Here is a 288,358-nt window from a genome sequence, read left to right on the forward strand (position 1 = left end):
CATATATCCACTAACGACTACAAAACACCTCCACCAATTAGGTGGTTTTGGACTTTTAGTTTATTTTGGATGAGATTCACTTTACAAATTAAAATTAATTTTATATGATTTTGTTATTTTGACTTATTATTTAAAGTGTCACGGAATCACGTGTATGTCACTTATCTCAATATTTATCCCCGCATTTGCGGTCACGTTAACCAATTCAATAACGGGCAATTTTACACCTTCCTGCCCAGGCCAGTTTTCAGGTTTCAGAGCTCTCACACTTTGAATGACAATTTCGCGGTCATACAACATTGTACCCAAACTAAAATTTTTATCATTTTCTTAACACAACTAGAGCTTTCTTTTGGTGGTATTTAATAACCGCTGGGGGTTTTATTTTTTGCTAAATTAACAAAAAAAGACCAAAAATTTTGAAAAAAACACACGTTTTTCTTTGTTTCTGTTATAAAAGTTTGCAAATAAATATTTGTTCTTCATAAATTTAGGCCAAGATGTATTCTGCTACATGTCTTTGGTGAAAATAACCCAAATTAGGATGTATTTTTTAGTTTGCAGGAAAGTTATAGAGTTCACAAACTATGGTATAGATCTGAATATTGATCAATCCTGAAGTACTGACAGCCAATCTAATTTCTTGAGGTCCAAGAATGTCAGAACAGTACAGATATCCCCCAAATGACCCCTTTTTGCAAAGTAGACAGTCTGACGTACTTCATAATATGCATGGCGAGTTTTTGAAGTTGTATTTTTTTTGTCATAATTTTTCGGAAAATAAAAAATTTAAAAAATATATTTTTTTTACATATTGTCACCAGTGCAGTACAGCGTCATCATATAACTGCCATGGCGGTGATCAGGGACACTGACTGGTGACAGTATGAAAAAAATATATATATACTTTTTTTTATTATTTTTTATTACATTTTTTTCTTTTTTTAAGATTTTTTTTTCATATTTCACTATGACCAAAGTAGTACAATGTTACCATAGTAACATTGTACTATGGGGAAGTGATCAGTATTTTTTTTTTTTTACACAATTTACTTTGCTATAAGCAAGCATTTACCTGAATGACATCGATTCATCCAGGGTTTTTTTTTTTTTTTTGTGCTTAGCTTTGATTTGGCCACAGCTAATCACATGACATGTGCATGTGATTAGCTGTGACCATTCACAGCTAGACACTAGTATACAATGGATGGCATGAATGAAGCCATCCATTGTATACAACTGTCATGTAACCTGCTGTGATTGGTCACAGCAGGTCACATGGTACCGGCAACGGGGGCCGATACTCAGATCTGTCATCGGCCGTGTCCGAGGTACACGGCCGGTGACAGATCGCGCCGCTGCGCGGCTCTGCAGGAGCGCAATCTGCGCATGTGCGGGAGGACGCCATATGGCGTCCACCCGGAACGCTGATGACATTTGCCGGCCGCCGTTCGACCATAGGGCAGGCGGCAAATGGTTAAGCAATCTATTCTTATTCTTTGTTCTTTATGTTTATGGCCTGTGTGGCTTATAAACACTTCACCATATACAAGATTCTATTAGTGTCACTCAGCCACTCATTTTTCACTTTATCCCCAATTAGGGGTCACTGCTATATGGTCCACTTTCTTCTTTTTATTAGTCATTTATCTGTTGAATTTAGATGTTGTCTTTACAATTACGTTGGGATAAACTAGCTTTGTGGTTTTTCACGAATAATGTTTTCAAATTATTTTCCTTTTTTTCACTTATGAGCACTATAAGTGTTTTTTTCTGGTAGATTTTCTTTGCAATTACCAGTTTGGCATGTAATATACCTGTAGGTATACTTTTCACATCACTAGTCATTTTGTGCAATTTAGCACAGTAGTGGTGGGATTCTTTTATCACTTATTTGGCACTATTTAAGGATTGTCATTTATAAATCACCGATTTAGAGTGTACTTAGGTTACACCTTAGATATATTTTGGGGGTTTCACCGTCATATATAATTTTGTATTTTCATGTGTATTCTATTCTATATATCTTGATATTCATTAGTCACCTATTTAAGGTTCGTTTAGGTTACACCCTAGATTTAGTACTTTGGGGGTTCCACGGTTATATATGATTTTCATGTGTATTCTATTCTATATTTATTTTGAGATTTGTATGCTCTTTCTGTGAAATTTTCTGTTTATTTTTATTTCAAAGGAGTAATTATTAGCGCAGCACCAAATTACTATATTTCATGTGTAAAGTTTTCACCCTTTTATATCACTTGGAATCATTCTCCTGCTTTCTGAGGTGATCAACTACACTGCAGGAGGACGTTGAGGGCCCACCTGCATTCTAGAGCATTGGAAAGGGAAGGAGAGTGCTGAATAAGTGAGGATTATTATAACTTTATTTATTATCCCCTAGGCCAGGGGTCTCCAAACTATGGCCCTCCAGGTGTTGAGGAACCTGGAGGTGTTGAGGAACTGCAAGTCCCATGAGGCCTTGCAAGACTCTGACAGCCACAGGCAAGACTCTCAGAGGCATGATGGGACTTATAGTACTTCAACAGCTGGAGGGCCATAGTTTGGAGACCCCTGCCCTAGGCAAAAAGAGCAGTTAACCCTTGTATTGGGGAGAGGGGTCCACTGCAAGGGTACATTTTTTTCTGAAGTTCAGCTTTAAAATGTGTTGCATCAGTTAAATCTATTTTCTAGAAAGGTGAGCACTTTGAAAATTGAACATAAATAATTACAATGAAACAACAAAAAACTTCAGCTGTTTATGATTGTGATTAATGAATATAACTTCCCATACTATACGGAAACACCCTTGTTTTTTAATGCAAAACAATGGCAATTAGTATACATTCAACCTTTATGCTTTCACTTCAGTTCCTCTAAGACATCACGTCAGTGTCTTTGACTAATCATACCAGTGTTTACAAGTATAGAAGCTCTTCCTGTGGGCGTTCCCAATAAAGTTTCTGACTTCTAATACTTATAAATCAACCTTTGTGAACTTGTTCAGCAAGTCTATTTAATTTACAAGCAATGTTAGTCAGCCTCTGAATCATCTCTAGTCTAAGCATGTATTGAAAGCCTATATCATTTATCTCCAAACTCAGAATGGCTTTATTCAGGACTGGTACTGTTCCTGTGCTGAAACTAGAGACTATTGCTTGTATTTTTTCAGTTTTTTTTTAACTAAACATTTAAAGCTGGACTGTAGCTATGCCATGTAATACTGATAAACTAACATTTTTATAAAAATGTCTTGAGTTCAATTCTTTACAGTAGAGACCTTTTTGCTTCCCACTGATGGGAAGCCTTTATTTGAAGAGAATGTGAAACAAGCTGGACATATAAAAACTGAAGACCTCTTGAATATATTTCTGAAAACATGCTATTAAAACTCAATTCCAGTTAGCTTTGAATAGCACCAAGACCGAAAATTCATGCCAGGTTTTCATTCTCTTGTGAAAACAATCAATGCAGTCAAAAAGTTATTAATAAGATCAAAAACTATATGTGTATCCCCAACTGTGATTGCAGGTAAAACATCCCCAAGTATTTTCCACTGCACTTCCAAATACATATACTAAATACCTTGATGTAGCGCCATCTCAAACACAATATATAATCTAAGAAATGAAATAAACCATCTCACAGTAACACTAATCTTAAATCTGCACAAAAAAGTGTCCATATGATGCAAACAAATAGGAATTCTCCACCACTGTGCAGTGAGATTAATGTTCTCTTTCACCTCTTATAAATCCAATCCGTGTCGTGCATGCATCCACCCATTGCTCTTAAAGGATACGGTCACATTTTGTAACATGCTACATGCTATACCCATATTCAGAGTGTAATATGTAACATTTGGACCTGCACCTGCACCCATCCCCCTGTAGCAATCCTGCACACAGAGATGGATGGGAACCTCCATTTTGGAAAAGGACCGTCCATCTTGTGTAATTATCTTTCTCTCCCTCTTTCCTCATCTCCCTCCCTCTCTGTTGAGTGACATGCGGTCGGTGTGTTATTAGAGATCACAGGCAGCAAAGCTCAGTGGGAGGGCATCAGGACTATAAAAAACCCCAGCCGAGCTTGTGCCTAGGTACCTATTACCTCGCAATCTGGGATATCGTAAAACTGTAAACCAAGTCCCTCACTGAACTTCAAAAGACTTTCCAAGGGGGTCGTAAAAACAGACTTACTTTTAAAAACTCACTTTTTCAGATAAGTTGATATCTTGACGTAGGACATAATTACCTAAACATGGAGCCCATATTCGGACGGCTCAATTTGAGACCATTCTCCTGGTATTTTGCACCCCTTATCTGACACTTATAAGAGAGCAGAAAATTATATCTCCTGAACCATTCAAGTAAATATATCATATTTCATATGTAGACATTCAGCAGATGATTCTGCGTATTAATCTACCCGTGGGTGGAATGTTACATGTACCTAGGAAAAGTTATGGGCCATAATATAAGCTACGACGGATTTTTGTTCTAGCCTGGGCCTCCGCCCCAACACCCCTCCCCAAATGAGGTGATTGGTTCTCTGCTGTAAAGAGACACCCTGCTGAGATCCTAGAAAAAGGCTGTTTTGCTTGGAGTTGTGTGTGTGTGAGAGTTGAAGAGTCTCCCTTTAACATCGAAACTGACAGTGGGAGATCAAAGCATCCTTTTGGCTCTGAAACTTGGAAGCTGCTTAACCCAGGACATGTGGCAAGTACTTTAACCCCCTAACTTCTCTCTGTTATCTCTTTGCTGTGCTATTGTTCCCTGTATTTATATATATATATATATATATATTGGCTACATCTTCTTCTGTAAATATTTTTATTGCACCCTTTTGACCTTTTAATAATAAATCTTACTTTCTGAAAGTGTTGAACTGTTTCTAACACTATTTAATACAAACTACGAATTCCTGCCACTGAAGAGCGCTACTGTGTGGTTTTAACCCTCTGTATAACCTGTCTGTGGTGACAGTGGTATACAGATGATTATCCAATCATCATAGTGTATTGCTGATATTGCCGAGTTTCCTCTTTCTCTGTACAAAAAGGAGGTGGTGGCAGTGTGAAGGGTTAATTGCATAGTTAACCTGACCCAGTAACAATCTCGCTCAGGCTGCCGGTACACCGATGGTCCATTAGCTGGAAAATCTGTGTGCAGGGTTCAGCTGGGTGTGGCATTGTTACGCACGTGACATCGTGGTTTTAACTCGGGTAGCCCTTCGGTCACGAGTTTGGTGAGGAGGGCTGGGGTCTGATGCCGCGATCGTCACACTCCCCTCCTCCTCTCCGATCTCCATTGTGACAGCTAGCAGGGGATCTTCTCTTCCCCATTAGCTTTCACAATTTTTTTAAAAAAGTGGCCTGCCCGCCCAGCCGCATCACTCCTTCACAGTATTCTGTGAATGAGAAAAATGTAAGTTCCGACAGCCTCTGCAGCTGTCAGCTTGTAGTTTTCAATGAATTACCACGGCATTCCACAGCACCATAGTAGTTCATTGAGCCTTCTGGTCAGTAAGTATCTGCTTGTCTGTACGAGCAAGCAGGTATACTGTCAGGTCATGAGGAGGCCTGCATGGCACCAACAAACTGCTAACCACTAGTGCAATGCTTTAGAAGCTCTAAAACAGAAAATAATAAATACGCATTATTTTACCTTCAAAAAAATGTGCATGCATTATATTTTGTTAGAAGGTGAACTTATGAGGGGTGTGGCTTGGAGATGGCGGTGTGAGCATTTTTTCCTGAGAACTCTGCGGGGACCGCCGCTCAGACACTCTGTCAGCCTGCTCTGTCACTCGCGACATATGCCTGGGGAGAGGAGACCTCAGTCGGCACACAGGGAACCCTACAATAAGGAGAGTACCCATTATTTCCTACGACAGCACTCGGTGGGATCTCCGGCCTCACCCGCCGTCTCCTCACCTAAGATGGAGCTGACGAAGTCCTGCCAGGCCACAGCCTCAACCATTAGGAAACCCGCGGCTCTGCACCCTCCCCCCTCTCTGGGGGTGACCCTGTCAGCCACTGGTCTTAGTTCTCTTTCTCACCATCCTAACCCCCCTGACCCAGATCCGTCGGGAGACCCCAGACCCGACTCTCTGGTTTCCAGTGACCTCCGAGGCCTGTTGGCCGACCTGCCGTCCAAACAGGACATGCAAGCTCTGGCATACTATATTGTCACTACCCTCTCTAGAGAGATCCACGACCTTCGCCAGCAGATTGACACAGTGGAGGAGAGGGTTTAGGCCTTGGAAACCACTTCCACAGATACAGAATCCCGCCTCACTACCCTAGAGAGGGCACACTCTGATTACCGTCATGAGCTCACATGACGATGGTGAGAACCGGAGCAGGAGGAAAAACTTATGGCTGAGGGGCATCCCGGAGGCCACAGCGCACACGGATCTTCATTTGACAGTGGCCGCTATATTAAACCAGCTGCTTGGTAGACCCCCTACCGAGGACTTGGAGCTTGACCGGGTCCATCGGCTGGGTGGTCTGCGGCCACCCGGGTCTAACACCTCACCCACTCTACCCCGGGATCTGCTGTGCCAGGTGCACTTCTTTGCCCTCAAGGAGGAGATACTCAGGCAGGCCTGGGCTAAAGGCTCGATAAACTTTGATGGTGCAGTCATACGGATCTACCCAGATGTTTCCTGGCTTACACGTCACTTACGCAACGCAATGCGCCCGTTCTTTGAGAGTCCGGAACCACTTACTGATGGGGACACACTTTCCACCTAATTGTTGTAAAGCAAGGAGTATCCTTCCCGCTACACTCTCTTGACCAGCTACCAGAACTTTTCACCTTCTTGGAACAACCTGCAGTTGAAATTCCGATCTGGACAGACCTTCTCTTCCAGGCCTCAGTGTATGTACCACTGCCTCCATGACCTCAGAGGAACCGTTGTAGCCGCTCTCGAGCCTTGAGACATAGGCCACCCAGACAATTTTCATCTACCACTGACCCCACCTCTGAGGACTGACCCCACCTCTGTTGGCTATTGATAATTCAGAACTACTGGTTGGGCTGCGCACTACTGCACTGGTTTTGTGAGTCAAGAACTCGTACGGTCATTATATATTTTTTCTTTTTTTGTCTCCAAACAAAATCTGCCACTTAACCAGCAGGCAAGGTACTCTCTCTTTCGGTGTGTACCTTCCGCCCCGCGGACCTCTAATCGTGATGGCAGGGCCAGAAGAGACACCATTGTTTCACAGTCCCTAGTTCCATTTATACACTGTAGTATGTTGTTCCCATATGTTTGATGTTTGTATTGCCATATACCATGATTATACCTTTTTTTGTGGAGACCGCTATCTGTCCCGTAGGCGTTATTGCCTCGGGCACGGTCCCTTTCTTTTGGGACCTGCCTGTTCCATCCCCCTCCCCTGCCCTATACGCCGGGGTGTGGGGATGGTACATAGCCGGCCAATGTCGGTCTCATACAGACATTTTGCTGTCTCCCTATTGGGGTGATGACGACCGTCAGTCCCATATCTCTACCATGCTCCTAGATGCATTTATGCTGCTTCTCTCATACAATGTCTCTAGTATCACTTGTGTCGGACTTCAGTATTGCTTGAACCTTTATTGTGTCTGGTTGGCCAGTCCCCTGTACCTCTCTACTCCCTGGTTTCCTAGTCCTACTACTACACCCCTGTAGGGCCTGCCTTGGCAGTTGTGCTATTGTACACTCTGTTAGGGGCTTGTGTGATACTCACTGTTAGTTTACACCCCTTCCCATCCTTCTTGGCCTCCTCCTTTTCCTAGTCCCCCCATCTCCTTCTTGTTCTCTCCCCACTTTCTTTCTTTTTTTCTTCTTTTTCCCCCTTTTGTCTTTCTTACCGTGCCCCGTCTCCCCCCCCCCCTTTCTTTCTGTTTCCTTCCTTCCTCTCTCCCTTTCTCTCTCGTTTTCCATACTTGACCACCTTCTTACTGTTTTTCCCCTTTTCCCTTTCTCTACCCCCTCTTTTTCTCCTCCTCCCTCCCCCAATACTCTTTTTCTTTTTTGCCCCCTGTCCCTCCCTGGAGTTTTGTTCCTTGGCTCCACTGTGGTCTACTCAGAATTTCTCATGACAACCATGGATACGATACGGATAGCGTCCCTGAATGTGCGGGGCCTACGTGTTCCTGAAAATCGCTCGAGACTCCTTTTGGATTTGAAGAGAGATAGTTCACAGGTGGCATTTATACAAGAGACCCACTTTCAGGTAGCCCACATTCATCGGCTTTACAATCATGATTTTCCCACTGTATACCACAGCCCTTCACCCATTTCCAAATCGAAGGGGGTGAGCCTTTTAATAGCTAAATCTGTACCTGGTCCCTCTCCGCAGTGCGTTAGGACCCTGTGGGTCGCTATCTGTTGGTCAAGGGTAAGATTGGTCAATATGTAGTGACCTTTGCCAATGTCTACTTCCCTAATGCTAATCATCTGCCGTTTCTGAGAGGGCTGCTTCCGGTTCTGTTTGACTTCATGGAGGGCTCCCTAGTCTTCAGCGGAGATATCAACTTCGCACTGGAACCACACTTAGACATTTCTAAGGGATCCTCCCATCTCTCGTTCTCCTGTCTTAAGCACCTGAAAGCTGAACTTCATCTACTACATTTGGTTGACCCGTGGCACATATTACATCCTAGCACAAGAGACTACTCCTATTGCTCTTCAGTTCATCAGACGTACTCGCGTCTAGATTACCTTTTTATTCAACAGAAAGACCTCCACAGAGTTCGAACATCGCTAATTGGTAACATCACTTTCTCTGACCACGCTCCAGTTTTCCTCACATTGACTTTGGAACCGTGCATTAGCAGCTTCCCATCTTGGCGCTTAAATGAAGCCATCCTTCAATCCCCTGGGGTTAAGGAGGCTATCGAACATTCAATCAAGGAATACTTTGCTTTGAATGCTGCCTCAGTTACCAACCCCTGCATGTTGTAGGAGGCTCATAAGCCCGTCCTTTGAGGTTTGTTGATCTGTATATCTGCCAAACTCAAGAGGGAGCACTCCTCCCAAGTGGATGCTCTCATGGACCATCTTTGTGTGTTGGAGGGCGCTCATAAGGCCAGTATTGCTAAAACTCATTACAAGGAATTCCTGAAAATCAAGGAGGAACTGAATGGTCTTCTCTTTCACAAAGTTAAACAGAAACTGGCATGGTCCCACCGCATCATGTACGAGTACTCCAACAAACCTGGTACCCTTCTGGCTTGTGCTCTTCGTGGAGCCCATACTTGATCCCACATAACGCAGCTTAAGTCATCCATGGGTCAGTTTCTATCTACCTCCAATGGGATGGCTAGGGAATTTTCTAAGTTCTTCCAGATTTTATACAACATCTCTGCGACGACTCCCCTGGGTCCCTCTCACGGTCTACCTCAGCTGATACAGTCATACCTGACTGCATCTGGCATGCCCTCTCTTCCCTTTTCCACTGGAAGTTGAGGCTCCAATCTCAGTGGAGGAATTGGCACTAGTTCTATCTCATTCTAAACCTAAAAAGGCCCCTGGCCCAGACGGCTACACAGCTATGTACTACAAGACATTTAACTCTCTGGCACAGGGCTCTCCAATATCGCTGGATGCACTGCGTGCGTACGTCTCTTTGATCCCAAAGGAGGGCAAAGACCCTACACAGTGCTGAAGTTACCACCCGATTTTGCTCCTTAATACAGACTTGAAATTGTTTACAAAAATCCTTGTTGAACGACTTCTACCCTACATTCCTAGCCTGATACACAGAGATCAAGAGGGGCTTTGTTCCTCTTTGAGAACCCAGGGACAACACAATCCGGGTCTTGAACTTGATACATACTGCACGGACAGCCAAGTCTCCTCTTCTGTTACTATCCACAGATGCTGAAAAGGCTTTTGACCTGGTTAACTGGCAGTTGTTGCAAGCAACATTGGCCCATATTGGGCTTCAAACTTCTATGCTTCGCTGGATCGCTTCTCTATATTCATGTCCTTCAGCTTTGATCATAGTCAACGAAACTCGCTCCCTCTTCTTCCCCATTACAAACAGAAGTCGTCAGGGATGCCCCTTTCCCCCCTGATTTTCATTTTTACGTTGGAGCCCTGCTTATGCACAATCCGTACAGACAGCTCAATCTCTGGATTTCACAAACCTTCTAGGGAGCACAAAGTTGCTTCTTTTGCTGACGACTTAATTTTCTTCCTGACTAACCCTCCTATTTCACTCCCTAATCTCATTAGGGCACTCAAGGACTATGGCAACCTATCCTTATTTAAAATCAATTATTCAAAATCTTCAGCTCTGACTATCTCCACAGCATCTTTGGTCTTAGACCGCTTGCGCCCTTCTTTTTCCTTCTGCTGGTCCACAGCTTTAATCAGATATCTTGGGATTAATGTTACACTGGACCCTTCAAACCACTTCAAAGCATATTTTGCCCCACTGCTCATTGGCATCAAAGAATACCTTCTTCATTGGCAATACCTTACTCTTATCTGGTTTGGCCAGTGTAGCGCGCTTAAAATGATGGTTTTGCCATTCTTTTTTTAATACAAGCTTTGCCCATCAAAATCCAGGTCTCCTTTTTCCACAAGGTTGACCTCTCGTTCCGTTCTTTCATCTGGGGGGGCCCACGCTTAGCTTTTCATATCCTGTCCCTCCCCAAGTCTGCTGGGGGGGGTTGGTCTACTAGATATTCTCTCCTGATACAAGACCGTTTACCTCACACACCTGGTGGACTGGCATTGTCACGGGGAAGCTAAACACTGGGTGTCGATGGAGCTGGAGGACTCTGGTGGCACAGCCCTGAGCCTTCCGTGGCTGCATGGCCCCCTACTTCCTGAGATAAATACCCATCCGACATTGAGCTTCGGAAAGTATTTCATTCTACCCACATCTCCCCGTTGCCTTCCCCCCTTATCTGTTGGATACAGACTTGACTTGTCTGATGGACCCTCCACTGAACTTCTGGAGGGGTCGACAACTCCGCTCTTACCTTCGCTTGCTCCTATGCAAACCGGGTATCTCCCATAAGTTGACCCCTTTCAAAACAATTTGTCATAAAGGTGAACCGATTCGACCAAGCCTCTCTACCATCTATTCCTTCCTGATCCAGCCTGATCAGGACACTGTACCTTCCTTTCTTTCTAAATGGGAGCTGGATTTGGAAAGGACCTTTACCCCGGCTCAAAAGGGGAAAATTTTATTTGTCTCTCACAAGTCTTCTTTGGCCACTAACATTCAGGAGACCGACTACAAACTTTTGACACGCTGGTGCCAGGTTTCATCCACTCTTCACAGCATCTCTCAGCATCTCTCAGCAGCTCCCTTTTGTATGCTGGCACTGTGGATGCTGGAAAAGTGACCACCCTCCTCCTCTTTCCTTATGGTTCTCTAAGGTAAATGAAGTTAGGGTCATGGAGAATCTCACCGCCACCTGTACGACAGAGAGGAGGTTTTTCGGGACACCTGGCGCCCCTGGCAATACTTTGTGCTCATGGACGCATACCTGAATGCTTTTTCCCGAGCTTCCCTATCACTGACCCGATTTAATCACTCCAGGAGGGACAGGGCCTCTCTGCCCTTTCTTCTGTACTCCTTATATCTTTTACCACTTTTTCTACTGGTCTTATCCTGGTTCTCTTTCCGCTGTCTTCTACCCCTTTTTGATTACCTCTGCTCCTATTTCTTATTTTCTCCTTAGATAGTAGGTAGACCCCCTTTCGCTCACTCAGTTTTTTACACCTACCTGTCATGGACTGCGGGTCTTGCCGCGGCGCACAGGTCTGCGCATGCGCAGGTTGCCTAGGCACACTAATGTGCAGGCACTAGGACCTGGGCGGCGGCGGCGGAAATGGCACCAATAACGGTGCAGGGCGCACTATTTAAACTGGCCAGGTGGTGACCAGGTTGCCACAAGGTCTAGTTCCTGTACCCATGTTCTGAAGTGTGTTCCTGTTGCCGATCCTGCTTGTCCTGACTTGTGTTGACCAGGGGCGGACTGACAACTCATGGGGCCCCCGGGAAATAGGGGATCATGGGGCCCCTGTGTCCTTACCCAAGCTCAAAAAAGCTTATGAAAAAGGTACCAGGGGCATCTCATGGGGCCCCCTACTGACCTCGGACCCTCAGGCAGTGCCCGAGTTTCCAAATGGTCAGTCCGCCCCTGGTGTTGACCTTCTCCTGCTCTGACCCCCGGCTCGTCCCTGACTACTCTCCTGCCTGTTGCTATATTACTATGCTGAACCTTGACTCGTGACCCGGCTGCTCTCTGTCTACTGCTTGGTACCTACCTGCCTCCACCGTTACCGACCCGGCTAGTCTGACTACGTTCACTCCTGACTGTCATCCATCCATCCCGCTCGGGACCTGGACTTGTCAGCCTCTTCACATCAGGCTCACCCCCGGCACGTACCCTTGGCGGAACCCCTCTACCACAGTTGGGCGCACTCAGGGGTCGCAACCTGGTTTCAGTTTTGCACCAAGTCCATCCCCACCATCAGGGGCTCTGGTGAAAAGGCAGACTGGGACATAGACTCTGCATCCTGGGGAATCCCATTCTGTGGATCACTAGAGATTCCGCCGGGCGGTGCCTGACAGTGCCTTGCGGCCATGACTGAGCCTGGAAGGGGAACTTCCCCTCTGGATGACATATGTCGACATTTGGCGACCCTCACAGAGGGGGTTAGGGCCCTACAGGAGGGTTATACATAATTGGGTGACCGGATACAGACTTTAGCCACACCTACCAGGCAGTCTGGGGAACCCTCTGGGGGGTACATGCACCAGAACCCCGTGTCCCCACACTGGAACATTTTAACGGGGATCGAAGTAGATTCAGGAGTTTCCATAATTCCTGTCAGCTATACTTCGATCTCCAGCCTCGAACGTTTTCGTCAGAAACCGTGAGGGTCAGGTTTATTATTTCCTTACTACAGGATGAACCCCAAAACTGGGCCCACGACTACTAGAAACCCGAGACCCACAGTTAGAAACGGTAACGTCATTTTTTAAAGCGATGGCGCTTTTTACAATGACCCACAGCAGGCCGAGACGGCCGAGATGACCCTACATATACTAAGGCAAGGTCACAGAGCAGTGGAGGACTACGCAGCCGAATTCAGGCGTTGGGGTAGTGACACCCAATGGAAGGAGGTGGCCCTGCATTATCAGTTCTGAATGGGTTTAGCTGAAACATTGAAGGATGAGCTGGCCCGAGTAGACATACCTGATACTCTTGAGGGCCTGATAACCTTATCCATTCAGATTGACCGCCGGTTGCGGGAGCGCAGGCGGGAACGGTCCAACCAAGATCAGAGACCAATCTGGATGTCACCTCATGCTGCAGCTCAGCCTAAGTCCCTATGGGTCAACCGCAATCAGGAGGTTGTGGATACATCGGGACTCGGATTATCTGGAAGGATTCGGCCTCCACTTATGCTTGAGGAACGTCAGAGGCGCCAGGTAAACCGTCTTTGCCTCTATTGTGGGGAAGCAGGCCATGTAGTGCATACCTGTCCAGCCAAGATGGGTAAGTGTTCTGCTGTGTTTTCTACGGTTACTTCTAAAAATGGAAGCAATATCAGTTATTTAGCAGTACCTATTTCACTTCAGCTGCCGGGGAAAACTGTGGTAACCACAGCAATTGTGGACTCTGGAGCATGTAGCTGCTTTACAGATATGGACTTTGCAGCCCAGCAGCAGATCCCCTTACAGACAAAAGAGGTGGGTTTAAATATATTTTTAGCTGACAGGTCCCGTATCAGGTCAGGGGTGGTGGACCGTGAAACCCCACCTATTTTCACTACAGTGGCAAACCATTACCAGGAATTCCTCTGCCTGGATGCCATTGCATTCCCTCTGTTTCTGGTTATCCTGGGACTCCCTTGGTTACAAGCCCACGATCCGCAGATTGATTGGAGGGTGGGATCAATTCACTTCCAGTCACCCTATTGCCAGCAGCATTACCTCCCTAGGACGCCCCCAGCGCTGCAGGCCTTGCTATGTCTGGATGCGGATGCGGGAGTGGCCCAAATCATTCCTTCGGCCTACCATAGCTACTTGGACGTGTTTAGCAAGCGGGGGGCAAGTGTCCTGCCCCCGCACCGAACATATGAACGCCCGATTGATCTTCTCCCAGGTTCGGAAATATCATTTGGGAAAACAGTATTCCGTACCAGGTTTGGACATTTTGAATATTTGGTCATGCCCTTCGGCCTTTGTAATGTGCCCGCCACCTTCCAGCCCTTCATAAACGACGTGTTCAGGGACTATCTGGACATCTTCCTTGTCGTCTATTTGGACAATATCCTGATCTTTTCCCCGTCATTGGAGGTCCATAGAGGTCACGTGAAGTGTGTGTTGGAACGGCTCCGCCAACACGGCCTATATGCCAAGGCAGACAAGTGCTGTTTTGAACAGCATAGTATCTCTTTTTTGGGTCTGACCATCTCCACCATGGGAATAGACATGGATCCTCAAAAAGTCTCGGCTATTTTGGATTGGCCAGTACCTACTGACAAAAAGGCGGTCCAACGCTTCATTGGCTTCACAAACTTCTATAGGAAGTTTATCAAAAACTTTTCAGGCCTGGTTTCCCCGATTACCCAGTTGACCAGACAGGGGGTCCATTTTCAGTGGACACCAGAGGCGCAGGAAGCATTCACAGCTTTAAAAAAGTTGTTCACTGAAGCCCCTATTCTGAGCCATCCTGACCCATCATTACACTATATCCTGGAGGTAGATGCATCTGAGAATGCAGTTGGGGCAATTCTGTCGCAAAGGAAGGGCATTAAGGATGTCATGCACCCGGTGGCCTTTTTCTCTAGAAAAATGACTTCTGCAGAACGGAATTATGATATCGGGGACACGGAGCTTCTGGCGATCAAGGTAGCACTAGAGGAGTGGAGGTATTTACTAGAGGGGGCTGTACACCCAATATTAATATTTACTGATCACAAAAATCTAGAGTATTTGAGGACAGCAAAGCGCCTAAGACCACATCAGGCCAGGTGGGCACTCTTCTTTTCGCGATTTGTCTTCCACATCACCTATAGGCCAGGGTCAAAAAATACTAAGCCCAATGCGCTCTCCCGCATGTTCGGAGACCCTGAAGAGACTCCTAAACCTGACAGACCATGGAGTATGATCTCCATCGATTTTTTTGTGGAACTTCCACCCTCTCAGGACCACACAGCGATCTTTGTGATCGTAGACTGTTTGTCCAAAATGGCCCATTTTGTACCTTTAAAAGACACACCTACGACCCCTGAAACAGCACAGGTTTTTATCAGGGAGGTGGTGAGACTCCATGGGTTTCCTAAGGATATCGTGTCAGACAGAGGGGTTCAGTTCACATCTAGATTTTGGAAGGCTCTATGTGAAACGCTCGGGATTAAGCTGTCGTTCTCCTCGGCATATCACCCACAAACCAATGGCCAGATGGAGCGAACAAATCAGACCCTGGAGCAGTACCTCAGGTGCTATACCACCTTCCTCCAAGACGACTGGTTGACCCTCCTGCCACTAGCAGAATTTGCGTATAACAACGTGAGTCATTCCGCTACAAAGCAGGCTCCCTTTTTTGCAAATTATGGATTCCACCCCGTATTCTTACCAGATCTGATTACAGAAGTCACGGTCCCGGCCACGCAGGACATGTTAAGTTTTTTATCCTCTAATAGCAAGGTGCTGCAAGAGGCGATGGCCAAAGCTCAGGCGGACAATAAGAGGGCCTTTGATAGGAGGAGAAGGGGAGAATTAAGCTTGCACCCGGGGGACCAGGTCTGGTTAGCCACAACAAATCTTAAAATGTCCTGTCCATGAAAGAAACTGGCGCCTAAGTTCCTGGGTCCGTTTCGGGTAAACCGTAAAGTCAATGAGGTGGCGTACAAACTCATGCTCCCCAAATCCTTTAGAATTCATCCGGTCTTTCATGTGTTACTATTGAAGCCGGCGACACCAGACCCCTTTCCAGATCGGAGGTCTAAACCACCAGAGGCGATAAACATCGACGGAGAAGAGGAGTTTGAGGTAGAGGCAATCCTAGATTGTAGGAAGAGGAGAGGCCAAACTCAGTTCTTGGTCAAATGGAAGGGGTACGGGGCTGAGGAGAATTCGTGGGAGCTGGCCCAAAATGTTCACGCCCCAAGACTCGTTCGGGAATTCTTTCAGAACCAGCCACCTAGAGGGGTCGGTTGGGCATCCGGAGGCTGCCCATGGGGGGGGGCAATGTCAGGGACTGCGGGTCTCGCTGCGGCGCACAGGTCTGCGCATGCGCAGATTGCCTAGGCGCACTAATGTGCAGGCACCAGGACCTGGGCTTTGGCGGCAGCAATTGCGGCCGCGCATGTACACTCGCGCGCGCGGGCGCGCGCCTGGCACCAGTGATGGAGCAGGGCGCACTATTTAAACTGGCCAGGCGGTGACCAGGTTGCCGCAAGGTCTAGTTCCTGTACCCGTGTTCTGAAGTGTGTTCCTGTTGCCGATCCTGCTTGTCCTGACTTGTGTTGACCTTCTCCTGCTCTGACCCCCGGCTCGTCCCTGACTACTCTCTTGCCTGTTGCTATATTACTACTTGATCTCCCGTTGCTGAACCTTGGCTCGTGACCCGGCTGCTCTCTGTCTACTGCTTGGTACCTACCTGCCTCCACTGTTACCGACCCGGCTAGTCTGACTACGCTCACTCCTGACTGTCATCCATCCATCCTGCTCGGGACCTGGACTTGTCAGCCTCTTCACATCAGGCTCACCTCCGGCACGTACCCATCATCAGGGGCTCTGGTGAAAAGGCAGACTGGAACTTCGCGTCCTGGGGAATCCCGTTCTGTGGATCACTGGAGATTCCGCCGGGCGGTGCCTGACACTACCCCCTACCCCTCGGTCCCCGACCCTTCTCCCATATCCGGCTGAGCCTACTCATTTTGTTGTTTATTTTATATCTCATTGCCTCAATGCCCTTGTGGTTACGGTCAGTGACTATGTACTGTGTAACTGTAGTTGTATTGCCATGGTCATGGACCAGACCCTCTCCTTCCTGCAACCTGATTGTTTGCTCTCAATTTCTAATATCCTTGCACCATGCCTTGACTGATTTCTGTGCTAAGACATTCGTATATTGCATCCTTTTGTTTGTTTTCATTACGGTGAACCTTCTGTTTGGTTCGCTTTGTTTAAAACTTACATAAATAAAGAATTACAAAAAAGGTGAACTTATCCTTTAATGACAAATTGGAAAGTGCATATATGCACTTTTTGCCCCACAATGGGCTATCAGACATTCATTCTTTCACTGGCCTGTGTTATCCTCTGGCAGCGCCACATTCTCCTGTGCATTACATGTAAAAATAAAATGGGACCAAAATAGTGCTCTCTGCATAATGCTTTCTGTTTAAAACATCCCATATAAATCCACTTTCATTAAAAAGCACCTAAAATGCATCAAAATTTCAGCATTATAAGACATGGGTTAAACCAATAACTTCTTTATACCACCAACACCACTCAGCTCACCAGCATGGCTACTGTTGTCTTATAATGCTGATATATACATGGTAATCATATCCCCCCTTAATTACCTCTCTCAAGATAATAAATTCAGTTTAGATAATCTTTCCTCTTAGCCAAGGTTTTCCCTGCCTAAAAAAATCAATCAGTGTAGCCTAGGGTGTGGTTGCCATCATCCCTATTACCATACAGGGAGAATTATTGCCTTACGTTTTGTGGGATTTTTAAGTGCGGACTGCACCTAGGTGCATGAGAACAAGGGGGGAAGGGAAAACTTGCCTCACTGCTCTCTACAGTCACAAATACTGGTCCCCCAGCATAATAGGGGACCCTTTCCATGAACACATCAAAATAAGTCAAACTTGAGGTTGCAAGATGGCAATCAGCTTTTGAGGGATACCACAGGATACATGTTGTAAAAACCACAAATTTGTGTAGTGAATGTTATGTCAAAAATTGTTGCTTCTTTTATTGGTCAGTATGTACTGCCTACCTGATATATATTAACGTGTTCTTTGCAATTTCTCCCCAATATTTTTTTTGTGAACTGGTATCCAAAACAGAATAGCATATTCCAGATGAGGTCTTACTAATGAGTTGTACAGGGTCAAAAGTATGTGTCTCTCTGGAATCTATACCCCTTTTAATACAAGAAAGTATTTTGCTCTTTTTGAAGTGACAGCTTAGCATCCCATGCTATTTTTAATCACTTCACACCGGCCGCTCGCAAATGTGCGGCCTCCCGGCGTCTGGGCCTAGACGCCGAGTGGCCGCACATTTACATTGATGTAACAAAAAACATATGTGCTGAGAGCGTGCGCGCTACCAGCACACATGTGAGGTAGTCACGGAAAGGTCCCGGTCCGCTCTTTCGATCGGGACCTTTCCCAATCATGTGACCGGCCGTGACGTGACGTCACGGCGGCCACATTACACTAAGCCCCGTCCTGCCCACCTCCCAGCGCAGGAACTCCTCTTCACGCTGGGATGATCCGGCGTGAAGGGGTTAAGTCTATGATCTTCCAGAACACACAGATAGTTCTCGACCCTTGAATTCCCCAGGTGTTCTCCTAGTATGTATGATGCATGCATATTTGTATGCTCCCAAGTGCATAACTTTATATTTATTTATTTATTATTAACACAGATCAACTAATCTTCATAACAAATTTTATTAACTTTCCCTCCCCTTTACCCCTACCCCCACCACCCTTATTCTCCCGTCCCACTCTCTTCTTATTTCACAGATACTCTTAATTATAATAACTTCTCTTCACCTTATACCTCCCTTTCCTTATCCTCTTAACCCTCTTATTCCATCAGTTCAGCAAATCTCCGTGTACTCCTAAATTCATACCACCTTTTCCATGTTTCCATGAACTTCTCCATTTTATCTTCTCCACTATGGTATAGCTCCTCCCTCTTATAAGTATATTCTACTCTCTTCATCCAGTCTTTGACTTCTTGAGATGTCCAAAATTTAGGGATTAGGCCTTTTGCCGCATGAAGTGAATAAAACACCATCCTATTTTTGCATTGTTTCACTGTGAGATCGGTATTATGAAACAAACACACCCACGGGTCCATTATCACCTTTTCTCTCGCTATCTCTCCCACATTCTCTCCAACATAGTGAGGAGTTCTCTGGGTGGTATTTATGAGCATTACTAGGCGTAACATACCATCTTGTCAGAAGTTTATAGTTCATCTCAACTGTATATATATTCGTTTTTCCCTGTGTAATCCTAAATATTTGCTTTTGCTGTTGCTCATTCAATTGTGATCCCAACTCCCTTTCCCATTACTCCATATATCCTAATGATGTCAGTTCAAAAATTAAAGTAAGTGTCTTATACATATGTGAAGTGCAATGTTTTTGTATCCCCTCTAAACTCATTATGTGCTCTAAAGGGTGCAGGATTTCCACCCCTTTTATGGGTTATGGAAGTGTTATAAGAAAATGTTTTAATTGAAAATACCGCCATTCATTCATCAAAACAAACATATCCTATTTCTATTTCAACTCTTGTAAAGTGCATATTTCTTCCGATCTCATAATATATTTTACACATATATTCTTATCTTTTATCTACTTCCCTGAGATATTACTCCTGCTCGGTGTAAAGTACCGTATTTTTTGCTCCATTTGATGCACCTGACCATAAGACGCACCTAGGTTTTTGAGTAGGAAAACAAAAGAAAATATATTCTGAACCAATTGACTGCAGACATAGTACAGGAAATGACCAGAGACTGCAGACATATTACAGGAGATGACCAGAGACTGCGAACATACTGCAGGAGATGACCAGAGACTGTGGACATAGTACAGGAGATGACCAGAGACTGCAGACATACTACAGGAGATGACCAGAGACTGCAGACATACTACAGGAGATGACCAGAGACTGCGGACACATGACAGGAGATGAGCAGAGACTGCGGACACAGCACAGGAGATGGCCAGAGACTACGAACATAGTACAGGAGATGACCAGAGACTGCAGACATGCTACAGGAGATGACCAGAGACTGCGGACACATTACAGGAGATGTCCAGAGACTGCGGACACAGCACAGGAGATGGCCAGAGACTACGAACATAGTACAGGAGATAACCAGAGACTGCGGACATAGTACAGGAGATGACCAGAGACTGCGGACATAGTACAGGAGATGACCAGAGACTGCGGACAGAGTACAGGAGATGACCAGAGACTGCGGACAGAGTACAGGAGATGACCAGAGACTGCGGACACAGTACAGGGGATGACCAAAGACTGCGGACACAGTACAGGGGATGACCAGAGACTGCGGACACATTACAGGAGATGACCAGAGACTTCAGACACATTACAGGAGATGACCAGAGACTGCGGACATAGTACAGGAGATGACCAGAGACTGTGGACAGAGTACAGGAGATGACCAGAGACTGCGGACACAGTACAGGGGATGAGCAAACACTGCGGACACAGTACAGGGGATGACCAGAGACTGCGGACACATTACAGGAGATGACCAGAGACTTCAGACACATTACAGGAGATGACCAGAGACTGCGGACATAGTACAGGAGATGACCAGAGACTGCAGAACTTTGGGGAGCGGAAGGGGAGGCGGGTACCCGAATTTGACAGGTACCCGCTCCCACTTCCGCAGAGTTGTCCTCCCTCCCTGTCTTATGACAGGTCCCAGGTCGTGACAGGTCCCAGAATGCTACAAATTTGGCCATATGCAATATATTTCAAAACATATTTCAATAAATATATATATATATATATATATATACAGTGCATGTTGAAATGTGTTTTTTATATATTACAAAATATCTGAAAAATATTTTTAAAAAAATATATTTTTTAAATATATTCTTCAGATTTTTTTTAACATATAAAAAAGTAATTTTAACATATATTTTTATATATATTTGTAAATGCATTCCAAAAATGTAGCTTTGTATTTTTAAAGACATACAGTACATTTGAAATGTATTTTTTAAAATATATTTCAAATATATTTTTCTTCCGTGTGGGCCCCTCCCCCACCTCTAACAACAGGAAAGGAGGATTTTTCTCTACAGTTCTTCCTCCAAAATTATACTTCTATCTTCTTTCTTTCTTATTTGATTCATTCTGCTGTATTCCTTTTTTTCTTTGGGATTGTATGCCCACCTGGGGGGCATATATTTTTTTATTGTACTGTTACTTGTCTTAGGAGTTTTTGCCCCTCCACCTTTTGCTGATTTACTCTTCATATTAGTTTTCTTATTGGGGGCTTACACTATATTTTCTCCTCTCTCTATTTGCACGCTCAAGCAGTATAGGGTATGAATCACTGTAATAAATAATATCCTTCCTCTTGCAAACGGCGATTTCTGTAGTATCGCCACCTTTCTCTTTCATTTTCAGTGCTCCCCCAAACTTCCAACCTATTCTTTTTAATTGGCACTTTATTTTGCACTAGGTGACCCCCTGTTTTCTCTTCCCCCCACATCCTTAGGCTCTTTTATTCCTCAGTCATCTGCATATTATAACAGCATCCTTATGTTAACATGGTAATAGTGTCTTTGAGCACTCACCGTTCCACGTGTTCCACCGCCCAGATGCTCTCCCGACCTGTTTGCTTGCTGCAGTGACTGTCTGCAGAAATGTCTGCAGCTGCTCCTCCGTTGTCCTCTCTGTGGGGGCTACAGGGGGTCCATCCGGCACTTTTGCTTTCCTCTTGTTCTCATGCTCCCCTTCCTGGCTGTACCTTTCCCAGGGTTCCACATGGCTGCCTCGCAGCCGCCTCCTAGCACCACCGTCACTCCCGGCTCTACCACATGGCCGGCACCAGCACTGCTCCACTGCTCCAGACAACCCCGGTATCAGGCCTCCAGGACCAAGGGGAGAACACAGGACAAGACCCAGGTACTCTCTTCTCACATTAAACTTGGCGGAAGCATCAGAGCTCACATCACACGCTCCCTGTCGGTGCCATGTTTTTTGAACTTTACATTTATCAACATTAAACCTCATTTTCCACATACGTAGTTGCCTAATAAAACCGTGCATTAAGGTCTACTTGTAAGGTGGAGACATTTATTATTATTATTATTATTATAATAATACATAATGTATATAGCACCAACAGTTTGCACAGCGCTTTACAAAATGAAGGTAGACATTACAGTTACAATACAATTTGGTACAAGAGGAAACAGAGGGCTCTTGTAACGGACCACCTGACAGCACCTCTATCAGTCCCCTGATAGAGCCTCCCCAGAGTGCGGAGTCTAAGTCTCGGAACACTTGTTCACCAGGGCCCCTGATGGTGGGGATGGACTTGGAGCACTCCGGGACCAGGTCGGAGCTACTGGGTATCTCTACCAGGGGTAGAGGAGTCTGCCAGAGGCTCCTGTGGGTTAAGAGTCTGATGTGAGGGAGCCCGGGGATCCCTGAGGGATGGATAGATGAGCAAGATCAGAGTCAAACAGGCCGTTCCGGTAACTAGCGGGTCGGTGCGGTACAAGAGGCAAGGGATAGTCGGGTCACACGCAGGGTCAGTACCAGAAGATCAGATCTATAAGGGAGCATCCAGGAGCAGAGTCAGGCAAGCCAAGAGGTCAGGACAGGAGAAGGCAACAAGGTCAGATAATCCAGATCAGAGTACTCACAACACAGGCAACAGGATACGCAAAGACCATTCGGCAACAAGTGTCTGTGCAGGGCTGGTTTAAGTAGCCCGCCCTGCACCTGACAGGCACAGCCTAGGTCCCAGTGCCTGCCCCGTACTGTCATAGATGACGGGTGCACCTGGGTCCTAGTGCCCTGCTGCCTGCATGTCTTGACAGACACCTACGCATGTGTAGACCCATGCGTCATGATGGTCCCTGACAGCCCTGCTCATTAGAGCTTACAATATAAGAGGAAGGGTTGAATGATACAAATGGTAATAGCTGTTGAGGATGAGCTGATGGAGGAAATATAAAGCAGTTTACCATTTAGAAGCAGGATAGGCTTCTTTAAAGAGAAGGGTTTTTTAGGGATCATCTAAAGGCAGATAGATTAGGACAGGGTTTCTCAGCCAGGGTTTTGTGGAATGCTAGGGTTCCTACAGAGGTTGCCAGGGGATTCTTGGGCAATTTTTGCCTCTCAGGTAAGTTCCCACATTGAGCTTTTTAGCAATCTGTAAGGGTGTAATTCTTCCCAATGACCACAACTGTAAGGAGCATTTTTGCCTCTGACTATTACACTAATGTATTATAAATTGTAGATAAAGTCATTTTAGTAGGGGTTCCATGAGACCGGAAAGTTATATCAAGGGTCCTCTGTATGTTGAAAAGGTTGAGAAAGGCCGGATTAGGAGATAGTCAGACAGATTGGGGTAGGGAGTTCCAGAGGATGGGAGAAGCTCAAGAGAAGTCCTGGAGCATGGGAAAAGGTGACACGGGAACTAGACAGCAGAATGTCTTGGGAGGATCAAATAGAGCGATTTGATTGAAATTTTGAGACCAGGTTGGTGATGTAGCTGGAGGCAGATTTGTGGATGGCTTTTTAAATTGTTGTTAGTATTTTGAATTTTATTCGTTGGGTGAGTGGAAGCCAGTAGAGGGATTGGCAGAGAGGGGTAGCAGACACTAAACAGTTGGTAAGGTGGATGAGCCTGGCTGCAACATTCATGATGGGCTGAAGGGGGGATAGTCTATGAAAAGGTAAGCCAATGAGGAGGGAGTTGCAGTAGTCGAGGCGAGAGATAAACAGGGAGTGAATTAGAAGCTTTGTGATATCATTGGTTAGAAAGGATGTTATTTCACGACACAGCTTGGTGTCATCTGAAAACACCGAAACAGTACTTTTAATCACAGACCCTACAGTTTTAAAATATGTTTAAAAGTAAGGTTCCGGACATCGAACCTTGGGGTACATCCCTAATAACCTTAGACCATCCAGAATCATTAATCACTACTCTCTGAATACAGCTTTTTAGCCAGTTTTCTATCCATTTACAAACTGAATTCTCTATGCCTGTAGACTTTGACTTACACATTAGTGTATTTGTGTAATAGTGTAGGGAACAGGGTAAAATGCTTCTTCAAAGTCCAAATATATTATATCCACAGTCACTTGTTTGTCTAGGTTGTCGCTTATGTCCTCAGAAGAAAGCAGATTTGATAGTCTTTCAGGTATCTTTGCTGTCTATTTCTTAAAACATTGTGTTTTAGCAACAATCTTCTATATGACCCTTTACCAAACTTTTGAATATTTTTCGAATTATAGAAGTTAAACTAACTGGTCTGTAGTTACTTGGCAAAGACTTTGTTACTTTTTTCAATATAGACACCACATTGGTCTTACATCAGTCCAGTGGTACTACACCAGTCATTAAAGAGTCTCTAAAAACTGGGAACAATGGCTTTGAAATAACAGAACTTGTATCCTTGAAGGACTCGTGGATGCAAGCCACCTGGTCCAGGTGCTTTATTCATCTTTATTTTGTCTAAATGTTTCTAGACTATCCGTTTTAAGCCACTGGTGTTCTTCTGGGGCTTTGTCAATACTATCCACATTATGGACTTAAGCCTCCCATTTTTTGTACACACAGAACTGGAGAAGGCATTTAATACATTAGCCTTCTCTTTATTCCCATTCACCAACTCTAAATTATTCTCTAATGGGTTTACATGTGCAGATCTGACCCTTTTACTATTAATATATTTGGAGAATTGTTGGTGTTTGTCCCATTCTCTTTAGCAAACTGTTGTTCCTTTTGAAATTTTGCAGGCCTTGATTTTCTTTTTTAGATATTTTGTAATGTAATTTGTAACTTTTAAAAGATGATCAAGTTCCTTTCTTTTCCAATTTTTATACTTTATAGCTATATTCTTTTTAACTTTGGATGTGAGCCATCAGGATTTATTTTTAGCCTTTTAAACTTATTACCCATGGGAATATACCTTTTAGTATGTTTGTATAGGTAGTTTGAAACACTCTAATTTCTGTTCTCTGTCCCTTAACGATAACTTTTCCTCCCAGTCTAAGTCTTGGACAGCAGCCCTCAGCCATGTAAAATTTGCCCTCTTAACAATTTCAATACCAGACACTTTTACCCTCTTCCTGCCCAGGAAAACTTTCAACTTTCAGTGCTTCCACACTTTGAATGAAAATAAATCATGCAACACTGTACCCACATTTTATCATTTTATTCACACAAATAGAGCTTTCTTTTGGTGGTATATGATCACCAATGGGATTTTTATTCCTTGCTAAATAAACAAAAAATGACCACATTTTTTGAAAAAAAGAATCTGTTTTTCTTTGTTTCTGTTTTGTTTTTTAAATGTTGCAAATAAATTATATTTCTTTATAAATTTAGGCAAAAATGTACTCTGCTATACCGTATATACTCGAGTATAAGCCGAGTTTTTCAGCACATTTTTTGTGCTGAAAAACGGCCCCCTCGGCTTATACTCGAGTCAACGTCTGCAGATGTCTAGCAGGGTAGACAGTGCTTCTCAAATAGGGGGGCGCGAGGCTCCGTCAAGGGGGGCGCGTACAGGGGTGGGCAGAGGGCTGCTGTCTCTTACCTGGCTCCCACGATGATCCATCCAGGAAGCGCTGCTCCTTCCGTCACTCCTGCCACTCCCTCACTCCTGCCGCTCGGCTCCGCCTCCTCACCGGTGATTGGCCGCCAGAACTGTAGCTCAGGAAAGGTACACAGGCGGCCAATCACGGGAGAGGAGGTGGAGCCGAGCGGACCCGTGAAAATCGAGTGAGGGAAAAGCCGGTAAGTGTGCAGTGCAGAGGTGCTGCTGCAACCACATATGCTGGCTGCAGCAGCACCATACTGCAACAGGGGTCAGCAAGTGTCATTGGTGTCAGTGGGAGGAATAGTGCCGCATCATTGGTGTCACTGATACTAATGATGGGGCATTATTCCTCCCACTGACACCAACGATAGGACACTATTCCTCCCACTGACACCAATGATGGGGCACTATTCCTCCCAGTGATACTAATGATGGGGCATTATTCCTCCCACTGACACCAACGATGGGGCACTATTCCTCCCAGTGATACCAATGATGGGGCACTATTCCTCCCACTGACACCAATGATGGGGCACTATTCCTCCCACTGACACCAATGATGGGGCACTATTCCTCCCACTGACACCAATGATGGGGCACTATTCCTCCCACTGACACCAATGATGGGGCACTATTCCTCCCACTGACACCAATGATGGGGCACTATTCCTCCCACTGATACCCTCGGCTTATACTCGAGTCAATAGTTTTTCCCAGTTTTTTGTGGTAAAATTAGGTACCTCGGCTTATATTCGGGTCGGCTTATACTCGAGTATATACGGTATTTCTTTGGTAAAAAATGACCCAAATCATTGTATATTGTTTAGCCTGTAGGAAAGCTACAGAGTCTACAAACTATGGTATGTACAGTACATTTGAAAATTGATGTACTAAAAAATTATTATTTTGGTTACACCTTCCCTGAAAAAACACGTGTAATTGCTCCCCGAAGGGAGTCACATGACCATGACGACACATGTTGGGCAGAGCCAGGTGCCGAGTCCCGAGACTGGAAGTGACGCGGGAGCCACGGCCCAGCTGTCTGTCAGTTTATTCCTGTTGTTTCTTTTTAATTGTAAGTACAATACTTTTAATAAATAAGTACTGGTTTTACTTACTACTCTATGAGGACATCCTCTGTTGCAATGAGCTTGGTTGCAGAGCAGTGATCGGAGTTTTAAAGGGCAACATACCCATTAAATTGGAAGCAACCATAAGAAGTCTGGAGGATAGCTAAGCATATCTGACAAATTTGGAGAGCTACCCCAGGCTGGGGAAGGCATATTTGACTTGATTTTTTGCAGGTCACATCTGATGGTGACACATTTATGAATGGTGGTGGTAGTCACTGTGTATAAAGGTATAAACACTGATGGTGGAACGAGTCAGAAGAAACTGATTGTTTTAGGAAAATCATGATTTATGAACTGGGACTATGCACTTATTAATTTATAATATTTTAAGTTGATTTGAATATATATTTATCTGCGATTTTATTGTTTTATAGTATGCCTAATTTTATTGGTCTGTGAATATATTAAAGCCCATTTGAGCAGTTACACATTGTTTTTCCAGGAAGGCGAAAACAAAAAAATTATTATTTGGTACACTTAGTGATTGTAGGAACACTGTCAATTGGTTGCTGCCACCCGTTTTTTGTTTTGTAGAATCTATATGCACTAAGGGAGTTTTTTTTATGTTTAGTGGGTAGCACAGGGTATCACACTAGGATTATTTGAATCCTGATGTACTGACAGCCTATCTCATATTTTCAGATTAGTTTGCCAGTTTGAGACCTGTGAGTTAGAGGCATGGCAAGTTTTTTGAAGTGATAATTTTTTGTCATAATTTTTTAGAAAATGAAGAAATTAAAAAAATATTTTTTGTAAGGTCCTGATAACCGTTACACTGTTATTTTTTTGATTCTGCTGGTCCTGATTCTATGCAGTTTTGCTATCGATGTACTTCTCTGTTATGCTTATTCTCTTTTCTTATCCTTTTTTGTATTTACATGAAAACCAATAAAAATTGTTAATATTAAAAAAAATATATATATTTTTTCCCACAATTTTTCTTTTTACATACTGTCACCAGTGCAGTACAGCGTCTTCATATAACAGGAGTGGCAGTGATTAGAGACATTGACTGGTGATGTATGTAAAAAAATAATAATATTAATTCTTTAATTATTTTTTTTTCTTTTTTATCAGAATATGCAATGTTGCAGTTAGAGCATGTAGGCAGGAAGTGGCTGAAAAAGGGTATAGGAAATCAAGAATACTAAGATGTCTATGTCCAGTGTTGTATTGTTTTTGTTTGTTGTTTTTATTGTGCAATTTGGGGTGGGATGATAGTGGGCATGTACAATCCTAGGAACATAAGGTAAAAACAAACACGTCAACTGTTTATGATACACAGGAATTCTTTGACTACAGCATACGCGTTCGTTTTATAACATCAGGATTGTAATATCAATAAAGTACAAACAATAACAATCCAATATAAGCTTACTTGAAAATTCCCCTTTCTTGTTGTGAGTGCTTCCTGTCTGCTGGCCAACTTTTTCAACAACTTCCTGAGTCACCTTCATGCTTTTCCTTCATCGTTTTGCTGTTTACTTTTGATTTCTAAGGACTACATATCCCATGGTACCTTGCTGCCTGCATGCAATGATTCCTGTACTGACTTCGCCTCCTGAAACTCCTCCTTTCAGTATCTCTGTAGTTCAGAAGGCAGGCTCTGTGAAATGCGTGACACAACAGTACCTACCCACTGGGCATAGAGAATACATGTCACAGAATTCAAGTAAATGTGTAAGGATCTTTACATAGTAAATTTGTAACTGCTTGCCTGTTGCCCTATAGTATAACTACTGCTACAGGGCAGCAGGGCTGCGTAAAATCACGCATATATACATGATTTCCATTTCCGGGTAGGGGACGCTCGCCATTGGCGGTTACGGATGTCAATCACCGGGTCCCAGCCAGAAATTCCCTGCCGGTACCTGGCGATCGCCGAGAAACACTGACATGGAAGAGACTTTTGTGTAAACAACACAGGTCTCTCTTCTGATAGAAAGAACATGCTGATGTGTATTTCTCTGCACAGCAGAGAAATATACACTGGCACGTTTCCCTATTAAACCACATACAGTACATAATGTAAAACAGCACATAGCACACAGTTAACCCTTTGATTGCCCCAGATGTTAACCCCTTCCTGCCCAGTGTCACTAGTATAGTGTCAGTGCTTTTTATTAGCAAGAACTAAGTAAGTATGAAAATCTAAAAATCTCTATAATGAAACCCCAATAAAACAAAACAATGGGAACACAACACCCATACATTAGAATTTGGAGTCACTGGGTACCCAAAAAGTTATATACCATAAAAATCCAGTATTAAAGATGTGCATGATGGAAACATTTATTTAGTTTCAGATTTGTTTGTTAACCAGTTGCGGACCGCCTTCTGCAGTTAACCCTTTGATTGCCCCTAGGCGTTAACCCCCTTCCAGCCAGTATCATTAGTACAATGACAGTATATAGTATTATCACTGATCACTGTATTAGTGTTACTGGAGATATCAGTGTCAGTTATTCAGTTTCCACATAGTGTCAGATTGCCTGCCGCATGTTCCCACTATAAGCCCCCGAGTCACACCAAAACCAATTTTGAAATAGTGCGACTTACACTGAAGTCCCATGATTTCAGTGAAATCAGGTGACCTGATGATTTCAGTTGCGATTTTCAAGACATCTGACACAGATGTCTATGCAAATCGCAACAAAAGTACTGCACTACTTTAGAAATAGGTGTGACTCCGACCAAGTCTGAACCGCACTGATATGACCGCTCTAATAGCGAACAATAGGGTGCGACTTGGCATACGATTTGCAAGTTGTAGGGCATGCAAATTGCATGCCAAGTCGCACCCGATGTGACCGGGATGTAAGTCGCTGATCACCGCCATTACTATTATAAAAATAAATAAAAATTCCAGTATATACATCAATGTTTGTAGACGCTATAACTCTGTACCAAAGACATGTAGCAGAATATACTTATTTTTACAGGGGATCAAGTGTAATTGGACAAATGAATATAATCATAAATAAAATGTTAATTTTTAATATTTTGTTGAGTATCTTTTACTGGCAATGACTGCCTGAAGTCTGGAACCCATGAACATTACCAAATACTGGGTTTCCTCCCTTCTGATGCTTTGCCAGGCTCTAACTGCAGCTGTCTTCAGTTGTTCTTTGTTTGTGGGTCTTTCTGCCTTTAGTTTTGCCTTCAGCAAGTGAAATGCATTATCAATTGGGTTGAGATCAGGTGACTGACTCGGCCATTGCAGAAAATTCCACTTCTTTTCCTTCAAAAGCTCCTGGGTTGCTTTTGCAGTGTGTTTTGGATCATTGTGTACATGTGTCCATGTGTACTGTGAAGCTCCATCCAATCAACTTTGCTCTATTTGGATGTTTCTGGGCTGACAGTATATCTCTAATCACTGCAGAAGTCATCCGGCTGCCTCTGTCTTGTTACATCATCAATAAACACAAATGACTCAGTGTCACTGGAAGCCATGCATACCCATGTAATCACACTGCCTCCACCATGTTTTACAGACGACGTTGTGTGATTTGGATTATGAGCTGTTCCAAGCCTTCTCCACATGTTTTTCTTCCCATTATTCTGGTACAGTTTAATCTTAGTTTCTCCTGTCCAAAGAATGCTTTTCCAGAACTGGTCTGGCTTTTTTAGATTTTTTTTTTGGCAAAGTCTAATTTGGCTTTTCTATTCTTCAGGCTTATGAATGGTTTGCACCTTGTGGTGAACCCTCTGTGTTTGCTCTTGTGATGTCCTCTCTTGATTGTAGACTTTGACAATGATATGCCCACCTCCTGGAGAGTGTCCTTCACTTGTCTGGATGTTGTGAATGGGTTTTTCTTTACCATAGAGAGCATCCACCACTGTTGTCCGCCATGGACGTCCATGCCTTTTTATGTTGCTGAGCTCACCAGTGTGTTCTTCTTTCCTCAGAATGTACCAAACTGTTGATTTTGGCAACTCATAATGTTGTTGCTATCTCTCTGATGGATTTGTTTTGTTTTTAAAGCCTTACAATGGTCTGTTTCACTTGCTTGGACAACTCCTTTGAACGCATGATGTAGGTTTACAGCAATAGATTCAAAATGCAAATACCACACCTAGTATCAACTCCAGACCTTTTGACTGCTTAATTGATGAAGAAATAATAAAGGAGTAGTCCACACCTGGCCATGAAGCAGCTTTTGATTCAATTGTCCAGTTACTTTTGGTCCCTTGAAAAAGGTGGGATGGCTACTCTTAAGAGCTGTAATTCTAAAAACTCTTCCTCCAATTTAGATGTACATACCCTCAAATTAAACCTGAGAGTGTGCACTTTCAGCTCATATCCAATATATAACTATAGCTTGAATATGTTTTGGTAAATACCTTAAAAAAATTAAATTGTTCCTGTGTCCAAATATATATGGACCTAACTGTATTCTCTGAAAGGATAAATCCTGGAGAATAAAATGGTGGCAACTCCAATTTTTTATGTCACATGATATAAGAGCAATAGTTTATTAAGCAGAAACTATTATTAATTAGAAAATCAGTGAAAATTACACTAACATTAATTATAGTGCACAAAAATGCAAAATAATAAAAATAGATGAGGTTATGCTGAGTAAATAGATACCAAACATGCCAAGACTTTGTGTGGGTTATTTACTAAAACTGGATAGTGCAAAATCTGGTGCAACTCTTCATAGAAACAAATTAGCTTCCAGGTTTTATTGCCAAAGCTTAATTGAACAAGCTGAAGTTAGTGGCTGATTGATTACAGCTGCACCAGATGCTGCATGAACCAGTTTTAGTAAATCTACCCCTGTGTGTGCCCATGAAATGCCCCCCAAAAATTTGAATAATGATCCTAGAATTATTGCTCTCACTCTGCTTTGACAACAATATATAACGTGTAGCACAATCAGAGATTTATACATAGGCACCTCTGAGCTCTGAGTTTAAATATGAACATACATATATGTTGAGGCAAGGTGGGCTCAAAATTTGTTTGGGGGGTTGCGTTTTAAGGTGTCCCTTAATTTCTCCCTTTTTTCACTTAACTTTATTGCTATCACATAGGGAACCAACAGTACCCTATATGATAGCATTTTTACTGTGAAAGGATATTTTGAATGAAACATCAGGGGTCTATTAGATCCTTGATGTCACCTTTGCATATCACTTAAGCTACTGGTGTGCAAATCAGAATTATAGCAGAAAATGGATGTGACTAAATGCTTATTGCTTCTGGACTCCTATTAGCTAGGTGAGATCAGTGAACGGATATTCCCTGATCTACCTTGTGCATTTCATTTCATTTCAATTAATTTTTTGTTAAAAAAATTCATTTTCTGAGATTTAGATATGGACATAGAAAGGAATGGCAACAAATCCGAAAAAAGTTATAATGAAAATGAATGCATTTGTTTCATTGTGAATAGCTGGTTGTTAAGGAGTGAGCAGCCACCAAGTCCTTAACAACCATGACCCACTGACAGCAGAATGTAAACAAAATAGGTGCTTTTTTAAAAAATAAAATATGGCATAGGGGCCCCCCGAATCCATACTAGGCCCTTTGGCCTTTTGACACTTGCCAAATGACAAGTAAACATGGGGGCAGGGTCACCCGGTGTCATCACAGGCCACCCCACCCCAATGTTTACCTGTCATTTGGTGAGTGATGTGTCCCCTGGACATCAAAGCAAGCCCCATGTTGAGGGCATGTGGCCTGGTGTGATTCATCATAGTTGTAAGGTGCTTTGGGGGGAGGGGGGCCCCTCCTCCAATTCACCTCCCTATGTTGAGGGCATGTGGCCTGGAATGGCTCAGGAGGGGATGAGCTCTCTTGTCTCCCCATTTTCTTGGCCTACCAGGCTGCATACTTGGGTAAGGGTCTGGTATGCATTTTGGGAGGAGGGCCCCACGCCATTTTTTTTTAAAGTTTTGGCATGGGGTTCCTCTTTAAATCCAAGGGTCTGGGCGGCATGCAGTTTTTTTATTTTTTTTTTAACAGACACTTGTTTTTTGCAGGTGAGTCATGGTTGTTAAAGATGTGGTGGCTGCCAGCTACTTAACAACCAACTATTCACAATGAATTTGGATCCGATTTAGGATAGATTAGAGAATTTGGAAAATGTTTTTAATCCACACGATATAACAAATACACAAAATCAATACAAAGAAATGCATTTGAAACATAACGAAAATTAGATTTTCTGGCGTTCACATGGCTGCCTCCCCTCTACACAGCAACACCCATCACGTCAGTCCCGGGCCCTTAGGTGGAAAAACAGAGTTACAGAAACATAGCAGGGGGCTGCATGGGGGAGAAATGAATGTACTGGATCAGTTCCACCTAATAGCCGACAGTTAACTTATCAGGGGAGGACAGTCAAGGTAAGCCGACAGTCAAGGGGTGTGTAAAACCCCTGATGCCACCAATACATGACATAGGTCAGTAGTAGTAAAAGGGTTAAAGAGGGGTACCCTTCCCTCAATGGAATATATTTGAACAATTAAATTAGTACTGCAGAATCTTTAGGCAACTTAAGTGCAATGTATTCATCTATGACCCACAAATTTGTAATTCATTGATTGCTGTTAGTTACCTCACAGCATCTAAATGAATTCTATGTATTTATTCACTCTTGCAACATAGCCTTCCCTAGATGGTAATCTGACAATAATATAGTTTAGGTAAAAATCTAAGGTTTGCCTGTGAATGTCAGATAAAGTCCTGTTTGGCAGCCACACCCCCTTTGCTTAGAAGGCTACAATCCCCACAAGTGTAGCACTATATATTGAATTATACACTAATAGTTTCTTAATTATCAAAAAAATTTGCATGCTCACTCCCTAAGAATAAATTTTCTCTACAAGGCAAAGTTTTCCCCAAACAAAAATGCAAACAAATCCCTCTCCTTCCATTACAAATTCCCCCTTCTAGCACAAATCTTTGCTCCCCCAATCCCCCCTCCTAGCACAATTCCCCCTCTCCCACTCCGTCCTTCTAGCATGAATCCTCTCCCCCCAATCCCCCCTCCTAGTACAAATATCCCCCCAAAATCCTTCCCATCCCTCCAACCAGCACAAATACTCCCCCCACCCCAAATCCCCCCCCTAGCACAAATCATAATCCCCGATCTCCTCTCCTAGCATAAATCCTCTCATCCCCACCACAAATGTTTGGTACATCCCCTTTTGTGTCCCCGGTACAATTCTCCCCTCCCTCAAACTTACAAAGTTCAGGTGCTACAGCAAAGGGAACTCGCTACAGGAGTAGTGACAACACCATAAAGGAGAGAGCAGGGAGGAGGTGTATGCTGTGCTCTCCCCCTCCTGTCCGTATATAGGAGTTGATCTCTGTATGCTGAGATCTCTCCATCTGGGTGTGTGAGCACTGGTGTCAATCACTTGGAGATCACTTCTTATTCAGATTGAGTCACAGTTTGATATTGTCAACTCTGGAACTTTTGACACTCTATTTCACATATATGAACTTTTTATTGATCTTTGATTGTTTTCACTCTTAATTATCTTACTTTTTCAATAATTTTATTAGTAAAACTTTGTTGTGTCTACATTTGTATGAATAGAACCTTAAAGTGACATCACACTGATTTAGTGAGACATACAGTATATTTTGATATCTGGTATTCAGATATTTCAGTGTTGCTGTTGTCACAAATCTTTAATTTATACACCAAACGCAGGCAATCTCTTTTTTTATTTTGCATAACGATTCTATATTATGTGTGGTGGGAGCCAGAGCTTGGCACCTGTTAGCACTTAATATTCAGAGGTGAGCACTTTATATCGTATCTTTGATATGTCAATCTGTTCATAACTCAATTTATGTATAAACCCTAAGAGAGGTTTATTTAGCACAGCTTTGTCTGAGAGAGCTAGCATTGGAGTTATTTTATTATTGTTACTGATTTAAAAAAAGAATGTGAAATGTTGTATTTATGTTTTTAAAACAGGTTGGAAAGGACTTTATACTATACAATTTGTAGGGAGGTGCAGCATGGTGCGGCAGCAGTAAAGACACAGTTGAAATAAACTTGTATTGAAGAGAATGCCAAACTACAAACAGCCCAGTGGGAGAGCTCCGCTTAGGGAAAACATAGTTCAGTTCAAGTGCAGAGATGCAGCGGGAAGGGATGCATCGACAGAATCTGTTTCAGAGGGTGAAGTGCGGCTTGGCCGGCTGGTCCCAAAGGGGAGGCTTCTTGGAGGATAGCGAATCCCTAGCCTGTCCCTACTCATCAGGGACAGGCTAGGGACATTTTCCTGCCCCTAGTCACTGAGTATCTCTCCCTATCCAGCATGAAACTTTCTTTGCGCAGGAGATTCCTGTAATAAAGACTGGTTACTGCTGCTGTCTCTCCTTGTGTACTGGTCTTGTATCCACCTCCTCCTGTAGTCTTCTGCAGAAAGCCTGTACTGGGTGGGCCTGCTGAGTCCCTTCCAAAGTTCTGCTCTCAGCATAGGCTATTTGCATCACAGACACTATGTCATTGGAATGTTAGCAAGGTATTAACTGGGTTTGCAAAAGCATTTGGTGCATGCAAAGTGTATTTATATACGTTTTAGCTACTGAGCAATATATTTAGGTAAAAGTTTTTGCTCCTGATGTTACCTTTAACAAAGTGATTAATCCCCATATTGAATTGGCTTTGAATTGAGAGTAGATGTTTTTCTGTTATCCTGTAAAGACTCCAGACTTTTTAGCTTTTTTGTTTAGTGAGTTTTGCCATACATTGATTTGTTTCCCAAGCCACCTGATCCTCGTAGGTCATTAGGACTCAGCCCTCTGCTTAAAGTGGTTCTAAAAGTAGAATTTTTTTTTTTACCTTAATGCATTCTATGCCTTAAAGGATACGTTAATTTGATAAAAAAATAATAAATGCACAATGCAGAAGCCTATAAAGCATTGCAGCAGTGATAAGCAGACTAGTGGTGCCATCCAGGTCTTCTGTAGATCTGTCAGTATATCTGCTTGCCCGTACGTGATGTATGGGTACTACAAGCCGACAGCCGCTAAGCTATCAGGACTTTTAGTTTCTCATTCACAGAGGAGTGAAGCGGCCAGATGGGTGGAGCCCCATACGACAACATTTTTTTTAAAATTTGACAGCTAGCAGGGGAGGGGGAAGAACCCCCCTGTAGCTGTCAAAGCGAGGGATTGGCGGGAAGCAGGGGTCGGTGCTTTAATAACATGTTACACCCTGAATATGGGTGTAACATGTAACATGTTATGAAAGGTAAACTTATCCTTTAAGATTAAAAAGTTTTCTGTGTGCAGCTCCCCTCAGCCCCACTGCCCTTATAGTTGCCTGAGCCTGATCTCGTTTCAGCACTGTCCCTGAGAGCCATAGCTCTCTCCACTCTCTTCCTCCTCATAGACTCAGAGACAGCAGGCTCCTGCTGCTGTCAATCACAGCCAGTGAGGGAGTGGGAGGCAGGGCCAAGACACTCTTTGTGTCTCAATGGACACACAGAGCATTGCTCGGGAGCAAGCCAACACAAGTGCCCCCATAGCAAATGGCTTGCTGTGGGGGCACTCAGTAGGGGGGAGGAGCCAGAAGCACCAACAGGGGACAGGAGAAGAAGAGGATCAGGGCTTTGCACAAAGCAGATAAGTATAATTGTTTATTAATTAAATAATATGGGTTTACAGCTTATACTGTATATATGGGACTTATGGGAATAAAAAAAATTACATTGATATGATGGTGCTGCATTTACTTTTATACCATTGCTCTTTCACCCCCTATTTCTACTGGGCCTAGAAAATTCTACAATGTTCTAGTGGTGATCAAAACACAACTACCTGAAAACATAGCAATTGACAGTTTTTGGTAAGATCCAATCCTGAAATCCTGTTTTCTGGAAATAAATATCAGTTGATTAAACACTGACATTTCTTATCCCAACAAGTTTTTAACATACATGCTTACCTACTGGACCAAAGCTATTGTACATACAGTGTGCTGGAAAAGAGATCACAATAAGAACTGCATAGAATGGCACAAGAATGGACAGGGATTTGGAAGAATATTAATATTTATTAAATGTGGGAAATACCAAAGTTTTAGGGAACGTTGGGCTAAATTTTGTAATTTGCAAAAAAAAAAAAAAATTATAGAAATTCAAAAAATTCTATGGATAGCCTTGCTGTATAATCAAGTTGTGCAATTGAACAGCAACAAAAACAGATACATCTTATACTAATTGCCAGATTAATAATAGTAAGACCCTATAGATGACAAAAAATACCATCTGCACAAATTAAAAACATGTTTAGGAATATTAAGGTAATGCTAAATATGAGAGGCAAGAAGAGGTATACCTACAGTGTGTGTACTGTAGCCTCAACTGAAACTCACAAGAGACACAGAGATTCTACCCCTGACCATCTTATTAATGCGCCACCACCCCTCCTCCTTTTTTATTCCAACCTTCCTTTTTCCCCATCTATAATTTCAGGCCATTTCACCTTCATTTAAATCAGCTAAATATATTCCAGGTGTAGGAAAACAAATGGTGTTCAGTGTCTTATCGTTCTTTTTATTTCTAATGCAGCCACGGTTTGAGTAGAAAGTCTGTCCTCTACCAGCAGCTGCAGAGTCAGACCCTTGCTCTCAGTACAAAAGCAGTGGTCTAATTGCAGAGGTTCAACATGCCTGCTACTGAACATTGTAGAAAACTCCTCCAACAAAAATTGAAAAAATGGCCCTTCTGCAGCGTTATGCCATGCTGGTCTCCATTCACAGAAGTAGAACGTATGCAGTATTTAGGTGTCCGTACACATTTTGCCAAAATATTGCATGTGTATTAAATAGTGGTCCGGGCATGCAGCAATTAAGAAATGTAAAAATATAATAGGCAATTTTATGTAGTGTCTGCCTTTTTGGATCTGTTTTCTCAACAGTAATGCATAAATATAGAAATCATTGGGGTTGATTTACTTAAAGAATAACTAAAGGATTTTTTTAAACTTTTGGATAGATTGGAGGTGGATTACAACACTGGTGCGGCTTTTTATAGCTGTCTGTGTCCCTGTTAGGGAGATTCACCTTCTCCATTTGTCCCCTTTACAAGTATCATTGAAACTGAAATGAAAAGAAAATCCAAAATGTAGGGTTGTCCCCAGAAAAGTAAAAGAGGGGACATCTTTCAATGGGGACAAGTAAAAAAAAAACCTGACATGCAATAAAGTATCGTTATAAATGTAAAATATTGAATGAAAATAGTATTAAAAATCACACACATATATAAATACCCTTCTTCCACCAATAAAAAGACCATAGAAAAAGGGTATTTATATATACAGTATGTGTGACTTTTTTTTATATCATTTTCATTCAATATTTGACAATTATAAAGTTATTTTGTATTTACTTATTTTACTTTACTTCTTTTTGCTACACCACGTGTATCCTGTGAAAACAGCTTCCCTTTGACTAGTATTTTAGTCCCCTTTTTTCCTTTGTATTAATACATATCCTTCAGGGACCACACTAACTTAGTGAGTTGGCATATTTTATGGTTTAAACCATTTTACCTCTTTTTTAGCAACAAAAACTGTCAGGGGTTCTAATTCTTCTACATTGTATCCATCCCACTGGATATCGCATGAGATAAAATACCAAATGGTTTCAGGAGATAAATAATGCATATTTCGGAAAATACCACATGCAGTATTCTAGAAGCGTCTTTTAAGTGAATGCCAAAACAAATTTTTGAAAAACCAATTGGTATTTTAACGCATTTCTTAAAGTGGTAGATTTACCACTTTGTGAATGCAGTGTGCTGTTCTAGTATGCACTGCATATGAACACATTATTACAGGCTTACCTGTCAAATGCAGCCCTCCAGCACAGTGCTGTTATCACTCCCTCTGGTTCCCAACACTTCCATCTTTGGCTGCCTGTCTTCCAGGTTCTGTCTCTTGAACTGCTTGCATGGCCGGGCTGTGGTGACATCACTCCCACACATGTGCACAGAAGTCACACCGCATGGCACAGTGAGGGTGCCGTAAATGTGAGCTCAGCTGCGCATGTGCAGCTCAGATCACATTACTGCTAACAGGCAGGGGGAGGAATTTATGACAGAAGAGGCCACTAGGCTCTTACTTAGAAGGTGGTATGCCAAACATCTGCAAAGAGATCACTGCTTTCCAACAGAAAGCAAGGGTACCCTATGCAGTATGTTGGCAGAAAAAATACTGAATTTTGCAAACATTTTGTTTTGGTGTACCCAAATTTTAATTATCTAATTTAAACTGAAAGTTCAATTGGGCTTAAAACACCAGTCTATTGAAAAATGATCACTTACGACTGTGGCTTTTTGCAATTACCTGTGAGAGACTCAGAAGAGTGCTCTATGATTAGTTGCAAGCGGGAAGCCCCATTGAAAGCAAAGGAAGCCTGACAGCACTTGAGCAAATAAGCAATTGTATGCAAATAGCTGCAGGTGCTGTCAAGCTCCCATTGCTTTTAACAGGGCTTGCTGTCCACAAGTGACAGTGAACCCCACTTAGTCTTCTGCAGGTAAACATAAATGGCCTCATTTTAAAGTGTGAATGGAGCCTTACACCTGACACAGATATCAACAATGCTACAGTTATTTCAGTGCTTACAGGTAAATGAGTATCAGGGAAAAAAAAAAAAAAAACATATATATATATATATACATATATAATATATATATTATAGTCCCCCTGCAGGGTTTAACCACTTGAAGACCAGCATGATAAATTTCCTTCCTGTCCAGACCAGTTTTCAGCACTGTCATACTTTGAATCTTAAATAATTCAGTCAAGCAACACTGTACCTAAATAAATTATATTTACATTTTTTAGACTGATGGAACTTTCTGTTGGTTGCATTTTTTTATTATTATATGAAGGAAAAAAACATTTTGAAAGTAAAACAAGTTTGTAAATAATTAAATAATCAAATAATTAAAATGTATCCTGCTACATTTCTTTGGTAAAAAAAAAAAAATCAACAAGTGTGTGTGTGTGTGTAATTTATCAACCCTGAGGTACTGACTGTCTTTCTCATTTCTTGAGATCCTAAAATGCCAGGACAGTACAAACAACCCCAAAATTACCCATTTTTGGAAAGTAAACTGTACAAGGTATTTAGTAAGAGGTATGGTCAGTTTTTTTAAAGTTGTCGTGTTTTGTCACAGTTTTTTGGAAAATAAAGAAAGTAAACAAAATGTGATTTTACATTATAACAAGGTATTTCTCACACACAGCATGAACATATTTACAATTACACCCCCCAAAACACATTTCTCAACTCCTTACAAGTATGTAGATACTACATATGTGATACTTTTTCGCTGTCTAAATGTATAGAAGGGCTCAATTTCCAAGAAGCACCTTTCAGGCTTTTAAGGTCCATAGATAATGTATGTGATTTCCTGACTACTTATCAAATTTCCTGAGGCTATGAAGTGCCATAACTGGAGAATTACCCACAATATAACAGTGTATTTAATTAAAGGCATGTCAAGTCTTTTAAAGATTACATTTTTTGCCACACATTTTAGGAAAAATTAGTAAAAAATTAAATTGTATTTTTTTACACAAACCATCAATTAACATTATGTTTCTCACATACAGCATGGGCATACTTAGAATTACATTTAAAAACACACTTGCCCTTCCTCCTAAGCATGGGAATACAACATACTGAGAATTACACCCCACAACACATTCTACTACTCATCCAGAGTATGGGGATACACATGTATAAGACTTTTAGGAGCCTAGCTGCATACAGGTGCCCAAAATCCAAACAGCACCTTCAAGTTTGCAAGGCGCTTAAATTACACCTCTACACATCTACTTTCCTAACTACCTATCACATTTTGGAGGCCCTGGAGCACCAGGACCATGGAAACACCCACAAAATTACCATATTTTGTAAAGCAAACACCAAAAAGTATTTTAAGAGGCATTAAAGTCTTTTGAAGATTTAATTTATTGAGATACGTTTTTGGAAGATGAAGAACGAATGTTATTTTTTCTTATACAAGTGGTCAATTAGTAAGATATTGCTAATGTATTCCTAATGTGCATGCTTAGAATTAAGCCCAAAACGGGGGAGTGTCCAAGATGGCGACCGGAGCGGCTGCTTGATTACGAGCTCTGGCACCCCACGATATAATCCGCTGCCATCCGGGCGGTGGAGGGCTCAAAGCAGCCACCGGAGGTCCTGCGGCCCCTGCCTGACACCCGAGGAGGGGCGCTGGGAGCTTCTGTCCTTTCCGCGGAGCTCCGGGTGTTTGCGGCCTACAGCAGCTGGAGAAGCCACGGTCTTTCCTATTGCCGCGGCTGGGACGTGATGCCACAGCTCCACCCCCTGGCCCCCTGCTGTCGGGACTGCTCCTGGGGCGGTCTGTGAGTGGCCCCCTGGCCTCCCCATTGGCCCCGGAGATCACACCTGGCCTGTACACTCTGCAGGGCCTGGAGGCCCCTGTTGGGCCTGGAGATCCATCCCACTTGCCCTCTTTCCTTAGGGGGTGCACTGGAGGCTCCTGTCCCTCCTCTGGTGGGCTTTCATTGTTGCCATCTGTGTGGCCCGGCTGCCGCAGACCCACACACCCCTCCTGAGGCTGAGATTCTGGGGCCTGTGCTCGCTCTGCCTGGGACATCATCACCATAAGGAAGGTTTCGTTACAGTTACAATTCCAGCCTATATCTACCCCTCCCCCTCCATTGTGATAATTGTTTTCTACAATTTAATGGCTATGGCGGGGCGCATGAGGTGTTCCGCAGCAATAGTGTAATCTTTATGTAAACGCAACCCCGCTGGGGGACACGCACATGTAGCCAGGGAAGATGGCCATTTGATTTCCCTGCGCCGCGCCACTGGAACATCTACCTCGACAATAGGGCTTCTATACCCCTGCATATAATCCCAACTGGTTGGGGGTGCTTGTGAAACACCTGGGTTTCACCTAAAAATGCATCGTACCCCAAACCCAAACACCGGGCCCAGCAGAAATCTCCTCTGCACAGCCATACTGCCAAGATAACGCCCAGCCACCCAGAGCCTGATGACATCACGCAGCTTCCAGGGGATCCACAGTCGGATGGCGATAGTCAGCAGCAATTCCCCTCGGGACTGACCAGCCCTTTTGAACAAAATCCTGAAGCCTTACTACACAAATTCCGCGCCATAGTGCGAGAGGAGATCACAGTTACCTCTCGTAAATTATCTTCTAATCTGGTAAGAGGTTTAAAAGAATTGGGCCATCGTGCCCATCAATTAGAACAACGTATGGATCTGGCGACGACAGTCTTGGAGGGCCATGAACAGGAGGTGGATGATCTGCAAGCTGAGCTGAACATTTTAAAAGATAAATTGGAAGATGCTGAGAATAGGGCCTGCAGAGACAACCTCCGCATTCGCGGGGGTTCCTGAGGTAATCACTGATCTACAGGGTACTGCTACCACTCTATTCCAGGAACTGGTGCCTGGGATCCCCTTGGAGCGACTGGAATTCGACCGCATCCATAGAGCTTTAGCTCCTAAACTCACGGAAGACCCTCCCAGGGGCATTATCATTAAATTCCACTTTTACCGCACCAAAGAGCATCTACTACAGGCGGCTTGGAATCGTCCGGCTCTGGATTTTCAGGGTAACTCCATTCAGCTGTTTGCAGATTTGTCTCCAGTCATGATTGCCAAACGTCATTCCCTGAGACGCTACCTTCAGATTCTACAATCAGCTGATATCAAATACAGATGGGGGTTCCCTTTTAAGCTCTTGTTCTCCTTTCAAGGTCGTCAGTTCCAAGCTTCTTCACCTGCGGATCTTCGCCGCCAGGAACTGAAACTGGAATTGCCACGTTCCCCGATGGAGGAGGCTACAGTTTCCATGGGCCCGCGGGGCTCCCAGTCTTCACGTAAATCATCTCCTCCAAGCCAGAGTAGCTCTCAGGCTCTTCGATCTTTACAGGCCCAGTGTGTCCAGGAAGTTTCTGCGAGTTGACATTCTGTGTCCGATTGGGTACTCACACTTGTTTTTTCCTTCACTTTTTGAGATGCGGGCGACACTGCCCTCAGGTGTTTCTATGCAGCTACGCCGGAGGGCACTTTTTTTGCTGCAGTTAACACCTAATCAACCATGTTAGTTCTGTATAAATGCTTCTATTTACGTTATTGTTGATAGGCAGGACTGGCGGTGGATCTCAGGCCGCGGGTGTGATTCTGTTCACGGGGCGGTCCCGTGAGCGGCCTCACTCCTCTGGTAATTTTGTAGTTTCCTCTTTTTTGAGGCGCTGGCTGACTGAGATTCTTATTGCCTTACAAGTCTCGTAGACCACTTATTTGTGGGTGTATTAGCCTAAGCTGTTTGCTTAGTATTTCCTTGTTTTTACTAATGTCGAGTTGTTCCGGTGGACTATTGTGTCCCCCTCCGAGCTGGCTAGTGGTCTGGACTGGTGTCCTGCCCGCTACCCAGCCTCTTTGTGGGTATTTCACCCACAGTTGATTATTATGATGTTTGTACTAATCTTACTGTTTCACATGTATATTCACGTGTATTGCTTGTATACCAGATGGTTTCTTGTCTTCTTCCTTGTTTTCCACCTTCTTTGTCCCTTGTCATGTGTTTGGGTTTTTTTTCAGGGCTCTCGGAGATCGTGGCAGATCTGATCTTTTTTCCTTCCGATCACTATGTCGTTGAACTGGTTATCTCTGAATGTTCAGGGAATGAACTCTCCGCAAAAACGGGTAAAGATATTTAAGTTTCTCCGGGCTCACCATGCCGACATTGCTTGTCTGCAGGAAACTCATTTCTCAACTACCTCCGCCCCCAAATATTTTGATGCACGCTACCCTCAGGTATTTCAGGCTACTGGCCCTACTAAACAAAGGGGAGTTCTAGTTGCTTTTCACAGCAAAACTCAGTTTGTCTGTGTGAAGCGTATTGCTGATCTCAGTGGCAGATATCTTTTATTACAGGGCACGATTCAGGGTATAGATGTCACATTAATGTCCTACTATGCTCCCAATGTCAACCCTGGACCCTTTCTATCACATATCTGCTCCCTCCTGGCTATCCACCAACGGGGTACCCTTTTGATGGCAGGAGATTCCAACTTAGTATTAAATCCCTCACTAGATAAATACCCGGCAGAGAATTCTAATTCTTCAGTGTCAGCTAAATCCTTTACACGTACGTTAAGTACCCACAACCTGGTAGATCTATGGCGTGAACTCCATCCCCGGGGGAAAGACTATACTTACTACTCTCACCCTCACCATTCTCATTCCAGAATTGACCATGCTTTTGTACTACGCAAATATCTCCCTTTGGTTCGCTCCGTCTCTATCCACACGGTCCCATGGTCTGATCATGACCCCATTTTGGTGGTTTGTCGATCTCTCCTCTGTAAGCCAGCCTGCTCCTCTTGTATTATGAATGACTCCCTACTTTTGCTAAAGGAGATTCAGGTGAAAATACAGCGCAAATTCCAAGAATATTTCCAGCTAAACTCGGGTTCTGTCTCTTCTTCGGTAACGTTATGGGAAGCTTACAAAGCTGTTCTTAGGGGCCATATTATTCAGATAGCCTCGAGGCAGAAGAGGGATAGACAACATAAACAGCGCCAGCTGGAATCAAAGCTAGCTTCCGCGTCAGCTCAATTTAAGCAGGTACCTACCCCATGGAACCGTAGATTGCTAGATCAGGCCCGCCTGGAACTGGAACTTTGTTTGACGGAGGAGGCTCAGCGTTCTTTGCGTTGGACGCGCCAGAAGTGGTATAGTAAAGCAAATAAACCAGATTCCATGTTGGCACGTAGATTATGCTCTTTTGCACATCACCCCAAACCGATTTCCCTACGCACTCGTCAGAATGCTCTCACAAGTAATCCTGTAGCGGTATTGGAGGAATTCCGGCATCGACTTGCCAGACTTTATACGGATCCTACACGGGCTGACCCTCAGTCTATTTCTGACTTTTTATTCCATTTGTCCTTGCCTACTTTGACTCAGGCTCATTAAGACCTGATGGAACTTGATATCCAATTATCAGAAGTTCTGCAATGCATCACAGATGTGAAGACAGGCTAACGCCCAGGTCCAGATGGATACACGGCTTTATACTACAAGAAATTGGCTGATGTGCTTGCCCCTCACTTTGTCGCTATGTTCAATGCGGTGAAGGGAGGTTCAAACTTTTCCCCTGACTCTTTGACTGCTAATATGGTTATGATCCCCAAACCGGATCGAGATCATTCCTCTTGGGCAAATTATATTATTTCACTTATTAAGATTGATATGAAAATCCTCACTAAGATCTGAGCCACTCATTTGAATTCTTTCCTTTCTTGTCTGATAAAAAAAGACCAGGTGGGTTTTGTCCCCCACAGACAAGCCGGAGATACCATCAGACGCATCTTACAGTTACAACATTTGGCTCATACTCGCAAAATTGATATGATGCTCCTATCTCTAGATATCAGCAAGGGCTTTGACACTTTGTCCTGGCCTTATCTTATGTCGGTCCTTAACCATTTTGGCTTTGGCCCTCGTTCTTACATTGGATCTCTTCGCTATATACAGTACATCCCCTCAAGCAAAACTCAAATATTATGGTTTTGAGTCCTCAACGTTCCCGATTGGCAGGGGAACTAGACAAGGGTGCCCACTTTCTCCCATACTATTTATCTTAGCCTTGGAACCTTTGGCAGAAGCCATTCGTATGCATCCTGATATTAAGGGAATAGATGTAGCTGGCTCCCAGCACAAGTTATCTTTGTTCGCTGATGATATATTGTTGTCAGTCACAAACCCGGGGGTTACTATGCCAAATTTACTTGCAGTTTTGGATTCCTTTGCAGTTCTCTCAGGTCTCCATGTCAACCCTGCCAAATCTAAGGCTATGTCAATTACTCTCTCGCCATCACTTTTGGCTACTTTGAAACATTCATTCCCTTTTCAATGGCTCTTGGCTCTGCCGTATTTAGGAATTAAGCTCACCCCGACTTACGAAGGACTTTATTGGGCCAATTTCCCCACCGTCTTTAATGAACTGACCGAGCTGCTGTCCTCCTGGTCTCACTACCCGCTGTCGTGGTTTGGTAGAATCAATGCGATTCGTATGACCTATCTTCCCAAATTATTGTATGTGTTTCGAGTTTTACCTGTCTCTGTTCCTACGCATATATTGCGTATTCATCAGCGAAAACTTCTGTCTTTCATTTGGAGTTCTTCTCGACCCAGAATTAGTAAACATATTTTATTTGCTCGTAAGACCAAGGGTGGGTTATCTGTCCCAAATCTTCGGTCTTACTATCTGGTGGCCAATATTGCCCCCTTAGCCCATCTCCATGCATCTCACCATTTCCCCTTGTGGGCTACTGTAGACTTGATGGACTCCCACCCGATACCACTCATCGATCGTGGCTTCCTATTACTCATCGACCTTCATCCCTTAGTCCAACGCTGACGCTAATGCTTCGTCTTTGGGATTCTATTAAATATTCCACTGGCCTTATCTCTGCCCACCTACCGTTACTACGTTTGCTACATAACCCATTATTCCCCCCAGGTCGTGATAATCCTGGACAGTTTGCCTGGTGGCAAGCAAATGGCTTCCATGATGTACATTCGATGCTATCTCCCACTAGAATACTCACCTTTGAAACTCTGCGCTCCTCTCATGATATCCCATTGCGGGAACATTTTGGCTATCTTCAACTCCGCCACTTTATTAATACACTAATACGGACGCACTCGGGACCCTACAGGTTGTCCCCCTTTGAATGTCAATGTAGACACAGACCCCATGCTCCAGGCCTAATCTCTCTGGTCTACTCTTCCATTATTTCTTATAGAACTCCTCCGGTTCGTTCCTATCATCAGCATTGGCAGTCAGAACTCGGGGGCACTTTGGATCAACAGGATTGGCGAACCATGACCCAAGCGTTATCTAAATGTACTAGGAATGTTATCATTTTAGAAAATGGCTATAAGGTTCTTTATCGATGGTATTACACGCCTGCTCGTCTGGCTCGTTTTATCCCTACATATTCTCCGACTTGTTTTTGGGGCTGTCAACAGGTAGGTACTTTGGTTCACATCTGGTGGACTTGCCCTAAGGTTTGTAGATTGTGGATCAGAGTTTATGCCCTCCTCCGCACTATGTTTCACACAGACATTAAGCGCAACCCATATGAAGCGCTTTTATTTAAACCATTAGTAGGCCTACTCCGTCCCGAACGGCAGCTGGCATCACACCTATTTATGGCCACCAAGCTGACAATCGCGAGGGCCTGGAAGACTCCCCTCCTCAGCTTCGATGCTGTCAAAACCGGATGAACTTCATAATGGTTAACGAAAAACTGACGGCTATACTGTTGGATACCCACTCAAAATTCCTGCAGACATGGCGTCCCTGGCTTGATATAGCCCAACCATCGAGATTCGACCAGTTCCTTCTGTCAATATAAAATTTACGTTTAGTTTCTTTTTCTTTTTTTTTCTGTTGCGATCGCCCTGGAGCCCTTTTTGTTTTTGTTTTTGTCCTGGTCTCCTTACTCTTTGTCCCTCTATTTTCTTTTGTCTAATCTGTTTTATACTATTTTACTATCACTGATTGTGATTAGTGCTTTGAGTGCCGCATCTGCAATACTAAATCCTCATGCTGGACTCCTTCGAGAGCCCTACATGTGGAATACTTATCTACATTTGGAGAGGCTCCATTTTATATCTTCTCTGCTTTTTGTATGCTGATATAGTGACAATTTTTCCTTAGAGTTTATATTGTCATTGGTCTTTAATTGTTTACTCCTTGTTTTCTCTTTTTTTTTTAATACATGGCACTTAAGTATACAGTTTAATTCTATGTCTCTCCACCAGTACATATTCTGGAATATTCATTGAATCCCTTGTATGTCTTATTCCTGTTGGTCAATGCAATTGTTTTTGACTGATTCTTTGCTCCTATCTATTCTATAATAAAATTCTTTGTAAAAGAATTAATCCCAAAACAAATTTTGCTACCCTCCTGAGTATGGGGATTCCATATTTATACTACTATTTCGCAGTCTAGCCATAAAGAGGGGCCCAAAATTCAAGAAACACCTTCAGTACAGCAACTTTCTGCATCCATATCACATTTTTGGAGACCCTGGAGCACCGGGACAGTAGATACACCCACAAAATTACTACATTTTGAAGAGTGAACACCTCAAGGTATTTTTAAGAAGGTGAGTCTTTCGAGGACTTCATCTTTTGCCACTTTTTTGGAAAGTGTTTAAATATTTTTTTTTACACAAGGTTGTCAATTTATTAAGATATTTTTCACACACAGCATGAGCAAACACCCCACATTTCACCCCAAGACACATTCTGCTACTCCTCCTGAGTACAAAGATAAAACATGTATGAGAGTTTTCAGTGTCTAGACTGATTATATACCGAACATTGTGTTTTATGTATCACAAAAATCAACCAATTGTATAAAAATCAGCAGTGGCATCCCTAGGCAGGTGCAGGGTGACACCTACCGCACAGGATGACACCGGACCCGCTCCACGAAAAGGTCAGTTGGAAAGCAAGCTGACGATCCCCGCAGGAAAAATCGGATCTGCGGATTGAGCATAATGGTTTGGACTTCGATCTATTATGCTCAATCCGCAGATCCGATCTATCCTGCGGGGATCATCAGCATGCAACCTATACAGGGTGACACCAGACCCGCTCCACAAAGAGGTAAGTTGTAAAGCAAGCCGACGATCCCCGCACGAGTCCGATCCATTATGCTCAATCTGCAGATCCGATCCATTCTGCGAAGATCGTCGGAGGGGGTGTCACCAAGTGTTATCACACCGGGTGACACCAACTCTAGGGACACCCCTGAAAATCAGGGTACTGTAATGGTTACCTTTGAACGAGTGAGTCAGAGAATGTAGCTGAATGTAGCATCACCTATTCCAGTCCCCATTTCTGTAAGCCAAGCAAGCCTAGTCTTTGGCCAGGAAGTACAGGAGGCTGAAGAAAGGAAGAACACAAGTGTTCCTGTTCCAGGCGTGCAGTTGTCTACAGTGGATGGCTGGGACTGGTATCTCACAGTTACATAGTCAGTGGGACTTGCAGAGGGGTCAGTTCAGGTGGCAGGCAGAGACATGGTCAGCAACAGGGATCAGTCCAGGCAGCGGCAGAAATGTGGTCAATAAATAGTTCACAGTCAGTTCAGATGGCAGGCACAGGTAACACTGCACTGGTGTGACAGTGATCAAGGATACTGGTTTGGTGACACTGTACTAATGTTACTAGTGATCAGGCACATTGTTAATTGCTACACTGGCCTGGTGACATTTTCACTGGTGTGGCAGAATCAGAAACACTGTTGCTGGCGTACACTGTTCTGGTGAAACTGTGACTGTTGTGATGGTGATCAGGAACACTGTTGGTGGAGTTACACTAATTTGGTGGTATAGGGGCTGGTGTAGTGGTGATCGGGAACACTGCTGCTTGCTTACAGTGGTCTGGCAACACTAGGAACGGGACTAGAAGCAATCAGGAATACTGTTGCTGGCTTACTGTGGTCTGGTGAAGTTGGGACTGGTGTGGTGGTACTCAGGAACACTGTTGATGGTGTACAATAGTCTGGTGACACTGGGACTGGTGTGGCAGTGATTAGGAACACTGCTGCTGGCATACACTGGTCTGGGTACAATAGAATTGGTGTAGCGGCAATCAGGAACACTGTTGCTATCTTTCACTGGTTTGGCGACACTGGGTACTTGTGTGGTAGCAATCAGGAACATTGTTGGTAGCTTACACTAGTCTGGGGAAACTGGGACTGGTTTGGAGGTGATCAAGAACATTGTTGATGGTGTACGCTGGTCTGGTGACACTGAGATTGGTGTATTGGCGATCAGAAACACTGTTGCTAAAATACACTGTTCTGGTGACACTGGGACTTGTGTGGCAGCAATCAAAAACACTGTCGCTGATTTACACTGCTCTGGTAAAACTGGGACTATTGTGGAGGTGATCAGGAACATTGTTGCTAGCGCACAATGGTCTGATGACACTGAGACTGGTGTGTCAGTGATCAGGAACACTGTTTCTGCCTACACTGGTCTAGCAACACTGTGACTGGTGTGGTGGCAATTGGGAACATTGTGACTGACTGTGGTGCAGGGCCACATGGTGCAGGGCCACTTTTGTGGCCCTGCACCCTGATCATCGATATGTCCTTTGGACACAGCGATCAGAGCATGTGCAGCTAGAATGTGTGCACAAGCACTGGATGTATATGTTTGTCCACCTGCATCTAGGAAGCACCAGTCCAGCTATTTATGAGCATTGGCTGGACAGAAAGTGATAAACAAAAAAAGCAGCTATGGCTCTCTGGTTCTGTCCTCTGCAGTAATTTCTTTCTGCCATTAGTTGTCCTCAGTCCTCAAGATTGCAAACACTACAGCAGCATGAACTTGTATTGTAATGATCCAGAAAGCAGCGCTGATGCCATGATGTCATTACCACTCCCTACATCATCGAACACTGACCACCCTCATAAAAAGATTCAAAGAGCAGGACACAGGGAGAGCATGGGGGGAGGGGGTTGTATTGGTTTTAGGTTTCAGGCAATGAGTGTGATTTGAACTTACCTTATACAATGAAATTGTCATAAATACCTATTCATTCTTGTATACTATATACGTGTATTCCTCCTGCTTGTTTAAATAAAACATTGAAACAGAAAAGGGCCCTTTCCTTATAATGCCAGCACGGTGACAATTTGAAACACCCCTTTATCATATTAATCATTTTTTGAAGTGTTCTTTGCAAACGCCTTCATCATCCTATAGAACAGCGGTCATTAAATGGTGGACCGCGGTCCGAACACGGACCAAGCAGCGCTCCTGTCCGGACCGTCAGCCTGTCAGTCTTAAATGTCAGATTCCCGCTGCTCAGCAGTCATTGGTTGTTGGGACTGCTGGCGTCCCAGCAACTAATGACGTTGTGTCCCCCACCCCCTGCTGCTCACTATCGCTTCCAGGTCCTGATGCCTTGTCCCTGCCTGCCCGCAAGCTATAATCACATGTGCGTCGCACCCCATCCCCTTCAATAAGGCTCTCAGCGCAGCTCCCGCCCCCTGAAGCTTGCTAACATCTCCAGCTCCCTGCCTGCCTTCAAAGTATGTGTGTACTTCAGAGAATTATAGGGGCACGCTGATGGACACTTTAAGGGGCACACTGATGGGCACATTTTAATGCCCACACATTTTACAGAATGTGTCCATCAGTGTGCCCCTTAACATAAAATATGTCCATCAGCGTTCTCCGTAACATAAAATATGTCCATCAGCGTGCTCCTTAACATAACATGTGCCCATCAGCGTTCTCCTTAACATAAAATATGTCCATCGGCGTTCTCCTTAACAAAAAATATGTCCATCGGCGTGCTCCTTAACATAAAATATGTCCATCGGCGTGCTCCTTAACATAAAATATGTCCATCGGCGTGCTCCTTAACATAAAATATGTCCATCAGCCTGCTCCTTAACATAAAATATGTCCATCAGCGTGCTCCTTAACATAAAATGTGCCCATCAGCGTGCTCCTTAACATAAAATGTGCCCATCAGCGTTCTCCTTAACATAAAATGTGCCCATCAGCGTTCTCCTTAACATAAAATATGTCCATCGGCGTGCTCCTTAACATAAAATGTGCCCATCGGCGTTCTCCTTAACATAAAATATGTCCATCGGCGTGCTCCTTAACATAAAATATGTCCATCGGCGTGCTCCTTAACATAAAATATGTCCATCGGCGTGCTCCTTAACATAAAATATGTCCATCGGCGTTCTCCTTAACATAAAATATGTCCATCGGCGTGCTCCTTAACATAAAATATGTCCATCGGCGTGCTCCTTAACATAAAATATGTCCATCGGCGTGCTCCTTAACATAAAATATGTCCATCGGCGTGCTCCTTAACATAAAATATGTCCATCGGCGTGCTCCTTAACATAAAATATGTCCATCGGCGTGCTCCTTAACATAACATGTGCCCATCAGCGTGCTCTTTAACATAAAATGTGCCCATCAGCCTTAACATAAAATATGCCCATCAGCGTGCTCCTTAACATAAAATATGTCCATCAGCCTTAACATAAAATGTGCCCATCAGCGTGCCCCCTAACATAAAATATGTCCATCAGCGTGCCCCCTAACATAAAGTGTCCATCAGCATTTCCTTTAACATAAAATATGTCCATGAGCATGCTCCTTAACATAAAATATGTCCATCAGTGTGCTCCTTAACATAAAATCAGTGTGCTCCTTAACATAAAATATGTCCATCAACCTTAACATAAAATGTGCCCATCAGCCTGCCCCCTAACATAAAGTGTCCATCAGCATGCCCCTTAACATAAAATATGTCCGTCAGCGTGCTCCTTAACATAAAATGTGCCCATCAGCGTGCCCCCTAACATAAAGTGTTCATCAGCGTGCTCCTTAACATAAAATGTTCCCATCAACGTGTCCCCTAACATAGAGTGTCCATCAGCATGCCCCTTAGCATAAAATAGAGGGCAAGCTGATGGGCATTTTATGTGAAGGGGGCACGCTGATGGGCACGTATTGTGGATAGATGCACTCTGATGGGCACACACGATGTGAAGGGGCACACTGATGGGGAAATATGATGGAAAAGGCACTTTGATGGGCACAACTGATGTAAATGGGGCACTCTGATGAGGAAAATTAATGTGATGGGGACACCTGATGTGGGTACTATGATGGGAATATCTGATGTAAGGGGCCACTGTGATTGGGAAACCTTATATAATGGGGCACTCTGATGGGGACACCTAATGTAAGGGGGCATACTGGTGGGTGACACCAGAGATTAGGGGGCGCTCTGACAAGAATACCTGATGTAAGGTGGCACTCTGATAGGAACACATTATCTAATGGGGCACTCTGATGGGGACACCTGATATAAGTTGTTACAAATAGTAAATTTCTCATTTTTTGATAGGCATACAATCACTAAAATCTTTTCATAGCACACACTTGAGATGCAGACCTCAGCCGGAAAAAAATTTAGTTACCGGACTTCCTTGAATTTTAATTCAATACCCCTACTATAGAAAACTCTCTGAGTGTGAACAGTCTGTATATAATGTGTTAATTTTATGATTGTTCTTTACAACTTTTATCTTGATGCAGCAGAATCATACCAGGCATGTAGGGCGTGGTTAATAGCTCATAGAGTAGTGAGGAGTCATGGATGATCACATTACAAGAAGAATGCATAGCATTAAAATCTACATACATTAACATAATTTTATGCTAGCTACAACATAGTGTGTAAACAGAAACACAGCAAACCAGATACGTCAGGGATGGATTAAAGAGACACTAAACTCTGATTGATTTAAAAAAAATGATATTCTATTCCTTTATGTATTCTTAACTCAAAACATACCTTTATTGCTTTCAGCCTTTTCCAAATCTCCACATTCATTTGCTGTGATCTGACTTCCGATTAGAGGGTGGCTACATTCATTCGTCATGGTCCCATTGTATGTAGGAATGTGGCCACCCTGCTTCTCACACCTGAAATGAACTATGGACTATGGCAGTGGTGGGCAACCTTTTTTTTCAACTGAGCCAAATCTCGCCAAAACCACGATTGAAATTTATTTTGAGAGCCACATTTTTAAAACTGAAAATACATAGGATGGTACACTGTTTTTAGTTTCAATAAGTTTTTATAGTAATTCATCCCCCATATAGTAATTCATCCCCCATAGTAATTCATCCCCCATATAGTAATTCATCCCCCCTATAGTAATTCATCCCCCATATTAATTCATCCCCCATAGTAATTCATCCCCCATAGTAATTCATCCCCCATATAGTAATTCATCCCCCATAGTAATTCATCCCCCATATAGTAATTCATCCCCCATATAGTAATTCATCCCCCATATAGTAATTCATCCCCCATAGTAATTCCTCCCCCATATAGTAATTCATCCCCCATAGTAATTCATCCCCCATAGTAATTCATCCCCCATAGTAATTCCTCCCCCATATAGTAATTCATCCCCCATAGTAATACATCCCCCATATAGTAATTCATCCCCCATATAGTAATGCATCCCCCATAGTAATTCATCCCCCATATAGTAATTCATCCCCCATAGTAATTCATCCCCCATATTAATTCATCCCTCATATAGTAGTAGTAAGTAAGTAGCAAGTAGTAAGTCAAGTCCCTCCTGTGTCAATTCACTTACCTTTGCTCCGCGCGTTCCTCTCGCCGTGCTCCCCGCGCCGTTCCGGTCTTCAGGGCGGACTGTGAGAGGAGCCTAGCTCCCCTCACGTTCATCACGCTGCCCCGCCTACACACATCCTGACAGCCAATCACTAGCTATCAGGATGTGAGTGGCAGCGAGACTGGCCAATCATTGCTGGGCTAGCTGCAGAGTCCTCGGCCACCCGAGAGGAGGGAGGGGAGGGGAGCGGCCGAGGGGAGAGGAGGGAGGGGAGGGGAGGGGAGCGAGCGCCCGGCACACAGAAGAGCCGCATTAAAATGTGTAAAGAGCCGCATGTGGCTCGCGAGCCGCGGCTTGCCGACCACTGGACTATGGGATCTGAGTGTAGAGCAGTGCATATAACTGCAACTAATGTGCACTACTCATTTCAAACAAGGAACGAGGAGGGAAAAGACTAGGTTCAGGAACTCACATAGGACATTACAAGGTGGCATAAAAACACAGTTCAAATCGCTTTAATGAGAAAAAGACTACAGGGCTGTTAATTAGTGGGTGTGTATAGATTATTTTTGGAGAATAAAGATATTTTTAGTGTCTTTTTAACCACTCTCCATCCAGAGAATTTACTCCCCTTCCTGAGCAGGCCATTTTTTGCGATACAGTGTTGTATTACTTTAACTGACAATTGCGCGGTCATGCAACGCTGCACCCAAATTAACTTCTTTTTTCCCACAAGTAGAGCTTTCTTTTGGTGGTATTTGATCACCTGTACATTTTTTATTTTTTGCGCTTTAAACAAAAAAGACTGACAATTTTAAAAAATTCTACATTTTTTACTTTTAGCTATTAAACATGTCCAGTAAAAAAATAAATTTAAAAATCAAATTGCGTTATAAATTTAGGCCAAAATGTATTCTGCTACATGTCTTTGCTAACAAAAATCCCAATACATGTAAATTAATTGGTTTACGTAAAAGTTATAGCATTTACAAATGGCAGTATATATACTGGAATTTTATTTATTTTTTTTTTACTAGTAATGGCGGCGATCAGCAACTTATAGCGGGACTGCGGTGGGCAATCTGACACTGGGGGGAACTGACTTGATGTCACTGACATCCCCAGTGACACCAATACAGTGTTAAGTGCTAATAAAAAGCACTGACAATGTACTAAGGCACTGGGTAGGAAGGGGTTAACATGTGGGGCTATCAAAGGGTTTACTGTGTGGTGTTTTACTATGTGGGCTGTGTGTGTTTCACTGTAAGCACACTGCTTTGTATGGCTCTGCATAGCAGTGTGCAGGAGCTGACAGGGGAGAGATCTGTATTGTTTACATACAGGTCTCTCCCCCGTCCAGTGCTGGCTGGAAATCACTGGCTGGGGCCCGGTGATTGACAGCCGAGACTGCGAATGACGGTACGGGTAGGTGCGAATGGCACCGTGTGCGCCCCCTACCCGTAACTGCAAAATCACTTATATATACGTGATTTTGCCCACCATGCCGCCCTGTAGCAGTATTTCTGTTATAGAGCAGTTAAAGGATAAGTACATAATCGTATTCAAGGTGTAACATGTAACATGCTACTAAATCAGTAGCCCTGGACACCTCCGGTCCCTCATTGTGACAGCAGGCAGGGGATCCTCCCCCCACACCAGCTGCCACAATTCAAATACAGTGCAGTTGTGCAGGGCTCTGGCCACCCAGCTGTGTCATTCATTAATAGAGTTCTGTGAATGAATGAACTACAACTACCATTAACCATTGCGCCTGATAGCTTGTAGTTCTCAATGACCTACGAGAGTGCTGGTGAGTGCTCTTGTAGTTCATTGATCTTCCTGGACTTCAGTAATTGCCTGTCCATATGGGAGGTACGGGCAGACAGCTACACTGACAGTCTGAGGGAATCTGACACTTCACCCACAATCTGTGCAATGTGTTTCAGGCTCGTAATAAATAATGCATTTATTGTTTGTATTAAAAAGGGGAACTTAGTCTTTAACCACTTGGTAACCGCGCTATGGCCGAATGACAGCTACAGCACGGTTACCCAGTTCTGGGAGGGTGTCATGTGACGTCCTCCCAGAACGCGCCCTCTCGCATGCCCCCGGGAGGGTGCGCACCCGGCGTTCTCTGTGATCGCTGTGTCCTGTGGACACAGCTGATCATGTGATGTGGTAAAAGGCCAATCACAGCGGCCTTTTACCACATGATCAACTTTGTCCAGTGACATAGCAGATCACCGGGTAAATACAGTTGCCTAGAACCAGCAATTGTCAGAGAATGGATTGGCACTGATCATCAGGGCACTGATGATCAGTGTCCATCAGTGTTGCCCAGCAGTGCCACCCACCTGTGCCCATCAGTACCACCCACCTGTGCCCTTCAGTGCCCTGCAGTGCCACCCACCTATGCCACCCACCTGTGCCCAGCAGTGCCACCCACCTGTGCCCCACAGTGCCCCCCCCATCAGTGCCACCCATTAGTGCTGCCCAGCCATGCCACCAGTCAGTGCCCAGCAGTGCCATCAATCAGTGCCACCCATCAGTGCTGCCCATCAGTGCCAACTATCAGTGCCGCCTATCAGTGCAGCATCATCAGTGCCACCTCATCAGTGCCAGCTCATCAGTGCCCATCAGTGCTGCCTATCCATGCCACCTCATCAGTGCCCATCAGTGCTGCCTATCAGTGCAGCCACAACACACATCAGGGAAGGAGAAAATTTACCTGTTTGCAAAAAGAAACAAAGAAACATTTTTTTTTCTAATTTTTTGCTTTTTTTTGTTTATAGCGCAAAAAAAAAACACCCAGCGGCGATTAAATACCACCCACAGAAAGTTCTATTTGTGTGAAAAAAATATCATATGGGTACAGTGTTGTATGACTGCGCAATTGTCATTCAAAGAGCAACAGCGCTGAAAGCTGAAAATTGGCCTGGGCACGAAGGGGGTATAAGTGCCTGGTAGGCAAGTGACCAGGCCTCTTTTTGCTATTCGGCGCTGCACTATTTCAACTGATAATTGCGCAGTAATGCAATGCTGTACCCAAACAAATTGTATGTCCTTTTTTACGCACAAATAAAGCTTTCTTTTGGTGGTATTTGATCACCTGTGTTCTTTTTATTTTTCATGCTATAAAGCAAGAAAAGACCAACATTTTTGAAGAAAAACAAAATTTTTTACTTTCGGCAATAAAAAATATATAGTAAACTCAAAGTTAGTCATAAATTTAGGCCAAAATGTATTCTGCTACATGTTTTTGGTAAAAAAAAATCCCAATAAGTGTATATTGATTGCTTTGTGTGAAAGTTATAGCGTCCACAAACTATGGTATAGATACTGCAATTTACACCATTTTTTGCTATACAGCAATGCACTAGTTTAACTGACAATTGCGTGGTCATGCAATATGGTACATAAATGAAATTTATGTCCTTTTTTCACACAGGTAGAGCTTTCTTTCGGTGGTATTTGATCACCTGTGCATTTTTTTTTATCTTAGGCGCTATAAACAAAAAAGTTTTTGAAAAAAAACAATCTTTTCTCATTTCTGTTATAAAAAATATGCAAAAATCTCAAATTTCATCATAAATTTAGAAATGTATTTTGCTACATGTTTTTGATTAAAAAAAATTCCAATAAGTGTATATTGATTGCTTTGTGTGAAAGTTATAGCGTCTACAAACTATGGTATAGATAATGGAATTTACACAGCTTTTACTTACTGACTGCCTATCACATTTCTTGAGGTGCTAAAATACTAGGACAGTACAAACACCCCAAAATTACCAATTTGTGGAAAGTAGACACCCTAAGCTAGCTGCTGAGAGGCATATTGAGTCCATGGAAGATTATTTTTTTTTCCACAAGTTTTTGGACAATGACAAAAACATTTTTTTTTCCTTTACACAAAGTTGTCATTTAAATGATATATTGCTCACACAAGCCATGTGTATATGTGGAATTACACCCCAAAATACACTCTGCTACTTTTACTGAGTATGGGGATACCACGTGTGAGACTTTTTAGGAGACTAGCCACATACAGGAGCCTGAAATCCAATGACCACTTTGAAAGCCTGAAGGTGTGTAACTTCCTCATTTCACTTTCGTACTACCTATCACAGTTTCGGAGGCCCTGAAATGCCAGGATAGCACCAAACCCCCCCCCCCCCCAAATGACCCCTTTTTGTAAAGTAGACACTCCAAGGAATTTAAAAAGAGGCATGGTGAGTATTTTGCAGATCTAATTTTTTCTCACAAGGCTTTGAAATATAAAAAAAGAAAATATAAATATGTTTTTGTTTTCTTCATTTTCCAAAAACTTCTGGCAACAAACAAGATCTGCAAAATACTCACCATGCTTCTTATCAAATTCCTTGGGGTGTCTACTTTCCAAAAAGGGGGGGGGGGTGTTGGTGCTATCCTGGCATTTCAGGGTCTCCATAACTGTGATAGGTAGTCAGGAAGTGTAATGAGGAAATAAAGCCCTTTAAAAGCCTGAAGGTGCTTATTGGATTTTGGGGTCCTGTACTTGGCTAGACTACCAAAAAGTCTCTCACATGTGGTACCCCCATACTTGGGAGAAGTAACAGAATGTATTTTGGGGAGTAATTCCACATATACACATGGCATGTGTGAGCAATAAGTCATTTAAGTGACAATTTTGTGTAAAAAAAAAAATTTCCAAATATTTCTGGTAAAAAAATGAATTCTTCTATTGACTGAACATGCCTCTCAGCAAGTAGTTTGCGGTGTCTACTTTCCAAAAAGGGGTAGTTTTGGGGGGTAGGGGCATGTTATACCAAGCATTAGAAATTTATGCCACACATCATTCACTCTTCTAACCACCTGAAGACCAAGCCTTTTCTGACACTTTTTGTTCACATGAAAAAAAATCTTTATTTTTTGCTAGGAAATTACTTTGAATCCCCAAACGTTATATATATTTTAAAGTAGGCACCCTACTGAATAAAATGGTTGCTGCAATTTTTTATGTCACATAGTACTCGCACAGCGAATTTTCAAACGCAAATTATATGAAAAAAATACACCTTTTTTTACTTCTAATGCACAAAAACACAATATATCGGCCAATTATGTAATATATAAAAGATAATGGTATGCCAAGTAAACAGATACCAAACATGACATGCTTTAAAACTACGCATGCCCTGTGCAATGGTGATAAACTGCATACATTTTTAATACCCATAGGCAACGCTTTAAAAGCCTTTACAAGCTACCATTTTAGATTTACAGAGGAGGTCTAGTGTTAGTATTACTGACCTTGATCTGAGGTGATTGTAGCCGTACTAGTGCATTTGAGACAGAAACAATTGAGTACTGTCTGGTCCGTGATACTTTTTTTATTTGCACTAACATACAATTTTGAGGACAAGCTTTCGGGGAGTGTCTCCTTCTTCAAGGTCCAAGCAGTACTATTACAAATCACAAAGTTTTGGCAGAATGTTAGAAGAGATGAAAAAAAAAGAGGCTAGAGATAAGATACAGCAAAAGCAAAGGAGGGGGGGGGCATAAAACTGTTGGATAATGATTGAGGAATCCCATGTCCAAATTCAGGCCGTTATCTCTTGTCTCAAATAGATTTATCATTTTTAGTTCAAAAGTTTTTCTTTACTGAATGGATTTGAAATTTCCTTTAAGAACTAAAATATTGAGGTCTCCCATTGTGTGGTCTGGTTGTGCGAAATGGTGTCCCACAGGTGTGCAGAAGTCATCTTCTTTATGTTCCTTGATGTTATGTCTGTGCAGATTCATCCTTGTTTGCAACTTCTGTCCTGTTTTGCCAACATAAGATCCTTTGCTGCATTTTCTGCACTGGATAAGGTACACAACATTCATACTTACACACAACTACTTTGCCTTCAATAAAGACATCTATCTTCAATGTATGGGTACTGCGATGGGAAGTAAAATGGCACCCCAATATGCCAATTTATTTATGGCTGACCTGTAGGAAAAATTCCTGAACAGCATGGAACAAAAACCATACAGATACTATCGCTATATTGATATTATATATATTGATATACTCAATTGTTTCTGACCTTGATCTGATGTTCGCGGCGATACCTCACATGCATGATGCAACTGCTGTTTACACATCGGCACAGGGTTAATGCACGTGGGGGGAGGTAAGGGTATTTTTTTTTAAAGTTATTTTGATATTTTTAATTATTTTTACACTGTCCCTTTAATTTTTTTTATCACTTTTAATGCTATCACAGGGAATGCAAATATCCCCTATAACTTCAATGGGCATTGTCATATACTGTATTCTTTTTTGAGAAATCTGGGGTTTATCAGACTCTAGATATCTCCTTTGCCCTTTATCTAATCTCACCAAGATCGGTGTGAACAGATGCTTTCCCAATTTACAAATGGCGCTTTTTATATCCTGCGAAACTGAAGTGATGAAATGCTCGTAGCTTCCGATTTCTTGGAATATAGAGATGATTGGCACCATTCCAGTCTCCAATCAGCTCTATGGTCAGCTGGCAGAAACACCAGCTGCATTTTCAGGCTCCCCTGATGGCACGAGACTGCCCAAGAAGGCTGTGGAAGGCAGCAGGGGAGGGGGGGCATCATCCCTCGCTGCTTGTAAAAGCAATCCTGCAGCTAATTAGCCACTAAGATTGCTTTTACATGAAAGCCAATCGCTGGCTGAAAAAAAACGATACCAGGATGATGCCTGCAGCTGTAGGCATCATCCTGGTATAACCATTCACAATCCAGTCATGTACTGGTCCTTGTTGGGTATATATGCTATGCTCTTTATTTTTTGTATGCAGCCTGTGGGCTGAAGGAAACAAAGAGAAGAACTCTCTGCCAGAAAAAGTGTGTGGTATGCCCATCATTAGAATATACCACACTGCATCCACCCACTTCTAATGGTGGGCAAACATTGGGTTGCACGGTGCCACATGCGCCAATTCCAAGATTGTACAAATGTCTAAATAGTGGCATGCTTGAATAAAAATTGTCTATGTATAAGTGGTACCCCATATGGAAAAAGGATGACACCAAGTCCCAAACTATCTTGCCACTGCTCCCCATGTAGTCTGGGCATCCGGGGGGCTCCATGTGACTATATTTGCAGGGTGCTGCAGAATTTGTGTGCTGCCAATCAGGATTTGCAAGCACATTTGGAAGGATACTAAGGGCTCTATGGTCCTGTGTGGACACTACTTGTGCTCGCCACCGCACCAGCTTGTACTGTACTTATGGGTCTCGCCACATCACCAAGTGATTCTGCAGTGCTGGTATGTGAAAGACCAGGATGTACTAGGCCGCTGGTGCTCGCCAGTTCACCAAAAGGTAGAGTGGCACTAGTACTGACACTCTGCTGAATATGAGAGTCATCAAAATTTACCGGCAAGTGCTAACAGAGATCAAGCCTGATTCTGCGAACACTGCGGTTTTGTGTGCAATGTATCAAGTGACAGTTACCTACTGACACTGCACTTGCTGGGGGAGAAGGGGGGGTGAGCGTAGGAGCTAAACACAGGTGCTGGCAGGTGCCGGGCTGATCCAGCTAACGCCGTGTTTTTGGGGACACTATACTAATGTGAACGCTGGTATAGTGCTGATCTGATGAAAGATATTGATCCGTTCAGACACTATACTAGCAATGTAGGTTTATTATGTATGAGCGTGTTCCTGGCAATCAAGGGGTTAAATGTGATTACTGGTGTACTGATGGGCAATCTCAAGCTATCTGGGAGGGGCATGAAAATCACGGGAGCGCGAATCCCATTTATATACGTGATTTGCACACCTGTGCTGCCCTGTAGCAGTATTTCTGCTATAGGGCAGTCAGGAAGCGGTTAAAGAAGCTGTTTGCATTACACCGCTGCATTACTTTAACTGACAATTGCACGGTCATGCAACGCTGCACCCAAATTAAATTTACATTCTTTTTTTCCCACGAATTGAGCTTTCTTTTGGTGGTATTTGATTGCCTTTGTGTTTTTTATTTTTTGCGCTATAAAAAATAAGAATGACAATTTTGAGAAAAAAATTATATTTTTCCCACACGTAGAGCTTTCTTTTGGTGGTATTTGATCACCTGTACGGTTTTTATTTTTTGCGCTATAAGCAAAAAAAGACAGACAATTTGAAAAAAATTTAAAAAATTTTAAACTTTTTGCTATTAAACATGTCCAGTAAAAAAATTTTAAAAATCAAATTTCGTCATAAATGTTGGCTAAAATGTATTCTGCGACACGTTTTTGCTAGAAAAAAATTACAATACGTGTAAATTAATTGGTTTACATGAAAGCTATAGCGTTTACAAATGGCTGTATAGATACTGAAATTTTTTTTTATACTAATAATGGCACCGATCAGCGACTTATGGCGGCGATCAGCAACTTATGGCGGCGATCAGCGGCTTATAGCGGGACTGCGGTGGGCATTCTGACACTGGGGGGAACTGACTTGGTGTCACTGACATCCGCAGTGACACCAATACAGTGATCAGTGCTAAAAAAAGCACTGACACTGTACTAATGACACTGGGCAGGAATGGGTTAACATCAGGGGCAATCAAAGGGTTTACTGTGTGATGGGAGTGTTTTACTAGGGAGCGAGGGGTTTGTTTTTCACTGTAAGCGCACTGCTCTGGATGGCTGTGTTCAGCCATCCAGAGCAGTGTGCCCAAACTGACAGGGAGGAGTGCTGTTGGTAAACAATGCAGCCCTCCTCCCTGTCGGTGATTGCCGGTAATCACTGGGCGCCATCAGGTAATCACCGGCCAGGACCCGGTGATTGACATCTGGGGCAGCGATCAGTGGCGCAGGTAGGGTGTGCGCCCGCCCCCTACCCAGAAATGCAGAATGATGTATATATACATGATCCTGCACACAGGGGCCGCCCTGTAGCAGTATATCTACTATAGGGCGGTCCTTAAGCAGTTAAACTCTTTAGTTTGCTGCAGGGCACTATAATAATTGGTACTATTTTTCACATGCTACAAACATTACATACAGTATCTCGCTGAAGTGAGTTCACCCCTCACATGATTGATACTTTGGGCCCAATTTGGACATTTTCACTTAGGGGTGTACTCACTTTTGTTCCCAGCGGTTTAGACATTAATGGCTGTGTGTTGAGTTATTTTGAGGGGACAGCAAAGTTACACTGTTATACAAGCTATACACTCACTACGTCACATTGTAGCAAAGTGTAATTTCTTCAGTGTTGTCACATGAAAAGATAGAATAAAATATTTACAAAAATGTGAGGGATGTACTCAATTCTGTGAGATACTATACATTTTGCTCCATATGTCGTTATTAGCCCCTCCCCTCCACTTGGTGGGGGGCGCAGTTTGCCATCTTCACCCTGGGCGCTGGATGACCTTGTCTCGGCACTGTCTAAGCGCTACACAGAAAACGTTTTTTACTTCGTGTTTAATGTGCAAAGCAAACTCACCCATCCATCTATGTCTCCATGCTTTATTTTCTTGAGAAATCACTTTGAAAGCCACCCCCCTAGCATTTCTAGCAGCGGCCATATTGAGCAAAGTCATACGATTCATATAGCATTTACTTCCTGGAATCCATCTGCCCTTAGTTTAGGCATGCAGACAGGAGGGTGTGCTTTGATGAGAAAGCCCCTCCTTCCTTTCTCCAGAAGAAAGAAAAAAACGCCCAAGAAGATCCCTGGGATGTATGACATCAATTTGGTCTAAGCCAGAAACCAGGAAGTGAATGAAGAAATGCAAAAAAAAGGTTAAAACAAGAAAATATAATATACTTTTCCATTTGCTAATTTCGCCAGCATAAGGATTGAAATAGTTCATTGTGACTGAGAGAGTTTAGTTTCACTTTAGGCGACACTAAACGCTCCACCGTAAAATAACACCTTGATCCAGCATACCATCCCGGACAGCAATAAGGGTCGGTTCACGCTATAGAAACGCAGTCCAGATGTGTTCCGGATGCGTTTTTGATGCATTCCAGTGAGTTTTTTATGCATTCCAGTTAATTTTTTCCCCCTCTCTTTTTCTTTAATTTAAATTGGGACATGTGTGTTCCAGTGTGTTTTTGGTGCATTTTGGTGCTTTTTTTATGCATTTTACCACGTTCCAGTACAATTCTGTGCACAAAAAATGCAGCCTGTTCTACTTTTTTCTGCAACCGGAATGCTCTGGAACTGCAAGAACTGATGTGAACTATGACATTGACAGTCATATAAAATACTCTCTGTGTGTTTTGGATGCAAAAAAGCAACTGAACTACATGCAGTGTGAACTGGCCCTAAAAGCAGAGCAGGTATATTGCAATCACGGATACCACCCTCCTTCAAAAACGGGCTCTCCATACTCTTGGTAGAATGTTAGCAGCCACTCAAATAAACCAGAGATTAAGCCATTCTAAGCGTAGCATTTTAGCATTTATTAATATTAATATTGTTTGAATTAAAAACATACAAGGTGTGCACTCACATTTAAAGGTGCTATGTTAGCCAGATCCAGCATATACAGCTCTAAGATCTGAAAAGATGGCCGACTTGTGTTCCAAGCCTCGCTCTCACTCAGCCAGACGTGACGTCTCCGAAACCTGGCTTGGAACGCACGTCAGCCGTCTTTTCAGATCTTACAGCTGTACATGCTGGATCTGGTTAACATAGAACCTTTAAATGTGAGAGCTCACCTTGTATGTTTTTATTCAAACAATATTAATAAATGCTACGCTTACAATGGTTTAATCTCTGGTTTATTTGAGTGGCTGCTAACATTCTACCAAGAGTATGGAGAGCCAGTTTTGAAGAGTTTGCACACTGTTTGGCTTGCTGAAACAACTACCATTACCATCCTCCCTGATGTCATAACTTGCTGTCTGTTGATGAGTAGGGGAAATATCATAGGACAACCAGAGGCAGAGTCTCCATTATATCTTTCCAAAAAAGCGCTTTTGACCACTGTAATTTAGGTCAAATAGGTCTGGTGAGTGAGCAATCCACTTATATCCTATGAGCACGTGATGAAGATATAAGGATACATGTTCTTTGGCACCATATGGAAATTAGACTGTCCCCTGTGTTGGTCACTAGAGATGAGCGAATTATTCAAAAATTCGATTCGACTGATTTCGTGAAAAAATTTCGATTCGAGTTGAATATATTCGCTGCGAATTTAACTTATAAAAGGGTGTTTCTAGGCTTCAGAGAGCCTTTATATTAGTGCAGAACACTGTACCTTTAATTTAAATGCCCTTGGAGTCTGCTGGGGAAGAGAAATAATACTGACAGTCAGTATGACATGCAGATGAGTGCCGTCGATCTTAGAATCACCGCACACTTCACTCATTTGGGCAGTCACGGGGCCAAAACCAGAGTGTGGAGCCACAGTGTGGCGGTGGAGGCAGCAGCAATGGGAGGCCATACAGCACCCTATGACAAAAATGGTAACCACCAGCAGTGTGAGGAGACCTGAAAGTGGCACATGGCAGAGTGTGGCGATGGAAACAGCAGCAATGGGAGGCCGTACAGGGACCCATGACACACTCTGGACCTGGCAGCAGCATGAGGAGGCGGTACAGGGGCCCATGACAGATTACGGGCCTGGCAGCAGCATGAGGAGTTGGTATGGGGGCCCATGGCAGATTACGGGCCTGGCAGCAGCAATGGGAGGCCGTACAGGGACCCATGACACACTCTGGACCTGGCAGCAGCATGAGGAGGCGGTACAGGGGCCCATGACAGATTACGGGCCTGGCAGCAGCATGAGGAGTCGGTACGGGGGCCCATGACACACTCTGGACCTGGCAGCAGCATGAGAAGGCGGTACAGGGGCGCATGACAGATTACGAGCCAGGCAGCAGCAACTTGGACAGGAGGACGTTCAGCTTCTGCACCGTCGGGTGCGTGCTCGCAAACTGTTGTCTCTTGGAAACGGATTCCAAGAAAGACTGCTGACGGAATCCGTGAAGAGGAGTAGCAGGAGAAGGAGCATCTGAACGAGCGGAATATGCCAACAAGCGACAACAGGGGCCCATGACAGATTACGGGCCTGGCGGCAGCATGAGGAGTCGGTACGGGGGCCCATGGCAGATTAGGGGCCTGGCAGCAGCTATGGGAGGCCCGTAATCTGCCAGCACCCTATGACAAAAAATGGAACACACCAGCAGTGTGAGGAGACCTGAAAGTGGCACATGGCAGAGTGTGGCGATGGAGACAGCAGCAATGGGAGGCCGTACAGGGACCCATGAGAGACTGTGGACCTGGCAGCAGCATGAGGAGGCGGTATAGGGGCCCATGGCAGATTAGGGGCCTGGCAGCAGCAATGGGAGGCCCGTAATCTGCCAGCACCCTATGACAAAAAATGGAACACACCAGCAGTGTGTGAGGAGACCTGAAAGTGGCACATGGCAGAGTGTGGCGATGGAGACAGCAGCAATGGGAGGCCGTACAGGGACCCATGAGAGACTCTGGACCTGGCAGCAGCATGAGGAGGCGGTACAGGGGCCCATGGCAGATTAGGGGCCTGGCAGCAGCTATAGGAGGCCCGTAATCTGCCAGCACCCTATGACAAAAAATGGAACACACCAGCAGTGTGAGGAGACCTGAAAGTGGCACATGGCAGAGTGTGGCGATGGAGACAGCAGCAATGGGAGGCCGTACAGGGACCCATGAGAGACTCTGGACCTGGCAGTAGCATGAGGGGGCGGTATAGGGGCCCATGGGAGATTAGGGGCCTGGCAGCAGCTATGGGAGGCCCGTAATCTGCCAGCACCCTATGACAAAAAATGGAACACACCAGCAGTGTGAGGAGACCTGAAAGTGGCACATGGCAGAGTGTGGCGATGGAGACAGCAGCAATGGGAGGCCGTACAGGGACCCATGAGAGACTCTGGACCTGGCAGCAGCATGAGGAGGCGGTATAGGGGCCCATGGCAGATTAGGGGCCTGGCAGAAGCTATGGGAGGCCCGTAATCTGCCAGCACCCTATGACAAAAAATGGAACACACCAGCAGTGTGAGGAGACCTGAAAGTGGCACATGGCAGAGTGTGGCGATGGAGACAGCAGCAATGGGAGGCCGTACAGGGACCCATGAGAGACTCTGGACCTGGCAGCAGCATGAGGAGGCGGTATAGGGGCCCATGGCAGATTAGGGGCCTGGCAGCAGCTATAGGAGGCCCGTAATCTGCCAGCACCCTATGACAAAAAATGGAACACACCAGCAGTGTGAGGAGACCTGAAAGTGGCACATGGCATGAGACACTGTGGACCTGGCAGCAGCATGAGGAGGCGGTATAGGGGCCCATGGCAGATTAGGGGCCTGGCAGCAGCTATAGGAGGCCCGTAATCTGCCAGCACCCTATGACGAAAAATGGAACACACCAGCAGTGTGAGGAGACCTGAAAGTGGCACATGGCAGAGTGTGGCGATGGAGACAGCAGCAATGGGAGGCCGTACAGGGACCCATGAGAGACTCTGGACTTAGCAGCAGCATGAGGAGGCGGTATAGGGGCCCATGGCAGATTAGGGGCCTGGCAGCAGCTATAGGAGGCCCGTAATCTGCCAGCACCCTATGACAAAAAATGGAACACACCAGCAGTGTGAGGAGACCTGAAAGTGGCACATGGCATGAGACACTGTGGACCTGGCAGCAGCATGAGGAGGCGGTACAGGGGCCCATGGCAGATTAGGGGCCTGGCAGCAGCTATGGGAGGCCCGTAATCTGCCAGCACCCTATGACAAAAAATGGAACACACCAGCAGTGTGAGGAGACCTGAAAGTGGCACATGGCATGAGACACTGTGGACCTGGCAGCAGCATGAGGAGGCGGTATAGGGGCCCATGGCAGATTAGGGGCCTGGCAGCAGCTATAGGAGGCCCGTAATCTGCCAGCACCCTATGACAAAAAATGGAACACACCAGCAGTGTGAGGAGACCTGAAAGTGGCACATGGCATGAGACACTGTGGACCTGGCAGCAGCATGAGGAGGCGGTACAGGGGCCCATGGCAGATTAGGGGCCTGGCAGCAGCTATAGGAGGCCCGTAATCTGCCAGCACCCTATGACAAAAAATGGAACACACCAGCAGTGTGAGGAGACCTGAAAGTGGCACATGGCATGAGACACTGTGGACCTGGCAGCAGCATGAGGAGGCGGTACAGGGGCCAATGGCAGATTAGGGGCCTGGCAGCAGCTATAGGAGGCCCGTAATCTGCCAGCACCCTATGACAAAAAATGGAACACACCAGCAGTGTGAGGAGACCTGAAAGAGGCACATGGCAGAGTGTGGCGATGGAGACAGCAGCAATGGGAGGCCGTACAGGGACCCATGAGAGACTCTGGACTTGGCAGCAGCATGAGGAGGCGGTATAGGGGCCCATGGCAGATTAGGGGCCTGGCAGCAGCTATAGGAGGCCTGTAATCTGCCAGCACCCTATGACAAAAAATGGAACACACCAGCAGTGTGAGGAGACCTGAAAGTGGCACATGGCATGAGACACTGTGGACCTGGCAGCAGCATGAGGAGGCAGTACAGGGGCCCATGGCAGATTAGGGGCCTGGCAGCAGCTATAGGAGGCCCGTAATCTGCCAGCACCCTATGACAAAAAATGGAACACACCAGCAGTGTGAGGAGACCTGAAAGTGGCACATGGCAGAGTGTGGCGATGGAGACAGCAGCAATGGGAGGCCGTACAGGGACCCATGAGAGACTCTGGACCTGGCAGCAGCATGAGGAGGCGGTATAGGGGCCCATGGCAGATTAGGGGCCTGGCAGCAGCTATAGGAGGCCCGTAATCTGCCAGCACCCTATGACAAAAAATGGAACACACCAGCAGTGTGAGGAGACCTGAAAGTGGCACATGGCAGAGTGTGGCGATGGAGACAGCAGCAATGGGAGGCCGTACAGGGACCCATGAGAGACTCTGGACTTGGCAGCAGCATGAGGAGGCGGTATAGGGGCCCATGGCAGATTAGGGGCCTGGCAGCAGCTATAGGAGGCCCGTAATCTGCCAGCACCCTATGACAAAAAATGGAACACACCAGCAGTGTGAGGAGACCTGAAAGTGGCACATGGCATGAGACACTGTGGACCTGGCAGCAGCATGAGGAGGCGGTATAGGGGCCCATGGCAGATTAGGGGCCTGGCAGCAGCTATGGAAGGCCCGTAATCTGCCAGCACCCTATGACAAAAAATGGAACACACCAGCAGTGTGAGGAGACCTGAAAGTGGCACATGGCAGAGTGTGGCGATGGAGACAGCAGCAATGGGAGGCCGTACAGGGACCCATGAGAGACTCTGGACCTGGCAGCAGCATGAGGAGGCGGTACAGGGGCCCATGGCAGATTAGGGGCCTGGCAGCAGCTATAGGAGGCCCGTAATCTGCCAGCACCCTATGACAAAAAATGGACCACACCAGCAGTGTGAGGAGACCTGAAAGTGGCACATGGCATGAGACACTGTGGACCTGGCAGCAGCATGAGGAGGCGGTACAGGGGCCCATGGCAGATTAGGGGCCTGGCAGCAGCTATGGGAGGCCCGTAATCTGCCAGCACCCTATGACAAAAAATGGAACACACCAGCAGTGTGAGGAGACCTGAAAGTGGCACATGGCAGAGTGTGGCGATGGAGACAGCAGCAATGGGAGGCCGTACAGGGACCCATGAGAGACTCTGGACCTGGCAGCAGCATGAGGAGGCGGTATAGGGGCCCATGGCAGATTAGGGGCCTGGCAGCAGCTATAGGAGGCCCGTAATCTGCCAGCACCCTATAACAAAAAATGGAACACACCAGCAGTGTGAGGAGACCTGAAAGTGGCACATGGCAGAAGGTGGCGATGGAGACAGCAGCAATGGGAGGCCGTACAGGGACCCATGAGAGACTCTGGACTTGGCAGCAGCATGAGGAGGCGGTATAGGGGCCCATGGCAGATTAGGGACCTGGCAGCAGCTATAGGAGGCCCGTAATCTGCCAGCACCCTATGACAAAAAATGGAACACACCAGCAGTGTGAGGAGACCTGAAAGTGGCACATGGCATGAGACACTGTGGACCTGGCAGCAGCATGAGGAGGCGGTACAGGGGCCCATGGCAGATTAGGGGCCTGGCAGCAGCTATAGGAGGCCCGTAATCTGCCAGCACCCTATGACAAAAAATGGAACACACCAGCAGTGTGAGGAGACCTGAAAGTGGCACATGGCAGAGTGTGGCGATGGAGACAGCAGCAATGGGAGGCCGTACAGGGACCCATGAGAGACTCTGGACTTGGCAGCAGCATGAGGAGGCGGTATAAGGGCCCATGGCAGATTAGGGGCCTGGCAGCAGCTATAGGAGGCCCGTAATCTGCCAGCACCCTATGACAAAAAATGGAACACACCAGCAGTGTGAGGAGACCTGAAAGTGGCACATGGCATGAGACACTGTGGACCTGGCAGCAGCATGAGGAGGCGGTACAGGGGCCCATGGCAGATTAGGGGCCTGGCAGCAGCTATGGGAGGCCCGTAATCTGCCAGCACCCTATGACAAAAAATGGAACACACCAGCAGTGTGAGGAGACCTGAAAGTGGCACATGGCAGAGTGTGGCGATGGAGACAGCAGCAATGGGAGGCCGTACAGGGACCCATGAGAGACTCTGGACCTGGCAGCAGCATAAGGAGGATGCGGTATAGGGGCCCATAGCAGATTAGGGGCCTGGCAGCAGCTATGGGAGGCCCGTAATCTGCCAGCACCCTATAACAAAAAATGGAACACACCAGCAGTGTGAGGAGACCTGAAAGTGGCACATGGCAGAGTGTGGCGATGGAGACAGCAGCAATGGGAGGCCGTACAGGGACCCATGAGAGACTCTGGACCTGGCAGCAGCATGAGGAGGCGGTATAGGGGCCCATGGCAGATTAGGGGCCTGGCAGCAGCTATGGGAGGCCCGTAATCTGCCAGCACCCTATGACAAAAAATGGAACACACCAGCAGTGTGAGGAGACCTGAAAGTGGCACATGGCAGAGTGTGGCGATGGAGACAGCAGCAATGGGAGGCCGTACAGGGACCCATGAGAGACTCTGGACCTGGCAGCAGCATAAGGAGGATGCGGTATAGGGGCCCATAGCAGATTAGGGGCCTGGCAGCAGCTATGGGAGGCCCGTAATCTGCCAGCACCCTATAACAAAAAATGGAACACACCAGCAGTGTGAGGAGACCTGAAAGTGGCACATGGCAGAGTGTGGCGATGGAGACAGCAGCAATGGGAGGCCGTACAGGGACCCATGAGAGACTCTGGACCTGGCAGCAGCATGAGGAGGCGGTATAGGGGCCCATGGCAGATTAGGGGCCTGGCAGCAGCTATGGGAGGCCCGTAATCTGCCAGCACCCTATGACAAAAAATGGAACACACCAGCAGTGTGAGGAGACCTGAAAGTGGCACATGGCAGAGTGTGGCGATGGAGACAGCAGCAATGGGAGGCCGTACAGGGACCCATGAGAGACTCTGGACTTGGCAGCAGCATGAGGAGGCGGTATAGGGGCCCATGGCAGATTAGGGGCCTGGCAGCAGCTATGAGAGGCCCGTAATCTGCCAGCACCCTATGACAAAAAATGGAACACACCAGCAGTGTGAGGAGACCTGAAAGTGGCACATGGCAGAGTGTGGCGATGGAGACAGCAGCAATGGGAGGCCGTACAGGGACCCATGAGAGACTCTGGACCTGGCAGCAGCATGAGGAGGCGGTATAGGGGCCCATGGCAGATTAGGGGCCTGGCAGCAGCTATGGGAGGCCCGTAATCTGCCAGCACCCTATGACAAAAAATGGAACACACCAGCAGTGTGAGGAGACCTGAAAGTGGCACATGTTTGGGGCATGATTCATGGCGGATTTAGTCAGTTGTGTCAGGAACTGGTGGTTTGAAATCCAGACTAATCCACGCCTGATTCATTTTCACAAACGTGAGTTTCTCCACACTTTGGGTGGACAGTCGTGTCCTCCGCGGAGTTACAATACCTCCTGCCGCACTAAACACGCGCTCCGATGCCACGCTACTGGCCGGGCATGACAGCCTTTCAAGGGCAAATTCAGCTAGTTGGGGCCAAAGGTCAAGTTTCGTTGCCCAGTAGTCAAGGGGATTGTCTACCTCGGTTGGCAGGGTGCTGTCCAAGTAGGCCCAAGCCTGTTGTTTGAGGTCCTGCTCCAGGTCCACCTGATGCTGCTGCTGCTGCGGCTGGTTAGTAGTTTCCTCACTGCGCTGGTGAAGAAAGCTACTCATCATCGACTGCAGACTGAGGCAGCCGCTGCTGGTGGAGCTGCCACTGCTCCTACCACCCCACCCCTCCCCTGCTGCCATGGCAGCGGAACGCGAGCGCACAGGGCCCACAGTGTCTGAAGATGGACGTTGGCGCAGAAAGGCAGAGACCAACTGACTACATAGGTGGTTTTTATAGTACGTTATTTTGGCCTCCCTCTCAGCAGGTGTGAAAAAGGCCACCATTTTTGAACGGTAGCGAGGGTCCAACAAGGTGGACAGCCAAAAGTCATCCCTCTGTCTGATGGTTATTATTCGGCTGTCGCTACGCAAGCAACCGAGCATGCTATGGGCCATTTGTGCCAAGGAATGCGAGGGACTCCCTGCCTCCATCTCCACAGCATACTGCCACGGTGCATCTGGGTCCTCTGTCTCCTCCTCCTCCTCCTCTACCAGATGCTCCTGCTCCTCCACTCCTGTCCGCTGAGTGGAAAAACCACCCATTTCACTCAATAATTCCTGAGCACAAATGTCCTCCTCTACCTCCTCCTCTTCTTCCTGTCCTGCCCCCACAGGGGTCATGTGGCGTTGAGATCTGTGCGCCACGTCTACCGCACCCTTACCAGCCATTGTTAACAGCATTTGTTCCAGGACGTGCAACAGAGGAATGACGTCGTTCATCCCATAGTCCTGCCGACTCACGAATAGCGTGGCCTCCTCAAAGGGCCTGAGCAAGCGGCAGGTGTCACGCATGAGCTGCCAATGGCTGACATCGAAGTTACACAGGGGAGTACCTTTATCCGCTTGTAACATCAGGAAATCGGTGATGGCCTTTCGCTGTTCGTAAAGGCGGTCTAACATGTGTAGGGTTGAATTCCACCTTGTTGCAATGTCGCAGATCAGGCGATGCTGTGGAATTCCGTTCTGCCGCTGCAGCTCAAGGAGGGTGTGCTTTGCGGTGTAGGAATGGCTGAAATGCATGCAAAGTTTTCTTGACATTTTAAGGATGTCTTGCAGTGGGATGGTGGATTTTAGGAACCGCTTGACAACCAGATTGAACACGTGAGCCATGCATGGCGCATGGCACAACCTTCCTTGACGCAGAGCAGACACCATGTTCTTTCCGTTGTCGGTCAACATGGTTCCGATTTTAAGTTTGCGCGGAGACAGCCATCTGTCGATTTCTCTGTTCATTACACTGAGAAGTTCCTCCCCTGTGTGACTACGTTCGCCAAGGCATACCAGGTGCAGCACAGCGTGACACCATTGCGCCCTGCACATGTGATATGCCGGTCGGGTAATGGGACTTGGCACGGGGGTGGCGGCTGAGGACACGGCGGAAGAAGAGGTGGTAGAGGCGGACATCTTTGCTGGACCAAGGACTTGCAAACGTGGAGGCAAAAGCGGCGTGACCTGTCCAAGTTGCTGGTGCGGCTGTGACGGCACCACGTTCACCCAGTGGGCCATAAATGACATGTACTGTCCCTGACCGTAGTTACAGCTCCATACGTCGGCGCTGCCGTGCACTTTGGCAGAGACCGACATGCTCAAAGACTGGCCCACCATCTCTTCTACATGTGAATGCAGGGCTGGCACTGCCTTTTTGGCGAAGAAATGACGGCTTGGCACTCTCCACCGCGGCGCGGCACAAGCCATCATTTCTCGGAAAGGTGCTGAGTCCACCACTTGGAAAGGGAGGGACTGCAGCACCAGCAACTTGGACAGGAGGACGTTCAGCTTTTGCACCGTCGGGTGCGTGCTCGCAAACTGTTGTCTCTTGGAAACGGATTCCAAGAAAGACTGCTGATGGAATCCGTGAAGAGGAGTAGCAGGAGAAGGAGCATCAGAACGAGCGGAAGATGCCAACGAGCGACAACTCCCCTCAGCAGAGGTGTTGGAGCCTTGACTGGCTGATAGAGGGCGATTGACGTCGGGTGACGGAGCAAGTAACGGAGCGGGTGATGGAGCGGGGGCTGGGGCGGGCAGAACCGCCGTATCTTTATCACGGTTTTCCCAGGCCACCAAATGGCGACGCTTCATATGCTGCCGCAACGCTGTAGTCCCAACATGGGCCCCCTGGCCACGCTTGACTTTCTGGCCACATAGTCGACATACGGCTACGTTTACTTCCTTGGGCGGCTTGACAAAAAATTGCCACACCGCCGAGTAGGAAACTTTGCCCCCGATACTCCTCACTGGCTGACTGCTGCTTCCTCCGTGCACACCGGCACCACTACTGGCCGTGGTGGTAGGCTGCAGTGGAGCTGGTGCTGTACTCCGTGGCCGTTTGCCACCACTGACACTGCTGCGACCCTGCTGCCTCCTGGGCAACCCACCGACTGTTTTGCTCGCTGCCAAGCTGCCACCCTCTTCTCCTGATGATGCGGAAGCAATAGCCTGATGACGACGAGGCTGCCAAGTGCGATCAGCCTCATCATCATCAATTAGGGTCTCCGCCTCACTACTAGCCCCCTCGGCTGCGTGTGGGTCAGGAGACAGACCTGTCTCTAGACCGGCTACCGAGCCACTCTCCTCGCCACTACTTCTTTGCCTGGCTGCTGAAGAGGCGGATGTCTCCCCCCGTTCCTAACCGCCCTCTGTTAGCTCTTCCTCACTGTACAGTGGGGCTGAGCCCACAGCATACGATACTTCGCTTGGTGAGGGAACACCAAAGGACAGGGGCAGGTCGAGGACACGTGATTTCAGTGGGCTTGCTCCCGGGCCATGCCAACTAACGGTTGTGTCTGACGTACCCACCGACCGTTGGCTGTAGGTGTCAGAGGTGACCTGGGAAGAGGAAGACGACCGAGCCAACCAATCGATGACGGCAGGGTTGTCGGTGGAGACACGACCACTGGATGACACCGGGAGCACTGGCCTCTGGCTGCGACTAGTGCTGCCTCGACCCCTTCCTCTGCTGCCACGTCTGCTCGCTCCTAAAACATTGCCTCCTCTGCCACTCCTATGCATGTTGTCTGACATACTCTTTAATTAAACGATTCTGTGTCCCTGAGTAACAATTCTGTGTCTGTCCCTGAGTAACAATTCTGTGTCTGTCCCTGAGTAACAATTCTGTGTCCCTCAGTAACAATTCTGTGTCCCTCAGTAACAATTCTGTGTCCCTCAGTAAAAATTCTGTGTCCCTCAGTAACAATTCTGTGTCCCTCAGTAACAATTCTGTGTCTGTCCCTGAGTAACAATTCTGTGTCTGTCGCTGAGTAACAATTCTGTGTCCCTCAGTAACAATTCTGTGTCCCTCAGTAACAATTCTGTGTTTGTCCCTGAGTAACAATTCTGTGTCTGTCCCTGAGTAACAATTCTGTGTCCCTCAGTAACAATTCTGTGTCCCTGAGTAACAATTATGTGTCCCTGAGTAACAATTCTGTGTCCCTCAGTAACAATTCTGTGTCCCTCAGTAACAATTCTGTGTCTGTCCCTGAGTAACAATTCTGTGTCTGTCGCTGAGTAACAATTCTGTGTCCCTCAGTAACAATTCTATGTCCCTCAGTAACAATTCTGTGTCTGTCCCTGAGTAACAATTCTGTGTCTGTCCCTGAGTAACAATTCTGTGTCCCTCAGTAACAATTCTGTGTCCCTCAGTAACAATTCTGTGTCCCTGAGTAACAATTCTGTGTCCCTCAGTAACAATTCTGTGTCCCTCAGTAACAATTCTGTGTCCCTCAGTAACAATTCTGTGTCTGTCCCTGAGTAACAATTCTGTGTCCCTGAGTAACAATTCTGTGTCCCTCAGTAACAATTCTGTGTCCCTCAGTAAAAATTCTGTGTCCCTCAGTAACAATTCTGTGTCCCTGAGTAACAATTCTGTGTCCCTGAGTAACAATTCTGTGTCCCTCAGTAACAATTCTGTGTCCCTCAGTAACAATTCTGTGTCTGTCCCTGAGTAACAATTCTGTGTCTGTCGCTGAGTAACAATTCTGTGTCCCTCAGTAACAATTCTGTGTCCCTCAATAACAATTCTGTGTCCCTGAGTAACAATTCTGTGTCCCTCAGTAACAATTCTGTGTCCCTCAGTAACAATTCTGTGTCCCTCAGTAACAATTCTGTGTCTGTCCCTGAGTAACAATTCTGTGTCCCTAAGTAATGTTTCTGTGGCCCTAAGTAACGGTTCTGTGGCCCTCAGTAACAAATCTGTGTCCCTCAGTAACAATTCTGTGTCTGTCCCTAAGTAACAATTCTGTGGCACTAAGTAACGTTTCTGTGGCCCTAAGTAAAGTTTCTGTGGCCCTAAGTAACGATTCTGTGGCCCTAAGTAACGTTTCTGTAGCCCTAAGTAACGTTTCTGTGGCTCTAAGTAACGTTTCTGTGTCCCTCAGTAACAATTCTGTATCCCTCAGTAACAATTCTGTGTCTGTCCCTGAGTAACAATTCTGTGTCCCTAAGTAACAATTCTGTGTCTGTCCCTGAGTAACAATTCTGTGTCCCTAAGTAACGTTTCTGTGGCCCTAAGTAACGGTTCTGTGGCCCTCAGTAACAAATCTGTGTCCCTCAGTAACAATTCTGTGTCTGTCCCTAAGTAACAATTCTGTGGCACTAAGTAACGTTTCTGTGGCCCTAAGTAAAGTTTCTGTGGCCCTAAGTAACGATTCTGTGGCCCTAAGTAACGTTTCTGTAGCCCTAAGTAACGTTTCTGTGGCCCTAAGTAACGTTTCTGTGGCCCTAAGTAACAGTTCTGTGGCCCTCAGTAACAATTCTGTGTCCCTCAGTAACAATTCTGTGTCTGTCCCTGAGTAACAATTCTGTGTCCCTAAGTAACGTTTCTGTGGCCCTAAGTAACGGTTCTGTGGCCCTCAGTAACAAATCTGTGTCCCTCAGTAACAATTCTGTGTCTGTCCCTAAGTAACGTTTCTGTGGCCCTAAGTAACGTTTCTGTGGCCCTAAGTAACGATTCTGTGTCCCTCAGTAACAATTCTGTGTCTGTCCCTAAGTAACAATTCTGTGTCTGTCCCTGAGTAACAATTCTGTGTCCCTAAGTAACGTTTCTGTGGCCCTAAGTAACAGTTCTGTGGCCCTCAGTAACAATTCTGTGTCCCTCAGTAACAATTCTGTGTCTGTCCCTAAGTAACAATTCTGTGGCCCTAAGTAACGTTTCTGTGGCCCTAAGTAACAGTTCTGTGGCCCTCAGTAACAATTCTGTGTCCCTCAGTAACAATTCTGTGTCTGTCCCTAAGTAACAATTCTGTGTCTGTCCCTGAGTAACAATTCTGTGGCCCTAAGTAACGTTTCTGTGGCCCTAAGTAACAGTTCTGTGGCCCTCAGTAACAATTCTGTGTCCCTCAGTAACAATTCTGTGTCTGTCCCTAAGTAACAATTCTGTGGCCCTAAGTAACAATTCTGTGGCCCTAAGTAACAGTTCTGTGGCCCTCAGTAACAATTCTGTGTCCCTCAGTAACAATTCTGTGTCTGTCCCTAAGTAACAATTCTGTGTCTGTCCCTGAGTAACAATTCTGTGTCCCTAAGTAACGTTTCTGTGGCCCTAAGTAACAGTTCTGTGGCCCTCAGTAACAATTCTGTGTCCCTCAGTAACAATTCTGTGTCTGTCCCTAAGTAACAATTCTGTGGCCCTAAGTAACGTTTCTGTGGCCCTAAGTAACAGTTCTGTGGCCCTCAGTAACAATTCTGTGTCCCTCAGTAACAATTCTGTGTCTGTCCCTAAGTAACAATTCTGTGGCCCTAAGTAACCTTTCTGTGGCCCTAAGTAACAGTTCTGTGGCCCTCAGTAACAATTCTGTGTCCCTCAGTAACAATTCTGTGTCTGTCCCTAAGTAACAATTCTGTGGCCCTAAGTAACATTTCTGTGGCCCTAAGTAACAGTTCTGTGGCCCTCAGTAACAATTCTGTGTCCCTCAGTAACAATTCTGTGTCTGTCCCTAAGTAACGTTTCTGTGGCCCTAAGTAACGTTTCTGTGGCCCTAAGTAACGATTCTGTGGCCCTAAGTAACGTTTCTGTGGCCCTAAGTAATGTTTCTGTGGCCCTAAGTAACGATTCTGTGTCTCTAAGTAACGTTTCTGTGTCCCTAAGTAAAGTTTCTGTGTCCCTAAGTAACGTTTCTGTGGCCCTAAGTAACGTTTCTGTGTCCCTAACTAATGTTTCTATGTCCCTAAGTAACGTTTCTGTGTCCCTCAGTAACAATTCTGTGTCCCTCAGTAACAATTCTGTGTCCCTCAGTAACAATTCTGTGTCTGTCCCTGAGTAACAATTCTGTGTCCCTAAGTAATGTTTCTGTGGCCCTAAGTAACGGTTCTGTGGCCCTCAGTAACAAATCTGTGTCCCTCAGTAACAATTCTGTGTCTGTCCCTAAGTAACAATTCTGTGGCACTAAGTAACGTTTCTGTGGCCCTAAGTAAAGTTTCTGTGGCCCTAAGTAACGATTCTGTGGCCCTAAGTAACGTTTCTGTAGCCCTAAGTAACGTTTCTGTGGCTCTAAGTAACGTTTCTGTGTCCCTCAGTAACAATTTTGTATCCCTCAGTAACAATTCTGTGTCTGTCCCTGAGTAACAATTCTGTGTCCCTAAGTAACAATTCTGTGTCTGTCCCTGAGTAACAATTCTGTGTCCCTAAGTAACGTTTCTGTGGCCCTAAGTAACGGTTCTGTGGCCCTCAGTAACAAATCTGTGTCCCTCAGTAACAATTCTGTGTCTGTCCCTAAGTAACAATTCTGTGGCACTAAGTAACGTTTCTGTGGCCCTAAGTAAAGTTTCTGTGGCCCTAAGTAACGATTCTGTGGCCCTAAGTAACGTTTCTGTAGCCCTAAGTAACGTTTCTGTGGCCCTAAGTAACGTTTCTGTGGCCCTAAGTAACAGTTCTGTGGCCCTCAGTAACAATTCTGTGTCCCTCAGTAACAATTCTGTGTCTGTCCCTGAGTAACAATTCTGTGTCCCTAAGTAACGTTTCTGTGGCCCTAAGTAACGGTTCTGTGGCCCTCAGTAACAAATCTGTGTCCCTCAGTAACAATTCTGTGTCTGTCCCTAAGTAACGTTTCTGTGGCCCTAAGTAACGTTTCTGTGGCCCTAAGTAACGATTCTGTGTCCCTCAGTAACAATTCTGTGTCTGTCCCTAAGTAACAATTCTGTGTCTGTCCCTGAGTAACAATTCTGTGTCCCTAAGTAACGTTTCTGTGGCCCTAAGTAACAGTTCTGTGGCCCTCAGTAACAATTCTGTGTCCCTCAGTAACAATTCTGTGTCTGTCCCTAAGTAACAATTCTGTGGCCCTAAGTAACGTTTCTGTGGCCCTAAGTAACAGTTCTGTGGCCCTCAGTAACAATTCTGTGTCCCTCAGTAACAATTCTGTGTCTGTCCCTAAGTAACAATTCTGTGTCTGTCCCTGAGTAACAATTCTGTGTCCCTAAGTAACGTTTCTGTGGCCCTAAGTAACAGTTCTGTGGCCCTCAGTAACAATTCTGTGTCCCTCAGTAACAATTCTGTGTCTGTCCCTAAGTAACAATTCTGTGGCCCTAAGTAACGTTTCTGTGGCCCTAAGTAACAGTTCTGTGGCCCTCAGTAACAATTCTGTGTCCCTCAGTAACAATTCTGTGTCTGTCCCTAAGTAACGTTTCTGTGGCCCTAAGTAACCTTTCTGTGGCCCTAAGTAACAGTTCTGTGGCCCTCAGTAACAATTCTGTGTCCCTCAGTAACAATTCTGTGTCTGTCCCTAAGTAACAATTCTGTGGCCCTAAGTAACATTTCTGTGGCCCTAAGTAACAGTTCTGTGGCCCTCAGTAACAATTCTGTGTCCCTCAGTAACAATTCTGTGTCTGTCCCTAAGTAACGTTTCTGTGGCCCTAAGTAACGTTTCTGTGGCCCTAAGTAACGATTCTGTGGCCCTAAGTAACGTTTCTGTGGCCCTAAGTAATGTTTCTGTGGCCCTAAGTAACGATTCTGTGTCCCTAAGTAACGTTTCTGTGTCCCTAAGTAAAGTTTCTGTGTCCCTAAGTAACGTTTCTGTGGCCCTAAGTAACGTTTCTGTGTCCCTAACTAATGTTTCTATGTCCCTAAGTAACGTTTCTGTGTCCCTAACTCTCTCCCTGAATACAGCCAGGTCTGCCTCTGTTGAATGACTGGAGGCAAATGGAGAATTCTAAAATGGCCACCATTTATAGCTCGACCATTACACAGTGCTGGCTGGCTGGCTGCTGATTGGCTAATGCGATCACATGTCATGAATGAATGCATTATTGGTCAGCGCGCCTTGTCTGCGCCTTGTCTGCGCGCCTTCCCAGACATCCCCGCTCCGTCGCCGCACATGTCGCCGCCATTTTAGGAAAAATTTCGATTCGCGCATCCGAAGTCTGCTTATTTTCGGATTCGGCGCAATCAAAATTTTTCTAATATTCGAAGCGAATTCCACTTCGCCTACTTCGATTCGCTCATCTCTATTGGTCACTATGTGTATCACATGTTCATGTTGTTAGAGACTTTATTTTGAAAAAATTAAATATGTGCTCATTGTCTCCGTTTTTGTTGGTCGATGCACAAAATATGTATTTTTGTATGTTTTTTTTATTTTTGTTTTGGTTTAGTATTGTCACTTTCACTAAATGTTTGATCACAGCACCTATCTATTCACCCATTCTGCAAGCATATAAGTGTTGGTTCACTTTATAGGGGCAGCTGTATTAATAATATTGGTGTCTGGATTTCTTCTAATACCAATATTACTAATTTATTTACAAAATTGGCGCCATAATAATTCCATATATTTAACTAAGTTATGGTGACTGCACTACCTATATAAGTGTTTTAATGCTGAGAATTCTCTCCCAGTAGGATGAACTAATAAGCCCCTTGATTTGGTGTTGAAACACACATCAGAAACAAACAGCAAGTCTGGTTATTCATGATTTACCAACAGTAGATGCTGTTGCCATCACTATCTATAAAGCATTTGTGAACTGAGTGAAGATCAACTTTTCGTGCCTTTCCAATTTACAGAAAGAATTGACTGACCATGCTCCTTAAAAGCTGAAGTGGTCTTTGGCCACTGAAAATTAAACTGATTATTTGCAAAAATTATTGAATAAAATCAAAACAGAACAACGTAAACCCACAGCCCCCATAACTACAGAATGGAGCCAGGAGAGATTTGAATTTTAAGTGAATATATACAGGGGTTGGACAAAAAATATGGAAATGCTACATGATTTGCAGGTGTGAAAGTGACCACATGTTTTCCATTGAAAGCAGAAGTGACCTGACATTCTTTTGGTTCCCCTGTGTGATGAGACACCTAGATAACAGGTGGGAAGCCTCACTATCATAATTTGGATAATACGGAGTCATGTCAGAGCTTGCTAAGATTCAGAGAGGGCAGATTGTTGGTGACTGCTTAGCTGGTGCTGATGTGACCAATTTATTTGCCGTGTTGCGAGGTACAGTATCAAAGGTTATGAAAGCAGATACAGTTTCCTGAAAAACACCATATGATAAGCATAAGCACAGCCAACATGATCAACTGACAGAAAGAGACTAAAGGACATTGCGCAGGATTGTGACCTGGAATGAGGAAACAAATACTGCAAAAGTGATTGCAGAGCTCAATCTTTGTCTTCCAAAACCCATGTCCACAAAAACTGTGTAGAGGGAACTCCATAAGCAAATCATTAATGGGTGGGCTGCAGTTGCCAAACCACTAAGGACTGCTATTATTACTCATTACTTATTACTAGAAGAGGATAGAGTGGTGCAACACCCATAAATGGAAAAGAGAAAGGTCCTGAAAGTTGCACATCTCTGCAAAACCCCGCAAGGTGTTCCCCATAACTAAGTTCCTTGGGCAGGGTGAAACGCGCTGGGGGTGTGGTCTGGTTTGAGCCTGAGGCTGTCATACCTCTTCTTACAGGGTTTTGCAGAGATGTGCGACCTCCAGGACTTTTCCTTTTTCTGTTACATGTCTAGAGCTGGGACAAGCTTTGTCCTTGTCTGTCCAAGCGGTTGCTACATAGGGGGACCCGATAGAGTGGCAATTTAGTTTGGGTCACCCATAAATGGAAGAAATATGGTCAGATGAATCAAGCTTCACACTGTACCAACTACCAGAAGTGTTTATATGTGGCAAACACTGTCCCAAGCGTATGACCAGGACTGTCTTGTGCCAATGTTAAAGCATGGTGGTGGCGCAATCACGGTTTGGGCAGCCATATCTTAGTATTCTGTAGGCCCCATCATCAGCTTGAAAGGTAGAGTTACTGCCAGCAACTATTTATAATAGTTGGCTGACCATATGCACTTCAAGGTGCAGGCATTGTTTCCTGAAGACAGCGCTATTTACTAAGATAATGCTCCGGTTCACACAGATGGTGCTGTCAAATTGTGGTTTGATGAGCATGCAGACGAAGTCTCGCACCTTCCCTGGGCTCAATGTCATAGAGCCACTGCAGTCAATTTTGGAGAACAGGGTTCGGACTAATTTTCCATCTCTGGTATCTCTGCAAGAACTGGAATAATGTTTGCATTAAGAGTGGAATCAGAATTCATTATCCACCATCCAAGACTTATATTTGTCAGTTTCCAGGAGAATTCAGCCTGTTTTGGATGCCAAAGCAGTCCACAGGGTTGCCATCAGGTGGGGACAGCTCATACAGATGTAGAGCTGCCCGGGTGTCCCCAGGGGCCCAGCTGCCCGGGCCCCAATCATGGTCAGAGCCCCCCCAGGCTGCCTTGGCTGCTGTGCTGGGGAAAGTGTTCCTGTACAAGCAGGGAAGAGGGCGGAGGCAGAGAGGAGACCACGATCTGTAGCAATTTAAAAAAAAAAAACATATTTTCCCAGCCAAGCGAACTATTTCTTCACTTTCGGGTGCAGGTGTAGTAATTTCCTGTGCCAGACAAGTACATTAAAGTCCTGTCCTGCCCAGCAGATTGATATAGAAGAGGCCAGGACTGTAATGTACTTGTCTGACACAGGAGATTATTGCACCTGCACCCAAAAGTGAACATATAGTCCGCTTTTTTTTCTTTTAAATTGCTACAGACCGTGTTCTCTTCTCTGCATCTCTGCAACCTGGGACAACCATGTTCATACTGTCCCAGTTTCAAGTCCAGGCTCCTTCTGGGGGATTCCTCTGACTGGGATGGCTGTGTGTGCAGGGAGGGGGTCTTCCATCTGAAAGATGTAGAGGTGCCCACTAGAAGGACCTGTCTGTGTGTATTAAATGTGCTACATTTTATTAACAATTGCTATATGGGGGTGTCTCTTTGCTGGATTGGGCTGTCTCTTTGCTATATGAGGAGGTCTCTTTCCTGGATTAGGCTGTCTCTTTGCTATATGGGGATGTTTCTTAACTGTATATATAGGGAAGTCTCTTTGCTGGATTGGGATGTTTCTTTACTGAAAATATGGATCTGTCTCTTTTCTGGATTGGGGTGTCTCTGCTGGATTGGGCAATCTCTTTGCTGAATATATGGGTATGTCTCTTTGCTGAATATATGGGGCTGTCTCTTTGCTGGATTGGGATGTCTCTTTGCCGGATTGGTATATCTCTTTGCTGAATATATGAGGATGTCTCTTTGTTGGATTGGGATGTCTCTTTGCTGAATCTATGGGGATGTCCCTTTGCTGAATTGGGCCATCTCTTTGCTGAATATATGAGGCAGTCTCTTTGCTGAATATATAGGGATGTCTCGTTGAATATATGGGGATGTCTCTTTGTTGAATATATGAGTATGTCTCTTTGTTGGATTGGGCTGTCTCTTTGCTGAATATATGGGGATGTCTCCTTGCTGGGTTGGGTTGTCTCTTTGCTGAATATATGAGGGTATGTCAATACTGGATTAGGCTGTCTCTTTGCTGAATATATGGGTATGTCTCTTTGCTGAATATATGGGGATATCTGTTTTCTGGATTCGACCATCTCTTTGTATCCCCTTTCCTTTTTAATATATTATTAGTTGTAAAAGTGTTAAAATATAAGTGGGTGCACTGAAGGACTCTGTGGAATGGCCGGTGGTTGAATACAGTGGGACAGCCAGTGGGCAGGCCCTGGGGAATGTTGGTGGTTAGGCTGGGGGGGGGAGGAAGCAGGCCTAAAGCTGTGTAGGGGACCCCACAATTGCTGATGGCTGCCCTGGCAGTCCAACACCATATTAGGTAACAAATTTGTTCTTTTACCTGGAGTTTCCATAATTTTGTCCAACCCCTGATTGCCACAGGTATAGTGCCATACAAATCCTGTAAAAGATCTTCACAATTTATGTAGCTAATTTCAATGGAATACAAGAAATTGATGGAACTTAAAATGTTGTAATACTGAATAAAAACTACAAACTTGGCCTTATAGCAAGCTTTTATGTGTAGGTGGGAAAAACAGAAAAGTAGCCATTCTGGCCATTTATATTAGGCTATGTTGGGTACATAGGTACACAAAAGCAAAAAAAAAAAACCCTATGCTATACCAAAAACAAGTAAACGTGTAAGAAGATTCATATTTATATTTTTGAGTATTGGGATTTAATAATAAGTTTCACAGGTTTCACTGAATCCCTCCTAGATTGTAAGCTCCAAGGAGCAGGGTCCTCCTATCCCTCTTGTATTGAACTGTATTGTTGCTGTATTGTCTCCCGTTATATTGTAAAGCGCTGAGCAAACTGTTGGCGCTATATAAATCCTATATAATAATAATAATCATCTATTTTTTGCAGGCATACATGCTTAGTGCTAACTGATAGATGGGTGGTAAATTGATAACACTTTTACACAGATAAACCTACTAGATGCAAAAGCACAAATGGCAGAGCAGCACATCACACCAGGATGCAGGCATTTAATTTTCAGTGTTAGAGGTCTAGTATATTCAGTTTTCATCTTTGCATATTTCTGGACTTCCAGCCCAGGCCAATTCAGGCATTCATCTCCTACATGCAAAAAACATAATTTTTTGCTAGAAAACAACTTATAACACCCAAACATCATATATTTTTTTTAGCAGAGGCCTTAGAAAATAAAAAGGTAGGCAGTACATATTTTTTTCTCACATGATATCTGCACAGCAGTTTTTTACATGCAAATTTTTGGGAAAAAATACACTTTAATCGATATTAATGCACAAAAACACAGTATAATACCCAATTGTTTGGTAGAATATAAAATATGATGTTACGCCTAGTAAATAGATACCAAACATGTCATGCTTTAAAATTGTGTCAGCCTGTGGAATGGCGCCAAACTACAGTACCTAAAAATCTCCATAGGCAACGTTTTAAAAGCCTTTACAAGTTACCTGTTTAGAGTTACAGAGGTGGTCTGGCGCTAAAATGATTGCTCTTGCTCTGACATTTGCGGTTATACCTAACATGTGTGGTGCAATCACCGTTTACATATGTGTGCGGGTCCTACGTATGCATTTGCGCGGGAAACGGGGGCACTTTAAAAAAAATTTTTAAAACTTTTTTTTTTTAATTTAAACATTTTTTTTGCACTATAACTACAACTTTTTTTTGATCAACTTTATTGCTATTACAAGGGTTGAATAATATCATATGTAATCACATGTAATAGGACGGGCCATGACAGGTCCTCTTCATAGAAAGATCAACGGTCTATCAGACCCGCTATCTCTCATTTGGCCTCCAATGCAGCCGATTAGACACAGATCGGTCTGATCAGCTGCTTCCCTGGCTGGTGACGGCCAGGTAAAAAAGGACTGAAACAAAAAGTGACAAAATGTTCATCACTTCCTGTTACTGACGTCACACAGTAGGAGGAATGACATCTGTTCCTCTCACTGTGTGCCTAGAGCTGGATGCCACCGGATGTGTCCTTTGCTGGGCTCTTCGATCGCACAGGAGAGCCCGGTAAAGGGGGCTGAGGGAGAGGGGTTGGACCCCCTGCCACCACCTGTAAAGCCACTCAGATTACTTTTATTTTATAGGAAATTACCAGGGCTACAAGAGGATACCTCAATCATTTCTGCAAATGCAGCTGCAACTGCAGTGATGACCAGGATATTAACCTTCTCGTCCAAGGACGTTTATACACATACCTTGGGCAAAAAGTGGTTAAGAAAAAAATTATAGTTACCAAGTCTCTAGCAGTTAGATAAATCTAGAAGTGTTTAAATATTAGCTGACGTACTGTATGTATTCGCTCTCTTACTCACTGCACAATGATCTGGCACGTGTGTGTATGTATGTATGTATGTGTGTGTGGCCACCTATTCTGTCACAGTTTCTGGTACACCTCCAGTTTCCCCATATCCCAGTATATAGCATGTTCTTGGCACTCAGGCCTCATGAATCTTTGAGGAATCATCCATGATTATGCAAGGGATGGGAAAAGATTCATTCAAGCCATGTGTGGGCAAAGTCATAATGTAAGCTAGAGTGTAAGAATAGCCTCTAATCTGCATACTGACTTATCAATCAGCTACAGCAATCAGGAAAAACGAATTAATTATAGGTCATGTTTAAAGTTCCCAGCAGCTCTGTCACTAAGGTAATTTTTCTTTAGATCAGAGAAGTTTAAACCAGTATACCTTCACATAAGATTTTCATAAAAACTATATATTTGCTACTCTGTAATATAGTAACACCCTGAGGTTCTCTGTTTCCAAACTCTCGAATTTTGTTGGGACCAAGAAATGTATATCCAGATTTTAGTAAAATTTTTAGACTCTACAATCTATAGTTTTGTGGACTCCTATTATTTCACAGTATTATATTAGCATGGACATAAACTGATATAGTACTGGGTACCACAGCCTAAATGATGTAATAACAAGTTGTTGGGTACCTTAAAAGTCTGCCTTTTTTGTGCTTTTCTCTTTTTACTAATATTTCACAGTCAGGAGTCTCATCATATGGTAAATTTACATTGTTTTGCTATCCTATTTAAAAAGGACCTGAACTGTGGAAGGTTTGCCAGAATAAGCAATGGACTAATCACCTGTACTGCCTGTAGACTGCTTTGAGCTACATAGTTACATAGTTAGTCTGGCTGAAAAAAGACAAAAGTCCATCCAGTACAACCGTAAAAAAAAGAAAAGTTATAATCCTATACCCACAGTTGATCCAGAGGAAGGCAGAGAAAACTCAGCAAACATGATCCAATTTGCTCCTGCTGGGAAAAAAATTCCTTCCTGATCCCCCGAGAGGCAATCGCATATTCCCTGGATATACTTTACCTATAAATGTTAGTACCAGTTATATTCTGTGTATCTAAGAAAGAATCCAGGCCTTTTTTGCTGATAATTTCCTTATTACTAATCAAACACTGTTCTACCCTGTTTTTGTGTAGAGTCATCTTGGTTTTGGCTTCTTATATCAGTGCTGCAGCCTTGATGACTGGTGGTCTGATAATGTATGGAGGAATAATCAACCAGTAGAAGTAGAGGTCCAGAAAGCATAGATCAACAGAATTAATTAAGAAAAACCGTAAGATACTGGCACTGCAGGTACAGCTTTTTTTTCAATTAGGAGAACAGTGAGCAGCACAGTAATGACATCACCAAATCTCACTCCAAATTTTATGAGAACAGCAAGGCAAAGTGCCTTGGGTCTTACAGCAGAAAGACAGCTAGTAGGCTCAAGGAACAGGGGTGCCTAGGAACGGGAAGTGTACTGCTATTTTTAGTGAGGATTTTGAATAAAAAAGATAATTTTTCAGAGTTCAGTGTGGGCACAATAACATTTCCAGATGTTCCCTATAGCATAGCAACTACTCACTTTTTGAGTTTATATGCACTATAAATAAAAGTTCTGTCAAACATATGTTCAAACTACACTATATTGCCAAAAGTATTGGGACGCCTGCCTTTACACGCACATGCACTTTAATGGCATCCCAGTCTTAGTCCGTAGGGTTCAATATTGAGTTGGCCCACCCTTTGCAGCTATAACAGCTTCAGCTCTTCTGGGAAGGCTGCCCACAATCTTTAGGAGTGTGTCTATGGGAATGTTTGACCATTCTTCCAGAAGTGCATTTGTGAGATCAGGCACTGATGTCACAATAGAAGGCCTGGCTCACAGTCTCCGCTCTAATTCATCTCAAAGGTGTTCTATCGGGTTGAGGTCAGGACTGTGTGCAGGCCATTCAAGTGTCTCCACCACAAACTGCTCATCCATGTCTTTATGGACCTTGCTTTGTGCACTGGTGTGCAGTCATGTTGGAACTGGAAGGGGCCATCCCCAAACTGTTTCCACAAAGTTGGGAGCATGAAATTGTCCAAAATGTATTTTTCACAGCCCAACACCTGAAAAACAACCACACACCATAGTCCCCCCTCCACCAAACTTTACACTTGGCACAATGCAATCAGACAAGTACCGTTCTTCTGGCAACCGCCAAACCCAGACATGTCTATCAGATTGCCATACAGAGAAACATGATTCCTCACTCCAGAGAACATGTCTCCACTGTTCTAGAGTCCAGTGGCGGCATGCTTTACACCACTGCATCCGACACTTTGCATTGCACTGTCGGCTGCCCTCGACTCCCTGGCACCCCTAACCACGCGTAACACCAGACCCCGACCATTTCAACCCTGGCAAAACGTCCGTATGAAAACTCTCAAACGACGCAGTCGCGCGCTGGAGCGCTTTTGGTGCAAAACCAGATCCCCTCGCGCGTTCTTCCTCTACAAAGCCACCTTCCTCACCTACACCACCTCCCTCCAAGCTGCCAAGCAAGCCTATTTTGGAACCCTTATCAACACCCTCTCCACCTGTCCTCGCCGGCTCTTCTCCACTTTCAAATCCCTGCTCCCTCCTCCCCCACCTCCACTCAGCACCTCACTCACCGCCCATGAGATTGCCAATCATTTCCAAAACAAGATTGCCGCAACCCGTAAAGACATTGTCAACTCACAATCTACCTCTCCACCCTGCACCCCGCCCTCCCTCACCCCTCCCTCAACCCCTCAACCCTCCCCTCCTCCAACCTCATAGCCGCACTACCCCCCACTATGACTATCACCCCACCCAACGCTCCGCTCCCTCTGCCCAGCTACCCCTGAGGAGGTCTCTAAGGTCTTCACTGAAGCCCGCCTCACCACCTGCCCCCTGGACCCTATCCCCTCACAGCTCCTCCAGTCGCACCCCCCCCTCCATCATTCGCTCCCTCACCCACATCTTCAATCTCTCCCTCTCCACTGGCACCTTCCCCTCCCCTCTAACGCACATCACCCCCATACTCAAAAAACCCTCCCTTGACCCCACTGACCTGAACAATCTCAGACCCATCTCCCTGCTACCATTCACTTCCAAGCTCCTTGAGCGCCTGGCCTACAATCGCCTAAGCGCCCACCTCACTGACAACATCTCCTTGATCCTCTACAGTCTGGCTTCTGACCCCTACACTCCACCGAAACCGCCCTACTTAAAATCACCAACGACCTGCTAACCGAAAAAGCTAATGGCCACTACTCTGTCCTCCTGCTCCTTGACCTCTCCGCGGCCTTCGACACTGTCGACCACCCTCTCCTCCTTACTAAACTACACTCCCTCGGCATCAGGGATGCTGCTCTCTCCTGGTTCTCCTCCTACCTATACCAACACTCCTTCAGCGTCACCTATAACACTGCCACCTCCCCCTCTCTCCCCCTCTCTGTCGGAGTACCCCAAGGCTCTGTCCTCGGACCCCTCCTCTTCTCCATATACACCTCCTCCCTTGGCAAACTAATACACTCCCACGGCTTCAATTACCACTTCTATGCCGACGACACACAAATTTACCTCTCCATCCCCCACCTCACCCCCTCACTCTCCACCCGTATCGCCCACCTCCTGAACGACATATCTGACTGGATGTCGCTCCATTTCCTCAAACTGAATCTGTCAAAAACCAAGCTCCTGGTCTTCCCCCCACCCTCTCCATCACTACTAACAACACCATCACTCCCACCCCACAGGGTGTCACCCTGGACTCCAACCTTTCCTTCCTATCTCACGTCCAATTACTATCAAGATCATGCAGGCTCCACCTCCGCAACATCTCGAAAGATACGTACATTCCTCACCTCAGGCGCTACTAAACAACTCGTACACTCCCTCATCATCTCACGCCTGGACTACTGCAACTCTCTCCTCACTGGCCTACCCAAACGCACGCTATCCCCACTCCAGTCTATCCTGAACTCAGCGGCGAGACTCATCCACCTCACCAACCACTCCACATCTACCATCCCCTTCTGCCAATCCCTTCACTTGCTCCCGATTGCCCAGCGCATCAAATTCAAACTGCTAACTCTGACCTACAAAGCCATTCACAACGCCGCCCCAAACTACCTAACCGACCTGATACCCAAATACTACCCTGCCCGTGCCCTTCGCTCCTCACAGAACCTCCTACTCTCTTGCTCCCTGGTCTCCTCCTCCCACGCCCGACTGCAGGATTTCTGCAGAACCTCCCCCATCCTCTGGAACTCCCTACCCCAATCCATCAGACTGTCACCTTCCCTCCTCACCTTCAGGCACACCCTAAAAACCCACCTCTTCAGGGAAGCCTACCCTACCCTCGCCTAACAGCCGACCTCCTCCACTCCTCCCACCACTCCATCCCCCACAGCCATTTCCTCCTGTACCACCTTCCCCTCCCTCCTAGATTGTAAGCTCGCAAGAGCAGGGCCCTCGACCCCTCGTGTACTGTATTGTTTCTGTCTTGTCTCATGATCTGTCCCCCTTGCTATTGTACAGCGCTGAGCAAACCCTTTGGCGCTATATAAATACTGTATAATAATAATAATAACAATAATAATTGCACTTGGTGGTGTAAGGCTTGGATGCAGCTGCTTGGTCATGGGAACCCATTCCATGAAGCTCTCTATGCACTGTTGTGGTGCTAATCTGAAGGCCAAATGAAGTTTGGAGGCCTTTAACTATTGACTCTTCAGACAGTTGGCGACTTCTGCCCACAGTGCGCTTCAGCATGCGCTGACCCCACTCTGTCAGTTTACGTGACCTACCACTTTGTGGCTCAGTTGCTGTTGTTCCCAGTTGATTCCACTTTGTTATAATACCACTAACAGTTGACCATGGAAAATTCACGAATGGACATATTGCAAGGGTGGCAACCTATCACGGTACCACACTTGAATTCACTGAGCTCCTGAGAGTGATCCATTCTTTCAAAAATATTTGTAGAAGCAGTCTGCATACCTAGGTGTTTTATTTTATACACCTTTGGCCATGGAGATGATTGCAACACCTAATCCATTGATGTACAGGGGTGTCCCAATACTTTTGTCAATATAGTGTATTTTACAGATAATAGTTGTATTGTCCAGCAGGAGATTGCTAGTCCGGGATTGGAAACCACAGGTGCAAGATAGGTTACTGGCAAGGTTGGTTTTCCATCTCTAAGGTCTGCAGACGTGTCTTTTTGCACGCTAAACAATTTCCCTACAGGCACAGATCTTTGTGCCTAAAGGATAACTGAACTCTGATTGCTATTTATCATGTGAGAATACAAAGCCAACGGTCAAGGATTAAGAAAAAGAAGTGGCCAGGGAAAGGTCAAACCTAGAATCGTAACAAGGGCAAAAAATGTTAACAGTGCAAATAAACAGGTCAGGCATCTAGTGTAAACCCAAAGCAAGCTTTACAGTCTTGGCAAACTCTTCTATTTAGGACAAGAATAGACAAACTGATTCATTATTATGGCTATTTAACCACTATTTCCAGTTAAAACAGCTTGTACAAAGTTGGTAGTTTCAACAAACATTAATACTACCTATGCTATTGGAGCAGCTATTCTGACTGCTTTATATAAGCAAATATTGTTTAACTGTCCAAGCCAATATCCAGGATAAAGAAGAAGTGGTTTCATATGTTTGTGAACTACTGTATAGTGAGACTTCAGAAGTCAACATTACCAGCTTACACTTAATATATTTAAATAGTTTAATTTAGCTACAAATTTCCAAAAGATGTCAGAAGAGGAAAGCAAAATAGGAATAAACATTGTCATAATTGTCATAATTGTACATTTTGAGGCTAATGCTGCCAACGAAGCAGTGGACAATAAGAAATGGCAGTACTGCCTTGCCTAGGACTAAAGAAGTACACTCGGGGATCAATATCAGAAGGCTTACACCCAAACTAAGAATCATCTCACAGATCACTGGAATAAAGGTAACCAATACAGATATCTTTACAATGAACCAGAAAAACCTAAAGGGAGGAGGCTTTCTAAAATACTCATAGGCATTGATCATAGGTGATCAAAGAGACAGGTGAGAAAAGGGCAGAGTTGAAATTCAATGACTGATAAAACAACAGGTCATTGTGAAGAGTCATCAGCAGGTATTGACAAGGTAAATAGTATAGCAGTTTAAGCAAACCAGGCATACAAAATATCTGAGCCACCATTACTGACCTTCTTCTGACTGTTGTTTTGACCCTCTAGAATACATACATTTTTCAATGCTAATAATGTAGAACAAGTATTCGGATCATAAAAAGTCCGAATAAAGTCACAAGTCTTTTTTTGCATACTTGTTCCAGGTTGTTGATTCCAAGTATTGAAAAGGAGGCTCAGCATGACAAACAGGCAACTAGCATTTTTTAAAAGAGTTGTCATTAATTTTTGGGGGGCATTTTGTCCCCCTTAAAACAGTTAATTTTTTGGGAGGCATTTATGTATCCCTTAAACTGGTTCATTTTTTTTCAAGGCATTTTTGCATCAGAGCTTTAATGCTACTGGAAAAATGCTATTGATTTTAACATTTACACTAGAGAAGTGAGCCCTCAGAAACATTCATATTGAGTATGGACCCCTAATCCAGTTTATTTCAATTTTTCACTTCCTTTTGCATCCTTTTGTCATATGCAAGTAACAAAACAGGATAACAGCCAGAAGGAGGTCAGTGATGGTGGCTCATTTTTTCAGTAATGGTTTGCTTAAACTGCTATACCATTTACCTTGTTCTGTTGTCACATGTAATTAACAACAAAGGATTTTTAACTCTTGAAACAATTTCTTCAGCATTTCAACTATGTAGCCCCCTAGGCCTTTTATAACCTTGTAGCGCAGTGCTTGCATGATTATAGAGAATAGGCTAAAATTGTGAACAAAAGGGCAACCTACCAGCAAAAATCTATTTTACGCACAGGCTGTTTTGACTTTCAATAAAATGGATCACTAGTCTGGTATAAGTCCATCAATATGAAATTCTTAGTGGTTCTTCTGAATTTATCAACTTATGTCAACTTGTTCTCACAAATCTATCTTCCATTTTCTTCTAATATTATACATTCTTTCCATACATAGCCTGTGACGGTGAATAATTCCTGGCACACATAGTCACGTTTGATGTAGCAAAGGAAACTGCATAACTTATTTGTACGGTACCTATAGCATAGTGTATCATTAATTTATACATTTATCATCTTTGTTTTAAATGGGTCATGTGCAAATGTGATTGAACACGTTAAGCTGATGTTTATCTAAAGCATTTTAGAAATACCGCATTATAACAATAAACATGAATGATAATCCGCCCAGCCAGGTTGCTGAGTTGCTCTTTCGCTGTTATTTAGCATCCTAATTGCTGGACTTTCTGTACAGTTTTTGAATAATTTTTACAGAGCCTAACCAAAGAAAACATGTGCTACATATGGTTGATACCAACTTAGTACCTAAACCACTCCCTGCTTTTAGATACATCATATATGATTGATAATACCCGTAATTCCCTTCAGTTTATATGCATTAATGTGTTGACAATAAAAGCGCTGCTGTTTTGATCTACCTCCTCTGAAAGATCCTTTAGTGCCTCTATATTAGTTTTGGATTTATTTGGATTTCTTAGTGGGTGAGCACCTGGGCATTTACCTCAAAAATAAAGTGCCATGGCTACCCTTGGGACTATACAGTATATACTGCATATATAGATAAATAGATATAGACAGAAAAGTGCACAGACATACACACATACCGTAGTGATATTAAAAACCATCCCCATGCCAACGACAATACTAGAGATCACCTTGACCAGGCAGGTCTGATAGGGTAATTTGTTTAATGTATATTTAGAACTTAAGCAGATAACCCTCCATGTTTTAAATATGAAAAGTACAGTATGTACTTATTCATCTAAAGGTGTGGTTCTTCCAACTGTATGCAAATCTTTTTTTCCAAATGAAAATATTACAAAGCACATTACACAGTACTTTTAGCCAATAATAACAATCTCTAATCCAGCTGAGTCAGTAGTCACAAAATACAGACTCTATGGCAAAATTTGTATCTGTATACTTAATTTTATAGTACAAAGATGTTTGGGTTCCCTCGAGGTACAGCAAGCACAGGACCCAGTTGGTCCTGAATCAGCATCACAAGTTACTGGCATTGATGATACTAGGGCAGGATGCACAGAGTCATTGGTTGCTATGATGTTAGCAGCTGGCCTGCCCAAACCATGGCAATGTTTGACACTGATCCAGGGAAGATAGTATGCAGGGCCACCCCAGCATTCAGGGGCAGATGGAAGTCCACCTCCTCCAGACCTGCTCTACCTTCCACACTTTGCCTCACTGCTTGAGCCAAAAGGTAGGGCTCTGATATGAAGAGGGGACTGTGTGATTGGGAGGGCCTGTGATGGAAGGACTGTGAGACTGAGGAGACTTCATGATTGGAGGGCTGTGTGATGAGGGACCCTGAGATGGGGGGAATCTGTGATTGGGGAATTCTGATGTAATTAGAGGGTTCCATGATGGGGGGCTTTTTGATGATGGGTAGATTTTGATGTGATGGAGGATTGAGAGGACACTGTTCATAAGAGCTTACAATCTGTGGCAAGTGGTACAGAAGGTAATAACTGTGAGGAATGAGCTGATGGAAGAATTTCAGTTCTTAGGTGGAGACGAGATAGATTTCCCTGAAGAAATTAGTTTTTTTAGGGATCTCCTAAAAGTGGCCAGAGTAGGAGACCGCCAGAGAGATTGAATTAGAGAGTTCCAGAGGATGGGAGAGGCTCAGTAGAAGTCCTGTAGATGAACATGGGAGCAGGAGACAAGATAGCTAAAGAGCAGGCGGCCTTGGGAGGAGCAAAAAGGATGGTTTGGGTGATATTTTGAGACAAGATTGGTGATGTAGCTTGGGGCAAAGTTGTGTATGGCTTTGTATGTTGTTAGTATTTTGAATTTAATTTTCTGGGCAATCAGAACCCAGTAGAGGGATTGGCAAAGAGGGTGACAGACACTGAGAGATTGGTAGCAGCATTCATGATAGACTGTGGTAGCCTGCATAGAGGCAGGTCTAATAGAAGGGAGTTGAAATAGTCAAGGAAAGAGATAACAAAGGAATGAATGAGTAGCTTGGTGGTTACATTAAGGGGTACATACTTAATATGAATGTTTCTGAGGGCTAAATGTTCTTCAGAAAAGCTGTCCAAACCTGCCCGGCCCTATGTGAAAAAGTAATTTCCCCCCACCTGTCTTGCTAAATTATGAATGAACTATGATTAACCACATTTTTTGGAAAGCTGAGTTAAATTTCACTTGCCACATCCAGGCTGGATTACCGCCAGAGTGGGAGACAGCCAGAGAGATTGAATTAGAGAGTTCCAGAGGATGGGAGAGGCTCTGTAGAAGTCCTGTAGATGAACATGGGAGCAGGAGACAAGATAGCTAAAGAGCAGGCGGTCTTGGGAGGAGCAAAAAGGATGGTTTGGGTGATATTTTGAGACAAGATTGGTGATGTAGCTTGGGGCAAAGTTGTGTATGGCTTTGTATGTTGTTAGTATTTTGAATTTAATTTGCTGGGCAATCAGAAGCCAGTAGAGGGATTGGCAAAGAGGGTGACAGACACTGAGAGGTTGGTAGCAGCATTCATGATAGACTGTGGTAGCCTGCATAGAGGCAGGTCTAACAGAAGGGAGTTGAAATAGTCAAGGAAAGATATAACAAAGGAATGAATGAGTAGCTTGGTGGTTAAATTAAGGGGTACATACTTAATATGAATGTTTCTGAGGGCTAAATGTTCTTCAGAAAAGCTGTCCAAACCTGCCCGGCCCTATGTGAAAAAGTAATTTCCCCCCACCTGTCTTGCTAAATTATGAATGAACTATGATTAACCACATTTTTTGGAAAGCTAAGGTAAATTTCACTTGCCACATCCAGGCTGGATTACCGCCAGTGTGGGAGACAGTCAGAGAGATTGAATTAGAGAGTTCCAGAGGATGGGAGAGGCTCTGTAGAAGTCCTGTAGATGAGCATGGGAGCAGGAGACAAGATAGCTAAAGAGCAGGCGGCCTTGGGAGGAGCAAAAAGGATGGTTTGGGTGATATTTTGAGACAAGATTGGTGATGTAGCTTGGGGCAAAGTTGTTTATGGCTTTGTATGTTGTTAGTATTTTGAATTTAATTTTCTGGGCAATCAGAACCCAGTAGAGGGATTGGCAAAGAGGGTGACAGACACTGAGAGGTTGGTAGCAGCATTCATGATAGACTGTGGTAGCCTGCATAGAGGCAGGTCTAATAGAAGGGAGTTGAAATAGTCAAGGAAAGAGATAACAAAGGAATGAATGAGTAGCTTGGTGGTTACATTAAGGGGTACATACTTAATATGAATGTTTATGAGGGCTAAATTTTCTTCAGAAAAGCTGTCCAAACCTGCCCGGCCCTATGTGAAAAAGTAATTTCCCCCCACCTGTCTTGCTAAATTATGAATGAACTATGATTAACCACATTTTTTGGAAAGCTGAGTTAAATTTCACTTGCCACATCCAGGCTGGATTACTGCCACACTTGTTGAATCAAGAAATCACTTCACTAGAAGCTGTCTGACAAAGTGAAGCACTCTGAAAGAACTCAAAGAGCAACACACAATCTAAAGAAATTCAAGAACAGAAGAGAAACAAAGTCATTGACATGTATCACTCTGGAAAGAGTTACAAAGCCATTTCTAAGGCTCTGGTACTCCAGTGAACCACAGAGCCATTATCCACAAATGGAGAAAACTTGGAACAGTGGTGAACCTTCCCAGGAGTGGCTGGCCTACCAAAATTACTCCAATAGCACAACAACTCATCCAGTAGGTCATAAAAGAACCCAATACAACATCTAAAGAACTGTAGGCCTCACTTGCTGCAGTTAAGGTCAGTGTTCATGATTCAACAATAAGAAAGAGACTGTGCAAAAATGGCATCCATGGGAGAATCACTGCTGACTAAAAAGAACACAAAGACTTGTCTCACATTTGCCAAAAAAAATCTTGATTATCCCCAAGACTTTTGGGCAAATACTCTGTGGACTGATGAGACAAAACTTTTACTTTTTGGAAGGTGTGCTTCCCATTACATCGGGTGTAAAACTAACACAGCATTTCATAAAAAGAACATCATACCAACAGTTAAACATAGCGGTGGTAGTGTGATGGTCTGGGGCTGCTTTGCAGCTTTAGGACCTGGACGACTTGCCACAATTGATGGAACCATAAAGAAGAATGTCCGCCCATCAGTTCGTGACCTCAAATGCACTTGGGTTATGTAGCAGGACAATGAACCGAAACACACCAGCAAGTCCACCTCTGAATGTTTCAAAAAAACAAAATTGATTTTGGAGTGGCCTAGTCAAAGTCTAGACTTAAATCTGATTGAGATGCTGTGGCATGACCTTAAACAGGCTATCCATGCTCGAAAACCCTCTAATGTGGCTGAATTAAAATATTTCTGCAAAGAAGAGTGGGCCAAAATTCCTCCACAGCAATGTGAAAAAACGAATTGCCAATTATCGCAAATGCTTGATTGCAGTTGTTTCCGCCAAGGGTGGCACAACCAGTGATTAGGTTTAGAGGGCAATTACTTTTTCACATACGGCCAGGGAGGTTTGGACAGCTTTTTTCCTTTGTCAACATTTAAAAACTGTATTTTGTATTTTTTTGGGTTATCTTTGTGTAATACTAATATTTGTATGATGATATGAATCATTTAAGTGTGACAAATATGGAAAAGGATTAAAAAAAATCAGAAAGGGATCAAATACTTGTTTCACAGTACTGTACCTGTATGTCAAAGATGCCTACAGGAACTGTAAAAAAACTGTTTACTCCAAGGTCCCTGAAGAGGACATGCAGCCAAAATTTGAAGTTAAAAGAAAGGAGATTGCAGAAAGGGCTCTTTAACCCCTTTGCGCCAGTGCCTCCTGGCCCTTTAAGGGGTTTCTGATGCCGGGAGGCGGGGCGGGGTTTAGGGTCATGCAACTGCCATGATTGGCTGTCACGGCGGTCACATGATCGGAAAAGGTCTCGATCGCAAGAAGAGATCGGGACCTTTCCATGGGACACCGACACATGTAATGGGAGCGCGCAGGGCGTGCACTCTCAGCACATGTTTGTTTGCAAACGTATGCAAATATGCAGCCACTCGGCATCAAGGCCCAGCCGCCGAGAGGCCGCATATTTGCATACACTCAGCGTGAAGGGGTTAATGTTGGAGCAGTGTGTTAGAGCAGTAAAATGTGTATGAGAATACACAAGGTTATGGAAATTGTTAGAGAATAAAAATCACACACATACACACTTAGGTTGAACTGGATAGACCTGTGTCAATTTTTAACCTTATAAGCTATGTAATTATGTAACTAATCATATGGTTAACATGTGACTCCAAACTTAGGAAAATACATACACTGCAATACATTAGATATTTTGGGGGAAATATACATTACTTTGAATGTATTGTATTTGATCCTAATCATGATGCAAGAAAATACATCACTAGAAAGCAAAAGAAAATTAATAAATTACTTCCCAGGACAGCATAGCACATAAGTATATAGAAAATTAAAAATAACCCTGTACTCTAATCATGTCAGACATGTATGCTTATAAACACAAGGAATGTCACAAAACCTGCAAAAGATGACACACTCATTACCAAACAAAACATGTGAGTGCGATAAAGACATGAGATTTTTTTTTTTTTATAAAGTTGCTGTTCGCTGATTTGTTTCCATAGATAATGAATTTGATCAGCATCTAAATATATTTTTCTCTCTCTTTGTCTGTAAGCACGACTGCGATACACGACTTATCATTCATATTTCACCCATTTGTTAGCACATAAACTGGCATTTGAACATTATCTAACATAGCAGTGCTAAGCTGGTGACCGGGAACTGCCGATAGCCTTTTACAACATGTAGTTCTAACTACATGTGTCAGCTGACCACATCCTGTGCAGTTTTAGTAAATCCTCAAAAATGTAAATCACACATCAGTATATAGTGACTTTTTTCCTTTTATGTCCATGCTACCTATTCACTCCAGTGCTCACGACATTCACTCCTACCTGGTGAATAGAGAACTCACTAGACTACACTGTGTGCACAATTATTAAGCAAGTGAGTATTTTGACCAAAGCATAATGTTTATGCAGATTGTCCAACTCCAAACTGCATAAACTTGAATGCTTATTGGATTTAAGCATATCAGGTGATGTGTATTTGTGTAATGAGGGAGGGTGTGGAGATCAAGACCCTATATCAAGGTGTTCATGATTATTAGACAGCTTCTTTTTCTCAGGCAAAATGGACCAGAAAACAGATTTAACTGACTCTGATAAATCAAAAATTGTAAAAATATCTTTCAGAGGGATGCAGCACTTTTGAAATTGCTAAGATATTGAAGCATTATCACAGAACCATGAAACATTTTGTTGAAAGTAGTCAACAGGGTCACAAAAAACATGTTGAGGAAACAAAACGCAAATTAACTGCCAAAGATTTGAGAAAAATCAAACATTAAGCTACCAGAAACCCATTATCCTCCAGTGTTGTCATATTCCAGAACCAGGGGAAGACTGACCATTTGGAAACTGGGGGTCAGTAAGGGGCCCCATGAGATGCCCCTGGTACCTTTATCATAGGCTTTTTTGAGTTTGGGCAAGGACACAGGGTCCCCATGATCCCCTATTGCTCGGGGGCCCCATGAATTGTCAGTCTGCCCTTGTCCAGAACCGCAACCTACCTGATGTGCCCAGAAGTACAAGGTATTCAGTGCTCAGAGACATGGCCAAGGTCAAGAACTCTGAAACCCAACCACCACTGAACAAAAAATTGAAATGTCGAGACTGGGCCAAGAAATTTCTGAAGACAGGTTTTTCAAAGGTTTTATGGGCTGATGAGATGAGAGTGAGATGAGAGTGACTCTTGATGGACCAGATGGATGGGCTCTTGGCTGGATCAGTAATGGGTACAGAGCTCCACTTCAACTCAGACGCCAGGAAGAAAGAGGTGGGGTATTGGTATGGGCTGGCATTATTAAAGTTGAGCTAGTTGGACCTTTTTGGGTTGAAGATGGATTCAAAATCAACTCCCAAAGCTACTGCCAGTTTTTAGAAGACACTTTCTTCAAGCAGTGGCACAGGAAAAAGTCTGCATCTTTCAAGAATGCCATGCTATTATGCAGGACAATGCTCCATCGCATGCATTGAAGTACTCCACTGTGTGGCTAGACACTAAGGGCCTTAAAGAAATAATGACATGGCCCCCTTCCTCACTTGACCTAAACCCTAATGAGAACTTATGCGGCCTTTCTTACATGGGAGATTTATGACGAAGGAAAACAGTACACCTCTCTGAGCACTGTCTGGGAGGCTGTGGTTGCTTCTATACAAAAAGTTGATCCACAATAGATTGAGAAACTGACAGACTCCATGACTGGAAGGCTTATGACTGTTGTTGCAAAGAAGCGTGGCTATATTGGTTACTGATTTTTTTTTTTGGAAATGTCAGATATGTTTATTTGTAAATTTTGAGTTGTTTGTTTATTATTCTCACTTTAACATGAAAATAAACAAGTGAGATGGGAAAGTTTTCACTTTTGATTTAGTTGCATAATAATTCTGCACACTAATAGTTGCCCAATAATTTTGCACACAGATATTCTCCTAAGAAAGCCAAAACCTCACTGTTACTTTCTTAAATATTCAGGTTTGAAGTTTATTAACAGTTTGGATTGACTGAGAGCACTGTAGTTGTTATAATGAAATTAATCTTCAAAAATACAACTTGCCTAATAATTGTGCACACAGTGTATAAGACCTCTATATTTAGAAGATCTTTTCACGGTTGTTTTATAAATCAACAAACTGATCATAAATCAATGTAATAGATCTTTCTGCTCCTATTATTTTCATACATACAGGATTAATCTCAATGGCATTTATGTCTTACATTTGCTACATATGCTATTGGACGTTATGCACTATATGACTTTGGTTCACAGAAATCATTTTTTACTTGGAATGTTATTTTTTTTAAGTGACATGTAACATTTGCATCTGTTTTTTGAACTGAGTTGTATGAGTTTACTAAGTATACCTTTGTGCACTTGTAAGCCATGTACCGGGGTGGGCTCCCCAGGATACAGTGAAGTCACGAACGAGGAAAGCAACCCCAACACCAGCTTTTGTCACAACAGAATTTTACTTAGATGTGGCAAATAAACAAAACCACAAATGCTGGAATATTCAATAAATTTACATACACTCAGCCCAAAGGCTGTGACCCTTGTGCTACACAGCACGGCGCCTTCTGATGGATGACGGTAGAAAGTGTAGTAATTTACCTACTGGCGGGCACAACTAAGCTGCCACACCTTACCTGTTATTACCCTAAAAGAACAAGAATCAGTGTATGGGTGTATGGTATGGGCTAGCCTGCGGTGCAGAACACAAGCTTACAATCTTACACAAATCTACAGTATTCCCCCTCCCATAACTGATGCTGTGGCTTGTGCCTGAGTATTCCTTCTGAGCAAAACGCCAGTCTGGCTTGAGTTTGTAGGATTTTATCAGCTCTCCAATGTGAAATGTCACTTTAAGCTGTGGAGTCCTTACAATGATCAGTAACAACACCTGTGACCTGACACAAACAGAGACCCTAACTAACTATAGGCCTGTCTCAGTCCTATAGGCGCCAACACTGAAATGAGGTGCGTGCACGATCTTACCAACCCGGGTCTGCTTTGCATCCACCGGTAACTCTGAACAGAACAGATGTCTCTCCGCTAAGCATGCGATGTCATCAGAGGTATATGTTGCTTTGCTCCTCTGTCCTCATCAGCTTCCTGGCAGCAAATCTTCCCTTCTTTGAACAGGGTTAGCGTCTTCAACACCATCAGCTTCACTCAAGTGAATTTCTGACTACAGAGGGCCGTCCTCACAGCTGGATGGCGACGGATTCTCAGATCACTCAGCCATCTTCTCTCTCAAGCATGGCTACCCTCCTTTTTCCTGTTCACTCTCCAAGTGTCAAACCCCATCCCTTCATGAATATAGAAATCTCTATGCAGTCTGAGGCTGTGTTAGAAAAAACTGTGACATCTTGTGGCTAAACTGCAGAATGTCAGTCAGAACGTTTTTAATTTACTTCAATCAGTGTCCAAACAATGAAAGCTGTTTCCCCATCTCACACATTTTGCAACACTACATTTATTTATGGTAGAACAGATTTAGAGAAGATCATCTTGTTAGGCCTAATCATAGGTGGGCACATGTGCCTACCATGGTATACACTAGTAACATACAGTGAACCATTTACATAGCTCTTGGCCCCAAAGGAACATACCGTCCCTACTATAGTTATCCACAGCAGTGACAATTGGCGACAAATCAATTAATCTACTAGTTATGTAGAGATAAGCACAATTCAGAGTTAACTAAGAGTTTTAATTTTTTTGACAAAATTTCCCATTTTTGGTGAAATGCATTGGAATTACCAGGAAGAGTGAATGAAGTTTGAGGTTTTTAACCTCCCTGGCGGTATTCCCGAGTGTAGCTCGGGGTAACATTTCAGTACCAAAAGCGGTAACCCCGAGCTACACTCGGGAATACCATGCGGCGCTGCTCCGGCATGTGTTCTTCACTTACCTTACCCTGCGCTCCCACGATGTGTCCCCTGCAGCGTCCCCGGCCATCTCCTCCGGCCGATGCCGGCATCCGGCTTCTGTGTCCTGTCCCTGTGACGTCGGGACGTACGGGCGCCGCCGCCGCCGGCGGCGGGAAATTTAAAAATTTTAAAAAATGTCATTTTTTTTTTTTTTCATTTTACACAGTAAAACATTGCTGTTTCAACCTATTTCACATACATATTGTCCCGAGTGCTTTGTCCTGCGCCCTGCCTGCATTTTGTCTGTTCTTTCTGCCTGGAAACTGAGAAATGTCCATGGCGTCCAAAAAGTGTCCCTTTAGGTCAAAAGCGGTTTAGATCAGCTAGAGAACAGCGATAGTAAATCAGAACCACTTGCAGAATTGAGTGATAATGATTCGTGGGGGAAATTCGTCATCAGAAACTGAAAACGATTTTGCGACTGAGCTCAGTGATGTGCGAACTTGGCGCTCTATTTCACATTTCAGTGTTTTTGGTTTGATTATATTATTGAATTAAATTTTTTATTATTTTTATATTATTTTTATGATTATTTATTAAATTATAATTTATGATTTTGTGTTTCAAATTTTATCATACCCGGGATGTTTACTAGACTCTTGTTCGGACAGATTTCAGTGAGTTTTTCCTAAAAATTACAGCCTACAATAAAAAAAATACATATTTCCATGCAAAAAAATGGTACCGCTTTCAGCACCAAAAATCTGAAATAATCATACCGCCAGGGAGGTAAAGGGCACAGTGTAAATGGCTTCTGAGGGTAAATGAAGCTCCTTTACTTATTTCTAAGCCAATATTCCCATAAAGTCCTTGATAAGTATGTCCAATCATTTTCTTGTATGTGAAGACTTTCAGATAAGGAAGGATTGTTTCCTCTGGTTACATATTTACATTTATTTGTGCCTTGTATGGTAATAGCAACAGCCATCTTAACTCACCTTTCCCATGCAACTTTTTCCCTTTCCTACTCTTTCTCTGAAGCCGGGGTCCACCTTGGGACATACAGAGACAGGACAGGAGACAAAAGGGAGATGCATTATTGCTTTCAGTAATTGATATATGAGCATTAACTTGTTTTGATTTACAATAATGCATTTATGTACCATTTATTCATGTATATAATTGTTTTTCAACAATATTTTAACAATATTCATATATATTTTCTTTTTGTGTATAGTTTAAGAAGACTTTCTGGTCACTGTGTCTGAAGAAGCAGATCTTAATCTGTGAAACATGTAACATAATTATTTACCAGCAGAAAAATCCCTCCTTATTATAATGTTATATACAAGAAAATGACCAGTAATACTTATCAAGGACTGTAGAATAACATTAAATTAAAATATGGAAATAAATATGGAAGGGAGTTTTACTATGTGTGACCTGTATTTATACATATATACAATATTTGATGAACAGTATGTGAACTCCTTGATGCTACCAAATGCATATACATTTTATGATGAGATTTTAATTTCATGATAATGGAGACAATTCACAAAGTGGTATCGTACCGCATCCAAGTATGCAGTAAGATACCGCACAGCGTTTTTTAAAAAATTCACTAAAAACGCTACTAAAGTTCCGCATGAGTTATTCATGCATTATTTTAGTTATAAAATATCTGTAAAGTTTTATAGTATATGTACACAAGTTAATTATTTAAATAATTTAAATAAGATGTGCCTATATATATATATATATATATATATATATATAAAATTTATTTAAATTTTTTTTAAAGCAACAGTACACAAATAATGATCAAATACACAAAAAAGAATGTGGTCTAAATACATCCCCAAAAATATACCTTCTACATAAAGAGAACAAAATGGATTTTTTTCATCAAGCATATTGGCTTTAAAGTAGAACTAAAGACAAACGTTTTTTACATATTGGATCGTTTAAGGGAAGATTATAAGCCCAGTTTTTTCTTTTTTGCAATCTGTGTCCCATTGGGGAGATTTACCTTAACTTCCTGCTCATAGCGAAAACAGGAAGTAAGCAGAAATCCCTGCAAATTAAGGGAATCCCTTGGGGCCCCCCCAGATCACCAAAACTAATGTACCTTTTTGAAGATTTCTTTTACTTTTCTGTGAATGGCCCAGATTGTGGGATTTTCTTTTACTTTCACTTTTGATGATAACGGTAAACAGGACAAATAATAAGGGTGAATCTCTCTAATGGCGACACAGACAGCAATAAAAACCTAATAGGTGTTCTTATCCCTCTTCACTCTATCCAAAATTAAAGAAAAAAAAAAAAGCTTTCCTTTAGTTATAATTTAAGTGTATCTATACCTAAAACCTGTTTTTTTTAGGTTTGGATAAATGGGGAAAAGCAGAGCCCCTGTCCAGTTATGCTGCTATCTGGGGTTTCCAGTAAAGTAATCACCCCTCACTTTGAGTTGTGTGGGTAACCTTTTACCACACAGAAAGTGAGGAAAATTCTATAACAGGGAAATAGACAACAATAAAAAAGCTATAACCTCCAAAAATCCAGTGCAGTGGAAATTTCCCTGTTTTGGTTCCATATACACAGCTTCATTTGTTAGATTATACATTTAATTTTTGCATACAAGGTAGCATACACATACATAAATGAATCAAGTATTTGAAAACATTTAAAAGTCTGACCTGCTGGGCATGCAAATACTGTATATGTACCATTAAACTGTGATCAGTACCTGCCCGTTCCCCAATTTACTAAATCATGCATGATGAATACGTGTAATATTTTAAAAGAGATACATAGTAACATTCATACTAACAATGGACAATGTAAACAACCGAATGCTCTATTGTTTGCTAATACAATACAAGATACTCTTGTCCAGCTCCAGGTTAAGCTGGCCATACTGTATACTATACAATTTTGTTATTCAAATTCCTTTAGATTTACCTTCAACAATTTAGTGCAAGGGCCTGTCTGATTGCATACAAATTGAAAGTATTTGGATTGACTTCATATTATATGGTTTTGGTAAATCTAAAAAATAATTGTACAAGAAAATTTAATAATGCATGGCCAGCTTTAAGGTAGAAAGATAAACCTCCGTAAAAAAAGACCAGGAATCCAGTCCTTAATAATGGAGCATCCATGACTACAGCTTCGTAGGGTTGTGTTAAGACTGTGGGCAGTTGACTCACTCAGCTATATCACAGGAGCTGTTTCTAGTCATGGTTATGGAGTACAGAATAAAAGGATTCAATTTCTGTTTATTTATGTCTCAAAATTCATCACTAGGACAAATAGAGTGGTAAATCTCCCCAGTAGGGACACAGACAGCGATAAAACCTTGACAGAGGTCTATTCTTTCCCTAGTCTGTCCAAAATCAATAAAAACATTATGGCTTACATACACTTTAAAGGAAATTTTAAACTGTGCTAACACTAATGACCTGACACTGTGTGAGGTATTTATTGAAGGGCAAAATTATGAAGGAGGAAGGGCAGCTGATGTGGAATTGTATGTGGGATTACATTTATGTAATCTTGTAATGATGTTGTAATAATTATTTTGCTGGTGGAAATAACTAATAATAGGTGAAGAGAATAATGATTCATTGGGGGTATGTTAAATATGGCTCTTTCCATGAGTTGTATAGGCAAGATATATAAAAAAAAAACTCTCATTAGATTTAGAATATATATACACTCAGACTAAAAATATTTACTCTGGGTTTTTAAATCAAGGGAATGTTACAGAATATATTTTCATCTAAATTTAAAAAGAAAGACCTTTGTAATCATTATATTATCTCATAACTTGCCTTCTCAGGACTGCCTGTATTTGACATGCACAGTTTTGAATAGCAAGCCAAGGCAAAAATGGCAGTTCTGAAAACATGTGGGCAATTGTAAACAATATGCAGGCAACAACACAGACAGCATCAAAATGTTGACAGGTGTCAGGTCCATTAGATTCAATTTCTCAGAAGTTGTGGGCACATAGACATTCAAAATTCTGATTTTAACAGTAACAGTAACTAATCTAATACAAATAGTCACCTAGAGATACTCACAAACAGACATTCTCTTTACCTACTCCTATGAAACTCTTTATGAATTAAATATAAAAAGTGGTTTCTGAATATATATCTATTATGCATGTATATGTAGCACCTGCCTTGTCAGCTAGGGAAGCCAAACTCTAATTGTTAGCTAGGAGGGCTGAGTAGCAACCTTGGTGTGATAACTAGCTAACAGGGTCAAATTTAGGACAGAGCTGAGAGACTCTGCAGACCAGCTCTCTGGAATTTCCCCCTGCTCTAGGACTTTGGATAAAGACCTAGAAGCAGTGGGTGGAGGCGAGGAGTGGCTGGTCTGTGTTCTTAGATTATCCTGTCCAATCCCCAACAGGAGGCTTGGCAAGGAGTCAGGATAGCCTTTAAGAGTAACTGAACCTGCTCAGCTGCAGTAGAGTTTGGGTGGAAGATGGAGAGGAAGTGAGGCTGGAGAGAAGGAGCTTGGGAGGGGGCCCAGATGAGAAGGGGCTCACCTGCAGGCAGGAACCTTGGAAGGAGGAAAGCCTGGAACTTCACCAGCCCCCTGAAAGTGGACCACCTGTGTGGCAGGGAAGGAGAAGCCCAGCTAGAAGGCCTGGTAGCAGTCGCTGACCCACCAGCAACACAGGAGAACTAAGTGAGTAGACCTGCACCCCCTGGGCCAGATAGGGGAAGGAGCACTCTGGTGGGAAACCAGATTACCATCAACTACCGGGGACTGTTTTACTAATGTGGCAGGCACTGGATCCCCTGATCAGGGATTTCCCTGGATTAGGGATGGATTAATCTGGGGTCTGGGGTGGTACAACTGGAGATGCTGGCTAGGAGTTTGGTGTAAAAACTTGTATATAGTTCTAGGAAATTGTCTTCCATTTTACAGTTCCATTGGGCATCCCGTACACCCCTAAACCTATCCAAGCTCTAAATCCTCCCAAGAAACGTAAAAACAAGCTCAAGGACTGGTTACTGACTCCCGGATGCAAATCTGTGAAAATGCGTGTTGCCTGGCTGTGCAGGACTATAGTGGGACCCAAACTTCAGCGACTCCTAGGGGGGTAGTGCTACATATATATACAAATATAATACTGTAATAATTGGTATGTATGAGTAAGAATATACAATATTTTTTGAGTATATAATTAAAGTATATTTTAAGATTTCTCTGCAGACCCTGGTAGACCTGATCTTACTCTAAAGTAGTTGTTCCCAACCCAAGCATGTAAGCAACTCATTACCCTTAGCAAACTCCTAACTATATTTCCTCCCATAGGACTATCTTAGATTGTAAACAAGAATTCAGGGTCCCACAAGCCCAGGCCATTTACTGAAGCTGAGTGCCTAAACACTTGCATGCATCTTACATACTATTACAATTGGGGGAGTCAATGGTGGAGAAGGATCTGGGTGTTCTGGTAGATCATAAGTTCAAGCTGTGGTTTCCAAAGCAAGCAAAATCATCTTTTGTATTAAAAGAGGTATGGACTGCAGAGAGAGAGATATCATTTTACCCCTGTACAAATCATTAGTAATACCTCATCTGGAATATGAAGTTCAATTTTCAATTCACAAAAAGAACATTGGGAAACTGGAGAAAGTACAGAGAAGGGCGACCAAACTGATAAAAGGCATGGAGGAGCTCAGTTATGAGGAAATATTAGAGGAACTAAATTTATTCTCTCTTGAGAAGAGGAGATTAAGGGGGGATATGATCAACATTTATAAATAGATCAGTGGTTCATATAGTGAATTCGGTGTAGAATTATTCACCTTGAGGTCATCACAGAGGACAAGGGGGCACTCTTTACGTCTGGAGGAAAAGAAATGTATTCTTTAAACACGGAAAGAGCTGTGAAAATGTGGAATAGACTCCCTCAAGAGTTGGTTCTGGCCAGCTCAGTGGATTGCTTTAAAAAAGGCCTGGATTCTTTCTTGGATACACAGAATATAACTAGTTACTGGATACTAATATTTATAGGTTAAGTTGATTCAGGGAATTTCTGTTTGCCTCTCTGGGGATCAGGAAGTAATTTTTCCCCCACTGGAGCAAATTGGATCATGCTTTATTGGGACACCCCTCCAAATCATTGGATTCAGGTGTTCCAATCACCTCCATGAAGTCAGGAAGTCAGGAAGGGGAAAACCTTGATATGCATACTTCTTACTGGGCAATAAAGCAATTGGATCAGCCAGAAAACTAGTATTTTCAAAAACAAGTTAGCAGTGCTACACTGTCACTTTCACAACACAGATTTCCTTGTCTTAATATATCATGTTCATGTTTCAAATGGTTAAAAACACAAACGGAGAAAGTTTAATGTTTTACAAAATGTTTTTTTAATCTTTTAAGAACAAGTATACAATATCATTAAATTTATTGTAAATAAAGTACATTTAATTTTGCGGGCTGAAAATATTTTAAAATGTAATCTTTTTATTCTAATGCTTCAGATTGCATTCTTTTTAATATGGACTGCAATAGGAGTGGCATTCATTGTAGTAGGTAAGAGCAAAAACACAGTTTAATTGTCTTTTTTTAATCTGTTGTCTGATATGTACATACACTATATTGCCAAAAGTATTGGGACACCCCTTCAAATTATTGAATTCAGGTTTTCCAAACATCTCCATGGCCACAGGTGTACAAAATCAAGCACATAGGCATGAAGACTGCTTCTACAAACATTTATGAAAGAATAGGTCACTCTCAGGAGCTCAGTGAATTCAAACAAGGTACCATGATAGGTTGCCACCTGTGCAATAAGTCCATCCGTGAAATTTCCTTGCTTCTAAATATTCCATGGTAAACTGTTAGTGATATTATAACTAAGTGGAAACAACTGGGATCAACAGCAGCTCAGCCGAAAAGTGGTAAGCCATGTAAAATGATAGAGCAGGGTCAGCACATGCTGAAGCGCGCAGTGGGCAGAAGTCGCCAACTGTTTGAAAAGTCCATAGCTAAAGACTAGAGATGAGCGAAGTATTCAAAAATTCGATTCAGCTGATTCGGCGAATTCGAGGAATAAATTTGATTCGATGCGAATATATTCGCTGCGAATTTAACTTATAAAAGGGTGTTTCTAGGCTTCAGAGAGCCTTCATATTAGTGCAGAACACTGTACCTTTAATTTAAATGCCCTTGGAGTCTGCTGGGGAAGAGAAATAATACTGTCAGTCAGTATGACATGCAGATGAGTGCCGTCGATCTTAGAATCACCGCACACTTCACTCATTTGGGCAGTCACGGGGCCAAAACCAGAGTGTGGAGCCACAGTGTGGCGGTGGAGGCAGCAGCAATGGGAGGCCATACAGCACCCTATGACAAAAATGGAACCCACCAGCAGTGTGAGGAGACCTGAAAGTGGCACATGGCAGAGTGTGGCGATAGAGACAGCAGCAATGGGAGGCCGTACAGGCACCCATGAGAGACTCTGGACCTGGCAGCAGCATGAGGAGGCGGTACGGGGGCCCATGGCAGATTACGGGCCTGGCAGCAGCAATGGGAGGCCCGTAATCTGCCAGCACCCTATGACAAAAAATGGAACACACCAGCAGTGTGAGGAGACCTGAAAGTGGCACATGTTTGGGGCATGATTCATGGCGGATTTAGTCAGTTGTGTCAGGAACTGGTGGTTTGAAATCCAGACTAATCCACGCCTGATTCATTTTCACAAACGTGAGTCTCTCCACACTTTGGGTGGACAGTCGTGTCCTCCGCGGAGTTACAATACCTCCTGCCGCACTAAACACGCGCTCCGATGCCACGCTACTGGCTGGGCATGACAGCCTTTCAAGGGCAAATTCAGCTACTTGGGGCCAAAGCTCAAGTTTCGTTGCCCAGTAGTCAAGGGGATTGTCTACCTCGGTTGGCAGGGTGCTGTCCAAGTAGGCCCAAGCCTGTTGTTTGAGGTCCTGCTCCAGGTCCACCTGATGCTGCTGCTGCTGCTGCGGCTGGTTAGTAGTTTCCTCACTGTGCTGGTGAAGAAAGCTACTCATCATCGACTGCAGACTGAGGCAGCCGCTGCTGGTGTAGCTGCCACTGCTCCTACCACCCCACCCCTCCCCTGCTGCCATGGCAGCGGAACGCGAGCGCACAGGGCCCACAGTGTCTGAGGATGGACGTTGGCGCAGACAGGCAGAGACCAGCTGACTACATAGGTGGTTTTTATAGTACGTTATTTTGGCCTCCCTCTCAGCAGGTGTGAAAAAGGCCACCAGCAATGGGAGGCCCGTAATCTGCCAGCACCCTATGACAAAAAATGGAACACACCAGCAGTGTGAGGAGACCTGAAAGTGGCACATGGCAGAGTGTGGCGATGGAGACAGCAGCAATGGGAGGCCGAACAGGGACCCATGAGACACTGTGGACCTGGCAGCAGCATGAGGAGGCGGTACAGGGGCCCATGGCAGATTGCGGGCCTGGCAGCAGCAATGGGAGGCCCGTAATCTGCCAGCACCCTATGACAAAAAATGGAACACACCAGCAGTGTGAGGAGACCTGAAAGTGGCACATGGCAGAGTGTGGCGATGGAGACAGCAGCAATGGGAGGCCGTACAGGGACCCATGAGAGACTCTGGACATGGCAGCAGCATGAAGAGGCGGTACAGGGGCCCATGGCAGATTACGGGCCTGGCAGCAGCAATGGGAGGCCCGTAATCTGCCAGCACCTTATGACAAAAAATGGAACACACCAGCAGTGTGAGGAGACCTGAAAGTGGCACATGGCAGAGTGTGGCGATGGAGACAGCAGCAATGGGAGGCCGTACAGGGACCCATGAGAGACTCTGGACCTGGCAGCAGCATGAGGAGGCGGTACGGGGGCCCATGGCAGATTACGGGCCTGGCAGCAGCAATGGGAGGCCCGTAATCTGCCAGCACCCTATGACAAAAAATGGAACACACCAGCAGTGTGAGGAGACCTGAAAGTGGCACATGGCAGGGTGTGGCGATGGAGACAGCAGCAATGGGAGGCCGTACAGGGACCCATGAGAGACTCTGGACCTGGCAGCAGCATGAAGAGGCGGTACAGGGGCCCATGGCAGATTACGGGCCTGGCAGCAGCAATGGGAGGCCCGTAATCTGCCAGCACCCTATGACAAAAAATGGAACACACCAGCAGTGTGAGGAGACCTGAAAGTGGCACATGGCAGAGTGTGGCGATGGAGACAGCAGCAATGGGAGGCCGTACAGGGACCCATGAGACACTGTGGACCTGGCAGCAGCATGAGGAGGCGGTACAGGGGCCCATGGCAGATTACGGGCCTGGCAGCAGCAATGGGAGGCCCGTAATCTGCCAGCACCCTATGACAAAAAATGGAACACACCAGCAGTGTGAGGAGACCTGAAAGTGGCACATGGCAGAGTGTGGCGATGGAGACAGCAGCAATGGGAGGCCGTACAGGGACCCATGAGAGACTCTGGACCTGGCAGCAGCATGAAGAGGCGGTACAGGAGCCCATGGCAGATTACGGGCCTGGCAGCAGCAATGGGAGGCCCGTAATCTGCCAGCACCCTATGACAAAAAATGGAACACACCAGCAGTGTGAGGAGACCTGAAAGTGGCACATGGCAGAGTGTGGCGATGGAGACAGCAGCAATGGGAGGCCGTACAGGGACCAATGAGAGACTCTGGACCTGGCAGCAGCATGAGGAGGCGGTACGGGGGCCCATGGCAGATTACGGGCCTGGCAGCAGCAATGGGAGGCCCGTAATCTGCCAGCACCTTATGACAAAAAATGGAACACACCAGCAATGTGAGGAGACCTGAAAGTGGCACATGGCAGAGTGTGGCGATGGAGACAGCAGCAATGGGAGGCCGTACAGGGACCCATGAGAGACTCTGGACCTGGCAGCAGCATGAGGAGGCGGTACAGGGGCCCATGGCAGATTACGGGCCTGGCAGCAGCAATGGGAGGCCCGTAATCTGCCAGCACCCTATGACAAAATGGAACACACCAGCAGTGTGAGGAGACCTGAAAGTGGCACATGGCAGAGTGTGGCGATGGAGACAGCAGCAATGGGAGGCCGTACAGGGACCCATGAGACACTCTGGACCTGGCAGCAGCATGAAGAGGCGGTACAGGGGCCCATGGCAGATTACGGGCCTGGCAGCAGCAATGGGAGGTCCGTAATCTGCCAGCACCTTATGACAAAAAATGGAACACACCAGCAGTGTGAGGAGACCTGAAAGTGGCACATGGCAGAGTGTGGCGATGGAGACAGCAGCAATGGGAGGCCGTACAGGGACCCATGAGAGACTCTGGATCTGGCAGCAGCATGAAGAGGCGGTACAGGGGCCCATGGCAGATTACGGGCCTGGCAGCAGCAATGGGAGGCCCGTAATCTGCCAGCACCCTATGACAAAAAATGGAACACACCAGCAGTGTGAGGAGACCTGAAAGTGGCACATGGCAGAGTGTGGCGATGGAGACAGCAGCAATGGGAGGCCGTACAGGGACCCATGAGAGACTCTGGACCTGGCAGCAGCATGAGGAGGCGGTACGGGGGCCCATGGCAGATTACGGGCCTGGCAGCAGCAATGGGAGGCCCGTAATCTGCCAGCACCCTATGACAAAATGGAACACACCAGCAGTGTGAGGAGACCTGAAAGTGGCACATGGCAGAGTGTGGCGATGGAGACAGCAGCAATGGGAGGCCGTACAGGGACCCATGAGAGACTCTGGACCTGGCAGCAGCATGAAGAGGCGGTACAGGGGCCCATGGCAGATTACGGGCCTGGCAGCAGCAATGGGAGGCCCGTAATCTGCCAGCACCCTATGACAAAAAATGGAACACACCAGCAGTGTGAGGAGACCTGAAAGTGGCACATGGCAGAGTGTGGCGATGGAGACAGCAGCAATGGGAGGCCGTACAGGGACCCATGAGAGACTCTGGACCTGGCAGCAGCATGAAGAGGCGGTACAGGGGCCCATGGCAGATTACGGGCCTGGCAGCAGCAATGGGAGGCCCGTAATCTGCCAGCACCTTATGACAAAAAATGGAACACACCAGCAGTGTGAGGAGACCTGAAAGTGGCACATGGCAGAGTGTGGCGATGGAGACAGCAGCAATGGGAGGCCGTACAGGGACCCATGAGAGACTCTGGACCTGGCAGCAGCATGAGGAGGCGGTACGGGGGCCCATGGCAGATTACGGGCCTGGCAGCAGCAATGGGAGGCCCGTAATCTGCCAGCACCCTATGACAAAAAATGGAACACACCAGCAGTGTGAGGAGACCTGAAAGTGGCACATGGCAGAGTGTGGCGATGGAGACAGCAGCAATGGGAGGCCGTACAGGGACCCATGAGAGACTCTGGACCTGGCAGCAGCATGAAGAGGCGGTACAGGGACCCATGGCAGATTACGGGCCTGGCAGCAGCAATGGGAGGCCCGTAATCTGCCAGCACCCTATGACAAAAAATGGAACACACCAGCAGTGTGAGGAGACCTAAAAGTGGCACATGGCAGAGTGTGGCGATGGAGACAGCAGCAATGGGAGGCCGTACAGGGACCCATGAGAGACTCTGGACCTGGCAGCAGCATGAGGAGGCGGTACAAGGGCCCATGGCAGATTACGGGCCTGGCAGCAGCAATGGGAGGCCCGTAATCTGCCAGCACCCTATGACAAAATGGAACACACCAGCAGTGTGAGGAGACCTGAAAGTGGCACATGGCAGAGTGTGGCGATTGAGACAGCAGCAATGGGAGGCCGTACAGGGACCCATGAGAGACTCTGGACCTGGCAGCAGCATGAAGAGGCGGTACAGGGGCCCATGGCAGATTACGGGCCTGGCAGCAGCAATGGGAGGCCCGTAATCTGCCAGCACCCTATGACAAAAAATGGAACACACCAGCAGTGTGAGGAGACCTGAAAGTGGCACATGGCAGAGTGTGGCGATGGAGACAGCAGCAATGGGAGGCCGTACAGGGACCCATGAGACACTGTGTACCTGGCAGCAGCATGAGGAGGCGGTACAGGGGCCCATGGCAGATTACGGGCCTGGCAGCAGCAATGGGAGGCCCGTAATCTGCCAGCACCCTATGACAAAAAATGGAACACACCAGCAGTGTGAGGAGACCTGAAAGTGGCACATGGCAGAGTGTGGCGATGGAGACAGCAGCAATGGGAGGCCGTACAGGGACCCATGAGAGACTCTGGACCTGGCAGCAGCATGAAGAGGCGGTACAGGGGCCCATGGCAGATTACGGGCCTGGCAGCAGCAATGGGAGGCCCGTAATCTGCCAGCACCCTATGACAAAAAATGGAACACACCAGCAGTGTGAGGAGACCTGAAAGTGGCACATGGCAGAGTGTGGCGATGGAGACAGCAGCAATGGGAGGCCGTACAGGAACCCATGAGACACTGTGGACCTGGCAGCAGCATGAGGAGGCGGTACAGGGGCCCATGGCAGATTACGGGCCTGGCAGCAGCAATGGGAGGCCCGTAATCTGCCAGCACCCTATGACAAAAAATGGAACACACCAGCAGTGTGAGGAGACCTGAAAGTGGCACATGGCAGAGTGTGGCGATGGAGACAGCAGCAATGGGAGGCCGTACAGGGACCCATGAGAGACTCTGGACCTGGCAGTAGCATGAAGAGGCGGTACAGGGGCCCATGGCAGATTACGGGCCTGGCAGCAGCAATGGGAGGCCCGTAATCTGCCAGCACCCTATGACAAAATGGAACACAGCAGCAGTGTGAGGAGACCTGAAAGTGGCACATGGCAGAGTGTGGCGATGGAGACAGCAGCAATGGGAGGCCGTACAGGGACCCATGAGAGACTCTGGACCTGGCAGTAGCATGAAGAGGCGGTACAGGGGCCCATGGCAGATTACGGGCCTGGCAGCAGCAATGGGAGGCCCGTAATCTGCCAGCACCCTATGACAAAATGGAACACAGCAGCAGTGTGAGGAGACCTGAAAGTGGCACATGGCAGAGTGTGGCGATGGAGACAGCAGCAATGGGAGGCCGTACAGGGACCCATGAGAGACTCTGGACCTGGCAGCAGCATGAGGAGGCGGTACAGGGGCCCATGGCAGATTACGGGCCTGGCAGCAGCAATGGGAGGCCCGTAATCTGCCAGCACCCTATGACAAAATGGAACACACCAGCAGTGTTAGGAGACCTGAGAGTGGCACATGGCAGAGTGTGGCGATGGAGACAGCAGCAATGGGAGGCCGTACAGGGACCCATGAGACACTCTGGACCTGGCAGCAGCATGAAGAGGCGGTACAGGGGCCCATGGCAGATTAAAGGCCTGGCAGCAGCAATGGGAGGCCCGTAATCTGCCAGCACCCTATGACAAAAAATGGAACAGACCAGCAGTGTGAGGAGACCTGAAAAAGGCACATGGCAGAGTGTGGCGATGGAGACAGCAGCAATGGGAGGCCGTACAGGGACCCATGAGAGACTCTGGACCTGGCAGCAGCATGAGGAGGCGGTACGGGGGCCCATGGCAGATTACGGGCCTGGCATCAGCAATGGGAGGCCCGTAATCTGCCAGCACCCTATGACAAAAAATGGAACACACCAGCAGTGTGAGGAGACCTGAAAATGGCACATGTTTGGGGCATGATTCATGGCGGATTTAGTCAGTTGTGTCAGGAACTGGTGGTTTGAAATCCAGACTAATCCACGCCTGATTCATTTTCACAAACGTGAGTCTCTCCACACTTTGGGTGGACAGTCGTGTCCTCCGCGGAGTTACAATACCTCCTGCCGCACTAAACACGCGCTCCGATGCCACGCTACTGGCCGGGCATGACAGCCTTTCAAGGGCAAATTCAGCTACTTGGGGCCAAAGCTCAAGTTTCGTTGCCCAGTAGTCAAGGGGATTGTCTACCTCGGTTGGCAGGGTGCTGTCCAAGTAGGCCCAAGCCTGTTGTTTGAGGTCCTGCTCCAGGTCCACCTGATGCTGCTGCTGCTGCTGCTGCTGCTGCGGCTGGTTAGTAGTTTCCTCACTGCGCTGGTGAAGAAAGCTACTCATCATCGACTGCAGACTGAGGCAGCCGCTGCTGGTGGAGCTGCCACTGCTCCTACCACCCCACCCCTCCCCTGCTGCCATGGCAGCGGAACGCGAGCGCACAGGGCCCACAGTGTCTGAGGATGAACGTTGGCGCAGAAAGGCAGAGACCAACTGACTACATAGGTGGTTTTTATAGTAAGTTATTTTGGCCTCCCTCTCAGCAGGTGTGAAAAAGGCCACCATTTTTGAATGGTAGCGAGGGTCCAACAAGGTGGACAGCCAAAAGTCATCCCTCTGTCTGATGGTTATTATTCGGCTGTCGCTACGCAAGCAACCGAGCATGCTATGGGCCATTTGTGCCAAGGAATGCGAGGGACTCCCTGCCTCCATCTCCACAGCATACTGCCACGGTGCATCTGGGTCCTCTGTCTCCTCCTCCTCCTCCTCTACCAGATGCTCCTGCTCCTCCACTCCTGTCCGCTGAGTGGAAAAACCACCCATTTCACTCAATAATTCCTGAGCACAAATGTCCTCCTCTACCTCCTCCTCTTCTTCCTGTCCTGCCCCCACAGGGGTCATGTGGCGTTGAGATCTGTGCACCACGTCTACCGCACCCTGACCAGCCATTGTTAACAGCATTTGTTCCAGGACATGCAACAGAGGAATGACGTCGTTCATCCCATAGTCCTGCCGACTCACGAATAGCGTGGCCTCCTCAAAGGGCCTGAGCAAGCAGCAGGTGTCACGCATGAGCTGCCAATGGCTGACATCGAAGTTACACAGGGGAGTACCTTTATCCGCTTGTAACATCAGGAAATCGGTGATGGCCTTTCGCTGTTCGTAAAGGCGGTCTAACATGTGTAGGGTTGAATTCCACCTTGTTGCAACGTCGCAGATCAGGCGATGCTGTGGAATTCCGTTCTGCCGCTGCAGCTCAAGGAGGGTGTGCTTTGCGGTGTAGGAATGGCTGAAATGCATGCAAAGTTTACGTGACATTTTAAGGATGTCTTGCAGTGGGATGGTGGATTTTAGGAACCGCTTGACAACCAGATTGAACACGTGAGCCATGCATGGCGCATGGCACAACCTTCCTTGACGCAGAGCAGACACCATGTTCTTTCCGTTGTCGGTCAACATGGTTCCGATTTTCAGTTTGCGTGGAGACAGCCATCTGTCGATTTCTCTGTTCATTACACTCAGAAGTTCCTCCCCTGTGTGACTACGTTCGCCAAGGCATACCAGGTGCAGCACAGCGTGACACCGTTGCGCCCTGCACATGTGATATGCCGGTCGGGTAATGGGACTTGGCACGGGGGTGGCGGCTGAGGACACAGCGGAAGAAGAGGTGGTAGAGGCGGACATTTTTTGTGGACCAAGGACGTGCAAACGTGGAGGCAAAAGCGGCGTGACCTGTCCAAGTTGCTGGTGCGGCTGTGACGGCACCACGTTCACCCAGTGGGCCGTAAATGACATGTACTGTCCCTGACCATAGTTACAGCTCCACACGTCGGCGCTGCCGTGCACTTTGGCAGAGACCGACATGCTCAAAGACTGGCCCACCATCTCTTCTATATGTGAATGCAGGGCTGGCACTGCCTTTTTGGCGAAGAAATGACGGCTTGGCACTCTCCACCGCGGCGCGGCACAAGCCATCATTTCTCGGAAAGGTGCTGAGTCCACCACTTGGAAAGGGAGGGACTGCAGCACCAGCAACTTGGACAGGAGGACGTTCAGCTTTTGCACCGTCGGGTGCGTGCTCGCAAACTGTTGTCTCTTGGAAACGGATTCCAAGAAAGACTGCTGACGGAATCCGTGAAGAGGAGTAGCAGGAGAAGGAGCATCTGAACGAGCGGAAGATGCCAACGAGCGACAACTCCCCTCAGCAGAGGTGTTGGAGCCTTGACTGGCTGATAGAGGGCGATTGACGTCGGGTGACGGAGCAAGTAACGGAGCGGGTGATGGAGCGGGGGCTGGGGCAGGCAGAACCGCCGTATCTTTATCACGGTTTTCCCAGGCCACCAAATGGCGACGCTGCATATGCTAACGCAACGCTGTAGTCCCAACATGGGCCCCCTGGCCACGCTTGACTTTCTGGCCACATAGTCGACATACGGCTACGTTTACTTCCTCGGGCGGCTTGACGAAAAATTGCCACACCGCCGAGTAGGAAACTTTGCCCCCGATACTCCTCACTGGCTGACTGCTACTTCCTCCGTGCACACCGGCACCACTACTGGCCGTGGTGGTAGGCTGCAGTGGAGCTGGTGCTCTACTCCGTGGCCGTTTGCCTCCACTGACACTGCTGCGACCCTGCTGGCTCCTGGGCAACCCACCGACTGTTTTGCTCGCTGCCAAGCTGGCACCCTCTTCTCCTGATGATGCGGAAGCAATAGCCTGATGACGACGAGGCTGCCAAGTGCGATCAGCCTCATCATCATCAATTAGGGTCTCCGCCTCACTACTAGCCCCCTCGGCTGCGTGTGGGTCAGGAGACAGACCTGTCTCTAGACCGGCTACCGAGCCACTCTCCTCGCCACTACTTCTTCACCTGGCTGCTGAAGAGGCGGATGTCTCCCCCCGTTCCTGACCGCCCTCTGTTAGCTCTTCCTCACTGTACAGTGGGGCTGAGCCCACAGCATGCGATACTTCGCTTGGTAAGGGAACACCAAAGGACAGGGGCAGGTCGAGGACACGTGATTTCAGTGGGCTTGCTCCCGGGCCATGCCAACTAACGGTTGTGTCTGACGTACCCACCGACCGTTGGCTGTAGGTGTCAGAGGTGACCTGGGAAGAGGAAGACGACCGAGCCAACCAATCGATGACGGCAGGGTTGTCGGTGGAGACACGACCGCTGGATGACACCGGGAGCACTGGCCTCTGGCTGCGACTAGTGCTGCCTCGACCCCTTCCTCTGCTGCCACGTCTGCTCGCTCCTAAAACATTGCCTCCTCTGCCACTCCTCTGCATGTTGTCTGACATACTCTTTAATTCAACGATTCTGTGTCCCTGAGTAACAGTTCTGTGTCCCTGAGTAACAATTCTGTGTCTGTCCCTGAGTAACAATTCTGTGTCCCTCAGTAACAATTCTGTGTCCCTCAGTAACAATTCTGTGTCCCTCAGTAACAATTCTGTGTCTGTCCCTGAGTAACAATTCTGTGTCTGTCCCTGGGTAACAATTCTGTGTCCCTCAGTAACAATTCTGTGTCCCTGAGTAACAATTCTGTATCTGTCCCTGAGTAACAATTCTGTGTCCCTGAGTAACAATTCTGTGTCCCTCAGTAACAATTCTTTGTCCCTCAGTAACAATTCTGTGTCCCTCAGTAACAATTCTGTGTCTGTCCCTGAGTAACAATTCTGTGTCCCTGAGTAACAATTCTGTGTCCCTGAGTAACAATTCTGTGTCCCTCAGTAACAATTCTGTGTCTGTCCCTGAGTAACAATTCTGTGTCCCTCAGTAACAATTCTGTGTCCCTCAGTAACAATTCTGTGTCTGTCCCTGAGTAACAATTCTGTGTCCCTGAGTAACAATTCTGTGTCCCTGAGTAACAATTCTGTGTCCCTCAGTAACAATTCTGTGTCCCTCAGTAACAATTCTGTGTCTGTCCCTGAGTAACAATTCTGTGTCTGTCCCTGAGTAACAATTCTGTGTCCCTCAGTAACAATTCTGTGTCCCTCAGTAACAATTCTGTGTCCCTCAGTAACAATTCTGTGTCTGTCCCTGAGTAACAATTCTGTGTCCCTCAGTAACAATTCTGTGTCCCTCAGTAACAATTCTGTGTCCCTCAGTAACAATTCTGTGTCCCTCAGTAACAATTCTGTGTCTGTCCCTGAGTAACAATTCTGTGTCCCTGAGTAACAATTCTGTGTCCCTCAGTAACAATTCTGTGTCCCTCAGTAACAATTCTGTGTCTGTCCCTGAGTAACAATTCTGTGTCCCTCAGTAACAATTCTGTGTCCCTCAGTAACAATTCTGTGTCTGTCCCTGAGTAACAATTCTGTGTCCCTGAGTAACAATTCTGTGTCCCTGAGTAACAATTCTGTGTCCCTCAGTAACAATTCTGTGTCCCTCAGTAACAATTCTGTGTCTGTCCCTGAGTAACAATTCTGTGTCCCTCAGTAACAATTCTGTGTCCCTCAGTAACAATTCTGTGTCTGTCCCTGAGTAACAATTCTGTGTCTGTCCCTGAGTAACAATTCTGTGTCCCTCAGTAACAATTCTGTGTCCCTCAGTAACAATTCTGTGTCCCTCAGTAACAATTCTGTGTCTGTCCCTGAGTAACAATTCTGTGTCCCTCAGTAACAATTCTGTGTCCCTCAGTAACAATTCTGTGTCTGTCCCCGAGTAACAATTCTGTGTCCCTGAGTAACAATTCTGTGTCCCTGAGTAACAATTCTGTGTCCCTCAGTAACAATTCTGTGTCTGTCCCCGAGTAACAATTCTGTGTCCCTGAGTAACAATTCTGTGTCCCTCAGTAACAATTCTGTGTCCCTGAGTAAGAATTCTGTGTCCCTCAGTAACAATTCTGTGTCTGTCCCTGAGTAACAATTCTGTGTCCCTCAGTAACAATTCTGTGTCTGTACCTGAGTATTAATTCTGTGTCCCTGAGTAACAATTCTGTGTCCCTCAGTAACAATTCTGTGTCCCTCAGTAACAATTCTGTGTCTGTCCCTGAGTAACAATTCTGTGTCCCTCAGTAACAATTCTGTGTCCCTCAGTAACAATTCTGTGTCTGTCCCTGAGTAACAATTCTGTGTCCCTGAGTAACAATTCTGTGTCCCTCAGTAACAATTCTGTGTCCCTGAGTAACAATTCTGTGTCCCTCAGTAACAATTCTGTGTCTGTCCCTGAGTAACAATTCTGTGTCCCTCAGTAACAATTCTGTGTCCCTCAGTAACAATTCTGTGTCTGTCCCTGAGTAACAATTCTGTGTCCCTGAGTAACAATTCTGTGTCCCTCAGTAACAATTCTGTGTCCCTCAGTAACAATTCTGTGTCCCTCAGTAACAATTCTGTGTCTGTCCCTGAGTAACAATTCTGTGTCTGTCCTTGAGTAACAATTCTGTGTCCCTCAGTAACAATTCTGTGTCCCTCAGTAACAATTCTGTGTCTGTCCCTGAGTAACAATTCTGTGTCCCTGAGTAACAATTCTGTGTCCCTGAGTAACAATTCTGTGTCCCTCAGTAACAATTCTGTGTCCCTCAGTAACAATTCTGTGTCCTTCAGTAACAATTCTGTGTCTGTCCCTGAGTAACAATTCTGTGTCTGTGCCTGAGTAACAATTCTGTGTCTGTCCCTGAGTAACAATTCTGTGTCTGTCCCTGAGTAACAATTCTGTGTCCCTCAGTAACAATTCTGTGTCTGTCCCTGAGTAACAATTCTGTGTCTGTCCCTGAGTAACAATTCTGTGTCTGTCCCTGAGTAACAATTCTGTGTCTGTCCCTGAGTAACAATTCTGTGTCTGTCCCTGAGTAACAATTCTGTGTCTGTCCCTGAGTAACAATTCTGTGTCCCTCAGTAACAATTCTGTGTCCCTCAGTAACAATTCTGTGTCTGTCCCTGAGTAACAATTCTGTGTCTGTCCCTGAGTAACAATTCTGTGTCCCTCAGTAACAATTCTGTGTCCCTCAGTAACAATTCTGTGTCTGTCCCTGAGTAACAATTCTGTGTCCCTAAGTAACGTTTCTGTGGCCCTAAGTAACGGTTCTGTGTCCCTAAGTAACGATTCTGTGGCCCTAAGTAACGTTTCTGTGGCCCTAAGTAACGATTCTGTGGCCCTATGTAACGTTTCTGTTGCCCTAAGTAACGATTCTGTGGCCCTAAGTAACGTTTCTGTGGGCCTAAGTAACGATTCTGTGGCCCTAAGTAACGTTTCTGTGGCCCTAAGTAACGATTCTGTGGCCCTAAGTAACGTTTCTGTGGCCCTAAGTAACGTTTCTGTGGCCCTAAGTAACGTTTCTGTGGCCCTAAGTAACGTTTCTGTGTCCCTAAGTAACGATTCTGTGGCCCTAAGTAACGTTTCTGTTTCCCTAAGTAACGTTTCTCTGGCCGTAAGTAATGTTTCTGTGTCCCTAACTCTCTCCCTCAATACAGCCAGGTCTGCCTCTCTTGAATGACTGGAGGCAAATGGAGAATTCTAAAATGGCCGCAATTTATAGCTCGACCATTACACAGTGCTGGCTGGCTGGCTGCTGATTGGCTAATGCGATCACATGTCATGAATGAATGCATTATGGGTCAGCGCGCCTTGTCTGCGCGCCTTCCCAGAGATCCCCGCTCCGTCGCCGCACATGTCGCCGCCATTTTTGGAAAAATTTCGATTCGCGCATCCGAAGTCTGCTAATCTTCGGATTCGTCGCGAATCGAAATTTTCCTAATATTCGAAACGAATTCCACTTCGCCAAGTTCGATTCGCTCATCTCTACTAAAGACCTCTAAACTTCAAGTGGCCTTCAGATTAGTACAACAGCAGTGCATAGACAGCTTCATGGAAAGGGTTTCCACGGCCGAGCCATCCAAGCCTTATGTCACCAAGTGCAATGCAAAGTGTCCGATGCTGTGGTGTAAAGAATGCCACCACTGGACTCTAGAGCAGTGGAGACATGTTCTCTGGAGTGATGAATGCAAGTGTACAATTCAACACGTTCCTGCATTAAAAATGGCTGTGTGTAGAAGTGGGAGATGAAGGGATCCTGCTAGACTCCGAAACGTTGCCTTGCTGTAACTATGTGATCATTCATCAAAACTTTTAAAACCCATATTGGTGATCTTCGGTGTGCTGTTGACATTCTCCCTCTCTGGGGTGATGAATCATGCTTCTCTGTCTGGTATTCCGATGGACGTGTCTGGGTTTGGTGGTTGCCAGGAGAACGGTATTTGCCTGACTGAATTGTGCCCACTGTAAAGTTTGGTGGAGGGGGGATTATGGTTTGAGGTTGTTTTATAGGGGTTGGGCTTAGCCCCTTAGTTCCAGTGAAGGAAACTCTTAAGTTGTCAGCATATAAAGACATTTTGGACAATTTCATGCTCCCAACTTTGTGGGAACAGTTTGGAGATGGACCTTTCCCGTTCCAACATGACTGTGCACCAGTGAACAAAGCAAGGTTGATAAAGACATAGATGAGCGAGTTTGGGGTCGAGAAACTTGATTGGTCTGCATGGAGTCCTGACCTGAACCCGATAGAACACCTTTGGGATGAATTAGAGCGGATACTGCGAGCCAGGCCTTCTCATCCGACATCAGTGCCTGACCTCAAAAATGATCAAGCATTCCCATAGACACACTCCTAAACATTGTGGGCAGCCTTCCCAGAACAGTTGAAGCTATTACAGCTGCAAAGGGTGGGCCAACTCAGTATTAAACCCTACGGACTAAGACTGGGATGCCATCAAAGTTCATGTGCGTGTAAAGGCAGGCAATACTTTGGGAAATATACTTGTTGTGTACATAGTTTTGACTAAATATGGCAATGTCAGGCAATTGTATGGGGTGTGGATCTCTGTAAAAATTTGGAGACGGGGAGGGCGTTTGTTGCCAGTAACCACCAATGATTTTGGGGGTGGTATTCTTTTTACTGCTACTGAACAGCAATACTTTGAAAGGGAAATGGAAGATCCATCCACTGTGTTACAATATTCAAGACCCCTGAACTCTGTACACTACTTTCCTGACATGCGATTAAGGAGGACATAAGGTAAAATCCTTTTTCAAAAAAAGAAAATTGTTTATAATATATATAGTCCATTTCTCCTACCTTTTCTCCACTCCACTGCTGCAGTCTCTTCAGCATTTGTTGCTTCCAGTGGTGCTGAATGCCTGTGTCTCTCTCCATGCTCCCTGTCTACTTCCTTCGACCCCCTATGTCATTATAGAGCAATTTTTTGAGAGACTGGCAGTGTTTTATTAAGTATTTCCATCTTTTCTTGCTCCTAGACAATAAAAGGCCATTAGCTTTCACTAGGAACATATTGTTACAAATTTCCAGGGAGATATAGTATATTGCCAATGACATCAGAGGGGTCATATATTTACAGTGGTACACAATACCAGGGCATTACTAATGACATACATTATATCACCAGGAACACACATTTCCAGAGTCATTGGAAGGGATACACAGTACCAGGAACACATATTGCCAATGACAAAGGAGGGGACACACATTGCCAAGGACATTAAAGTATCACTAAACCCACCAGAGTAAAATAAGTCTGTATATGCAGTAAAGCATGCTTGTTATACTCACCGTGGAACCTAAGGGGTTGATCCCCCGCATTGTGTAAAATGGATGTTTGATCCTGTCTTCTCTGATCATCCCCCTATTCTACTGTCCCTAATATATCTTCTGATAGAACAGAGGCTTGGAGTCACTCTGCACATGCTCCGTTTGGTGTGTATTGCTAGAGAGGTTTTTTTTTTGGGAGGGTGCATGTGATCAGCACAGGACCAATCAGCACTGTCCAGACAGAGGGTCATAGGGGAGAATGAAAACTCCTCCTTCAAGCTTTAACCAGTACTCTGCTGGACACTGATAGAAGTCATATGACTGCTCTAACATCTGATGAGAAAAGGTATTTGCACTATAACAGGAAAGTATTTACCATTGCCATAGCAGTATTATACCATTATTAGGGAAATACAATGACATTACATGAAACAGACATTTGTACAGTAACACGCCTAGGACAATTCCAGGGACAGCTATTGAAAAGTGTCCCCATTGCTCTTTCCACTCTCCTGCTTTTAAACTCAGCAACAATAGGCTGTTAGGACCTGTGCGAGGGACATGTTTGCCCGCATGAGGATGCACAGGTGTTCCATGCATCCCTGTGCAGTCAGTCCCCTTCATGCCAGTTGGGACTCATGTGTGTTTTTAGCCCCCAAGTGCAAAACTTTACATTTATCAACATTAAACCTCATTTGGCACATAGTTGCCCAATTAAACAGAACATCAAGATTTACTTGTAAGTTGGAGACATCCTGTAAGGCTGTTATTCTACTGCATATCTTGGTGTCATCTACAAAGACAGAAATGGTGCTTTTAATCCCAGATCCTATATCATTTATAAATGAATTAAATAGCAAGGGTCCCAACACTGAACCTTGGGGTACATCACTAATAACCTTAGACCAGAGATCTTCAATCTTTATAAACAAATGGTCAGTTTACTATACTTAAAACTTTAGGGGGGCCGTAAAGTGGTCAGTGGGAGCAGAAAATGTCTCAACAACAATGGGAATAAACAATTCCCCATCTTTGGTCTTAGGGGGAGAAAGAGTGCTCCATTGTTTTTATTAATGGGAGGAATAGTGCCCCATCATTGGTGTCAGTGGGACAAATGGTGTCCCATCACTGGTGTCAGTGGAAGGAATAGTGCCCTATCATTGGTGTCAGTGGCAGGAATAGTGCCCAATCAATGGTATCAATGGGAGGACTAGTGCCCCACCATTGGTAAAAGTGAGAGGAATAGGGCCCCATCATTAGTGTCAGTGGAAGAAATAGTGCCTCATCATTGGTGGCAGTGGAGAAATAGTGCCCCATCATTGGTGTCAGTGGGAGGAATAGCACCCCATTTTTGGTTTCAATGGGAGGAATAGTGCCGCATCACTGGTATCTATAGGAGGCATGCTGTCCCATCTTTAATGTCAGTGAGAAGACTAGTGCCCCATTGTCAGTGGCAGGTACTATGCCCCACTGTTGCTGACAGTGGAGGGAATAATGCCCCAAGGGCCAGATAAAAGCAAGCAAAGGGCTACATCTGGTCCCCAGTCCGCAGTTGGGAGACCACTGGCTCAGACCATACAGAGTGTGAATCATTAACCACTACTCTCTAATACGGTCTTTTAGCCAGTTTTCTATCAATTTGCAAACTGATTTCTCCAAGCCTCTAGACTACCTTACACATTAGCAGTGTGTGGAGAACTGTGTCAAACACTTTTAAAAAATCCAAGTATACCATGTCCACAGCCACTGTCTTTGTCAAAGGTTTTGCTTACCTCCTCATAAAAAGAAAATCAGATTTGTTTGACAACTTCTGTCTTTCATGAATCCATGCTGTCTGTTGCTTACATTTTTTTTCTAACAAGAACTCATCTATGTGGTCTTTTCTTAAATTCTCCAGTATCTTCCCAAACATAGAAGTTGAACTAACAGGTCTGTAATTACTTGGTAAAGACTTTGATCCCTTTTTCAAATACAGGCACCACATTAGCCTTACGCCAATCCAGTGGTGCTATGTAATTTGTAAAGATAATTTGTTCACTGCAGACTTCACAGCAAAACAGAGAATAAAGTGAATGTTCAGCCAAAATGCTGTTTTTTATGTAAAGTGGAACTCAAGGCAGATATCATGGCAACATTAAATGCAGTTCTAAAATCATTCCGTCATCAATAAATGTTTTTTTTATATACAAGCAGCGTCAGTACCTGAATATGACCTGATATCAGCCTCTTGCAGTCTCTACATAGTAGAGCTCAGATTAGGAGGGGGAGAAGTAGCACAAGGTGTCAGTCAGTTCATGTGCTGACAAAATGCATGCTGATACAAGGAGCTAGCAGAGTGACAGATAGATGAGCTTATAACTGTGCTGTTCTCCTTTCACTGTCCAATCAAAGGCTGGGGAACTGGAAAAAAGAACTGTGGATGGAATCTCTAAATTGAAGGTGAATACTGCAACAAAAGCTGGTTTTGATATTTTGTTTTTCAATTAATAAATAAAAATAATTAATTTTTATCTTGTTATACTTTGGCAAACGTTCTTCTTATTGCAGAAGGTTTAGACCCTCTTTTTTGCGAGTCTACTGCTATCTGTGGCTCCATTGGAGACAATTCTGCTTCCTTTTTGTCCCATGGCTACTGTTTCACCAAAATGAAGTGATTGAAGTGGAGGGCTAGAACATCTACCATTTTTTTTAAATTGGTGTCGATGATCCTGCTTTAGATCAAAGTGAAGCATTCCTGTCTGCTCTGGCTGTAGGTATGCCTTGTCTTTTACAGGTTGTATAGGGCAGTAGTAATGATGAATGATTCATTCTAAGAATGAAATACTGGTCAATCTCTTTTAAATCTACATGTCACATGTCCCACGGACAACTACACATTATAATTCTGTTCTTGTCCATGTGTTTGTTAGGTATTAAAGGTGACTCTTTACATCAGGATTTGTTGTAGCTGGCATATGGAATTCATTGGATTATTTAGACAAGAATGAGGTGACCAGGAATTGTGTGAATGAATTAATTGCTGATTGTTGGCATGCCAAAAGAATGAACACATCATTGTAAATGAGAGGAGTGATAATTGACGGATTTATATAAATAGAACTCCTTTTAAAACTGTAATCATTTCCAACTCTTGGCACTTGGAGTTAGAACATCATCATTAAGGTACTGCATTTTTATATGTGTTCAACAAGGACAACTTAAGGTAGTTTTATACAGTTACTTGGATACTACTGTGGGTTACATTGTCTACGCTTAGTGGTGAGCTTCTGGATTTTATTCTGGGTAAAGTATTTCAATTCTCTAGGTGGCATTGGCTTAGTTTGTGTCTTATTTTTTTGGACTGCACACTAGTCTACTGTAGGTGGCAATGTTTTATGTTTAAATTTTTCCTGTGGCATCATCACAGCTGTGGATTAAAGCCACGTAGAGGATTTTTGATCCCTGACAACCTCTCTCTAGTTTTATTTCAGTCATATTTTTAAATACTTATTTTTTTAAGTTGAATTTTGAAAGTGGCCAGAAATTTTTTTTTTTTTTAGCACACCATTTTAAAAAAGTTTTACTTTGTATTTGTTGGCGCTACAGTGTTTAAGTCCCGTATGATATTAGTAGAACTTTGATTAACATGTATATCATATTTATATCACAATCGTAGTGATATTTCAGATACCTACAGCCATAGTAAGCTGTGTGATTGCTATGGTCTTAGAAGCACAGGATACTTAGTAAACAAAGCAAAGCTTTCTTTTATATATATATATATATATATATATATATATATATATATATATATATAACCTCCGTGTGGATTTTATTTATGTCTGTGTCTCTACTGGCCTTGGTGATCATTGTATCTGATACGTAAGTGATAGGAAAGCCAAAATGTTTGAGCTGACACAAAAACAGGAGGTGAGGGTAAATCTTCAATGGAAGAAACCTGTTCTTGTGATGACTTTCTTTATCAGCTTGCTTCTGAAGTGACACATTTTTGCTTCCTAAATTGTCTCTGAGACAAGAAGTAAAGGTAAATCTCCCCAACAGAACATAGACAGATTTACATTCAGCTTGTATGAGAAATATGTTACTTTAAAGCAATTTTTATACAACTGTAAGGAAAAAACAAATGTTATGAGATGGAGTTTGGAAGGCTTTTGTCTTTGGAATCTGCTTATTTGTGGTTAAGCCCATCTAGAAAATGAAAAATTACAATTCTGCATTATGGTGTATATGTTTCCGACTGTATTCCCTTCTACTGGAAAGAAAAAGAAAATTAAACATAGCTAACATATAGCTAATTGGTCTTAAATAATTGTAAACTAATATTATATACATTTTCCTTTAGAAAAAGAAAAAAAAGAGACCAGTACAATACAGCAGGCATCATGGCAGGAGATGGTATTGCACAAAGTAAACTAAGCAGCAGTAAGTATTTAATTCTAACATCATCTGGAAGTAAAACTTGAAACTCAGAGAACTAATGTGCTTTTTTGTTATGCTTGTTAGTGGCTTATTTTTTTAACTAATTAATTGTTGCTGAAAAGTTTTAATTTTTTTTAATATCAAAGTGCAATCATATAGTAGCCTCAAGCCAACCAGTCAGTAGCCAATTTGGTCTTCAGTAAATTTCTAGAGATGTAATTGGTTGATAAAATAAACAAGCCATTGACCACCATGTGAGCATGGACCTGGTGAATGATGGCTTTGTTAGAAAACAAAGCCATGTATTTTTTTCCAAGAAAATTTTGATGGAAGTTTGGCAATTTTGTAGCAAAATCTATAATTTCAGAGCAAAGTAATTTGCAGGAAAGTCGATCTGCTCAACATAGTTTGGATAACACTGAAATTATCTGATGTCTGCTTCTAGCTATGTAGTTTACTGCATTCAATTGTTCTGCAACTGTGGTTAAAATGAGGACAACAGACGTGTACAAACAGGAATTTCAAGCCTGTCATTCCTGACATTATCTTACTATGAGCATCTCTCTTGACTTTGGCCAAATGGGCAATATCTGCTTAGGTGTGGTTAGATAAAATAATGATGGCCAGGAATAAGTATACAGAAATAGGTCAGAACAGATAATTTTAAAAGAGTTAGCTGTTGACCTACTGTATGTATGTGATCAAGTTATCGGTCTGGTATCTGGTGGCATACTTGGTAATACTTGATTTTGTTTCTGAGCGGTGTATTAAGTTTGGTACACCAAATATTTTAGAATGTTTCTTGCAATACATGCATTACGCTTTGTCACTTAAAGTGGTAGTAAACCTCAAAACTAATATTTAATATTTTGCAGCTTAGCAATCTTTAAATGTGGTGGCTGCATTTGTTTTTTTTTTTAGGTTTTTTCTTCCTTGTAAAGGAATTATGTATAAGGTCCCTTATGTAAAAAATTGGCAAACCTAATAAACATACTATTTGTGACAATATGACTATGTTCACATACCCTATGACCTTTTTATATATTTTGCTGTAACACCTTTTTAACTGTTTGTGGCATCTACTCCATGGTATCATTGTAATATTGCTTTTTTTCACATTGCAGGCTGCTGTAACTGGAAAATGTGTAAGTATGAATAACAATTTCATTTACTCTCTATCAGCAGAGATGATGGATCCTTTATTAGGCTGTTCACACAGATGGTCAACAAGCATACAGGCAGGGCTGGGCTTTGTTATTAAAAGTCCAGCATGCTTTTCAAACTGATTGTTGCAGATCCAGACTATAATAAATGTTTATTTCGAAAATACACATTGTACCAAATAATTAAAATTCATATAAAATATTTGTTTAGAAACATGTAATCTCTAAAAAAAACTCAAATTAAATTTCATTTTTATAGTTTCCTATAAAATAAATTTGAGTCAACATCTGTCATTTACATGTAAAAATAATCTTTCCAGATAATTGACAAAAATGTTTTAGGCAAAAAAAACCAAAACAAAACAAAAAGAGAATCAAGGTTCACTTTTTTCCAAGCTGCCCATGTATGATGCATACATATCGGGCTTGACCTGCCAATGCTGATGACCTTCTGAACAGCTAGCGGTGACTACAACCAAGCAGTCCTTTCATGGTAGGGACAGATTTATCTGAGCTAAACAAAGTGTACCATACAAAGGTCGCCATGGTGTTGTAGTTTTTAGTAGCCATGGTAAGATAAGTGTTCCTAAGAGTGACATACTTTCCCTTTTCCCTTGTGTCTTGCTGATACCTACAACCCCTTGTGGGGTTGATTTACTGAAACTAAAGAGTGCAAAATCAGGTGCAGTTGCGCATGGTAGCCAATCATCTTCTAACTTCAGTTTGTTCAGTTAAGCTTTAGCAATAAAACCTGGCAGCTGATTGGTTTCTATGCAGAGCTACACCAGATTTTGCACTCTCCAGTTTTAGTAAATCAACCTCTCTGAGTCATATACCAAAAAGAAGCATGCAGTTGGTGAAGTCAGGAAGGGGAAAACTTGATATGCATACTTCTTACTGGGCAATAAAGCAATTGGATCAGCCAGAAAACTAGTATTTTCAAAAGCAAGTTAGCAGTGTCTACACTGTCACTTTCACAACACAGATTTCCTTGTCTTAATATACCATGTTCATGTTTCAAATGGTTAAAAACACAAACAGAGAAAGTTTAATGTTTTACAAAATGTTTTTTAATCTTTTAAGAACAAGTATACAATATCATTAAATTTATTGTAAATGATGTACATTTAATTCTGCGGGCTGAAAATATTTGAAAATTTTATCTTTTTATTCTAGTGCTTCAGATTGCATTCTTTTTAATATGGACTGCAATAGGAGTGGCATTCATTGTAGTAGGTAAGAGCAAAAACACAGTTTAATTGTTTTTTTAATCTGTTGTCTGATATGTACATACACTATATTGCCAAATGTATTGGGACACCCCTCCAAATCATTGGATTCAGGTTTTCCAAACACCTCAATGACCACAGGTATATAAAATCAAGCACCTAGGCATGCAGACTGCTTCTACAAACATTTGTGAAAGAATAGGTCATTCTCAGGAGCTCAGTGGATTCAAGCGTGGTATCATGATAGGTTGTCACCTGTGCAATAAGTCCATCCGTGAAATTTCCTTGCTACTAAATATTCTACGGTCAACTGTTAGTGGGATTATAACAAAATGGAAGCAACTGGGAACAACAGAAACTCAGCCACAAAGTGGTAGGCTACGTAAAATGACAGAGCGGGGTCAGCTCATGCTAAAGTGGACAGTGCACAGAAGTTGCAAACTATCTGCAGAGTCAATAGCTAAAGGCCTCCAAACTTCATGTGGCCTTCAGATTAGTACAACAACAATGCATAGAGAACGTCATGAAATGGGTTTCCATGGCCAAGGAGCTGAATCCAAGCTTTCCCTCACCAAGCGCAATGCAAAGCGTCGGATGCAGTGGTAGTAGAGCACGCCATCACCGGACTCTAGAACAGTGGAAATGTGTTCTCTGGAGTGACGAATCACACTTCTCTGTCTGGCAATCTGATGGAGGCGTCTGGGTTTGGTGGTTACCAGGAGAGCAGTACTTGCCTGAAAGCATTGTGCCAAGTGTAAAATTTGGTGGAGGGGGGATTATGGTGTAGATTTGTTTATCAGGGGTTGGGCTTGGCCCCTTAGTTCCAGTGAAGGGAACTCTTAAGGCATCAGCATACCAAGACATTTTGTACAATTTCATGCTCCCAACTTTAAGGGACAATTTGGGGATGGCCCTTTCCTGTTCCAACATGACTGCATACCAGTGCACAAAGCAAGGTCCATAAAGATATGGATGAGCGAGTTTGGGGTCGAGGAACTTTACTGGTCTGCACAGAGTCCTGACCGCAACCCAACAGAACACCTATGATGAATTTGAGTGGAGACAGCAAGCCAGGCCTTCTCATCTGACATCAGTGCCTGACCTCACAAATGTGCTTCTGGAAGGATGGTCAAACATTCCCATAGACACCAAAACTTTGTGGACAGCCTTCCCAGAAGAGTTGAAGCTGTTATAGCAGCAAAGGGTGAGCCAACTCAATATTAAACCCTATGAACTAAGACTGGGGTGTCATTAAAGTTCATGTGTTTGTAAAGGCAGTCGCCCCAATACTTTTAGCAATATAGTGTATTTTCTGCAATGAATTGTGGTATTTATGGTAATAAATCTGAAAAATGTGTGTTCCTTTTATCACCTGTAGGTGCCATACATAGATACGGTTGTCCACAGTCACCATATATCCCAATATTTATGATTGTTGCGGGAGCCTTCAGCTTTGCATACTGGATTATATTACCATTGAACTGCTTCTGCCCCACTCTCGGAAAAATCCTTGCCATTCTAGTTGGCCTTTTTGTGTTTGCCTGGTTTATTGCAGGTAAGGACATGTTTAATGTTTCTAAAAACAGGAAAATGTAATCTTTGTATACACACACATACACAACTACCACCTCAAATTTCAGTACAAATCCATGTGGCAAACTGAAAAAGACGAATATAATATCTAAAGTGCTCGTTAATTATGGCAACCTTTGGCTTTATTCCTGACTCCGCGGTTTATAATGCTACATAAAAACATGAAACATAGCATAATGCAGTATCATCATTTATGTTTCCAATGCCTACACAAGCACAAGCCAGTTGTTGTATTAACTCATGAAACTCCCTAAGGACTCCAGCCAAAAGAGTTCCCATGATCATCACTCTGGGTGCTGTTATGCATCCATCTGGATGTAAAGGTAGCATTAGCTAATTCATGCTATTTATGCATTGTGTGGATTACGCAAACCCTAGGTATAGGATACATTGTCCTAGTTTGCAGGTTCAGGACCATTAAGCTAAAACAAAATCCAGCAATTCTGAGCACCCAGCTCTCCTTGGTGGTAAAGTGATGTCACCTTCTAGGAGCATCAGAAGCTGGACTGTAAGTATTTTTTCAAATGGGTTTGTATTGGCCATTTGTATTTGGATGAATGGGGGGTCTCTGTACAAATATATCTGATTGCCTGAAATACAGATGCTAGAGGAAACAGTTATATTTGTATATGTCTTAAGTGAAAAAAAATTAAATATGGAACAACAAGTAATAAAATGTCCAGCTCACATCAGTTTGGATAAATGTTGGTTATAACTGAAAAAGTTTTGTTAAAGAAAATGCATTACTGTCAGTATATCCAGAACTGTAAATAAATAATATGTCAAAGTAATCTTTGCTAGACTCCTGTTAAGCCATCCCCAGATCATATATTGCATGACTTAATGGACTGTTAAAAAATTTTTATTCTTGTAGGCAGTGTCTGGGTGTTCAGGATTTATCGACCAACAGAGCAAGGATGTCATCATGGCATGTATTACTTTGTCTTCTCAATCTTGATCATTCAGTGGATCTTTATTGGACTCGGGGTCATTGGCGCTGTGCTGTCTTGCATTTGCTGCAAGAATTCAGTAAGTGAATATTTATTATTAAAATTAACATTTCAGTAAATTAGGGCTACAAAGGGGGGAGGGGTCAAATGTCAATTTAGCTGTATATTTACCAACTAATCATTCACCTAATTTATAATTATTCACCTATAAAAAATAAAAGACTAACCACCACTTGATTTTTTCCTTGTGTTCATCCTAAATGTTAGTTATCATAATGTTCACCAAAAACAGTAACTTATTAACAGTTACTACACTAAAACAAACACTCAAAAGATGCAGGAATTAGCAGCCAGATTTAAAAGTACCCAACAAATATTAACAGCAAATTGTGAAAAGTGAGGGAAATTAATTTAGGTGAATAGACCTCATTATAAATAAACTACATATGTAAACAAGATGGACAATTGAATAATAACACTATTATATTTATAGTATCATAATAAATACGATCAGATCCTTTTTTTTTAGTTTAATGAGCATATGAATGGGGCTTAACATCTGTAAATCCTAAATAAGTAACTTATTTATTTAATTTCTATACAATTGAAAGAATGTTGTTATATTTTTTCAGTAAGCTAAAAAAATGCCTGTTGATCCTGCCAGGAAGTCTAAATCCTCGACTAACATTTGTTTTTCATGTTTTCTTACAGTGTTTTGCTGAACTTTTCAAGTGTTTTAGTTGCTGCCCCTGCTCAGAGGACTCCCAGTGCCTACAATCCTGCCAGTGCTTACAGTGCTGCAGTTGCCTTGAGAGCTGCAGCTGCCTTGAGAGCTGCAGTTGCCTTCAGTGCTTCAAGTGTTGCCAGTGCAGCAGTTGTTTGAACTGCTCCATGTGTGCAAAATGCTGCCGTTGTTTAGAGTGCTGTGCTGCAAAAGCATGTTAACATCAAATACGTAACAACAGCAACTTTGTTTTTAAATAAAATCAAATTATTACAACGGTCACTGTTAAGACCTCAATTTATGCAGGACACCATTAATGATGGTTCTTATTATTTTCTAGCATCAGAATTATTACACCTAAACTGGTCAAATATGTGCAGCCATTTTTGAACTACTGTTTATTTAAAACACTTTGCAAATACTGTTTTATGTGTTCATTTTACCTAGTTCATCTGATGCAACTTTCCTGTTATGTACTCTACAATTTACCAGTGATTAGACTCTCAGAATGATAAAAATAAACATGAATGGTTATTAAAATCACAATATACTTGTGTTGGAGACTTTTCATAGGGTACTGCACCATATAAGTGAAACAATGGATTTTTAAAGTGTTACAAGAAAGTGGTTATCTCCCTTACAAACATTGCTATTATCCAGCATTGGGTGTACAGGAAAGTCAGATGGAGGTATGATATATAAAATCATAAGCACAGTATCCAAATGCAGTAGGTGACAATTGTCAGTTTAGTGAACTTTCTGGATCTCTAACCGCTAAGGAAAACTTTAATCAAGACAAGAAACATCAGTAGACTTGCAGACTAGTACGTTACATTTACTTGGTATTTCTCTGAAGTTTAAAATTTCTATCAATTCCAGTTTCCAGCTTAGGTGCTAATCACCAGCATGGATGTTGGGTTTGACTAATTTACCCCAGTTGACATAGTATGCAGGAATAATATTAGAAAATGTTACCCAACCATGCACCAAGCCCTTGTGTCACAAGCAGATAATTTGGTTACCTTGGGCTGCAGTCTAAAGTTGATCAATAGATTTGTGCCAGTGAATTCAAAAACAAAATTCAGACCCAGTTGCTCTTATGACATATAGAATAATTAATTTGCCTTTGCCCAAGGTTCCCCTTTAATTTCCTGTGTAACCTAGATTTGCAGTATACAATTATGTATCCCGACTGCATACATTTTATAACATGACAATGGTTTCTCTTCTGTCAGCCTGCACTTCTCTCTAAAAAGGTCATTTATATCAGAGCAAAATGATGGACAGTGCAGTCTTCTATACCTTTTAGCTCATGTAATTTAATTTGTATTGGAAAGTCAAACTGGTAAATTCCTATTGATTGTTTGATTATATGTATTTATTCACATTTTGTGTTGTCAATCATATATTTATTACTTGCAGTTTGCTGTTTTCAGTCATTTAAGTTAATGAATAAATAAATTTAAAGACTTCGCATTGTAATGAATATTTTTATGCAAACCTGCTATTGTTATTTTTAGCTTTTGGAAATTTGTTGCACAACCGTTAAAGTAGGCTGAGCATCAAAGATCATTTTTCATGTTAAATGCATGCATGCCAAGCACAGGGCTGTAATGTGCTCACAATTAAGTGACTTACAAAGCAAAATATAGGACGAAGCACCAGCCTCAAAATTTACAAATTATGATAACTTTTTAAAAAGCAATGGGATCCATGTGCTATGCTGCATGTCTTCCATGTGTTTAATTGCTATGTGGTGGGGGAGAACACGTTTATCCCATTCTTGTCCCAGACTTATGGTAGTTCCTAAGACCTATTGATATGCTATGAGCATGGACCCCATAGGGTACCCATTGTACTGGGTGGAATTCCCATACCTCACCCCTTTAAAGGTCACCCGAGGAGTCTCTGTCCTGGCCTTACCAGCATTCCCAGGAGTCCACCACATACCTGCCTCAGGCCTAACGGTAATGGACCACATTTGCAGCCTCTGTTAGCACCTTCAATTTCCAGAGGGTGCCCCCATCTTGAAGTTAGGAGGAAGAGTACGCACAACAGCAATGGACCACAATTGCAGCCTCTGTCAGCACCATCCATTTCCAGAGGCTCCAATTAAAACATATCTGACACAGCATATTTTCATTAACTGATTCTAAGTATAATATAAAACAATTAATCAACATGGAGTACAAAATATAAAATGGAGGGGGGAAACAAAATGACAGACAAAAAGGACATACATTTCCCTTCAATTCCCTCTTAAATCATTATTTACATATATGATTTTTCCTTTGCATATACTTATATCACACAGTTTCTTTGCAACGTTTCCTTGTATTTTGCTAGATAGCTGTGATACTCTTTAGGCTTTGGATTCAATAGGGCAGTTTGTTCTTGGATCTCTTCCTCATATATAGTCATACTGTATCTATACCTTTGTTCATAAGCCTCTTTATACAGGGAATTACACAGCATACTATCAAGGCTATGAGTATCAGGGTGACTACAATAATCACCCCTATTTGTGCTAGCACCTGCTTCCATCCCTTGAGCCACCCGAAATATTGATCCCATGGGTCAGTGATCCCTGAATTCCTTTTCAACTCTTCCGACAGATCAGTTTTTTTATAGCCATAGTGACCTTACCATTTGGCCCAGTGTTGTCTGGGATGTAGGTACAGCAAGTACCGGTTCTTTTTACCACTGCACACACACCACCCTTTTCTGCAAGCATCATATCTAAGGCCATACGATTTTGGAAGGTCATGGCGGAGTCAGCCTGCAACTGTTCCGCTATCCCCTTCAATGCATCCCTGGTGTAGTTGACAAACCTCTGCTGATTGTAATATATATAATTTATCCAATCAACATTTTTGTTGATGGTGATGGTTTGAATAATTGACTCAAAACCTGCTTTGACCTGGTCCCTGGCTTTAAACTCATCCGGGACCCCTCTTGGAACCCCTATGGCGTCTATATAAACATGTGGGTCAAAACTACCCATCGGGGCCTCCCTCTTGTGCCTCTGGGTGCCTCCTGCTATATCTCCAGGGATCTCAGAGGGAATTTCACTAAAGATATGCAGGGGCATAATAGCTTTGGCCAAAACACACTCACCAGACCACTCCTTCTCCAATCTAGACCTGATCTTACCATCACCACAAATCCAGCAGATATCACCTAAAAATTGTGTCTGATTCTGTAAAAGCCTAGATACAATATTGCTGTATGTGTGATAAAAACCTTTTGTAAAATTTGCCAAACTTCTTTTATGCGCTATTCCTTTGTAACAAATGTAATTTCCGGGGTATATTTGCAAACCTTCCCCGGGTTTGGGGGTTTTAGTGACTATGGGATACTTTGCTTTCCATGCTTCACAGGAAGCATTTTTGTTATGTGTTCCTGTAAAAAGACTTAGGAAACATTCTTCAACATCTTCAGGAAGGTTTAGTGGCACTGTTCCCACATGGGGCCTGGCTGCTCCACAGACATACAGTAACAATTAGACTTGTGCTGCAGGGCACTGTACCTCATCCATTCTAACCAAAGATTTACATCTAAAAATCCCATCTCCGCTGCCATGGTATCTTCGAAAGAAGGATCAGCAATGGCAATCAAATCCTTAAAAGTACTGATGTGTGGCTTCAGGGGATTGTAATCATTGTTATTATGCATGTCTTGTATCTTAAATTGCCCCTTGTTCCCGATATACCCCCTCCCCAGCATAACCCAAATATATACATTCCCGAATCACTAGGGCTGGGGTTTTCTATGGTAAGCATATATTTGGCATTGGGCTTGGTAAGAGTCGTTCTATTTATGAGGGATTTTCCGTTCTTGTCCTTCTTATTTATGGCCGTGTCAGGTTTGTATCCCTAGTCAGTTCCTATGTTCCATCCCACTGCTCCCCAATAATCACAGTTACTCCCCCAATAATCATCAGTTACACAGATGTAACCTATTCCCTGCCTCTTGTGCACCCTTTTCCTGCTACTCTCTTCATCTCCTCTATCTGTGAGGTCTCCATAGGTGAAGGAAAAGGTAGCAACATGGGTGTTAGGAGAGTCGAACCACAATGTAGTAAACTTCCCATCTCTGGTAATAGCAACCTGTGGTTTCTGTGCTGGTATATTGGTTTCTCTTTTGGTCCTAGAGTGTATTGGGTGTGCGTTTTCTGAGGTAATATTATCGTTGTTGTGAACCGTGTGTGTATTTTCTGAGATATTCTGGTTCTCCTTGTAGCCACATATGACCTGAACAGCGCCAAGGTCTTCTGGGGAGTATATGCAGTTAGTCACTGTCCATATTGGGGTAAACACTAAAAATGTAATCAGTCCCAGCAGAATCCATAGTTTGCCAGAGTCCTTGGCTAATAGAATGTTCACCTTGATTATTTTGAGAGACTTTGTTACCGACTTCACTCACTCTTCGAGGTTTTGTATCACCTGCTTCACCTCCTTTAATAGGCAGCACCTTTTCCTGGTCCTCTCCTGTGCCTGTGTCTTTGGCCACCTTGACTCTTTTCACCCGGCTGGCATGGATCCAGGCTTGTTGTCCTTCTACTAAGACTGCGGTTCTGGTGACTGCTATCACTCTGGTCTCTGGTTCGAAAGGATATCTGGCCTTCTGTCCTGGGCTAATTGTTTAACCATCACGTGATCCCCAACCTGAAATGGGTGCGTTGGTAACTGTGAATCAGAAAGAGAGGTGCGAGCAACATTTCTTTCAACCATATCTAAAGTTTCAATCAATTTATGGACATACTGTTCTCAAATCTGATCCAAATCTCATGCCCCTAGGGTTAAAGGTGATCTAGCCCAGGGGGTAGGGAATGGTCTTTTTATTAGAGTTTCAAAAGGTGAATATATTGTGGTTTTGCTAGGTGTCATTCTGATCTCTGCAAGGATAACGGGGAGCATCTTTGTCCAATTTGCAAAAGTGCCCCCAGTTGCTTTCCTTAGTCTATCCTTTATGGTCCTGTTCATTCTTTCTACTATCCCTGAACTTTGTGGATAATAAAGAATGTGAAATTTCCATTCTATCCTAAGGGCTTTTACCAGGGCCTGACATACTTTAAATACAAAAGCTGGGCTATTGTCTGAGCTGATTTATAACAAACACCCCCATCTAGGTGATTTCTTGTGTGAAAATACGGATAACTGTCTGGGCATCTTCCTTTGTAGTCTTGAAAGCGTCTATCTACCTAGAAAACACATTTAAAATCACCAAAAGATATTCTTGTTTCTTTTCTGTCTTTGGCATGTGTGTAAAATCAACTTGAAGGTGTGTAAAAGGAGTGGTAGAGTATTGAAGATGCTCATGTTTAGACTTATTTGGTATGTTTGCATTGTTACGGATACAAACAATGCATCTGGATACAAAAGCCTTCACTAATTTGGGGAGACCAGCAATGTAAAAATCTTGTAATAAAACTTCACAGGTGTTTTGCCAGCCCCTGTGTCCTACTCCATGGTTTTGTTCTATTAACAGGGGAGCACTAGCTGCAGGGATGCATTGCTTCCCCTCTTTGAGAAAGAGGCCTTTCTCATCTTTTAGTAAATCCTCCCCCTTTAATCCTAACAGAGCATTAAGAATGGGAGCAGGCCCTGAGGTGGCTGATGCATATTTGATGGTGAGATTAGGGTTGGACAAAAGAATGACCTCATATCCGCTCAGCCTCTGGGAGGACATGTGCTGAGTGTGTATATTTTTTAGCAAAACAGCTACATTATGTGTAGTGTGTAATGTCGTTGGGTGTCCTAAGGTGAATGACATAGACATCTCCACAGCCATAGCGCAAGATGCTAACGCTTTGAGACACGCAGGCATGCCTTGGACCTGAACTGGCACCACTTTTGAGAAAAAAACTACAGGGCAAAGTCTGCCTCCATGTTCCTGGGCGAGGACACCGGCCATGGTCTTATAATTGTCCCTTACATACACATGAAACATTTTAACATAGTCAGGGAGGCCGAGGCCTGGGGCAGTTACCATTGCATTTTTCAAATACACATATGCATCAACCATGGCATCTGACCATTTAACAATTTCTGACATTTCCTGGGTTGTGGCTTGTCTTAACAAGTTGTCATAGTAGGAATAGTCAGGTATCCACTGGCGGCAGTAACCAATGGCTCCAAGAAAGGAGAGCACGTCTTTCTTGGTCTGTTGGCTGGCAAGATTCAGGAGAGCCGCAGCTCTCTTTGGATTGACTTTCCTTTTTCCCTTTGTGAGCACAAAACCCAGATATTCAACACTTGCTTTACACCATTGCAATTTTTTCTTTGACACTTTGGGGTTTATTTACTAAAGCTGGAGAGTCCAAAATCAGACTCCCTTCTGCATAGAAACCAATCAGCTTCCAGGTTTCATTGCCAAAGATTCATTGAACAAGCTGAGGTTAGAAGCTGATTAGTTTCTATGCAGAAGGGAGTCTGATTTTGGACTCTCCAGCTTTAGTAAATAAACCCCTTTGTGTCCACCCTCAAAAAGACATTTCAACAAACTCTCCCCATCCCCCAGGCCGGCCCCCTTTGTGAAACTGTAGAGGAGGACACATCCACGTACTGCAGCAGGACTGACCCATAGTCCGCTGTCCACTCCCTCAGAGTGGCCTGGAGGACAATTGAGTAGACTACAGGGAAATCTACAAAACCCTGAGGCATTTTACACCAGGTTATCTGGCGGTTCCGAAAACAGAAACCAAAAATGGGCTGTGTCTCTGCGTCAACAGGGACGCTAAAAATGCATTTGCTAAGTCTATTACTAAAAACCATTCAGCATCAGACGGTAAGGCTGTAAGAAGAGATGGCACATCAGGCACCACCGGGTGGTATCAACCAGTGAGTCAATAATGTCTAATGTCTTCCTGTGTGAAATTCCTGTCTTTACATGCCTTCTTTAAATATGCCAATGTCCCCCCCGGTGTAGTAGTGGGCTTGGGACAGTGTTTAGTGATACGGTCAATATCCTCTACTTCCAAACACTTGATTATTAGCGTGTCTCCTACAGTGAGAAATGGATATTGCTTTGTCTGTGTCACCACCTTGTGTCTGGTTCTACCTGCCGGTCCGGGGCTAGGGCCTTTTATCATATCCATATGAAAGGTGTCATTATCTCTTGTTCTCTGGAACGAACTTGAACTGCCCATTGCTTCAGTCCATCCTGCTAAATTATCCACCCATGGATTTATGAAATAATAATTAGTCCCACAAATCTGTGCTACAAAATCTTTGTATGTCTCCCCTTGTTCGGGACAAGGTGTAATTTTACTCTTAACTTGTCCCATTCTGTCTGTGTATTTTTACTCTTAACTTGTCCCATTCTGTCTATTCTAAAAGATTTTACAGATTCAGAAGAAAAGAAAAGTGAAAGTGATTCACAGTACTCGACTGCCACCTGAAGTTTCAATTCAGATGTGTCTTCCCAAAATGTGAATCTAGTCACATATGTACCTTTTCGGGTCGAGTAATCTGTGACCAATTATCACTCTTATCACAAAGAATATAGAAAGACAGAGAGAGAGAGAATACACAAAAGTTTTCCTACTCTATACCCTGAAAAGGACACTCTATATAATAATATCCTTTGTCTCTAACCTGTCTTTTAACTTCTTCTACTGTGAGTCCCACTTGAAATTCTACTGGACAATGTAAATTTACCCTTTCTATCTGTATGTTAGGACTACCTTGATAAAAAAAGAGTCCTTTTCCTAACTTATGTTTATATACTTTTTCTACCTTACTCACAAGGTAACCTCCAGGAATACAATGACTAAAAAATAGTCCGCATACACATTCAGGACAAATCATTTGCAAAACATTTTAATCCGTAACTATCGGTCCATACACTTACCACCTAGACATCGGTGTCACACAACAAACTATCTTATACTTTACACGACAGAAAGATAAGCAACAGAATTTTGGCAGCCCAAACCCACCAGTGTCAATATTTTCTTATTTCCTGGACAACCAATGTCCCTGGACATCCAATGTCCTTAAAGAACTTCCCAAAAGTACATATACATTATTTTCTGGACATCCAATGTCCTCAAAGTACTTCCCAAAAGTACATACACATTTTCTGGACATCCAATGTCCTTAAAGTACTTGCCAAAAGTACATACACATTTTCTGGACATCCAATGTCCTTAAAGTACTTGCCAAAAGTACATACACATTTTCTGCACATTCAATGTCCTTAAAGTACTTCCCAAAAGTACGTATGCCGGTCGGCAATCTTTTACACTATACCCTTTCATTAAAACATACTTCCAAAGTATGTGGGCATCGGAACTCAGCCAGAGCCTAGTCACGGTAAATATCATAAAATATAAATCAAATACTTACCGGATAGGATGACTCTCCGATCCTGGGACGAGCCCCCAATCTGAAAGGGATTTGTGCCTCTAATGACCACTGGTAGGTTCCGCCCCCCGGTTGGGCCCAAGAGACTGTTCTCTGCAAGAAAGAAATCCACACATGCACACCAGCTTCCAAAGAACAGTCTAATCTTTATTCATAATATTCCTCCTTATATATGATAAATTGTAACAGAGATTCATAGAATAGAATTTTACTGGATACTTGGCAAGGCTGTGTACGTGAACAAATTAGGCTTCTCAAACCTTGAATCGGTTACAAGTAACCAACAGTTATTTTCCCATGGGACAGAAGTAATTGACTTTTAACTATATCATAGCAGAAACAGATGCTGTTAGTACAAAGAAATAACTGGATACTTTCCCTGCCTCTACCAAGGCTAAGCTAAGATAAAAAACAAAAGAATGTGTGAGCACAGTTCTGTAACACATAACTGACACAGCATATTTTCATTAACTCATTCTGGGTATAATATAAAGCAATTAATCAACATGGAGTACAAAATATAAAATGGAGGGGGAAAACAAAATGACAGACAAAAAGGACATACATTTCCCTTCATCATTGCCTTGTTTTGTGAGCTTCTTCACTGAAAAAAGATTAGTTTCAAAGGCAGGGACATACAGGACACTTACATAGGGTGTCTTTCAAAAAACATCTTAGAAAAAATCACCACAGCTAATTGGTAAATAATGGAATCAGAGGAAATGGGAGATGGTTTTCTAAACTGTTTTGTTTTACTCTGGTCAAAGTGAATAAAGAAATTTGTGTCATTTGTCATGTGACTCATAGCTACTGAATCAACAAACCATGCATGCAAAGATGAGCTGCAACTTTTGGATTAGAAAACATATTCATTATCTGAAGAAACAACAGACTCTTCCTTCACACTTTTGATCTTTTGTAGTTTAGTTTGTTTTTGCATTCTAGCTTTCCAGATTTTGCAATCTACTTTGAAATAGGCCTAGTTTCTTGCACACAAAGCATTTACTTGTTTCTTGTTGCAAGTTACTGTTTTTATTCCTATTTTTGGTCTTTAACCACTGTAAGATCGCCCGCCTGCAATGTACTGCAGCGGGTCACAGCTACAGGACCAGCGACGTACCCGTATGTCGCTGGTGCTTTACCAACACAGAGGGGGAGCTGCACGCCCTAGCAAATCTTCCTCCTCCACAGTGGAATGAGAATGCTGGTTCAGGACCTAGTGATCTGGTGATTGCTATGTGATCACAATAACAACAAAGCTTTTATGAATTAACCACTTGTCCTCCTGAGGATTTACCCCCCTTCCTGACCATGCCTTTTTTGCTGTTCGGTGCTGCACTATTTCAACTGATAATTGCGAGGTCATGCAATGCTGTACCCAAATTAAATTTAAATTTAATTTTTTTTCACATAAATAGAGCTTTCTTTTGGTGGAATTTTATCACCTGTGCACTTTTTATGCTTTGCGCTATACACAAAAAAAGACAAAAAATTTTGAAAAAAAACACTATTTTTGTTTTTATGACTAACGCAAAGTTAGTCATAAATTTAAACATGTATTCTGCTACATATTTTTGGTAAAAAAAATCTCAATAAATGTATATTGATTGCTGTGTGTGAAAGTTATAGCATCTACAATCTATGGTATAGATACTGCAATTTACTCCATTATTTGCTGTACAGCTCTGCAATAATTTAACTGACAATTGCGCGGTCATGCAATACGGTACATAAATTAAATTTATGTCCTTTTTTTCACACAAATAGAGCTTTCTTTAGGTGGCATTTAATCACCTGTGCGCTTTTTATTTTTCGCACTATAAACAAAAAAATACCGAAAATTTTGAAAAAAAACAATATTTTTTATTTTTGGCTATCAAAAATATATAGTAAACTCAAAGTTAGTCATAAATTTAGGCCAAAATGTATTCTGCTACATGTTTTTGGTAAAAAAAATCCCAATAAGTATATATTGATTGCTTTGTGTGAAAGTTCTAGCGTCTACAAACTATGGTATAGATAATGGAATTTATTTCATTTTTTGCACTAGTTTAACTGACAATTGCGAGGTCATGCAAAGCTGTGCCCAAACAAAATTTATGTCCTTTCTTTCACACAAATAGAGCTTTCTTTCAGTGGTATTTGATCACCTGTGTGCTTTATATTTTTTGCGCTATAAACAAAAAAATCACAAAAATGTTGAAAACAAACTATATTTTCTCATTTCTGTCATAAAAAAATATTTAAAAAACTCGAATTTCGTTATAAATTTAGGCCAAAATGTATTCTGCTACATGTTTTTGGTAAAAAATCCCAATAAGTGTATATTGATTGCTTTGTGTGAAAGTTAGTGCATCTACAAACTATGGTATAGATAATTTGAAATTTCAACAGCTTTTACTTTCTGACTGCCTATCACATTTCTTGAGGTGCTAAAATACCAGGATAGTATAAACACCCCAAAATGACCCCTTTTCCGAAAGTAGACACCCTAAGCTATTTGCTGAGAGGCATATTGACTCCATGGACGATTTATTTTTTTCCACAAGTTTTTGGAAAATGACAAAAACAGTTTTGTTTTTGTTTTTTTTACACAAAGTTGTCACTTAAATGATATATTGCTCACAAAAGCCATGGGTATATGTGGAATTAAACCCCAAACTACATTCTGCTACTTTTACTGAGTATAGGGATACCACATGTGTGAGACTTTTTGGGAGCCTAGCCACATACAGGAGCCTGAAATCCAATGACCACTTTGAAAGCCTGAAGGTGCGTAACTTCCTCATTTCACTTCCTCACTACCTATCAAAGTTTCGGAGGCCCTGAAATGCCAGGATAGCACCAAACACCCCCAGTCCCCAAATGACCCCTTTTTGGAAAGTAGACACTCCAAGGAATTTAAAAACAAACATGGTGAGTGTTTTGCAGATCACATGTGGTACCCCCCCCTACTCAGGAGAAGTAGCAGAATGTATTTTGGGGAGTAATGCTGTAAGCCGTGTACCGGGGTGGGCTCCCCAGGATACAGTGAAGTCACGAACGAGGAAAGCAACCCCAACACCAGCTTTTGTCACAACAGAATTTTACTTAGATGTGGCAAATAAACAAAACCACAAATGCTGGAATATACAATAAATTTACATACACTCAGCCCAAAGGCTGAGACCCTTGTGCTGCACAGCACGGCACCTTCTGGTGGATGAAGGTAGAAAGTGTAGTAATTTACCTACTGGCGGGCACAACTAAGCTGCCACATCTTACCTGTTATTACCCTAAAAGAACAAGAATCAGTGTATGGAGGTATGGTATGGGCTAGCCTGCGGTGCAGCACAACAGCTTACAATCTTACACAAATCTACAGTATTCTCCCTCCCATAACTGGTCCTGTAGCACGCGTCTGAGTATTCCTTCTGAGCAAAACACCAGTCTGGCTTGAGTTTGTAGGATTTTATCAGTTCTCCAATGTGAAATGTCACTTTAAGTTGTGGAGTCCTTCCAATGATCAGTAACAACACTTGTGACCTGACACAGAGACTCTAACTAACTAACTATAGGCCTGTCTCAGTCCTATAGGCGCCAACACTGAAATGAGGTGCATGTACGATCTTACCGACCCGGGTCTGCTTTGCATCCGCTGGTGACTCTGAACAGAACAACTGTCTCTCCACTAAGCATGCAATATCACAGTATATTGATTGCTTAGTTCCTCAGCTTCCCATCAGCTTCCTGGAAGCAATCTTCCTTTCTTTGAACAGGGTTAGCGGAGGGCTGTCCTCACATCTGGATGTCATAGGATTCTCAGATCACACAGCCCCCTTTCTCTCTCTCAAGCATGGCTGCTCTCATCTCCTTTTCCTGTTCACTCTCCAAGTGTAAAACCCCACCTCTTCATGAATATAGAAATCTCTATGCAGTCTGAGGCTGTGTTAGAAAAAACAGTGATATCTTGTGGCTAAACTGCAGAATGTCAGTCAGAACGTTTTTAATTTACTTCAATCAGTGTTCAATGAAAGCTGTTTCCCCATCTCACAATGCCACATATATCCATGGCATGTGTGAGCAATAAATTATTTAAATGACAATTTTTTGTAAAACATTTTCTTTTTTTGTCATTTTCCAAAAACTTGTGGTTAAAAAATTAATTCTTCTATTGATTCAACATGCCTCTCAGCAAATAGTTTAGGGTGTCTACTTTCCAAAAAGAGGTCATTTTGGGGGGTGGGGGCATTTTATGCCCAGCATTAGAAGTAGAGATGAGCGAATTATTCAAAAATTCGATTCGACTGATTCGGCGAATTCGTGAAAAAATTTCGATTCAAGTCGAATATATTCGCTGCGAATTTAACTTATAAAAGGGTGTTTCTAGGCTTCAGAGAGCCTTTATATTAGTGCAGAACACTGTACCTTTAATTTAAATGCCCTTGGAGTCTGCTGGGGAAGAGAAATAATACTGTCAGTCAGTATGACATGCAGATGAGTGCCGTCGATCTTAGAATCACCGCACACTTCACTCATTTGGGCAGTCACGGGGCCAAAACCAGAGTGTGGAGCCACAGTGTGGCGGTGGAGGCAGCAGCAATGGGAGGCCATACAGCACCCTATGACAAAATGGAACCCACCAGCAGTATGAGGAGACCTGAAAGTGGCACATGGCAGAGTGTGGCGATGGAGACAGCAGCAATGGGAGGCCGTACAGGGACCCATGACACACTCTGGACCTGGCAGCAGCATGAGGAGGCGGTACAGGGGCCCATGACAGATTACGGGCCTGGCAGCAGCATGAGGAGTTGGTACGGGGGCCCATGGCAGATTACGGGCCTGGCAGCAGCAATGGGAGGCCGTACAGGGACCCATGACACACTCTGGACCTGGCAGCAGCATGAGGAGGCGGTACAGGGGCCCATGACAGATTACAAGCCTGGCAGCAGCATGAGGAGTTGGTACGGGGGCCCATGGCAGATTACGGGCCTGGCAGCAGCAATGGGAGGCCGTACAGGGACCCATGACACACTCTGGACCTGGCAGCAGCATGAGGAGGCGGTACAGGGGCCCATGACAGATTACGGGCCTGGCAGCAGCATGAGGAGTCGGTACGGGGGCCCATGACACACTCTGGACCTGGCAGCAGCATGAGGAGGCGGTACAGGGGCGCATGACAGCTTACGAGCCTGGCAGCAGCAACTTGGACAGGAGGATGTTCAGCTTCTGCACCGTCAGGTGCGTGCTCGCAAACTGTTGTCTCTTGGAAACGGATTCCAAGAAAGACTGCTGACGGAATCCGTGAAGAGGAGTAGCAGGAGAAGGAGCATCTGAACGAGCGGAATATGCCAACAAGCGACAACAGGGGCCCATGACAGATTACGGGCCTGGCAGCAGCATGAGGAGTCGGTACGGGGGCCCATGGCAGATTACGGGCCTGGCAGCAGCAATGGGAGGCCCGTAATCTGCCATCACCCTATGACAAAAAATGGAACCCACCAGCAGTGTGAGGAGACCTGAAAGTGGCACATGGCAGAGTGTGGCGATGGAGACAGCAGCAATGGGAGGCCGTATAGGGACCCATGAGAGACTGTGGACCTGGCAGCAGCATGAGGAGGCGGTACTGGGGCCCATGGCAGATTACGGGCCTGGCAGCAGCAATGGGAGGCCCGTAATCTGCCAGCACCCTATGACAAAAAATGGAACCCACCAGCAGTGTGAGGAGACCTGAAAGTGGCACATGGCAGAGTGTGGTGATGGAGACAGCAGCAATGGGAGGCAGTACAGGGACCCATGAGACACTGTGGACCTGGCAGCAGCATGAGGAGGCGGTACAGGGGCCCATGGCAGATTAAGGCCTGGCAGCAGCAATGGGAGGCCCGTAATCTGCCAGCACCCTATGACAAAATGGAACCCTGGGCTGGGGCAGGCAGAACCGCCGTATCTTTATCACGGTTTTCCCAGGCCACCGAATGGCGACGCTGCATATGCTGCCGCAACGCTGTAGTCCCAACATGGGCCCCCTGGCCACGCTTGACTTTCTGGCCACATAGTCGACATACGGCTACGTTTACTTCCTCGGGCGGCTTGACGAAAAATTGCCACACCGCCGAGTAGGAAACTTTGCCCCCGCTACTCCTCACTGGCTGACTGCTACTTCCTCCGTGCAAACCGGCACCACTACTGGCCGTGGTGGTAGGCTGCAGTGGAGCTGGTGCTCTACTCCGTGGCCGTTTGCCTCCACTGACTCTGCTGCGACCCTGCTGCCTCCTGGCAGCAGCAATGGGAGGCCGTACAGGGACCCATGAGAGACTCTGGACCTGGCAGCAGCATGAGGAGGCGGTACAGGGGCCCATGGCAGATTAGGGGCCTGGCAGCAGCTATGGGAGGCCCGTAATCTGCCAGCACCCTATGACAAAAAATGGAACACACCAGCAGTGTGAGGAGACCTGAAAGTGGCACATGGCAGAGTGTGGCGATGGAGACAGCAGCAATGGGAGGCCGTACAGGGACCCATGAGACACTGTGGACCTGGCAGCATCATGAGGAGGCGGTACAGGGGCCCATGGCAGATTAGGGGCCTGGCAGCAGCTATGGGAGGCCCGTAATCTGCCAGCACCCTATGACAAAAAATGGAACACACCAGCAGTGTGAAGAGACCTGAAAGTGGCACATAGCATGAGACACTGTGGACCTGGCAACAGCATGAGGAGGCGGTACAGGGGCCCATGGCAGATTAGGGGCCTGGCAGCAGCTATGGGAGGCCCATAATCTGCCAGCACCCTATGACAAAAAATGGAACACACCAGCAGTGTGAGGAGACCTGAAAGTGGCACATGGCAGAGTGTGGCGATGGAGACAGCAGCAATGGGAGGCCGTACAGGGACCCATGAGACACTGTGGACCTGGCAGCAGCATGAGGAGGCGGTACAGGGGCCCATGGCAGATTAGGGGCCTGGCAGCAGCTATGGGAGGCCCGTAATCTGCCAGCACCCTATGACAAAAAATGGAACACACCAGCAGTGTGAGGAGACCTGAAAGTGGCACATGGCATGAGACACTGTGGACCTGGCAGCAGCATAAGGAGGCGGTACAGGGGCCCATGGCAGATTAGGGGCCTGGCAGCAGCTATGGGAGGCCCGTAATCTACCAGCACCCTATGACAAAAAATGGAACACACCAGCAGTGTGTGAGGAGACCTGAAAGTGGCACATGGCAGAGTGTGGCGATGGAGACAGCAGCAATGGGAGGCCGTACAGGGACCCATGAGACACTGTGGACCTGGCAGCAGCATGAGGAGGCGGTACAGGGGCCCATGGCAGATTAGGGGCCTGGCAGCAGCTATGGGAGGCCCGTAATCTGCCAGCACCCTATGACAAAAAATGGAACACACCAGCAGTGTGAGGAGACCTGAAAGTGGCACATGGCATGAGACACTGTGGACTTGGCAGCAGCATGAGGAGGCGGTACAGGGGCCCATGGCAGATTAGGGGCCTGGCAGCAGCTATGGGAGGCCCGTAATCTGCCAGCACCCTATGACAAAAAATGGAACCCACCAGCAGTGTGAGGAGACCTGAAAGTGGCACATGGCAGAGTGTGGCGATGGAGACAGCAGCAATGGGAGGCCGTACAGGGACCCATGAGACACTGTGGACCTGGCAGCAGCATGAGGAGGCGGTACAGGGGCCCATGGCAGATTAGGGGCCTGGCAGCAGCTATGGGAGGCCCGTAATCTGCCAGCACCCTATGACAAAAAATGGAACACACCAGCAGTGTGAGGAGACCTGAAAGTGGCACATGGCAGAGTGTGGCGATGGAGACAGCAGCAATGGGAGGCCGAACAGGGACCCATGAGACACTGTGGACCTGGCAGCAGCATAAGGAGGCGGTACAGGGGCCCATGGCAGATTAGGGGCCTGGCAGCAGCTATGGGAGGCCCGTAATCTGCCAGCACCCTATGACAAAAAATGGAACACACCAGCAGTGTGAGGAGACCTGAAAGTGGCACATGTTTGGGGCATGATTCATGGCGGATTTAGTCAGTTGTGTCAGGAACTGGTGGTTTGAAATCCAGACTAATCCACGCCTGATTCATTTTCACAAACGTGAGTCTCTCCACACTTTGGGTGGACAGTCGTGTCCTCCGCGGAGTTACAATACCTCCTGCCGCACTAAACACGCGCTCCGATGCCACGCTACTGGCCGGGCATGACAGCCTTTCAAGGGCAAATTCAGCTAGTTGGGGCCAAAGGTCAAGTTTCGTTGCCCAGTAGTCAAGGGGATTGTCTACCTCGGTTGGCAGGGTGCTGTCCAAGTAGGCCCAAGCCTGTTGTTTGAGGTCCTGCTCCAGGTCCACCTGATGCTGCTGCTGCTGCGGCTGGTTAGTAGTTTCCTCACTGCGCTGGTGAAGAAAGCTACTCATCATCGACTGCAGACTGAGGCAGCCGCTGCTGGTGGAGCTGCCACTGCTCCTACCACCCCACCCCTCCCCTGCTGCCATGGCAGCGGAACGTGAGCGCACAGGGCCCACAGTGTCTGAGGATGGACGTTGGCGCACAAAGGCAGAGACCAACTGACTACATAGGTGGTTTTTATAGTACATTATTTTGGCCTCCCTCTCAGCAGGTGTGAAAAAGGCCACCATTTTTGAACGGTAGCGAGGGTCCAACAAGGTGGACAGCCAAAAGTCATCCCTCTGTCTGATGGTTATTATTCGGCTGTCGCTACGCAAGCAAGCGAGCATGCTATGGGCCATTTGTGCCAAGGAATGCGAGGGACTCCCTGCCTCCATCTCCACAGCATACTGCCACGGTGCGTCTGGGTCCTCTGTCTCCTCCTCCTCCTCTACCAGATGCTCCTGCTCCTCCACTCCTGTCCGCTGAGTGGAAAAACCACCCATTTCACTCAATAATTCCTGAGCACAAATGTCCTCCTCTACCTCCTCCTCTTCTTCCTGTCCTGCCCCCACAGGGGTCATGTGGCGTTGCGATCTGTGCGCCACGTCTACCGCACCCTGACCAGCCATTGTTAACAGCATTTGTTCCAGGACGTGCAACAGAGGAATGACGTCGTTCATCCCATAGTCCTGCCGAATCACGAATAGAGTGGCCTCCTCAAAGGGCCTGAGCAAGCGGCAGGTGTCACGCATGAGCTGCCAATGGCTGACATCGAAGTTACACAGGGGAGTACCTTTATCCGCTTGTAACATCAGGAAATCGGTGATGACCTTTTGCTGTTCGTAAAGGCGGTCTAACATGTGTAGGGTTGAATTCCACCTTGTTGCAACGTCGCAGATCAGGCGATGCTGTGGAATTCCGTTCTGCCGCTGCAGCTCAAGGAGGGTGTGCTTTGCGGTGTAGGAATGGCTGAAATGCATGCAAAGTTTACGTGACATTTTAAGGATGTCTTGCAGTGGGATGGTGGATTTTAGGAACCGCTTGACAACCAGATTGAACACGTGAGCCATGCATGGCGCATGGCACAACCTTCCTTGACGCAGAGCAGACACCATGTTCTTTCCGTTGTCGGTCAACATGGTTCCGATTTTCAGTTTGCGCGGAGACAGCCATCTGTCGATTTCTCTGTTCATTACACTGAGAAGTTCCTCCCCTGTGTGACTACGTTCGCCAAGGCATACCAGGTGCAGCACAGCGTGACACCGTTGCGCCCTGCACATGTGATATGCCGGTCGGGTAATGGGACTTGGCACGGGGGTGGCGGCTGAGGACACGAAGGAAGAAGAGGTGGTAGAGGCGGACATCTTTTGTGGACCAAGGACGTGCAAACGTGGAGGCAAAAGCGGCGTGACCTGTCCAAGTTGCTGGTGCGGCTGTGACGGCACCACGTTCACCCAGTGGGCCGTAAATGACACGTACTGTCCCTGACCGTAGTTACAGCTCCACACATCGGCGCTGCCGTGCACTTTGGCAGAGACCGAAATGCTCAAAGACTGGCCCACCATCTCTTCTACATGTGAATGCAGGGCTGGCACTGCCTTTTTGGCGAAGAAATGACGGCTTGGCACTCTCCACCGCAGCGCGGCACAAGCCATCATTTCTCGGAAAGGTGCTGAGTCCACCACTTGGAAAGGGAGGGACTGCAGCACCAGCAACTTGGACAGGAGGACGTTCAGCTTTTGCACCGTCGGGTGCGTGCTCGCAAACTGTTGTCTCTTGGAAACGGATTCCAAGAAAGACTGCTGACGGAATCCGTGAAGAGGAGTAGCAGGAGAAGGAGCATCTGAACGAGCGGAAGATGCCAACGAGCGACAACTCCCCTCAGCAGAGGTGTTGGAGCCTTGACTGGCTGATAGAGGGCGTTTGACGTCGGGTGACGGAGCAAGTAACGGAGCGGGTGATGGAGCGGGGGCTGGGGCAGGCAGAACCGCCGTATCTTTATCACGGTTTTCCCAGGCCACCAAATGGCGACGCTGCATATGCTGACGCAACGCTGTAGTCCCAACATGGGCCCCCTGGCCACGCTTGACTTTCTGGCCACATAGTCGACATACTGCTACGTTTACTTCCTCGGGCGGCTTGAGGAAAAATTGCCACACCACCGAGTAGGAAACTTTGCCCCCGCTACTCCTCACTGGCTGACTGCTACTTCCTCCATGCACACCGGCACCACTACTGGCCGTGGTGGTAGGCTGCAGTGGAGCTGGTGCTCTACTCCGTGGCCGTTTGCCTCCACTGACACTGCTGCGACCCTGCTGCCTCCTGGGCAACCCACCGACTGTTTTGCTCGCTGCCAAGCTGCCACCTTCTTCTCCTGATGATGCGGAAGCAATAGCCTGATGACGACGAGGCTGCCAAGTGCGATCAGCCTCATCATCATCAATTAGGGTCTCCGCCTCACTACTAGCCCCTTCGGCTGCGTGTGGGTCAGGAGACAGACCTGTCTCTAGACCGGCTACCGAGCCACTCTCCTCGCCACTACTTCTTCGCCTGGCTGCTGAAGAGGCGGATGTCTCCCCCCGTTCCTGACCGCCCTCTGTTAGCTCTTCCTCACTGTACAGTGGGGCTGAGCCCACAGCATGCGATACTTCGCTTGGTGAGGGAACACCAAAGGACAGGGGCAGGTCGAGGACACGTGATTTTAGTGGGCTTGCTCCCGGGCCATGCCAACTAACGGTTGTGTCTGACGTACCCACCGACCGTTGGCTGTAGGTGTCAGAGGTGACCTGGGAAGAGGAAGACGACCGAGCCAACCAATCGATGACGGCAGGGTTGTCGGTGGAGACACGACCGCTGGATGACACCGGGAGCAATGGCCTCTGGCTGCGACTAGTGCTGCCTCGACCCCTTCCTCTGCTGCAACGTCTGCTTGCTCCTAAAACATTGCCTCCTCTGCCACTCCTCTGCATGTTGTCTGACATACTCTTTAATTAAACGATTCTGTGTCCCTGAGTAACAATTCTGTGTCTGTCCCTGAGTAACAATTCTGTGCCCCTGAGTAACAATTCTGTGTCCCTCAGTAACAATTCTGTGTCCCTCAGTAACAATTCTGTGTCCCTCAGTAACAATTCTGTGTCTGTCCCTGAGTAACAATTCTGTGTCTGTCCCTGAGTAACAATTCTGTTTCCCTCAGTAACAATTCTGTGTCCCTCAGTAACAATTCTGTGTCCCTGAGTAACAATTCTGTGTCCCTCAGTAACAATTCTGTGTCCCTCAGTAACAATTCTGTGTCCCTCAGTAACAATTCTGTGTCTGTCCCTGAGTAACAATTCTGTGTCCCTCAGTAACAATTCTGTGTCCCTCAGTAACAATTCTGTGTCCCTGAGTAACAATTCTGTGTCCCTCAGTAACAATTCTGTGTCCCTCAGTAACAATTCTGTGTCCCTGAGTAACAATTCTGTGTCCCTCAGTAACAATTCTGTGTCTGTCCCTGAGTAACAATTCTGTGTCTGTCCCTGAGTAACAATTCTGTGTCCCTCAGTAACAATTCTGTGTCCCTCAGTAACAATTCTGTGTCCCTGAGTAACAATTCTGTGTCCCTCAGTAACAATTCTGTGTCCCTCAGTAACAATTCTGTGTCCCTGAGTAACAATTCTGTGTCTGTCCCTGAGTAACAATTCTGTGTCTGTCCCTGAGTAACAATTCTGTGTCCCTCAGTAACAATTCTGTGTCCCTCAGTAACAATTCTGTGTCCCTGAGTAACAATTCTGTGTCCCTCAGTAACAATTCTGTGTCCCTCAGTAACAATTCTGTGTCTGTCCCTGAGTAACAATTCTGTGTCTGTCCCTGAGTAACAATTCTGTGTCTGTCCCTCAGTAACAATTCTGTGTCCCTCAGTAACAATTCTGTGTCCCTCAGTAACAATTCTGTGTCCCTCAGTAACAATTCTGTGTCTGTCCCTGAGTAACAATTCTGTGTCTGTCCCTGAGTAACAATTCTGTGTCCCTCAGTAACAATTCTGTGTCCCTCAGTAACAATTCTGTGTCTGTCCCTGAGTAACAATTCTGTGTCTGTCCCTGAGTAACAATTCTGTGTCCCTCAGTAACAATTTTGTGTCCCTCAGTAACAATTCTGTGTCCCTCAGTAACAATTCTGTGTCTGTCCCTGAGTAACAATTCTGTGTCTGTCCCTGAGTAACAATTCTGTGTCCCTCAGTAACAATTCTGTGTCCCTCAGTAACAATTCTGTGTCCCTGAGTAACAATTCTGTGTCTGTCCCTGAGTAACAATTCTGTGTCTGTCCCTGAGTAACAATTCTGTGTCCCTCAGTAACAATTCTGTGTCCCTCAGTAACAATTCTGTGTCCCTCAGTAACAATTCTGTGTCTGTCCCGGAGTAACAATTCTGTGTCTGTCCCTTAGTAACAATTCTGTGTCTCTCAGTAACAATTCTGTGTCCCTCAGTAACAATTCTGTGTCCCTCAGTAACAATTCTGTGTCTGTCCCTGAGTAACAATTCTGTGTCTGTCCCTGAGTAACAATTCTGTGTCCCTCAGTAACAATTCTGTGTCCCTGAGTAACAATTCTGTGTCCCTCAGTAACAATTCTGTGTCCCTCAGTAACAATTCTGTGTCTGTCCCTGAGTAACAATTCTGTGTCTGTCCCTGAGTAACAATTCTGTGTCCCTAAGTAACGTTTCTGTGGCCCTAAGTAACGGTTCTGTGTCCCTGAGTAACAATTCTGTGTCTGTCCCTGAGTAACAATTCTGTGTCTGTCCCTGAGTAACAATTCTGTGTCTGTCCCTGAGTAACAATTCTGTGTCCCTCAGTAACAATTCTGTGTCCCTCAGTAACAATTCTGTGTGTGTCCCTGAGTAACAATTCTGTGTCCCTAAGTAACGTTTCTGTGGCCCTAAGTAACGGTTCTGTGGCCCTAAGTAACGTTTCTGTAGCCCTAAGTAACGTTTCTGTGGCCCTAAGTAACGTTTCTGTGTCCCTCAGTAACAATTCTGTGTCCCTCAGTAACAATTCTGTGTCTGTCCCTGAGTAACAATTCTGTGGCCCTAAGTAACGTTTCTGTGGCCCTAAATAACGATTCTGTGGCCCTAAGTAACGTTTCTGTGGCCCTAAGTAACGGTTCTGTGGCCCTCAGTAACAATTCTGTGTCCCTCAGTAACAATTCTGTGTCTGTCCCTAAGTAACAATTCTGTGGCCCTAAGTAACGTTTCTGTGGCCCTAAGTAACGTTTCTGTGGCCCTAAATAACGATTCTGTGGCCCTAAGTAACGTTTCTGTAGCCCTAAGTAACGTTTCTGTGGCCCTAAGTAACGTTTCTGTGGCCCTAAGTAACGGTTCTGTGTCCCTCAGTAACAATTCTGTGTCTGTCCCTGAGTAACAATTCTGTGTCCCTAAGTAACGTTTCTGTGGCCCTAAGTAACGGTTCTGTGTCCCTCAGTAACAATTCTGTGTCCCTCAGTAACAATTCTGTGTCTGTCCCTGAGTAACAATTCTGTGTCCCTAAGTAACGTTTCTGTGGCCCTAAGTAACGGTTCTGTGTCCCTCAATAACAATTCTGTGTCTGTCCCTGAGTAACAATTCTGTGTCCCTAAGTAACGTTTCTGTGGCCCTAAGTAACGGTTCTGTGGCCCTAAGTAACGGTTCTGTGGCCCTCAGTAACAATTCTGTGTCCCTCAGTAACAATTCTGTGTCTGTCCCTAAGTAACAATTCTGTGACCCTAAGTAACGTTTCTGTGGCCCTAAGTAACGATTCTGTGGCCCTAAGTAACGGTTCTGTGGCCCTCAGTAACAATTCTGTGTCCCTCACTAACAATTCTGTGTCCCTCAGTAACAATTCTGTGTCTGTCCCTAAGTAACAATTCTGTGGCCCTAAGTAACGTTTCTGTGGCCCTAAGTAACGTTTCTGTGGCCCTAAGTAACGATTCTGTGGCCCTAAGTAACGATTCTGTGGCCCTAAGTAACGTTTCTGTGGCCCTAAGTAACGTTTCTGTGTCCCTAAGTAACGTTTCTGTGGCCCTAAGTAACGTTTCTGTGGCCCTAAGTAATGTTTCTGTGTCCCTAACTAACGTTTCTGTGTCCCTAAGTAACGTTTCTGTGTCCCTAACTCTCTCCCTCAATACAGCCAGGTCTGCCTCTGTTGAATGACTGGAGGCAAATGGAGAATTCTAAAATGGCCGCCATTTATAGCTCGACCATTACACAGTGCTGGCTGGCCGGCTGCTGATTGGCTAATGCGATCACATGTCATGAATGAATGCATTATGGGTCAGCGCGCCTTGTCTGCGCGCCTTCCGTCGCCGCACATGTCGCCGCCATTTTAGGAAAAATTTCGATTCGCGCATCCGAAGTATGCTAATTTTCGGATTCGTCGCGAATATTTTCCTAATATTCGAAACGAATTCCACTTCGCCTAGTTCGATTCCCTCATCTCTAATTAGAAGTTTATGCCACACATCACTCACTCTTCTAACCACCTAAAGACCAAGACATTTCTGACACTTTTTGTTCACCTGAAAAAAATCAGTTTTTGTAATAGGAAATTAATTTTAACCCCTAAACATTATATATTTTTTTAAAGCAGATGCCCTAATGAATAAAATGGTGGGTGGTGCAATTTTTTATGTCACATAGTACTCGCGCAGCAATTTTTCAAACTAATTTTTGAAAAAAAAAATACGCTTTTTTTAATTTTAATGCACAAAAACACAATATATTGGCCAATTATTTGATTAGATATAAGAGATGATGCTATTCTGAGTAAATAGATACCAAACATGATATGCTTTAAGACTGCGCATGCCCCGTGCAATGGCGACAAACTGCATACATTTTTAATATCCATAGGCAACGCTTTAAAAGCTTTTACAAGCTACCATTTTAGATTTACAGAGGAGGTCTAGTGCTAGAATTACTTCCCTTGATCTGATGTCTGTGGCGATACCTCACATGTATGGTACAACCACTGTTTCCATACTGGCACAGGGTCAACACTCACGAATGCAGGTGTGCGGGGGGGCGAGGTGTTGGATTTTAGACACATATAATACTTCTTCTAGTGTCTTGAGGCGATTATGAATGAAAGAGCCATTGAAATAAAAATGAAGTGTGATTTTATTCTATCACACAATGGTATAAAATAACAATGTAAAGCGTATCATGAACAGTTCCATGTTGATAAAACTACTGTAGAAATATCAAGCAGAGGTTTAAAGAAAAAGTCACCATTTTTAGTTATTGAAGTCTGGCCATGTGCTGTTCTGTCTTTCATGTTCTCCTTGTCCTTTCGAGACTTCGTGAAGAAGCCGGAAGTAGACGAAAGTGACGATATTGCAGCATGCACCTGTTGCAGCTTCTCAGTCATGTATGTATGTGTGTGTTATGTATGAAAGAGTGTCAGTGTTAGCGTGTGCGAGCTCCCTTCCTCTGTCCCTTATGGACTCTTTTATGCAGAATGAGTGTGTCATAACGAGAGATTCTTAATACCTTGTATGGCATAGAAGGGAGGGGACGACACTCACATTATGTTTTTGATGGACAGGAACATATGTATGCTGATGTACATAATATTATAAGCTAATGATGTAACCTTAGCTAGTTATATTTAAATGACAATATAACTTAAGAACGTATCTTAACAACATATCAATGTATAATCACTAATCTATATATGTATCAATATTAGAAACGTATACTAAAAACACACAGCTACTATTAAAATACATAATGTAATAGTAAATGTATAATGAGTCGTGTGGTATGCCCACCATTAGAATACCTCCCTGCATCCACCCACTTCTAATGGTGGGCACACATGAAATGTGCCAACAAATATAAAATATATACGCCGAAGAATAGGGGCCATCCACCCACGGACCACCCCTGGCCCCCATGCTTCTGCATATATGCTCTTTTTTAACTGCAGATGAAAAATCTCATCCAACAGCACTACACACACCTACTTATGTATATTCTGAGAGCAAGACCCTGTTGCTGTCAGAATAAACAAGTTGGTGCTGCAGTTTGACATTCCTGCAAAGAAAACAGCAATGGTTAACAATAAAACAGTAACTCAATAAAACAACTTTTTAATTGAAATATCTCTGCAAGGAAAAGTGTGTGGTTTTTAAAATTTGAGGGATTTGTACTTTTTATTTAAATTTTTATTTCTTTTTTTTACTTCTTTTTTTTCAAACTTTAACTTTTTAAAAACAGTAAAAAAACAGATGGTAGGGTCTCTCCAAATGCAATAGCGAGTTTCCTGACTACCTAACATCTTTTGAGACCCTGTGAAAATGTGCCTTGAACTATGCTGTGTTGTTCCCTATACTAATACTCCACTAGTGTATGGTAGCAACGGAAGCAATCCTTGATGCAGAGGCCAGGTTGGTCAGGACAGGAGGGATAGAAAAAGCGGCTGTCACGCCTAATTCCATGTCTGCTACAGACACTACATCTTTTTTGTGGGTTTCTTTGAGTTGGGGTACAGGAATGGCATCGGGAAAATGCCTCTCATGCAGCCGAATAACTGCATCTGGGTTGGGGCCACAGCACCTTCTGGATACAAAAGGGCCATGATGATCTGGAATTTTAGGAAGGATCCACTATGTCCAGTTGCTTTGTAAGGAATAAAGGCATTATATAATACCATTTGCAATAAGTAAACAGACACTTTTTTGTACCAGCGTTTGGCTTTTCGGGAAACTAAGTACGGCTTCATCATCTGGTCGTTGAAGTCCACCCCTCCCATGTTATGTTTATAATCGTGGACACAGAGGGGCTTCTCAACAACACCAGCTGCCATGGTAGTTTGGATGGTTGTATCTGCTGAATGGAAGACAGGACGAAAACATCCCGTTTGTCCTTCTACTTCACTGCGAGCAATTCTTTGTTTCTCAAGCAGGCTTTTCCCCCTTTCTGAGATGGGTATTTACAAGCCGTTGGGGGAAGCCCCGGCGATTTAGTCGCACAGTGCCACATGCGCCAATTCCAAGATTGTACAAATGTCTAAATAGTGGCACGCTTGAATAAAAATTGTCCGCGTATAAGCGGTAACCCATATGGAAAAAGGATGATGCCAAGTCCTAAACTATCTTGCCACTGCTCCCCATGTAGTCTGGGCATCCGGGGGGCTCCACATGACTATCGTTTCCCTTGTAAATCCGAAAAATATATGTATAGCCTGTTGCCCTCTCACAGGTCTTATACATCTTGACCCCATATCTGGCACGCTTGCTCGGGATAAATTGTTTGAATGCAAGGGGGCCAGAAAACTTAATGAGGGACTCATCAATGCAGATGTTTTTCTGGGGAGTACACACATCTGCAAATTTTTGGTTAAAGTGATTTACGAGGGTCCGAATTTTGCGGATCCAGTCAGATTCAGGGTCACCCTGAGGACGACAGAGTGTGTTGTTGCTGAAGTGCATAAAACACAATATCGTCTCATATCTATGCCTGGCCATGGCAGCAGAGAAGATGGGCATATGATGAATCGGGTCTGTGGACCAATACAACCACAATTCATTTTTTTAGTAATGCCCATGTTGAGGGTTAGGCCCAAAAAAACCTTTAAATTCAGAAACCGTAATGGGTTTCCATATGAATGGTCTGGCAAGGTTTGAATTTGGGTTGGCGGAGATAAATTGTTGTGCATATAAATTGCTTTGATCCACAATCAATGCATAAAGATCATCTGTGAAAAACAGCTCAAAAAATCAAGGGGAGTATTTAAGGGGAGTTTCCACCTGAATTCCGGATTGGGCAGTGAATGGGGCAAGTACGGGTGCTGCAAAATTTGTGGGCTGCCAATCGGGATTTGCAAGCACATCCGGAAAGTATACTAGGGGCTCTATGGGCCTGTGTGCGAATTCTTGGTGGCCACTATTTGTGCTCACCACCGCACCAGCTTGTACTGCACTTATGGGACTCACCACGTCACCAAGTGATACTGCAGTGCTGGTATGTATAAGACCAGGATGTACTAGGCCACTGGTGCTCACCAGTTCACCAAAAGGTAGCCTGGCACTAGTACTGGCACTCTGCTGCATACTAGAGTCATCTTGCATTTGTACCACCTCAGCAAGCTGGAAATGGGGTCGGATACACCTGATCTTCTTCTCTGTCGTCTGAACTGTCAGGGTGCTGCTGCTGTCTACAGGTTCATATTCTGAGACAGATTCTGTCAGAGAGTTTTTGGGGATGCTATACTAATGTGAACGCTGGTATAGCCCTTATCTGATCAAAGATATTGATCCATTCAACACTATACTAGCAATGGAGGTTTAGTGTGCAAGTGAGCGTGTTCCTGGCAATCAAGGTGTTAAATGTGATTACTGGTGTACTAGCGGGCAATCTGACGCTATCTGGGAGGGTCGCTAACTGACCCTAGTGCTATCGGAAGTCACCAGCGACACTAATACAGTGATCAGTAAAAAATCTGTACACTGTAAATATTGACATTGGTGACAGGGCAGTGAAGAGGTTAACTGGGGGGGGGGGGCGATCAAGGGGTTAAATGTGACCTAGGTGTGTTCTAACTGAAAGTGTAGTGCTTTGTACTCACGTTTTCTGTGTCTTCTCTCTCTGGGACGGAATGTGCCCAGCTATAGAAGATTGACATCACATCCTATCCTGTGTAACTGTCAGCACAGGACAGGATAGGAGAGGGATCGATCATCCGACTTCAGCCGTACATCACTGGCTGACGTTGAATGATTGATCCCTCAGGGATGGAATCATGACTCCCGCTGGTCGGTGGGGGAGCGTGCATGCCCTCTCTGCCCACGAAAACAACGAGATCACGAATCACATATATATACGTGATTTTGCGCAGCGGTGCCACCCTGCTGCAGTAAATGTACTGTGGTTGGCCACAGCTCTCACTTGGCACATGGGTCCAATCACAGCACCCTGTACCATGTGACCTTCTGGAGCCAATCACAGAACACTGTATTTTGAACTTAACACATTCATGACAGTTCAAAGCAAGCTTTGCATTGCAGAGCAATAATCTTCATTACTCCTGCATTGCAAAGTGTAAAAAAAAAAAAAATCCCTGATCACCCCCCCAGAGTACTACAATGTTACTGTGGTTACATTACACTATTTTGATTAAAGTATTTTTTTTAATAGTAAAAAAAAAATAATACTGTTAAAAAAAACAAGTTTAAAAAAAATTATTGAGAGGAATTTTTTTTTTAAGTTTTTTTTTTGTAACTACGTCCTGCCTGCAATCCAACAATGTGCAGGTGAGCAGCGTCTCTGGGCAAAGCAATGTAATTTTACATTGCTTTCTATTTCCGGGTGTGCGTTCGCATGCATGCGCCCCCCGCTGCCCCCTATGCTGTCCATGAAGCGAAGAATGAACACAGTACTGAGTAAAAGCACTACATTTTACACACACGTTAGATAAACACATTTAACTCTGATCGCCCCTATTAACACTTTGATCACCCCTTCACCTATCCAGTGCCATTTGTACAGTGTCAATACATAGTTACATAGTTAGTCTAGCTGAACAAAGACAAAAGTCCTGAATCAACTTTACCTATAAATGTTAGTATCCAGTTATATTCTGTGTATCTAAGAAAGAATCCAGACCCTTTTTGAAGCAATCCACTGAGCTGTCCAGAACCAATTCTTGAGGGAGTCTATTCCACATTTTCACAGCTCTCACTGTGAAGAAACCTTTCCGTGTTTGGAGATTACATTTCTTTTCCTCCAGACGTAAAGAATGCCCCCTTTTCCTCTGTGATAACCTCAGGGTGAATAGCTCTACACCGAATTCACTGTATGAACTAATGTGTGCCTAACTGAACTGATGTATTTATACATGTTGATCATATCTCCCCTTTTCCTCTTCTCAAGAGGGAATAAATTAAGTTCCTTTAATCTTTCCTCATAGCTGATCTCCTCCATGACTCGTATCAGTTTAGTTGCCCTTCTCTGCACTTTCTCCAGTTCCCCAATGTTCTTTTTGTGAATTGGTTCCCAAAACTGAACTGCAAATTTCAGATGAGGTCTTACTAATGATTTGTACAGGGGTAATATGATATCTCTCTCTCTGGAGTCTATACCTCTTTTAATACAAGAGATGATTTTGCTCGCTTTAGAAACCGCAGCTTGGCATTGCATGCCATTATTAAGCTTGTGATCTACCAAAACTCCCAGATCCTTCTCCACCATTGATTCCCCCAGTTGTACCCCCCTAGTATGTATGTTGCATGCATATTCTTAGCCCCCAAGTGCATAACCTTACATTTATCAACATTAAACCTCATTTGCCACATAGTTGCCCAATTACACAGTGCATTGAGGTCGGCTTGTAAATTGAAGACATCCTGTAAAGACGTTATTCCACTGCACAGCTTGGTGTCATCTGCAAAGACTGAAATGGTATTTATAATCCCAGACCCTATATCATTTATAAATATATTAAAAAGTAAGGGTCCCAACACTGAACCTTGGGGTACACCACTGATGAACACAGTACATAGAATTTTTTACTGATCACTGTATTACTGCCACTAGTGACATCAGAAAGTGTCAGGGTCTGTAAACTCCCAGCCAGGGTCAGCTAGCGTTAGATTGCGCGCACACTATCGCACTATAGATCGCTGATCACCGCCATTACTAGTATAGTGTTTGTACAAATCAATATATTAATCACGAACAGAACTATACTAGTGCCTCCTTTGTATAGTGTCCCCAAAAATGCAGTGTTAGTAGGATCATCCCCGTTTGATGTCAGCACTAGAGTTTAGCCAAACTGATTGTGGTCCAAAGCAATTTATATGCACAACAATACATGGCCACCCACCCAATGTTAGCTCTTGCCAGACTATTTGCATGGAAACCTACCACAGCTTCTGAATGTAAAGTTTTTTGGGCCTAACCTCAACATGGGCATTACAAAAAAGAATTATTTCATATTGGTTCACAGACCTGATTCATCATAAGCCCATGTTCTCTGCTGTTACATATATGCCCAACATGGACCAGCAATGAACTGGTACGTCGGTGGACTTTGAGTGGTTATACCTGGATGATGCCTACAGCTACAGGCATCATCCTGTATTGTTTTTTTCAGCTGGCAGGCAGCTTTCATGTAAAAATAATCCTAGCCACTAACTAACTACTGGATTGCTTTTAAAAGCAGCGGGAAAGGACCCCCACCCCGCCAACTTCCAAGGTTTTCTTGGGCTTTCTTGTCCCACTGAGGAACCCAAAAATGCAGCCGACAGTTCCTCTGGCTGACAATAGAGCGCCCATTGTTGCCTCACATCTGCAAATAAAAATCCCCATCAAAGGCAAAGTAATTGTGTGCAAGGAGATACTCAAGAATGAATTTATTTTTGTATCTCTGAAACCTTCCTGCACACCTCCAGATAGTATGAAACCACTCTCAATCCCAGAGAGTGAGGCATGGAGGAATACAAGCTAGACACACCACATGCCATCCACACATACCCCTCTATCCAGTCAAACTCCTGGCACAGATTCAGTAGATGTTGAGTGTCACGCAGTTAACTAGTTAAATTCATGATCAACGGTTGTAATTGATAATCTATCCATTGTCCCGATCGTTCATTCAGGGACCCTATTCCTGCAACAATGGGCCTACCCACAAGGGGATTTCACCCCTTGTGGGTTTTGGGCAAAGGAAAAAAAAACAGGGACAATAGGGGCCTTGGGAATGAGTGCTTCACTATCTTGTATTGTAAGGACCCCCAATTTCCAATAGGGTAGATTTGTACTCAATAGTAGGATCTTTATTCAACCTCATATACACCGTGTCATCTAAGAGCTGCCTAAATGCTTCCTGTTTATAACTATCCACATCTTGGACTACAATCATGCCCCCTTTGTCATAATTTTTTAAATTACAATAGAGTTGTCTTCACTAAGGTCCTTTTATGAGCATCTTTCCTCCACACTCAGATTGTCTCTCACAACTCCACCACCAAACACAGTACGTCAGGCTAATCTTGTTAATTCTAATTCAACCATTTTCTGGAAATGTTCTATCTCTTTGCCTCGAGACTGTATGGTAGAAGTCATAACGACATCTGAATGGAACTAGAGCCTGAGAGACCTGACCTTCCGCCTCTACTGGCAATGATTCGCTAATTCTGTCAATTCACAGAGGTTACACTGGTCCAACAACTCTCTACAACACCCTCATCTCTAGAGTCCAGGATGACTCGAACCATCAAAGTAATGTTTGTGAAGTGTAAGTAAGCGTGCACATTTGTTGAGATCTAATGTTAAAGTGATGGACTGGACAAAAATGTAAGCCTTTAGATAGCAAAGACACATCACTGACAAAGAAAGTGCTCTTTGTGATCATTTCAAAACATTATGTAAGGTTTTGGTTGTGTTCTCCTTAATGGGTAGCTGTGTCTTTCACTTTCATCTTGCTCTCTCTTTCTGCCCCCCACTGTCGGGTTTTCTTCTTTTTCCTTTTGGCCACTTTTTGTTCTTCATTCCCTGATTTACTGATCTGTTCTAAGTTGTCTCCTAGTGGGATAGTCATTATGTGCAGTTACAATAGACATACCCATGGTTTTAACATTTTCGTACAAGATATTAAATTTTTTGTATATTTATTATTTGGTGAAGATGTCATATTGAATGTTTTTCAAAGTTTTAAAATTATGTATATCGATGAGATTTGAACATGGGAGGTCTGAGCCAGATTTTCTATTGAGCTGTACACAGACTTCCCAGAAAGTGGGCTGGTTCTGACTAAATCATCAACAGCTGTTAGTGTGATATATATGTTTGCTTAGGCTAGGTTCACAGCTATGCAGTTTGCTTTTGATATGTTTTTGCAGTGCGTTTTGCATTTTGCACATGTGTTTTGACACGGTTTTGCCACGTTTTGATGCATTTTGCGCGTTTATTTCTTTTTGCTCGGAAGATTTTAAATTGAAAACGCATCAAAAATGCACTACATGCTTTTCTGCAATGTTTCCATTGAAGTCTATAGAACCAAAAACGCAACGCACCGGGTGAGAATGCGGAGATGTGAACCTGTCCCATAGGAAATCATGTTATATGGACTGTAGTGCATTTCTGCAAACTGCAAAATGCTGCGGAAAACGCTTAGGTGTGAACCTAGGGTTAGACATCGGTGAGATGAGGTTATGAGTAAGCACTAATGTGCTAAACATGTGAACTTTGCTCTTGTTCCCTCACTGTCTGATTTTACATCAATAAAGTAGATCTATTGAACTGCTGCCATCTGGAATTTTTCTTTCTATAATTTCTTTGTTGAGGTCATTAAATATGAAACCAAAGGAACCTCAAGTAGTTGTGGTCATGTTATCTAACCACAAAATATCAGTAGTAAATGCAACTTGCTCTTTGTATAAAGACACCTAGCTGTGTATTATTCAAACCAGGGCCTCTAAGAAGTACATCATTCAATGAGCTGCTGTCATAATGATTTTTGAGGGTGATAAAGATTAGTAGGTACCAACCCTCTTCACCCAATTTCAGTGGTGGGGAATGTTTTGCTTGGACATGGTCAAAGATGTTTTGCATAAAGTTAAAAAAATGTTCTTTCATTTCAGGTTTTCTTGCAAAGGAGCACTGTAAAACAAGGATTCTCTTCTGATCTTGCTCCCTGTTTTTGGTAGTCTAGGGCATGGTGAGCAAAATGGTAGGAGCACTACCCAATGGTTTTCTCCGTACACAAAATCTCCTTTTCAACTACATAAAGGTATATGATCTTCGATGGACATAGCAGGTCTTTCATGATTTGGAGTTCTAGTGAATGTATTGTCACCTAATTGTCCACGTTATAAGCTGTGGCTCCTAAATGGATGTAGTTCACAAGCATCAAAGGTCTCTTTTACTATAGCTGGCGCATATGCTGAATAGAAAAGGACACCATTACACAGTACGCTTGTTTTAAATGGGTTCACGTCTGCTGATATGTAAGCCCCACCTAAGCAAACTTCTCTAACTAACACCCAACCTAAATCTAAACGTCGTGCATAAGAAGTGTTATGGGGTCCGTTAATCTGCTCACGCACCTTGTGCACCCTGATACTGTCTCTCCATAGCAAGAGGAGTATTTGGGCAATTGCAAGAATTGTATCTGTTAAGGAATTCAAATAAGGGAAATGCTGTATAATCTCAGGGGTTGGTGTTTCTGACCTGTCATCGGGGATCATGTCACATTCAATGAGAGTGGGAAGTTTTATATTTGTTTTCTCATCAAAAGACTGAATAGTGCAGTTTGATGCCCTATGCCCTGTTTTGACCAAAGTACCTGTTTTTAGTGTGTAACAAAACATTCTGCCACTAATATTAAACACATTAACCACTTGCCAACCGCAGATAGCTGAATGATGGCTTCACTGCGGCCGGCCAGTTCTGGGAGGGCATCATATGACGTCCTCCCAGAACGTGCTCTCCTGCGCGCCCCCCATGATCGCTGTGTCCTACAGACACAGCTGATCACATGATGTGGTAAAAGGCCAATCACAGCGGCCTTTTACCACATGATCAGCTGTGTCCAATGACACACTGATCACCGGGAAATGCATATGCTGGTTATCGGCTGCACTTTCCTCACGTTGTCACAGCATGAGGAAAGTACTGCCAAGAGCCGGCAGTTGTCAGAGGAGGGATCGGCACCGATTATCAGGGCACTGATGATCAGTGCCCTGATGATCGGTGCCCAGCAGTGCCGCCCACAAGTGCCCAGCAGTGCCGCCCACAAGTGCCCAGCAGTGCCGCCCACAAGTGCCCAGCAGTGCCGCCCACAAGTGCCCAGCAGTGCTGTAAGATGGGAAACAGCTCTCATTGTTTGAATACTGTGTGAAGTAAATTAGAGAACGTCCTGACTGACGGTATGCAGTTTGGCCACAAGATGTCACTGTTTCTAACACAGCTTCAGACTGCATAGCTATTTCTATATTCAATAAGGGGTGGGTTTTTTCTCAAGGAGAGTGAACAGGAAGAGAAATAAAGAGAAGCCATACTGGAGAGAGAGAGAGAGAAGAAGGCTGAGGGATCGGATAATCCATTGCCATCCAGCTGTGGAGACTGTCCTCCGTAATCAGAAATCCCATTGAGTGAAGCTGATGGTGTTCAAGACGCTAATCCTGTTCAAAGAGGGGAAGATTTGCTGCCAGGAAGCTAATGAGGACAGAGGAGCAAACATACATTGCTGATCATATTACATGCTCAGTGAAGAGACATTGTTCTGTTCAGAATCACTAGCGGATGCAAAGCAGACCCGGGTCGGTAAGATTGTGCACGCACCTCATTTCAGTGTTGGCACCCATAGGACTGAGACAGGCCTATAGTTAGTTAGGGTCTCTGTTTGTGCCAGGCCACAAGTGTTGTTACTGATTATTGGAAGGACTCCACAACTTAAAGTGACATTTCACATTGGAGAGCTGATAAAATCCTACAAACTCAAGCCAGACTGGCGCTTTGCTCAGAAGGAATACTCAGGCACGTGCTACAGGACCAGTTATGGGCGGGAGAATACTGTAGATTTGTGTAAGATTGTAAGCTGTTGTGCTGCACCGCAGGCTAGCCCATACCATACACCCATACACTGATTCCTGCTCTTTTAGGGTAATAACAGGTAAGGTGTGGCAGCTTAGTTGTGCCCGCCAGTAGGTAAATTACTAAACTTTCTACCTTCATCCATCAGAAGGCGCCGTGCTGTGCAGCACAAGGGTCTCAGCCTGTGGGCTGAGTGTATGTAAATTTATTGTATATTCCAGCATTTGTGGTTTTGTTTATTTGCCACATCTAAGTAAAATTCTGTTGTGACAAAAGCTGGTGTTGGGGTTGCTTTCCTCGTTCGTGACTTCACTGTATCCTGGGGAGCCCACCCTGGTACACGGCTTACAGTGCCACCCACCTGTGGCCAGCAGTGCAGCTCAGCAGTGCCACCCATCAGTGCCCAGCAGTGCCGTCAGTCAGTGCCCAGTAGTGCCACCTATCAGTGCCCCTCAGTGCTGACTAGCAGTGTCCATAATCAGTGCCAGCTCATCAGTGCCGCATATCAGTGCCCATCAGTGCTGCCTAACCATGCCACCTCATCAGTGCCGCCTATCAGTGCCCATCAGTTCCGCCTATCAGTGCCCATCAGTGCTGCCGATCAGTGCCCATCAGTGCTGCCGATCAGTGCAGCCTCATCAACGCACATCAGTGGAGAAAAATTACCTGTTTACAAAATTTTATAATAGAAACAAATACAAACTTTTTTTTCAAATTTTTTGCTCTTTTTTTGTTTATAGCACAAAAAAATAAAACACCCAGTGGCGAGTAAATACCACCAAAATAAAGCTCTATCTGTGTGAAAAAATTATAAACATTTCATATGGGTACAATGTTGCATGACCACGCAATTGTCATTCAAAGTGCGACAGCTCTGAAAGCTGGAAATTCGCCTAGTCAGGAAGAGGGTATTAGTGCCCAGTAGGCAAGTGGTTAAAAAACTCTGAATTGGCTAATGAGCGATTACGTGGATCATCTAACACTGCATACTTTTTCACAGAACAGTCAGGTTTGTTAGAGTGGTATACAGTCACCAAACAGTTCTTGGAACATGATCTGGTCCTCTTCCCTTCTGCACACACAGTACCTCTGTATACTTGAACATAACAGCTGATGGGGTAGGTTCATTCTTCTCTCCACCTTGCTCTTTGCTGGTTACCAGAGTCTCTTTTGCCCAAGGGGCTGGATGTGGATGCAGTTCCAAGGTATGCTGCTCACTACTGCACTCTGCATCTCATATTGACCTTGCAGTCTTTAGCAATGTGTTTAGTGGATGCACAACATCTGAAGCAGATAGCATTTTCCTTCAGGCAAGCTTTACGTTCATAAATATGCTTGCTTCTGAACCCACAACACCTTGACAGTGGGTGTGTTTTTTTTATGAATTGAGCATGAACTGTCTGGGTCCATAGACTTCTATTCAGAGTTGGCTGACACCTTTGTCTTTCTGATTACCACTGATGGTCTGCTGCCATGCTTTGGCTCCTATCTTCTCTGTGTTTGCTGATATCTGATTACTGCACATCGACAGTATGAAGCTTGGATCATTTCTAATCTTTGCTTGACGATAAACTTGGTGATGAAACTGAATAGTGGAAGGAGACAGGATGATCTTCCTTTTACTTAGAGCCTTGAGAAATCCACTTATTTTGCACACTGTATGGGAGCTTTTCAATTATTGGTTTAATCCCATGTGCTGTGTCTATGCAGCCCAATCCTGGTTAGTGGCTTTAGGTCTTGGTTGCATTGACCTCCAACAACATGTCACTAAGTTCTCTTAATTTTTTTTGTAACAGGTTAGTTCTCTTAACTACAATAGTGTCAGGGCTGCCATAACAGTCCTCTGAACTCTGCCATACCATTTTAACCCCAGCAGTTGTGTACAGACCTGATTCTCTTAGCCTGTCGAGATGACTCTGGTCCGAGCCACTTTGTTAGCAGATCTAGCTCCTCTCTAACCATAAGACTGAGATCTCTGATGATGCTTTGGAAAAATGTTTTCCATGCCCACTAGTTCTCGGGGCGATGATAAAGTGTTTGTAGCACGGTGCTCACTAATTCTTGCCGACCTAGGTGCTTTGCTAGATCAGTTGTCTCTGAGGACCCTAATGGGCCATTTCCGAAGGAGGATACATGATAACCCATTTTGCGTGCTGAATGCTGAAGATTGACATCATCTTTACTTTCTTGAATGTTGCTGGGACAGTTTCAGAATTACAATGAAAAGCAGAAGACAGTAAAGGCATACGTGGAGAGGGCTGTCTGTAGCTCAAGTCAGGAAACTGTAGGAACGTGTTGGAGATAGGATTGAAGCATACTCTGTTGTAACTTGGTCTGGAGCATGGTTCTGCACATATTCCTGAGTCCTTTTCACTGAATCTTGAGTTGCTATTTCCTCAAGATCTTGGAGCGGATCTTCTTCTGAACCAATCACACATCGTATACCATGACTTCTGCTGATGCTGCTTCTGATTTCCTTTGAGTTGGCAGCACATGCATACTAGCTTCAAGCTCTACTTTCCGCCTCAAGGAGTTGGCTTCTAACTCAGTTTTCTCTCTCAAGGAAGTGGTTTCTGCCTCAAGGAGTTGGCTTCAAACTCTGCTTCATCAACTCAGCTTCTTTTTGAACGTATAAAGGTTCTGCTTGCGCTGTTTCTGCCTTTGCTTTTGCTCTGAGTCCTGCAGAACTGTTTGGTGATATGCTGGAATGCACTGAATATGTAGAGCCTGGTCCCTGAAGTTTAATGCGGAATCTCCATACTCCTATCTGGATCAATGATTTATGAATTAAAGTGGAGTACAGTCCTAAGCAGGACTGTAGATAATTTTCTTTTCTGGGGGGGGGGGTTCAGCTCGCAGCTGAGCTGCAGTTTTACCGCTCCCTCCCTCCACCAACTCCTGGAAGGAAGGAAGAAAGGGAGGGAGGTGTGGAAGGAAGGAAGGGGTGGGTGGAAGGAAAAAAGGGGTGAGTGGAAAGACGGAGTGGATGGAAGGAAGGGTGGTTGGAAGGAAGGGGTGGATGGAAGGAAGGATGGGGTGGATGCAAGGAAGAAAAGGAGGGGTGAGTGGAAGGAAGGAAGGAAGGAAGGAAGGAAGGGGTGGGTGAAAGGAAGGAAGGGGTGGATGGAAGGAAGGGAGGGGTGAGAGGAAGGAAGGAAGGAAGAGGTGGGTGGATGGAAGGAAGGAGTGAATGGAAGGAAGCGGTGGGTGGAAGGAAAGAAGGGGTGGATGAAAGGAAAGGGTGGAAGAAAAGAAGGAAGGGTGGGTGGAAAGAAGGAAGGGGTGGAAGGAAGGGAGGGGTGAGTGGAAGGAAGGGGTGGATGAAAGGAAAGGGTGGAAGAAAAGAAGGAAGGGTGGGTGGAAAGAAGGAAGGGGTGGAAGGAAGGGAGGGGTGAGTGGAAGGAAGGGGTGGATGGAAGGAAGGGGTTGAAGGAAGGAAGGAAGGGTGAAAAGGAGGGAGGGGTGGGTGGAAGGAGGGTGGAAGGAAGGGAGGGGTTGGTAGAAGGAAGGAAGAGAAGGGTGGGTGGAAGGAAGGAAGGAAAGGAGGAATGGGTGGAAGTAAGGGAGGGGTGGAAGGAAGGATGGGTGTGTGGAAGGAAGGAAGAGGTGGGTAAAAGGAAGGAAGGGTGGGTGGAAGGAAGGTATGGATGGAGGGAAGGGATGGTTGTGTGGAAGGAAGAGGTGGGTAAAAGAAAAGAATAAAAGGGAGGAAAGAAGTGTGAGTGGAAGGATGTAAGAAAGGAAGGAAAGGGTAGAAGTAAGGGAGGGGTGGATGGAAGGAAGGGGTGGGTGGATGGATGGAAGGAAACGGTTGGTGAAAGGATGGAAGGAAGGAAGGGGTGGGTGAATGAAAGAAAGGGAGGGGCAGGTGAAAGGAAGGAAGAACGGGGTGGATGGAAGGGAGGAATGAGTGGAAGGAAGGGGTAGGTGGAAGGAAGGGAGGGAGGAAGGGAAGGGTGGGTGAAAGGAAGGGGTGGATGGAAGGAAAGAAGGGGTAGGTGGGTGGAAGGAAGGCAAGAAGGGTGGGTGGAAGGAAGGGGTGGATGAAAGGAATAGAGGGGTGGGTGGAAGGAAGGGTGGGTAGAAGGAAGGTGTGGGTGGAAGGAAGGGGTGAGTAAAAGGAAGGAAGGGGAGGATGAAAGGAAGGAAAGGAGTGGTGGGTGGAAGGAAGGAAGGGGTGGGTGGAAGGAAGGGAGGGGAGGGTGGAAGGAAGGGAGGGGAGGGTGGAATGAAGGGCTGCAGGGAAGGGAGGTGTGGGTGGATGGAAGGCAGGGGTGGATGGAAGGAAGATAGTGTGGGTGGATGAAAGAAAGGGAGGGGTGGGTGGGTGGAAGGAAGGAAGGGGTGGGTGGAAGGAAGGGAGGGAGGTGCGGAAGGAATCAAGAGTGGGTGGAAGGAAGGAAGAGAGTGGTGGGTGGAAGGGAGGAAGGAAGGAAAGAAGGAGTGGGTGGGTGGAAGGAAGGAAAGGGTGGCTGGAAGGAAGCGGTGAATGGAAGGAAGGGGTGAATGGAAGAAAGGGAGGGGTGGGTGGAAGGAAGGAAGGGAGGAGTTGGTGGAATGAGAGATGGGGTGGGTGGAAGGAAGAAAGTGTAGGTGGAAGGAAGGAAGGGGTGGGTGGAAGGAAGGGTGGGTGGAAGGAAGGGAGGGGTGAGTAAAAGGAAGGAAGGGAGGGAGGGGTAGGTGGAAGAAAGGGAAAGGTGGAAGGAAGGAAGGAAGGAAGGAAGGGTGGGTGGGTGAGAGGAAGTCAGGGGTGGGTGGAAGGAAGGAAGGGGAGGGTGGAAAGGAGAGAGGGGTGGGTGGAAGTAAGGAGCGGTGGGTGGGAGGATGGAAGGGAGGGGTGGAAGGAAGGAAGGGGAGGGGTGGGTAGAAGGAAAGAAGGGAGGGGTGGTTGGAAGGAAGGATGGAAGAGAGGGGGGTGGAAGAAAGGGGTGGGTAAAAGGAAGGAAAGAAGTAAGGAAGAAGGAATGAAGGGGTGGAAGGAAGAGAGTGGTGGGTGGAAGGAAGGAAGGGATAGGTGGAAGGAAGGGGTGGATGGAAGGAAGGGAGGGGTGGGTAGAAGGAAGGAAGGGGTGGGTGGAAGGAAGGGAGGGAGGTGCGGAAGGAATCAAGGGTGGGTGGAAGGAAGGAAGAGAGTGGTGGGTGGAAGGGAGGAAGGAAGGAAGGGGTGGGTGGAAGAAAGGAAGGGGTGGATGGAAGGAAGGAAGGAAGAGGAGAAAGGAAGGAAGGAAGGGGAGAAAGGAAAGAAGGGGTGGGTGGGTGGAAGGAAGGCAAGAAGTGTGGGTAGAAGGAAGGGGTGGATGAAAGGAATAGAGGGGTGGGTGGAAGGAAGGGTGGGTAGAAGGAAGGTGTGGGTGGAAGGAAGGGGTGAGTAAAAGGAAGGAAGGGGAGGATGAAAGGAGTGGTGGGTGGAAGGAAGGAAGGGGTGGGTGGAAGGAAGGAGTGGGTGGAATGAAGGGCTGCAGGGAAGGGAGGTGTGGGTGGATGGAAGGCAGGGGTGGATGGAAAGAAGGAAGTGTGGGTGGATGAAAAAAGGGAGGGGTGGGTGGGTGGAAGGAAGGAAGGGGTGGGTGGAAGGAAGGGAGGGAGGTGCGGAAGGAATCAAGGGAGGGTGGAAGGAAGGAAGGAAGGAAGGAAGGAAGAGAGTGGTGGGTGGAAGGGAGGAAGGAAGGAAGGGGTGGGTGGAAGGAAGGAAAGGGTGGATGGAAGGAAGGAAGGGGTGAATGGAAGGAAGGGGAGGGGTGGGTAGAAGGAAAGAAGGGAGGGATGGTTGGAAGGAAGGATAGAAGAGAGGGGAGTGGAAGAAAGGGGTGGGTAAAAGGAAGGAAAGAAGTAAGGAAGAAGGAATGAAGGGGTGGAAGGAAGAGAGTGGTGGGTGGAAGGAAGGAAGGGGTAGGTGGAAGGAAGGGGTGGATGGAAGGAAGGGAGGGGTGGGTAGAAGGAAGGAAGGAAGGGGTGGGTGGAAGGAAGGGAGGGAGGTGCGGAAGGAATCAAGGGTGGGTGGAAGGAAGGAAGGAAGGAAGGAAGAGAGTGGTGGGTGGAAGGGAGGAAAGAAGGAAGGGGTGGGTGGAAGAAAGGAAGGGGTGGATGGAAGGAAGGGGAGAAAGGAAGGAAGGGGAGAAAGGAAAGAAGGGGTGGGTGGGTGGAAGGAGGGCAAGAAGTGTGGGTGGAAGGAAGGGGTGGATGAAAGGAATAGAGGGGTGGGTGGAAGGAAGGGTGGGTAGAAGGAAGGTGTGGGTGGAAAGAAGGGGTGAGTAAAAGGAAGGAAGGGGAGGATGAAAGGAAGGAAAGGAGTGGTGGGTGGAAGGAAGGAAGGGGTGGGTGGAAGGAAGGGAGGGGAGGGTGGAATGAAGGGCTGCAGGGAAGGGAGGTGTGGGTGGATGGAAGGCAGGGGTGGATGGAAGGAAGTGTGGGTGGATGAAAAAGGGAGGGGTGGGTGGGTGGAAGGAAGGAAGGGGTGGGTGGAAGGAAGGGAGGGAGGTGCGGAAGGAATCAAGGGAGGGTGGAAGGAAGGAAGGAAGGAAGGAAGAGAGTGGTGGGTGGAAGGGAGGAAGGAAGGAAGGGGTGGGTGGAAGGAAGGAAAGGGTGGATGGAAGGAAGGAAGGGGTGAATAGAAGAAAGGGAGGGGTGGGTGGAAGGAAGGAAGGGGTGGAAGGAAGGGGTGGAAGGAAGGAAGGGGTGGATGGAATGAAGAAAGTGTAGGTGAAAGGAAGGAAGGGGTGGAAGGAAGGAAGGGGTGGAAAGGAGGGAGAGGTGGGTGGAAGGAAGGGAGGAAGGGAGGGGAGAGTAGAAGGAAGGAAGGAAGGGAGGCGTAGGTGGAAGAAAGGGAAATGTGGAAGGAAAGAAGGAAAGGTGGGTGAGAGGAAGTCAGGGGTGGGTGGAAGGAAGTAAGGGGAGGGTGGAAGTAAGGGAGCGGTGGGTGGGAGGATGGAAGGGAGGGAGGGGTGGGTAGAAGGAAAGAAGGGAGGGGTGGTTGGAAGGAAGGATAGAAGAGAGGGGGGTGGAAGAAAGGAGTGGGTAAAAGGAAGGAAAGAAGCAATGAAGGGGTGGATGGAAGGAAGGGAGTGGTGGGTAGAAGGAAGGGAGGGGTGGGCAAAAGGAAGGAAGGAAATGGTGGATGAAAGGAAGGAAGGAAGAGAGTGGTGGGTCGAAGGAAGGAAGGGAGGGAGGGGTGGGTGGCTGGAAGGAAGGAATGGGTGGATGGAATGAAGGAAGAGAGTGGTGGGTGGAAGGAAGAAAGGGGTAGGTGGAAGGAAGGAAGGGGTGGATGGAAGGAAGGGAGGGGTGGGTAGAAGGAAGGAAGGGGTGGATGGAAGGAAGGAAGGGAGGTGCGGAAGGAATCAAGGGTGGGTGGAAGGAAGGAAGGAAGAGAGTGGTGGGTGGAAGGGAGGAAGGAAGGAAGGGGTGAATGGAAGAAAAGGAAGGGGTGAATGGAAGAAAAGGAAGGGGTGAATGGAAGGAAGGAAGGAGTGGGTGGGAAGGAGGAATGGGGTGGGTGGAAGGAAGAAAGTGTAGGTGAAAGGAAGGAAGGGGTGGAAGGAAGGAAGGGGTGGAATAGAGGGAGGGGTGGGTGGAAGGAGGGAGGGGTGGGTGGAAGGAAGGGAGAGGTGGAAGGAAGGGTGGGTGAGAGGAAGTCAGGGGTGGGTGGAAAGGAGATAGGGGTGGGTGGAAGTAAGGGAGCGGTGGGTGGGAGGATGGGAGGGAGGGAGGGGTGGAAGGAAGGAAGGGAGGGGTGGGTAGAAGGAAGGGAAGGGTGGTTGGAAGGAAGGATAGAAGAGAGGAGGGTGGAAGAAAGGGGTGGGTAAAAGGAAGGAAAAAAGAGAGGAAGGAAGAAGGAAGGAAGGGGTGGATGGAAGGAAGAAAGGGAGTGGTGGGTAGAAAGAAGGGAGGGGTGGGCAAAAGGAAGGAAGGAAATGGTGGATGGAAGGAAGGAAGAGAGTGGTGGGTGGCTGAAAGGAAGGAATGGGTGGATGGAAGGAAGGAAGAGAGTGGTGGGTGGAAGGAAGGGAGAGGTACAGTTGTGTTCAAAATAATAGCAGTCAGAAATCACTAACCTGATCAATCACTGTTTTTGGTAGAAATGATATTTCTACATGGCAAATAATTTACTAGCAGGTGTAGTAGAGTAATAGAAATCCAACAGACCCAACAGTCATGACATGCATGCTGCTGATTCTGTGTAATTGAATCACTAATTGATAGGGGCATGTTCAAAATAATAGCAGTGTGGAGTTCTATTAGTGAGGTCATTCATTCTTTGAAAAACAGGTGGCAATTATTGCCATTATTTAAGGAAGGAAGGCAGCAAATGGTGTACATACTGGTTACAGTGCATTTCTCTCTGAAATTCTGAGGAAAATGGGTTGTTTCAGACATTGTTCAGAAGAACAGCGTACCTTGATTAAAAAGTTGATTGGAGAGGGGAAAACATATAAAGAAGTGCAGAAAATGATAGGCTGCTCAGCTAAAATGATTGCAAATGCTTTAAAATGGCAACCAAAACCTGAAAGATGTGGAAGAAAGCGAAAAACTACCATTCGAATGGATAGAAGAATAGCCAAAATGGCAACGACTCAGCCAACAATCAGATCCAGGAAGATCAAAGAAGGTCTAAAGTTACCTGTGAATACTGTTACAATTAGAAGACGCCTATGTGAAGCCAAGCTATCTGCAAGAAGCCCCCGCAAAGTCCCACTGTTGAAAAAAAGACGTGTGCTGAAGAGGTTACATTTTGCCAAAGAGCACATTGACTGGCCTAAAGAGAAATGGCGCAACATTTTGTGGACTGATGAAAGTAAGATTGTTCTTTTTGGGTCTAATGGCCGGAGACAGTTTGTCAGACGACCCTTAAACACTGAATTCAAGCCACAGTACACTGTGAAGACAGTGAAGCATGGTTGTGCAAGCATCATGATATGGGGATGTTTCTCATACTACGGTGTTGGGACTATTTATCGCATACCAGGGATCATGGATCAGTTTGAATACATCAGAATACTTGAAGAGGTCATGCTGCCTTATGCTGAAGAGGAAATGCCCTTGAAATGGGTGTTCCAACAAGACAACGACCCCAAACACACCAGTAACGTGCAACATCTTGGTTCCAGACCAACAAGATTGATGTTATGGAGTGGCCAGCCCAATCCCTGGATCTTAATCCAATAGAAAACTTGTGGGGTGACATCAAAAATGCAGTTTCTGAGGCAAAACCAAGAAATAGAGAAGAACTGTGGAATGTAGTCCAATCATCCTGGGCCGGAATACCTGTTCAAAGGTACCAGAAGTTGGTTGACTCCAAGCAACACAGATGTACAGCAGTTCTCAGAAACAGTGCTTATACAACTAAATATTAATTAAGTGAGTCAAAGGAAAGCAAAATCTTCAAACATTTTTCAGTTTATATAGTGAATGTTTGAGTTTGTAAAGAAGAATACAAACACTGCTATTTTTTTGAACAGTCTAATATTCACTTTTCTTCAATTTTTTTAGAGGAACAACACAAATTTGATATATTTTTCTTCATGTTTTGATTTGGAATAGAATGTGTAGTGTTCCCAATGCATTTGTGTGTATGGAAATAAAAGCTATTAGAAGGATTTTGAGCTTTATTCACTTTTTTCAACTCACTGCTATTATTTAAACACAACTGTAGGTGGAAGGAAGGGTGGGTGGAAGGAAGGGGTGGATAAATGGAAGGAAGGAAGGAAGGAGTGGCTAAAAGGAAGGAAGAGAGTGGTGGGTGGAAGGAAGGAAGGGGTGGGTGGAAGAAAGGGGTGGATGGAAGGAAGGGCAAGTGGAAGGAAGGGAGGACTGGGAGGAAGGAAGGAAGGAAAGAAGGAAGGAAGGGAGGGAGGGAAGGGTGAATGGAAGGGAGGGGTGGAAGGAAGGAGGGAAGGGGGGATTGGAAAGGAGGGAGAGGTGGGTGGAAGGAATGAAGGGGTGGGTAGAAGGAAGGAAGGGGTGGATAGAAGGAAGGGGGGGGTTGAAGGAAGCAAGGGCTGCATGGAAGGGAGGGGTGGGTGGAAGGAAGGAAGGATGAGGTGGATGGAATGAAGGAATCAAGAGTGGGTGGAAGGAAGGATGGGGTGGGTGGGTGGAAGGAAGAAAGTGCGGGTGGATGAAAGGGAGGGGTGGAAGGAAGGAAGGAGTGGGTGGACGGGAGGGGTGGGTGGAAGGAAGGAAGGAAGTGGCGGGTGGAAAGGAGGGAGGGGTGGGTGGAAGTAGGGGAGCGGTGGGTGGGAGGATGGAAGGGAGGGAGGGGTGGAAGGAAAGGGTGGGTGAAAGGAAGGAAGGAAGTCAAATCTACATCTGTATCAGTGATTAATATCTATCTCAGAGTACCAGTGTAAAATCCACATCTGAAACAGTGATCAACATCTGTCACAGTGTACCAGTGGTCATCCAAATCTGTACCAGTAATCAAAATCTGTCACACAGTACCAGTGTCAAATCCACATCAGTACCAGTGATCAACATCGGCCTCACAGTACCAGTGTCAAATCCACATCTGTACCAGTGATCAACATCTGTCACACAGTACAAGTGTCAAATCCACATCAGTACCAGTGATCAACATCTGCCAGTGTACCAGTGTCAAATCCACATCTGTACCAGTTATCAACATCTGTCAGAGTACAAGTGATCATCCACATGTGTACCAGTGATCAACATCTGTCACAGCGTACCAGTGTCAAATCCACATTATTGCCAGTGATCAATATCTGTCATAGTGTACCAGTGTCAAATCCACATCTGTACCAGTGATCAACATTTGTCACATAGTATCAGTGGTCATCCACATCTGTACCAGTGATTAACATCTGTCACACAGTACCAGTGTCAAATTCACATCAGTACCAGTGATGCCAAATCCACATCTCTCCCAGTGTACCAGTGATCATCAGTATCAACATCAGGAATATCAGCACTGCAGTATCAACATGTCTAAAACATTATCCAGCAGTGAGGAGGCTTTCCAGATACTGAATATGATGGACAACAGCAGCGGGGAACTCTCTCTGTCAGACTCGGATTCTGAGTATGAGCCAATTGAAAGCAGTGGGTCAGCAATGGATTCTGAGGAGGAGGAGGAGGTCCAAAGAAAGAGGTTCAGGAGATCTGAGGAGGAGAAGGCATCCACCAGTAGTGCAGTTGCGAGTTCAAGCAGTGCAGCACTTCCAGAAGATAGGCAGGCATCCACCAGCAGCACTCCAAATACTGGTGCAGTGGCAAGTACAAGCAAGGCAGCATTCCCAGATGATAGGCCAGGCATTAGTAGTGGGGTGTTCCATCCACAAGAACAAGACATGGCCCATACTAGCCTCCCAGATGTTCTTTTATATCCCACATGGCTGCCTGCTAATTTGTCAGAATCTCAATTCCTCCTTTTACAGCACAGCTAGGTCCTTAGATACAAGCAGAAAATGTTACCCCAATTTATTATTTTCATTTATTTTTTATAAATCTTTTCTTATGATCTGCTAAATTACACTGTGGAGCAGTTTAATCTGCATGCTAACCAAAATATTGCCAGCAATCCCAATTCGTCATATGCCCACTCATTTGTGTGGAAACCCCTCACCATGGAGGAATTTAAAATTTCTCTTGGGCTTACTTTGAACATGGGACTGACAAAAAAAAATGAAGTCCATACCTACTGGTTTACCAAACCTACAAATCATATGTCAATCTATTCATCTTGTATGCCCAGAACACACTATGAGATGATAATGAAGTTATTACATTTCAATAATATTACCCAGGGCCCTCTCGAAATCATCATGATTATGACAAACTATTCAAAATTTGACCACTAATCAACTTTTTTGCTGTACCTTCAAGGGAATATTTACTCCCAACAAAAATATTTGTGTGGATAAATCCCTAGTCCACTTCAACGGAAGGCTTGGCATTAAACAGTACATCCTTAGTAAATGGGCAAAATATGGGGTAAAATTCTATATCCTTTCCTCAATTCATGATGACACCTCGGTGGGACTTCAAACAAGACAAAGTCCTGTCCAGAAACCAAAATGCAAAATGCATACACGACTATAGCCAGTTCATCAGGGGTGGATATGAACAACCAGATATTACAGCCTTACTTAGCCACTAGAAGATCAATCTATTGGTATAAAAAGGTCACCATTTACTTGTTTCAGTTAGTCCTGTTCAATCCGTATGTCATCTTTTTTAAGTGCACACAAAGAGGACATTGTTACAGCCTTTGTTCTTCTACCTGCATCACCATGCCCCTGAACAAATTTGCTTTGATTCAGTGACTAGACTACATGAGAGGCATTTCCCTGATATCCTCCCTTTACCCAAACAGGCCGCAAACCCACCAAAAAATGTTGTGCATGTTCCAGTAACGAAATTCGCCATGACATTCAATACTACTGTTCTCAAAGTCAGCCAGGCCTTTGTATTGGAGAGTACTTCTGGATCTAACACACATCACTACACTATTATTGAAGTATATGTGAAGTGAAGATATTTTTCCAGTGTCCGCTATCTGCTATTTCCTTGTATGACCTGGACTGTTTATTGACAATGCCTTTGCTTGCAGCCTGAACAGACCCTGGACTGTTTATTGATGATGCCTCTGCCTGCCATTTGAACTATCAACCATGTTTCTGCCTTCCAAGTAAATTGACCTCAGCCTGTTAATTGACCATGCTTTTTGCCTGCCTCCTGAACTGATCTTTTGCCCCGCCACTGTATTAGTGGAATTCCAGAAACCACAGGGGTCTCATGTATGTAAGAGGCTCCAGAATAGTTTTTTCCAAGTGGAGAAAACTAAGTTTTTGGCTTTCCCCGGGTTTTGTAATTCTGAGATTAGGGTCTGCAGACTGGAGGCTTTGAAGAGGTTTGGGTGGGAGAAAGCCTCTACCCCTGTGTCCAAGGCTTACCTCACCAAGTCCCTAAGCCTGATGTTTCTGCCTGCTGCCCAGCGGTGTATTTACCACAAGGCAAACAAGGCATTTGCCTAGGGTACAAACGCAGGGCTGCCATCAGAGGGGTACCACCGGAACTCCAGTAGGTGGCCCAGACAGCAGGAGCATCGATGTGGTGGGGGAGAACAGTTGCAGTACAATGCACTGTGTATCTCTCCCTCCAGCAGCTAAAAGCCGGTTTCTCCCCCTCTCCCTCCCGCCAGCTTTCTGCTGCTGGAGGGAGAGACAGACCTGGCCATATCAAGAGGGTGCCCTGGTGTTCCTGAGTGGCCGCTGAGCATCTTTCCCCGCCCACACTCAGAGCTGGGACCAGGGAGAGGAAAAGTGGCAGAGAGGAAAGAGCCAGGAGGAGGTGCGCTGTGTTGTGTTCTCCAGGCTCTCCCTCCTGTCAGAACAGTGCTCGTCCATGCAGCACATGAGACAGGATCACTGATAGATTGTATGGGACTGTACACACACACATACACACAGTATGATTACCACCCCCTACCTCCTCCAAGGGCTGCTCATCTCCGGGCAGCAGGAAATGAGGGTAGGGGGTGGTAACCATTCTGTGTGTGTGTGTACAGTCCCATACGATCTATCAGTGATCCTGTCTCATGTGCTGCTTGGACAAGCACCTCCTCTCAGCTCTTTCCTCTCCACCACTTCTAGGAAGTATAATGGGGATTTGTGGGGGTGGTATTTGCTAGAAGGAGGAATAGGGGGAATATTTGCTAGTAGGAGGGTTTGGGGGATTCGAGCCAGGAGGGGGGATTGGGAGGACTGTTTGTGCTTGGAGGTGGGGTGGAGGATGTGTGCTAAGAAAAGAGCAATGGGGGAATTTGTGCTGAGAATGTTAATTGGGAGGGGGTTGTGGATTTGTGCAGGGACTGGGGGAATTTTTATGCTAGGAGGAGGGAATGGGGGGGATTTGTGCTGGAAGGGGGGATTGGTGGGGATTTGTGCTGGGAACGAGGGATTTGTGTTAGGAGGAGGGATTCGGGGTTTTGTGCTGGGAGGGGGGTTGGGTGGGATTTTTGCTAAGAGGAGGGACTAGGGTGGGATTGTGCTAGGAGGGGGGTATTAGGCGGGATTTGTGTTGAGAGGGAGGATTGGGGGGTATTGTGCTGGGAGGGGGGATTGGGGGGGGATTTGTGCTGGTAGGGGGGTATTTGTGCTAGGAGAGCTTTATTTATTAACTCAGCACATTTTTATCTTTTAGATTTAGTATGTTGTAAGTTATGTTATGTTTTTGTCTGCTAATAATGTTTTGTGTATGTGAGAATATAATTTTCATAATTTTGCGAGTGGGGTCCCTGTCAGGTAGACTGTATGGGACCCCTGGATTCTAGTGGCAGCCCTAGACCCATGAGAGGCTCCTGGGAGGATGGGGCAGGATACAGTAAGAGGGTTCAGTCCTGTGAGGAGAGAGAGAGACTGGTAGAGCCCAAGAGAGTACAGGGAGGAGGAGGACACTTCCAGGACCAGTGAAAAAATTGGTGTTTGGCAGAGGATGGTGGTGCTGGTTCGGTTGGCTGGGAGGGAAGCTGGCTGGCAGAGAGTGGTGCTGCTAGGGCCTGGGGGGTGCCCAATTTCAGTGTTGCCTGGGGCAGCACAGCAACTAAATTCACCACTGATCCTGGACTGTTACTCAACCCATGCCTTTGCATGCCACCTGAACTGACCACACCACTGACTGCAATCTTTACTGCCTGCCTATGGACCATGTCTCTGTCTGCTGCCTGGACAATTCCTTTGGCTGTTGCTCACCATATTTCTGCCTGCTTCCTGGACCAATGCTTTCACTGTGCTGGCAATATCTCTGCCTGCTGCCTGTACTGACTTTGGACAGTATTCCTGCTTGCTGCCTGGATGATTCATTTCACTGTCACGGACCACATCCCTGCCTGCTGCCTAGACAAATGCTCTCCTCTGTGGACAACTGCACTACTAAAACCACAGGTAATCTTTTGTTTAACCTTTGCTCAGCAAAATGTAATTTGGGGTGTAATTCTTGGTATGTACATGCTTTGTGTTAGAAGTCTGAAGGTGCTACTTGGATGTTGAGCCTCTGAATGTGGCCAGGCTGTGGAAAAGTCCTACATGTGTGGTATCCCCATACTCAGCAAGGGTAGCAGAATGTATTTTGTGGTGTAATTATTGGTATGTACATGCTGTGTGTTAGAAATATCTTGTAAAGTGACAATTTTGTGTAAAAAAATATGTTTTCATTTTCTTTCCACATTTTCCAAAAACTTGTGGAAATAAATGACATGTTCAAAAGACTCATTATGCTTCATGGAATAAACACTGGGGTGTTTGCTTTCCAAAATGGGGTCATTTTGTGGGTAATTTAATTGTCCTAGTGCTCAAGGGCCTTCAAAAGTGTGATAGGTAGTCAGAAAATTAGATGTATAAATTATGTTCCTTGAAAGCCCAAAGGTGCTTCTTGGAAACTCACCACACCTCTTACTAAATACCTTGGAATGTCTACTTTCCAAAAAGGGGTCATTTGGGAGTGTTTGTACTGTCCTGGCTTGTTAGTGTCTCATGAAATGAGATAGGCCATCAGTACATCAGGTTTGATTAGGTGTGATCAATTTTCAATGATTGGTACCATAGCTTGTAGACTCTATAACTTTCACACAGACCAAATAATATACACTGATTGGGGCTATTTTTACCAAAGTAATGTAGCAGTATAAATTTTGGTCAAAATTTATGAAGAAAAATTACCTAATTTTATAACAGAAACGAAGAAAAATGTGGTTGTTTCAAAATTTTTGGTCTTTTTTCATTTATAGCGCAAAAACTAAAAAACCCAGTACTGATTAAAGGAAAAGTTCACCTTTGGGAACATGTTACATGATCCACCCTTTTGTAGGGTGGAACGTGTAACATGTTCCCATAGCCGCCAGATAATACAGCGCTGTATAGCACCATGGTAGTTTATTGAAGCTTCCTGTCAGAATATCTGCTTGCTCATACATCCCATATGGCATGCAGATATTCTGACAGGCTCCTGCAGACAAAAATAATATATGCACATTTTGTTACCTGCAAAAAAAGTGCATTTATTATTTTTTTCTAAAAAGTTAATTTATCCTTTAAATACCATCAAAAAAAAGTTCTAGTTGTTTGAAAAAAGGACAAAAAAAGTGTAAAAATAAAAACACAAGTTTTTTGACAAAACCTTCATAAAAAAAAAATTCTCCCATAGAAATCCAGCAAGAATCACAATGAACACAGCCACTGGCCAAAAAAACAAACACAAAAAAAGTGTGTATGCGATGCTTGCCTCCCTGTGATTGACAGCTCCGAATCACACTAACGGTGACAGAGGTGACCCCGCTACTTTGTTTATTATCTCAAGGCACCTGCCAACTGATGGCTCCAGTTCCCAGTGCTGATAGTCAATAAACAAAGGGGCAGGGTCACCCAATGACATTACATGTGTACCTCAAGATGCTTTGTGGGGGAACCCCCTGCCCCAAAGCACCCCCTCATGTGTCTTGGTATGGTCGCTTACTTCACCTCCCATTCTTTCCTGGCCTGCCGGGTTGCATGCTTGGATGAGGATCTGGTATGGATCTGGGGGCACGCCATTTTTTTTTTAAGTTTGGACTGGTGTTTCCCTTAAAACCCTTACCAGACCTAAAGGTCTGGCGTGGGGTTCCTCCAAATTCTATGGTATGGATTGTGGGGACCCCATGCTGGTTTTTTTTTTTTAATTTTTATAGCATTGTTTGCTTACATTTTGCTGTCAGTGGGGAATACCGCTGACAGAAGATGAGTCATGGTTGTTGAGGATGCAACAGCCAGCAGGCCAGCCACCCGTTCCCTAACAACCAGCTATTATTGAATTAGTTCAGATCATTTGTTTATTTCAGATACATCCAAATGAAACAAATGAATTTCGGACGAATTTTGATTCGGGACGAAACAAACTGCACGTCTAATACAGATATCAAAATGTCTTGTTGCACAGGTGTTAGTCTGGGGGAGTCGGCATTCCTAGACATTTAGTCAGGGCCAAGAAAACATTGGGATAATATTTCATTCCAGGTACCTCTAACAGGCCTTCATAACATGTTATCATAAAAGGAGGACCAAAGAACACAGTAGTATTACAAGGTAAACAACAATATCTTATGTTTGGATGTCCCTGGAGAACTGACAACACCACAGTCTCAGGATGCATTATCAAAACTTTATTCATATAAATGTGCCAACCATAACGCTCAATTCACACTAGCTTTGTCAGCAGGCATCAGACAGGCATTTGGGAAGCTTTTTTTAACGCTTCTCAAACACCTATGAAAATTCTGCACATGGCAGCACACAGTGCTGTTCACACTGAAGCATTGGCGTTGTGTCGCGTTGCGTCGCAGCAAAACTAACGCCTCGTGTCGAGTCAGAAGGAGTTGAAGCCCCCCATTCAAGTCTATGGTGCCGCTCCACAAACACCTGGCAGGCGTTTGCGGTGCGGTTGTGACGCGGTTGCGAGACGGCTGTGGAGCATTAATACCATTTAACTTCATTATAGGTGTTTGTTGTGCGGTTTTAATGCTTGGCAAACGCCTATCAACCTCCTCAAAACCGTTTGGGGAGCGTTTGAGGAGCATTAAAAACGCTTTCCAAATGCCTGTCTAATGCCTGTCAAAAGCCATAGGGGCATACATAGATTGAAATTCAGCCAGTTCAGCAGAGAACAAACAAATTTTGATCTATGTATGTGCACCCTGATTGTACACAAGTTGATCTATTGATCAACTTATGTACAATCAGCCTGTCAGATTTTTACCAAATGATTACTGATCATTGTGTTCTGCTGAATAATAGCACATGATCACAGACAGATATGGTCGCAATCCAGCCTAAGCAACAGTCATGACTTCCTCCAAAGACAGACTTAGGCTAGGTTCACACCTATGCAGTTTGCGTTTGATCCGTTTCTGCAGTGCCTTTTTGCACATGCTTTTTTGATGCATTTTTTATGTGTTTTTGAAATTTGCTGGGTTTTTTTTACTTGTTGCTGGGCAGATTAAAATGCATCAAAAACGCGGCAAAAACACACTACATGCTTTTCTGCAGCGTTTCCATTGAAGTCTATTGAACCAAAAATGCAGTGTTTTGCATTTAAAAAAGTCCCTGACCCTTTCCAAAAAAATGCACGGGTGAAAACACGAAGATGTGAACCTATCCCATAGGAAATCATGTTAAATGGACTGCTGTGCATTTCTGCAAAACACAACGGAAAACACATACAGGTGAAACTCGAAAAATTAGAATATCATGCAAAAGTTCATTTATTTTAGTAAAGCAACTTAAAAGGTGAAACTAATATATGAGATAGGCTCATTACATGCAAAGCAAGATAGTTCAAGCCGTGATTTCTCATAATTGTGATGATTATGGCTTACAGCTCATGAAAACCCCAAATCCAGAATCTCAGAAAATTAGAATATTGTGAAAAGGTGCAATATTTTCAGCTCAAAGTGTCCCAATCTAATCAGCTAATTAAGCCATAACACCTGAAAGGGTTCCTGAGCCTTTAAATGGTCTCTCAGTCTGGTTCAGTAGGAATCACAATCACGGGAAAGACTGCTGACCTGACAGTTGTGCAGAAAACCATCATTGAAAACCTCCATAAGGAGGGAAAGCCTCAAAAGGTAATTGCAAAAGAAGTTGGATGTTCCCAAAGTGCTGTATCAAAGCACATTAATAGAAAGTTATGTGGAAGGGAAAAGTGTGGAAGAAAAAGGTGCACAAGCAGCAGGGATGACCACAGCCTGAAGAGGATTGTCAGGAAAAGGCCATTCAAAAGTGTTGGGGATTTTCACAAAGAGTGGACTGAGGCTGGAGTCAGTGCATCAAAAGCCACCACACACAGACGAATCCTGGACATTGGCTTCAAATGTTGTATTCCTCTTGTCAAGCTGCTCCTGAACAACAAACAACGTCAAAAGCGTCTTACCTGGGCTAAAGAAAAACAGACCTGGTCTGTTGTCCAATAGTCCAAAGTCCTCTTTTCTGATGAGAGCAACTTTTGCATCTCATTTGGAAACCAAGGACCCAGAGTATGGAGGAAAAATGGAGAGGCACACACTGCAAGATGCTTGAAGTCCAGTGTGAAGTTTCCACAGTCTGTGTTGATTTGGGGAGCCATGTCATCTGCTGGTGTTGGTCCACTGTGCTTCATTAAGTCCAGGGTCAACGCAGCCGTCTACCAGGAGATTTTGGAGCACTTCATGCTTCCTTCCGCAGACGAGCTTTATGGGGATGCTGACTTCATTTTCCAGCAGGACTTGGCACCTGCCTACACTGCTGAAAGCACCAAAACCTGGTTCAATGACCGTGGGATTACTGTGCTTGATTGGCCAGCAAACTCGCCTGACCTGAACTCCATAGAGAATCTATGGAGCATTGCCAAGAGAAAGATGAGACATGAGACCGAACAATGCAGAAGAGCTGAAGGCTGCTATTGAAGCATCCTGGTCTTCCATAACACCTCAGCAGTTCCACAGGCTGATAGCTTCCATGCTACGCCGCAGTGAGGCAGTAATTGCTGCAAAAGGGGCCCAAACCAAGTACTGAGTACATATGCATGCTTATACTTTTCAGAGGTCCGATATTGTTCTATGTACAATCCTTGTTTTATTGATTGCATGTAATATTCTAATTTTTTGAGATTGTGGATTTGGGGTTTTCATGAGCTGTAAGCCATAATCATCACAATTATGACAAATCATGGGTTGAAATATCTTGCTTTGCATGTAATGAGTTTATCTCATATATTAGTTTCACTTTTTAAGTTGCATTACTAAAATAAATGAACTTTTGCACGATATTCTAATTTTTCGAGTTTCACCTCTAGGTGTGAACCTAGACTAAAGGAGTGAACATAGTCACCCGGGGACAGGATGTGTGTTATTCACATGATTACCTGGTGGAAACAAAAAAAAAAAAGCCTGAATTAAAAAAAAAAAAAAAAAGTGAATATAACCACCACATCTAAGGACTGGTAAACTGCACTGTATGTACTTTTTGGTTTGGGATTTAGATACACCTTGGAATCTGCCTTCAGGCCTCAGTATGAAATATCCATGTGCCACATATGACAAAAAAGCACCAATTAATATTTTCAACAATAGTTTCCTAGCTAGTACTTCATGGTTATGGCTAAAATTTGTATCGGTATATGTGGATTATTGTAATTCCATCTTTCCTCATACTATTTGTTTTGCAGCTTCATTTGTCTGATTTTAAACTCCTACTCGCTGCTGTTATGGGCTAGTTAGTGTTTATAATAATCCTCTTTTAGCATAGCTGAAAAGTAGTCATCCTAATGATGGGAGGAGACAAAGAGTTCCACCTGCTGGCTGGATAGAAAGAATATATTAATATGCTATATTTCATATTTGCCTATTATTTTTTTTTAATTTTATGTTTTAGATCCTGACCATAACAAATGAAAGAAAGCGTGTAGAAAACCACACTATTTTCCTATTAAAATTGTTTTTTTTTTTCTTTTTTACAATGTGATATGCCAACATGCTGCTGAAAGAGTGTGTTGGTGGATCATATGCTCAAAAGGATTACACAAGCTTGCAAGCATCAAGGTTTACTGCAAAAAAAGCTATTCAAATACCACGCTATGCACATAGCTGGATCATCAAGCTGGTAATTAGGTAATGGCAAGCCTCAGGACAATTCTCAGGGTGGACAAACTGCCCTTTTAATTTTCAATTAAATCAACCAGCTTCCAAAGAGACGTGTGTTGGATGGACTTTCTCCTGCTATACTGGAACCTAATATTTTCATTCACTTGTCTGAGACATGACCACATGATGCCTTCAATTGTACCTACGAAAGAGGTAAAAAATTATTCTATTATTCTGGTAAACTATTTATAAGATACAGTTACTGAATCTGTTATTTGTGTTTGCTGTTTGTTTGGAAATATTGCATGCAATAGCAAAAGAGTCAATTTATCACAGTAAAATATCAAATTCATGGAAAATATTCAGTAAATACCACATAAAAACCTGAAAGAACTCATTAAAGATAATTAACTGAAAGAAAAACTCATTTGTTATTTATCTCATGGTGTCGATATTTTAGGAATGTATAAAATAACTATGAGGACAACTCTACACTGGCCAGTAAGATAAGGAATACAGTGTATCATTGTGCAAATGTAAGGCTAGGTTTACATAAATGTGGATGCAGGACTGCATGTAAATCACATGCATTCCTGCAGCCAAACCACACTGCTATTTAGCAGACGTGGGGTTGCCCGCATCTGAAAACCAAAAGCTCCATGTGATTTCCATGCAGCTGTGATTTTTAAAAGGTGCAGTGACCTTATTACTGCATTTCCGGCAGGTACAATATCACATTCAAATGAATGGGCCACTGTGCCTGCACAAATGAAAGGAGCATCAATTGCATATGTGTGAATGTAGCCTAATACAGTATCCTAAACTCAGGAAAGTAAATAATCTGTATCATTGCAACACATAAAAATTGTTCTGTGAATGAAAGCACACTAGAATGTTTTCAAAATATTTCTGTGTGCATTCATTTACAGAACAATCTTCTTCTGGTGCAGTGTTAGCCTGTGAAAAATGCTAAATTTAAAGTGGAAGTCCGGTCTTAAGCTATCTCTTCTTAAACTTGCTCCCACCCTCATTTAAAGACCTACTTACCTATTCCCTGGCCGGTTCGGTTACATGCGTTGGCTTCAGGGTAGAGGAGACGCAGCAGACAACAGATGCCCCATAGTAAGCCTATGGGTGGCATCACTGCTCAGGCACTGTTGTCGCTGGAGAGATAATGTGATCGGACCAGAGCACCCAGGGAATAGGTAAGAATGGAGATGGGAGCAGGTTTAAGATTAAACAAATCTAGACCAATTTCTGCTTTAAATGCTATATACTGAAAAACATTAATATTTAATTAATTTGGTAACACGTGTTTTTGTATTGAATTGATCACTTTTGAGATAAACACTGCATGAGTTATTTTAAGGCAAAAATTAATGCAGTATTTATATCCTAGTGAAATGACCCTTGTGACTCCAATGTTTCTGTAAAGTGCATGAAAACTGCTTATTGAAGCAATATTTTCATATTGCTTCAATAAGCAGTTTTTCTATGAGCTTTTCAGAAATATCCTTCCTCTCAGAACTTGGGGTATTTACAGGTTGCATTGTAGCATGTTAGTTTTCTGTTAAAAACATGATAATAATGTAGTACCCTCTTAGATAGGTGTTAGGAGTAGATAGATTTAGTTCTGGCTCAGTGGTTTTTAGGTACATTTAGCTTGTCTCACTCTAGCGCCCCCTAGTGTGTAGTTAGAGGCTTGCTAGAAATCTGGGTGTGAATGAGAGGGTTTACTTCAGGTCAAGCTGGAGGGCTCTACAAGTCAGTCCGCTGGTGCCTGTCTTTGTTCTAGAAGCTTGGAGAAAGTTCTAGTAGCCAGTAGGTGGGGGCCAGAAGGAGCTGTTGTGCATATTCATGAGGGTCTGACCAAACCCAAGCAGGAGGCCTGGCGATGTGGCAGATAGACCCATAAATATGAGAAAGTCTGGCCAGCAAGGAAGTCGGGTGGAAGATAGAGAACTGAGGAGTGCTGTTGTTAGCCTGGGAGGGAAACCCAAAGGAGGGGAGCTCTGCCTCAAGGCTAGAGATCGGAAGGAAGCTGCAGAAGGAGGTCCACTGCTTTATAGTCCACCCACTAAGGACAGCCTGTTAGCTTGTAAGGGAACCAGCCCAGCAAAAGCCTGAAAGCAGTTCATCCAAAGCTGCAGGACACAAGGACAATGTGATTACCTCTACACCCCTGGAGCCTACAGGAGAGAGGGCTGCTAGGTGCTATTCTTAAAGTGTTACTAAACCAAGGACCCTGCATTCATTCTCTCTGATCTCCCACAGTACACAGAACATGGAAATGCAAATATTTTAGTAAATATAAACTTCTAAATACCTTTTCTCATCAGCAGTTAGAGCAGTTTTGTGACTTCAGCAGAGCACTGGGTAAAGTTTGTAGGAGGAGTTTTCTTTCTGCTCTAGGATGATGTGAAACCCTTGACTCTCTGTCTGAACAGTGCTGATTGGCCCTTTGCTAATCACATGCAGTCTCCCAAGAAAAAAAAAAACCTCTCTGGCAATACACACCAAACTGAGCATGTGCATGTGACTGCAGATTCAGTCTGTATTAGGTGGTCATTGCAACAAGAGGAGGGGCAGAGAAGAAAGGATCAAACAGCCTTTTTACACAATACAGAGGATTAACCCCTTAGGTTCCACAGTGAGTATAACAAGCATGCTTTACTGCATATACAGACTCATTTTACTGTTGAAGGTTTAGTAACACCTTAACCAGTTCTCCCTGGGACAGTGCTGCAAGCCTGTTTTCACGATCTTTTGCTTCAGGATGTTCTTCAAAAGACAGCCAGGTGGATGGGTAGTTCTGGCTGGGGTCTGAAGAGGTTCATTTAGAGGGGACCAAAATCAAGTTGGGCGTCCCATATACCCCTAGACACTATCCAAGTTGCTTATCCCCAAATAAAACAACAAAAATGAGCCCATGGACTGGTTACTGACTCCGAATGCAGGTAGAAAATGCATGTTGCCTGGCTATGCAGGACGTAAGGGGCATGCAAAACCAGCAGCTCTATAGGGGGTACCTCTACATCACTGTAATCAGTGTGGCTGCAATTCTGGGTTAGGCAAATTTAGTTTTAGCTCACTGTAGGCAGTGCAGCTGCATGTGACTGTTTAGGGTTTACTCTGTGCCTCACAGGCTGGGTTTAATTGCTCTCATTGTATCTCCAGAGCCACCTGGATAGTTCTGGAACATAGTCATAGAATAATGTAAAGAGCCAACATGAATATTTATAGAGTCCCAGGCAATCTTTGTGGGCCCTGCACAAGTGGCTGCTGGGAAATGGGTATAAATAGTCTGAGATTTCGAGTCTTCATGTCTTGTCCTGGAGAGGAGTCCAGCCTAAAGGGCCTGCTGCCCTCTAGGCAGTCCTGCCATGTGCTTGCTGTTTGTGAAGCCTCAGCTGGGCTAGCTGAGAGGTTTGCAAGCTGACTAAGGGACAGTCTCCTGTTGGATCTGGTTTGGGATCACTGGTAGAGGAATCTGGAGGACATTGGAAGGAGGCATCCATTGGTCTAAAGACATATGAGAATACGGACTGTATGAGTGCAGGAAAAGGGGATACCAGCTGCTATCCTGAAGAGCTTAGTCCATATTGTTCTGTGTGAAAGGGACGCTGCTCAAGTTGCTTAAAGACAGAAATTTCTGCCTTTGTCTGCTTCAACTAGAGAAGAAAGGTCCATTACTGGCCCCTTCAAGGACGGTGCTTAAAGTGCTGCAGAAGAAAGTTAGTGTCCTTCTCTTGTACATAGTTCTTTTTGGAGCTTCCCACTCATCCTTAATTTCTATCCAAGAGTTCCCTAAAAAAAAAAAAACACCAAAAAGAACACCACTGTACTGTTTACTGAGCCAAAGAGTGACTGTGTTCATGTGTGATTGTGTTCATGTGCCTGGCAGTGTGGCAAAACTATGGGAAAACACCTAAGGAACCTATCTAGCTGCTGGCTCCTATGGGTGGTAACACTACATTTAATAAGCACATTCTGAATAAATATCCTGTGAACTTGGTTTTACCCATCATTAAATGAAATGTATACATTGTGTACTGTATGTGTTTTTAATATAATGAAACATTATTCTCTTTTTTACCCTGATATAATTAATTTATGCAATTTTATCGCTAATGGCTGATAACTAAAAAGAAAATTACTAGTGCTACCAGTCTTTTAGTGTTTTTAGGAAGGAAGTAAAACTATTATCTTGTAGAACTGATAAAATACAATTCAAATTATACATGAAATTTACAATGATAACAAATTCCTAGGATGAATTATATACTTTTCTTTTTATGAATTTTCAACTTTTTACAGTTTCTGAAGTGATTTCACACCAAGCTGGTCTATTACGATGCGTTTAATGCACACATCAATGCACATGTTGGCAAGGCAACCCCATTCATTTAAATTTGCTCCCAGTGCACCACAGCAGACTAAAAACCAGACACGCACTAGTTTGGGAATGCACTGCAAGTGCATTGGGGTGGCAAATAAAAATAAGCTGTACTGCAACAAACAAATATCCAAATACTGCAAACCATCAGAGTGACTAAGCTGTAAGTGAATGTCACATTTTAACCTGTAGGACACAGGAACAACTTGTGAAACTACCAGTGAACACAAACAGTTGTCAAAGTTTATCCTTTCCCAGTAGCGTCAGAGCTTAAATTCCATTTTTATAATACTTAAAATGTAAAACAATAATATAGATTCTTAAATGCAGCTAGTTAATGCTACTTTCACTATGTTTTAGCCCAGATGCAGGCTTTTTTTATCTTTATCATGTCACTTAAATTGAATCGTTTAGAGCCCATTCACACCATAGGTCTTGGGGGTTGCTGGTTAGCTTTGCCCAAAGTGTTCCCAAAGCCTAGACAAAGCAACTTACCTAATGTCCTGTTTCAATTAACACTAATGCACTGCATTGGAGTGTGCTAAAAAAGTAGGATATTTTGCATTTTTACTAGACCACATCGCAATAAGCTGTGCTGTATAAAATTGAATGTACAATAATTTTGTGACATTTCAATAAAGTTAAAAAATAAAGAAACTAAAAACACTGAAAATACATTGTAACAACTCATAGCACCTCTCTACCCAGCCTAGAGCAGCAGGTGTGTGCTTTATAGAGCATACCACTCACCAGCTGGTGTTAATGGGCCCTGAATCTCAATAGACCTATGCGGTTTGTTTAGTTCCGAAATGAAATTTGGAAGAAATGTTCATTATTCGGATGTATCCAAAATTCTGAATTACAGTGGTAACAAATTTATACAAATTCAAAATAATAAAATTACATTTTATTCCAAAATTCAAATCAAATTCAAATTCAGAAACAAATTTTAAATATAAATATATTGTTAACTATTGCTGATTTCCTTCAAATTCGAATTTCAAAAAGAATTCAATCGAATAGAATTAAACAGAATAGAATATATAATAGAATTTACAATAAAAGAATAGAATATAAAATAAAGGAACAGAATAGAAATATAAAAGAATAGAATAAAATAGAATAGTAAAAAAGGAATAGAATAGAAAAGAATGGAATAGAAATAATAGAATAAAATAGAATTTAACCATCTACAGAAATTAGAATTTTTAATAGAGTGGAACCAGGTATTCTTCACAATGAATTCGGATCGATTTGATATTTTTAATTCATTTTCGATTGTAATACTTCAAATCCATTGGGAAAATTCAAATCCAGTCAAAAATGATTAAATTAAACTAATTTTGAAACAAATGCAACAAAACAAAATTAGTAACGAATTGATACGGAAAAAAACACATTTTTTGGTTCTGCACTTGTTTAAATCTCACTTTAGTAAAGCAAGCGCCATATTTTCTGGGCGGTTAATTCACATTGGTGTTCTTTGCTTTACCTCAGTTTGTGCTTTACGGAAGTAGGACCAAGTTTACGTAAAAAAAACTTCTGCTGAGAAGATTACTTAGGCTTCTATTGGCCTCTCCTTCTGCAAATGTTAGTTACCAGGATGTCATGCTGATCAAAATATAAAAATGAAGGAACACTATCATTGTTTAAACATTACAAAGAATATAACAGAATATGCAAAAAGGAAATAAAGGCCGCAAAAATTGAAAACAAACAACAGATTACAAAAGATAGCAGGACCAACCCCCAAAAATTCTTCAATCATATTAATAGTAAAAAGGTCCAGTCTGAGCATGTAGGCCCTTTACAAAATAATCTAGAGTGGGTGACTGGGGACGAAGAGAAGGCAAATTTAATGAATACCTTCTTCAGCTATATGTATACAAAGGAGCATGGGGCAGCTCTTGTCCAATTAATATGATCCAGAAATATTTAGACAGAATAAGGCTACGTTCACACTAGCGTTGTGTGCAGACGGCAGAGAGGCGTTTGGGAAGCGTTTTTACCGCTTCCCAAATTCCTCTGCCAATTCTGCACATTGCAGCACATGGTGCTGTTCTAACGGGAGCATTTGCGTCGCGTCGCAGCAAAACGGACGCCTCTGGTCGAGTCAGGAGGCGTTGAAGCCTCCTATTCTAGTCTATGTTGCCGCTCCGCAAATGCCCGGCCAGCGTTTGCGGAGTGGTAACACCATTCAAACTGCATTATAGGCGTTTGTGGGGCGTTTTTAACGCTCGGCAAACGCCTAGCAACCGCTGTTAAACCGCGCATGCGGCGTTTGCGGAGCGTTTGCCGAGCGTTAAAAAACTCTTCGCAAACAACGGACCAACGCTTGCCAAACGCTATAGGGGCATTTGCAAGCGTTGGTAAAACAGCCAAGTGTGAACGAGCCCTAAAGGTAAATAAAGCACCTGGACCAGATGGAATACACTTATGGGTCCTTAAAGAATTGAGTGCTGTCATTTCAAAGCCATTGTTTCTAATTTTTAAGGACTCATTAATGAATGGTACGGTACCACCGATTGGCATAAGGCCAATGTGGTCCCTATATTTAAAAAGGGGGTCAAAATCTTTACCAAGTAATTACCTTATTTTTCGCTCCAAAAGGCGCACCTGACCATAAGACGCTTTAGAGGAGGAAAACAAGAAAAAAATATTCTGAACCAATGGACAGCAGACATAGTACAGGAGATGACCAGAGACTGCAGACATGACATAGACTGACCAGAGACTGCAGACATGACATAGTACAGGAGATGACTAGAGACTACAGACACAGTACAGGGGATGACCAAGAACTGCGGACACGGTACAGGGGATGACCAAGAACTGCGGACACGGTACAGAGGATGACCAGAGACTGAGGACACGGTACAGGGGATGACCAGAGACTGCGGACACGGTACAGGGGATGACCAGAGACTGCGGACACGGTACAGGGGATGACCAAGAACTGCGGACACGGTACAGGGGATGACCAAGAACTGCGGACACGGTACAGGGGATGACCAAGAACTGTGGACACGGTACAGGGGATGACCAAGAACTGCGGACACGGTACAGGGGATGACCAGAGACTGTGGACATGGTACAGAACATGACCAGAGACTGCAGATACAAGCGCCAAGGAGAGAAGAGGGTGAGGACACCGCTGGACCGAGGAACAGGTAGGACCGCTGGAGGTCTGCAGATTCTGCTGCACAGAAGAGGTGAGCGGCCAGCCTGGTATTTTTGGGGGGAAAAAAGTATGTCTTATGGAGCGCAAAATACAGTATAGATCTGTTAGTTTAACTTCTATAGTTGGGAAGATACTGGAGAGTTTAAAAGATCACATAGATGAGTTCTTGCTGGAAAAAAATATTTTAAGCAACAGAGCATGGATTCATGAAAGGCATAAGTTGTCAAACAAATCTGATTTCTTTTTATGAGGAGGTGAGCAAAACCTTGGACAGAGAGATGGCGGTGGACGTGGTATACTTGGATTTTGCAAAAGCGTTTGACACAGTTCCCCACACACGGTTAATGTGTAAGGTAAAGTCTACGGGCTTCGAAAAATCTCTATGTAAATGGATAGAAAACGGGCTAAAAGGTCGTATTCAGAGAGTAGTGGTTAATGATTCATACTCTGAATGGTCTAGGGTTGTCAGTGGTGTACCCCAAGGTTCAGTGTTGGGACCCTTACATTTTAATACATTTATAAATAATATAGGGTCTGGGATTAAAAATCCCATTTCAGTCTTTGCAGATGACACCAAGCTGTGCAGCGGAATAGTCCTTACAGGATGTCTTCAACTTACAAGCCGACCTCAATAAATGTAAGGTTATGCACTTGGGGGCTAAGAATATGCATGCTTCAAACATACTAAGGGGGGGTACAACTGGGGGAATCAATGGTGAAGAAGGCTCTGGGAGTTCTGGTAGATTGCAAGCTTAATAATGGCATGCAATGCCAAGCTGCGGTTACTAAAGCGAGCAAAATCCTCTCTTGTATTAAGAGGTATAGACTCCAGAGAGAGAGAGATCATATTACCTGTCAGGAATGGTCTTATCTCTGGGAGTGCTGGGGCTTACCTGCCTTGTGGGCTGCAGTACCAGTGCTGGCCAGCGGGTGCTCTCAGCAGCCAGTGTCTCACACCTGCAATCAGGCCATCACCTGAGGCTAATTGTAGGAGGTGTATTTAAGCAGGACCAGGCCTGCAGTCAGTGCCTTGGTGTATTGCGCCCTTTAGTCTGATCCTGTAGCCTGCCTGCTTGACTCTCTGCTTTGATCCTGACTCTGCACGAATTCTGCCTATACGGACATCAGCTACTCCTGACCACTCTCCTGCCTGCTCCTTGTACCTCGTCTGCCCATTAGCTACCGACCCGGCCTGCCTGACTACGTTTGGTGTTGTACATATTGTTATCTGTTGGAGGTTTGGTTTTGTTTGCACTGTGTTTATGTTTAGCCTTGCACTGCGTTTATGTATTGTTTAGCCTTTAATAAATTGTATTGTTTTATACTATACCTGAAGTCTGCATTTCCCTGTGTCGGTCCACACATCTCTGGTCATACACGGATCCCTGACATTACACCAAGGCCATTCCTGACCAGAAGTGGCTGCACAGGGAAGCCATCTGGGCTTGTTGTGAAGGATGCATCCTGAGGAGGTTGTGTACTTGTTTCTGCTAGTCTTAGATGACAGAGATTATGCCTATCAGACTCTGGAGTATGCCAGGGATCAGCTGCTAGAGCGCATACGGGTTGCTCATTCCTTAGTAGATCAGGGCATGGAGTTCTCTGAGGTGCAACCATTGATTCAGGCTTGTGCGGAGTTGGCTTCATCTAGTACCCCTGAAAGCAGGGATCACTTTTTGCCGCCATTTAGTGCAGACCAAGTAGAGTCACTGGTATGGTTATTGGAGGATGATCCGGATTGCTTCTTGGAGTATTATTCAGCATGTTCACAACATGTGCTAGTGGATTGTATAAACGCAGTGCAGTCCTTGGTCAGACAGGCTTTGTGTAAGCGGAGCTTTGTTCAACCAGTACTACAGACATGTCAGATTTGTTACACCCAGCCTCAGTCAGCTTGCAACAACCCAGTCCTGCTTCTAATCATTCCTCTGCTCAAAGCTCTCTTCCTCCATTTCCCACAGCACCCCCAGTGACAGCCCAGTATACCCTGCTATCAACCACATGCCAGTCCCCTGTTCCCAGTCGCTGCACCTATCCTACCTTTAACCCTGTAAAGAAGTCATCTGTAGAAGCTGCTCCCTCCGTTTACAGCCCTGCATTTGCTCCAGTAACTAAACCCAAGAAGAAGCGAAAATTTTTTCCAACCAGTACCATCCTGCCAGTATCCAAACCGGTCAGCCTGCTGTCTGAGAACCCGCCTTCCGTTGTCCAGCCTGGTGCCCCGGTGCCCGCTGTTCAGCCTGATTCCCAGATGCCTGATGACCCAGTGTACGCTACCCAGCCTGATGATCCTACCCGGCCTGATTACCCGATCCAGCCTGGCGCCCTGGCGCCCGCGGTCCAGCCTGGCGCCCCGGCGCCCACTGTCTTGTCTGATGACTCGGCACCCACTGTCCTGTCTGGCTCGGTGCCCGCTGTCGTGCCAGATGGCCCAGTGCCCGCTGCCTCACCTGATGGCCCGGTGCCCGCTGCTCTGCCTGATGACCCGGTGCCCGTTGTTCAGCATGATGCCCGGATGCCTGATGACCCAGTGTACGCTACCCAGCCTGATGATCCTACCTGGCGTGATGACCCGATCCAGCCTGATGCCCCGGTGTCCGTGGTCCAGCCTGGCGCCCCGGCGCCCACTGTCCTGTCTGATGACTCAGCGCCCACTGTCCTGTCTGACTCGGGGCCCGCTGGCGTGCCAGATGGCTCGATGCCCACTGTCATGCCAGATGGCTCGGTGCCCGCTTCCCCGCCTGATGGCCCGGTGCCCGCTTCCCCGCCTGATGGCCCGGTGCCCGCTGCTCCGCCTGATGGCCCGGTGCCTTCTGCCCCGCCTGATGGCCCGCTGCCCCGCCTAATGGCCCAGTGCCCGCTGCCCTGCCCGATGTGCCTCTGCTCACTGCCCAGCCCGATGTGCCTCTGCCTGCTGCCCAGCCCGATGTGCCTCTGCCTGCTGCCCAGCCCGATGTGCCTCTGCCTGCTGCCCAGCCTGGCGTGCCTCCGCCTGCTGCCAGCCTGGCGTGCCTCCGCCTGCTGCCAGCCTGGCGTGCCTCCGCCTGCTGCCAGCCTGGCGTACCGGCTCCTGATGCCCAGCCTGCTTCTGGAAATCCTGTGTCCAGCAACCTGCCTTCCTGCGGTCTCCTGCAAAAAGATAGGCCTATCAGCAGGAGACCCAGCCAATCACTTGATTCCGGCAGTGGTATGCCCAGCCAGTTGCCGGACCCAGGCGGTGGAACATTTGGGCCATTACGGACTGTTTGGAGCATCCTGAGGTCGGTCCTTGAGGGGGGGGTACTGTCAGGAATGGTCTTATCTCTGGTAGTGCTGGGGCTTACCTACCTTGTGGGCTGCAGTACCAGGGCTGGCCAGCGGGTGCTCTCAGCAGCCAGTGTCTCACTCCTGCAATCAGGCCATCACCTGAGGCTGATTGCAGGAGGTGTATTTAAGCAGGACCAGGCCTGCAGTCAGTGCCTTGGTGTATTGCTCCCTTGTGCCCTGTATCCTGCCTGCTTGACTCTCTGCTTTGATCCTGACTCTGCACGAACTCTGCCTGTACCGACCTCGGCTACTCCTGACCACTCTCCTGCCTGCTCCTTGTACCTTGTCTGCCCATTAGCTACCGACCCGGCCTGACTACGTTTGGTGTTGTACATATTGTTATCTGTTGGAGGTTTGGTTTTGTTTGCACTGTGTTTATGTTTAGCCTTGCACTGCGTTTATGTATTGTTTAGCCTTTAATAAATTGTATTGTTTTATACTATACCTGAAGTCTGCGTTTCCCTGTGTCGATCCACACATCTCTGGTCATACCCGGATCCCTGACATTACCCCTGTACAAATCATTAGTAAGACCTCATCTGGAATATGCAGTTCAGTTTTGGGCACCAATTCCCATAAAGAACATTGGAGAACTGGAGAAAGTACAGAGTAGGACAGCCAAACTGATAAGAGGCATGGAGAAGCTCAGCTATGAGGAAAGATTAAAGGAACTGAATTTATTCTTTCTTGAAGAGGAGATTAAGGGGGCATATGATCAACATGTATAAATACATCAGTAGTTCATATAGTGAACTTGGTGTAGAATTATTCACCTTGAGGTCATCACAGAGGACAAGGGGGCACTCTTTACGTCTGGAGGAAAAGGAATTTAATCTCCAAACAAGGAAAGGTTTCTTCACAGTAAGAGCTGTGAGAATATGGAATAGACTCTCTCAAGAGTTGGTTCTGGACAGATCAGTGGATTGCTTTAAAAAAGTCCTGGATTCTTTCTTGGATACGCAGAATATAACTGGTTACTAACATTTATAGGTGAGGTTGATCCGGAGAATATCCAATTGCCTCTCGGGGGATCAGGAAGTGTTTTTTTCCCCTGCAAATTGGTTCATGCTTTGCTAGGTTTTTTGCCTACCTCTTTATCAACTGTGGGTGTAGGATTATAACTTTTTTTTTTATGGTTGAACTGGATGGACTTTTGTCTTTTTTTTTCAGCCACACTAACTATGTAACTATGTAATACTCAATACTTTGCGCTTTTGACTGGTAATATGTGTGCAGATATGGCATTCTGACTTCTCTCTGACCTTTTGCTGCATTCTTGTTTCGGGACAGTAATTAAAAAAAGAATAGAAACCAGGGACAGTCAGGCACCTTGTAGGTTAATGCAGTGTGGTGCGGCGGCAGAGAACACACAGAGTCCGGTTGCAATAAACTTGTATTAAGCAGACTGCCAACTTTACAAACACCCTAGCGGGAGGGCGCTGCCTGGGTAAATAACTCATAGTTTACTGCAGTCATGATGTGGCAGAGGAGAGATACTGACAGGGTCTGTCTCAGAGGTGGAAAATGCGACCTGGCCTGTCCAATTCCCAAGCAAGGAGGCTTCTTTTTAGGTCAGCGAGTCCCTAGCCTGTCCCTCCTCGTCTGGAACCTTTTCCTACTGCTAAGTGCTTTCCCTGCCAAGCAGGATCTCTCTCCCTGCATTAGCCACTTGTGAAAAAGTGTGGCAAAACCAAAGTTTAGAGACTTATATAGACCCTACTGACCTAAGATGGCCACCTAGGGTCACATGACTGCAGCATAGCCAACCGGAAAGCTGCTCCATTGACCCAGGAAACCATAGAGAAACTGTTTCCCTTAATTTCTTCTCCAGCTGTGGCACCACTCACATTGAGTGCCACCTATAGTGGAGAACACAGACCACACCTGACTACCAACTATTCAGAAAGAGGCGAGTAGTAGCAGCTTACATATTTCTCATCAGGACTTCCCTAAAAATGTAGTTTGTGCATATCCTGAAAACACTCTAGACTACCTATAATATTTATATTTTGTCATTAATTGTGAAATGTTTTCAGACTCGTCCACTTCTAAAGGGACACAGACACTGCAGCTTTGCTCATTACAACCCTGTGATTGCCCGTAAAGATAATAACTAAGCGATAACTTCTCATTACGTAATCAGTTTTTTAGAAAGAACATGGTAAAAACTAACAGCAATTTCTTCAGAACAGAGAATGGAATAAATGTGCAAAAATTATCACCTCATATACAGTAAATACATACAGTAAATGGTCCAAATAGATAACGTAGAGCAAAGTTATTCAGTGTAAGGTCATTGCAAAGGACAAGGGGGCACTCTTTGCTTCTGTAGAAAAATAAATTTACCCTCAGAGGCATCCCTAGGGTAGGTTTCACCCGGTGCGGTAACACTTGGTGACACCCCCTCTGACGATCCCCACAGAATGGATCGGATCTGCGCATTGAGCATAATGGATCGGACTCCGATCCATTATGCTCAATCCGCAGATCCGATGCATCCTGCGGGGATCGTCGGCTTTCTTTACAACTTACCTTTTCTTGGAGTGGGTCCAGTGTCACCCGTATAGGTTGCATGCCGACGAGGATCGTCGACATGCAACCTATACAGGGTGACACCAGACCCGCTCCAAGAAAAGGTAAGTTGTAAAGCAAGCCGACGGTCCCCGCAAGATGGATCCAATCCATCCTTTACCTTTTTGTGGAGAGGGTCCGGTGTCACCCCGTGCGGCCACTGTCAAACGGTGCGGACTGCACCCCCCGCACCTGCCTCGGGACGCCACTGTTTACCCTCAACCTAAGGAAAGGCTTCTTCGCAGTAATCGCTGTAAATGTGCAATTGATTCCCTCGGGAGCTATATCTAGCCAGCTCAGTTGACTTTTTAACTTATTTATTTTTATAAGCTGGATGTGTTGTTAAATGAACAGAATATACCTAGCTAACGTTATTTATAAGTAATAGCGAAAATATGAAACATGAAGTAGGTGTTCTTTTACAACAGGAGGAATTTTTCATTATAGTTTAATTAATGTCATTGGCAGGGCACAGCCCGCTTTATATCTCATTAAATATATGTTACTTATCACGTGACTCCATATCCTGATGCTTCGGAATATGATGTGAAATCGACTGGGACACCCCCCCCCCCCTGCTGTCCCACCTACCCTGACCCCTTGCTGTTAACCTTTTGCTGTTCTTTTTTTATTATTGTGTTTGTTGGTTTAAAGAATATGTCAGCCCAACATTTCATATTATTGATATGTTTCTTCTGTACCATGTGCTTGTGTGAAAAGTATCCTGTTCTATTTGCATTGCTTCCTTTGTGTGAAATTCCTGTGTTGCTGCCAGTTTCTTTGCTTTCCTCTTACGAACTGACCACACTAGGCATAAGAGCAGTTTTCTGACTGCACTGAGAATTCATCCTGCTTTCCTCCAATGATCAGACTTTTGCTGACACACCATTACCACTGCTGCACAGCCATTCACTGGGAACATCAGTGTTACATAGTTAGTCAGGTTGAAAAAAGACAAAAGTCCGTCCAGTTCAACCATTAAAAAAAAAAAAAAAAAAGTTATAATCCTACACCCACAGTTGATCCAGAGGAAGGCAAAAAAAACCCAGCAAAGCATGATCCAATTTGCTCCTGCAGGGAAAAAAATTCCTTCCTGATCCCCCAAGAGGCGATCGGATATTCCCTGGATCAACTTTATCTATAAATGTTAGTAACCAGTTATATTCTGTGTATCTAGGAAAGAATCCAGGCCTTTTTAAAAGCAATCCACTGATCTGGCCAGAACCAACTCTTGAGGGAGTCTATTCCACATTTTCACAGCTCTTACTGTGAAGAAGCCTTTCCTTGTTTGGAGATTACATTTCTTTTCCTCCAGACATAAAGAGTACCCCCTTGTCCTCTGTGATGACCTCAGGGTGAATAGCTCTACACCAACTTCACTATATGAACCACTGATGTATTTATACATGTTGATCATATCCCCCCTTAATCTCCTCTTCTCAAGAGAGAATACATTCAGTTCCTCTAATATTTCCTCATAGCTCAGTTTGGTTGCCCTTCCCTGTACTTTCTCCAGTTCCCCAATGTTCTTTTTGTGAATTGGTGCCCAAAAAGTGTGCTGCACTAATATTTATATGCAGCTGAGACCAGAGGGTATGTGATCACTTTTATATAAAAAGGGTAAAAAAAAGGTATTTCTTTTTATATCTTTACAGAAATGTTTTCCCTTTCATTTCTATTTTACACTGAATAGGTTGTTTTACAGTGCGAGTTTACAAATATTTTAAGCTTATTCATGATATCCTTTATACTTTTTTTTTTTTTCAAGTCAGGGAAGGTTTCTATATGCTTTCTGGGCTCCTCTTCCCCCCTCTTTCCCTTTCATTCATTTGCTCTCTTTCTGGTTTCCCTAGTTCAACCTTTTTATCCGTATGCTTCTGTTTATATTGGATTGTACTGTGTATGGTCCTTTTTGCCTGATATCCTTTATCAATTGCTTTTTTCCTATATGGTGCACCGCCATCTCTTTCACACTGGGGGTCTATGTCCTGTTCTATGCTGTAGCTCTCTCTTCAGGTAGCATTGTTTATATTGCAAACATTTATGGCAGGTTGTCCATTTCTCTCTACTTTCACAGATGTTCCTACTTGTGTATTGCAATACTGAAATTTAGTTTTGTTCTGTTCCACTAGTGCCATGTGTCTTGCTTTCCAAGCTTTGAGCACCTCCATTTTGGTTTTGCTTTTTCCTCCTTTTTGGTACTTTTTGTTTTTATCCTCGGTAGTTAATCTGCATTGCTATCATTTATAGTAGGAGATATCTACGACTAGTTCTAGTTAATGTTTTGTATTGTTTTCTATTCTTTTTCATGCACTAATTTTAGTGATGTCATCACTGGGGGGTTGGTGGTTGGAGAGGTTGTGGGAATTTATACTTGTGTGTTACTACTGTATTTGTCTTGAGAAAGGCGGGCCACACCCCGTCAAAACATTGACATTCATTAACTATGTTGGAGAACTCCTCCTGCTGTTAGTCCAGCTACTGCCTGCTTCATGTTTTACATGCATTGCACAATGTCGCTAAAAGGGTGTGTGATGACCCGCCTCTACGCTACATATAAGTAATAACATCACAGAGTGTTGATCCAGGAAATAGCCAATTTCTTACAAGATTGTCAAGATCTTTTTTCCCCTATTAGAGGAATTTGGACAATGCTTTGTTAGGGTTTTTTGTCTTCCTCTGGGCAACTGTGGGTACAGAGTTATGTAAATGCAAGTTTGTTAAACCCCTCCGCACCGACGCCTCCCGGCCCTTTAAGGGTTTCAGAAGCCGGAAGGCGGGGTTTAGGGTTATGTGATTGCCGGACACATTTGAAGGCCCTCAAACACCAGGACAAAATGACCACATGTTGGAAAGCAAACACCCCAAATTTCTATGAGGCATAAGTAATCATTTGAACATATCGGGTTTTTTTGCCACATGTTTTTGAAAAATGTAGAAAGAAAATAAAAACATGGTTTTTTTTTTTCTACACAAAGTTGTCAATTTTATAAGATATTTCTAACACAGCATGGGCATACTAAGAGACATACCCCACATACATTCTGATACTCCTCCTCAATATGGCAATATCACATGCGTGAGATGTTTTCACTAGCCACAGAGAGGCCCAAAATCCATGGAGCAACTTCTAGCATTTTGGGGGCATCAATTACACATCCAATTTCTTGACTATCACATTTTTGTAGGCCTACTAGGGACACTGACAGATGTTAACAGTCTACAGAGACACCAACAGATATTGATGGTCCACTAGGGACACCGACAGATGCTGAAGGTCAGATAAGGACACCAACTGATGTTGCGATGGGACACTGGTACAATGTGACAGATGTTGATGGGACACTGGTACCATGATGTATGTTTCTGTGCCCTGGTACACTGTGACTGAACTTTATGAGATGCTGGTACACTGACAGATGTTGATGGTCCACTGGGAACACTGACAGATGTTGATGTAGCAATAGAACACTGATAGATGTTGATGTTGCAATGGGACACAATTGCAAATGTTGATGGGACACTGGTACACTATGACAGATGTTGATGTGACACTGGCCCACTGTGACAGATGTTTTTGTGCACTGGTACACTGTAACAAATGTTGATGGTCCACTAAGGACACTGACAGATGTTGAAAATCCACTAGGAACATTGACAGATGTTTATGTTGCAATGGGACAGATGTTGATTGGGCACTGGTACACTGACAGATGTTGATGGAGCACTAGTATACTGTGACAGAGGTTTTCGTGCAGTGGTACACTGTTGACAGATTGATGGGGACTGGTGCAGATATTGATGTGCACTTGGACAAGGGACAGCTGGTGCTTGGTGCACTGGTGTTGGATGGCTGTACTCTGTGTGATCAGTGTGTAGCTGCACAGTAAAATCATCAGCTACACACAGATCACTGATGGGGTGCAGTGATCCCCTCTCCCCTTCCTCACGGAGCTCTCACTGAGCTCAGAAGGAGAGCAGAGACAGAGGTACATGCCTCTGTTTACATTGTGTGATGGCTGTGATCGGACACAGCCATCACATGATCGGGAGGGCCAATCACAGAACCCATGTCCTGATCTGTGATGCACTGTGTCTGAGTGACACAGCCATCAAAGAATCACACTGTTGTGCGATTCCAGGCTCTGACAGGATGTACAGGTATGTCCTATCAGAACGTCGCTTGTCCCACCCGGTTGTGTATGTATCCAGGTGGGTTACATTTCTATTACTTTGAGATTTACACATGTTCATTGGCAATAGTGCTGCACCATTGTTTTCATATTGTATATAAAATCCTTGCAGTGTATATAGTTTACCCAGACTGGGTTTATTTTTTCTCTTAACAAAACTGAACTGGTTACACTTTAAACCAGATTAAAGCTGAATTCCATTTTTTTTCAATAGAATGTGCATTCTGTTTATGCCAGATTTTTATTTTTTCTGTCTAACTTCATTGTGGAGATTTTTTCCATACTTTTCCAGAAATTGAATTTGGGCAGTAGTTCGATAATTATTGCTGATGTAAAATCGTCTTGCCACGTGCCAATGTCTATCAAGTTTTCATTAAGAATTAGTTGACTATAGATTATATAGCAGCCAAATAAACCCAGACTATGAAATATTTTCATTACTTGCCTGCCTTCAGCTGTCCTTTCCCTCTGTGTCCCCATTGCAGACTGAGATCATGTAGGCCTGCTGTTGTCATCTGCTGAGCATGTTCAGTTCTCTTCTAAGCTGTTCATTTCCACCTTTTTCTTATCTGTGCAGCCCATGTAACTATAGAGTCGCACAGGTTGGTGGAATCATAGTGGTGAAGGACATTCCCCTCCCTCCTCCATATTCTCCTATTGCTAAACACTATTGAAGGAGGAAACAGCAGCCTTAGAGTCTTTGATTGCAAGCCATGAGCCCATTTGGGAGGGCTCAGTCTTAGTTCCACGATATATATAGAAGAGGGCACTCATGGTTTTGTTAGCTCTGAGGAAGAAAGGACCCCCCCCCCCCCTTTGAACTCTGAGAGTCTCCCCTCTTGATGTGACTCGCACTGGTCTTGCACTTCAATGTTTCTTTCAAGATTTTATATGCTTGTTATACTGCTTTGTTTGTCAGTATATATCTCATTTTAAAAAAATCTAATTTTTTTATTGAGGTAATGCGCAAGGTTGGTGCACTTTTTTTTTTTTTGGTTTTTTTGCTTTGATCCATTGGTGTACGAACTTTCTTGGTGGTCTATCCATCCACCCACCTTTGATCTGGATCCTTGAGCTCAGGAGGTGTTGTTTCCGTTTCAATCGTTTTGTGACTTAGCCTACACCATATTAACCTCCCTAGCGGTATGATTATGTCAATATTTCTGTGCTCAAAGCGGTACATTTTTTTGCATGGAAATATGTTGTTTTGTTATTGTAGGCCTGTAATTTTTAGGAATAACTTACTGAAATCTGTCCGAACAAGAGTCTAGTAAACATCCCGAGTATGATAAAATTTGAAACACGAAATCATAAATTATAATATAATTATAAAAAATAATATAGTAATACATTTAATTCAATAATGTAATCAAACCAAAAACACTGAAATTTGAAATATAGCGCCAAGTTCGCACATCACTGAGCTTAGTCGCAAAATCGTTTTCAGTGTCTGATGACTCATTTCCCCAAAAATCATTATCACTCAATTCTGCAAGTGGTTTCTAATTTACTACTACTGTTCTCTGGCTGGTCTAAAATGGCTTTTGACCTAAAGGGATGCTTTTTGGATGCCATGGACTTTTCTCAGTTTCCAGGCAGAAAGAACAGTAAAAGTGAAGGCAGGGCACAGGACAAAGCACTAGGGACAAAATGTATGTGAAATGCTTTGATACAGTAATGTTATACTAGGTGATTTTAGTGTATTGAGTGAATATCACTTTTAAAATTTTTGAATTTCCCGCCGGTTCCGTCCCCCTTACGTCCAGTACATGCTGGCGCTCGCAGGGAATGGAACCCGGAAGACGGATGCCGGTATCGGCCAGAGGAGATGGCCAGGGATGCTGCAGGGGGGACATCGCGGGAGCGCAGGACAAGGTAAGTGAAACAGGGATCCCGGAGTAACGCTGCAGGGTATTCCCGAGTGTAGCTCGAGGTTACCACTTCTGGTACTGAAAGTTTACCCCGAGCTACACTCAGGAATACCGCCAGGAAGGTTAATGCACAAATATAGACATTTGATGGTCCATAAAGATTTCTTGGGATATGTAAAACAGTTTCTTGATATTTTATAATTTAATTTGAATTGCTCTTCCGCAACAGTTTTTTTTTTAGTCATGTGACTGGTCCTGCACTAATCAGGGCTGTGCAGACAAAGACTCGTACTGTAGAGAGCATACATCAACCGAGTAATAGAAGCCCCCTCAGGATCTTTCCCTGCAAATGACAAAGAACAGGAAGGTATCATGTAACCACCCAACAGAGCTGTAGGAATAAGGTACTTACAGGATAAAAAAAAAATACAGTGATATTATTTGCAGTATATGATTTAAGTGAATTAATTCTGTTTAGTATCATTTTAGGAGACCGCCAATGACATAGCAGTGTAAATTAGTGCAGCAGCAGCAGCAAAGTATTGAACAGGCTAGCCCCAAATTTACTTGAGAAAATCAGCTCAAGCTATGTCTTTACTACAAGCATTTAAATACTGGAGAATATAAACCAGTGTAAAATTAGACAGTAGCAGGACAGTTTTAATCAGTGATAATAGGTCAAAATGTACTTGAGACAAAGAGTACAGGCAGGTGTTTTAAGAAATAAGGGACAGTAGATGATACAGCAGTGTAAAATAGGCCAGCAGCAGGGCAAATTTATTGAAGGAGAATGGGATGTAATAAACCAGAGAAAACGGACACAGACATGTGTTTTGTTAGGGCCAATATCACCATCAGATGGTCTTGGGCTGCATGAGTGTTTCCGGCACTAGGGAGCTAGAGTTGATTGAGGGAACCATGAATGCCAACATGTACTGTAACATACTGAAGCAGAGCATGATTCCCTCCCTTCTGGGGATGGGCCGCAGGGCAGTATTCCAATATGATAATGACCCCAAACACAGCTCCAAGTTGACTACTGCCTTGCTAAAGAAGCTGAGGGTAAAGGTGATGGACTGGCCAAGCATGTCTCCAGACCTAAACCCTATTGAGCATCTGTGGGGCATCCTCAAACGGAAGGTGCAGGAGTGCAAGGTCTCTAACATCCACCAGCTTCGTGATGTCATCATCGAGGAGTGGAAGAGGACTCTAGTGGCAACCTGTGAAGCTCTGGTGAACTCCATGCCCAAGAGGGTTAAGGCAGTACTGGAAAATAATGGTGGCCACACAAAATATTGACACTTTGGGCCCAATTTGGACATTTTCATTTGGAGTTATTTTGAGGGGACAGCAAATTTTACACTGTTATACAAGCTGTACACTCACTACTTTACATCGTAGCAAAGTGTCATTTCTTCAGTGTTGTCCCATGAAAAGATATAATAAAATATTTACAAAAATGTGAGGAGTGTACTGTGAGATACTGTAATATCTCTCCCCAAAAGTATAGGCCATATTGCCTCAGTAGCATCATAGAAATAAAGAAGGAGCCTTGCTTCACTTTGTCTACTGAATTTCTTAGTAACATTCACATGTCCAAAATGCTGTATGTCTCAGTACTAACAGCACGGTTCCATACATAAATCAAGCAACTAAGATCACATTTGCCGTTCAATCCCAACCTTAGGGCTTTTCTTTTCACTGCTTCTCCCATAGTGGAAAGGGGTTTGACTGTCATTCTGAACTACTCTTGTCCTCTTTTTCACTCCGCCATCCACTTCCCAAGGATGGATCCACATAGTCTGTGAAAATAGACACCTACATCCTGTTACAGGCAGGTGTTTTATTACAAGAACTAACAGGCAGGTGTTTTACTACAAGAACTAAGAGACCACAGATATGGTGTCAAATTGACCAGCAGCAGGACAATTTATTGAGCAAGGCTAGACCCAAATTTACTAGGCACAGAGAACATAGGCTGGAGTGTACTACAAGAATACTGCAGGAGGATACAACAGTGTAACTTTGGTCAGTAGCAGAACAGTTTTACCAAGGATACTAAGTCTAACTAATGTTTACTTAAATTATATGTAAACTCTCATAAATCTCAACTTTTAAAACCAATTCAGTTTAACCACTTGCTGAACACCTGCCCGCAATGTACTGCAGACGGGTGGCCCGCTCAGGCAAAGCGACGTACCCCCTGCTGGAACCCACTGTAATTGTACACAGTGGGAGCCTGTCACCAATTCCCAGAGAATGGTTCACAGCAGAGACATGCTAATCAGCTGTGTATAATCACAACCCAGAGCTCTGTGTTGACAATCAATCCAGAGCTCTGTACAGAGGAAACAATCTCTGTTTCTCCTCCCTGCAAAGCAGGGAGGAGAAACTAAGAACTCTATTAGTAAAACCAGTACACTTTACACATATTACATACAGTTAAGCCCATGTTTAACCCCTTGATCACCCTAGATGTTAACCCCTTCCCAGCCAGTGTCATTAGTACATGGACAGTGTATAGTTTTATAGCTGGTCACTGAATTAACGTCACTAGTGATGTCAGTGGCAGTTAGTTCCCACCAGTGTCAAAGTGAGATTGCCCGCCGCATTGTCGCAGTCCCATTATAAGTCACTGATTAGTAGCATGTAAAAAAAAAAAAAAAGATTCCAGTATACATACACTATAGTTTGTAGGCACTATAACTTTCACAACTTTCACTCAAACCAATCAATATACACTTATTGGAATATTTTATTATCAAAGGCAGAATACATTTTGGCCAAAATTTATGAAAAAAAGTCTTTTTTATTGGATATATTTTAAAGCAGAAAGTAAAAAATATTGTTATTGTTTTCAAAATATTCAGTCTTTTTTTGTTTATATTACAAAAAATAAAAAACCCAGGGCTGATCAAATATCACCAAAAGAAAGCTCTATTTGTGTGAAAAAAAAAAAACAGTTAAAGTAGTACAATGCTAAATAGTGAAAAATGGCCCAGCCATGAAGGGGAGTAAAATCTTTCAGAGTTCAAGTGGTTAAAATAGAAATTGAAAGCAAAACATCTGTGTATTGAATGCAAAAGCATTTGTGTATATATATATAAAAACATTCTAAATACCTTTTTTCAGACTCTTGAGTTTTATTTTATCTATTATGATAGGGGGCACAGTGAATGTAAAATAATTTGGTAGTTTAGATGCACACTGTTCTTGGATAGCACCTTCCTAGGAAGCTAGAGTGTAGGCAGATTTAGTTTAGCTCCTCTGTAGAGAGAGGAGAGTGGGGTAATTGTTTTGGAGGCTGCGCAGTGTTCAACAGGCTGTGGCTCTCTTAACTCCACCTGCATCTTGGGACTCCTTGGATGTTTCCAGAGCATAGTGGGTGGGGGGGGGGACAAACTGCAGCCGAAAGCTCCTGGGACTTCCACCAATTCCTGAGGAGGTGGGCCCAGAAGTTAGGGAAGTAACCACTAAATAATTTTCAGCTTTCTGTGCTGTCTCAATTGGGCAGTCATGCAACACTCTACCCATATGAATTTTTTTCACACAAATAAATAGAGCTTTCTTTTGATGGTATTTAATCACCACTGGGTGTTTTATTTTTTGCTAAACAAACAAAAAAGACTGAAAATGTCTAAAAAAAAAAACTGATGTACGTTGATAAGGCGGCACTGATGGACATTGATGACGAGGCAATGATGAGGCGGCATTGACTGGCAGCAATTATTATTATTATACAGGATTTATATAGCGCCAACAGTTTGCGCAGCGCTTTACAATATAAGGGAGACAGTACAATTACAATACAGTTCAGTGCAGAAGAAAAATGAGGGCTCTGCTCGTGGAACTTACAATCTAAAAGAAGGGGGAGGTGATACAAAAGGTGATTTAAATAGAGAAAAAAGAGAAGTGCGCCAGACTAAGTGCAGTAGGAATATAAAAGTTTATTGCACACAAGATTATAAAAACTCAAAAGAAGTGGGTAGATATCAGGCATCAATATATAAGGAGGAGGATGTCATCTGTGCTGCACCTCACAAATGGATGGCTGCAATGCCAAGGTGTTGCGCGGCTGGCGCTCTAGGCGGGTCCCACAGGAGGAAGCGAGGATGGTAGGCGCAGTAACCGGGAGTCGCGGCGCAGATAAAAACCGGGATCCAGGGCGGGCACTGCTGATCTCTCACATCAGAGGTCTGATGAAAAGGCAGGTTGCCTAAAAACGCGTCACCGCCCCCTTGGAGGATTCCCAGCAACGTTCTGATGTCATTTCCTGCCCGGCGGCCATCTTGGATGTGCCTCCAGCTGGCTCCTGTACCCACGCTGATGTGAGAGATCAGCAGTGCCCGCCCTGGATCCCGGTTCTTATCTGCGCCGCGACTCCCGGTTACTGCGCCTGTCATCCTCGCTTCCTCCTGTGGGACCCGCCTAGAGCGCCAGCCGCGCAACACCTTGGCATTGCAGCCATCCATTTGTGAGGTGCAGCACAGATGACATCCTCCTCCTTATATATTGATGCCTGATATCTACCCACTTCTTGTGAGTTTTTATAATCTTGTGTGCAATAAACTGTTATATTCCTACTGCACTTAGTCTGGCGTACTTCTCTTTTTTCTCTATTTATTTACCACAGAGTCCGGTTTACTCTAGAAAGTGCAAGCCTCACGACGGTGTCTACATTGCAGCTTTGTATATATATATATATATATATATATGTGTGTATGTATGTGTATATATATATATATATATATATATATATATATATACCATCTATCTCAATCCAGTACTGTTTGCATTACAAGTCTTTTTCCCCTCCTTTCCCTTTCCCTTTCCCTCCCCCCTTCCCTTTCCTCACCACTAAAGCTGCATCATTTACTTGTTGTACTTTTATTACTAGCATATATAATTATATATCTCAATTTCTGTTTACTGGATTATTTTGCTTAAGATTATTTTGCTTAAGATTTACTGAGTGAACGTTATATCCACTACAAATTCTCTTGCACCAATTACATTTTTATTTTTGTCTTTGATACAAAAGGTGATAGCTGCGGGGGATAATCTGGTGGAAGTGATTCAAGTACAGTTCTTAGGTGGAGGTGGGTGGGGGCTGGGTGGGAGCTGACCGGACATACTGTAGTAGTGAGTTCCAGAAGATGGGAGAGGCTCTGGAGAAGTCCTGAAGGCGAGCATGGGAGGAGGTGATGAGGGAGCTAGAGAGGAAGATATCTTGGGAGGATCGGAGTGGGCCATTTGGGTGGTATCTGCGGATGAGGTTGGCGATGTAGCTAGGGGCAGTGTTGTGGATGGCTTTGTAAGCTGTGGTTAGTATTTTGAATTTTATACGTTGGGTTAGTGGAAGCCAGTGGAGGGATTGGCAGAGAGGGGCAGCAGTCGCTGATCGGTTGGTAAGGTGTATGAGTCTAGCAGCAGCATTCATCATAGACTGAAGGGGGGATAGCCTATGTAATGGTAGCACAGTGAGGCAATGACTGGTGGCACTGACTGGCAGCACTGCTGGGCACAAATTGAAAGCACTGATAATCTGTGCCCTGATTATCAGTGTAGATGTCTCCTTTCACACTTGCTGGTTATCACCAGTACTTTCCTCATGCTGTAATAGCATGTGGAAAGTACTGCTGATAACTGGCAAGTGTGTTTACATGGGGATCAGCTGTGATTGGACACAGCTGATCATATTGTAAAAGGCCTCTGTGATTGACCCTTTACCGTGTCATGTGATCAGCTGTGTCCATAGGACAGAGTGATCACAAAGAGGTCTAGGTGCACGCTGCTGGGGGCACGGTTCTGGGATGACGTCATATAACACCGTCCCAGAACTAGATGGCCACGCTGTAGCCATCATTCAACTATAGCACGGTCAACAAGTGGTAAAGGAAGGAGAGGACAGTGGGTGCAATACGTCACGTGTCTGGGACAGAGCGTAGCTCAAGTGCAGTGCAAGATAGCCATGAGCACACTATTCCTTCAACCATGGGACTAGAGTGCTGTGCAAGACAGGTGCTGCATCTTTAATACTACATTACTGTATTGGAACTGATATTCCTTTTTGTTTCTGCACTACTACTCCCACAGCTGTGCAATACAGGTTACATCCTGAATTAGAGCAGCCAGAGGCTTAGTAGGTCCTCAGTGGTTTGTACATAGTTCTTCAGTGTTTCTTCAGTTTGGGGTATTCCATGCACTCCCATTCCATATGCAAGTGCAACATTCCTATAATAAGCACCAAAAAACCCAAAACACCTAGACTGTTTATTGCACCATCTGGAAGCGTGTGAACATACATCTGGCTGTGAGGGGGAAATAGGCCCAAAGACCAGCGGCTTCTTCAGGGATAGCACTACATTCTGAATAATAGACCAGCGTGCTGTGAACAAAAGCAGCTCCAAGAACAGAAGATCAGTAAGAAGTGAATTCTCAATAACTTAAAATTAACCCACAAAAGAAATGAAAACCCCAAAATACCACCCCTGAAACAAAAAGCCCTTTTTTCACAGAGAAGCATTGTAGCAAAAAAAGTTTACTTAAAATACCATAGCATAGAATAAATTCTCTGTAACAAACCACTGAAAAATCCCTCTTGGGATGGAACTTTTAGGCACAGACTGTGCATGCATTTTAAAATTTAAAACAAACTTTATTATCCAAAATGTAATAAAAATCACATAGCATAGAATGAGCGGTTGTATATTTTTACATTGATCATAGAAAGCACACTCCTAAGAGACAATGTTGTATCTCCTAGATTGTAAGCTCTCACGAGCAGGGCCCTCTGTTTCCTCTTGTACCAAATTATTGTAACTGTAATGTCTACCTTCATTTTGTAAAGTGTTGCGCAAACTGTTGGCGCTATATAAATCCTGTATAATAATAATATTGATGAATATGAAGGCATCGACGCGTTTCGAGACAAACATGTGTCTTCTAGAATATACAGGGAAACTGTTGTAGATGTGCCATTACTGGACAAGTGTAACCATCTGTAACTGGCTATGCTCCATTTGTTTTGCTTTTGGCAATCCATCAATTCACAGCTCTGTATATTGAAGCACTTTATGTCCAGTCCGCTACCTGTCTGCTTTCCCTGTATGTTCCATGTGTGAAATCTAATGAGCAATACACACCAAACTGAGCATATGCATGCCTACAGTTCAGTCAGGTGATAAGAGGTGGTCCCTTGAAAAAGGAGGGGAACAGAGGAGAAAAGATCAAACTGCCTTTTTACACAATGCAGAGAATTAACCCCTTAGGTTCCACAGTGAGTATAACAAGCATGCCTTACTGCATTAACAGACTGATTTGACTGTTGTGGGTTTAGTAACACTTTAATCTCTCCTTATGCAGTCTGTCAGCATTCCCTAGGTTTTGTTACAACAGCTTCTAGTTCACTGGCACTATAACCGCTCTAACGCGCACACACTTTATAATTTAGGGGGCTGGATTAGGCAAAAGTCCCCTTATTGGATCTCCTAAGCCTGCTGACCATAGTTCAGAGGCTATGCAGCATTTTATGATTTCATAAAAATTCTCCTTAGTCCTATCTGCACACAAATTTGCCAGAATCTCAAGTCTTGAACCTTTCTTTTATTAAAAAGTTTTTATTCCATTCACTTCCCTTGATTGTTTTTGCTTCAAAAAGAGCACAGAAGAATGTGCCTGCCTTCAAGCTTGATCAGTTGAACTGCTAGAAATAGATATAACTGAGATCTCAGCCTTGTCTAAGGAAAAGAAAGATATTTATAATAAAGGATTGCTAAAGCAGCTGCTCAATGAATCAATCGGAAAGATAAATATACTAAAAATGAATACATGATAATAAATTAAATCCTAGATTGTATACCCCTTGAGGGTTAAGGACTGAAGTGAATGTACATTACATGTATGTAAAGCGCTGCTCAAATTATCAGCGCTATATAAGTGAAATAAATAAATCCATAAGTATATAAAAAAAAGTGTAACATACAACTGAGTCAATGATATTTGTTCATGGGTAACCCATTAATTAAGAAAAGGCATCTAACTGTGTATTTCCTTGGAAATCTTGGACTGTACCTTATTAAATCTTTTATGTATTTTTTTTTTACTAAAAATTTCTAATAATCTTTATTTATTATCAATCATGGCCATGAAACCTGATTAACAAAGCATTAGAAGACCATGCAGAGCAGCAGTAGTTTGTCTTTAGGCTGTCTCACTCTTATTGAAACTTTATACAGAGCTATCACAGCAGACAGAAAGGGGGAGAAAGTCCTTTAAATATATGTCAGCTTTAGCTACTTGGATCTATGAACATGGTCTATACAAAATGGGAGCTAAGAAGATACAGAAAACATCTGAAAAGAAGCCTAGAGCTCGATCTGCCTGTTCCTACTGGTACATCTGGTAAAAGATCAGATACCATTCTGCCACTGATATTTAAAGTGCACCTGTGCCCAGAATATGAATAATAAAGTGAATAAAAATGTGTACATGTTCTTATTAATCAGTAAGAGCATTGATCTGTCTAGCTGCATGAGATAATGCAAAGACCACAGCAAAGGCTCTAAAGGTTGCTTTTAGTCCATTTCAAACACCTGCTGTGTTTCTAAGAGAGACCCATGCTCAGATCACTTTTCATAGGCGGATCATACCTCAGAGACAATTGTCAGGTGTTAAGGAGGTGATGTGATGCTTCCTCCACATCTGTTTTAACCCCTTTTTGCAGAAAAACGCTCCGTATTGCAAGTGGTTACAGGGCTTTCCCGTTCGCTTAAATGGGTCGCATTCAGAGGGCTTTCCACCTGCTGGCTGTGATATGCTGGATGGTTTTTAGCCACGGGCATGAAGTATTGCAACCCTAGCATGGAAACACTCCCATCTGCTACCACTGCAGCTTAAAGGGAGCACTAAAGAATGCTTTAACGTTTTACACACACACACACCCCCCCGACAAGAATGGGAAAGAATCACTATGCTTTTTCCTTTTTTTTTTGTCAGGCTGTTGTACTAGACTTAGACTTGCACTAAGTGAAGGTGGGTTGTGCTGGAAGGATAGCTGGAAGGATAGCTTGTGTCCTCTTTGTTGTTCTAGATAACTATCCTAGTGAATTTGTACAAAGCTGATAGGATTGGGTATGGGATGGGAGACAGATGGGGGGTTATCCATCATACAGAATGGGCACTCACCAATTATGGCCCCAGAATGGTCAGCTGAATGCCAGGCATCAAGTAGCCAGGTTGTGATAGCTTCATGTTCTGTTCAAATCTGCCTTTCACATAACAACTCTGCCCCTTTACAGACACTATTTCCGCGTACATCTGGGGTAAAGTGTGGATCTGGGCACTACAGAGACAGACATGGATGCTAAAGCTGCTTGTAGAAAGGTAGGAGAGGAGAGAGGGAGGCAAAGAGAAGTGGAAGCAAGCACAGCAGCACTGTGACACAGACTGCTTTGAGCTCCGGTGTGCATATTTTCCCTAATGGCGGGAATCGAGGATTGGGGTGACATGAGCTGACGTGTGCATGTCCTCACGCTAAAAATTACATAATATATTGAACTATAATATGGAAAATGGAGAAAAATTACCATGAAGAAAAAATTATCAGTGATGTGTGTGGACATGCATGCACAAGCATGTATGTTGAAATCCTCAGGTAGACATGTGGAACAGGGATTCTGGTCATTATGGGGTTTATTTACTAAAGCTGAAAAGTGCAAAATCAGGTTCACTTCTGCATAGAAACCAATCAGCTTCCAGGTTTATTTTGCCAAAGCTTATTTGAACAAGCTGAGGTTAGAAGCTGATTGGTTTCTGTGCAGAAGTGAGCCTGATTTTGCACTCTCCAACTTTAGTAAATAAACCCCTATATGACTGTATTTATCTCAATCTCCTCATTGAGAACTCTGGAAGTGAGAGTGTCCAAGATGTAAATCCAATAGGTCTGTTGCACAGTCTCCTGAATCATTTTGGCTGGGAGGTATTCATGTGAAATTGACTGCTGCATGTTCCATACCTTTAAGCCCTATTTTCCGTGACAGTGAAATGTCAGGGCACACTGTGCTTGTGTTTGTCACTGCCCTCTGCAACAGACTGAGGCAATGAACATTTCGTTCAGCAGTATGGAATTACAATATAGCATACAGAGCCATGGTCTCCAAAACTGGCCAGAAACCCAGATGCAACCCTTTTCTTGCCTTTTTCTGGCCCTTGGGCACTATTCCTCTCATTGATGCAAGGCATTATTCCTCATACTGACATTAACGATGAAGCACCATTCTTTCCTCTGACACCAACAGTGGGGCACTATTCTTTCCACTGACACCAGTGATGGGGCCCTATTTCATCTACTGACACCAGTGATGGGGCCCTATTTCATCCACTGGCACCAATGATGGGGCATACTTTCTTCCACTGATAGAAATATTGAAACACTATTCCTCCCCCCAACACCAGCTATGAGGCACTATTCCTTCCAACTGACACCAATGATGGGGAACTATCCCTCTCACTTACAACAACAATGGGGCACTATTCCTTCCACTGATACCAATGATGAGGCACTATTCCTCCCACTGACACCCATGATGGGGCACTTTTTCTCCCACTAATACCAATGATGGGGCACTATTCCTCCTCTTATTGACAGATGCATTTTTTTCTCCTGAGGCATTTTACACTTCCACAGGCTTTAGTCTGGTCCTCCTAAAGTTGAAAGACAGTAAATTGGCCCTCCCTGATATACAGTATAGTGGTCAGGGAGCTATAATATACAGAGTGCACTGGTCACAGGTATGTCATGTACAGCTCAGCATACAGAGTGCAGTGGTCAGGGGTATTTAATGCCCAGTCAAGAGTACAGAGTGCAGTAGCTATGAGTATACAATACAAATATGTACTACACAGCACAGCATACATGTGTGGTTAGGAACATGCAATGTTCTACATTTGCAACTTTCTGCTGTTATCAAGAAAGTAGTTGCCTGATTGGACGCTGCTGCCCTGACTGATATGCGTGGCCATCTTTAGTGAGGGTAGTGGTTATTTAAGGCACTGACTCCTACATAAGTTGTACGTGTTTCTCTGTTGCCCTCTTTTCTCTACAGCAGTTCAAAGTGCAGAATTTATAAAATGTGTCTGAGTTTTAGGAAAGCAGGGAGCTGAATTTACACTCTGCAGAGCTCAGTACAAAGAGCTGGTTGGAGGGAAGAGACACCCCCACCCCCACCCCACTTCACACAGCACACAGAAACAGAGCCGAGGCTGTCAATCACATGCTGTGTGCTGGAGGTCCCTCCCCTGTCACCTTTTTTCTGTTGGTGTCAGGAAAACTTGTTAGAAGAGACTCATGAAGATAGCAGAGGAAATGACAATAAGTGCTCTGGATTGAGACAAGTACATACTATAGAGGGTATGCTTTGTTCATATTTCAAATCTGCGGTTTACAACCACTATAAGGGCATTTGAATAGGGTTTTTTATAATCAATTGATCAGATGGGTGAGGATTGTTGGTAAGGGGAGGACGGTGGGGTTAAATACATCCTGGAGTGGTGCTTTAAGAGAATCTGTTGTTTTGGCCTACGTGGAAAAAGCACGTTTTTTTTAAAGTGGTTGGTGACCTCAAACATGAAAAATAAACAAAGCATATCCCTCTATATATTCACGCTCCTCATTGCAGAAGCTGTAGGCATCACTTCAAGCTAAAGTACCACTGCTACAGGTTCCATAAGTGGCTCCAGATGGTTGTGCACACTCCCAGCACACAGTTAACCCTTTGATCACCCCTCATGTTAACCCTTCTCAGTACCATTAGTACAGTGTCAGTGATTTATTTTAGCACTGATCACTATATTGGTGTTACTGGGGATGTCAGTGACACCAAGTCAGTTCCCCTAAGTGTCAGAATGCTCGTCGCAGTCCCACTATAACTAGTAAAAATAAAAATTCCAGTATCTATACCGCCATTTGTAAATGCTATAACTTTCACGTAAACCAATTAATTTACACGTATTGGGATTTTTGTTTAGCAAAGACATGTAACAGAATATGGGTGCAACGTCACATGACCACGCAATCAGTTAAAGTAATGCAGCGCCATAACACAAAAAATGACCTGGTCAGGAAGGGGGGTAAATCCTCAGGAGGGCAAGTGGTTAAAGTGTTATTGTATGATCAAACAATTTTTCCCCATCCTTCCCTCCCACCCCCTCTAGCCCATCCTACCAGGCAATTTTGTATCCTTACCTTGCCTTACCTTACCTATATTCACCAAAGTTCCCCCTTCAGATCCCTCTCCGCTCTTGGTTCAAGGTGCGAGGGGCTGTGAATCCAGAAGTGCGAATACAGTACAAGATTCCTGACCCCCTCTCATATCATCCACTTCTGGATCCTTGACATCCAATAGGAAGTGTCCTCATCATACAAGTACTAATTTTGACACGCAAAGAAGGACCCAAGCAGGAAGTAACAGAAGCTGTGCATGCGCAGCTTAGTGTGAATTCTAAGGGAGACAGACAGGCCGGTTTATTGCAATAAACACCCTTCCTGTCTGCAGGTTTTTTTGTTTTTTTTAAGAGTTTAGTTCTGCTTTAAAGTCGCTGTAGACCTTTAAATATACTCAGTGAAGTGACTGGTCTCAGGTGATACACAGAGATGAAACACATCATCTTACATAAGTTGTACTTGTTGCCCTCTTTTCTCTATAGCAGTTCAAAGTGCAGAATTTATACAACTTGTCTGAGCTTTAACGCCTTGACGCCGACCACACGCAAATTAGCGTCCTCACAGAACTGGACTTTTATCTGTGGAGCCACTAATTTGCATACCTGCCTTTCTGCTGGGAGTGTGCCACATGGCGTGCTCCCAGCACAAAGTCCGGAGTGTCACTGAGAGCGCTGGGTCCCATTCTAACGATCGAGACCCGGAACTCCCGATTTCGGGTCACCTGATTGCTATGATAGCCTCTGATTGGCTATCACAGTGATCAGTCACTGTGAAGCCTGCCCCCCTTATTTTCTCTCCCTGAATGGTGGAGAGAGATACATTGTATCTCTCTCTGTCCTTTCAAAAAGAAAAAAAAAAAGTGTAAAAAATAAATATAATTAAAAAATAAACAAAAATACCTAGATCAATGTTTGATCTAGGTCTGTGTCAGGGTTAGTGTTTGGGTCAAAGGTCAGGGTCAAAGGTCTTTGGGTCAGGTATCTTCTTTTTTTTTTCATCTGGGTTTTTTGTTTTAATTTTTAAATTAGTATCAGTATCAGTTAGTGCCAGGATAAAAAAAAAATTGTGCAGTATTGTTTCTGGGTTGCACTACGGGTACATACAACAACTAACCAAACTAACCAACAACTTTACCACCAAATGAAAGCCCAATTTGTCCTGAAAAAACAAGGTTTAATCCACCTGGATGCACAAAGTAGTTGTGATGATATGTACAGTTTTATTAACACATGTCAAAGTTGCAAAAGATTTGCGCAGGGGATAAGAAACAGGGAGCAGGGATTTGAAGTTACACTCTGCAGAGCTCAATGAGGAGAGCTAATTAGAGGGATCCCTCCCTTAACACAACACACAGAAACAGAGCTGAGGCAGTTTTTTTTACCTAAAACACACTGATACTAAGGCTACGTTCACACTAGCGTTGTCAGCAGGAGGCAGACAGGTGTTTGGGAAGCGTTTTTACCGTTTTCCAAACGCCTCGGAAAATTCTGCACATTGCAGCACATATTGCTGTTCACACGGGAGCGTTAGCGTTGCATCACATCAAAACGGACGCCTCTGGTCAAGTCAGGAGGAGTTGAAGCCTCCTATTCAAGTCTATGGTGCCGCTCTGCAAACGCCCGGCCGGCATTTGCGGCATGGTTGCGAGGCGTTTGCGGAGCGTTAACACCATTCAAACTTCATTATAGGCATTTGTGGGGCGTTTTTAACACTTGGCAAATGCCTAGTAACTCCCGCTAAACCGCGCATACGGCGTTTTTGGAGCGTTTGCAGAGCGTTAAAAACGCTCCACAAGCGCCAGACCAACGCTTTTCAAACGCTAGAGGGGCGTTTGACAAGAGTTGGAAAAAAAGTCAAGTGTGAACAAGCCCTAACACTAACTGACACTGACACCAATTAAAATTTTATTTTTATTTTTTAAATCCTGATCCTTTTTTCATATCTATTTATTTATCTTACAAACAGTTGTTTTTTTTTCTCTATGCAAGGAGAGAGAGAGATACAATGTATCTCTCTCCTCCATTCAGAGAGAAAGAAAACCAAGGAGATCAGGCTTCACAGTGACTGATCACTGTGATAATCAGAGGCTATCACAGCAATCATGTGACTCGGAACCAGGAGTCCTGGATCCCGATTGTTAGAACTAGACCCAGGACTCTCAGTAAAACCCCAGTCTTCGTGCTGGGAGTGAGCTGTACGGTACACTCCCAGCACAGGACAGGTACGTAACTATGCGGCCCCACGGAAAAAAGCCCAGTTCTGCGAGGCCACATATTTGTGAGTTGTTGGCGCCAAGGGGTAAAGTTAAGGTAAAAAAGGCATTTGAGTAGGATTTTGTTTTTTCAATTGATCAGATAGGGGAAGTTGGTGGTAAGGGGTGGGGGTTTAAATACATCCTGGAGTGGTGCTTCAAGAGAACCTGTTGCTTTCTGCATGGGAAAAGCACTGGTTTGCTTTAAAGTGGTTGGAAACTTCAGATATGAAATATGAACAAAGCATATCCCTCCATAGCAGGGCTCAAAATTTCATGTCCTGAGCTACTAGCCAGAACTAAAAAGATACTCTGCACCAGTTGCCCCACCCAACCCTTACCCTGCCCCGCCTCTAATTCCGCCCCTTGTAAATTATCTCATGAAATTACACTGTTAAGTGTTTTTATGCAGAATAAAGGTACAAAAATAAATATTAACATCAACAACTTTAACAATATGGACATAAAGCAATGTAAACATAAAAGTAAAATAAGTGCTTTGCATCAATAGGCAAACAAAATGACACACAGTGCGATGGTCAGCGGTGTGCAGGGAGAGGGGTACAGACTATAGGGAGGGGAGGAAAGGGAAGAAATGGAAGGAGAGGAAGGAAGGAATAAAGGAAAGGAAGGAAGGAAAGGAAGGAGAGAAAGGGAAAGGAGGGAAGGGAGGAGGGGAAGAGAGGGAAGGAGAGGGAGGGAAGGAAGGAGAGATGAAGGAAGGGAAGAAAGGGAGGGAAGGAAGGAAGGATGGAAGGGAAGGAAGGAAGGTCAGACTCATATGGCTCTGTCATCACAGGGCTACTGGTTGCTCTGTATAATATTTCCCACACAGGGGGAGGCAGAGCAGTGTGGAGTATAGGGCACTAAGGAGCACAAGGGGGGGGGGCCTGGAAAGAAAATGAAGGATTGGGGATGGTCAGTGCAGCAGTGGGGGCAGTTACAATCAGCGATCCCCCCTATATGGCTTTCAATGAAGCAGCTGGAAGCCACATCTCCTCCTCTCCCTCCCATGGCTTTCAGCTGCTTTATTGAAAGCCATACAGGGAGATCCCTGCTTATAACTGCCCCCACTGCTGCCCCTCACACACACTCCTAGTCCTGACGCTGCTCACCCCATGTAATTTCCACTCACCCAATGTGAGCAGGCAAGTGGAAATTTTGAGGGCTGCTCTATAGTGTGTACTTGTCTCAATAAAGAACACTAAGTGTCATTTCTACCTGCTGCTTTGTTCCTCTGCTATCAGCATGAGTCACTTTTGACAAGTTTTCCTGACACCAAGAGAAAAATTGTGATGAGAGAGAGCTCCAGCAGATTGACAGCCTCAGCTCTGTTCCTGTGAGTTGTGTGGAGGGGGATTTTTCTCTTCCTTCCAATCAGCTCTCAGAGCTCTCCCCACTGAGTTCTGCAGTGTGTATTTCAACTCTCTGTCCCCTTTTTTCTGAACTCTCAGACAAGCTTTAGAATTCTGGATGGATGTAGAGAAGAGAAGATTGCAGATAATCAGGTACAACTTATGTAAGAAGATTTGTTTCATCTTTGTGTATCACAGAGACCAGACACTTCACTGGATATATGTAAGGGTTTACAACCACTTTTTCAGGCTTCATATTCGGTTTGTTTCAAATAACTGACAATTTATTACAGCAGTAAATAATGTTCTCTATGCAAAATGAATAAAATGAAAGTTTGATCATTTCAATCATCCAGTGATGTCTGAAGCAAAATCAAGGGGTTTTTTTTTTGTCCCTCTGTAAATGCTGGTTTGTGCAATTTGAATTTTATAGACAAGGTACTGTATTGACTGCTACATAGCGTATTACGGATTTAGCAAAAATATACCTTGTGTTCATTTTCAAGGTAAATGGAGAGTTAATTCACTGAGCAAAATGACTAATTGTGAAATTAGGGATTTCTTCCAACTGTCAGAGTGGGAGGAGAAGGAAGGGAGGAAGAGAAGTGTGAGAGTGAAGACAAAATGCCACCTAAACATACATACATATTCAATGGTGTGTGCTTTAGCTTAGAAGGACGTTAGCTGTGTAAACAAAGCAATAAAATAATATATGTGTCATAGCATAAGCTCAGGGTGGTAGACTCTCTTTTTAATACTTTCTGATCCTATTTGCCTGCAGCTAACCTGACAAATAGCCTTGATTTTTTTAACCTTTTCTTGACAGATCATCCTTACAGGTACTGCTTACTCTACGGCATCACCTAGGAGCTGCAGCTATGGACATTGACGTCCCCCGGAGTAGTTCTGCTGTGGGAAAATCTGACATCCACCTTCTGCTTATGCCACAGAAAAGCATGCAAGGCACAGACTTGTTGATGTCTATTTCTTGCATCATCCTGTGGCTAATAGCCTGTATCATTGCCTGATGGCATACAGGGTAGCTTTTAGGTCCTTCCAGCCCTTGCTACTGAGTCATACTCCTACAGTGACTTGGCACATGTAAATTCCTTCCCTATGTAGCTGTGTCACCGTATGTGGGGGGGTAGGCTTTGTCTAAGGAAATAATCTGCAGTGTGTAAGTTGCTCCTAACGCCTTTCCTCTGACAGATGCTGCTTTATTTTGTTTGCCATCTGCGCTTGTTTATGTCTTACAGCAGTTGAGGAGAATATAGGAGTATATTATTTTATGCAAGAAAAGAGTAACACATTTTCAGTGCCATTTAGATGTGAATCTGTTACAGCAAACAAAAAATGCAGGGGTTTGGCTCCACAGGGTATGGCTCCAATGGGTGGGAATGAATCCCTACAAAAAAAAATTCTGTCTGTTAGTTTGTGTATGTGGTGGTAGTTTCTCCTTCTAGACCAGGGGTGTCAAATGCCAATTCATTGCTGGCCACATCAGCATTATGGTTGCCCTCAGCCCCAGTTCACACCAAGGGGCGGCTTTGAAGTTGCGCCACTAAAGCTCCATTTCAAAGCCGCCGATCAGTACATACATACACAGATGTTAATGCAATGACATCGCACAAAAATTGTCCAGGAACCTTTTTCAAATTCGCTCCAACTCAAGTTGTACCAATTTGAACGGTTCCATAGCAGCAAATAGGATGCGACTTGTCATGCAACTTTGATCTGTCAAGTTGCATGACAAGTTGCACCCGGTCTCTGTATCCGTAGGACTATCTCGTAGATTGTAAGCTCCAAGGAGCAGGGCCCTCCTAACCCTCTTGTATTGAACTGTATTGTTGCTGTATTGTTTCCCTTCATATTGTAAAGCGCTGAGCAAACTGTTGGCGCTATAGAAATCCTGTATAATAATATAAATGTATCTACTCTTTATAATATTAAATGATTCCCTCTGCATTTAATTAATACTGGTTTTAGTAATAAATAAATGTTTTCGCTGTTGCGCTGCCTCCGTCAATGGCCCTGTTCATGGTCACCACTGTCGCCGCTATTTACTGTCACTTGTAAACAAAGAAGCTCGGCTTCTGTTCTACATGTGGCAGCATGCTTCTCCTGGCAGCTCCCTCAGAACCCCCCCCCTGCACATCACTCAGGGGGGTCACTCAGGGCAAACACAGAGGGACAGCTGCCAGGGTGTAAGCCGTGTACCGGAGTGGGCTCCCCAGGATACAGTGAAGTCACGAACGAGGAAAGCAACCCCAACACCAGCTTTTGCAACAACAGAATTTTACTTAGATGTGGCAAATAAACACAACCACAAATGCTGGAAACATACAATAAATTTACATACACCCAGCCCAAAGGCTGAGACCCTTGTGCTGCACAGCACGGCGCCTTCTGATGGATGAAGGTAGAAAGTGTAGTAATTTACCTACTGGCGGGCACAACTAAGCTGCCACATCTTACCTGTTATTACCCTAAAAGAGGAAGAATCAGTGTATGGGTGTATGGTATGGGCTAGCCTGCGGTGCAGCACAACAGCTTACAATCTTACACAAATCTACAGTATTCCCCCGCCCATAACTGGTCCTGTAGCACATGCCTGAGTATTCCTTCTGAGCAAAACGCCAGTCTGGCTTGAGTTTGTGGGATTTTATCAGCTCTCCAATGTGAAATGTCACTTTAAGCTGTGGAGTCCTTCCAATAATCAGTAACAACACTTGTGGCCTGACACAAACAGAGACCCTAACTAACTAACTATAGGCCTGTCTCAGTCTCAAGGCGCCAACACTGAAATGAGGTGCGTGCACGATCTTACCGACCCGGGTCTGCTTTGTATCCGCTGGTGACTCTGAACAGAACAAACGTCTCTCCAACAAGCAGCAATCTCATCAGCATTCCTGGCAGCAATCTTCTTTTCTCTGAACAGGATCAGCGTCTTGAACACCATCAGCTTCACTTAGCTGCATTTCTGATTACGGAGAGATGTTCTCACACCTGGATGGCATCGGATTCTCAGCTCATACACAGCCCCATTCTCCAAAGCATGGCTGCTGTCTCCTCTTCCTGTTCACTCAACTCCTGTGTGTAAACCCCACCTCTTCATGAATATAGAAGTATCTATGCAGTCTGAGGCTGTGTTAGAAAAACAGTGACATCTTGTGGCTAAACCGCAGAATGTCAGTCAAAACATTTGATTTACTCCAAACAGTGTTCAAATAATGAGAGCTGTTTCACCATCTTACAGGGGCACAGTGTTTTTATGGGTTTCAAAGAGGGCATCCCATGCTGGCTGAGAAACAGCCTGGTGCTCAGATGCCAATGCCCCCTACTGGATGATCTTACTGCCATTGCTGCTGTCTAGTGGTGGAGAGGCGGTGGAGCCGCAAAATGGACTGTGTGGGACTTGGGACCGGCAGCCTAACCCCTGGTTCACATACATGCGGCTGTGTGGGACGTGTGTTATGCAGGCACAAGAGCCCATTCATTTGAATGGAGCCCCGTGACACGCAGAGAAGAATTCCCTGCACTTCTTCTGAAAACGCAGCCTGCACCTCGGTTCCCAGTACGGTTGCATTTTCCAGTGTGGGCAGCATGCCATTAGAACTAATGGGACCCGCCCGCAGGTTCGCATTTCTCTGGTTGGTGCGGCTGCACAAATTTTCACGCGGTTCTGCAGCGGCACTACATGCACAGATGTGAACCTAGCCTGAGAGAGGTAAGCACATAGAAGGATGTTTGTGCAAAGGTGAGGGCAGTGGGGGAACAGGCGTCAAGCTAAAAGTGGCTGCCGGCAGAGATTAGCTGTTGTGAAGGAAGGGTTAGGAGGTAGTTTCAGAGCTAGTCTGTGAGGGAAGGGTGCGGAGGTGAGCTTTGGATGTGGGGGCAGAAGTGCACTCTGTGTAGCAAACCCATGAACCCTGCACTCTGGACATAGCAGATGTCTGAACCCTGCACTCTGGACATAGTAGATGTCTGAACCCTGCACTCCTGACTGCACTCTGTGCCTAACACCCTCCTGAACCCTGCATTCTGTGCATATCACCCTCCTATGTATTACCCACTCCTGAACCCAGCACCCTGTGTACTGCGTACCTCTGAATCCAGCACTCTGTGTATTACGCAGTCCTGAACCCTGCACTCTGTGTATTAAGCAGTCCTGAACCCTGCACTCTGTGTATTAAGTAGGCCTGAACCCAGCACTCAGTGTATTAAGCAGTCCTGAACCCTGCACTCTGTGTATTAAGCAGTCCTGAACCCTGCACTCTGTGTATTAAGTAGGCCTGAACCCAGCACTCAGTGTATTAAGCAGTCATGAACTCTGCACTCTGTGTATTAAGTAGTCCTGAAGCCAGCACGCTGTGTATTACATAATTCCGGACCCAGCACTCTGTGTATTATACAGTCCTAAACCCAGCACTCTGTGTATTATGCAGTCCTGAACCCAGCTCTCTGTGTATTAAGTAGGCCTGAACCAACCCAGCACTCAGTGTATTAAGCAGTCCTGAACTCTGCGCTCTGTGTATTAAGTAGTCCTGAAGCCAGCATACTGTGTATTACATAATCCCGAACCCAGCACTCTGTGTATTATGCAGTCCTAAACCCAGCACTCTGTGTATTATGCAGTCCTGAACCCAGCTCTCTGTGTATTAAGTAGGCCTGAAGCCAGCACGCTGTGTATTACATAATTCCGAACCCAGCACTCTGTGTATTATACAGTCCTAAACCCAGCACTCTGTGTATTATGCAGTCCTGAACCCAGCTCTCTGTGTATTAAGTAGGCCTGAACCAACCCAGCACTCAGTGTATTAAGCAGTCCTGAACTTAGCACTGTGTGTATTATGCAATCCTGAACCTAGGGTTGCCACCTCATCCCTTTAAAACCAAACAGATATTAAGAATTCCAGAGTTTACAAATGACGGTATAGACACTGGAATTTTTTTTTCTTATTATTAGTAATGGCGACGATCAGCAACTTATAGCAGGATTGCAGGACTGCAGCCGGCATTCTGACACTGGGGAGAACTGACTTGGTGTCACTGACTTCCCCAGTGACACCAATACAGTGATCAGTGCTAAAAATAAAAGCACTGACACTGTACTAATGGCACTGAGCAGGAAGGGGTTAACATGAAGGGCGATCAAAGGGTTAACTGTGTGCAGGGAGTGTTTTACTAGGGGGCCGTGTCAATGTGCTTCACTGTAAGCACACTGCTTTGGATGGCTGTGCTGTGCACAGCCATCCAAAGCAGTGTACCCGAGCTGACAGGGAGGAGAACTGTTAGTAAACAAAACAGTTCTCCTCCTCATTGAAGATCGTCAGTAATCACTGGGCACCGGAGAGTAATCACTGTCCGGGACGCGGTGATTGACAGCAGCGCAGGTAAGGCGTGCGCCCCCTACCCAGAAATGCAAAATCACATATACTGTATATATACACATGATTTTGCACATCTGTGATGCCCTGTTGCAGTATTTCTGCTATAGCGTGGTCAGGAAGTGGTTAATTTGAGAAAAAAAAGCCCTGGTAATAACTGAAGACTTCGGCTGTGAAGGACAGGTGCAGACTGGCACAGAGCCCTCTAACACTCCTGTAGCAGACGATGCAAGTCTCAAAAGGAGGGTCACACACCTCTGGTATAATCCACCTCTGGATATCTGCTTATAATTATTATGAGAATAATACAATTCTATGGCAGTTGAAAAAGGAGGGTCGCACACCGCCGCTATCATCCACACTTTATTGGAGACTGAACAGACAGAACATGGTTCTGCCATGGTGTTCTGTCTGAGCAGTCTCCAATAAAGTTTCTTGCGGATGATAGCGGCGATGTGCAACTTCCTTTTCAACTTGCATAAAATTGTATTATTCTCATAATAATTATAAGTAGGTGTCCAGAGCACCCCACCTCCTTACATCAGAAGTCAGGAGTCCCCAATCTTTACATCACAGTGCAACCCTTGTGCTGCTACTGGGAAGAAGCTGGGGGTTGAGTGGAGACGCAGAAATTGCAGGGTCTGGAGGAGGATCAGAGGAGGGCTGGAGTCAGCTGAATGCTGAGATCAAAGGAGGTGGAGGGGTTGATATGGCTGCACAGAGAGGTGGAGGATCTATAGGAGGAATTCTTTCCTCCTCTCTACTGCTGACTGCTGAGATGCGGGGGAGGGCAGAGAGCAACCTCTCTTTGGCTTCACAAAGGAGCACAGGATCTGGCAGAGGAGTTCTGTCCTCCTCTCTGCTGCTGAGACAAGGTGGGGGAAGAGATGAGGGGGGTTCTGCAGCTGTAGGAAAAGGGCGCGGGCCACATAAAATGGCCTGGCGGGCTGGATTTGGAACTTGTGTTTGATGCATGTGCTGTAGACAACGGACCTTACTTTTGAAGATTATTATTGTTCATTAAAAAAGCCAGGACTGCATATCCTTTTCCTATAACCACTTCAAATGCTGTGAGCCACAGTGCCAAATGACAATGGCAATACTTAGCTTGATTCTGGGCTAATTGAAGCATCCTCTGTGACTATAGAGCAGCCTTTCTCAAGCAGGGTTCTATGAAACACTATGGTTCCCCCTAGGATTGCTGGGGGTTACTTGAGAAGTGAACAATTTCTGCCTTTCAGATAAGTAGCCACAAACACCGAATAGCTGTTTGACTATCGGTAAAAGGTATTTATTCAATTGACCATAAACTAATATACCATGAGTCTTAGGGTATAAACAGACACATGTTCAATTACACCCACCGCTCCATAGAGGAGAATGGAGGTTTCAATCGGGTCTGTCTGAAAAACAAGCAGATGGACCCGATCGGAACGTCCGTGCGAAAGAGCCCTAAGAAAGTTGTTATTACCCAAAACTGAAATGAGGGCTCCTTGACTGATGGGGGCATGGCTTGAAATTGGGCGTGGTTACACATTCTTCGTAAATTGGTCGAAGTCTATTGGTCAGATGACTTGAGGTGAAGGGGTGCGGCCTGAACTAATTTATAATGCTGTTCTGAGATAAAATCTTGACATTTGAAGAACTGCGTTTTGGAGTTGTCCACCCGCCCGCCCTATTGTTGGTTGTCACAGCTTCTTCAGTGGATTTTGGACCTTTCTAGCGATAAAGTTGCCATAATGGGCTATGCCCTTGATTGGAATGTTGGAATTGGTCTAATGACTGTTTAGCACTTATGGTAAGGACAGGCCCCTTTAGAATTGTTTAACCTAATGTTAAAATGTGCTCACAGTGCAACTGTGACTGGCACTGGTTTAAATGGCTAATTTGAATTGGGTCCGTGTTTAGTTTAAATAAAGATCTGGCCTTGCCCTTTTTACAACTAAATTATTCTTCGTGTGTTTTTCTTAGATGGGGACAAGGTTAAGGTAATATCATTTGGGATTCAGGTCTATGTTCATCCGCAGTCAGTCATGTTATTTCAAAGGTTCCTCCATGTTAAAAAAGATTCAGTAAGGCTGCTAAAGAGCACCATGTGCCTGAGTTAGGGCTAATGAGCACATATTCCAAGATCTCTATGCAACTGATGGCAATATCCCCCTTTTCTATAGGAAAGTGTAAAATATTTTGATTTTACTTTATATCAGACATGCTGCAGAGAGGATTCTGGGTTCGAGGACAAGCTGTTTTGTCATTGCCCATTGTTTGCAGTGAGACACCTACTTGTCGTAATATGCACATCTAACCACCCTCAATTTTGTCCTTTGAGCATAGAATAAAGAGTGCTGGGTTTAAAAGCACCAATTATGTGGCTGGCAGGATAAGATTATCTGGTGAGAATGTTTATACGCCATACATAGTCATGTAAGGCTCTCTCTTTGTATTCTTCACATTAAAAGTGCTTAATGTCTTGTAAATATTTGAGCAATAATAATACATTAGACCATTTTATAATCAGAATATAGTTAGTAATATCCTGTCAGCTTTAGACACCTCTACTTAATAACACACAGCGAATTCTATTGTAAGCAGCAGCAGAGCTCCTTTCCCACTGTACTTAAAGTGGTAGTAAACCACAAAAGAAAAAAAAATCCCCTGCAAGGTGACGTCATAATGTGCTAGTATGCATCGCATACTAGCACATTATGAAGGACTTACCTTAAAACGAAGCCCTCCAGTGGCACACTGTCACCGCTGCAGAGGCTTGCATCTTCACCTGGTCTTCCTTCCGGGTTTTTGAGCATCGGCCGTCTGACTGAAGTCGCGATAACATCATTCCCGCATATGCATGCGGGAATCCTGGGCCATGGCACAGTGCTTTGAAGGAATGGCACACTGTTCCTTCAGAGCACATGTGTCGGCCCTCAAAAGAGCGAATAACTCCTAAACAGTGCACTTTTAGGAGATATTCATTTTACCTACAGGTAAGCTTTATTATAAGTTACCTGTAGGTAAAAGTATAAATAAAGGAGTTTCCGACAACTTTAACAGTGTAGACTTATTTAGTACATTAAGTATTTAGTAATGTAGGTATATGCTGACCCTGTGATGACTCCTGTGAATGAGGATTAAAGGTTAACTCCACTTTAGTGGAAAGAAAAATACAGCAAATAATAATAAATAAAAAAATAACATATACAGTACAGATTGTAATTTAATGTTACAACAAATTACCTTTTCAACTTGCAGATGCTGTAATTGTCTGTAAAATGTAATGCAAAATGGAAACCTGGAATTGTTCTGTACACTTTTGGTGTACAGAGTTTCCACAGATAACTGGATATGTTCTACATACTTACCTGTAAAATCCATTTCTTGGAGTACATCACAGGACACAGAGCAGGCTATTCATGACTATGTGGGTAATATGCCACCTATAGGTGAATGGACAATGGACGACCAATCAGAGAGGAGGTCCTCCCCTATATAACCCCTCCTATACAGGAAGTATGTCAGTTTTTGTAGCAAGCAATGACATTCCAGAAAGAGGGGAGGGACCTCTGTGTCCCTTGACGTTCTCTAAGAAATGGATTTTACAGGTAAGTATGTAAAAAAAAAATCCAATTTTCTTTATCATACATCACAGGACACAGAGTAGGCTATTCATGACTATGTGGGATGTCCCAAAGCAATAAAAAATTTGAGGGGAGGGTGACACCATGATAGCCACCCTCAATAATCCCTTAGGACCTATTCAGCCCTCCATAAAACACTGCCGCCAAAGGCAGAATCCTCTACGGCTTTGACATCCACCTGGTAGAACCTTGTGAATGTGTGAACCGAAGACCATGTAGCAGCCTTGCAAACCTGAGTCACTGAAACCTGATGGTGGATTGCCCAAGATACCCCCACACTCCTGGTTTAGTGTGCCTTCACCTGAAAGGATGGGACTTTACCTTTCAAACCATAGGCTTGAATGATCAGTTGGCAGATCCAGGAAGAAATATTTGCCTTGGATGCCGCCTGCCCCTTCCTATGCTCCTCTGGCAGCACAAATAGAGAATCTGACCTCCTGACCTGTGCTGTCACCTTCAAGAAGACCCTTACCTAACAAATCACATTCAAGGTATGCAGAGGTCTTTCTCTTGCTGACTGAGGCCTAGGAAAGAATGAAGGCAGAACTATGTCCTCATTGAGCAAAAACCACCTTTGGTAAAAAGCACGGATAAGGTGACAACACCACCTCATTATGATGCAAAACCAGAAATGGTTCTCTGCAAGATAGAGCTTCCAGCTCCGACACCCTTACGAGTCAACAGGACCAGTGGAATCTCTCCAATAGGTTCAAATGGTGGCTTTTGCAAAACCTCCAAAACCGAGTTCAGGTCCCAAGGACACAAAGGCAGCCTAACAGTTGGAGCCATATGCATCACTCCTTGTAAAAAGGTGCCAACCAAAGAGTGAGACGCAATGAGTCTCTGGAAAAAAATAGCTAATGCTGAAACCTGGCCCTTAATGGTACCAACAATCAAATTCTTCTGCAACCCTGTTTGAAGAAACAACAGAATCGTGCCAATCACATACTTTTGTGGGTTCCATTTGTGAACCTCACACCAGGCAATGTAAGCCTCCCAGGTTCTGTAATAAATGTTCCTAGAAACTTCCTTTCTAGCACCCAACATTATGGGGATGGCAGAATCCAACACCCCTATCCTTCAGGACCTGGGTTTCAATATCCACGCTGTCAAATTTAGCAACCTTAAAGCTGTGTGCAATATAGGACCTTGACATCAAGTCTGGCCAATATGGCAGGGGCCATGGCCCATCTACTGCCATCTTAACTATGTCTGCGTACCAGGCCCTCCTGGGCCAGGCTGGAGCAATCAATATCACTAGAATAGTGTAAGGGACCGCCCGGCAGTACCACTAGCACTCCACTGATCAGGCGTCCCCAGAGCACGGAATCTAAGGTCCAGAGTACTTGTTCACCAGGGCCCCTGATGGTGGGGTGGACTTGGAGTACCCTGAGACCAGGTCGTGGCTACTGAGTATACCTGTCAGTGGTAGGGGTAGTCGCCTGGGGCTCCCACGGGGAAGAGCCTGATATGAGGAGGTTGGGTGACCCCTTTGGGATGGATGGATGGCTGAGCAGATGCGAGGTCAGACAAGCCGGGTCGGTAACGGTGGGGACAGTGCGGTACAAAGCAGCGGGCAGAGATTAGTCGGGTCACACGCCAGGTCAGCAACAAAAGGTCAGATCTAATAAGGGGCAAGGGTCAGAGTAGGAGAATACAGCAAGGTCAGGTACAATCCGGGTCAGTAACTTACAGGGCACAGGTTCGCAGATTCAGGGATACAGGAGAGGCCAGAAGGCACTGAATGACAGCTCAGGGCTGTTTAAATATCGCGCCCTGCGCTGTCATTGGTGCCAAGCGCGCGCCCGCGGCTTCTACTGCGCATGCGCGAACCTGAACGCCGTGGCCGGCCATGACCTAGTGCCCGCGTCCCTGCACAGGGCGGCGCACTGCGCCTGCGCTGGGACCAGCGCCGTGGAGATCCCTGACATTGTCCCCCCCCTACGGGCAACCTCTGGATGCCCACCTGATCTCTCCACCACGGGTGATCACGAAGAAACCCCCGGACAAGTCTAGGTGCATGGACGTTTTGGGCAGGTTCCCAGGAATTGTCCTCCGGGCCATAACCCTTCCATTTAATTAGGAACTGGGTCTGACCCCCCCTCCTTCGGCACTTCAGGATTGCTTCCACCTCAAACTCTTCTTGTTCTTCAAAAGCTATGGCCTCCGGAGGTCTAGACTCTCGATCTGGAAAGGAATCTGGAACCACTGGCTTTAGCAAGGACATGTGAAATACTGGATGAATCTTGAATGTTTCAGGGAGGATGAGCTCATATGCCACCTTATTGATCATTCGCTTCACAGAAAAAGGCCCTACAAACTTTGGTCCTAATTTCTTTGACGGACATAACATTTTCAAATTTGTTGTTGCCAACCAAACATTATCCCCAGGCTGCAGCACCAGGTCCCCCCTTCGTTTCTTATCAAACGCCTTCTTGTTATCCTCTTGGGCCCGAGCGATGGTTTCCTGTAATAATTTGTTGTTGGAGGAAAAAAAAACAAGTGCGTCTTGTGTTGCCAGAACTGGGCATTCAGGGACCAGATCAGGGAGAAACACAGGGTGAAAACCGTAGCTTGAAAAAAACGGGGATTACCCCATTGCTTAATGGTTTGCGTTGTTAAAGGCAAATTCTGCCAAGGGTAAAAGTGGTAGCCAATTATCCTGTAGGAAGGATGTATAGCAACGCAGCTATTGCTCCAGGGTATGGTTCGTCCTCTCTGTCTGTCCATTGGTCTGCGGGTGGAATGCAGAGGAGAGGGATAGTTTGATATCCAATGCCTTGCATAGAGCCCTCCAAAACTTTGACGTGAATTGGACCCCTCGATCAGAAACAATGTCTTCTGGGGCTCCATGTAGTCTTACAATTTCCTGAATGAAAATTCGTGCAGTCTCGGATGCTGACGGAGTATTTTTCAATGGTAAGAAGTGGGTCATCTTAGACAGTGGATCGATGACCACAAGGATCGCGGTGTGGCCTTGGGACGGCGGGAGCTCGACTATAAAGTCCATTCGATCCTTTGCCATGGGCATTCGGGGATCGGCAAAGGCCGCAGCAGTCCCCAAGCCTTGTTCCTTGACGGTTTGTTCCTTTGACAGATGGTGCAGGATTTTACATAGAGTTTGCAGTCCTTGGCCATGTTCGGCCACCAAAAAGAACGTTGGAGAAGCTCCAGGGTCTTTGCTGGGCCGAAGTGTCCTGCCATCGGGTGGTCATGACAATGTCCCAGGACAAGGGTTCGGACCTCTTCAGGCTCCATGATTAACCCTTCCTTCCATAGGAGTCCCCCCTTGTTCTGAAGGGACACCCCAGATGGGGTTGACATAGCCGTGGATGCATCCATTAGTTTTGACCGAAGGTCTGTCTGGAGGGCCAAGAAGTTCCCTGAGGACAGAATAGTGTCGGGTACTGGTTCTTCCTTGGGGTCCTCGAACATGCGTGACAGTGCGTTGGGTTTCGTATTCTTGGATCCAGGTCTGTAAGTGATCTGAAATGTGAACCTGGAGAAAAACAGTGCCCATCTCGCCTGCCGCGGGCGTAATCGTTTGGCAGTCCTCAGGTACTCAAGGTTTTTATGATCGGTAAAGATCAAGATTGGGTGTGCGGCTCCTTCCAGCAAGTACCTCCATTCTTCTAGCGTCGTTTTGATGGCCAACAACTCCCGATCGCCAATATCGTAATTCCTTTAGGCTGGAGTAAGCTTCCTCGAGAAGAACGCTACGGGGTGGAGGAGTTCTTTGGTGCCTTTTCGCTGGGACAGGATGGAGCCCACCGCATTCTCTGACGCATCTACTTCCAGAATGTACGACAGGGAAGTGTCTGGGTGGCCTAGAATGGGTGCCGTGGTAAATAATTTTTTCAGGGCCTCAAAGGCTTCCTGAGCCTCCGGCGTCCATCTAAAACGGGTTCCAACTTTGGTTAGCTGAGTTATGGGGGAGACCAGACCCGAGAAGTTCCTAATGAATTTTCGGTAAAAGTTTGCGAAACTGATAAAACGCTGGATGCCCTTTTTATCCGTGGGCACAGGCCAATCTAAAATTGCAGAGACCTTCTGAGGGTCCATCGCGACCCACGTGATGGAGATAATCAGACCCAGAAACGTAATGCTAGACTGCTCAAAGCTGCACTTGTCAGCTTTGGCGTATAACCCATGCTGGCACAACCGCCCCAACACTTCTGCCACATGTATCCTGTGATCCTTCAGAGAGGGAGAAAAGATCAGTATGTTGTCCAGGTAAATGATAACAAAAATGTCAAGGTAATCCCTGAAGATGTCATTTACGAAATTCTGGAATGTGGCTGGGGCATTGCACAGTCCAAATGGCATGACCAGATATTCAAAATGCCCAAACCGGGTACGGAAGGCCATCTTCCACTCATCCCCCTCCCTTATGCGGACTAGGTTGTAGGCCCCCCTTAGATCTAGTTTGGTAAATATGACCGCAGACTTCAAGCTCTGAAATAGTTCGGGGACCAGGGGCAACGGGTAACGATTTTTAATCGTGACTCTGTTCAGTTCACGATAATCGATGCAAGGTCTCAGAGATTTGTCTTTTTTCTCCACGAAGAAGATTCCCGCCCCTGCTGGTGAAGTGGAGGGACGGATGAATTCCTTCTGAAGACTGTCCTCAATGTATTCCTTAAGGGCCCCCAATTCAAGTTCTGACAGGGGGAAAATCCGCCCAAAAGGAATCTCAGAACCAGGCAACAGGTCAATGGGACAGTCATAAGGGCGGTGGGGGGTCAAGGTATCCGCCCCTTGCTTACTGAACACGTCCAAGAAATCATGATAGGCTGCGGGAATAACCTGTTTCAGGTCGGAGTCCCCCTCGGAGCACAGGAGGACCTGGGGGGCTGCCGGGCCCGAAATGAGACAGTGTTCCTGACAGTATGGGGAAGGGAACAGGATAGACCCGGTCTCCCAGTCAATTTGGGGGTTATGGGCCCGCAACCAAGGGAGCCCCAAAATGACTGGGAAAAGGGATGATGCAATGGCGTCCAGGCGGAGGAATTCCTGATGTTGATTGGCTATCGTAGTGGCGATGAGGGGGGTCTCCTGATTAACTACTCCTGATTTGATCTGGGAGCCATCTGCCAAGAATATGTTAAAGCCCCTTTTTCTGGGCTGGAGGGGAATCTTCTGCTGATGAGCGAAATCTAAGTCCAGAAAACAACTGCACGCCCCCGAGTCAACTATGGCTGTCACCTCCACGGTCCTTTCTGGAAACTGGAAGGAGAGGGGCACAACTAAGTACTGGGAAGGGCTGACATTGCCAATAGACAAGGAAGAAAAAGAGGTTGACTTACTCATTTTCAGAGGGTAGGATCGTACCATATGACCTTCTTCACCGCAGTAGAGGCAGAGGTTCTGGGAACGTCTCCGCTGGCGTTCTTCTGGCGATAATTTAGGCCGAGCCAGGCCCAGTTGCATCGGTTCCTGAGAATCTCCTGGAGATGGGTTCTGGGTATTCGGTCTGGTTTGTTGACCGGGGCCTTGGATTGGAACCCATGTATTTCCGTGACCCTGGCCGGAGCTCTCAAATCTGCGTTCCCGCAGTCTCCGGTCTATTTGGATTGTCAGGGCTATCAGGTCTTCTAATGACTCGGGAACCCCCACTGGGGCCAGCTCATCCTTCAGAGCCTCTGAAAGGCCCATACGGAACTGGTGTCGCAAAGCGAACTCGTTCCAGCGTGTGTCCCCCATCCAACTCCTAAATTCTGAGGCGTACTCCTCTGCCGCCCGGCGGCCCTGTCGGAGCGTGTATAACGTTGCTTCAGCAGATGCTGCCCGCTGCGGGTCATTGTAAAGCCTCAAAAAAATCATTCACCGTTCCCAGGTGGGGGTCATGATTTACTCTTAGCCAATGGGCCCAGTCCTGGGGTTCATCCTGTAATAGTGAGATTATGAATCCCACTTTAACTGACTCAGTTACAAAGGTGCGGGGTTGAAGTTCAAAGAACAGGAGGCAGGAATCTCAAAAAGACCTGAAGCGTGTGCGGTCTCCGCGAAAGCGTTCCGGTAAGGGTACTCGGGACTCTGCCATAGGGGGCGGAGCAGAAGCCCCCATGGCCGGCTCAGAAGCCTCTCCAGCTGGAGGTGCAGAAACAGGGGCATGTGGGTAGGGTCAGATACAGAGAGGGTCTGGAAACGGTTTTCCAGGTGCATGCACTTGTCCTGTAAGGCCGCCACGGCCTGTGTCAGGGCCGACAGGTGCCTGCAAATGTCTTCCATCGGGGAGGACCCTCCTCTAGGCTCAGTCATGGCCTTCTGGTACTGTAAGGGACCGCACTCCACTGATCAGGCATCCGCAGAGCACTGAATCTAAGCCCCAAAGTACTTGTTCACCAGGGCCCCTGATGGTGGGGATGGACTTGGAGTACCCTGAGACCAAGTCATGGCTACTGAGTATACCTGTCAGTGGTAGGGGTAGTCGCCAGGGGCTCCCACGGGGAAGAGCCTGATATGAGGAGGTCGGGTGACCCCGTTGGGATGGATGGCTGAGCAGATGTGAGATCAGACAAGCCGGGTCGGTAACGGTGGGGACAGTGCGGTACAAAGCAGCAGGCAGAGATTAGTCGGGTCACACGCCAGGTCAGCAACAGAAGGTCAGATCTAATAAGGGGCATCCAGGAGAGAGGTCAGGCAAGCCAAGGGTCAGAGTAGGAGAATACAGCAAGGTCAGGTACAATCCGGGTCAGTAACTTACAGGACACAGGTTCGCAGGTTCAGGGATACAGGAGAGGCCAGAAGGCACTGAATGACAGCTCAGGGCCGTTTAAATATCGCTGTCATTGGTGCCAAGCGCGCGCCCGTGGCTTCTACTGCGCATGCGCGAACCCGAACGCCGTGGCCAGCCAGGACCTAGTGCCCACGTCCCTGCACAGGGCGGCGCACTGCGCCTGCGCCGGGACCAGCACCACTGGGATCCCTGACAAATAGCCTATTCTAGTGATCAGTATCACTAGAATAGGCTCCTCCCGAATCCTGCGTAAGAGACGCAGCAGCAGCTGGATCAGAGGAAAGGCATAAATCAGTGAGAACTGGTTCCAAGGAATTACTAAGGCATCTACCCCTGCTGTGCAAGGGTCCCTTACCCAGGACACAAAAAGACTGACCTTATTGTTGAACCTGGATGCCAATAAAACTACATCTGGGTAACCCCGTCGCTGACTTCCTTGAAAACATCGAGATGCAAAGCCCATTCCCCTGGAATCAACTGCCGGCGACTGAGATAATCTGCCTGCCAATTTTCCATACCTGGAATGAACACTGTTAACCGGTTTCGAACATATCTCTCTGCCCAGGTCAGAATGTAGTTCATGTCCTTCTGAGCACCTCGACACCTGGTACTGCCCTGGTGGTTGATGTATGCCACTGCTGTGGCATTGACTGAATCCCTACAGGTCAACCCTGAAGCCTGGATGTCCAATACCTCAGAGCCAGCCTCAATGCTCGAAGTTCCAGGGCATTGATCAGAAGAACCCTTTCCCATGGAAGCCATGTTCCCTGAACTGTGGCGTCCTCTAGAATGGCCCCCCAACCTGAAAGGCTGACAACAGTGGTTACCAACCTCCACACCACTGGCCGAAAGGATCTTCCCTTCTCCAAGTTGTGAGTTATCAACCACCATTTCAGGATCCGCCACACCTCTGGAGACGGAAGATATGCAGTAATCCAGGGCCAGAATCTTTTTGTTCCAAACAGACAGAATGTTCCTTTGCAGAGGTCTGGAGTGGAATTGGGCATAGGGAAAAGCGTTGAACAAGGACACCATCTTCCCCAGCAACCTCATACAGAGGGAATCGAAGGATACCTCTTGGCCTTCAAACTGCAAACCTCGTTCCTCAAGGTGCAGTGTTTCCCTGGAAGCAGAAATACCTTTGCCTAAACCATGTTTCTAGGACCATCTCCAAATACACCAGGCTCTGCACTTGGTACATTTGATCTTAGAAACCAGTGAGAGGGAAATACCCGAAATTCCTGTCTGTACCCCAGAGAAATCAAGGAAATGACACATTTGTCTTAGATTAGAGCTCCCAATGCTGTCACAAAATTCAAAAGCACCCAGGGTCTCCTTGGGTTTTGATTCTGAGATCTACCTCTGGAGACTGAGACCTGTGTGTAATGAAATGGCTGCTTGGTAGATGAGGGCCCAGTAACTGAAGCCCCTGACTCCTTAAAAGAAGAACATTTGGATTTCCTCTTAGATGGTAGAAGAGTACTTTTACCCCCTAAAATCTTTTGGATATATTTTGTCCAAATCTTCCCCAAAAAGTCGTTCCACATGAAAGGGAAAACCTGCCAACATTTTTTGCATGGCAGTTCTGCTGACCAACTTTACAGCCACAAAACCCTGCGCATATGTACTGATAAGGCCAAGCGAGAAATTTGCTGAATTGAATCCTTAAGAGCATCAACTGTGAAACAGAAAGCAAGTGGAAAATCCTCCATATTCTCAGCTGAGCATTCCCCCTGCACTGATGGTCTTCCAATCTGTTGCTTGACATGGTCAGAAAGACTCTGGCAAATGCCAATAGCTGCCACAGCTGGCTGTACAGCAGAACCTGCCAGGGAGAAGGAGGTCTTAAGGAGAAACTCCAACTTCTTATCCGCTGGGTCCTTGAAAACCTGTACATTATCCACAAGTCAAGTTAAAGATTTATTCAGGGATGAAACAGCTGCATCCACTACAGGCAACCCCCATTTCTTAACAAACTTTTATTCCATGGGGTACAAAACAGAAAACATCTTTGGGGAAAAAAAAAACAAGTCAGCATACATAATTTGCTCCAGAATAAAATGCACCAGAAAGGCTTGAGTTCTCTGTGAAGGCTTCAAAGAGCCCAGGGAAGAATAAGTAACATCAGAGGTTTCTATCAGAGGTAGCCTTAATCCAGACTGTACCATATCAGTGAGGTCTTGGACTACAAATCTCTGAGACTGGGAGGAAGAGACCTTCTGCTTCTCCTCAGACTGTGACTCCTCAGACAGAAATTCTACTGCCTGATCTTCCTCCAGCTCTTCCTCATCCTCAAGCTCCACCCATTCCTGCTCCAGGATCGGTGGTTCTAGTGACGAGGATCTACCCTGCTTCTTAGTCCCCTGAGAAACTGATGCAATCATCCCAGCAATCTTATCTTCTAAACTTGCTAAGGCTGAAGAAAGATCATCCTTGGTTACATATACTGAGGCAGACGCCCCAGTAGTTGCCAAAGTGCCAGATAGATGCAGCTGCTTAGACTGCCCAATCGCTTCTGGCCCGTCAGGAGAGGATGTTACAGTGGATCTTCAGCTAGGTTCCTCAGGACCTGGCGGTGGTACATTAGTGCACCTCCCCCATTCCGCTTTCTGGAAGACACTACTTCAGATAGCACAAACCTGTGCACCTCCTCTAGTAACACAGATCACAATGATACAGCTATGCAAGTAGTCTACTGAAAAAACACTCAATGCAAATTATGCATTATGAGCCACCTAGGGTGGCTCCTGACTGACTGGTCCACGCTTCCCCCTCAGGGGAGTACTCACTTGCCCCTAATGAACAGCTCATTCTGTGTCCCGGCCACAAGAGATTTCTCAGCAGCAGCCCACCTGTCCTGGCCTCCAGATAAACAAAATATGGCTGACTTCCTTTTCCAGCTGCACTCCCTCTAGTGGCTGAAAACAAAAAGAGCAAGCACATCTTGGAAACAGTGAGCACTCCCACTGGTGGAAACTCAGTCAAAACACGTCTTCTTTTTCCCTCCAATTTAGAGCTTTGTTTGTTTCTCTTTACAGAGAGAAAAAAAGGAGATATCTTACCAGTCCCGCTACAGGTCCCTGACTTCTGTCATGCACCAACCTTCACCCATCATGGTGGGCATTGTCATACAGACCTTCAAGGACACAGTCCCCATGCTGAGGGGCTACCGCCTTGGACCCGTGTAACACCCTGCTGGAAGCGCCTTGGTCAGATTTAAAACTGCACAGGGCACCGTAAGGCTGCATTACAGGCAAAACCTCGAGGATTTTTCTCCTTATCCAGTGAGGCTCAGGTACCATCCAATTTAGCTCACAGCCTTCCGATATATAAAATGGATCTGATTAAAGTCCCTGATTCTCTAATGGAACCATTCTGGACTTTCAGGTATGGTTCAAGAGCACAGCAACTCTTTCAGTGACCATCCACCTTAGAGACACTGGTAAAAAAACCGAGGTACTTCCTGTATAGGAGGGGTTATATAGGGGAGGACCTCCTTTCTGATTGGTCGGCCAGTGTCCATTCAGCTATAGATGGCCTATAACCCACATAGTCATGAATAACCTGCTCTGCATTACCGCATTAATGCATTACTGCCCCGTCACCTCCTACATCTGACTCTGCTCTCCAAGCCCCATTTTGATGCACAGGCACATCTTGGGCTCTACTTCCTGATCCTATAGACAGAGTTTGCTGCTGAATGTTCCACCTGGATCTTACTACACCACACAATGAGTCTTTTTAAATATTTATCTTGTAAGTGCAATGTATCTATTGTTTATTAATAAATTGTCAATACTGCACTTAGAGGTGCTTTCCTCTCTTTTTTATGTTACTGCATTAGAGCCTTGCTTCCACTCTAAGAAGAGCTGCCTCAGTGTTACTGCTCCCATCCATCCATCCCTGATATCCATCTGGCACTTTTATCCTACAGCTACAGAGGTTGGGCTCTAACAAGCACGCCCTATATAATATACGTTTTCTGGTTGAATAGTCAGAATTCCCCTACCCTAAAATGCAAAATCACGTATATACGTGATATTGCACACTCGTGCCACCCTGTAGCAGTATTACTGCTATAGAGCAGACAGGAAGCAGTTAAAAGACTTCAGCCCAAGCAAAAGGCAAAATTTCAACAATTTACTTGGGAAATTGCAAAATATTACAGAGTCCCACAGATAAGAACAGTCTCTATCCTAAGTCCCAAATCCCCAATTCTAACTCAAGCTTAAGTGCTGCCCTGGCATACCTACAAAGGTAGATTCCATGAGTAATCCAGTCCATTAGTTCCATTCCCCAGTGGCTGGTGTCTTCAGGTTCCAGTGGCCTCTAAAAATCATTCCAGGCTTTCAAACAGTGTTAGAGCTATGATACTCCAAGACCAAGGCTTAGGGCCTCTCTCTCTTCAACCCTCAGGCTCTCAACTCTGGACCATTGCCCCCGTTTATACATACAGTACTAATGGGTCAGAAAACCAACCAAATAAAAGACCTGGGAAAAACATTACCCCCTCAACTCTTCCATCCAGAGCAGCACCTAACTAGCTAATTTACAACCCGTTTACAAGTATAAACTGTTGTTCACAATTAGTTATATGGTATGTTGCAAAAAAAATGATCTTAAAGAAAAATCAGCTATTTGTGTCCACCCATTGATAAAAAATATATTTCTTTGTATTAAAATAGAAAAAGGAAATTCCATAGTGTGGAATGAAAAAAACTATGTTGCTACACTGACATAGCAACAATTAGATGCATATTATGTGGACTAACACCCATTTATACTGTACATTACAGGGCTTTTTACACAGCTGAGCTGTGGATGGCGGGCGCAGAGGTAAGCACAGCAGTATGTGGAGGTGAGCAATAGGTGGTTACTTTGCTGGGGTATGTAAGTACTGTCCCTTGTGCTTATTCTTTTTCTGTGCCCTGTGTGATACACACACCTCAGCACTGCACAGTACACACTCCTGAGCCCAGTGTGTTATCCACTGCTGGAACTGTGTGTGTTACACAGTCCTAAACCTTGCACCTTGTGCAATGCATAGATTAGTTGGCACTGCTTTGCTTCTCTTCCCTGAGGAATGACGGTGTTGGGGGCAGGGAGTTGGCCAGGGAAGGTGAGTTCCTGCACCTCTTCTCTGACAATAAAAGCCCTGGTACATTATATTATTGTCAAATGTGGAAGCAACTTTTCTTACATTAAATTTGTTTGCCTGAGGTTAGAAAATGATGTGTGATTAATGTTCAACTGTTTGCATGTTATAGGAACCCCTAAAAAAATTTTATAATGAGAAGGAAAAAAATACAGTATATATGACAAATAAAGAATCAACAATAAACACAGATGGCCTCTTTGTAGCACAGAAATCTCTCCTGGTTGACGACTGCTGCAAAAACTCCGGCATTAAAGTATATGTAAACCCTCACCTTGTAAAATAACCCATTCAGTTTAAAATAGAAATGAAAGGCAAAATGTGTGTGTGTGTATATTGTATGTGTGTGTGGGCGTGTGTGTAAAGATATATATATATATATATCTGCATAAGGATCTTGGTGGGGTAAGGGTAGAAAACCAGTAGTACACTGATCTTCCAAGTAAATGCTTGTGTAGGGAAGGTTGTGTAGAAGTCTGATCATTGGAGGACAGGCAAGCTGTTCTCCCAGCACAGCCAGAAAATTGACCACACTGTGAAGGATGTGCACTCATGCTTAGTGTGGTTATAGTGAAATTGGAAAGGAGAGGGACTGTCAGAATAGCCAGGAATTTCATACACGTGAAGCAATACAAAGAAGACAGGGTACTTTTTAACATAAGTATATGGTACAACAGGCACATATCAGAAATATGAAATGGTGGGATAACATATTTTTTTAAACTTTCATTGGTTTTCTCATGAGGGTTTTGGAACACAGGAATGACTATCTAGAAGTAACATAAGGCATCAAATAAAGCCCTGGTGTCCACCTGTGGTCCAGGGGCTGCATGTGGCCCTTTGGTGCTTTAATGTGCATGCCTTGGGGCTCCTGCAGACACTAATATGTGATTCCCTATCACCCCGTTATATCAGTGATTAATAGCAGTCTCATGTAATTTGTCTCAAGGCAATGGCTGTCCCCTGCATCATGTCTCCAGTCTCCAACAAATACTATAATATGTTCACAGTTTTTGATACCCTCTTGTGGCATGTCCACAGTCTCTGGCTACATCTGTGATCTCTTACTATCTCTTGTATCATGTCCATATGTAAATGCATAGAAAACTGGCTAAAAGATCATATTAAAAGAGCAGTGGTTAATGATTCATACTCTGAATAGTCTAGGGTTGTCAGTGATGTACCCCAAGGTTCAGTGTTGGGACCTTTACTTTTTAATATATTTGTAAATGATATAGGGTCTGGGATTAAGAGGCATGGAGGAGCTCAGCTATGAGGAAAGATTAGAGGAACTGAATTTATTCTCTCTTCAGAAAAGGAGATTAAGGGGCAATATGGTCAACATGTATAAATACATCAGTGGTTCATATAGTAAACTCGGTGTAGAGCTGTTCACCCTGAGGTCATCACAGAAGACAAGTGGGCACTCTTTACGTCTGGAGGAAAAGAAATGTAACCTCCAAATATAGAAAGGTTTCTTCACAGTGAGAGGTGTGAAAATGTGGAATAGACTCCCTCAAGAGTTGGTTCTGGCCAGCTCAGTGGATTGCTTTAAAAAGGGTCTGGATTCTTTCTTAGATACACAGAATATAACTGGATACTAACATTTATAGGTAAAGTTGATTCAGGACTTTTGTCTTTGTTCAGCTAGACCAGTGGTGGGCAACCTTTTTTTTCAACTGAGCCAAATCTCGCCAAAACCACGATTGAAATTTATTTTGAGAGCCACATTTTTAAAGACCTGGATTGTTTCTTAGATACACAGAATATAACTGGATACTAAGATTTATAGATAAAGTTGATCCAGGGAATATCCGATTGCCTCTCAGGGGATCAGGAAGGAATTTTTTCCCTGCAGGAGCAATTGGATCATGCTTTGCTAGGTTTTTATTTGCCTTCCTCTGGATCAACTGTTGGTATAGCATTATAACTTTTTTTTCTTTTAATGGTTGCACTGGATGGACTTTTGTCTTTTTTCAGCCAGACTAACTAAGTAACTATGTCAGCAGTCTCTGACCATCTCTTGTGTTATATCCACAGTCTCTGACTGTCGCTGACCATCTTCATGCCATTAGTCTTTGACTATATCCTGCTTTGTGTCTTGTGGCCCACCATTTCAAGAAAGTTGATCATCACTGAAATAAAGCTTTGGTGTTCTGGCTCCATGTGAAAGGGAGATCAGTACACCAAATTACACCCTAAACCAGAGGTCCTCAAACTGTGGCCTGCGGGCCAGATGACAAAGGCTAGACTAGAAAATACACTTTCTTTTTTTTGAGCAGCACCCAGCTGCATGCATTTAACTGGCCCTTGGGGCACAATTCCTCCCAGTGACACCGGGGGGGGGGTGATTTACTAAAACTGGAGAGTGCAAAATCTGGTGCAGCTGTGTATGGTAGCCAATCAGCTTTTAACTTCAGCTTGTTCATTTAAGCTTTCACAATAAAACCTGGAAGCTGATTGGTTTCTATGCAGAGCTTCACTAGATTTTGCACTCTCCAGTTTTAAGAAATCAGCCCCCAACTGTCCCAGTGACACCAAAGCTGCTGTTTTCCTACAACTGATACAAACAATAGGGGATTTTTTTTTTCTTCTACTGCCACCAACAATCTTCCAAGTACCAACCTCTGCTTTCTTTCTCAGATTCATCTGTCTGATACCTGACCTGAGCTTTGGACTCTTCGTTATGTCCTCTATCATTGCTGCCCGTTTCTGATTCCTCTGTACTCCTGCATCACTTTCACAATGGTTTTCATAGGTTGATATCCACATGTTGGGCAGTTAGTGAAAATCATGTTAGTGAAAATCAGCTGTGGTTACTTCATGACCCAGGGGATCCCACACTACCTGCTCTCCTGACAGCTCACTCCTTGAAAACCATCGAAAATAATTCAGGAATGCCAAATATTTAAGGCAGGGCACCATCTGGGTTTCTGACCTAATTCCCCTAGGCTTTAATGATTTTACAATTTCTAAAATTGTTCTGATGTAGGTGTGATGGGTTTACATTGTGCCAAGCCAGTTTCAAATAACTCTCTTAGACTGTCATTTTCTGCAGTTCCTAAAGTCTTACTGAGAGTGATAATTTTTTTTTATGCCATATTACTCATAACATTGGTATTTTGCTGTAATCCCTATCATAAGGGTTAATGTTTCTGCAGGAAATGTTGACTTAGAATTGTGTAACTGTGATCTTTGCAATCACAAAAGAAGGGGAGGATACAAAAAAGGGAACACATGTGAGAAGCTACATTTTAGTACACAACCTGACATTTTTATGACTAAATGGTTAAGGTGAGTTCTTGGAGTCCAACCCTTATTTTACATGCAGTGCGTTGACTGAGTGTAGAGCTGGTAGGACTACAATCAGCCCATCAGTCAGTGATGTTTCAATTCATAGAGCTTTTTGAAGTAACAGGCTGAAAGAGACAGGGTCAGGGAAAGAAAGAGAAAATGCTGGAGAGAAAGATTAGAAAAACTCATTGCGTACACTGTGTATATTTGCTAACTGCACTGCACAAAAACAGGTACTTCTGCAGACAAAGGCAAGAGGGTGGTTACAGAAAGGAGATGGATGGATAGATAGATAGATAGATAGATAGATAGATAGATAGATAGATAGATTCGATTAGAGTAAAAGAAAGGCTCCTATAAAGGGAGGGTGAAGTATCGAGAGGGAGGGAGGTGCAGCTCCACTATTCAGCTCATATTCTCTGCTGTTGCTATGGGAAGAAGACATTTCAACGCTCTCAAAGATACTTCGATTCCAGGGGTGGGAGAGGGAGGTTGGTGGGAACGGGATTCTGCCGGGTGGGAGGGAGAGCACTGCTTGTTAGGGCAAGCATAGGGCAGGACTGACACCTTCTGAAATCACACAAGAAGGAAAGGAATGAGACAGAAGGGGAATGAGGGTGGCTGAACGTAACATGTGCTGAGGAAAAAAAGAGGGGATGATGTGAGGCTCTACAGACCATATAGACAAGGAGACAGAAGCAGACGTAGAGGAAGAAAAGCAGTATTGCAGGGGAGATCAATTTTTAAATGGCTTGTAAAGCATAGACATTCTACAGGTGGAAGAATGAGTCAGAGGGTGCTATCTCTGTTCATTTGTCCTCCCACAGGACACGACTCATTCATTACACTCTTGATTTTGTCCCTTTTTTCTTCAGGTTTCCACATCAGCATGAAATTTTGCTATTCTGTACTGATTTTCTGCTTCTATTCATAACCGTTATACATTTGTACAGCTGTCTGTATTTTCCTGAACACAACTTTACATTCATGTATCTTGTTCCCTAGGTTATGTATTATTCCTACTGGCAGATTCCATAAGAAGCCTCTACACATCAGCTCCAATGGCAGGGGTAAGAAATTATAGGCCTCTGGGGTAGAAATGTGACAGGACCAGGAGCTCAAAAATAACTTTACAACACATTTTTAGTAGGGTTTTCTTTTCAGCTTTCTTTTGCTGTATATATTAGGTTTTTATTTACACAACTGTCCACATAGGTGAATATTTGTTTCTTTATAGATCCATATTGACACTCAGTGTTCAGAGGATTGTATTAGCTCATGCATAATAACGCTATTGTGTTCGGTAAAGAATGCAGCTTGTAACACACACCCAGCCAGCGTGGGCCAGAGGTGTGTTCTGTGACCACTAGATGTGCTTCATACAACACCCACCCTATGTAGTAATTACAGCCTCCCTTCACCGTAGAAGTGAATGATGGCTGCTGTGCAGGTGCCTAGGCACATGCACTGTGAACACTCACATATGTGCACAATAGACAATGAGCTAATAGGTTGGAATCTCAGACATATAGGTGGAATGCAACAAGTAACAATTACTGATAAGCCAAAACTCTTTAATGTCTGTATCTGACTCTAACATCTTGAATTTTCATTCTAGAACAAAGTATGTTGCAAGCCAGACCTATTCACTGGTAAGTAAATGATAATATTTTTCAGTCATTAATTATCGTCTGCTTACCACTTTTGCATGCTATTAGAAAAAAAATGTCTGATGTTAGCAATGTATTGTCCATTTTATGGGAGGATTCTCAAAATGGATCCTAGAATGGCCCACTACACCATATCATACATAGAAAAAAATTGTGTTATGATTCTCAAAGGGTATCCTAATCTACAGGAAACGGCCCCCAAAACCATGTCAAACATAGAACATTTGTTTGCCTGGTAGCACTTCAAAATCAACAGAATATATAAAACCCAACTGTAAAGTGTACACTTCAAATGTTTGTTTTGTATGTGATGTATCTTTTAGGCCCTTGTAGCTACATTTGTAGACCAGTCGTACACACTTTGCAGTCACCTATTGCTCTCTTACCAAAAATGAAAGAAAAGTAATGAAAGCTAAGATCTTAGTGGTTAGCACTTCCGCCTGGCAGCACTAGGGTCATTGGTTCGAATCCCAGCCAGGGCACCACCTCCCTGGAGTTTGCATGTTCTCCCTGTGCCTGCGTGGATTTCCTCCAGGTACTCTGGTTTCCTGCCACACTCCAAAGACATGCAGGTAAGTTAATTGGATCCTGTCTAAATTGTCCCTAGTATGTGTATGTGTGAATGTAAGTTAGGGACCTTAGATTGTACACCCCTTGAGGGTTAAGGACTGATGTGAATGTACAATATATATGTAAAGCACTGCGTAAATTGACAGCACTATATAAGTACCTGAAATAAATAATAATGTGTTATAATTTATATTACAACTTCAGTCTGGGTTTCCTCTATTAACATAATATTTATTTAATGCAGAGTATGGAAGGATAAAACTTTGCTCATGCTTTTTTGCTGCTTGTGTTCTTGATGGTAAGACCACCTGGTGACATCACTCCAACAGGAACAAAGCAGTAAGAACCCTGATACTTACAAATGTGCTTTTATTGCTGTCCTTGTCCTCATACCCATTGGAGAGGTGGTTATACCAAGAAAAATGTTTAAAAAATAGAAAACGTAGCAAAAATTAATGAAAAAATGCATAACCTACTGTGGTAGGATCTCATTTATATTAACATATCATATATTAAAACATACTTTATTGGGTCCCAATGTGTAGGTTTTGGTTTATGGAATTTTGCTTTAAATTGCAAAAGTCACCACCATAAAGTCATTAGAGATATATCCTATCATAATGTGTTATCCATAATTTGGTATGGTGTAACTTAAGATGGGACCATGTTAAGGATTTTATGGAATGAACAACAGTGTTTGATAATGAAAATACAGTAATCAGTACTTTTCCAAATAGGTTAGTAAAATACTTCCAACAAGTACACTCTCATCAAAATTTAAAATGATCTTTGTTATGTACAGTAAATGTAATAGATAAATCCTATGTTAAGCCATAAGTGTAGATTTATGTGAAATGCAATTTCAATAGCTATGCAATTGTTCAGTTTGTTATATTATGTTATACACTTTTATTTTTTATATGGAAGGTGATGGGGGTCTTCCTTTCTCTGGTGGCTCAGTGACTGTCCATCACATTTTTAGGGTCCAGTTTCCCTAGGCACTGTGATGTCTTTGTTGGATTATGCTTGGGGACAGCGGAAGTGTTTTCTGTGCTGCTATGTACATTCTTCATTGAACAATTGGGAGTTGGGGTAGTTAACTGCAGATGGCTCAATAGGAGACTGGACTGGGCATGTTGGGAGACCTCTACCTGGCTATGCTCTGCACCCTTGTTGCAGAGGTGTTGATTGTCCATCCACTCTGGTTTTTTTCCCTCTGCACATGTGTAAGATGTTTATCATGCAAGTGCGAGCTAGTTGGCAGAGTTATATGTGGTTTGCAAAGCTGTCATCTGGTGTTACATCATGGCCAGGCTCTACTTAGGGTACTTGTATAGGCAGCTTGAGGCCTTTTGGACAGTTGTGACTGGGAGACAGAAGTGTGGCCTAAATCATGGATAATAACCTCATAACACGGCCACGCTGTTTTCAAATCTGACAGATAGTACGGGGAACATGTAACATGTTCCAAAGGTGAACTTATCCTTTAACCCTAGAGATAGGCACACATAGGAATCTCCAAGGGTTAGAGGTGTGGCCAGGGCCACATAATATCCCAGTCAGATTAATGAAATGATGGAACACTGAACTGCATGTTCTTCCTGGAACTGTTATAACCTGTCTATACCCAATTGTGGCAATATGCTCTCCTCTTATGTTTCAGTTTGCAATAGAAGAAAAAATATTTTGTCAGATGTCTGCAAGTCTAGCTCTTACACTGTCTGCAGAATCTAAGGATTTGTGGCAAACAAATATTGCTTTGTAGAGCTTTAGGAGCTTTCTCTCAATGAAGAGGCAAAACTGGAGCAATTAATAGATAAACATATTCATATTTTCACTAAACATGAGTCTGACTATGGATACTCTGACTGCATCACATATGAAATCTTGACTGGGGACACACCCCTAATTCAGGAATGATAAAGGACTATTCTACCGCACCTGTATCAGAAAGTGAAAAAATTTTAGTATGTTAGGGTAAGGGGTCAAATAGAAAGTAAAAGCCCTCGGGTTTCATTTATAGTGTTAGTTGAAATGGAGATGGAACTATGTGATACCAATCCCTTGCCTAGAATTGAAGAGTCACTGGTAGTATTAGTGAAAGCTCAATTCTTCTTAACCCTAGATTTTCAAGCGGTTATTGGCAAATCTAACTAGATAGGCTTGTATCTTTTTTTCAACTTAACTATGCAGCTTTGTAAATCTCAGTAGCAGAAACGATTAGTGAAAAACTGTATAACCCCAATAGGATTGGTTCAATTCGAATGAATACCATTTGGACTAACAAATGCACCTGACACCTTCAAAGGCCAGCATTGGATCCTTGTGTGAACCTTTAAGAGATTTGATTGGCGAGCTGTCTCCTCCATCCTCTGGTTTGAAATGTGCCTACTTATTTACATACACATGATTCAGAGACTGGAAATGAGTAAGACATATCTTACTTGTGATGGTACATCGATTCCCCACAGATTACAGTTAAAACTTTACAATTATATCTGTATGGTCCTCCTGTGCTCTAGGTCCCCTATTAGTTTATACTAAAAAGCTGCTAGCACCTTACCATATATCCGATGGAAAATGACAAATTGAAGACTAATTGGTGCTGCGCTATCTCTAGGTGATAAATAAACTCCTGTGATGTTAATACCCCACACAGTGTACAAACTTGTAAATAAATATACATAAACCAAAAATTATTGAATAGAATGCACATGAAAACATCCAAATTGTGGATAATAGTGAATACCACCCAAACGTAAATTCCTCTCCAGAGTAGTAAGTATAGGAACAGCCAAAACTCCATACAGCTGTAAGGAATGTAAAAAAAAATGCTCCCATAGTGTAATAATGTTATGGATTTAATAAAAGAAACAATCAAATGCCCACTCACATGTAATGAATATCATATAAGTTTTAAACCACATGCTGTGGATGTACTTGCATGGGTTTGTACTGTAGTCCCAAGATGGCATACATCACACTAACACGTGACTTCCTCAGGGACGTCACGTCCCCTGAGGAAATAACGTGTTCGCGTGATGTAATGCGTAGGACGTGGTGACGTAATTTCCTGTGCGGACGCCATCTTGGGACTTCAATACAAACCCATGCAAGTACACCCACAGCATGTGGTTTAAAGCTTATATGATATTCATTACATGTGAGTGGGCATTTGATTGTTTCTTTTATTAAATCCATAACACTATTACACTATGGGAGCATTTTCTTTTACATTCCTTCTGGCTGTATGAGTTTTGGCTGTTCCTATACTTACTACTCTGGAGAGGGTTCCTGCTGTGCTGATATCCACCAGTGAGGGGGATTGACCCATCTGCTGACCTGATATCTGTGGAAGTGGATCCTGGTTCCTGGTTGATGCGATAATATATGAGAAAGGCTTTTTGGCCCTGCAGGGTCACTTCATGGACGTGAGGGGGCATTTCGCCTAGTGTTGGATTTTATTACATTGCATATTCACCTTCACAATACCAGCACTATCTAAGAACTACAAGACAACTTCACTGTCTTTAGGTGTAAAACTTTACAATATCTTTTGTATTATTATATTGAATACTCTTTGGATTAAAAAAAAAAAAGATTTTGGAGGGGGTTTACTTTTTGTGGACCTATACTTACTTTGTTTGATAGAATTTATTATATGTAAAGGTGTGGCACTTCCATGGGTGCAAAGTTTGCACCCACCAATGCCAAACTACATATGAGCTGTTGGGGGGAGTTCCACGTCTTTAATAGCAATCTCAGTAGGTCCCTATGGTTTTTTCCAAGTATATAGATGACTCTATTTTTAAGCCCCCTTCCAGTGCTAGCACAATTAGGCCATATCTACCATTCACCTCAGCACACCACATTATTGCTTTCTTCAGAGTGCCCACATGTGCCCCAGATCTTTTGCAACTATAGCAGAGCCCCTGGTTATATGCTATCTTGTGCTGCCAGATAGCCATGTTAGGGATGTTGCCAGTCAGAATCGTAGACACCACCCCAATATGGTGCTGTTGGAGCCAGTCACACAGCACCTATCTCTTGGACTAGCTTTCCTATGTAATGCACAGCCATATTGCTTTTTTGGTAATTTTGTGGGTGTGACTACAAATGAGTGTGTGATATTGTGGGAATGGTTAAAAGTGGACATGATCAGTAGTATGTCTTCAGATTTAATTTTGGAAATCTGGTAACAATAAGTTGCAGAACATAGTCTCTGCTGGAGACTAAACCTGTTCAAATTTGAAATTAGGAAAGAGACTCATTTATTATTACTGTTATAAATACAGTATCATTTCTCCCTTTTGTATGTAATCTGGTGATCCTGGAATGTGCTTGCTGGTAATGCTGGAACACACTGTTTGTTGCCACTCAAACATAGAAAAGCCTAATGTTAAAATTGGAAATACTAACACTAAGAAGTTTTTCTCAACCAACGATCTGATTGAAACATGGCATGCAAGTGAGAATGTAATTGGTGATGCAAAATGATAATTAAGTAAATGTAAACTCCTACAATACAGTGTCTTTAAAAAGGATTCATACCCCTTGAAATGTTCAACATTTTGTCATATTACAACCAAAAATGGAAATGTATTTTAGTGGGATTTTATGTAATAGATCAACACAAAGTGGTACATAATTGTGAAGTGGAAGAAAAATGATAAATGGTTTTCAAAATATATTACAAATAAATATCTGAAAAGTGTGGCATGCATTTGTATTTAGCCCCTCTGAGTCAATACTTTGTAGGACCACTTTTTGCTGCAATTACATCTGCAAGTCTTTTTGGGTATGTCTCTACCAGCTTTGCACATCTAGAGAGTGAAATGTTTACCCATTACTCTTTGCAAAATAGCTTAAGCTCTGTCAGATTGGATGGAGTGAGTCTGTGAACAGCAAATTTCAAGTCTTGCCACAGATTGCCAATTGCCAATTGGATTTAGGTCTGCACTTTGACTGGGCCAGTCTAACACAAGAATATGCTTTGATCTAAACCATTCTATTGTAGCTCTGGCTGTATGTTTAGGGTCATTGTCCTTCTGGAACCTCCGCCCCAGTCTCATGTCTTTTGCAGACTCTAACAGGTTTTCTTTTATGATTCCCATGTATTTGGCTCCATCCATCTTCTCATCAACTCTGACCAGCTTCCTTGTCCCCTGCTGAAGAAAAGCATCCCCACAACATGATGATACCACCGCCATGTTTTACGGTGGGGATGGTGTGTTTAGGGTGATGTGCAGTGTTAGTTTTCCGCCACACATAGTGTTTTGCTTTTAGGTCAAAAAGTTAAATTTTAGTCTCATCCAGCCAGAGCACTTTCTTCCACATGTTTGCTGTGTCCCCCACATGGCTTCTCACAAACTGCAAATAGGACTTCTTTTGACTTTCTTTCAACAATGGCTTTCTTCTTGCCACTCTTCCATAACGGCCATATTTGTGGAGTGCACGATTAATAGTTGTCTTGTGGACAGATTCTCCCACCTGAGCTGTGGATCTCTGCAGCTCTTCCAGAGTTACTATGGGCCTCTTGGCTGCTTCTCTGATTAATGCTCTCCTTGCCCAGCCTGTCAGTTTAGGTGGACAGCCAAGTCTTGGTAGGTTTGCAGTTATGCCATACTCTTTCCATTTTTAGATGATGGATTAAAACAGTGTTCCGTGAGATGTTCAAAGCTTGGGATATTTTTTATAACCTAACTCTGCTTTAGCCACTTCAAGTCCGGATTTTTATTTTTTTTGCTATGTAAATGAAAAAGTCCAAAAATTTTGAAAAAAAGTGTTTTCATCATAAATAAATTTCATCATAAATCTTGTCCAAAATGTATTCTGTTATCTGTTTAGTAAAAAAAAATAACCTAAATTAGTTTACAACCAAAAATTATAATTTTAAACATTTTTTTTTACATTTTTATTTTTTTATATTATTATTTATTTATTTATTTATTTTTTACATACTATCACCTTTATGGGTGTAAAAGCAATCAGTGTAAAAAAAAAAAAAAATCTTCATCACCCCCCACAAGTAGTACAGTGTCACCATGGTGGGGTGTGATGAAGATTTTGTTTTGTTTTTTTTACACTGATTGCTTTTACACCCATAAAGGCTGTAAAAGCAATCATTTCTCCTTCTCTCTGGCTGCATTCTTGCAGCCATTGAGAACTACTATGTGAGCTGTGATTGGTCACAGCTTGTCACATGGTACAAGGCTGTTGGGAATATTCATATTTCACACGTAGTAAGCAATGATGTCAGAAGTGACATCTTGTTTACTATTCTACATGTGATCACTGATTGGCCAATCAGTGATCACATGATCGGGACCTTGCACAGAGGTCCTGTCGACGACTGGTGTTCCACTGTGTCTGGAGGACACAGCGGGCACCGGAGCACGGTGCTGCACGCTCCCAGGGAGCTTGCAGAAGCTGGGGGCGGGGAGGCCATTTATAAATGGCCAGCCGACCCTGCACTTCCACGGCCGGACGGGAGGTGGTTAACTTCTCCTCAACTTTATCCCTGACTTGTCTGGTGTGTTCCTTGGCCTTCATGTTGCCATTTCTTCACTAATGTTCTCTAACAAATCTCTGAGGGATTCACAGAACAGTTGTATTTAAACTGAGATTAAATTACACACAGGTGCACTCTATTTTTTAATGGGGTGACTTCTGCAGGCAATTGGTTCTACGAGATTTTAGTTAGGGATATCAGAGTAAAGGGGGCTGAATACAAATGCACGCCACACTTTTCATATATTTATTTGTAAAAAAATTTTGAAACCATTTATCATTTTCTTTCCACTTCACAAATATGTGCTGTCGCAAAGGTGCGCACCAGAGACTGACGCAGTCCGCCATTTTGTTAAGAATCTCCATGTTCTCCCTCATTCTTCCCCCACCCTTCCTGAGAGGCCCAGCGACATGTGGCCAGTATGTGTGTGAGTTAGGAATGTCACAGGAGGGTCATAGGAGCTATAAAAGCCCCCAAGGGAGTCGGAGCCTCTCTGTCCACAGAACCTGCAAATTGTAACACCTCGTGAGAGATAAGGCAAGCTTTCTCAGGAGTTGAGAGAGATTCCAACCTAATAAAACCTAACTCAGCGTAGGTGACAGAATCAGATAACCTCTGTTAAATCCATTTTTTCCCTATGTCTCATATCTTGGAATATGAGAGACTTACATAAAAACCGAGCATATCGCCAGATGGGCTAAGAGAAGCCGAACATTTTGGTAGGTCACTTGTCTCGGACACATAGGAAAGCAGAAAAATAGATCTCGTGAACCGTGCAGTGCACACTTTCATAATTCATATCTAATTAATCCTCAGACCTGTCTGCATAATAGTCTACCCGCGGGTGGAATGTCCCTTGTGCAGATGGACAGTTATGGACCAAAATATGAGTTATGGGAGATTTGTGCTCTAGTTGAGGCATCCACCCATATCTCCACGCCCTAAGCGGGGATTGGTCCTTGATTTCAGAAACACCCCCTGTTGGGGACTACAAAATAGGCTGTCAGGCCTAAGAGTGTAAGTTGAAGACGTCTCCCATTTTAACATCAATACCACCTGGGAAGACCCCTGCCTTTTGCTCTGAAACTTGGATCTGCTAACCCAGGACTTTTGCAAGTACCTTAACCCTTTCACCTCTCTCTGATATCTCTTTGCTGTGCTGTTGGTCTCTGTATGTTTATATATATATATCTTAGTGACATCTTTTTCTATAAATATTTTTATTGCACCCGTTTGACCTTTTAGTAATAAATCTTTCCTTCTGAAAGTGTTGAACTGTTTCTATAGCGCTTTATTGCAATTTACGAATTCCTGCCTCTTGTCAAGGTCCTACCTTTCCCCTGAGGTTATGTTACTCCATGTGCTGGCGTCCATCTTGGATTTCTGCTGAGCATGGTGGGAATCCTTTTATGCCTTCAGGTCTCTGAGGTCCATCCCCCAGAGGGGTGTGGCTGATGACATATAAGCCTGTGGTCCGCACATGCTCTTTGCACTTGTGTCTTGTGTCTTTGTGTTGCTATTACTCTGTTCTGACTCTCGTGACTCTCCTGGAATCTGACTCGGCTTGTGACTCGACTATTCTTTGCGTTCTCCTTTGATCTGACCCTCTGTTGCTGAACCCGGCTCGTGACCTGTGATTCTCGTCTGCTGTCCTGTATCGTTTTGTCCCGTTGTTGTTGACCCGGCCTGCCTGACTACTCTTTTGTCTTTTCCACCAGCTACACGCCATTGGCGGCGGCCATTACCGCAGCTGAGGTGTCTCGGGGGCCATGACCTGGTTCCTGGCTGCGTCAAGTCCATCCCCACCATCAGGGGCCCTGGTGAAGGGCAGCCTGGGACTTAGACTCCGCGCCCTGAGGGACTTCGGTCTGCGGGTGGTGGTTGTCGTCAGCCAGTGCGTTACATTGTTAGGCCTGCCTGTCCGTTCCTCGGCCCCTGCCCTGACACCTCTAAAGAAACGCTACTGTGTTTGTTTAACCCTCTGTATAATCGGCCTGCGAGGACCATATTATGCAGACTATTATCTCAACCATTACAGTGTTTTAGCTGATAGCGCCGAGTTTCCTCTTTCTCTGTACAAAAAGCAGGTGGTGGCAGTGTGAAGGGTTAATTGCGTAATTAACCTGACCCAGTAACAATTGCTCAGGCTGCCGGTACATCGCTTTGTGGTCCATTAGCTGGAATATCGTTGTGCATGGTGCAGCTAAGTGTGGCATTGTTACGCACGTCACGTCGCGGTTTTAGATTGACTAGTCCTTCGGTCACGAGTTTGGTGAGAAGGTCTGGGGTCTGACGCCGCGATCATGACATGTGCTACTTTGTGTTGATCTATCACATAAAATCCCAATGCAATACATTTACATTTTTGGTTGTAACATGACACAATGTGGAAAAATTCAAGGGGTATGAATACTTTTTCAAGTCACTGTACATTCATCTTACTTGTTCCCTTTTGGTCTGTTAAATATACCATTGAGAGTGTTTTATTATATCTGCTCAACAAGTTTAAAAAAGGCTAATTATACAGCCAGAAATCTTGTGAGCTAATAACTTCCTCTATTCTCTACCTCTGGACTGTTATCATTTAGCATTGTTCCTGCTTTCTCAGTAGACTACAGAACACCTCCCCTTTACATATGCTTTTATTGCCCTGGTAAGTGTGGAAAAAGCCTGCCAAGGTGAAATGGGCCTTACTCATCTGTTTTCAAGTGCAGACCAGTTGACCAATGACAAGGCATCAGTCACATGGACTCTTCTGAAGGGGCTTGGGGCCCTGATAAGCAAGTATTGACAGTCACTTAATTGCTCTGCCTTACCAGTCCACCTTTACCATAGACTTCCTTGCGACTGGTGCACAATTTACCAGGAAAGAACAGTTTACAAGACTTAAGAAGAAAGATAATTATTTTACATTCCTTCTAATATATTTTTATTGTCCAGACTTAATGTAGGACAGATTATGACCACTTTCAGCTCCTACAATCAAGGCATTAAAAAGACACAGCTTGCCCCTTTGCTTCTGAAATCTATTGCCACATGATGAACAGTCCCTAGTTACATTTATAGTGAGATGTGGAAATGTACACATTGCACCAGTTAGTTCTGAGTTACATCCTGTCATATACATTTTCACCAAAGCAGCAATGATACTGTATGTGTCATGTGCCTCCATGAGCAAAGTTTATTCATCTTGCTCTATTGTGTTTTAGGATTTTTATTGAGCCATGGCTATAGAACCATTTATATATTTGAACTGCAAATGTTTTGAAACCACTATATATTTCCAGTATTAACTTGCAACATTTCTTCTAGTTGGCGTGTGTTTAGCAATCGCTGTTCTATGTATTGTTGGCATTACGTTCATAAGCATGGGTAAGTGTAACGTGAATAATGTAATTCAAAATAGATGACATACTTGTGCAAATAATGCATTAAATTCCAAAAGCAGAGTGGTACTAATGGGTACTGCCTCTTCTTTTTCTCTCTTGCTTCCATACAGGGGCATTATACATGGATAAGTGCACGCTGGAAAGACATATCCCTATCTATGTACTAGTGCAAGGAGTAATCTTCCTTCTAATGGGCTGCACGCTCACAATCTTACTTTCGAGTGACAAGTTAATGTTGTTTTTCCTATTGATTTGCACGTTGTCTACCTTCTGGTTCTGCTGGCTGATCACAGGTAGGAATTAAGTCAAACTAAGCTAATGGGTGAAAAATTCTGATTGTGTAGTAAATAAAAATGATAAAATATATATGATAAAATATGAAAGGGTAAATCATGACAATATTTGATATATCGATCATGCATTGCGGGCAGGCCTCTGCATACTAAGAGCTTGCCCATAAACATTTAACTGCCTACGTTATGAGAGCTGAATATAGGGACATTAAAAATAAATGTAAGTAAAGATCCATGGGGATTTTCAACCTAAATTAAAACCTCTTGCCTCTTCTTTTTAATATTGGTTTGAACTTTTTATTGGTTGAACTGAATGGATGTCTTTTTTCACCCAGACTAACTATGCAACTATGTAGTGTGGAGGGTATGTCCATATGTCCATTACCTGGAAATCCTTTGTGAAAAATAGGATGCTTGGCCCACTTCCTGTTTAGATGGACTGATAGGAAAGCTTTTCATAGACTCAAAAGGAAACATTTATTATTTTGCAGATTTCCAATTCTCAGATGTGGTGGCTGTATTAATTTTCTTTTCTTGGGTTTCTTTCTTTAATTTTAACTGGGCAATCCTGCCAGCAAGTCTGTTGTTTTTCAACAGAATAAGCTCTCTTGCAGAAAATAACAGTTGGAGGGTTGAGGCACATTAGTGGAACTTTTAAGGTATACTTTAAAGTATAACTAAAGGCAAAACTTTTCTTTTAGTTTTCATTTTAAGTTTTGAATAAAAAGGAAAAGGATTAGAACATCTGTCAGGTTTTTATTGCTGCCTGTGTTCCTGTTGGGGAGATCCATCCCCTCTATTTGTCCTGTTTACCATTATCATTGAAAGTAAAATAAATTCTCAAAGTTTAGGTTGTCCCCAAAAGAGGGGAAATCTTCTAATGGGGACACTCACTCTAGTGACCCTGGTGACAAGCAGGGATTCCCACCCATTGGAGGAATTTCTTCTCACTTCCTATTGTGGTTAAGAAACAGGAAGTTAATATAAATCTAACCAATGGGAAACATGGAAAAAAATGACAGTGGTATAGCCCTCCCTTACTCTATTTAATATAGTAAAAATAGTTTTGCCTATAGTTTTACTTTAAGACTTGAAATTTCTCATTTATGTGCGTACATTTAGATGTACCAAACCCCTGAATATCCCCCAGGGACTATCCAATAGCATTCTTGGGGATCAGGAAGAATGTTTTCCCCCCACTGGAGCTAATTGGACCAGGCTTCAAAGGGTTTTTTGCCTTCCTCTGGATCAACTGTTGGTATAGGTTTCTATATATGGAGGTTTTCTATGTATTTATTTCTATGTATTTATTTAGAGCTGACTATGTAACTTGCAGTGGCTGCCTAAAGGATGACTCATTTGTGGCTAGAATTCCAAGTCAGCATAGTTATATATTAGGAACCATAGCATACCTAAATTAGCGATGGTGTTTCAACGCACTACCAATTGATATATCAGACAGGAAGCAGATAGCCTGTTTTTGTCACGTAACTAAGCATGCATCCATTTAGCTGCCAGACTAGAGCTACATTTTATTTTTTTGTCACGTTAGTAAACATGTTTTATATTTCTCATGTTCATTTATTTCTCTTCTAGGAAGTATATGGGTTTTCACCCACTATATCTCCTACCACGGACAATGCCATGAAGTCTTGTACCTTTTTGCATTTTGGACTCTTATTGTACAGTACATTGGGCTGTGCATAACCTTTCTGGTGTTAATCATTTACTGTTGCTTCTTCTGTATCATGGTTTGGGCTTGCATGGCGGTTCATGGTTAAAGACCAGGAACAAGAAAAACTTGAGTTGCTCACTAAGTCAACCACCATGGCCTTTGGTATGAAGTGCTGAAACTTAAGGAGATGAATGGGAAAACACAGAATTGCCGTGGCTTTTGAAATTGAAGGAGAGCATCGTGAAATTGGAGATTTGTCCCCAAAACAAAACAGTGGTTAACGTACATCCTTGCTTATACTCTACAAAGTATAAAAAGCCACTGGATAAAGAAGGGCTCAATTTTAATTAGAAGGTAGCAATTCTGCTATTTTTTGGCTTTTTGTTGTTACTAGCTGGGAATAATACAGCAATATACTCAGTGACCAAAATAAGCTCTGGGGAGAATGCTGCCAATGCTGAGCTGAGCATATACCCAGCTTGATACACAATCAATCGAGAGGTAAATATGTGGAATATGGATTTTTGAATGAATGTAAGGAAGTATGGAAGCTTTCCAAAGGCCTTGACATCTCAACACTGTGCATGAATGCTACTGATGCCATCAGCACTAGGATGGCTTCTCGTGGAAAAAACACAAAGAAAACCTTAACTGCATGCTGCATTTTGGTAAAGAGGTTTTTAAATGACTACATGAAACCAGCATAATTATCTTTTTTCCTTTTTTGCAATTTTCATTGTCTATCACCTGTACAGAGACTGTAACTGACCTTTAAAGTCAGTGTGCAGAAATCCGCAATTAAAACAGCCATCTAATATGATTGGGATTTGAAAAATGTAAATGACTGGATATCCTTGAAGGCAAAAATATCAAATGATATTTAATTTCTGCTGCTGTTATATAATAACATTTAAAAGAGAGAATCCTGCTTTACACGAATAGCTTATTAGCCTCATTGGTTTACAGCTTGGCCTTAAAAATTTTACAGTTATGAACTATACAAAATGAAGCACAGTGCCTTCATGTTCTGCTGTCAGCCCCAATGATTTTCTTTCTGTAAATTTTTTTATCATCTTCAAACTACTTTACCTAAAACAGCAGATTGTACATAATTAAGCTATTCAAATTATTTTGCATTTGATGAAATATATTGTTAATAAGTATTAAATATTCAATGAGTTGGTATAAAAATTGCCAAATTACTGAAGCAGGATAAGATCTGGATGTAAAGATGGCAGAACAGGACACCCACAAAATTTTTAGTGCAATTTTTTTGTTTTGTTAACAGAGGGGAGCGTTCCAACAGACACAGTGGGGTTTATTTACTAAAGCTGGAGAGTCCAAAATCAGACTCCCTTCTGCATAGAAACCAATCAGCTTCTAACCTCAGCTTGTTCAATGAAGCTTTGGCAATGAAACTTGGAAGCTGATTGGTTTCTATGCAGAAGGGAGTCTGATTTTGGACTCTCCAGCTTTAGTAAATAAACCCCAATGCATCAGTGGACTTACTGTTCTATGCAAGGATGGGTCAATTATGCACACCTGGATAAATGCACAGTAGATTCATCCTTACCATCACAGCTTAAGTGTTTTTGTTCACTCTATCCCTCTCTTGTCTTTCCAGTTTTTACCAGTTTTCAGTAGATGGTGCAGGCTTTGGTGTGCAGATGCCCATATCCTAAAAAAACTGCTATACTTTTGCTATTTGAAGGATAAGTGCATCTTTGTAGCATGAAACTCCATACATGCCCCTTTGCCCCTTTCTGCAAAACTGTCATGTACCGACACTCTTATATGGTAGGAGGCTCAGGCATGCACAGTACTGCAAAAATTCCAGCCCTGGACTTTAATAAACAGCAGGCATGTAGGCATGTATTGTGAGAAAGGTACAGTTGTGTTCAAAATAATAGCAGTATGTTGAAAATAGTGAATAAAGCTCAAAATCCTTCTAATAGCTTTTATTTCCATACACACAAATGCATTGGGAACACTACACATTCTATTCCAAATCAAAACATGAAGAAAAATAGATCAAATTTGTGTTGTTCCTCTAAAAAAATGGAAGAAAAGTGAATATTAGACTGTTCAAAAAAATAGCAGTGTTCTTCTTTACAAACTCAAACATTCACTATATAAACTGAAAAATGTTTGAAGATTTTGCTTTCCTTTGAATCACTTAATTAATATTTAGTTGTATAAGCACTGTTTCTGAGAACTGCTGTACATCTGTGTTGCATGGAGTCAACCAACTTCTGGCACCTGTGAACAGGTATTCCAGCCCAGGATGATTGGACTACATTCCACAGTTCTTCTCTATTTCTTGGTTTTTGCCACAGAAACTGCATTTTTTATGTCACCCCACAAGTTTTCTATTGGATTAAGATCCGGGGATTGGGATGGCCACTCCATAACGTCAATCTTGTTGGTCTGGAACCAAGATGTTGCACGTTTACTGGTGTGTTTGGGGTCGTTGTCTTGCTGGAACACCCATTTCAAGGGCATTTCCTCTTCAGCATAAGGCAGCATGACCTCTTCAAGTATTCTGATGTATTCAAACTGATCCATGATCCCTGGTATGCGATAAATAGGCCCAACACCGTAGTATGAGAAACATCCCCATATCATGATGCTTGCGCAACCATGCTTCACTGTCTTCACAGTGTACTGTGGCTTGAATTCAGCATTTGGGGGTCGTCTGACAAACTGTCTCCGGCCACTAGACCCAAAAAGAACAATCTTACTTTCATCAGTCCACAAAATGTTGCGCCATTTCTCTTTAGGCCAGTCAATGTGCTCTTTGGCAAATTGTAACCTCTTCAGCACACGTCTTTTTTCAACAGTGGGACTTTGTGGGGGCTTCTTGCAGATAGCTTGGCTTCACTTAGGCGTCTTCTAATTGTAACAGTACTCACAGGGAACTTTAGACCTTCTTTGATCTTCCTGGAGCTGATTGTTGGCTGAGTCCTTGCCATTTTGGCTATTCTTCTATCCATTCGAATGGTAGTTTTTCGTTTTTTTCCACGTCTTTCAGGTTTTGGTTGCCATTTTAAAGCATTTGCGATTATTTTAGCTGAGCAGCCTATCATTTTCTGCACTTCTTTATATGTTTTCCCCTCTCCAATCAACTTTTTAATCAAGGTACGCTGTTCTTCTGAACAATGTCTGGAACGACCCATTTTCGTCAGAATTTCAGAGAGAAATGCACTGTAACCAGCATGTTCAACTTTTGCTGCCTTCGTTCCTTAAATAAGGGCAATAATTGCCACCTGTTTTTCAAAGAATGAATGACCTCACTAATAGAACCCCGCACTGCTATTATTTTGAACATGCCCCTTTCAATTAGTGATTCAATTACACAGAATCAGCAGCATGCATGTCATGACTGTTGGGTCTGTTGGATTTCTATTACTCTACTACACCTGCTAGTAAATTATTTGCCGTGTAGAAATATAATTTCTACCATAAACAGTGATTGATCAGGTTAGTGATGTCTGACTGCAAGTCCCTATATGTGGCCCCTCTTTCACAAATCATATGATTTGCGAAAATGAAAGAGGGAAGGCAAATGGAGTTCAAGTTCTAAAGGTGCAATTATGCTTTAGGATGAAATAGCTAGAACAATGCATAGTGGGCATTTAAACTAACTGATCTAACATTAGGAAAACTGCACACAATTACCATGATGGAAGGAAATAATTAACAAGTATTAAATGCCAACACCACAATTGATCTTTATTTCATTTGAACGTGGTTACTAGCAGTCTGAATCTGGAGTCCAGTGGCATAATATCTACATTGAACCAAAAGCCTCAGTTCTGATGCGCTGCTTTAGTTATTGCAATACTAGATCATAGTTTTGTATTGTCTTTATAGATTCTACAGAATATACTTCATAACAAATAATTTGGAATCTAACTTCAAGAGAGTAATGTCTTTATTATGAAAGGGACCTTAGAGGGAAAATGTCTTGATACTAGAATCCTTGAGAAATATAAGAAATCAGCTGGTGTTTCATCCTGTTACAACTACAAAAAAACGGAATTATTCATTTTGGGTGGACTGCACTTAATACATCATACCTGTTCAAAATTAGTTTGAAATGTAGGTCATATTAGCTTAAAGACAAAATTATGTCTTCTATCAAGAAGTAGAGATATGTTGTAAGAAAATATAGCAAGCACTACAATGAACACCTGTCAGCAGGATAGAATAAAGACAGCTTTTCATTTTCCTGTAAATCCTATAAGCTTAAAGACAAAATTATGCCTTCTATCAAGAAGTAGAGATACATTGTAAGAAAAATATGGCAAACACTATAATGAACACCTGTCAGCATTATAGAATAAAGACAGCTTTTCATTGGCTGAAACAATCGTATGTACCTAAAAAAATAAAAGTCTATTTTGCTGACAATAATATATGACAATGTTCAATGGTTTGAAATTAAACAATATTTTGGTGCAGGTTTGTCAACTTTGGTCTTATTGCATCCTATTGTGTCAGCATAGTTGCCCTTAAAATGCAAGGTTTACCTATTTTAAATGATTACAGTTACATTCTTACTAAAACACCTCTCACATTCACTTGCCTCAAATGTTCTTATGATTCCTTTGGGCTTTTTTTTCATCATTTTATTTATTAACTATTCATTCAACTTTTTGGAAATGGTTATGCAGATCACTAAGAAACACATGCAGATCACTAAGAATGTATTTACTAAAGCGGGTTCACTCAGAATCTTGTGCACTTCTGCATGGAAACCAATCAGCTTACAGGTTTTAATGCTAAAGCTTAATTGAATAAGCTGAGGTTAGAAGCTGATTGACTACCATGCAGAGGTGCACAAAATTCTGAGTCAATCAGCTTTAGTAAATCTCAGTGTGTTAAATGATATTCTAGCATTTGGATATAAAACACTTTAAGTGTACGTTGATTTAATTCTTAAAGTTTGGTTACAGAATACATTTAAGGAATTAACAAACACATGAATTTAAAAAGAACTTTCAGTGTAAATTAACTTAATACATTCCAGGTGTATCAAACCAAAAGGTGAGCAAAGTCTTATTTTTTCTTACCCTAATAAAACAGCCACAGTCTGTCAGCATGCTGAATAGTAGGACCCTAGCTGTCTATAGGAAAGCAGTGATCTTTTTGCAGAGGTCAAAAATGCCTCCTGCTGAGTCACAGCCACAGCTGTCCAATCATTGGGGAGTGTATGCTTTGCTGAGTACAGCTCTAGAAGTCTAAGTCAATAGGCTGCTTGTCAGCCTTCTGCAGAGAGACCCCTGTTCCACACAGAGAGCAAGGATCCCACTCAGCAGTATGCTGGCAGGGGTCAAGGCTTTCTTCCCAGGCTATAAATGCCTAATGTTGGCCATAAAATCGAACTGGGAATTGGTCTGCTGAACCGGCCGAAATTTGATCCATCTAAGGTTAGGCTGGTTGTACTCAAGTCGATCCATGGATCCAGCCCATCTGTTTTTTCTTCTTTTGATCGTTGCTGGCAGCTATAGCTGCTAGAAGTGATCAATGTGTTCTGTAGGCAGGGAAGGTTCCCAGCTGGCAGAACACAATAGCACTGCAGGAGGGATTCCTCCACCAACACTGACTGTGTTGATGGGTACATTGAACAATATTCCTTCCTGCAACCATAGGTTGGCCTGCTTACGAAACACAACAAACAGAAAAAACATTTGAACACACTTTGTTTTGATGCATCTGGAATGCATTCAGCTGATTTACTGCTCCTAGAAGCTGAAGCTTGAAAAATGCTTATATTTATTTATTTAGTATTTATTTCAGGTACTTGTATAGCGCTGTCAATTTACATACTGTATATATTGTACATTCATATCAGTCCCTAACTCTCAAGGGGTGTACAATCTAAGGTCCCCAACTTACATTCATACATACACATACTAGGGCCAATTTAGACAGGAGCCAATTATTCTACCTGCATGTCTTTGGAGTGCGGGAGGAAACCAGAGTACCTGGAGGAAACCCACGTAGGCACAGGGAGAACATGAAAACTCCATGCAAACTTATAGCCTACTATAACATGCATGGACACATAGGATAACACTTTTTTCTTCTAGGGGCAGAAAAAAGCTCATATGTAGCTGCTAGGACAGGGGTCTGCAACCTTTAAGACATAAAGAGCCACTTGGACCCGTTTCCGAGAGGGAAAAAAAGACTGGGAGCCGCAAAACCATTGCAACATTTAAAACAAATCCGACACTGCATATATTGCAAAAAGCGCTCTGGTCATGAAGGGGGTTTAAGGGCTCAGTAAGCAAAGGGTTAATCAGGGCCACAGTGTATCGTCATAATCACAATCATAGCCTTAGGACTCAGTGGTGGGCAACCTTTTTTTTCAACTGAGCCAAATCTCGCCAAAACCACGATTGAAATTTATTTTGAGAGCCACATTTTTAAAACTGAAAATACATCCCCCATATAGTAATTCATCCCCCATAGTAATTCATCCCCCATATAGTAATTCATCCCCCATAGTAATTCATCCCCCATATAGTAATTCATCCCCCATAGTAATTCATCCCCCATAGTAATTCATTCCCCATAGTAATTCATCCCTCATATAGTAATTCATCCCCCATAGTAATTCATCCCCCATAGAGTAATTCATCCCCCATATAGTAATTCATCCCCCATAGTAATTCATCCCCCATAGTAATTCATCCCCCATATAGTAATTCATCCCCCATAGTAATTCATCCCCCATATAGTAATTAATCCCCCATAGTAATTCATCCCCCATAGAGTAATTCATCCCCCATATAGTAATTCATCCCCCCTATAGTAATTCATCCCCCATATTAAGTCCCCAAGTCCCCCCTGTGTCAATTCACTTACCTTTGCTCCGCGCGTTCCTCTCGCCGTGTTCCCGCGCCGTTCCGGTGTAGCATGAAAATCTGTCTCCTATGAGGATCTGTCCTCCTCGACGTATCTGCGCATGTGCCAGTTTCAGGCATTAGCAGGCGATCGGCGATCTCCGGCACATGCGCAGATACGTCGAGGGGGACATCCTCATAGGAGACAGATTTTCATGCTACACCGGTCTTCAGGGCAGACTGTGAGCAGAGCCTAGCTCCGCGGGCCGGATTAAAAGGTCCGCCGGGCCGTAGTTTGCCCATTGCTGCCCTATTGCCTGTCACCTGGTGGGCAGTGTGCTCCGGAGCCGCAGCCAAGGTGAAAAAGAGCCGCATGCGGCTCTGGAGCCGCGGGTTGCCGACACCCGTGCTAGGAGCATAAAAATAAGCTAGTGTGCATGGAGCCTCCAACTGAGGATTCAGTTGGCTATAATTATGGATGAAGTAGCAAAGCATAATGGCTTCTGTCAGGTTTTGACATTGCTGTCTGCGTTCCTACTGGAGTGATTACCTCTTCCTTTCTGTCCTCATGACATTCTGTATGTCAATATATGACTGGGTGTCAATGGGGCACAAACTTAGAGAAAATCAGTAACGAGATTCTGACACTCAAAGACATAAAAAAGGGTTTGAATGGAGCTAGACTTTAAAGCAGAGCTGCATTATGGTAGTTGCCTGGGAATGACCAGACATTTCCTGTTTAAAACCTTTTACAAAAGGTAGAGGATGAGGTTTTGATGAGGGGCTTTGTAGTATATTTTTATGAACTTGGGGAGATGTTCTCATATTTAATTACAGTTATATATGAGTATAATGCCGGAAAGCTTTGGATATTATAAGCAAATTAAAGGATTATAATTTTGCTTTAGTAATTGATCAGATTTAAGTAAAATGTTTGCAGTAATAGCATGTCTTTTGAATACAATGAAGTTTCAACTAACCAATGGTAAAAAATATATTCATTTACAGTTCCTCAAAGTATTTCCTGTTTTACTGTTCAAGATATTTAACACAAGATATCATTCTTTTTATATTCTTTGCTGGCCAAGAGAAATTTATGCGATCATGTCAAAATGAATTATCTTCTATGATTTAACCACTTGCACTCCTGAGGATTTACCCTCCTTAATGACCAGGCCTATTTTTGCTACTCGGCGCTGCATTAATTCAACTGATAATTGCGCGGTCATGCAACACTGCACCCAAACAAAATTTACGTCCTTTTTTTCACACAAATAGAGCTTTCTTTCGGTGGTATTTGATCACCTGTGTGCTTTTTATTTTTCACGCAATAAACAAAAAAAGACCAAACATTTTGAAGAAAAACTAAATTAGTTATAAATTTAGGCCAAAATGTATTCTGCTACATGTTTGTGGTAAAAAAAATCCCAATAAGTGTATATTGATTGCTTTTTGTGAACGTTATAGCGTCTACAAACTATGGTATAGATACTGCAATTTACGCCATTTGTTTGCTATACAGCGCTGCGCTAGTTTAACAAACAATTGCGCGGTCATGCAATACAGTACATAAATGAAATTTATGTCCTTTTTTTCACACAAATAGAGCTTTCTTTCGGTGGTATTTGATCGCCTGTGCGTTTTTATTTTTTGCGCTATAAAAAAAAAGCCTGACAATTTTGAGAAAAAAAAACAATATTTTGTACTTTTTGCTATATTATTATTATTATTATTATTATACAGTATTTATAAAGCGCCAATAGTTCGCTCAGCGCTGTACATTACAAAGGGGGACAGAACATGTGACAGAACAATACCAATACAATGCAAAACATGAGGGGATTGAGGGCCCTGCTCTTTCGAGCTTACAATCTAGGAAACATCTAATAAAACATGTCCATTTAAAAATCAAATTTCGTCATAAATTTCGGCCAAAATGCATTCTGCGACATGTCTTTGCTAAAACAAAACCCAATACGTGTAAATTAATTGGTTTACGTGAAAGTTATAGCATTTACAAATGGCGGGAAAGATACTCGGATTTTTAATTTTTTTTATACTAATGATGGCGTCGATCAGCGACTTATGGCAGGGATCAGTGACTTATGGCGGAGATCAGCGACTTATGGCAGGACTGCGGGACTGCGGCGGACATTCTGACACTGGGGGGGAACTGACTTAGGGTCACTGACATCCCCAGTGACACCAATACAGTGATCAGTGCAAAAAAAAAACACTGACACTGTACTAATGGCACTGGGGAGGAAGGGATTAACTAAGGGTTAACAGATTTTGAAAGGGTTAACTGTGTGAGGGGAGTGTTTTACTAGGGGGCGGGGGTGTGTACGGCAGGGAGACATGCTGATCGGGACAGAGAAACTCTTTTCTCCTGGTCAGCTTGTCAGGAACTGTCAGGGAACTGACAGAAGGCAGAGCTACTGCAGCCCTGCTCTCTGTCAAAGATTGCCGCTAATCGCCGGGACACAGCTGATAATAACCGGCTGTGACCCGGCGACTGAAACTCGCGGCTGAGATAGGTGGCGAAGGTAGGGCGGCGGCACGCCTCGCGCGCGCCCCCTACCTGTTTTGAAACAGCACGTTTTAAAATGTGCTTTTGCCCAGCCATGCCGCCCTGCCACCGTTTTTATACAGTGGCTGGGCGGCTAGTGGTTAAAGAAGTATCTCCAGAGTTCTAAAATCCTTGTCTTGGGTGGAGCTACAGTTGCAAGAAAAAGTATGTGAACCCCTTGGGATTACGTGGAGTTTGTCATGAACTGGGCATAAAATGTGCTCTGAACGTCATCTAAGTCACAACAATAGAAGAACACAGTCTGCTGAACATAATACTACACAAACATTAGATGTTGCCATGGTTTAATTGCACATAACATGTAAACATTCACAGTGCAGGGAGGAAAAAGTATGTGAACCTTTGGACTTAATAACTGGTTGACCCTCCTTTGGCAGCAATAACCTCAACTAAACATTTCCTGTAGTTGCAGATCAGACCTGCACAACGATCTGGAGTAATTTTGGACCACTCCAGTGGAATTTAGGTCTCCACCCAACACCCCTCCCCAAAAGGAGACCATTGGTTACTACTCCAAAGAGACACCCTGCTGGGATTTGCTAGAAAATGCTTATGAGTGTGTGTGAGAGAAAGCAGAGTCTCCTGCATTTACATCAAAACTAGCAGTAGAGACAAGAAATCCTTTTGACTTATGACACTTATGAAGCTGCTTAACCCAAGGCTTTTTGGCAAGTACTTATCTACCTAAACTTCTTTTTGTTATCTTTTTGCTGTGTTATTGCTCTCTGTATATTTATATATAAATATTGGTTACATCTTTTTTCTGTAAATATTTTTATTGCACCCTTTTGACCTTTTAGTAATAAATCTTTCTTTCTGAAAGTGTTGAACTGTTTCTAAAGCTCTTTAATGCAACTTACCAGAGCGCTACTATGTGTGTTTAACTGCGATGACAGTGGTATACAGATGATTATCCAATCATCCTAGTGTTATTTCTGATATTGCCGAGTTTCCTCTTTCTCTGTACAAAAAGGTGGTGGTGGCAGTGTGAAAGGTTAATCGCGTAATTAACCTGACCCAGTAACAATCGCACTCAGGCTGCCGGTACATCAATTTGTGGTCCACTGAGCTGCAGGGTGCAGCTGGGCATGGCATTGTTACGCACTTGACATCGCGCTTTTAGATTGGCTAGTCCTTTGGTCACGAGTTTGGTGAGAAGGGCAGGGATCTGACGCCGCGATCGTCACAATACTGTCCTGAGAGGTCTTGAGTATTGATCCACCTGAGAAGTGGTCCATGGAAGGAGTACTGAGGATACTTACCAATACTGGAGAAAGATCTAGGAGTGATCTTGGAGGCTTAGTGGCCCTTTGGGTCGCAGATTGAAGGTGAGGGGGCATTTTAGCCACAAGAGGAGTGTGTTGACACCATCACAGGAAATCATCACGTTTGCATAACTTTTAGAGATGAGCGAATTATTCAAAAATTCGATTCGGCTGATTCGCCGAATTTGAGGAAGAAATTCGATTCGATGCGAATTTATTCGCTGCGAATTTAACTTATAAAAAGGGTTTCTAGGCTTCAGAGAGCCTTTATATTAGTGCAGAACACTGTACCTTTAATTTAAATGCCCTTGGCGATGAGGAAGGAGAAGGAGAAGGAGAAGGAGAAGGAGAAGGATGAGAAGGAGAAGGAGAAGGATGAGAAGAAGGAGAAGGAGAAGGATGAGAAGAAGGAGAAGGAGAAGGATGAGAAGAAGGAGAAGGAGAAGGATGAGAAGAAGGAGAAGGAGAAGGATGAGAAGAAGGAGAAGGATGAGAAGAAGGAGAAGGATGAGAAGAAGGAGAAGGATGAGAAGAAGGAGAAGGAGAAGGATGAGAAGAAGGAGAAGGATGAGAAGAAGGAGAAGGATGAGAAGAAGGATGAGAAGAAGGAGAAGGATGAGAAGAAGGATGAGAAGAAGGAGAAGGATGAGAAGAAGGATGAGAAGAAGGAGAAGGATGAGAAGAAGAAGGATGAGAAGAAGAAGAAGGATGAGAAGAAGGAGAAGGATGAGAAGAAGAAGAAGGATGAGAAGAAGAAGAAGGATGAGAAGAAGAAGAAGGATGAGAAGAAGGAGAAGGATGAGAAGAAGGAGAAGGATGAGAAGAAGAAAAAGGATGAGAAGAAGGAGAATTCCAAGCCGGCAAAAAGTGTATCTGCAGAGCTCCGCTATTTCTTAGCGGAGCTCTGCAGATACACTTAGCGGAGCTCTGCAGATACACTTAGCGGAGCTCTGCAGATACACTTTTTGCCGGCTTGGAATTCTTCTTATTTTCATCCTACTTCTTCTTCTTCTTCTTCTTCTTCTTCATCCTCATCCTCATCCTCAGAAGAAGAAGAAGAGGATGAGGATGAAGAAGAAGAAGAAGAAGAAGAAGTAGGATGAAAATAAGAAGAATTCCAAGCCGGCAAAAAGTGTATCTGCAGAGCTCCTCTATTTCTGACAGATACACTTTTTCCCGGCTTGGAGTTCTCCTTATTTTCATCCTACTTCTTCTTCTTCTTCATCCTCATCCTCTTCTTCTGAGGATGAGGATGAGGATGAAGAAGAAGAAGTAGGATGAAAATAAGAAGAATTCCAAGCCGGCAAAAAGTGTATCTGCAGAGCTCCGCTAAGTGTATCTGCAGAGCTCTGCTATTTCTGACAGTTCTCTGACATTCACATTTACAGCGGTTGAAACATTGTATCTATTTGTTTCCATTTATGGAAACAAATAGATACAATGTTTCAACCGCTGTAAATGTGAATGTCAGAGAACTGTCAGAAATAGCAGAGCTCTGCAGATACACTTAGCGGAGCTCTGCAGATACACTTTTTGCCGGCTTGGAATTCTTATTTTCATCCTACTTCTTCTTCTTCATCCTCATCCTCATCCTCAGAAGAAGAAGAAGAATGAAAAGAAGAAGAAGAGGAATGAAAAGAAGAATGAAAAGAAGAAGAAGAATGAAAAGAAGAAGAAGAAGAATGAAAAGAAGAATGAGAAGAATGAAAAGATTCTTCTTCTTTTCATTCTTCTTTTCATTCTTCTTCTTCTTTTCATTCTTCTTCTTCTTCTTTTCATTCTTCTCATTCTTCTTTTCATTCTTCTTCTTTTCATTCTTCTTTTCATTCTTCTTTTCATTCCTCTTTTCATTCTTCTTCTCATTCTTCTTTTCATTCTTCTTCTTTTCATTCTTCTTTTCATTCTTCTTCTTCTTCTTCTTTTCATTCTCCTTCTTCTTCTTCTTTTCATTCTTCTTTTCATTCTTCTTCTTCTTCTTTTCATTCTTCTTTTCATTCTTCTCATTCTTCTTTTCATTCTTCTCATTCTTCTTTTCATTCTTCTTCTCATTCTTCTTTTCATTCTTCTCATTCTTCTTCTCATTCTTCTTCTCATTCTTCTTTTCATTCTTCTTCTTCTTTTCATTCTTCTTTTCATGAAGAAGAAAAGAAGAATGAGAAGAATGAAAAGAAGAATGAAAAGAAGAAGAATGAGAAGAATGAAAAGAAGAATGAGAAGAATGAAAAGAAGAATGAAAAGAAGAATGAGAAGAATGAAAAGAAGAATGAGAAGAATGAAAAGAAGAATGAAAAGAAGAAGAATGAAAAGAAGAATGAAAAGAAGAAGAAGAAGAATGAAAAGAAGAAGAATGAAAAGAAGAATGAAAAGAAGAAGAAGAAGAATGAAAAGAAGAATGAGAAGAATGAAAAGAAGAAGAAGAAGAAGAAGAATGAAAAGAAGAATGAAAAGAAGAAGAATGAAAAGAAGAAGAAGAAGAATGAAAAGAAGAAGAAGAATGAAAAGAAGAAGAAGAAGAATGAAAAGAAGAATGAAAAGAAGAATGAGAAGAATGAAAAGATTCTTCTTCTTCTTCTTTTCATTCTTCTTTTCATTCTTCTTCTCATTCTTCTTTTCATGAAGAAGAAAAGAAGAATGAGAAGAATGAAAAGAAGAATGAAAAGAAGATGAATGAAAAGAAGAATGAGAAGAAGAATGAAAAGAAGAATGAGAAGAATGAAAAGAAGAATGAGAAGAATGAAAAGAAGAAGAAGAATGAAAAGAAGAATGAAAAGAAGAAGAAGAATGAAAAGAAGAAGAAGAATGAAAAGAAGAATGAAAAGAAGAATGAAAAGAAGAAGAATGAGAAGAATGAAAAGAAGAATGAAAAGAAGAAGAAGAATGAAAAGAAGAATGAGAAGAAGAATGAAAAGAAGAATGAGAAGAATGAAAAGAAGAATGAAAAGAAGAAGTATTCCAGTACAGCAAAAAGTGTATCTGCAGAGAGCTCCGCTATTTCTGACAGTTCTCTGACAGTTCCTTCACATTTACAGCGGTTGAAACATTGTATCTGTTTCCGAATAAAAACATCTGTATCCTAAATGGAAACAAATAGATACAATGTTTCAACCGCTGTACATGTGAAGGAACTGTCAGAGAACTGTCAGAAATAGCGGAGCTCTCTGCAGGTACACTTTTGTGTATTCGGATTCGCCGCGAATCGAATTTTTCCTGAAATTCGAAACGAATTCCACTTCGCCTGGTTCGATTCGCTCATCTCTAATCACTTTGCATGAGCTATTTTTGCGTGGAGCACGAATTTGGAGGATTTATTAACTTTTTATTAATGAAAAGCTATTTAAAATCATTTATTTGTATTTAAGTTGGTCACTTTATTGTGTACACTGATCACATTTGCAGTGTGTGATTTATATTATTTATGGGAGGTTAGTTTATATTTACACATATGTTGAAGGATTATTGAGGCACAGGTCCTGTAGTTTATAACAGGACCGCTGGTCACTTATTAATTATACACTTGAATTATGAGCACATTGTGGCACTTTGTTGGTTTATTTATTATTTGTTTATTTAGTCACATATATGATTTGTTTAATATATGCCTGTAGTAACTCCTCCCTCATCTTTGTTTAATTTCCTAATGCATTCATATATGTACACATTTTGGGTACTAGTTGTTCTCTGAATTTCCTGTAATATCTCACTGTAAATCCATCTGGCATGGAGCTCTTACCTGCTGCTGTGCTCTTTTATGCTAAGCTTACTTCCTCTTGCGAAATTAAACTTTCTAAAGCTGTTAATCTAACTTCATCCAATCTGGGTAAGCCAGCCTCATTTAAATATGTCTGCCTTTTCCCCTTCCTTTCTTCATCTATTTTTTTTTATGGTTTTTAAATTTTGCTCCTTATAGACTACTGTAATATTTCTGGAATGTCTCAGTGATAGCGGTTGAATAAACCATTTCTTCTTTTTCCTCTCTAATTTTTTCTATCAAATTCTTCAATTTCTTATCCCTTAGCTTTCTCATTAAATATTTCCCTGGTTTATTCCCCCACTGACATCTATCCTTCGAAACCCTGTTAAAAATCTTCATGTTATTGTCCTAATTTTCTTGCCCCATTCTTTTTTTTTTTCATCCCAATCAAAATCAGGATTCCCCTAATGTAGCCCTTATGTGTTTCCCATACTGTAGACATGGGCACTTCCTTATTCTCATTTCACCTAAAATATTGTTCAATTTCCACTTTTAACCTTTTTTCGGTTTTAAGGTCTTGTAAAAGCATCTCATTTAATCGCCACATATTCATTTTATTCTGCTCACTTCCAAGCCATAGTCTCATTATGACAGGAGCATGATCTGATATAGATACTTCTGTTTGCTTTCACCAGAGACTCCAGAAGTCAATGTTGAATCATTATATAATCCAGTCGTGAATACATCTTATGTGCCGAGGAGAAGAAGGTATAGTCTTGGATGTTTAACTCTCCATGCATCCATCAATTAACATTGATGCAAGAGCTTTGTAAAATACTTTATAGACTTCTGCCTCCCTCTCTTCAGACACATGGGGGTTTATTTACTAAAGCTGAAGAGTCCAAAATCAGACTCCCTTCTGCATAGAAACCAATCAGCTTCCAGGTTTCATTGCCAAAGCTTCATTGAACAAGCTGAGATTAGAAGCTGATTGGTTTCTATGCAGAAGGGAGTCTGATTTTGGACTCTCCAGCTTTAGTAAATAAACCCCATGATGTCTTATCCATCTCTAGGTCCATGCAAAAATGTAAGTCTCCTGCAACAATCAGACATAACTTCTTAAAGTCTGTAAGTTTTCTTAATATCCCTTTTATGTATACCATTGGATTTTTATTGGGACAATAAATGTTTGCTAAAGTACACTCCAAACCCTGCAGGCTTCCTCTCAAAAATAAAAACCGACCCTCATGGTCCACCAAACGTTCCTCCACCATAAATCTTATATTTCTCCCAAACCCAATTGCTACTCCTTTTGCCCATCTTATTGGTGAACCCGCATAATAGCAGGCTGGAAAATATTTAGAGTGTAGTTTCACATTTGTATCTTGGGTTATATGTGTCTCTTGAAGAAACACCACTTCGATAGAGCGTTGATATATTTCTCTTAAAATCTTATGCCTTTTTGTTGGAGTGTACAGACCTTTTATATGATATGTCATAAAGTTGATCATATTCATTCTTTTCTCTATATCTATTCTCTACTGTATTGGCTTTTATATGGGTTTATATGTACAAGGTTTGAACCTTCTAATGATATTCTTCCCCCACAACACCCTTTCTTTAAAACCCCACTGGCCTAATTTTTGCCATGGAATCAATTGTGATTTATTATCATGGTCGGTTCCTGTTCCAGGGTGAGGCTCCAGAAGCACGCCCAAACAGACCCCAGTATCTCAGCTTGGGTCTGAAATTCGGTAGCATGTTTGGCTTCCTGACATCCCACCATAAATCTCTATCTCTCTTAAAAAACAAAACAACCCTTCGTCCTGTCTGATATATTCTTTGTCACAAGGATGTTGAAGAGGTGGATGAGGGGATAGCTAGCAGAGGGGGAGTGAGAGAAAAAAAAAAGGGGGGATGCAGGTCTGAAAATTCAGCACCGCGTACTTACCTCTCCCTTCACCCCCTCCTCCCCAAAGCTTCCTCTTCCCCATCATTTTTCTATTACTATCTCTTTTTAGATACTCATTGCCATTTCTCTTTTCCTAGTACTACATACTCCTTCGGCCCCCCCAGACCACCCTACAATGTCCAATATCTGTAGTTCAAGTCTTTCACAAAAGTCTCTCATATCTTCTGGGAATCTCAGTATTGCTGATTTGCCATCCTTCCACCTGGTCAAACATGCACGAAATCCCCAGTTATAACGGACTTGTTTCTCTTTCATCTGCTCCAGTAATGGTTTCAGGTGTCTTTTTGCAAGTGTCTATGGAGCAATATCTGCAAAAATGTGCAACTTTATTTCTCCAAATTTTATTTCTGGTATCCCACGCAACTTCTTCCAGATGTTTTCTTTATCTTCGTAATGATGGAAATGCACTATCTCATCTCTTGGGGTGTCTTATGTTACTCATTGGGACCTCCTTATCCTGTGCAATCTGTCAATTTTTAGTTGTTCAGTCTCTGCTCTCCCTATTATTGGATTAAACAGGTTCTTCCTCTTCTCCAGTAATCCTTCTCCTTGAGATACCTCTGGTAAACCCCGGATCCTCAGATTGATTCTTCTATCTCGATTTTCCTGGCCCTCCAATTTATATGAGATCTCTCTCTGTTCTCTTCTCATTTCCTCCATTTGCCTTTCTAATTTATTAATTACCTGAGCTTATTTCTCTAAGTTTCTTTTTGTTTCTTCTACTCATGATAGAATTTGTCCCATATCATTATGTAATACCACCATTTCACTCTTTATGGAGCTTTCTAATTTTGCAAACATTTCTGCAATTTCTAATTTTGCAGACATTTGTGATCTCACTTCCTGTTCTTCCGTGCTTCTTTTTCCTATTTCAATTTACGAGTCTGTGACTCCTTTAATTAGGATCTTATCCATTGCGCCAAAAATAGTCTAGTTTGATCTCCAATGCAACTCACTTCTCCTTGTCTCTCAGGGATTCTATCCTCTGGACTTTTCTCCTGTGAAGGCATATACTTCTTTATTGTGCTTGTGTTTAGACTCAGTTGGGGAGTTTTTGTGCATCCTCCTTTTAACTGATCTGCTCCTCATCTTACAATAATTTCTATGACTTCAGACTGGGTCTTTTTCCAGTTTTCCCAAAATATTCCCAGACATACTAATCAGGCTTTTAATCCTTTTTTTTCCTCCCTTCATTCCTCCTGCGCCCCTTTCAGTTCTCCTTCTGGTAGTTATAGTCCATCTACCACTTCCTGGGTGTCCCCTCTTCTATTGATCTTCTGGTACCTCTGTACTTATACACAATCCCACCCACCTCTGAGACCCTTTTAATCACTTCTGCTATTGTCCCCTTTTCTTCCAGTATCATCAGAAGCAACAGTAACAACACTGGGAATTTACCGCCTGAAGCGGTGACTCACCCACTTCACCTGAGCTTTGCATGTTCCAACTTAGCTTCTGATACTGGGATACTGGATTTATGATCTTCCAGGGTCTCACGAGATGCCTCTGGTGTTTGGGGGTCACCCTCCACAGAGACTACCACTACACTGGTCCTCATGCACCGTACACTGGTTACTCCAGGACTCCCTTCCTCCGTCACATGACCGGTCATGTGGTCACTTCCAGTGTCTCTTGTTCCTCCGCTGGACCTTTCCTCCCTTCTGGTCGCACAGCAGCTCACCGGATTCTCTCAGCACCAGGATCTCGGCTCCTCAGGGTACTCAAGACCAGGCACACCAGGCCTCCTCAAGCAGGACCCACTTCAGAAGTGTATAGGGTAAGATTGTAAGTGCTAGCTGTACAGCATTATAGGGCAGGTGTCTAGAGCCCATAGCACCTGCAGCTTCTGAGCGCCATGTGTTTGCCCCACCCCCTCAGATCATATTGGTTCTAGTAATGACGGTTAATTTTCAGGATTTCTAGAAACAGAAATAGCTGAAAAACTTTCTTGGTTAAAACTTAATAAAGCACTGACTGTATTAACCCCATAGCTCTAAGATAACATTGAGGTATAGTTGTTGGATCATTAGCTGATCTCTTTAATCAATTTCTTCTGAGAGGAGAAGAGGAGAGACTGTTGGACTGCTAACACTGTTCCTATCCACACAAAGTGTAGCAAGGTAGAAGCTGGCAAAAAAGGGCTAGGAGGTTTAAAGGAGAAGTTTGGGCAAAGCTTTTTTGGCCCTACTTCACCTATGGATCATAGGAATGCAGTTCGTTCTGCACTTCTGTGGCTCACTTATAGCCAACAGCGGGCTAAAGTCCGCTGTCAGCTGAAGTCACTCAGCCAGCCCAGGCGCTGGATTGATCTTGACTTTACAATCAGGATATACCAAGATGCCTGAGCCAGCTGCTTCCACTCCCTCCATAATCCAGCATTCCAGTGAGCACTAGAAGGGCAGATTGATGACTGGCAATCACCAGCTCTCTGCTCACTGAAGACTGAGATTCAAGTGATCGCTCAGTTCTCAGTCTTAGAAGTAGCAGGGAAAAGATGCAGCATCAGTGGGTTCGGCTCTGCTCGAGCCGGTTTGGCTGTGCTTGAGCAGTGGGCAGGCTCGGCTGTGCTTGGGTGGAGGTCAGGCTCGGCTAAGCTCGGGCGGGTTCGGCTGTGCTTGAGCAGGGAGCGGGTTTGGCTGTGCTTGGGCAAAGGGAGGGTTTGGCTGTGCTCAGGTAGGAGGGTGGTTTCAGCTCAGCTGGAAGGGCTGGCCTGCAGTGAGAACCAGAGGTTTTCTATAAATTTCACAAACCTGGCATCCGATGGGTACTCACAGAGGTATTTTTTTAGCTACTTCATTACTTCTGCAGTCTCTGACCTTCTCCTGCATCCTGTCCGCTGTCTCTGACCATCTCCTGTATCATGTCCGCAGTCTCTGACTGTCTCCTGTATCATGTCCGCAGTCTCCGATTGTGTCCTGTATCATGTCCATAATCTCTGACCATCTCCTGTATCATGTCTGCAATTTCTGACCATCTCCTGTATCATGTCTGCAGTCTCTGACCATCTCCTGTATCATGTCTGCAGTGTCTGACCATCTCTTGCATCATGTCCGCAGTCTTTGTCCATCTCCTGTATCATGTCCGCAGTCTCTGACCATCTCCTGTATCATGTCCACAGTCTCTGACCATCTCCTCTAATATGCCTGCAGTCACTGACCTTTTCCTGTATCATGTCCGCAGTCTCTGACCTTTGAGGTATAGTTGTTGGACCATTAGCTGATCTCTTTCTTCTAAGAGGAGAAGTTCCCCATGAGTGGCGAACAGCTAACACTGTTCCTATCCACACAAAGTGTAGCAAGGTAGAAGCTGGCAAAAAAAGGGCCAGTAAGTCTACTTTTTTGGCCCTGCTTCACCTATGGATCACAGGAATGCAGTTCGTTCTGCACATCTGTGGCTCGCTTGCAGCCAACAGCGTTCTAAAGCCCGCTGTCAGCTGACATCACTCTGCCAGTCCAGGCTCTGGATTGATCCTGAATTTTCATACCCAGATGCCTGAGCCAGCTGCTTCCACCCCCTGCACAACCCAGCATTTCAGTGAGCGCCTGAAAGAGCAGATTGATGACTGACAGTCACTGACTCTCTGCTCACTGAAGACTGAGAATTGAGTGATCACACCGATGCTGCATCCGCCTAAGTGAGTATAATTTTTTAAGAACCCCATACATCTCTTTTAACACCTGTTATAGTCAAGCTAATGGAATCATTCCTAAAAAGAAAAATAATTGATGATTTAACCGCTTCCATACAGGGCAATTTTACCCCCTTCCTGCCCAGGCCATTTTTCAGGTTTCAGCGCTCTCACGCTTTGAATGACAATTGCGCGGCCATACAACATTGTACCCAAACTAAAATTTTATCAATTTCTTCACACAACTAGAGCTTTCTTTTGGTAGTATTTAATCAACGCTGGGGTTTTTATTGTTTGCTAAATTAACAAAATATAACCCAAATTAGGATGTATTTTTTAGTTTGTAGAAAAGTTATGGATTTTACAAACTATGGGATATATCTGAAAATTGATCAGTCCTGAAGTACTGACGGCCAATCTAATTTCTTGAGGTCCAAGAATGTCAGAACAGTACAGATATCCCCCAAATGACCCCTTTTTGCAAAGTAGACAGTCAGACGTATTTCATAAGAGGCATGACAAGTTTTTTGAAGTTGTAATTTTTTTGTCATAATTTTTCGGAAAATAAAGAAATTAAAAAAATTATGTTCGTTATTTCTTTTTTTATATACTATCAGCAGTGCAGTACAGCATCATCATATAACTGGCATGGTGGTGATCAGGGACACTGGTGACAGTCCAAAAAAAAAATTGATATTTGTTTTTATTTGTTTTTATTTTTTTTATTAGTTTTAATTTTTTATTACATTTTTTTCTCTTTTTTTTAAGATTGTTTTTCATATTTCACTATGACCAAAGTAGTATAATGTTACCATAGTAACATTGGGGAAGTGATCAGTATTTGTTTTATTTTACACAATTTGCTTATAGCTATTGCTATAAGCAAGCATTTCCCTGAATGACATTGATTCATTTAGGGGTTTTTTTGTGCTTAGCTGTGATTTGGCAACGGCTAATCAAATGACACAGCTGGGCTGTGATTGGCCCAGCTTGTACATGTGATCGCTGTGACCATTCACAGCTAGACACATTTGTATACAATGGATGGGATGAAAGGAAGCCATCCATTGTATACAACTGTCATGTGACCTGCTGTGATTGGTCACAGCATGTCACATGGTACTGGCAAAGGAGCAGGTACACAGATCTGTTAACGGCCATGTCCCAGGTACACGGCCGGTGACAGATCGCGCCGCAGAGCGGCCCCGTGGGCACGTGCACTGCGCATGCCTGAAAGGACACCATGGCCCTGATTCACTAAGATGTGAGTCTATCAGCAGAGTCTGACCATTCAGGCAGACTCCGGTCAATCAATCAGTCGTCTGACCAGCGTCTAGCAAGCTCATTAACGAGCATCTACTGACTACTTTGCCATTAGTGAATGAGGTATCCCGTCTGGCACATCTTTAGGTGCAATACCGGATATATTCGCTAGATGGCGCATAAGCACGGGCTTTATTAACATTGGCGTTTTCCTGATAGAAAATTCTAATACAGCTGTACTATTACATTCTGAAAATTCTCTTTTGCTATTTTTTTTTTTTTGCTGTTTCTCCAAAATGATCAGGAAAGTATTGCATTTACTAATGAATGTCATACATTCTATATTCAAATGTTAAACATTTTCACACTTATATCTCAAATAATTTATATACTTCTAATTTCCCAATATAGTTATATATCTTCATTCTCTTTAATCACATAACTATTCTATGTTAAAGACAAGTGCAGCGCTATAAATGCATGTGATCAATAATGAACACATGTAAAAACCAAAAAGTGCAAAGAATTGCAATAATGATGTAAACTGGTAAATCGTGCTAAAATAAGTTCATAGAATCATTCCTGAATAATGGAATGTCCTTCGTGTGAGAGTACCAACTCAGAGAGTGCCTATGAATGGCACGTGTGGTCTCTCCGTGACGGACAGTAGTGCATGAACTCGTGAAAGGTAAACCACCCTTGGGACTGGTCTACACTCACCAGAAAAAAAGTATTAATGTGCATGGGTTATACACATCGCACATCTGGGGGTGCAGCGGTATGCTGGCAGCTATGGGTTAGTCATCCAGCTCCATCCATCCATCCATCAGGGTGGGTGCCCAAATGGTCCTGGGGAGGAATTAGCTCAGCCACAGGAGCCAGAAAGGTGCTCAATAGTGTAGTACACTGTCACAGGGGTGGATGACCTTTCACGAGTTCATGCACTACTGTTCGTGGTTATATTTATCTTGTGTAATACCATTTTACTAGTCTATATCATTTGACCAGCGCTCGCTTTATCATTTTTAAACAATGTAACTATTCTACATTATAGCTCAAACTGTGTTTCCCACAGTGGTTTAGTGGTTAGAGCTCAGAACTTACAGCACTTGGGTCATGGGTTCTAATCCCAGTCTTAGCAACATCCCAAAAAAATGGAGATCAATTTTCTGGGTTGTGGCAGGAATATTGATCAATCAATTATGATTTTGCCTAGTGACTAGAAAGTGGATGAATGTTACTTGCGTACTGTTCTTCTGCCAATTAGGTCATGTGCAAGTTTCATGCCGTGTATATTTCATTGTAACTTTTTTCTCTTTTAAATCTGTCTCCTTATACAACTTGACCCCCTCCCCCACCCCATCATCACCTGTCCCATATGCAAATCTATGGATCACCGCCCCACTCTTTAACTATCTATTTACTGATCAAGTGAATGTGTCTCATTTTCTATCAGCTACAGCTCAGATCTCACATTATTATACAATTGCTGATTGTATCTCACCACTAGTCTGATTGAATTCACAATTCCTGGTCAGTCCTGTTCCCTGACCTCTAATAACCTTTAGGGCCAGTTCACACTACATGTGTTTCAGTTGCTTTTTCAGCATCACAAACGCACAGAAAGAAGGTTATATGGTTGTCAATGTCATAGTTCACATCAGCGCTGCATTGTTTCTGCACAGAACTGTACTGGAACACATTGAAACGTCCTTGAATGTACTAAAACGCACATGTCCCTAACTACATTGAATACAAAGAAAATAGAAAAAAATAAGTGGAAGGGATACAAAAATGCAATGTAAACATGTCCAAAACGCATCCAAAATGTACTGGAACACACTAAACATGCATGCCAAAAGGGCATGAAAAAACCCCATCAGGAACACATCTAGACTGTTTCTATAGTGTGAACCAGCCCTTAGGACTTGTTCACACCATTGGTGGTGCAGAAACGCATGCAAGAACACACATTTTCCAGCACAGCAAAGAAATGCAATGCCCTATGTAGATGTGCGCAGGTACCATGATGAAAACGTTGTTGCACCTACACACGTCTATTAAAAACAGCCCCATTCACAGCCACAAATACGCATGGCACCACACTATTGTGCGGTTAGGTGCGACACACTTGGAAAATAACATAAAAATAAGCCAACATGGCTAAAACATATCTTGAAAATATGGGGACTCTGATATCCGGCGACAGTCCGTTCACGAACGAGAAGCAATTCTGCACCCTAAAACCAACATAGAGGAAAGGGATGGTCAAATTGCTGTGCTGCTTCCAAACCACCTCTGGCATGCCAGGGTCATTATGCAGGTCCTCGATGCCAGTTCTTGCCTGCGGCCACAAAATATCCACTGGCCACAAGTGAAGGTGAGTGGAGGACGTGAAGGTGGATTTCTACCAGCTTCAACCGCAAGCAGTACCACTCCTGAAAAATGAGAGCAAATAATCATTGACACGTCATCATGACAGTCAATTCTCAGTGCAGGCTATCTAGAGTGTCTTTCCTTTTTAACCATTTCAAGAGTTCAAGGAAACATTCTTGGAGCATCTACTGTGTTTGGAAAGGCCAAAGGCCCCCCCCTCCCCCAGGCACACTAATGCTTATGCAGGCCATAGACGGGGAGAAAAACAGCCGATTTTTCTTTTAAAAAATGAAAAATCGGTTGTTCAAGCGGCCGACGTTACCAGCAATGGTAAAAAAAAAATCGGCCGATTTTCATCCCGTCTACAGCCGGCAAAAAGTGTCCCTGCAGAGAGCTCCGCTATTTCTTTGACAGTTCTTTGACATTTATAGCGGTTGCAACAATGTATTTGTATCCATTTCGGATACAGATGTTTTTATTCGGAAACAAATAGATACAATGTTGCAACCGCTGTAAATGTCAAGGAACTGTCAAAGAAATAGCGGAGCTCTCTGCAGGGACACTTTTTGCCATACTGGAATTCCTCTCATTTTTCATCCTTCTTCTTCCTCTTCTTCTTCATCATCATCCTCTACTTCCTCTTCATCATCTTCTTCTTCTTCTTCATCATCATCATCATCCTCTTCTTCTTTTTCTTCTTTTTGTCTTCCTCTTGCAGGTCACTGCTCATGTGCAGATTTTTTATCAGTAAAAAAATCGGCCGATTTGCCCATCATTGCCGCGAAAATCGGCCGATCGGCAAATTCGGCCGTTTTTTTCCAACTTTACCAAAAAAAAAAATCTGCCAAAATACCGAAAAACGGCCGAACAAATAGCCCACTAACGATCCG

General features: G+C 43.8%; 2 protein-coding genes across 6 annotated transcripts; both read left to right on the top strand.

The window, feature by feature from the left end:
* The first annotated feature begins 21,666 nt into the window (after window positions 1–21,666).
* On the top strand, window positions 21,667–136,750 carry LOC149440824 (uncharacterized). 2 transcript variants are annotated; one of them, XM_089658045.1, is made up of 7 exons: window positions 21,667–21,909; window positions 129,543–129,622; window positions 130,744–130,764; window positions 131,959–132,018; window positions 133,390–133,566; window positions 134,479–134,633; window positions 135,266–136,750. In XM_089658045.1, the coding sequence occupies exons 2-7, from the start codon at window positions 129,583–129,585 to the stop codon at window positions 135,497–135,499; spliced, it is 687 nt and encodes a 228-aa protein (XP_089514171.1). In that variant the 5' UTR covers window positions 21,667–21,909; window positions 129,543–129,582; the 3' UTR covers window positions 135,500–136,750. The 2 variants fall into 2 exon arrangements, with proteins under 2 accessions (XP_089514171.1, XP_089514170.1); XM_089658044.1 differs by lacking the exon at window positions 21,667–21,909 and adding an exon at window positions 128,323–128,362.
* A 53,396-nt stretch (window positions 136,751–190,146) lies between these two features.
* Window positions 190,147–268,295, top strand: LOC149440825 (uncharacterized). Of its 4 annotated transcripts, none has more exons than XM_089658049.1 (6): window positions 190,147–190,380; window positions 250,730–250,794; window positions 251,343–251,376; window positions 261,788–261,847; window positions 261,975–262,157; window positions 263,754–268,295. In XM_089658049.1, exons 2-6 carry the CDS (start codon window positions 250,786–250,788, stop codon window positions 263,936–263,938), a joined length of 471 nt encoding a protein of 156 aa, XP_089514175.1. In that variant the 5' UTR covers window positions 190,147–190,380; window positions 250,730–250,785; the 3' UTR covers window positions 263,939–268,295. The 4 variants fall into 4 exon arrangements, with proteins under 4 accessions (XP_089514175.1, XP_089514172.1, XP_089514173.1 ...); XM_089658046.1 differs by lacking the exon at window positions 190,147–190,380 and adding an exon at window positions 250,137–250,215; XM_089658047.1 differs by lacking the exon at window positions 190,147–190,380 and adding an exon at window positions 250,145–250,202.
* The last annotated feature ends 20,063 nt before the right edge of the window (window positions 268,296–288,358 follow it).

This window comes from Staurois parvus, unplaced genomic scaffold (assembly GCF_062004578.1).
Source record: "Staurois parvus isolate SC_StPar_1 unplaced genomic scaffold, SC_StPar_1.0 ptg001051l, whole genome shotgun sequence".
Lineage (NCBI taxonomy): Eukaryota > Metazoa > Chordata > Amphibia > Anura > Ranidae > Staurois > Staurois parvus.

Excerpts from the sequence above, each read along its gene's own strand:
- LOC149440824 (XM_089658045.1), top strand. The coding sequence starts at position 129,583 with ATGGCAGGAGATGGTATTGCACAAAGTAAACTAAGCAGCA. Across the intron at positions 130,765-131,958 it reads CTGCTGTAACTGGAAAATGT|TGCTTCAGATTGCATTCTTT; the intron begins GTAAGTATGAAT and ends TTTTTATTCTAG. Across the intron at positions 134,634-135,265 it reads GCATTTGCTGCAAGAATTCA|TGTTTTGCTGAACTTTTCAA; the intron begins GTAAGTGAATAT and ends GTTTTCTTACAG.
- LOC149440825 (XM_089658046.1), top strand. The coding sequence starts at position 250,155 with ATGGGAAGAAGACATTTCAACGCTCTCAAAGATACTTCGATTCCAGGG. Across the intron at positions 250,216-250,729 it reads TCCAGGGGTGGGAGAGGGAG|GTTATGTATTATTCCTACTG; the intron begins GTTGGTGGGAAC and ends CTTGTTCCCTAG. Across the intron at positions 261,848-261,974 it reads CATTACGTTCATAAGCATGG|GGGCATTATACATGGATAAG; the intron begins GTAAGTGTAACG and ends GCTTCCATACAG.